General features: G+C 43.4%; 1 protein-coding gene across 3 annotated transcripts; it reads left to right on the forward strand.

The window, feature by feature from the left end:
- The first annotated feature begins 13,849 nt into the window (after nucleotides 1-13,849).
- Nucleotides 13,850-243,362, forward strand: TRIM2 (tripartite motif containing 2). Of its 3 annotated transcripts, none has more exons than XM_082257346.1 (12): nucleotides 13,850-14,009; nucleotides 199,615-199,793; nucleotides 202,285-202,522; nucleotides 209,445-209,596; nucleotides 213,360-213,540; nucleotides 213,767-214,490; nucleotides 222,462-222,565; nucleotides 225,398-225,565; nucleotides 228,007-228,175; nucleotides 230,167-230,237; nucleotides 233,784-233,924; nucleotides 242,529-243,362. In XM_082257346.1, the coding sequence occupies exons 2-12, from the start codon at nucleotides 199,660-199,662 to the stop codon at nucleotides 242,679-242,681; spliced, it is 2,235 nt and encodes a 744-aa protein (XP_082113472.1). In that variant the 5' UTR covers nucleotides 13,850-14,009; nucleotides 199,615-199,659; the 3' UTR covers nucleotides 242,682-243,362. The 3 variants fall into 3 exon arrangements, with proteins under 3 accessions (XP_082113472.1, XP_082113471.1, XP_082113470.1); XM_082257345.1 differs by lacking the exon at nucleotides 13,850-14,009 and adding an exon at nucleotides 23,303-23,559; XM_082257344.1 differs by lacking the exon at nucleotides 13,850-14,009 and adding an exon at nucleotides 105,194-105,333.
- The last annotated feature ends 431 nt before the right edge of the window (nucleotides 243,363-243,793 follow it).

The following is a 243,793-nucleotide window of genomic DNA, read 5'->3' on the forward strand; positions in this document are numbered from 1 at the left end:
TCCCCCCCCAATTTGAAGGGGAACGCCAAAATAAAATCTAAAAAAATAGCTAATATAGAAGTGCAGCGCCTAATGGTGATCAATGATTAATACATAATTGAATGTATAAAAAACAAATACAGGAAATGTAGATGGCAACAATCCCCCAGATGTAAAAATCCTTGTGAGTGATATACACATGGGTGTTAGGAATCACTAGTAAAAATAAATACAGTCTCTAAAAATAAATGATGAGAAGAGCTGATGACAGGAAGCCGCTCCCACAGTAGAAAGATGATCCACCACCGTGAGAAACAACAAGGGTACTCTTACCAAACGAGGTGGACCCTCAAATGAATGAAAGGTCAATCAAGCATGAAGTGTGTATCATGTGTCTGGTCAGCAATGTCCGGTCACTCAGCCTCCTCATCACATTAGGTAGAAATTAAATATACCTTCCGGTATAAAAAGGTGTCCCCAACTTCTCCAAAACACCTCACAAAGAAATAAAGGGGGATCCGATAGTGTAATACGTTCCAACTGATAATTTATTGATGAAAAATAAAACAGGTACTCACATGAGGTTTGTTTGAGAAACAGCATGGAAAAACGAATATGGTCGCGGCGGAAGCGTGCTTACGTGCGTCATACGTGCCTGACACGTTTCGTCATCATAGACGTTGTCAAAGGCGTGACTAACACCCGTAAGCATGCCCTATAAGTAGAACAATAGCAGTCAATCACATAACGTGAGCCAATCATATGCATTCCGGATGTACACCTACGCGGCGAGCTTGCGTTCCACCGCTAGCAGAACCCGGAAGTAAGGAGAGTGACAGAAGTCTCATACAGCGGAAACGGAAATAGAAAACCGCTCATACGGACTCCAAGAAAGAGAACTCCTAGCATATTTCATGGAATAAGTGACACTTATAACCGGAGTTCATGTCAAAATAATATAAAAACGGTGACATAAATTCCCCAATGGCTAAATAGACATTATTAATCGAACAGATAAATCTCACATGAGACCTAAAAATGATACATTAGATAATTAAAAGGAATAATTAAGTAAATGGAAAATGAATACCATGTAGCAATTCATCTCATAATATAAAACGTGCATAAATTAATATACAAGTTACATAATGTGATAATAAAAAAAACTCCAATACACATGATAAATAGAGGTCCAAGTAAAAGGGTCCACAGACAATTGATCAAAAAGAGGGGACCCTCACAAAAATTAATAAGGCATATGGGAATAAATAAAACATAATCAAATCTTATATAATAATAAATGGTGAATTAAGTAATAAAACTTGACAAATGCCACCAATAAAAAATAGTAGAATTACTCTAGATAATCAAAAGAATACCAGAGGCAAACTACGTATAAGCTTAATCATTAAAAATAGTTAAAAAAAAGATGCAACTAAAGAATTAGAAAAAAGAGCAAAAAAGACCCCAACAGCAGATACATGATATCATCACTCAGCTATTATTGATATAACAGTTGACGTCCCAGTCAACGTTAAGGCCATGGGGAGTATAACATTTGAGGTCATAAATCCACCGGGTTTCGGTTTTAGATATTTCTCTCCTAACATTACTACTCCTCCAATGAGCTGAAAATCTGTCTATTCCGATAATAGATGTTCCGTTAGCTGATTTATTGTGGCACTCCAAATAGTGTCGCGAGACACTGTTTCGGAAAGCCATGCCTGATGTTCCCTAAATGCTCATTCACTCTAATTTGCATATTCCTAATGGTTCTGCCCACGTATTGGAAACCACATAGGCATTCCAAAAGGTAAACTATATTTTTAGAGGTACACGTAATGAAGGAGTCTATGGTGTAGAATTTATTGGTGGTATTAGATTTGAAAGTACACGTCTTCCTTTTGATGGAATTAGTTCGACATACCACACATTTCCTACATGGGAAGAAGCCCTTTACCTCTGGAAAGAATGAGCGATCTGTCGGTTGGTTTATAATGTTGGGTGCCACTCTTAGATGGAAGGGGGGAAGACCCCTATAAACCCTCGTGGGTTTCTCTCCCACCAGCCCAGCCAGAAGTCTGTCATTTCTTAATACCTTCCAGTGTTTAGAGAAGATATTTTTGATATCCTTATGTTGTTGGGAATATTATGTAACAAAGGCTACCCCAAAAGGATTATCAGGGGTGACAACCTTAGGTTTATCCATCAACATTATGGATCTATCCTTTCTAGCTACTTCATGGATGACGTGATCCAAATCTTGTGGGGAATAGCCCTTTTCCACAAATCTAAGCTTCAAGGATTCCGCTTGCTGAAAATAGTCACCCAGAAAAGAACAATTCCGACGAATCCTAGTGAATTGACTCCTGGGGACTGTCCTCAGCCCGGAAGGGTGATGGCAACTGTCAGAAGCAATGAAACTGTTCCGATCAGTGGTCTTAAAAAAGGTATTTGTGGTCAAATGATTATCTCTTACCGTGATGTTAAGATCCAAGAAATGGATACTGTGCTCACTAGCCTCATGTTGGAGTTTGATTCCCAAATTGTTGATGTTAAGAGAGACAAAAAACTCATCTAGAGACTGTGAGCTACCATTCAATATAACCAACACATCGTCGATATATTTTTTCCAGCGGATTAGTTCAGGTCTACTATTGTGAATGACACATTCCTCCTTCCACTTCGCCATGAAAAGATATGCCATACTTGGCACGAATTTGGCTCCCTTAGATACTCCCCTGGTTTGAAGGTAATAAGAACCCTCAAACCAGAAGTAGTTGTGGCTCATAGCGAAGGAGAGGAGTTGTGGCCAGGATGTACCCCTCCCTCCACACTACATCTTCCAACAACCTAAGGACTTGGGTTGAGTCCCTAAGGTAGGAGGGAGTAGACAACACCATTGGCTGCAGGAAACCATCAATATACTTACCCACCCTGGACGTAACTGAGTCTATCCCACTGATGATGGGACGTCCAGGGGGGTTAAGTGGATCCTTATGGATCTTGGGGAGGTAATATATTACCGGAACTCAGGGTGCTGCCGGTATCAAATATAGTTTCTCCTTTTTATTCAGGATATTATCCCATAACCCTTTATTCACCAAACCAGTAAGTTCAGACTTTTAGAGGTGGGATTGCCATTCAATGGTGAGTATGTGTCGTGATCCGAAAGGATCTTCAGCATCTCATCCAGATAAACCCCTCTATCAAAAATGACAATCCCACCTCCTTTGTCCGCAAGTCTCACAACAATATCGGTCCTAGCCTTCAAGGTTTTAAGACCTGTTTTGAATCTTTTGTCAATATAGTATCTTTTGACATTTAGAGATTTCAGGTCTTTAATTACTAGATCCCTAAACACACCCAACGAGGGGGCTAATGGACCAGGGGGGTTAAAAAGGGAGGCATTGGATAGACCAGAATGCCTTATACCCTCCTTAGAAGCTGTAGCCTCTCTTATAGGATTGGAGAGGAGATATCGTTTGATATTTAGTTTTTGGATGTATTTTTGGATATCCGTGAATGTTCCAAATTTGGAATAGGTGTACATCCGGAATGCATATGATTGGCTGACGTTATGTGATTGACTGCTATTGTTCTACTTATAGGCGTGCTTACGGGTGTTAGTCACGCCTTTGACAACGTCTATGATGACGAAACGCGTCAGCCACGTATGACGCACGTAAGCACGCTTCCGCCGTAGCCATATTTGTTTTTCCATGCTGTTTCTCAAACAAACCTCATGTGAGTACCTTTTTTATTGTTCATCAATAAATTATCAGTTGGAACGTATTACACTATCGGATCCCCCTTTATTTCTTTGTGAGGTGTTTTGGAGAAGTTGGGGACACCTTTTTATACCGGAAGGTATATTTAAATTCTACCTAATGTGATGAGGAGGCTGAGTGACCGGACATTGCTGACCAGACACATGATACACACTTCATGCTTGATTGACCTTTCATTCATTTGAGGGTCCACCTTGTTTGGTAAGAGTACCCTTGTTGTTTCTCACGGTGGTGGATCATCTTTCTACTGTGGGAGCGGCTTCCTGTCATCAGCTCTTCTCATCATTTATTTTTAGAGACTGTATTTATTTTTACTAGTAATTCCTAACACCCATGTGTACAGTATATCACTCACAAGGATTTTTACATCTGGGGGATTGATGCCATCTACATTTCCTTTATTTGTTTTTTATACATTCAATTATGTATTAATCATTGATCAGCATTAGGCGCTGCACTATTTTTTCTATATGTACTGTGGATCTGGTTTCCTTTTGTGCTGGCTGCCATCATCAATCTTTTTTGAGTTACTGAATTTTGTTGGATTTTTTCATATTATTCATTAATCTCAAATTATCTCACACATGTGACTAGCACGGCTTTTCTCTCTCTGTTTTTTTTTTTTTTTAAATAGCTAAGCGTGCAGGCCAGAAAAGGGAGGGACGAGAAAGTGCCCCCCCTCCTGAACTATACACGGCCCACTGCCTAACAACCAGCTATTCTTCACATAGAATTCGAATCGGTCGATCATTTTTTGACCGATCCTAATTGTACATGTCTACCCTTAATTCTCTCCCCCCCCCCCCCCCCAGTGCTTTCTATTGACTAAACAAAAATGCCTGAAGCTGTAAAACACTTGTAAAAAGCTGCAAAAATGCTTTAAAAAAGCTGCAAAAACTTTAGAAAAAACACCCTAAAAACACTAGAAAATCACTACGCTCAGATGTGAATGGAGCCTTAAAGTTGTTCTTAGACCAGGTTATGCACATTAAAATGTTTACATATTATTAATGCTGAACTCCAGGCACAGACATTTAAAGTCAAATTTCCATGAATTCAGCCACTTTGCAAAAAGTGAAAGCACCCTATGAGTCAAGTCCAAGGTGTTGCATGACATCTCCTGAACTTTTCTGTTGTTTATATCTGACAGATTTATTGCTCTGCTAGAGCATATACTGGCAATCTGGGATGTGAGAGAGGAGAGGGAGGCATACAGAGCAGCTATGCCTGCTCCTCCCCACTGCTCCCCATTCAGATAAGCCTTTGTATTTTGTAAATGAGTTCACTTAATATAATTGCTTCTGTAAATAGGAAGGGGGAGTGGAGGGGTGGGAATAGCAGTTAAAAGAACTCTAATGTTAAGATGCTGAGAGCTGAAGGATTTGCGCTGGAGGAGGGTCGGCTGCCATCATGTGAGGTGGGGCGCTGCATGGAGAGTTCCTGCCGCTACAAGCTGACAGAAGAAGTGCTAGCAGCATTACTACTTTTGTCAGCACAGTGCGGCAAGTCACAAGCCGAATCTGGAGGACATAAGAAATCCGGAAGGAGGTGCTCTCTCTCCCCTCCAGCTCCTCCTTCTGCTGATTGCTCTTGCATTAGAACTGCTAGATCAGGACTGTGCAGGGTAAGCAGACACTGTAAAGTTCTGATCTGACAGCAGGTGTCCTCGTACCCCTGCAGCAGCCAAGCATCTTTGCCAACTGGACTAAAGGGTTAAAAGTCAGCTGGCCCTAGGCTCCTTCTCATCTCTGGTGTGGCAAGATGAGGAGGAGCCCAGGGGATAAACATAATACAGTCACTGCCACGCTGCTTTTGAGGTGTGTTTGAGGGAGGAGGAGAATTGTACTGTTGGGTTGCAATGCAAAGTAAGAAAATGGGGGTGAGAGTGTGCTAGACTGGGGTAAGGATACGAGGATTAGTGCTAGGTGGGAGGTTTTGGAGAGGGGGGCGAGTATGTGCTAGGAGGGGAGATTGATGGGAGGGGGGATTTGTGCAGGGGGTGATACTGGGTACTAGGAAGGGTGACTTGTGCTGGGAGGGGAGATTTGGAAAGGGGAGGGAGATTTGTGCTACTAAGGAAACATTTTTTGAAGGGGGTATTTGTGTTAGGAAGGGGGATTTGGGGGGGGGGAGGATTTGTGCAAGGAATGGAAATTTGGTGGGGGGAGGGGTTGTACTAAGAGGGAAAATTTGGGGAGACGAATCTGTACTATGAGGGGAAATTTGGGAGGGGGATTGGTGTTAGGAAGGGGTATTTGTGTTGTGGCGAGGATTTATGCTCATGGTGTAATTTGGGGAGGGGGATTTGTGCAGGGAAGAAGGATTTGGGGGAATTTGTGCTGAAAGGGGGGATCTGGGGGGGGGCTTTGTGCTAGGAAGGGCAATTTTTTTAAGGGGGGAATTTGTGTTAGGGAGGGGGATTTGGGAGGGAGAGGGTCTGTGCTAATAGGGTTGACAAGGAGAATTTGTGCTCATGGGGATTTTTGGTGGGGGGTGCTAGGAGGTGAGATTTGGGCAGAAAGAGGATTTGAGGTTGTAGGGGTGATTTTTAATGTAGGGATAACTGTGGCTCGCAACGGTAATATTTGCTTAGGGGGTCAGCGTGCAGTGTAGTGCTTGAATTTTTTTTTGGGGGGGTATTGCTGACACATAATACTCATATATCTTAGGGGGGGGGTGCAGTTTGGCATCTTCGCCTTGGGTACTAGATAACCTTGTCCCGGTACTGATTACATGTACTCTTACTTGCTGGACTACTGCAGTTAAAGTCCATGTACTGTAAAATCTATGATTTTCGTATGTTTGCCACCATGCCTCATTGTTCACAGTTTTTTAAATCAGATCACATTTCGTGAATGTGTTGCAAAGTTACTTACCTGTAGATCCTGCCAGTGAAAGCACTTCCTGTTGCAGGCTGACAATGCTAAGTCAATACCTAAGCAGCTGTATTGTCATGCAAACTCATTCTGCTGGCTGCTTATCTTATAGACTTGATGGGCAACCGCACAGTTAAGAGAAGGAATGCACATGGCAGGCTTATAACGCTGTTTGTAAAATGCCAGGCAGTGGTTTAGCATTGTCAGCCTGCTGTTAATGGCAGAATCTCCAGGTAACTTTGCAACAGATCAACAAAAATACATTGGTAAAAAACATATTCCAATTAGGCATGATGCCAAACATATAAAAAAAATTGTGGTTTACACACTGTACACTTTAGAGAGGAACTTTAGTCAGTCCTGTGATTTTTTTTAACCCCATTTGCCCATTTTGAAGCATTGCCCGGGATTCAAATACTCATTTGTCCAGGGGATCCAGTGTTGTCCGGCTGCGATCTGCTGATTAGAAACAACAGCCTGGGTCCTGCGCTGCCATGTTGGTAAAGACCAACATGTCCGCAGCTCCACCCCATGGCCGCTGTGTGACATGGAAAGCTAAGGCAGCAGAGACATGTCATTCTCACCTAGGTGAGAATTGTGGCGAGTGGGCAGGTCCGGGACTGAATTAAAAAAAGAAAAAAAAAAGGGCCAAAAAAACCTGCTGATTTAAATTTCGGAGGGTGGCTGCAGTGCACAGACCCTTAGTTGATCTGGAGAGTGAAGGTTCACTTTAAAAACAATGTATGGGGCAAGCAGAAGGGCTTATAGACACCACCTGCCAAGGTTCGCATCTGCTGAAAGATATAGCCGTAGGCTTCCCACCTTAGAGAACCAATCTTTTTTTTTTATTTTTTTTGCTTCTTTATTTAAAAAAAACACTCTTTTAATTCTTTTAATTTAAATCTTCTAATCTATTTTATAGTGACTAAAAAGTATATTAGGATTTTATTTTCTAAATAATTTTTTTAGTTCAACTTATCGGTTTTGATGTACGATTGTTGGCTTGCGGTCACAGAAAAATAAAACCGACAATTTTAATAACAATTTCCCAAACCACATTTAAATTCAAATTTAAAACAAGATGTCAATTTAAAATGTCGTAAATTCTAGCTTCCAAATTTCATTTGAATAGCGTTAAGAACAAGATTAATTTGGCTAGGTAATATGAAAGCTGAAGTCTGCTCCACCAAGATTGTATTATGCTTGGATTAGTAAATACACCCTATCCTGTCTGTTCTCACTCTGTGCCCAGATTAGCTGAAAATCCTATCAGTGTCTGCTGCCTCCAGCTCTAGCTGGCAGATCGGTGTCCTGCGGGCAAGAAAGAAGTATTACAAACAAGACAAACAGGCTACGATGTCATGCCAACAGGAGGGCAGCGTGCCTTAACACATCCTGCTTGTCTATTGGACATGTTCTCTTTTTCACAGTGCTGCCAAGTCCCCCAGCAGGATAGCCTGGTACTACTCAGAAGGAGGTTCCAGCCTGCTGTCAACACACGTAAATCAGTTTTAATATGCAATGGATGCTGAACATCCTCCAGACTGAAAATGATGCAGCATTAACTGAACTAGAAGTAATGAAGATGGCCGAAGTAATTGCCTGGCTATAGGTAATGACCTTTGGTTGGTAATGTAAAATATTAATATTCTTAAAAGCACTTCAGTTGTTCACATGCCATGCTTCATGGAGCAAACTGCAGCATGGTGTGACAGCTGCAAGGGAATAATTATCGCTAAATTAATATTGCAATATGATGAAGGGATGCTGTGAGAAGTCTAGCTCCTGCTAAGAATTTGTGTTTCATGGCTGCAGAGGCAGTTTTAATTGAAGATACCATACACGAGATCCTCGGAGGTATGCCATAATAAAAGTAAATAAAAAGCAACAATACAAATTGGTACATGGGCAGGGTGTTCTTCTAAAAATATGACATTATAGTTACATGTTCCTCAAGTTGCTACCATTCATGGGAGCACATGCCTTCCCGTCAGAAAATAGTAATAACAGTAGTAGAAACAGTGGCAAAAATGGTAAATGTAGCTGCTCTTTGGCCAATATTTACCTTTGAATGTGCAGGGCCACCAACAGTCCCCTCTGGGCCACTCTCAGCATGACATGGCATCTGAATGGAATTTATAGGTCACATCAGTAATGTTTCAACAGCCATAGTACCCCAGGTGGTTGCTTTGGGGCCTAGAATATAAGCGGCCCCACTGTGCCAGTGCTGTCAAGGAAATGTAAACATAAAAAATCATGTGAAAGTGAAGATGACACAAATTCAGTACCATGAGGTTAAGGACTGAGGAAGATGCTGCTTATATTGACCCTGTACCACCTGTGACATTTCCAATCAAGAAGAGCCGATGTCAGATGTACAGAATTGAACAGAGAGAACTCCAGAATCCTTGTTTTGCAAGCCACAGATTCTCTTTGCAGGCTATGCAATAAAAATAATTTCTTTAGCTGTATTAGTAGTCTAGATTTATTTTTCTCAGAGCTTCTAGTCATCCTGGACAGCACTGATATTAACCCTATATGCCTAAAGGAAGTCATACTGTAAGTGAATTGGAATTCTGTCAGTTAAGCAGGGATCTGCCAAATTTCAATCCATGTATGGGCAGGCTGGTTGTACAGAAGTCGATCTACTGATCGACTTCTGTACAACCTGTCTGTCGGGTTTCTCCCAAAAGATCAGTGCCTCCGACCATAGCCTAGTACTTGTTGGTCTACAAGAGCTTTTTCAGTTTATCCAAGGTTCCCATTTTTTTTATACTCTGCTCCTCCTCTTTACCAGGGCCAACAAAATCAAGTGTGATGATATATGGCAAAACAAATTTATGTCACTTCCGCAACGTCACTTTTAGCTGGCCTGAACATGACCTTGTGCTCCACAGTCCGGACAAAGGAGAAAAGGATTCAAAGAGCCGTATACCACATTGATTAATGTAAGTGCATATGCTTTGTTTGAATTTTTTATGCAATAAAATTGTGATTACACTATTTATGTGTCTCTCTCCATCTCTCTATTCATGCTTGGAGTGGAGAGGAAGAATTTGGTATCTGGATCATCTTTTGTGATACAGGAGCCTGATTTTTTTGGTCCTGGTCAAGAGGAGGAGCAGAGTAAACGGGGAACCTCCTGTTTCACACATTTTTCCCCAGAGACATATTTCAAAGAAGTCATGAAATTTGCATAACAGCCATGGAGATAAGATTTTTAGTAGCTGAGAACATTAGTGGCAGCCCTCATATTGTTCTCATTAGAGGCTTCTCTTAAATCGGAGTTCCGGCCTCGGGGGTGAAATTTAGATAAAAATACCCCCGGGACAGTCAGGGCTAGTACATTCCACAATGGATAGCCTCTGAACTGTCCAGGGTCGCACTTACCTTTTAGAAGAAATACTTACCTTGAAAATTTCTTCTCAGGTGTGGGCAACTGAAGCCAGTGGGTCTTCTTCGTTGTCCTCTTCGGTGACGTCGGAGTCCCAGAATGCACTGCACCGGCCCCGCTCGTCACTTCCGGTGCAGGCGCAGCATCCTTGCACAGCTTCTGGGCATGCCCAGAAGCGGTTTAGCAGGGAATGCCGCGCCTGCACCGGAAGTGACGAGCGGGGCCGGTGCAGGCGCATTGACTCAGGAGTCATCGCAAGCCGGAAGTGACCGCAGAGGGAGGAAGTGGAAGGAAGGTGAGTATATTTTCTTCTATAACAAGGTAAGTGAACAAAAAAAAAAATTAGAAGCATCCATTTCTTTTTCAGGTGACACTCAGCAAGCGGATGGCCCAAAATCAATTTTTTCGATTTTGAGGCCGGAACTCCGCTTTAAGGGTAATCTAAAACCCTCTATGTAGCTCCCTGTTTAAACAACCATCAGGAGTTCCATCTGCTGGTGAAATATGGCATTGCAGTGTAACTATAAACATACAACAATTCATCTGATAGGCTTCAGTTTGCAGATCACTCTAAAAAACAGTCTGGATGGTAGTCCTACTGTGCTGGGGGTGTTCTCTCTGTGTTATCATGGTTAAGCCATCAATAAACAGGAGATTTAATTTTTTCTGCAAACTCATGAAAAATAATACTTCCCTTGAGATAATTTTTATGGCTCATCTGTTACAGTATCTCACAAAAGTGAGTACACCTCCCTTTTTTGTAAATATTTTATTCTATCTTTTCATGTGACAACACTGAAGAAATGACACTTTGCTACAATGTAAAGTAGTGAGTGTACAGCTTGTATAACAGTGTAAATTTGCTGTCCCTTCAAAATAACTCAACACACAGCCGTTATCGCTGGCAACAAAATTGAGCACACCCCTAAGTGAAAATGTCCAAATTGGGCCAATTAGCCATTTTCCCTCCTCGGTGTCATGTGACTTGTTAGTGTTACAAGGTCTCTGGTATGAATGGGGAACGGGTAAGTTAAATTTGGTGTTATCGCTCTCACTCTTTCATACTGGTCACTGGAAGTTCAACATGGCACCTCATGGCAAAGAATTCTCTGAGAATCTGAAAAAAGAATTGTTGCTCTACATAAAGATGGTCTAGGCTATAAGAAGATTGCCAAGACCCTGAAACTGAGCTGCAGTACGGTGGTCAAGACCATACACCGGTTTAACAGGACAGATTTTGTTTAGAACAGGCCTCACCATGGTCGACCAAAGAAGTTGAGTGCATATGCTCAGCGTCATATTCAGAGGTTGTCTTTGGGAAACAGACGTATGAGTGCTGCCAGCATTGCTGCAGAGGTTGAAGGGGTGGGGGGTCAGAATGTCAGTGCTTAGACCATACAGCGCACACTGCATCAAATTGGTCTACATGGCTGTCATCCCAGAAGGAAGCCTCTTCTAAAGATGATGCAGAAGAAAGCCCGCAAACAGTTTGCTGAAGACAAGCAGACTAAGGACATGGATTACTGGAACCATGTCCTTTGGTCTGATGAGACCAAGATAAACTTATTTGGGTCAGATGGTGTCAAGCGTGCGTGGCAGCAACCAGGTGAGAAGTACAAAGACAAGTATGTCTTGCCTACAGTCAAGCATGGTGATGGGAGTGTCATGGTCTGCATAAATGCTGCCGGCACTGGGAAGCCACATTTCATTGAGGGAACCATGAATGCCAACATGTACTGTGACATACTGTAGCAGAGCATGATCCCCTCCCTTTGGAGACTGGACCACAGGGCAGTATTTCAACATGATAATGACCCCAAATACACCTTCAAGGTGACTGAGGGTAAAGGTGATGGACTGGCCAAGCATGTCTCCAGACCTAAATCCTATTGAGCATCTGTGGAGCATCCTCAAATGGAAGGTGGAGGAACGCAAAGTCTCTAACATCCATCAGCTCCGTTATTTTGCCATGGAGGAGTAGAAGAGGACTCCAGTGGCAACCTGTGAAGCTCTGCTGAACTCCATGCCCAAAAGGGTTAAGGCAGTGCTGGAAAATAATGGTGGCCTACAAAATATTCACATTTTGGGCCCAATTTGGATATTTTCACTTAGGAGTGTACTCACTTTTGTTGCCGGTGGTTTAGACATGGCTGTGTGTTGATATATTTTGAGGGAACAGCAAATTTACACTGTTATTCAAGCTGTACACTCACTACGTTACATTATAAAAAAGTGTAATTTCTTCAGTGTTGTCACATGAAAAGATATAATAAAATATTTACAAAAATGTAAGGGGTGTACTCACTTTTGTGAGATACTGTAACTCATATTTTTTAATTTTTCAGAGCAGGGCTCAGTATGTATGGGTTTTTATTATATTGTATATTATATGTACTGTAAGCCTTGTCCAAATGACCCTGTAAATCCTAAAACAAAGATAATATTGATCTTTTTCCACTTCATTGAAGTTTTTTGGAATTGACGATCTTGAAGAACAGATCAGTCAGCACTACGGGGCTGTGTGATCTATCTGTGGCTAATTGTTGTCATACACAACTTTGGCAGATTGATTATACAGCCCCACATTGCTAAGTGAATGTTTATTATAATAAATGAACAATCAGCATTGCAGGGCTGTGTCATACATGGCACTGTCTCTCCACAGTGCTGATTGTTTATTTATAATATAAAAAAATCACTTAGCATTGTGGGGCTGTATAATCAATCTGCCATTGCTGTGTATGACTACATTTATCCCCAGATGAACCACACAGCCCTGCAGCGCTGAACTTTTACTATTTTGAATGAACAATGAGCATTACAGGGCTGTGTCATACATGGCACTGACCCAGACAGCGCTGATTGTTCATCAGCTGTGTATGACTTAGCCATAGATGGATCACACAGCCCTGCAGCACTGACTGACCTGCTCTGCAATATGTTCAATTCTAAGAAACAAGCAGCACTGTCAGGGCTCTGTAATAGAACTGCCGGTGCAATGTATTGTATGTTTACTAGCAGCTGGGAGCTCTATCACACAGCCCATTAGAGCTGATTGTTCATTCATAATATTACAGCCAGCTTAGAAAGGGGGTGGGACCTCAGTGCTGGCTGTACCTCTCAAACAGGTACACCCATAAATTGGGCTTCAGACTGCAGCCAGCATTAACAGAAATGAAGAGATTAATTTATTTATTTATTTTTCCCATGGGGCCACAGATCACAATAGGACCAAGTGCATATAGCATGGGGCATTAAATAAAAGTAAAATATTTTGGTCTTGGAGTATTTGGAATATTTGGAGTACTTCTTTAAAGGGGTCTGCATTGCAATGAAACACACTCTTTTTATTTGTTCTTGAGCACTACTATCATCCTTCACAATCACTTTCCACATTTTGGAGAATGTCTTTATAATCTCTTTTAGCAAAGCTAAAGATGTTTCAGTTTATATAAACTTACCCTAGAACTGTCGCGTTACTCAGTACACCAATCATCTATGTTTCTGCCCCTTCAGGAATGAGATAATAGGTGCCTATAGGTATTGTGTACAATATGGCAGCTTGGTTCATATGCAATAGGCTTTGTTTCCATGGTGACTGTTTCTGGGAGGAAAAATTCTTTATTTGCAGTTTCCCTGGAAACTGTTCCCTACTGAGACAGGTGCCTTGGAGGGAAACGAGGTGAATGGCAATGAGCGAGTGGCTACATGTCTCGCCAGCAGCATGCGCAGGATTGGATGTCACTAAGGCAGCCCTGCCATTCTGCTAGGTGCATTCTCTGGGAGGCAGAGCACTTATCTGCAGAGCCCTGAATATGTAATGCTGCCTCTGAATGAAAGGAAACTTTGTGTGTGCTCATATTCTAGATACTCCAGAGCCACAGATCACTGCAGACCATTGCTGAGCTCCCCACAACCCAGTCTCCCATACAGTGAACATTGCTTTCCATTGCATACTATCTAGCTACGGTAAATACATTTCCATTTCTTCTTGTGTGGATAATGAAGTGGATCAGCACTGATACATGCTGGCACTCTCCCCATAAGACCTAGAATGGTATGCATGGGACAGTTGTATGCGTGCATGCATATGTATTTATTTCAGCACTGGGGGGTGCAATCTATGACTTTGAATCACATATGTTTGTTTATATCATGTACCTGTCAGATTGCTTGTAGCGTTGATTGAACAGTCATGATGATAAAATTGTAGCAGCAGACAATATAATATGAAAATAGATTTGTTGGGGATGTTTGCAGAGCTAAATACATAATACTGCACAGTGCATTGTTATCCAGCTGTTCTGCCTACCGTGTATGACGCAGAAACCGGTTTACGGTCAGAGAACAATTTAATGCTCCATCTGCTCCATGTTTTGTGCAGTCGTTGTGCATTTGTTTGCTGTTTCTCATGCACTCAATGCTTTATTTAATGACTTTTTAAAGGGCGATAGTGAGGCTACCCATAGATAGACAGATGTCTGATTTAGAATGGAGCAGAGACATATGTCTGTCCTTAGCCCTGTTAGGGATTGCTGCAATCTTCTGTGTAACCTGGCTGAAAGGTAAACTCAGCGATCACTTCATTCTATTTCTACCTAGAAAACAGAATCAGACTGATTTCCCAACAAGCTGAATAAGAAGCACTCCATGTGGCCAGAGGTGCTTGTGATCAGTGTCCTCATCTGAATGTCACCAGGCAGTGCTCACATTGGTTAGCATTGGGTCATACATGACCAGCTTGACCCATAGCAGCCAGTTTAATTAGATATTTCCCATCTAGTGGCCAGGCTGAAGGTTACTGCACACTGGATATTGTCTTTTATATGTATTAAATAACAGCGGTAGCTTGCAGATACCAAATGATAAAAAGTAGTCATCCCTATCCTTTACCCTTTATCTTTACTTATACAAACTTTTCTTGGTCCAAGTTAATCTGCATCATCTAATTTATCCTCATCAAGCATATAACCAAAGTGGTAGAGCGGGCCTATGGAGTCTCTTTTTTTTTACTTTCCATTACTGAATAACTGGCAATCTAATCAGAGGGGTTGGGTACCTTTTACTCTCTCTCCCTCTCTCTCTCTCGCACTCTCTCTCTCTCTCTGTCTCTCTCTCTCTCTCTCGCACTCTCGCTCTCTCTCACACTCTCTCTCTCTGTCTCTCTCTCTCTCTCTGTCTCTCTCTCTCGCACTCTCTCTCTGTCTCTCTCTCTCGCACTCTCTCTGTGTCTCTCTCTCTCTCTCTCGCACTCTCTCTCTCTCGCACTCTCTCTCTCTCGCACTCTCTCTCTCGCACTCTCTCTCTCGCACTTTCTCTGTCTCTCTCTCTCTCGCGCTCTCTCTCTCTGTCTCTCTCTCTCGCACTCTCTCTCTCTCTGTCTCTCTCTCTCGCACTCTCTCTCTCTCGCACTCTCTCTCTCTCGCACTCTCTCTCTCGTTCATATCTCTCTCTCTCACTCTCACTCTCTCTCGTATCTCCCTCTCTCTCGCACTCTCTCTCTCTCGCACTCTCTCTCTCTCGCACTCTCTCTCTCGCACTCTCTCTCTCGCACTTTCTCTGTCTCTCTCTCTCTCGCGCTCTCTCTCTCTGTCTCTCTCTCTCGCACTCTCTCTCTCTCTGTCTCTCTCTCTCGCACTCTCTCTCTCTCGCACTCTCTCTCTCGCACTTTCTCTGTCTCTCTCTCTCTCGCGCTCTCTCTCTCTGTCTCTCTCTCTCGCACTCTCTCTCTCTGTCTCTCTCTCTCTCGCACTCTCTCTCTCTCTGTCTCTCTCTCTCTCGCACTCTCTCTCTCGTTCATATCTCTCTCTCTCACTCTCACTCTCTCTCGTATCTCCCTCTCTCTCGCACTCTCTCTCTCTCTGTCTCTCTCTCGCACTGTATAGAAATATGCTGCAAAAATTCAGGAGGTTTGGAGACTGCAATAATTGTTTAAAATGGACACATTCAAAATGAATTTATTATTATGTTCTGAAACATTACCTGGTCTCTGATCAACTTGGTAATTTTATGTAATTAGTGAATTGCTATGCGTCCAGCTATTGCATTGTGAAGAGTAAGAATAATGTCTTGATGGCATTTGGTATCATGTTTATGCTACATGTATTTTACTTAACTGTTCATGTGATTCTGTACATGCTTGAGGTTGTTTATGAATGAGCCAATCACAAAGCTCATTAAGTGCACCAAGAAGGATCATGGTAGATTTTGGCATTATGGTCAACTGCACTTAATCAAAATGAATAATATCCTCTAGGTGCCCAGACTTTTTACCTGCAGCAGTTTTTTTCTGTCACATAACTGAGGCTCTTTAATGGAATTTTTGAGTTATAATATAAAAATTTGGTTTGATTAAAAGCAAAACAATACTGTATCAAAGTATCCAGTAATAGATATTAATAGACCAAAAAAGGCCAAAAAACTATGGTCAAAGTGACAGCTTTTGTGGGTAAAAATGGGTTAATTTAACCCCTTGCAGCAATAAGGAAGAGCCCAAAGCTGGTCATACACCAGTGGATATTTATTCAAACTTTCAAAAAATCCTAAAAAAATTGTTTATCAGAGGATTTGATCTTGCCATTGCTGAGTCAACTAAAGCCTTTAAAATGTCAACTAAACTTGCTACCTGTATGGTATCCCTGACAAAACAAAATGTATGTAAATCCTCACTTTGTAAAATAACCCATTAGGTTTAAAATAGTAATGAAAGGAAAAACATTTGTATATAATGTACTTATAAAAAAATATATATAAATATCTTTTTTCCCCTTTTTTTTGTACGTAACCACATAATTCCTGTTCTCAGCTGCATAAGGAGCTCAGAGAGCTAGGGGAGGAGAAACAGCAGTATACTAACCTTCCTAGTTAATGGCTGTGGGGGGGGGGGGGGGAGCTGTCAGATCAAGTACAATCACTGAGTTCCCAGCAAAGCCAGAACACTGACCAGGCTGTGCTCTCATGCCTAGTGTGGTCAGTTTTTGATAGGAAACCAGTGGGACTAGCAGGAACATCAGGAATTTCACACAAAGAAAGCAAGATACTTTTCCATACAAGTACACGGTACAGCAGGCACATATCAGGAATATGAAATGTTGAGTTTACTTATTCTTTAAACAGATTGGCATTGTGCCCAGAACATGTACATTAGAATATATATGATTTTTCCAAAACAAAAAAACACATTCACAGTTAGAATTTCCTCCGCTCAAGTAAAATTCAGCATTCTGCTACTTTGAATTTTGAATTTTCAGAACCTGTATTATAAGATTTTAAGCTAGAAATGAAGAGCTACAGTATACTTTCTGCCCTATTTTTGCTTCTTTACTTACAACATTTTTTACAAGAAGCACAAATGAGCTTCCGTGTTCTGTCATCCAGGCCTGCACCAGGCTCCCGACTGCTTAAATCACCTTGTTGGTGGTAATCTGGATTCAGACTTCTCTAAAAGCACATCTGGTGCCTTCCTGAAGTTTAGGTGCATTGAATATGAAAAATCTCAGATAAAGGTCAATTGAAGTAAATCCGCAATAGCATTTCAAGTTCATTTGACTTGACTTGTTACCTGGCTTTTCTATATGAAGAAGGCATTTAGAATGACAGAAAAATAATTAAATGCTGTATTTAATTTATTTTGTAGCTGTACCTACTGTTGTGTCAGAATGGATTCCTGTTATGGAGTTTGAATATTTTCTTTGTATGCTCAAATCAAATAAAAGTTCAGCAGATGGTAACAGATCATTGGGATTATCATATTTCTATTCTTTAAGGGCTCTTTCACACGGGCGATCCGATCAGATCCGCCTGTCAGTTTTTTAGGCGGATCTGATCGGATCCTCCATGCAGCTCTATGGGGCAGCGGGTGTCAGCGGAGACACCTCCGCTGACACCCGCTGTCATCCGTATCCGATCCTGTCCGTGAAATCTGTACGGATGGAAACCCTATTTTTCCATCCATTCAGGTATCGGATCGGATCTGATGAGAGCGGACAGGCGGTCCGCTCTCATCCGATCCCCCATAGAGGGCAGCGGGGGCTGAGACACCTCCCTCTCCGCTCTGCAAGCGGAGACGGAGCTGTCATCCGCCGGCTCAGCGGGGATCGATCCCCGCTGAGCAACACGGATCCGCCTACGGAGGCGGACCGTGTGAAAGAGCCCAAAGCTGACAAAAAATAATTTTTGGCATTTGCATAGTAAAAATAAGTTAGCTCTAATGATGTGAGCCCTGTCCCTGGCTGTGGCAGGATTTGATACCTTTCTTCGGCAGAGCTAAGACTTGTAGCTCTGGCTGCAGCACACTGATCACTGTGGATCACATGCTTGACAACTCCTCCGTTCACAAAAATCTTTGCATTCTTTTCAATGAATGTAAGGTGCACTGTGATTGGAGGAGATGGGGGTGAACATCACTATCTCCCTTCCTCCAGTCACAGAACACCTTGCATTGATTGAAAAGAACGCAAGGCTTTTTATCGATAGAAGAGGTTCTGAGCCAGCGGCTCACTGTGATCAGTGTACTACAGCCAGAACTACAAGTCTCACCACTGGACATTCGGCGCAGGCAGGGCGCTGCTGTCTAAGTAAATGTAAGTTATGTAAAAACCCCTATAGCAGCCAGGGACCAGGCCGACATCATTGCAGCTAACCTATTTTTACTGTGCAACTGTGTTGTTTGTACTGTGCAAAAATCATTTCTTGCTTCAGCTTTAAGTCTTCTTCTGAAGAAGTTGGCATTGCCATCAGTTGGCATCCATAAAGTTATAATTTATTTATGCATCATCACGGTCTATTTACATTATAGGAATGTAAATAGCAGTCCTAGAGATTTTTGGAATATTTAAAGCTTGCGTGCTGTAAAATGCTGAAATCGCCTGTCTTGTTTTTCTGTTTAAGGGAAAGTGCATTATGTAAAAGGGGAAGTAATGTAATTTTAGTTATTTTTTAAGTGTTTACCTAAAATTGGTTTCTGTTGTCACATTTTCTCTCATATATTTCTTATTGTATTATTTCTAGACATCTATAGATCAGTAAATAGATGAAGGGAAGATTGACCACTACATTGATTCGCCTAATTGCTAAGTGATTGTAAACGTTCAGGTTTTTTTTCGCCTATATTTACCTGCTCTGTGGAATGGATTTGCACAGAGCAGCCCCTAATTTCTTTTTTTTCTGGGATCCCCCGCCAGTGCTACAGGCCCTTCCTCTTCATCAGTTGCCCCCACGGAAAGCCGCTTCCCATGGGGGCACTCGTGCGGGCTTGCTCCCGAGCCCTGCTGCTGCGTCCGTTGACACAGAGAGCGGGACTCAGCCCCACCCCTTGCTCCCCTGTCACATCTTATGATTGACAGCAGGGGGAGCCAATGGCTCCGGCTGCTATCAATCTGTCTAATGAGGAGAGCGACAGCGGCTGGAACTGCTGTGCTCATGCACATAGCTGGATTGCACTCAGGTAAGAAAAAGGGGGGGGGGGTCTAGGCGGGAGCTTCAGCACAGAAGATTTTCCATCTTAATGCATAGAGCAACCACTTTAAAGCTAAACTTGGAGAACCAGGCAAAATCTATCCTTGCAATGCCCCCCCCCCCCCAGGGAGTTAAATGCTCCCTTAGTCTAGGGATCCATGCTACCATTCCAGCACTGCCTCCTCTGTAAGGCAATAATGTTCGCCTGCTCTTTGGCGGTCCTTGGTGTCACCACATACAATGCAGAGCTATTAATCCTGCATTGTATGTAATGGCCACCCATAGGTCGGAGCTTAGGGAACAGGAGAACTGCGCTGGAGTCTGCCGCACTGAGGGATAAGCTAAGTATTATCCCTGCACCTCTAAGCTAAACAAACATGTAACCCTGAAATATATCAGTCACACATGGAGTGCATTGTTTACAGTGAGTCAGCCTTGTGGGAAGAACCAGTATGCATGACTATTGTGAAACACTAGCAATCAGGAAGAAAAGCCTGCATATGTAATAAGTAAATAGGGCTGCCTCCATGTACATATGTAAACAGAAGCTATATCCATCTATAAGGTTTTAAAACAATAAATACATACTAATAAATGATTTTCATTAATCTGATTTAATTCTTACCCAACCCTAAAAACGTGGATTCTTGTGATTGCACTGTTCCATAAACTTTTAACAACATCATTCTACATGTAACTGATAACATAATTTGCTATTTATTTTATATTCCTATATACAATATTAAAGTAACAGCATGTTCAGAGAGAAGCCTGCTGCCCCAGATGCTGCCCATTGTTGAGTCTGGTGTCTCATCCTCCTCTTGACAATACACCACAGATTCTCTATGGGGTTTAGGTCAGGCGCGTTTGCTGGCCAATCAAGCACAGTGGTACCATGATCATTAAACCAGGTATTGGTACTTTTGGCAGTGTGGGCAGGTGCCAAGTCCTGATGGAAAATGAAATCAGAATCTCCATAAAGCTGGGAAGCAGAGGGAAGCATGAAGTGCTCTAGAATATTCTTGGTAGAGGGCTGCTCTGACTTTGGACTTGATAAAACACTGACTGTGGAAACTTGACACTGGACTTCATGCTACTTAGATTCTGTGCCTCTCCACTCTTCCTCCAGACTCTGGGATCTTCATTTCAAAATGGAATGCAAAAATTTCCACATTCCATGATTTGGGGAGCCATGTCATCTGCTGGTGTTGGTCCACTGTGTTTTATCAAGTCCAAAGACAGTGCAGCCCTCTACCAAGAACTTCTAGAGCACTTCATGCTTTCCTCTGCTGACCAGCATTATGGAGAAGCTGATTTCATTTTCCAGCAGGACTTGGCACCTGTCCACACACTGCTAATACCTGGTTTAATGATCATGGTATCACTGTGCTTGATTGGCCAGCAAACTCCCCTGGTCTCAACCCAATAGAGATTCTGTGGGGTATTGGCAAGAGAAAGATGAGAGACACCATACCCAACAATTCAGACAAGCTGAAGGATGCTATCAAAGCAACCTGGGCTTCCATAACATCTCAGCAGTGCCACAGGCTGATCGCCTCCATGCCACACCCCATTGATGCAGTAATTCATAAAAAAAGGAGCCCTGACCAAGTATTGACATACTATACTGTACATAGACATACTTTTCAGTAAGCCAACATTTCTGTATTGAAAATACCTTTTTTTTACTTGTCTTATGTACTATTCAAATTTTCTGAGGGTTTTCACTAGCTTTAAGCCATAATCATCAACATTAAAAAAAAGAAATGCATGAAATAAATCACTCCGAGTGTAATGCATCTATATAAAATATACTAGTTTCAGTTTTTTAATTGAATTACTGAAATAAATTACCATTTTGATGATATTCTAATTTTATGAGATGCGCCTGTAATATCTCAAAGTGCCTCTTGTACCAGTGGAGTACAAAGTGCAATTATCTATAGCAACTAATCAGATATTGGTTTGCTGTATTCAGATCACTTGAAGTAAACCAGTCATACAGTATACGATATATATGAATGTAGGCATTGCTGACATCCTTTGGAAAATGTTAATTTCCTGCTTTTTATATTGACCCACTGACTTCCAAAGGTTCTAAGTTGCTAGCCTGGAACAAGGGTGCAGATCAGTAAAGTCAAAACTTCCTATGGGATATGCATTCTTGTCTCAAGTCGGCAGCTTAACCACTTCCTGACCGCCCCACCGCAGTTAGGACGGCCCTCCTGCGCAAACCGGCATGGACGAGCGCCTGCAGCTGGGGGGGGGCGCGCTCCCGCCCCCACTCGGCAGCAGGGATGCCGATGCCCGGGATAGGTGGCTCCAATTGCCGCCTGACAGCCGCGATCATTCCCCACTGAGAGAGAAGACCGGTCATCTGTTGTAAACACAGCTGACCATTCTTCTCTCTGGAATGATCACAGAGTGCCTGCGATCCTTCTATATAGGAACACAGGTCTCTGTGACCATTTCACAAGCCACGCCCCCATACAGTTAGAAACACGCCCCTAGGTACACATTTAACCCCTTGATCACTTACTGTGTTAACCCTTCCCTGCCAGTCATTATTACAGTAACAGTGCATATTTTTAGCACTGATTACTGTAGTAATGTTACTGGTCCCCCCAAAAGTGTCAAAAATGTCAGTCAGGGGTCTGATCTGTCCACCGCAATGTTGCAGTCCCGCAAAAAAATTGCAGATCGCCGCCATTACTAGTAAAAAATAAAACAATAAAAATTACATAAATCTTTCCTGTAGTTAGTAGACTTTTGCACAAATCAATCAAAATACGCTTATTGCGATTTTGTTTACCAAAAATATGTAGCAGAAAACAAAATGTTAAAAAAAATTAGATTTTTTAATTTTTTGGGGGGAATGTTATATAGCAGAATGTGAAAAATATTGTTTTTTTTTTCAGAATTGTCCCACTTTTTTATTTATAGCGCTAAAAATAAAAATCGCACAGGTGATCAAATACCACCAAAAGAAAGCTTTATTTGTAGAAAAAAAGGACATCAATTTTATTTGGGTACAGTGTTGCACGACTGCGCAATTGTCCGTTAAAGTAACGCAGTGCGAAATCGCAAAATATGGCCTGGTCATTAAGGGGGAAAATCTTCCGGTCCAGAAGTAGTTAAAGTATTGAAGCTCAGGATGGTGCCCAGACAGCTAGCAATTTCAGAAGGAGAGGTCAGCAATGTCAGCCTCCAAGATTCTTTAATAGAAGATTTCCTTTAAAAAATACATTCCGATTGCTTTTTATACTGTTCTTTATACATCGTGATTGCCATTTATCACTCAGCCTTATCAAATAAGTCTGATAGAATTTGGGTTTGATTGGAGTTAAATTTGAATTAACTATGGATGTCTGGATGAATTTGTTTCTAAAACATAATGAATGGAAACATGAATAACAAAATCATAAATGAAAAATTGATTGCTGGCACTTAATGGATCTACAATGGTTCAATATACTCTAGAAGTACATATGCCAAGTTACCGAAAGCTTTTTTAAAACACAAAATAGACCTAAGTGACTGCAGGTTTTCATATGTTGATAAGATAAAAAGTACTTATTGCCGTATTTAAAGCCATCTCTCAGATCTATTACATTTTACGGCCCACGTTGTCCATCTCTGGTCTAATACCACACATACAAGTGCTGCATAACTGAGCACAGAGCACGGCACATGGAATTGCCCCACATTCAGAGCTGTGTGCTGTTGCTAATCACATTCTTTGATGAAGCAGCTTTCTGTAGCCTGCAGCTGGGAAGCTTTGATAGATACCCATTATTATTATTCTCCCTGATGTCATTACTAGCTGGCAGGAGGTGGTGAAGCACATTGCTGCACATCACATAATATGTGTGGAGCCTTGAGGCAGAGCAGAGGTCAGAGATACCAGAAGCAGTGGATACAGGAGGGATGAAGGGTACAGCATAGAGAAAGTGAGCAGGAAGCACACACACTGCAGTCTTCCATTCACCGCCAAACAGCAACGACCAAATCTAAATCACCTCTTGTCTCAGCAGCAGCCACTGGATCCTAATCCCTCCCAAATGTAAGTAAATCTTTGTCTGATCACAGGATGCTGCACACTGCATAGCTCCATCCATCCTTTACTGAAGAGAGAAGACTTACATATATACATTTGCATGCTGAATAATGAATGTGCAAAACAGAACTGCTGTAAACTCTCTCTTTTGTTGACTAATCACATAGCAAAAAAAATGATAATTGATGTTTTATGCTAGGGAAGTGATGTCAAAATTGTAACCTATTTCATTGCAATTTTATACACTCATTTCCTAAGTCTTGCTTGCAAGGTGAATTCACCCAAGAGCATGACCTTGCTCCATTATCAGACTTATGTACCAAGCCTGTGCAAAGGGCAGTGATCTCCAAGCTGCAAATCTCACCAACGCAATAGAATATCTGCAAATTCACCAACACATTGGCATTCAGCACAATGTTCCCTCCAACGTAGCCATTGGGTATTAGCAGTGCACACCTGGTCACTAATCAGCTCCCGTTTTTTTGGGTAGAAAAAGCACAATAGACACTTATTTCCAGAGATTTTCCAACACATTGGAAACCCTTTGTAGAATGAACAGTTTCCATTGTACATTGTTTCCTGCAGTCTAGACAGGAATTCTTGTATCGTAGGTGTTAACAAAGTTTACATGGGATGAATTACTGTTTGCTATATGCTTACGTTGTTTAGACTGTAGGTGGTATGTTTCCAAATATGTACATAGGTTTAAATATTTGAGAGCAAACCTCCTTATGATAACATAAGTTTTCCTAAATTTACCTAGTTTCCGTTAGATGATAGCATAAAAGGAAGATATAGCAAGCTACTCCTTACTACTTCCTTTACATTTTCTGGTTTCTGGGTGGACTTCTAAAATCACCTACAGGCAGTGAAAAGAAGGGTTTGGGTAATTTCCAGCTAAATGCTAGATTTATTTTGGGTTTCTGGACTGATTTCAGGTGTCATCTTCTGCCAGTAAAAAAGAACACATTGGCTGATTTCCAGATAAATCAATATTAATTCTAAGTTTCTAGACTGATGTCAGATGTCATCTATTTTCAGAAAAAAGGACACATTTGTCGATTCATAGTTCAGGGCTTAATTTTATTCTGGGATTCTAGATAGGTTTTAGATGTCACTTGCTGCCAATGAATAGAACATACCGGTTGATTTCCAGTGATTTTGATCTCAATCTCTGAAATACAGAAATCATCCTGTAAGCAGGAAGAGGATTACACCAATGCCATTGGTTTTCATAGTTTGTCTATGGTTATTTGTGATTATTTATCTATACATTCGGAGACATTTATTTCCTTTAGTTGGCATTACATAGGTGGAGTGAGCATGCATTATCCACCCACTAGGAGGTGTGGGAATGCTACATATGTCAAACGTATTTCAGTAAACTAGATAGCATGTCTGTTCCACATGACATTGTAGTTTAGCAGAAGAAGTGTCCTCTTTGAAAGATTTTCCTTCTACAACTGTTCCAGAGACCAGGGCCGGTTTTAGACAAAGTGTGGCCCTGGGCAAACCTAAAAGTGGGGCCCCAAATTTTTTTATATTCTACCAAAAATATAGGCGCATTTAATCAATTTAGCCAAATAAAACATACAACTACATGAAAATATGCTTTAATTAAATAACATTAAATAGAATAAATAAGAAATCAAGTGAGCTTTGCACCTTCACACATCAGATCACCCCAATTCCTGCACCTTCACACCTCAGATCACCCCAATTCCTGCACCTTCACAAATCAGACCACCCCAATTCCTGCACCTTCAAAAATCAGACCACCCCAATTTCTGCACCTTCACACCTCAGACCACCCCAATTCCTGCACCTTCACACCTCAGACCACCCCAATTTCTGCACCTTCACACCTCAGACCACCCCAATTCCTGCACGTTCACACCTCAGACCACCCCAATTTCTGCACCTTCACACCTCAGACCACCCCAATTCCTGCACCTTCACACCTCAGACCACCCCAATTTCTGCACCTTCACACCTCAGACCACCCCAATTTCTGCACCTTCACACCTCAGACCACCCCAATTTCTGCACCTTCACACCTCAGACCACCCCAATTCCTGCACCTTCACACCTCAGACCACCCCAATTTCTGCACCTTCACACCTCAGACCACCCCAATTTCTGCACCTTCACACCTCAGACCACCCCAATTCCTGCACCTTCACACCTCAGATCACCCCAATTTCTGCACCTTCACACCTCAAACCACCCCAATTCCTGCACCTTCACACCTCAGATCACCCCAATTCCTGCACCTTCACACCTCAGACCACCCCAATTTCTGCACCTTCACACCTCAGACCACCCCAATTCCTGCACCTTCACACCTCAGGCCACCCCAATTCCTGCACCTTCACACCTCAGATCACCCCAATTCCTGCACCTTCACACCTCAGGCCACCCCAATTTCTGCACCTTCACACCTCAGACCACCCCAATTCCTGCACCTTCACACCTCAGATCACCCCAATTTCTGCACCTTCACACCTCAGATCAGCCCCTGGTAGGCTGGCACTGGCAGCAAATATTTTATTCAAATCAGGATTTCTTCTGCAAATAGGCTGGCATCAGAGTCAGACAATTACCAAAACCAATGTCATCATGACACATGATCAAAAAATGAGGAAAAATAAGGATTTTTTCTGCAAATAGCCTGGCAGTGACATCATCCGATCAGACAAGGCACTGGCAGGCATTGTACTAGACTAGTACTATGCCTGGCTGCCAGTGCCAGGCCAGCCTATTTGCAAAAGAAATCCTGATTTGAATTAAATTGTTGCTGCCAGTGCCAGTATATTTGCAGAAGAAATCCTGATTTCTTTGAATAAAATTGTTGCTGCCAGTGCCAGCCCAGCCTATCTGCAAAATAAATCCCTAAGTAGAAGTCACTCCTCTCTCCAGTCCTCCACTTACCTTGGGTGTGCTGTGCGGTGTGGCTGCAGAGTGTTCCCGCTGTACATAGTACAGGAGATGGTCAGAGACTGCAAACATGATACAAGAGATGGTCAGAGACTGAGGACATGATACAGGAGATGGTCAGAGACTGCAGACATGATACAGGAGATGGTCAGAGACTGAGGACATGATACAGTAGATGGTCAGAGACTGAGGACATGATACAGTAGATGGTCAGAGACTGAGGACATGATACAGTAGATGGTCAGAGACTGAGGACATGATACAGTAGATGGTCAGAGACTGAGGACATGATACAGGAGATGGTCAGAGACTGAGGACATGATACAGGAGATGGTCAGAGACTGAGGACATGATACAGGAGATGGTCAGAGACTGAGGACATGATACAGTAGATGGTCAGAGACTGAGGACATGATACAGGAGATGGTCAGAGACTGAGGGCATGATACAGGAGATGGTCAGAGACTGAGGACATGATACAGTAGATGGTCAGAGAATGAGGACATGATACAGTAGATGGTCAGAGACTGAGGACATGATACAGTAGATGGTCAGAGACTGAGGACATGATACAGTAGATTGTCAGAGACTGAGGACATGATACAGGAGATGGTCAGAGACTGAAGACATGATACAGGAGATGGTCAGAGACTGAGGACATGATACAAGAGATGGTCAGAGACTGAGGACATGATAGAAGAGATGGTCAGAGACTACAGACGTGATACAGTAGATGGTCAGAGAGTGCAGGCGTGATACAAGAGATGGTCAGAGACCACGGACATGATACAGGAGATGGTCAGAGACTGAGGACATGATACAGGAGATGGTCAGAGACTGAGGACATGATACAAGAGATGGTCAGAGACTGCAGACACAATACAGGAGATGGTCAGAGACTGCAGACACGATACAGGAGATGGTCAGAGACTGCAGACATGATACAAGAGATGGTCAGAGACTGCAGACATGATACAAGAGATGGTCAGAGACTGCAGACACGATACAGGAGATGGTCAGAGACTGAGGACATGATACAAGAGATGGTCAGAGACTACAGACGTGATACAGTAGATGGTCAGAGAGTGCAGACGTGATACAAGAGATGGTCAGAGACCACGGACATGATACAGTAGATGGTCAGAGACTGAGGACATGATACAAGAGATGGTCAGAGACCACGGACATGATACAGGAGATGGTCAGAAACTGAGGACATGATACAGGAGATGGTCAGAGACTGAAGACATGATACAGGAGATGGTCAGAGACTGCAGACACGATACAGGAGATGGTCAGAGACTGAGGACATGATACAAGAGATGGTCAGAGACTACAGACGTGATACAGTAGATGGTCAGAGAGTGCAGACGTGATACAAGAGATGGTCAGAGACTGAGGACATGATACAAGAGATGGTCAGAGACCACGGACATGATACAGGAGATGGTCAGAAACTGAGGACATGATACAGGAGATGGTCAGAGACTGAAGACATGATACAGGAGATGGTCAGAGACTGAGGACATGATACAAGAGATGGTCAGAGACTGAGGACATGATAGAAGAGATGGTCAGAGACTACAGACGTGATACAGTAGATGGTCAGAGAGTGCAGACGTGATACAAGAGATGGTCAGAGACCACGGACATGATACAGGAGATGGTCAGAGACTGAGGACATGATACAGGAGATGGTCAGAGACTGAGGACATGATACAGGAGATGGTCAGAGACTGAGGACATGATACAGTAGATGGTCAGAGACTGAGGACATGATACAGGAGATGGTCAGAGACTGAGGACATGATACAGGAGATGGTCAGAGACTGAGGACATGATACAGGAGATGGTCAGAGAATGAGGACATGATACAGTAGATGGTCAGAGACTGAGGACATGATACAGTAGATGGTCAGAGACTGAGGACATGATACAGGAGATGGTCAGAGACTGAAGACATGATACAGGAGATGGTCAGAGACTGAGGACATGATACAGTAGATGGTCAGAGACTGAAGACATGATACAGGAGATGGTCAGAGACTGAGGACATGATACAGGAGATGGTCAGAGACTGAAGACATGATACAGGAGATGGTCAGAGACTGAGGACATGATACAGTAGATGGTCAGAGACTGAAGACATGATACAGGAGATGGTCAGAGACTGAGGACATGATACAGGAGATGGTCAGAGACTGAGGACATGATACAGGAGATGGTCAGAGACTGAGGACATGATACAGGAGATGGTCAGAGACTGAGGACATGATACAAGAGATGGTCAGAGACTGCAGACACGATACAGGAGATGGTCAGAGACTGCAGACATGATACAAGAGATGGTCAGAGACTGCAGACATGATACAAGAGATGGTCAGAGACTGCAGACACGATACAGGAGATGGTCAGAGACTGAGGACATGATACAAGAGATGGTCAGAGACTACAGACGTGATACAGTAGATGGTCAGAGAGTGCAGACGTGATACAAGAGATGGTCAGAGACCACGGACATGATACAGTAGATGGTCAGAGACTGAGGACATGATGCAAGAGATGGTCAGAGACCACGGACATGATACAGGAGATGGTCAGAAACTGAGGACATGATACAGGAGATGGTCAGAGACTGAAGACATGATACAGGAGATAGTCAGAGACTGAGGACATGATACAAGAGATGGTCAGAGACTGAGGACATGATAGAAGAGATGGTCAGAGACTACAGACGTGATACGGTAGATGGTCAGAGAGTGCAGACGTGATACAAGAGATGGTCAGAGACCACGGACATGATACAGTAGATGGTCAGAGACTGAGGACATGATACAAGAGATGGTCAGAGACCACGGACATGATACAGGAGATGGTCAGAAACTGAGGACATGATACAGGAGATGGTCAGATACTGAAGACATGATACAGGAGATGGTCAGAGACTGAGGACATGATAGAAGAGATGGTCAGAGACTACAGACGTGATACAGTAGATGGTCAGAGAGTGCAGACGTGATACAAGAGATGGTCAGAGACCACTGACATGATACAGGAGATGGTCAGAGACTGAGGACATGATACAGGAGATGGTCAGAGACTGAGGACATGATACAGGAGATGGTCAGAGACTGAGGACATGATACAGGAGATGGTCAGAGACTGAGGACATGATACAAGAGATGGTCAGAGACTGAGGACATGATAGAAGAGATGGTCAGAGACTGCAGACACGATACAGGAGATGGTCAGAGACTGCAGACATGATACAAGAGATGGTCAGAGACTGCAGACATGATACAAGAGATGGTCAGAGACCACGGACATGATACAGGAGATGGTCAGAGACTGAGGACATGATACAGGAGATGGTCAGAGACTGAGGACATGATACAGGAGATGGTCAGAGACTGAGGACATGATACAAGAGATGGTCAGAGACTGCAGACACGATACAGGAGATGGTCAGAGACTGCAGACATAGTACAGGAGATGGTCCAGAGACTGCGGATGTGATACAAGAGAAGGTCAGAGACTGCAGACATGATAGAAGATAGGACACTAGGGGGGCCGGAGAGCACAGGGAAAGCAGATAGCACTGGAGGAGCTGAAGGGCAAGGGGGGAGGGAACTGGAGAGAATTAAGGGGGGGGGGTTTGGAAAGCATTGCAGGGGGGTTGGAAGGTGCAGGGTGTGGATAGCACTGGGGGGAGGGTGGCGGGCAGGGAAAACCAGGGGGATGGAGAGCATGGGGGGGGGACTGGAGAGCACTGGAAATCACTTAGGGGGAGCCAGGGAGCACGGGGGGGTGGAGAGCACTGGGGGAGCCAGAGAGCATAGGGGGAGATGAAAAGCACTGTGGGGACTTGAAGAGCACGGGGGGGCTAAGGAGCACAGGGCGGGGGGGGGGGTAAAAAAATACAGGGGGTTTAAGATCACTGGGGTGGCTAAGATCACTGGGGGGGGGGGGGGCTAAGATCATTGGGGTGGCTAAGATCACTGGGGGGGTGGCTAAGATCACTGGAGGGGGTGGCTAAGATCACTGGGGGGGGGGTGGCTAAGATCACTGGGGGGGGGTGGCTAAGATCACTGGGGGGTGGCTAAGATCACTGGAGGGGGTGGCTAAGATCACTGGAGGGGGTGGCTAAGATCACTGGAGGGGGTGGCTAAGATCACTGGAGGGGGTGGCTAAGATCACTGGGGGGGTGGCTAAGATCACTGGAGGGGGTGGCTAAGATCACTGGGGGGGGGGGGTGGCTAAGATCACTGGGGGGGGGTGGCTAAGATCACTGGAGGGGGTGGCTAAGATCACTGGAGGGGGTGGCTAAGATCACTGGAGGGGGTGGCTAAGATCACTGGGGGGGGGGTGGCTAAGATCACTGGGGGGCAGTAAAATAAGTTGAATAGGAGGGGGATGGGACAGCTCAGCTGCATATAGAGAAATTGATATTTCCATATTTCTCCTGCAGCCGCAGAATGCCTGCAGAAGGGAGGAGAAGAATCCATCCATCCATCCAGCGGCATAAGGAAACATCAAATCCTCTATATGCAGCCGAGCCGCCCCAACCCCCTCCTATTCAGCACACACGGCCGGGGCTGCACAGGCTGCTCTGCAGGCAGTCTCTTACCTTCCCTCTCGTCGCCGCCCCCCCCGCGAGCAGCCCGGAGTCGGGCTGAAGGAGCTCCCATCTGCAGCGGCTTCAGTGATCATGGGCGGCCGCGGGAAGGAACACACACACCTTGACTTCCGGACCGGCTCCGCGGCCAATCAGCCTTCTGCTCAGGGGGGTGTGACTCACACCCCCCCTAAGAAGAAGGCTGATTGGCCGCGGAGCCGGTGTAGTTGGCAAGTACACCGGCCGGCGGCCGCCCGCAGTGAGGGATCGTCTTCTTACTGTATCTGATGACTCTGAGCGCCGCGGCCCACCGGCAGTCGGGACACTGCCCGGTCCGGCCCTGACTGACAGTGACACGGGGCCCCTGGACATTTGGGGGCCCTGGGCAGTTGCCCAGTTTGCCCCCCCCTAACGCCGGCCCTGCCAGAGACAACTATAAAAAATTTGGATATGCCTTTACTTTTTGTGCAACAAACTGTCACAAGGATTAATAGTGCGAGTAGAATAATAAAGACACAGAAAACATTAAAAAATACAGACAACAATAACAACTTCACATGGGTCCCAAATCTACTTTTCTCCATTAAAATCTACCAGGCAAGTTTTGTCCGGAGATCTATTTTAATCAGTTAAGTCACACGTCTCATATACACCTGCTTGTGTTGGGTGTTACATATTACAGTATCATACTGTTACATATTACAGTATCATACTGTTGGTGTTTAGGGTTTATCCCTTTTCTTTGTCTTCCAATGTATAGCACTAGCTGCACCTTCATGAAGAAGCTTCCACCCTAAGTAATTGTATATTTTACAATACATTTAAGGCCCGTACACACGATACGAAAATCAGAAGGAAAATTTAGTCCGACGAACGATCTGCCGATTTTCGGATTGTTATTATAGTGCTTTCGACAGCCGATTACGAAGTTTTGGACAACAAAAACTGGAAGTGCAGGCTATAAAATTTTTATCACAACATCCGATTTTCGTTTAATTTGTACAGTTTTCGTCCGAAAAAAATCGTAAGAGCAAGACTAGGCTGGCTCAGAAACGAAAGAACTCATACAAAACAATTCAACACATGACATCACTTCTGAAGTTAAATTCTGTCATACGAGAATTTTCATATGAAAATAACCTCTTCACTTTCGACATGAGACTAGCGTGCAACAAAAAACGGATGACAGATCATTCGATAATCTTATCGTGTGTACGAGGCTTTAGGAGCCACTGGCTGTTTACTATAGACCGCCTTAATGTCAAACGAGAATAAAAATATAATAATAACTTATATCTGTAGGATATATGTAATAAGTACAAACTTTATGAAATTTTATTAAAACACTTGAAAGAAAACAAATGCAGCCACCACAAGCAACGACTGGGAAGCTATATTATATTTGTTTTTGGGTTTAGATAAAAATTTTTTGATTTTTGAAGCTGCCATGCCTTTTCTTATACTGCAAGGTGCTTGTACAACTTTAACGCATTAGCATATTGAATATTGTTTGTTTATTTCTGTTATTCTTTTTCTAGATATTGTGATATTGGCTTAAAGTGACCCATGCTTTTCCTCTTGCTTTCTTGCTGTTGTAAGTTCTTTATTGCTCCCTTTCTTATGTCACAGCTCTCCATGAATCCCTAGATAGCAGCTGTAAAAAATCTGTGTAAAAAAGTGACTTTATTATCATAGGTTATATAAGTCTAAATTTCCAGATTTTGGGGTTGGTTTACTAAAATTGGAGTGTGCAAAATCTGGTGCAGCGGTGCATGGGAGCCAGTCAACTTCTAACTTTGACAAATGCTTTGAACAAAAGAAATATGGAAGCTGATTGGTTTACTAAACACAGCTGCACCAAATTGTGAACCCTTTTGTTTATTCGGGCCTTGATACACAGACATCATCTCTCCATTCCCAATTGGCAGTAAATTATTATTTTATTCTACTGGTTGAGATTCAACGATAGAAAACAAAAATTTCAGCTAATGGGGCAAGGATCAGTGGAAGGAAGTGAAAGTTATAGGAGGTAATGCTATCTTTCCTACACAGTTTTCATCACAATTTAGGGATTCCTTGAGAGCTATCACAGCAAAACTTACAACAGCCAGTATGCACAGGCACTGTTAGGTGGACTAGGAAGAGGAATGGCATTAGTCACATTACAGTGCCGTCCCAATATAATTTTACTTTTTGACAATTTTGATGTGATATGCCAAGTGAACTGACAGACTTTTGAAATTATATTTATTAGCAGATTTCGTCCTTTCCATAAAATATACATTGAGCAGAGTGAATATATTATCCTATGGTCTCTTTACAGATTGCTATAGTTGTCTATAGTTGACAGTCAAATGCCAATATTGAGGTGTTCAAATGTGTCTACAGTTCCATAATTGCAATAAATACCTTAATATATCCCACTTGGCACAATGGATACATAAATATAAGTTATAAGTGTAGCACCACCCCTGCAGGAGCCACTTGAGTATAAGTTCTGTGCTCTACCTCCTCAACCCAAGAACAGTCCCAGCCCCTCTGGCACACTTAGCAAACAGTGTTACTACAGACGCAATAGATGATAGACATAAAATGTGGTAAACTAGAAAGTTTGTTTACTGGAAGACTTTTAGGATGAAACAAACAGTAATAATATCACCCAATATTCAAAATCTAGAAAACCCCGATACATAACAGTATAGCACTGAAATAAATGCAAATTACAACCAACACAGTTTTAGGCGACCTAAAAGACTTAAACATAGCCTATGTGCTCAGGCTTAAAGGGGGAACAGAGACATCTTGTTACCGGCCAATCTGTCTACCTAAAATCCTGAGCTCACAGGTCCTAAAGGTATATGCATTGTACAATATTTAAACAATATCAACTTGCGTTTTGAAAGTCAGAGTTTCTCCTTAACGAGTACAAGTGCTTTGCACCGAGTCCTTTGCTAAGTAAAGGAACGTGGAAGCAGACTTGTATAAAGTACTCGAAATCTCTACTTGAGTAAAAGTACAAGTGCTCGATCAAAAAATTACTTGAGTAGAAGTGGAAGTGCTCGCAGAAAAAGTTACTTAAGTAGAAGTACTAAAGTATTCAACATTTTTTTTACTTAAGTATTGCAAGTAGTTTTTTCAAAAAATTTGCTACTTAAGTACTAAAAGTAAAAAGTACCAGTAGTTTTGAAAAAAAATTTCTACTCAAGTACTGAAAGTAGAAGTACAAGTACTGTGTTATGTAGTTATTAAAGAAAGAAGTCAAAAGTATGAACATCATATTGTTTTTATTATTTCAAATGATTTATTCAAATGATTAACCTGTGTTTGTTAGTAGTTTCTTGATGCACTTTAAGCGCTGTAGCACCATTTATTTGTTTGTTTCATATTTTCTTTTTATTGGAAAGATTTGGTATAGCAGCTTTTATTATACACAACCTTTATTTTCGTATGCGCTAATTTACAAATGACATTATACACATTTTTTTGAGCTTTATGCAACCTGCCATCTACTGTTCTGGCAGTGGTAATTTTTTTAAAAGTAACGAGTAACTATGCAGCACAAAAAAAAAATACTTGAGTAGAAGTATCGAAATCATCGAAAAAATGTAGTGAAGTAAAAGTAGAAGTAGGAGAAAAAAATTCTACTCTAGGAAAGTACAGATACCGCATTTCGGTACTTAAGTACAGTACTTAAGTAGTTCTACTTCGTTACTATACATCTCTGCGTGGAAGTGTTGGCGATGTCCAGTGTCTTCTGCTAGATTAAGGCCCAAAGAGGTCTCTATGCAAAGAAGCTCAGGAATAAAGAACAACTAATGTAAGGTGTCTCCTGGGTAAGGCTCTGACAAGAAGACAGGGTAAAGGTGTCTGCACTCAGTGTCTTTTAGAAATAGTTTGTGCAGGATGGGCTATCGCCAGCTCACCAATCCAGCGACACCAGGAACCGAATAGACATAAAGGACATGTCCATTAAGAATGCCCAACTGGCAACCTGGTAGCAGGAGGGCACAGCAACTTCTATCCAAACCATCCACACAATCGATTTAATGCTTGAGGAGATGGGTCTGCTCTTGAAGAGACTGGGGCTGTTGGTTAGGAAACAAGCACAATGATGGTGCAACAGCAGCACCCTCTCCTACCTCCAGTCTCTTCCTTGCCGCATGGATCTCTGTTTCCTCCTCCTCCATTGGGCATGCTGGGCTGTGTAGTCTTCCTCCCTTATTTTGGAGCCTTCTGTGATGGGGACTACATCTCCCCTGATGCTTTACTGCTGCAGTCCTCGCTGTCCATTGGCCCTCTCCACTGGCCACTGGGGAAACAGGGGAGGGAGAGGGGGGGCTGCAGGGCCACGGGGCAGGGTGAGCAGCACACGCTACACAAGGAAAATGATTGGGGAAATTATTATAACACAATTATTTGATTGTGCTCCCTTGAAATATTACCATTAGGTGGATACCAGTGGGCTCAGTCACCTACTGGCTAGTTATACTTCTCTAGGGCTCCATTAGTGCAATCTTTGCATCTGAGTTTATTGAGTTTAGTGAGTCCACTCACCTGCCCTGTCCATTATAAAGAGGCCTCTCTGTCACTGCTGTATTATAAACAATGGAAATTGTTGGATTCTCCAAAATATCTCTATTCAGTCATTTCTAAATTGATTAAGAAGGCAAGATGGGAACTCTGGTAGGGAGAACCAGTGAAATATTTATCCTGTCGGCATTCGCCAAAATGGAATTACAGTAATCCCCCGCTCCATCGCGGTTCAGTTTTTGCGGTCCCGGTAATTCGCGCTATTTTAATTAGGACCCATTAATTCAGATATCGCGGTCCCGGTAATTCGCGCTATTCTAATTAGGACCCATTAATTCGGATATCGCGGTAATATTTCGCCATTTCGCGGTTATGTAGCGGTGAATGAGAGAATCAGAGCGAGGCTGTGGTGGAACGCATGCCTCGCTCGTGGACCGCACCGAGCGCGGTGACGTTAGAGGGGGCGGTAACGCGATTCGGAGCATGTGCAGATGTGCTCCGTGCTCCTTTGCCAACTACAAGCAAGAATGCCCGCAAGAATGCCACCCAAACGCCCATCATCTAAGGCTAAGGCTTCTGGCGAGCCAAAACAGAAGAGGAAGTTCCTTACAATTCAGGAGAAGGTGAAACTTCTTGATATGATAAAGGAAGGACAGAGTTATGCTGCTGTAGCCCGCCATTATGGTATGAATGAATCAACGATTCGATACATCAAAAAGGATGACAAGAATATCAGGGCAACTGCTGCACTGTCCATAAACCAAGCTGCAAAAAGAGTTGTTTCTTCCCGCAATAAAACCATTGTTAGGATGGAAACTGCATTGGCCATTTGGATCCAAGATTGCAGAAAAAAAAGCATCACATTGGATGGTAACATCATCAGGACACAGGCAAAGAAGCTGTACGACACTTTTGCCAATGAAGGAGGCTCTGAAGAAGGCTCTGCCGCAGCCGAACAGTCAGACAACGACAATCCTGATCAGCCTTCTACTTCTAGTACAGGTACATCTTCATCAGGAGACTTTTCTGCCAGCAAGGGGTGGTTTGACCGCTTCCAGAAACGCTATCAGTTGAAGAGTGTTTCATTGCAAGGTGAAGCTGCATCTGCCGACAAAGAAGCTGCTGAAAGGTACACCAATGAGACCTTCAAGAGTTTCATCGAGGAGGGTGGGTACAAACCAGAGCAAGTCTTTAATATGGATGAGACCGGCTTGTTCTGGAAGAGAATGCCCAAACGGACTTACATCATGAAGGAGGAAGCCCGAGCCCCTGGATTCAAGGCTTATAAGGACAGAGTAACCTTGGTTATGTGTGGAAATGCTGCTGGGTTTATGATCAAGCCAGCCCTGATCTACAAGGCCAAGAACCCCAGAGCATTGAAGCATAAAAACAAGAACCAGCTACCAGTCTATTGGATGCATAACCCTAAGGCTTGGATGACTAAACGCCTCACAACTGAGTGGTTCCATAATTGTTTCATCCCAGCCGTCAAGGTCTACCTTGCCGAACTTGGCCTTGATTTTAAAGTGCTTCTGCTGATGGATAATGCAGGAGGCCATGCCATGGATCTATCGTACGAAGGAGTGCAAGTTGAGTTCCTTCCACCCAACACCACGTCTTTAATTCAGCCTATGGACCAGGGTGTGATACGAGCATTCAAGGCGCTGTACACTCGCAACTCCTTGAATCATCTTGTTGAATCCATGAACAATGATGATAATTTCAATTTGAAGAACTACTGGCGTAATTACACCATTGCAACTTGTCTGGAGAACATACAAAAGGCCCTCAAGGAGATGAAGAAGGAGACCCTGCATGCCTGTTGGAAGAAGCTTTGGCCAGAAATTATTCATGAATATGAAGGGTTCTCTCCTGACGAAGTTCATCATTCAGCTGTGGACAAATCAATTAGGCTGGCGAAGTTGCTAGGAGGTGAAGGTTTTCAGGATATGACCCAGGACGATGTCAATGACCTAATTGAAACCCATTCAGCTCCACTAACCGATGAGGATCTGACAGAACTCACCAAGTCAGCGAGTGAGGAGGAAATGGAGGAACATGAGGGGGAGGATGAAGAGGAAGGCTTGTCAATTGAGCGCCTTGGCAGGGTCATGCGTACGGCCAATGACCTGAAACAGATGTTAGCTGATTGGGATCCTGACATGGTTCGTTCACTGCAGTTCCAAAACAGCATTGATGGAGCCATTCAGGTGTACAAGAACCTCCTCGCCCAAAAGAAGAAACACGCCCAGCAACTGCCTATAACTATGTTCTTCACAAAACAGAAGAAGGCCACATCCATCCCAAGTACCTCCACAGGCACCTCTGATGTAGAAGTGGAGGTCATGGAGCAGCAAGAAGACAACCCACCTACACCAAAAGAAGCGCCTGCTGAACCTGCGCCTTCAAAAGGACAGTAGCTGCTCTTATTTGCTGCTTATCGTCATCTTCTTTTCTGCTGAGTACAGTACAGTACTGTACAAATACTGTACAGTACTCTTTTATTTACTACTGTACATTATACAGTACTGTACTTTTAGCACAATAGTTTTGTGTTTTTACAATGCTCTTGCTCTCTATACAGTACTGTACAGTACTCTTTTTTTTACTACTGTACAGTACTGTACTGTTAGCACAATACAGTACAGTAGTTGTGTTTTTACAATGCTCTTGCTCTCTCTCTATACTGTACAGTACAGTACAGTTGTACAGTATTTTTTTACTACTGTACAGTATACAGTACTGTACTGTTAGCACAATAGTTTTGTGTTTTTACAATGCTCTTGCTCTCTCTCTATCTTTTATGTGTTTTTATTGTTTAAACGTTTGTTTAAAGACCTTTAAATGCTATTAAAAAGTTAACAAAACATGCCTAGGGTGTATTTAAATAGGGTCTTTCTATTTCGCGGATTTTCACTTTTCGCGGGTGGGTCCGGAACGTAACCCCCGCGATGGAGGGGGGATTACTGTATCTGCTTTGGGTTTAGTCACCTATATGCCTTTTGAATTCTGAATGAGGAAATAATTTTTTCATGCCTGTGAAATTTAATATAGCCTTTGAAGCTGTCAAGGTTGCGATAGCATAGAGGGTTCTAATCAATCAAGAATTGAAATAAAATGCCATAGTATCCTGACAGTCAAGTAAAACAAACAAATCAATAGCAATTACTTACAGCTCCACACATTGCAAACTTTAAGGTTTGCCTTTGGTACAAATATTTTTATCTACACTGTTTAAAAAGCAGTTTGCATTTGATTTAAAAGGTATATCCTTAGAATACCTTAAAGGACCACTATCATACAAAATATTGCATATAGCTGTATGTGGTTCTATTCAGTAAATGAATTATTTAATGTGGCTTTATTCATATTTTTCTCATCATTTACATGCAGACCGTGCTGCGAATGTCTAAGACTGAGACAAGTGGTAACATTACTAGGGGTACTTATTACAATCACCTTTGGTGGCAGATTTATACTTAGTTCCAATCTCTCTCACTATCTTTTTTGATGGATAGTTTGGCCAACATGTAAATGTAAAGAAAATACAAAGGTAAAGCGTAACTTCACTGCATCTGAGCACCACAAACCAAAATCGCTATTTAATTCGTTTTTAATATTCAAAGCAAACTCATCCATCCATCCATGCTTTATTTTGCTGAGAACTCACTTTGAAAACACCCCCCAGCATTTCTGGCCATGTCCATCTTGGGTAAGGGCAGATTATCAGATGATTCATGTAGCATTTACTTCCTGTAATCCATCTGCCTTAAGCTCAGGCATGCAGGCAGGAGGCTGTGCTTAGCTGAGAAAACCCATCCTCCCCTCCTGAAGACTCCTGGAATATATGGCATTATTTGCCCAGGCCTGGAAACCAGGAAGTAATTTAGGAAATGTAAAAAAAAAGTTTAAAAGGAGTAAATATGGTATATTTTCCTATCTATTTACTAATGCTAGCAGAATAAGGACTAAAAATAATCAAGGTTGATTGAGAGTGAAGTTCTACTAAGTAAATTGAAAAAAGAGAAACAACACAGTTGAGTACTGTCTGAATTCAACTGTGTTGTTGTAAGTATGCTAATACGGCTTCAATCCTCTTAAGCACAAACATACATACAACTAAAATATTTATAAGAACGTATATTGTAATTTTCAATTCCTATTTCCGGTAAATGTTGCGGCCCATGACATTGGTAAATGTGTTCTCACCTAAAATTTATATTAAAAAAAAAAGAATTACATTTACTTTATTTGACTTGTATAGCATTTTCACGTGATCACCTCCAGATTGACCAGGGCTTTTAACTGCCGCTAGATAGGACTACAGCCTCTTGCCCTTTATTCTGTGCGTTGCAACCATCCCAGTTCAGTAGTACAGCAGCTTATTCTATTCAGTGTTTCCAAGAAGTGGTGGTGGCATATCAAAGGTGCAGATATTCTCAACAGACCCCAAGGTTGGTTTTGCAAGGGCTGATTTCTGCTACAGGTGAGTCTATCACAGGCATTGTTAGCAGACTACCTAGAGGTTAGGAAATGAGTACATACTAGGATAGCTGAGGAAAAGTGCCTGCCTGTCATATATAGAACACCATCAGGCATTTCTTTATAAGGGTCTGAAGGTGTTCCAAGTATAGACCCTCCTATCCCAGTAGAAGTCTTTTCAGAGGAAACGCGTTGGAGAGGAGGCGTGTCGCGCCTGCCACCCACGTCATCCGAGGTGTCCGTGCTGCAGCCGGACACAGGATACTGAAAGGCTCCACATTTACATGCCAATACCAAGACCTGTTTCCTGTAAGTACATTTGCCTATGTTTTCCTAATAAACCAAGGATAATACACTACGGGCGGTTCATTTATTTCATTACATGGTATGCACTGGAGCTACAAGCTGAGCTATATCATTGGAAGAGTGAATAAACTGATAGTCTGGGGAACACTCAGGAGGATACCAACATCATTATCCAATTTAACCAGGGGAATTATCTCAGAGTTACGCAAGTTATTAGAGACATCTGGTAAGAGGCTCCACTGTGTGTCACACCAGGGTGAACTGTGCATGGCATTGCATAGAGTTAAAGAGGAAGTAAACCCTCCTCAGGAAGTTGTACCTATAGGTAAGCCTATGATAAAGCTTACCTATAGGTACTGTAAATATCTCCTAAACATGTACGGTTTAGGAGATATTTACCTTTAATGCAGCCAGTGACGTCACTGGCGCATGCGCTCTGAAGGAACGGCTGATCGTGCCGTTCCTTCAGAGCCCCGTGACCGTCGGCTCCCGCGTGCGTGCGCGGGAGTGACGTCACCGCGGCTCCGGCCAATCAGATGGCCGGATGCCGCGATCCCGGAAGACGGGCGACTGAACATGTCGCTCGTCATATAGGTAAGAGAGCGGCACGGCGGGGGCTCGTTCTAAGGTAAGTATTTCATAATGAGCTAGTATGCGATGCATACTAGCTCATTATGTCTTTCTCTTGCAGGTTGTAAAAAAAAAAAAATCTTTTTGAACGAGTTTACAACCTCTTTAATGCCTGAGAAATGTATCTATCTGGTAAGCAGGATTGTCAGCTGGTGGTGGGATCCTTTATCACTTTAACATCACCTTCCTTTGAATATTTCAAGCACCCACATGTCAATATACTTCAATTCATTTGTTATCACCTGATGGACTTTGATTTTGTTGTGAATCACAGTTTTGGACATTTTAGTCTCTTCAGCTGTTTGGAATGGTTTATTTTGATTTTGTCACATTTCACACACCTTTTATGTAGTGTACATCAACATATTTGTTGTCCTACACATTTTGTTTAGCGCACCAACCCATTTTTCACATATTGTTAGCAGACTACCTAGAGGTTAGGAAATGAGTACATACTAGGATAGCTGAGGCAAAGTGCATGCCTGTCATATATAGAACACCATCAGGCATTTCTTTATAAGGGTCCGAAGGTGTTCCAAGTATGTCACCGGAAGGTTTGGCCATAATTATCAAAATAACAGGTTCACCTTAATTCTGGTCTCCAGCAAAACCCCTACTTACCTTCCTCTCACTCCCTTGTTGCTCTGTCCACCAATGGGAGCAATGAAAAATAGCCCAGGGTAAATTATGTCTTGGTAATTTCTGAATGCAGATTACCCAACCATTAGGTACCGGAGATGTCATAAAAGAGAAAAGTGATTCATATGTCCCATCGTCCTCCAACCTCCCTCATATCAAGAAGCATCAGTGATGGGAAGGTTGGCATTAAAGTGATTTTGTTGTTTTGTCCTGCATGGGGAAAGAACAGGTTTACATGAATGGTGGATTTGAATAAAGGATATTAGTAACCCTAAATTAGAGGTTCAGAGAAAAAACTGGAAAAATTTGTATTACATATGACACAGGTACAAAATCTTAGGGGGGCACGATTATGAACTATAAAATATATTTAGTTAGTTCGTTACAGAAAATATAAAATAACAACAGGGCTAGGTATACTAACGCTGGTCATATACCCACTGATTTCTTTTGTTCAGACGGCGGGTGCTGAAAAAGCATGAATAGACAAATCTCCTGCTGTCAGGATACACAAACACTGCCTGCATCTGATTGTATACAGGCCCTGTTCGACTGACAATTTTCCTCCCAGCTACTTCCATTTTTCTATCAAAGGATGTCGGCAGATTAGTGCTGATAGAGTCAATCACTGATCAAATTTTGGTCAGCTCATTAAGAACCGGCTGAAATGTGCTTAGTACAGTACATGGCGACAGAGGCGTAACTAGAACCTTCAGGGCCCCGATGCAAGAAACCATGAAGGGCCCCCCAGACCCCTGGCCGGGGCCCTTACCTTCAAGCCCAGGGCTCTTCCCACTAATCCTGGGGCTCTTCACTCTCGTTGCATGGCCTTTTATTACGGTCCCGCAGCAGGATTCTTTCACAAGTTCTGCAGTGGACCCCCTTCCTGCAATCTTGTGGGCCCACTTCCTGCAATCTTGGGGCCTCCCCACAGTGGTGCAATGCCAGGGTCCGGTCGCAAGTGTGACCTTTGCGATCCTGGAAGTTCACCCACTGGTTTGCTACCGAGCCCCCTGGAGCATGGGGCCCGGTAGCGATTGCAACCCCTGTAGTTACGCCCCTGCATGGCGAGTTTTAGCTTAATCTCAGCTTGCTCTAGAGAAGGTTAGAAAATAGAAGGTAAAAAAAACCTGATTGGTACAAGAAACACGGATGGTTTCTTTCCTTTAGTCTAAACCAGGGGTCCTCAAACTATGGCCCGCGGGCCACATTCAACCCGCCAGTGTCCATAACCCGCCCCGCGTGCTGCCGGCAATTGCGGAACCCAGGGGCGGACTGGGCTGACGTCACGTCATCTGACCTAAAGGAGAGTGAGCCCGAGGCCTCAGGCATTTAGAGCGGAGGAGGATTTAACTTACTCCTCCTGCCTCGCTCCGCCCCGAGTGGTTTAGCTCCACCCACCTCCTCCATTATCTCAGGCGGCATGGTCAGAGGGGAAAGAACTGCCAGGACTCGAGGTCTGAGGTGAGGCTGACTGAGCACTGGGGATAGATCATGTGTGTCATGGGGAGCCAAGCACTGCAGAGAGACCCATGCAAAGAGGAGGGGTTCTTGCTGGGACTTGTAGTCCTTTACTTTTGGGGGATGTGACTCCCCCCATAAGTGAAGGACTACAGGCCCCAGCATGAACCCATGAGATCTAAGGGTTCATTCTGGGACTAGTAGTCCTTCCTCTTTGGGGGAGTCACAGCTTTAGATCTAAGGGGTTCATAATGGGACTAGTAGTCCTTCACTTTTTTGGGGGGGGGGGGTCACATCCTTAGATCTCAGGGGTTCATTCTGGGACTTGTACTCCATCACTTTTGGGAGGTATGAACTTCCTAAAAGTGAAGGACTGCAAGTTCCAGCATGAACCTCTCAGAGCTGAGGACGTGACACCCCCTCCTAACTGGTGATGTACTACAAGTACCAACATGAGCCCCTGAAATTTAAGAATGTGACCTCCCCCAAAAGTGAAGGACTACTAATCCCAGCATGAACCCCTCAGAGCTGAGGACATGACACCCCCTCCTAACTAGTGAAGGACTACAAGTCCCAACATGAGCCCCTGAAATTTAGGAATGTGACGCCCCAAAAGTGAAGGACTACTAGTCCCAGCATGAACCCCTCAGAGCTGAGGACATGACAGCCCCCCAACTAGTGAAGGACTATAAGTCCCAGCATGTGACTCTGAGATCTAAGAATGTGACCCCTTATTTCTCACGGGTTCATGCTGGGACTTGTAGTCATTCACTAGTTGGGGGGGTCAGGTCTTCAGCTCTGATGGGTTCATACAGGGACTTGTCTGCACTGCTTGCACTTTAGTTCCTGAGGCCATGGTGGTACAAGTCCCCCAGGGGAAATTAATTGTTTACCAGAGCAAGCAGGTATTTAATGTGCATATCTGGTGTATATAACAAAGTGAGCAGGTATCGAATGTGCATATCTGGTGTATACAGGGCAGCCATCAGGGGGGGGACAGCCCATACACATGTAGGGGGCCCAGGGGTTCCAAGGGGCCCAGCTGCCCAGGCCCAAACCAACAAGACCGAGTTGTTACTGCTGTAGTAACTAGCAATTGCTGAAGCATGGCAGCTGCAGCGTAAGCCGATGCAGCTGAAGGGATGTCTCTTTGCTGGATTGCGCTGTCTCTTTGCTAAAAATATGAGGCTGTCTCATTGCTGGATTGGGATGTCTCTTTGCTGAATATATGAGGCGGTCTCTTTGCTGGATTGGGATGTGCCTTTGTTGAATATATGAGGTCGTCTCTTTACTGGATTGGGATGTCTCTTTGCTGAATATATGAGGCGGTCTCTTTACTGGATTGGGATGTGCCTTTGTTGAATATATGAGGTCGTCTCTTTACTGGATTGGGATGTCTCTTTGCTGAACATATGAGGGATCTCTCTTTGATGATTGGATTAATTTTCATTCATTAAGTTGTAAGGGTGTTAAAATAGAAGTGGGTGCACTGAAGGACTCGGTGGGATGGCAAGTGGGCAGATTCGGTGGGACGGCCAGAGGGTGGGCCCTGCGGCATGTTGGTGTTCAGGCCCAGAGGGGCCCAGGCCTAAAGCTGTGTAAGGGGCCCCAAAATTTCTGATGGCTGCCCTGGGTGTATATAACAGAGCGAACAGGTACGTATATGTGTATATCTGGTGTATATAACAGAGCATCTCATTAACCAAAATCAGGCCCATATTTCCCATTAAAAGACTTATACGTTTATGTTGATTAAAATCATTCTTCATTTTAAATATTGTATTGTTTTTCCTGTTTTTTGTGCACAGGAATTCATTCATATTTTTTTCAAACTATGTATAGTTTGGCCCCCAACAGTGTCTGAGGGACAGTGAACTGGCCCCCTGTTTAAAAAGTTTGAGGACCCCTGGTCTAAACCCAGAGAAGCTGAACTTCTGGATCGTGTCTAGTTTGGCTGAGTTAGAAGCAAGCTAATCCTTCAGGTTTTCTTATAAATACTTGGGATCTTTTGAAATGTGAAGAGTGGTAAGAGGGCACAAGTAATAGGTGCCCTCGCACATGGGACAGGGGATGTTTAAAAAAAAAAAAAAAAATTTTGTGTCAGAATTTATTTAATTTATAAGACACTGTCCCTTTAAATGTTAAGCATGGTTTTGGCGGGCTGCACAGCAGCGCGCGCCCCTCTAGAAGGTTCTGACCCAAGGCTTTATTAAGGGGTCGCTGAGGTAATCCCCCTCAGTTAGGAAGTGACTGCCTGGCGAGCTCTCCTCTCCTCAGCGGCGTTGCGGCATTCGCTGGCTCTTCTGCCATAATGAAGACCCTTGTCCGGCAAGTATTGGAAAGAGCAGCTTTAGAAGGGGGAGAAGAATGGCTGCGGAACTGTCTCATGGTGAGCGGAGCTGAACCTGAACAGCTGAGGGAGGAGGTGAGCGGAATGGCTGCATCTGCGGCAGCAGTGCGGGCAGAGGAGACGGCCGTGAGGAGTGTATCCCCCTCACCTCAGGCACCAGTAGCAGGGAAGGCAGGGACTAGACAGGGTCAGCGGAGCCGTCCTCCGGAGCGGCCAGCATCCTCGAGGCAGGAGTCAGACAGCACAGCTGCGGGACTGTCAGAAGCTGCGGGAGGGCTGAGAAGGAGCCGAAGAGGCCCGAAGAGAAAAAGGTTTGCTTCACCATCACCGCCACCCAGTGGTGAAAGGCGGGATAACACCCGGCCTCACAGAAGCAGAATTGAGAGAGCATCTGAGGAGAGGGTTGCTAGGCAACCTAGGGAGGATAGTTCCAGTCAGGTACCAGCTGAAGAGGTTTTTCTTAGCCAGGCTTTACGTCCACAGGTGAATACAAGCAGTGCAGAAGTACAGCATATGGCGCCTCCTGTTAGCCAATCAGCTACGCTGCCGACAGGAGTTGGTGAGTTGGCACAATTGAACAATTTAAATGTTATTTTAGAATCTTTATCTAAATTTGCGAGTTTGTTGAATGTTACACCTGTTCCTGCTGTTAATGTTCCTAGTTTCAGCATACAAGGTCCTGGTAATGTATGGTCCCCAGTCAGCAATATGAATCAAGTGGCGACTGTGGTAAGTAGTGTTCCGGTCACACCTGTGTCAGATGGTGGTACCAGAGTTAGTCATTTGGCACACACGGTTCCCGAGACGTGTCTGAAGGAAGTGATGCCATGCGATATGTCGCCGCTTGGTTATCACCTCACAGCAGGGATCAAAGAGAAAATTTGGAAAGGTGAATTTATCGATTTACTTTCATTGTTGCCGTCAGCAAAGGAATTTGCTTTCAAGAATGAAAAAAAATCTGATGACGGGCAAGAAGAAAATAGGAGGCGTCCGGTTTATAGGTCATTCAATAACTGGCTTCAAGCCTTTTGCATTTATTCGTCGGTTTTGGGTGAAAAATTTCCAGAATATTGTAGTGGGTTATTCCAGCATGTGGAACATATCCTGGAAGCGTATAAGAACTTCGGTGGTCTGGGATGGTTTTATTACGATGAGTCCTTCCGACAGAAACTATCAGTTTATCCCAGCCTGAAATGGGGCATGAAGGACGTAGGCCTTTGGTTAAATTTAATTATTCCTCAAAAGTTTACGCCAACAAAACAGTTAAGTGCTGCCCCTATGGCCTCCCCCTATAGGAAGGGAATTTGTTATGCGTATAATGAAACGCAGTGTAAGTGGGCAGCAGCGTGCAAATTTAAACATGAGTGCTCATTTTGTACGGGCAATCACCCAGCAATAAAATGTTTTAAGAGGGCAAGTCAGCAGAATCAGTCATCCAGGGATATTTTTCAGAAAAGCCTGCACTTCAGTGAGGCTGGAAAAAATGCTCCCGTGGCTGCAGGCATATCCAAACAAGGAGAAGGCCCAATTATTAATTAATGGTTTTCAATCAGGTTTTAAGCTTCCATCTTTTAAAGGATTGGGTTGTAAGGTTGAAAAAAATTTAAAGTCAACAGATCAATTTATAGATATAGCCAGGGAGAAGATTCGCAAGGAAATTGAGGCTGGGCGAGTAGCAGGCCCATTCTTGGACCCGCCTTTTAAGAACTTTCGCATATCTCCTCTAGGTTTGGTTCCTAAAAAGGAGCCTAACTCCTTCCGAGTAATACATCACCTGTCTTTTCCTAGAGGTGGTTCGTTAAATGACGATATAGACCCTATTATATCATCAGTTTCATATACTACGTTTGATGAGGCGGTTGATATGATTAAGCAATATGGCCCTAGTGCATTATTAGCTAAGGCGGATGTTCAATCGGCATTCAGATTATTACCTATTGATCCGGAAGCCTTCAATTCCTTAGGTTTTTATTTTGATGGTTTTTTCTTTTTCGACCGCTGCTTGCCGATGGGATGCTCCTTGTCCTGTGCCTATTTTGAATCCTTTGCGACTTTTCTTCAGTGGGTGATGGTTCGAGAATCGGGTTGTCAGGGGGTCTTACATTACTTGGATGATTTCCTTTTTGTGGGACCCCCTGATTCTGACATCTGCCTGTTGCTGCTAAAGCTATTTTCCCTTATTTGTAGACATTTTGGGATACCATTGGCTGAGGATAAAACGGTTTTACCTAACACTTTGATTGAATTCCTGGGTATCTCTATTAATACAGCCATTGGCGAGTGTCAGCTCCCGAGGGAAAAAATCTCTAGGATGCAGTCTACAATTAGTGAATTTTTGAGGCGAAAGAAAGTTCTCTTAAAAGAGCTTCAGTCTCTGCTAGGCCTGCTAGCATTCGCCTCGCGTATCATGCCAGTAGGTAGAATTTTTTCGAGGCGTTTGGCTCTAGCAATGTCTGGCTTTAAGTCTCCTTTGGCGCATATCCGGCTAACGGCGGAGTTAAAAGATGATCTGCGCGTTTGGTCGCGTTTTTTAAACGACTATAATGGTCGTTCATTTTTTCAAAAAGACTGGGTTTTTGCTGCTGACCTCCAGTTATTTACGGATTCAGCAGGGTCTTTAGGGTTTGGGGCCGTCTGGGACACCCATTGGTGTTGCGGATCTTGGCCTACGTCATGGGTTGAGAGTAAATTTACTAATAATATAGTCTTATTAGAATTATTCCCGATTTTGGTTGCCCTTGAACTTTGGGGTGCTAATTTCAGGGACAGGAGAATTTTGGTACACTCGGATAACAGAGGAGTTTTGTATGCAATAAATGCTTTGTCATCAAAATCTACATTGGTACTAAGACTTCTCCGTTATCTTGTTTTCTTATGTTTGAAATTAAACATCTGGTTAAAGGTCAAATATATTCCTGGAGTGTCAAATTGCATAGCTGATTCCCTATCCCGTTTTCAGTTCTCTCGTTTCAGGGAACTTCATCCGAATGCCGATCCGGTGGGATGTCATTGCCCAGATCACCTGTGGACCTTGATTTAGATCTGGTCTTTGATGCGATAAAGTGCTCGGTGGCACCTCACACTTGGTCGGAGTATGGTTCTGCTTATCAGAGATGGTTGTTATTCTGTAATGAGATGGGTATTCCATCTGAGCCGCCTAGGGAGGGTGATATGCTAGCTTTTTTATGCACATTGATGAAACAGCAGCTATCATATAGCCATATTAACAAGATCCTAGCCGGGGTTTCATTTTTTCTGAAATTGAAGAATTATGTAGGGTTTATGAGTTTTTTCTCAATAAGACAAGCCCTCAAAGGTTATAGAAAGAGGATGTTCACCCCTGACACACGCAGACCTATATCAATTGATTTACTTAGAAGATTATGCTTGGCCTCCCCTGCTGTCTGTTTTTCGGAATATGAGGCTAGACTTTTTTCGGCAGCCTTTGTGCTTTGTTTTTTCGCTGCGCTTCGTGTTTCCGAATTGGTCTCAGACAATAGGGTGGGCCAATCAGGCCTTAATGCTAAAGAAGTCATTGTGGGTAAGGAGAAGGTTAATATTTTCATTAGCCAATCAAAAACTGATCAGTTTAGAAAAGGCCATTGGTTAGAGCTGGCAGCTTGTGGTGATCAGTATATATGTCCTTGTGCGGTTCTTAGCAGATATTTGGAGGTCAGGCCCCCCTTTTCAAATAATTTCTTTATTCATATAGATGGTTCAGTAGTCACAAAATATCAGTTTTCAGCTGTTCTAAAAAAATGTCTTAAGTATTTAGGTATGGATAAGCTTAGAATTACCGCACATTCGTTTAGGATAGGAGCGGCCACGGAAGCGGCCAGGATGGGTTTAGATGAGTCTATGATAAAAAAGTTGGGAAGGTGGGAATCGAAAAGTTTTAATCTATATATCAGACCTAATTTATCTGTTTGATTCCATAGGTGTCAAAGTTTCCGTATGGATCATTGGACACTCGTTTGTTCACTGGGCACGAAAAAGAGCTGCACACCGGTGTTATACTGAAAATTTGTCTTTTGATATTGATCATTTGCATATATTTTGGAAAGGAGTGAGAGGTCTGAGTTGGGTTAATTTGTGTGACTTGATTTATAGATTAAAAGAAGTTTGGCCAGCCCCATCCGTATTGATATTCCACTTGGGAGGGAATGATGTGGGAGTTTTGAAGTCATTAGATTTATTATTCAAGATTAAAAAGGATCTATACAATTTCAAGTTAATTTTTCCGAATTGTACAATGGTGTTTTCGGAAATTGTTCCTCGTTTGAAATGGTTGTCTTCAATGGAATTTAAGCCCTTGGAGAGGACCAGGAGGAGAGTAAATCATGCAATGGCAAAATTTATGCCATTGGTTGGTGGTTTTGCTTTCCGACACGTGGACCTTGAAGGTGGTTTCCCTGGCCTTTACAGGCAGGATGGAATCCATTTATCTGATATAGGTTTAGATATACTCAATTTAGGGTTTCAAAATAGCATAGAAATGGCCGCGGTGGTGGGGGGGCCGGCACAAGTTTGCAACTAGTCCCGGCGTTTGGGGGACTTTGGTGGTTTTAAATATGTTTATTTTCGCTCGAGTTCTGGGACTGAGCGATACAGATTTATGTTTTATAATTTTGTTGGAATTGAAAATTATTTGATGGAATTTTGAATAAATAATTATTTAATTTATTTATAACCAATAAAGTGCCGCGGCCATTTATTTATGCCAAAAAATTAATTTGTGTTTGTTTTTATTTATAGTATTAGTTTAGTTATATTATAGAAAAATACATCCTCCTGGCCCATGGTAAGAGGGCACAAGTAATAGGTGCCCTCGCACATGGGACAGGGGATGTTTAAAAAAAAAAAAAAAAATTTTGTGTCAGAATTTATTTAATTTATAAGACACTGTCCCTTTAAATGTTAAGCATGGTTTTGGCGGGCTGCACAGCAGCGCGCGCCCCTCTAGAAGGTTCTGACCCAAGGCTTTATTAAGGGGTCGCTGAGGTAATCCCCCTCAGTTAGGAAGTGACTGCCTGGCGAGCTCCCCTCCCCCCCACCCGTCGCTGGCACTTTATGTGGTAGAGTCACCCTTGGATCTAAGGGGGGACTTTGGTGGTTTTAAATATGTTTATTTTCGCTCGAGTTCTGGGACTGAGCGATACAGATTTATGTTTTATAATTTTGTTGGAATTGAAAATTATTTGATGGAATTTTGAATAAATAATTATTTAATTTATTTATAACCAATAAAGTGCCGCGGCCATTTATTTATGCCAAAAAATTAATTTGTGTTTGTTTTTATTTATAGTATTAGTTTAGTTATATTATAGAAAAATACATCCTCCTGGCCCATGAACATATGGATGCTTGTGATGTATACCCTGAAGCTGTTTGGGCGGCTGTCTGCCTGTACTGCAATGCCGACATCACCAGAGACTTAGGATAAGGAATACGCTTCAAGAAGCACAGAATAAAATGTTAGGGGAGGGAATAAGCTTCTTGCTTAAAGTAGGTCACAGCCATTAAAAAAATGTTATTGTTCCAATTCTAAAATATGCTAATACCCATCCTACTAATACTGTATATGACTTCATGTATTGACTAGACCATAATTATGCATGATTTTTAAAATAGATTTAAACATGAATAATAAGACATTCAAAGTATATTATAACAGCTAAACAACTAACGTATATAAAAAAGGAAAAATACAGTACTTGTTAGTATATAAGGATGTATTTACTGTCTTCAAACGAGAACCTTTAACTTCCCCCTAACCCCCACCTACAATGGGACATTATGGCCATTTCACTGGTATACAATGCTTGGATAAAATATTATATTTTTATTTCTCGATAGAGAGGTTGTAGCTTACTTGTAACATGGTGATAAGAGATCAGCTAACAAACTGATCCTTCCTGGGCAGATATCATCTTCATCAGCTTGTGCCATTTTGAAGTTGTTGGTGATCTTTTCTTGCATTACCTGTGTCTGCCCACCTCTTCCCAAATGATTTTATTATCAGGCAAAACCCCCATAAAAAATGCAGAGCAGAGTGGGAATGTCCACTGTGTACTGGTGCTGGTCTCTTCTCAGTGTCATGATGAGTAACACAGGTAAAGCACATTGGAATACAGTTCTTTGCCTATAGAGTAGAGGAGGGTTATTACCCTGGTCATTTCTTCTTCTTTTTTGCCACCTGCACCCCATTTGGGAGATTTCCCTTCGCTTTGTGTCCCATAGCCAAAATAGGAAGTGAGAGGAAATCCTACCTAAGTGAGGGAACTAAAGTCTCCATTGGAAGATTTCTGCTCTATTGTGGTTCTGGTGACAACTGAAATCTGGGATTTTCTTTTACTTTCACTTTCAATGAATATAGTAACCAGGACAAATAGAGAGGTTGAATCTTCCTAAGAGGGACGCAGACAGCAGTAAAAACCTTATTCACCTAATGTGCTGCGCTAATCGAAAAAACTCATAAACAGCTAAAACGTGTGCACAGTATATAGTGATCACAGTTTTATATCCGGAAATAACGCCAAATGTTCACACTCGTGAATACTGAAAAAATACAATTGTGTAGAAAAAGTCCAAAGCGTAACATTGTGAATCCCACGCCAAGTGAACCTCTGCCACCATAAGGGCACAGCAAAAGGCTTACTGAAAATATCTGACTCTCAAGGATAGAGAAGTCATGTACTGTGTGATGCAATTACGGCCATTATTGGGCCAGTCTCAAGCTTTTATCCACTGAGTTTGCAACCAGGAGGATACGCTACTATTCACATTGATCTCAGGTCCTCATTCAATATACAGTATATCACAAAAGTGAGTACACTCTCACATTTTTCTAAATATTTTATTATATCTTTTCATGTAACAACACTGAAGAAATGGCACTTTGCTACAATGTAAAGTAGTGAGTGTACAGCTTGTATAACAGTGTAAATTTGCTGTCCCCTCAAAATAACTCAACACACAGCTATTAATGTCTAAACCACTGGCAACAAAAGTTAGTACACCCCTACGTGAAAATGTCCAAATTGGGCCCAAAGTGTCAAAGTGTGGCCACCAATAGAGTTTAATGGAGTTCAACTGAGCTTCACAGGTTTCCACTGGATTCCTCTTCCACTCCTCCGTGATGACATTACGGAGTTGGTGGATGTTAGAGACCTTGCGCTCCTTGACCTCCTGTTTGAGGATGCCTCACAGATGCTCAATAGGGTTTAGGTCCGGAGACATGCTTGGCCAATCCATCACCTTTACCCTCAGCTTCTTTAGCAAGGCAGTGGTCGCCTTGGAGGTGGGTTTGGGGCCATTATCATGTTGGAATACTACCATGCGGCTCATTCTCCAAAGGGAGGAGATCATGCTCTGCTTCAGTATATCACAGTACATGTTGGCATTCATGGTTCCTTCAATGAACTGTAGCTCCCCAGTGCCGGCAGCACTCATGCAGCCCCAGACAATGACACTCCCACCACCATGCTTGACTGTAGGCAAGACACACTTGTCTTTGTTCTCCTCACCTGGTTGCCGCCACACACGCTTGACACCATCTGAACCAAATAAGTTTATCTTGGTCTCATCAGACCACAGGAAATGGTTCCAGAAATCCATGTCTTTAGTCTGTTTGTCTTCAGCAAACTGTTTTTGCGAGCTTTCTTGTGCATCATCTTTAGAAGAGATTTCTTTCTGGGAAGACAGCCACGCAGACCACTTTGATGCAGTGTGCGGTGCATGGTCTGAGCACTGACAGGCTATTATAGAAAAATACATCCTCCTGGCCCATGAACATATGGATGCTTGTGATGTATACCCTGAAGCTGTTTGGGCGGCTGTCTGCCTGTACTGCAATGCCGACATCACCAGAGACTTAGGATAAGGAATACGCTTCAAGAAGCACAGAATAAAATGTTAGGGGAGGGAATAAGCTTCTTGCTTAAAGTAGGTCACAGCCATTAAAAAAATGTTATTGTTCCAATTCTAAAATATGCTAATACCCATCCTACTAATACTGTATATGACTTCATGTATTGACTAGACCATAATTATGCATGATTTTTAAAATAGATTTAAACATGAATAATAAGACATTCAAAGTATATTATAACAGCTAAACAACTAACGTATATAAAAAAGGAAAAATACAGTACTTGTTAGTATATAAGGATGTATTTACTGTCTTCAAACGAGAACCTTTAACTTCCCCCTAACCCCCACCTACAATGGGACATTATGGCCATTTCACTGGTATACAATGCTTGGATAAAATATTATATTTTTATTTCTCGATAGAGAGGTTGTAGCTTACTTGTAACATGGTGATAAGAGATCAGCTAACAAACTGATCCTTCCTGGGCAGATATCATCTTCATCAGCTTGTGCCATTTTGAAGTTGTTGGTGATCTTTTCTTGCATTACCTGTGTCTGCCCACCTCTTCCCAAATGATTTTATTATCAGGCAAAACCCCCATAAAAAATGCAGAGCAGAGTGGGAATGTCCACTGTGTACTGGTGCTGGTCTCTTCTCAGTGTCATGATGAGTAACACAGGTAAAGCACATTGGAATACAGTTCTTTGCCTATAGAGTAGAGGAGGGTTATTACCCTGGTCATTTCTTCTTCTTTTTTGCCACCTGCACCCCATTTGGGAGATTTCCCTTCGCTTTGTGTCCCATAGCCAAAATAGGAAGTGAGAGGAAATCCTACCTAAGTGAGGGAACTAAAGTCTCCATTGGAAGATTTCTGCTCTATTGTGGTTCTGGTGACAACTGAAATCTGGGATTTTCTTTTACTTTCACTTTCAATGAATATAGTAACCAGGACAAATAGAGAGGTTGAATCTTCCTAAGAGGGACGCAGACAGCAGTAAAAACCTTATTCACCTAATGTGCTGCGCTAATCGAAAAAACTCATAAACAGCTAAAACGTGTGCACAGTATATAGTGATCACAGTTTTATATCCGGAAATAACGCCAAATGTTCACACTCGTGAATACTGAAAAAATACAATTGTGTAGAAAAAGTCCAAAGCGTAACATTGTGAATCCCACGCCAAGTGAACCTCTGCCACCATAAGGGCACAGCAAAAGGCTTACTGAAAATATCTGACTCTCAAGGATAGAGAAGTCATGTACTGTGTGATGCAATTACGGCCATTATTGGGCCAGTCTCAAGCTTTTATCCACTGAGTTTGCAACCAGGAGGATACGCTACTATTCACATTGATCTCAGGTCCTCATTCAATATACAGTATATCACAAAAGTGAGTACACTCTCACATTTTTCTAAATATTTTATTATATCTTTTCATGTAACAACACTGAAGAAATGGCACTTTGCTACAATGTAAAGTAGTGAGTGTACAGCTTGTATAACAGTGTAAATTTGCTGTCCCCTCAAAATAACTCAACACACAGCTATTAATGTCTAAACCACTGGCAACAAAAGTTAGTACACCCCTACGTGAAAATGTCCAAATTGGGCCCAAAGTGTCAAAGTGTGGCCACCAATAGAGTTTAATGGAGTTCAACTGAGCTTCACAGGTTTCCACTGGATTCCTCTTCCACTCCTCCGTGATGACATTACGGAGTTGGTGGATGTTAGAGACCTTGCGCTCCTTGACCTCCTGTTTGAGGATGCCTCACAGATGCTCAATAGGGTTTAGGTCCGGAGACATGCTTGGCCAATCCATCACCTTTACCCTCAGCTTCTTTAGCAAGGCAGTGGTCGCCTTGGAGGTGGGTTTGGGGCCATTATCATGTTGGAATACTACCATGCGGCTCATTCTCCAAAGGGAGGAGATCATGCTCTGCTTCAGTATATCACAGTACATGTTGGCATTCATGGTTCCTTCAATGAACTGTAGCTCCCCAGTGCCGGCAGCACTCATGCAGCCCCAGACAATGACACTCCCACCACCATGCTTGACTGTAGGCAAGACACACTTGTCTTTGTTCTCCTCACCTGGTTGCCGCCACACACGCTTGACACCATCTGAACCAAATAAGTTTATCTTGGTCTCATCAGACCACAGGAAATGGTTCCAGAAATCCATGTCTTTAGTCTGTTTGTCTTCAGCAAACTGTTTTTGCGAGCTTTCTTGTGCATCATCTTTAGAAGAGATTTCTTTCTGGGAAGACAGCCACGCAGACCACTTTGATGCAGTGTGCGGTGCATGGTCTGAGCACTGACAGGCTGACCCCCACCCCTTCAACCTTAGCAGCTCAACAGCAATGTTTGCAGCACTCAAATGTCTATTTCCCAAAGACAACCTCTGGATATGACGCTAAGCACGTGCACTTAACTTCTTTGGTCGACCATGGCGAGGCTTGTTCTGACTGGAACCTGTCCTTTTAATTCACTGTATGGTCTTGGCCACCGTGCTGCAGCTTAGTTTCTCAGTCTTGGCAATACTTTACCCTAGGCTAGTGATGGCAAACCTTGGCACCCCAAATGTTTTGGAACTACATTTCCCATGATGCTCATGCACTCTGCCGTGTAGTTGAGCATTATGGGTAATGTAGTTCCAAAACATCTGGGGTGCCAAGGTTCACCATCACTGGCCTAGGCCATCTATATGTAGAGCAACAATTCTTTTTTTTCAGATACTCAGAGAGTTCTTTGCCATGATTTGCCATGTTGAACTTCCAGTGACCAGTATGAGAGAGTGAGAGCGATAGCACCAAATTTATTACACCTGCTCCCCATTCACACCTGAGACCTTGTAACACTAATGAGTCACATGACGCCGGGGAGGGAAAATGGCTAATTGGGCCCAATTTGGACATTTTCACTTAGAGGTGTACTCACTTTTGTTGCCAGCAGCTTAGACATTATTGGGACAGCAAATATACACTATTATACAAGCTGTACACTCACTTCTTTACATTGTAGCAAAGTGTAATTTCTTCAGTGTTATCACATGAAAAGGTATAATAAAATATTTAAAAAAATGTGAGGGGTGTTCTTACTTTTGTAAGATACTGTATATAGTGCCACCTTTGGCCATTTCCCCTTGGGATGGATTAAGGCTCCATGTACACGGGACGTTGTTAAAAGTCCCTTTGAATGCTGGAATTTTTAGGACGTTTGAAACGTCCGTTCGGTCGCGTTTGTACCCGCGTTTAGCGGGCGTTTAGCGGCGTTTGCGGGCGTTTGCGTTTAGAACCGTTCCTAGAGGTAAAAAAAAATTATTCCTCTTTAAAATGGAAAAACGCGAACGCTAAACGCGGGTCATCGCGTTCAGCCGCGTTCGGACGCGTTCAGACGCGTTCGGACGTGTTTGTGCTTTTGAAACGCCGGGAAACACACGTTCGAACGCAAATAATTGCTTTCTAAAAAAAGTCCCTGAACGCAACTGCCTGCAAACGACTGTAAACGACCTGGTGTACATGGACAGATAAGATAAAATGTAGATGGGTTCAGGGGCTTCTAAAAAAAACGCCCAACTGCTCCTAAACGGCCATTTCCAGCGTCCCGTGTACATGGACCCTAAATGTTAGCCTTCCCTGACTAAAAATGCATTGCTTCTTTTGAATGTGTTGATATTGGAGAGCTCCTCTCACTTCCTGTCTGGACTAAGTGTTTTAACCAGAGCAAGAAGTGGGGTGAAATCTTTTTAACAGAGCCGCGAGAAGCAGTAAAAATTTTACTGGGATTTATATCTTTCTCATCTCTATCCAAAACTAAAGAAAACCTTTTGTCTGGTTATGCTTTATGGCCCATTTACACAGCTGGTTTTAACACAGGTGATCCGACACAAAAAAAATGCATGTGTCATGGCTCCCCATCACAGAGTGTCTGCTCCTTTCTCAGGGCGGCAATGCAGTGCATCTGGAAAAAGATGTGTCCATATTGCTCTGCATTTTAGCACGTTGGGAGGCGTATAGAAGGCAATAGCCACACATCAAAAGGCATATAACACGTGTTTTGATGCGTTGATGACATGTCTTTACAAGCCTTGATTAATGGCTGTTAACCCTATCTACTCTAAATTAAGTTAAACAGGCCCGAAATGAAATGAGATTGCAGATGCAATTTGTTTGGCTGTCCTTGCACATGAACTGAATATCAAGTGTATCTATAATAAATAACTCACTAATCTGTTAATGAAGATGCTTGCATTTCTGTATGTACCTGGGCAGAAGTAAATTTCTGTCCCCAAGGTATGTGTGACAGCCAGCATGAGTCAGGAAGACCTAACCAGAGATATGTAGAAATGTCTGTGTCTGTCACAAAAAGCAAATGTGATCAACAGGGCAGATTTCACCCTCCCTCCCATGCCAGTCTCACTCTGAGGTGAGTAGTCCTCTAAGCAAAGTAGCTGTCATTGTCAATGAGCAAATGTTATGTCTAATACAGGGGTCTTCAAACCATGGCCCTCTAGTTGTTCAGGAACTACAATTCCCACCATGCCTTTGTCAAGTCTATGAATGTCAAGAGTTTTACAATGCCTCATGGGATGTGTAGTTCCGCAATAGCTGAAGGGCCGTAGTTTGAGGATCCCTGGTCTAATAGCATGCACATACTTGTTACATAGTGGATGTCCATGTGACTATACACTGGGCTTGTTTGCTACATTTTACTATATCTCTCCACAGACAGATTGACTACAATTACTGGGCATTGTGGAAGCTGGCAGAAAGATAAGCAAATTTATAAAATACATGCAAGACACAAAGAGAGAAAAGACGCCTCTGAGTAAGAACTGTAACATTTAATGAGGGAGGTGCATTAAAAACTTACATCAGAGTAAGTAAATGTGGATAGATGGGTCCTCCGGCATCCATGTTCGGCATGGGCCACCGCTGATGGTCAGTAATCCTCCGACTCCTTCCGGTTCCTGTCCCGCAGGAAGTGGGTGGTGTGTCTGAAGTCAGACTGAGGCTAGGACCGCAGGGTGAGCCGCACTAGCCGTCTATGGATCTTCCGGCGTTCTGACGACAAGTTTCAGAGCGTGCGCACTGCTCCGAAACACGAACATGGATGCCGGAGGACCAATCTATCCACATTTACTTACTCTGATGTAAGTTTTTAATGTACCTCGCTCATTAAATGTTACGGTTCTTACTCAGAGGCGCCTGTTTTCTTTGTGTCTTGCATGTCTGGAGATTGCTTCCGCTCCCCACTAGGCTGGCCTTGAATTCATGGACTGTTTCTCTTCCCACATTAAAGACTATTAGGGCAGCCTACATGGCTACCCCACAGACTACCATTTAATGTTTATGCTATTTGCTTGCGCCACCGTGTATATACTTTTTATTTACAAAATACAAATTGCCTATGCAGCCCTGAGTCTGTCTATAGCTGGCCATATATGGTTACATTTTCAGTCGGAGGAAAAATCAAGTCAACTCACTTAATTTGAATGCCCTCAAAATATAATCCAGGCCTGCTATTGTAATGGACGTGCTAAACAAGTTTAAGTAACAATTTGCAGGATTTTCCTGAAAAAATCCACATTCGCATTAGGGTGTGGTTCATTCAAGAACATTTTTCCATCTTGCTTCTTTAAATTTTCTCATCACTTTGGTCAAAAACGAGCATCAATTTGACCCCCATTAACCACTAGAAAATCGAACAAACATTCCGAAAACAAAATTATTTAACAAAATTCTACTGGTGTATGGCCAGCTTATGATCAGAAGGACCACGTTTTTTCAGTTGCATTTGTATATATGTATATATATATATATATTTGCCAAAGTGACTGGACATGACAGATCATTAATGCTGGCTGCCCATTCAGCCATAGTTCAAACTTATGAAGCTGTATAGTCAACTCACACCCACTTGTCAGATATGAGCTCAGACATGTTCAAACATGAGTAAGAACCCTAAAAGGCCCGCAGATGAAGACGGAAAGACGAAACGCGTATGCGGTGTGATCACGTGGCCTCTGATATCTAGTGACGTGAGTGTGTGATGGATGTTCTGGAGACCTTCTGTAATCACCAGACTTGCGGGATGTCAGCAAGTAGCAGTGAGGAACTCTGGTCGCACTTTGTGATTGTATGCTGCTATTTTATTAATGCCTTGTAAATGCAATTATTGGGTGAATGGGACAATAAAGTTGTTATGGTTTTACACTATGTACCGCATCCCATCTTTTACATGCACTTTTTTGGATGGATGATCTGCCTATGAGTGATTTAAAGTGACGCTGGAATTTCCTATTGACTAAGGTGGTTTATGTCTGTGGTCTGTGTTGCTGGATACCTATCAAGGTGCATTTAATTCCATTATCTGGTGAGTTGCTTTTCAAAAGGTTAGTGAGCCCTATGGTGTAGTGAAGGCACTGATGGACTTAGTTCAACAACAGGCTCTGTGATTTCCTCCCTCATACATCACCTGTCACGTTGGGACTCACTGTGACTATCCTTCTATGGACCGTTTTTATGAACACTCTTTTAGGATGTGTTATTTAATTTATTTATAGCGCTGTCTATGCTGTTGTGATTATCACTAACTTGGCACAATTTTTTCATGAGTAAGAACCCGCCTGAGATATCCCACCAGGGAGCTGTCAGATGGGACAGCCAATCATAGAGGGTGGGAAATGCCTGGGCTGCTTATGATTGGCTGTCCTTTGACAGCTTCCTAGTAGGATAGCCCAGGCGTGTTTGCACACGCCTGAGCTCATCCCTGCCAATTTTGCTGTGCATCCTAACAATTGTAAGTGCAAAATCAAATTTCTTGTTTACATTACCACTTCCATATATTGGCGTATTACACACAGGTTTTTGTGCAATGTTTAAAATGTATTTATTCTTCATTTGTTATGCAAAGTAAGGGAGATTGTTTCTGAATAGAGATTTCATTCAGTAAAATATATGCATGTGACTGAAGACCACAGAACAGGTGTGAACTGGCCTTTACGCAGCTTTTTCATCTTCTACAAAGGGAAGATTCGATTACTGAGATGTATATGTAAAATATGTATATGTATTAACCACTTCTGCGCCGGAAGGATTTACCCCCTTAATGACGAGGCCATTTTTTGTGATTCGGCACTGCATTATTTTAACTGACAATTGCACGGTCAATGGGATTGCGGATGTCAGCGGATGACTATCCGCTGACATCCGATTTGCGTCCTTTCCGATCAGTTCAGTTTTTTTGAACGGAAGAGAACCCTTTTTTTTTAGTTTAAAAAAACGGAACGGACGCAAAAACGGATGTCAGCGGTGTCATCCGCAATCTTATTGACATGCATTATCTCAGTTTATCATCCGCAAACGGATGGGATGATAAACGGACATACGGACCAGATGACACAAGTGTAATCCGTGTCTGTGAAAAAAAAATAAAAAGTGCCGGAGCGGATCAAAAAACAGTCTGCCCCGTGTGAAAGGACCCTTAATGAAGGTACAAAATTTAGCAACTCACATGGTTGATGATTAAAACAGGCAAGTTTTAATCTTAGTATCTAAGTACACAAGCATCCGGGGTAAAGCTGTCCACATAGACCGTCCTCCACACTGCCGGCTCTCACCGCTATCAGGCTGCAATCGTGACCTGGAAGACTACTCTGCAGTAGAGTGATCTGAAAGTGAGGCTTGAAGCGCTCGTGGAGCGCAGTGTGGAAGGGATGACGTTGATGGCAGTGGCAGTGCAGAGGATGGTCTATGTGGACAGCTTTACCCCGGATGCCTGCACTCTTAGATGTGCCTGCTTTAATCATCAACCATGTGAGTTGCTAAATGTTGAACCTTCATTAAATGTAACCATATTGCAAGACTTAGAGGCGCCTCTCTTTTCTTTTATACTCTGTAGCTCCAGCTGGATTCTGTTTTATGCATTCCCTAGTGACACTTTTTTTGTGGTTGTGGAACGTATCATCTGAGTTTCCATTATTTCTTATGGGGAAATTTACTTTGATATACGAGTGCTTTGGATTACAAATACGTTTCTAGAACAAATTATGCTCGCAATCCAAGGTTTTACTATATATGTAAACCCTAACAATGAACTTCTCTTAGGCCTAGTGGCCTGCATTCAGACTAGTGTAGTGCACGAACACATACAAAATCCTACAATTGTCTGCGTATTCAAGAAAAGCTTGAAAAACACGTGTTGCATTTGTGGTGCTATCCATTGTTACTGGCACTCCAAATGTGCTGAGCAAGAGACATGTTCTTGTGTGTGGAACAAGAGGTGGACAAATGTGCAAAAAAAATAGTTCAAAAAGGTACACAAGTTTCTTTGGCATATTTGTCATGCAAAGCATAGTCCATGCTGCAAAGTGTTTTATTATATTACCATAGTGTTTTATTATATCTGTGCAATACGGTAAGTGCAAAAACATAAAACATTCAAAACTATCTTGTGCATACATCCTCTGTTATCTCAAGGAGTCTAATTAGCCCTCCTGGGTCTTCTATACTATAATTAGTAGAAATAGGAGACTAGAAGGGTTTGAGTAGTATAGCAAACAACAATGCTGTGTGTTGTCAGCTCACAACAGGAGTTGAGTGCATTGCTACAGGTATAGCAATATCTGTAACTTCAGGGTGTGTAAAGGGATAAAACATAGTAAAATATGCATGTATGGCAGAGATACATTATGTAGTATTTGTTTTTATAGTCACAATAGCCCTTTAATATCACTCTAAAACAGTCTCAATGACACCATTTTTACAGTTTTCAAGTAGCAGAAAACACCTCCATTGACTATTAACTCAAGTTATATGGCTGGAAACTTTTTATATGAGCTTAAGCATACATTGAAGCAGCTGGTATCCTTGAAAAACCAAATATATCCACTCCAGTAATGATATCCGTTACCAGCAGACTAACACAGAGTTCACAGTTTTATTTTAGAAAGACATGGTGTTATTCTGGAATAAATAATTCCTCAATGTAAGTAGGTTAGACTCATAGATGGAATAGACATATGACATAGATAATATGATAAATAAGATGATTCTTCCCTGTCAGAACCAATCTCTTATAATCAATTACAACCTGCTGGCATTAATAATCAGTAGTTGAAGCATACCTCCCAACATTTGAACTTCAGAATGAGGAACACTTGAGGGAAGGGAGTGACTTGTGGCGCACGTAGAATGCTGCATCAAAATGTGGGTGTGGCCTGGGCCCATGCTACCTATAGGCAAGGTTGACACCGGCCTACAGCGCACATCAGTCGGGGGCGCGCAACACAGTCTCCCCACCTTCACTGCTCACTCACCCGCCTGCTGCACATTCCAACCATGGCCACTGTATTCTGTATATCCCGATTCCCATAGGAGGAGGGAGAAGGAGGTAGGCTAGGTCTGCCCCACCTCCTCCCCATGTCCACCCTGTGCCCGTCTACAACCCCCGCTTGAGGGCCAATCTGTGCCTGGGAAGGGGGTGTGGGTGGGAGATTTCAAAGCAGCCAGTGCTCTGCACTTTTCAGAAAGCTGCTTATCGGCTTCACAGTCTTCCCCAGCATGGCTGCCTTCCACACCTGTCTACACCTTCAGAAGTCTCCATCCAGGCATGGCAGTTTCCCCCTTTCCTCCATCAGGGCTTCCTCTCCATCTGGTTCTATCCACTGCAGTACAATCCAGCCTAGCAGATATACAGCCAGCATGGGCATCACGCAGGAGGACTTCCTTCCAGTGAGTCTTTGCCTTGCTCTGCCTATCTAATGTGGTGACTTCCTGCTTTCCACGTGCCATAGTCTTTCTGCCTTCCATGTGCCATAGTCTTCCTGCCTTCCATGTGTCATAGTGATCCTTTCTTCCTGCCTTCCAGGTGCCATAGTGACCCTACCTTCCAGGTGCCATAGTGATCATTCCTTCCAGGTGCCATAGTGATCATGCCTTCCAGGTGCCATAGTGATCCTGCCTTCCTGGTGCTATAGTGATCCTTTGTTTCTGCCATCCAGGTTCTATAGTGATCCATCCTTCCAGGTGCTATAGTAATCCTGCCTTTTAGATGCCACAGTGATCCTTCCTGCCTTCCAGGTGCAATAGAGACCCTTCCTTCCTGCCTTCTAGATGCCATAGTGACTCTTCCTTCCAGGTGCAATAGTGACCCTGCCTTCCTAGTGCCATAGTGATCCTTCCTGCCTTCCAGGTGCCAAAGTGATCCTTCCTTCCTGCCTTCCAGATGCCATAGTGATCCTTCCTTCCTGCCTTCCAGGTGCCATAGTAATCCTTTATTCATACCTTCCAGGTGCCATAGTGATCCTTCCTTCCTTCCAGATGCCATATTGATCCTTTCTTTCTGCCTTCCAGCTGTCATAGTGATCCTCCCTGCCTTCCAGGTGCCATAGTGATCCTTCCTTCCTTCCTTCCTTCCAAGTACCATAGTGACCCCCCCCCCCCATTGCTTTTTTACATAGTGATCCTTCCCTCTCTCTCTCCCTAAGGGTTGGTTCATACAGCAGTACTTATTCTCTGGCTCCATTCCATGATTCCTCAGGAATATATACTCAGGAATATATAATATATATAATCATAATACTCTATTTTAAGCTCCCTATCTATTTTCAGTGTATACAAAACCATATGTATTGGAAGTATTTTTCCAAATGAATGTGTTGAGGTTTATATGTATCCCTGAGTCTCAAGCTTGTGGCACAGCAATCAAAGCATATTTTATAGGTACAAGGAAGCCCTGGTTTTGTTTAACCATAGCCCTTAAGCCCCTCCCACAATCAGGTTTGGCCACGCCCACTTTTTTGCCACAGGTTACTGTCTCTCTGAAGTGTCCCACATTCTCAAGTTCAGAAGTTGGGAGGTATTCGTATACATGGGCAGGGTGAAAGGGGTGGAGTCAGGGATGGAGCCAGGGGGGAGGGCGGCAAAACTAGGTTTTGCCTAGGGTGTCAAAAATCCTTGCACCAGCCCTGACAATGCACAGTTGATTCAAACTTGATTCGGATGTTGGTTCTGCGGTTGAGGAAGGTAGGTACCTGAGCCTACAGACAGGGCAGAACACTGGAACATAAATTGGCAGTCATGTTCCCCCAGGCGCAGAGTATTGCCAAGTTGTCTTCAATTACACCTGGTACATCTATCCAAAATCTGCAAAAAAGACACAAGAATGTATCCAAAAAATCTCTAATCTTGTTCCCAGCGCACTACATTGTGGCCTCATCATACTGACTGGCTCCCCAAACTGTTGTTTACAAAATAAAGAAAGCTTGCAGGGAAAAATGTCATTTTTTTGTCTTTATACATGCAATTACTTCTGCAGCAGCTTCTATACACAGTACAGATGTATCACTTTACAGGTAGACTAAGGGGACCCCCCAGGCACTACATTAAAAGGAAATTTTTCTTTCTTATTGTTGTTTCTTATTTTGATGCTTTCACTTTAAGCTTCAATAAATCACTGCTCATTTAAAAATAAAGTTTGTTACAAACTGTTTTTACTATAGATACATGTCCCCAAGGGCAGCACCTGGACCCCCATAATCAATGTATGCCAATAACTTGCATATAAGCCTTCAAAATGGGCACTTTTGATTTTTCCAGTTCGTGTCCCATAGACTTCAATAGGGTTTGTTAATCGGTTCCGAACTTTCACAATGTTTGAGAGTTCTGGTGCGAACTGAACAGGCGGTTGTTCGGCCCATCCCTATTAGCAACTAATGACAATATTGAAGATTGAGAGGAGAAGCAGAGATTGCTGGCATGCTCTCCTCACAGGAATCCTCACTGGGTGCAGTATATGAAAGCACACTTTACACCCATTGAGGATACCATCACTGAGTGGAGCCGGGCTCCAGACTCCGGGACTCCAGCCCATATGCGCAGGACCCTGGGACTTACTTTAAATCTTGGAAAGGTCCTGTGGAATCCGGGGTGGTTGGGAGGTATGGTTGAAGTAGCAACTGTTCTGCTGTATATTATATGTAGCATGTAAATAACTTTTTCCGCTGCATAGTCTTGGCTCTTAACAAGTAATTCTGTCCATAAAGCTGGCTACAGATGGGTAGAATTTCAAATAAAAATTCTTAGCAAAGCAAAGTTCTAAGAAAGTATGTTCTTTTATTAAATCTCTGGGTAAAATCAATGTTTGCTTTTGACCACAGCAACGAGAAAATTCGAAGGAGCAGGATGGAAAATGCGTATGATGTTTTAATTTCATTCCAAAATTAAATGTTAAAAGCAAACAAAATCTTTAGAACAATTGAGTGTTCTGAGAGTGTTCTTATGAATTTTCCTACAATATACAATTTTCTTGTACAGATTTACCAAAACCATATAATAGGAGGTCATACCTAAACACTTTCAATTTGTATGCAATCAGGCAGGCCCTTGCACTAAGGTAAATCTAAATGAAATTGAATAAGAAAATGTTTTAATGTATGGCCATCCAACTTTTCCTAAGAATTTTTGTTTGATAGTAACGCAGCTGAAATAGCATGCTAAAAAGTCTATACCAGCTTTATACCAAGTAAATAATCAACCTAGTAATCATAGTCAAACTAGAAAAGATAGAGGAAAAGGGTGTTTAACTACCTCCCACCCGGGCCATAGTACATATACGGCCGGGCGGGAGTCTCGTCCTTCTGAATGGACGTTCCGGAACGTCCTTCAGAAGGAGAGAGATCGCGCCGCCGCGGGCACGCGCAGCAGCGCGATCTCGATGTGCCTGTGTCCCTTTGGACACAGAGCAACATCATTCGGCAGGAGGGCCCTGTGACTGGCCCTCCTGATCACATGACGGCTGTGTCCAATCACAGCCGTCATGTAATGTAAATATAGCCGTTGTAACGGCTTCGATCTCTTCTCCTCCTGACAGATCCTGTCAGTGAGGAGAAGAGGGATGATCGGTGCTTCTGCGGGGGTGATCAGTGAGTATTTCTAATTACTCACTGATCACAGGGGGGGTCTGTGCTGGTAATCAGAACATTGATTACCAGTGCAGCCCTGGGGGGGGGGGGAGGGGTGCCACCAGGGATGCCCACCCATGACCACCAGGGATGCCCACTATGGCCACCAGGGATGGCAAGCAGGGCTCAGAGAGCCCCCCAGTGCCCTCCCTATCAGTGTTGCCCACCAATGCCATCTATCAGTGCTGCCCACCAGTGCCGTTATTGCCATCTATCAGTGCCGCCCACCAGTGCCCATTATTGCCCACCAGTGCTGCCTATCAGTGCCCATCAGTGCCCCCATCAGTGCCACCCATCAGTGCCGATCATTGCCGCCCAACAGTGCCACCTATCCTTGCCCATCAGTGCCGCCAATCAGTGCCCATCAGTGCTGCCTATCAGTGCCCATCAGCGCTGCCTATCAGTGCCCACCAATGCTGCATATCAGTGCTATCTATTAATGCCACATATCAGTGCCCATCAGTGCTGCATATCAGTGCTACCTATCAGTGCCCATCAGTGCTGCATATCAGTGCCACCCCATCAGTGTCTCCTCATCAGTGCCTGTCAGTGCGGCATCATCAGTGCTCATCAGTGCAGGAAAAAACATATCTATTTACAAAATTTTATAACCTAAACAAAAAAACTTTTTTTTTTTTCAAACTTTTCAGTCTTTTTTTATTTGTGCACCAAAAAAGAAAAAACCTGACGGTGATCAAATACCACCAAAAGAAAGCTCTATTTGTGGGGAAAAAATGACACAAATTTGGTTTAGGTACAGCGTTGCATGACCGCGCAATTGTCATTCAAATTGCAACAGCGCTAAAAGCTGAAAATTGGTCTGGGAAGGAAGGGGGTTTAAGTGCCCTGTATTGAGGTGGTTAACAACAACCTTCTGGTATATCTACTGTCATCAAATATATAAACCATTTAAAAAGTCATAGCTTTATTACAACATATGAAAAAGACATTTTACATCAGGTGGGCAATGTGAAAAACCCTCAGTCAGACTGTTCAAAGAGCTTGCCTATGCCTTTTGGGGTCACAGATGCTTCCACAGGGCTTCAGTCTCCCATCATCTGACTGAATACTTGATTTTGACAGTGAAATAGATACAGTCAGTACAAACATATACATATCAATAAATATATTCAAATAAACCCCCTATCCAATGGAAGAAGGGGAACTAAGGGGGAGGAAAAAGGAACGGAGGGGGGAAAAAAAAAACAACAAACAAAATTCTTGTTTGATATTCTATCCATCTATGGCTAGCTTAAGCATTGCAAGTTCTCCAGTCCTGCTACGCAGACTCACAGTAAGGCCGCCATCCACACACTCGAGGTGGATGGAGAAATCCTTCCCACCGTTGTATTGTATTTTGACAGTGGGAATACTTCCCCGCCATCAGAATACAATGATCATTGTTGCTAGCTATATTCGGCACCACTAATTGTTCGGTAACAACCCAACAGGCTGGTTGTACAAAAGTCAATCGATAGATCAACTTGCGTATAACCAGCCTGCCCATACATGGATTGAAATTTGGCCGGTCCCTGATGAACTGGCCAAATTTCAATCCATGTATTTCGGGTATAAGGCTTCATGCACATGAACAGATTGGCCAGTGCATTGTAATTACACTGTGTATTTCTAATGCCTGGGATGTCCTGGAGCTGTGTACAGCTGCCAATAGACATAAATGGGTGAAGGTGAGTGTACGCAACTATGTGCTGCTATTGTAGTTTGCATAGTGTAAAGTAGCATACTTACTGTAATGTCCTGAGTGCACAACACCTGCGTTCGGGACATTACATCTGTGCATGCGCAGTACTTTAAGCTAACAGTGTTGCATAGCTGTGTAGAGTTGCCTTCACCCAATCATGTCTATGGGTGTACGCAACACCAATACTTTCCCAGAACAAAAAATACACTGCTTGTTTATGCTGCACGGGCAAATGCAGCCATGCGCATGTGGCCTAATATGGACAATAACAAGTAGTATTCACAACCTGCTCACTCAATTCTGAAATAATTTGTTTTGTTTTTGGAATTTAAAGTGATCCTATACATGTGATGTTCATGAGAAATCCTACCATCAGCTTTCCCTGGATCCTCCTGCTGACTTCCACATCAGTTACCTCCATTCACAGATTTGTCTGTTTCTAAATTGAGTTCAGGGGAAGAATTCCTATGAATGGCGCAGGGTTTCGTCAGCATGGGCAGCAGGTATATACCTTCTTCTATTAGTATATACCTTCTTCTATTAGGGTACATTCACACTAAAGTTTGCAGCCACAAGAGAGCTATAGCATAAAACTCCCTGTATTTTTGCAAGTCTTGGGTGTCATAAGTGGCAGCTTACAGCTGCCCATAGAAATGCATGGTTGTACACACTTGTGCTCATCTAAATGGCAATGCTCTTCTACATCCGCATTTACCCGTGTATGAGGGACGTGCAGTCAGGGGAGGCAGGTGAAGCAGAGCTGCCATGAACATAAAAAAAAAAGTGATCAAGCTTCGAGGGTCGTAGTTCGGGACTTATGGTTCTGGAGATACGGGGCTCCTTGCGCAGCCTGTCAGAAGCTACATAAAGCGCAGCCAGTTTAAAAACAAGCTTGCACACGCTGTTTGCAGCAGACTTCGAGGATGGGCTCACAGTGCCTCTGACTTATTTGCAGAGGCACTGACCGCTTGAAGCCTTGGACCAATGGTAAAGAACCATTGGTCCAAGCTGTCCAATAAAAATGTTGCAGTGGAGGCTCTCCTCTCACTGCAGTGTCATAAAAGGGGGCATGTGTCCAAAAGACGCATGCTCCCTTCCAGCTCAGCCCGCTTAACTACAAGGAAAAAACATGGGTTTATGGGTCAAAGGTTTACCCATAATCCTATGTTTTTCTCACACAGTTAAGAGAGAGAATCTGCTGCTGGAAAGGTACTTTTTTAATCAAGCAAAATCATATATTATTATTCTATATGGTATAACATAATATTTATTATTTATCCATTTACTGTGAAATTACTGGTTTTGAAGTTATAACTTCAAACTTCAGTAATTTGTCCGTTAAGCCACCTGCTTGAGTACAGCTTTTGAAAATATAATAAATTACCTTAAAAACAATATATAATAATTATTTGTATATTATTAATTATGGTAATTAACCACTTGCCACCCAGGCCAAATCTGACACTTCTCTCCTACATGTATAAATCTTAATTTTTTTGCTAGAAAATTACTCAGCACCCCCAAACATTAAAAATATTTTTTTATTAGGACTGTTTTACCGTATGTTTGAAACTCTCCTGCATTTCATCTTTTAGTAAATAACCCTGAACCCTTTATTGTTTACTTGTTTATTACTGAATATTACTGTTATTTTTCTGGCTTCAGAAAATTAAGAGACAGGTTTTAATTTTTTTCTACAATCTTTATTGTCATCATTGCTAGTAATATTGTTTCCAGCATCAACAAAAAGTGAAAAACATCCTAAAGCAGCCTTTCTCAACCTTTTCAAACCCTTGAAATAATTTTCAGGTCTCAGGGAACCTCTGCTTAAAATGACTATATATACAAATCATGATACATTAGTGTGATGGTCAGTGGGATGAATGCTCCTTACACTTGTGGACATTGGGAAGAAATACCTTCTTCCAGATAGATAAAAAGATCAATGGTGTCAGGGGGAACTTATCTGAGAGGCAGAAATTGCTCATTGCTCAAAGAACCCCTAGCAACCTCTGGAGGAACCTAGGGTTCCACGGAACCCTGGTTGAGAACCACTGTCCTAAAGGGACAGCATTTGTAAATGATTTTGTTAAATGAGTAGAACTAGTAGAACTGCAATCGCCTACATAATGAGAATCAAATACGTAACTTGTGAATATGTAACCTGTGTGTAACTGGCTCTGATATTAGCCAGTTCCTCACCAGCCACCGAGCTCACCGCACGTCCCTGCCATGTACTGTATGTGTCATGGGTGTATGCTGGGAGCTTTGCATTGGGTGTACGCTGGGAGTTTTAAAGTGCTTAATTAAAGCGGAGTTCCGGGCACAAAAACTAATTTTTTTTTTTTTGTGCCCCTCCGCTAGGAATGCCTCACCTGAAAAGGAATTGGATAGTTAATTTTTTTTTTTTTTTGTTTACTTACCTTGCAATTGAAGATCAAAGATACTCACCTCAGAGTACTTCCTCCCTCGGAGCCGCGGCTCACCCCGTCACTTCCTGCCTCGCTATGATTCCTGGGAGCTGAACGTCACAGCTCCCAGGAATCAATGCGACGGCACCGGCCCCGCTCGTCATTTCCGGGCGACGCCGCATTCCCCTGCTAAACAGCTTCTGGGCATGCCCAGAAGCTGTTTAGGAATGCGGCGCCGCACCGGAAGTGACGAGAGGGGCCGGTGCGGCGCATTCTGGGACAAGAAAACGCGGAAGAAGACACAGAAGAGGACCGCGCCAGCTTCAGCTGCCCACAAGAGAGATGGAAACGCTGTGGAAGAAATTTTCTAAGTAAGTATTTCTTCTAAAAGGTAAGTGCGAACCGGGACAGATCAGAGGCTAGCCATTGTGGAATGTGCTAGCCCTGACTGTCCTGGGGGTATGTTTATTAACCACTTGCCGACCGCCGCACGACTATCTACGGCGGCGGTCAGCCCCTCACAGGCAAAGTGACGTAGGTCTACGTCGCTCGCCTGTGAGGGTTTAGGGAGCGAGCGCGCGCCGCCGGAGGCGCGCTCCCGCTCCCGCGTGGTCACGGACCCCCCGCGCGTGTGACCGGCGGACCCGATCGCCGCCGGCCACTCTGCGATCGGCGGGGGAGAGGGAGAAAGTCAGGCAGCTTGTGTAAACAAGCTGCCTGTCATTCTCCTCTCTGTATGAGAGATGATCACATGGATCTACTATGTAGATCCATTGATCACTCTGCATACAGTTGAAGCCACAGCCAATCACAGTTAGAATCACGCCCCTAGGGACACACACAGCCCCTCCCTCTCAAATAAAGTTAACCCCTTCACTACCAGTGTATTTTTACAGTAACAGTGCATATATATAGCACTGATTACTGTAGAAATGTCACTGGTAACCCCAAAAGTGTCAAAAATGTCAGTCAAGGGTCCGATCTGTCCGCCGCAATGTCGCAGTACCGCAAAAAAAAATCGCAGATCGCCGCCATTACGCGTTAAAAAAAAAAACAACAAAAATGACAAAAATCTTTCCCTTTGTTAGTAAACGCAATAACTTTTGCGCAAACCAATCAAAATACGCTTTTTGCGATTTTTTTTACCAAACATAGGTAGCATAAAACAAATTGGCTGAAAATATTAAAAAATTTTGATTTTTACATTTTTTTTTGGGGGAATTTCATATAAAAAAAAGGGAAAAATATTGCTATTTTTGCAAAATTTACGCTCTTTTTTTGTTTATAGCGCGTGATCAAAAAATCGCACAGGTGATCAAATACCGCCAGAAGAAAGCTCTGTTTGTGGGAAATAAAGGACGCCAAATTCGTTTAGGTACAGCGTCGCACGACCGCGCAATTGTCCGTTAAAGTCACGCAGTGCCGAATCGCAAAATACCCTCTGGTCGTTTAGCAGCCAAATCCTCCGGGGCTTAAGTGGTTAAAAAATGACATCTGTGCCCGGAACTCCGCTTTAAGCTTCCTTGTTCCCCCAGAAGATCACATTCATAACTCTGTAATACAAACGACTGCAGTGATATTCAGCTTTCCCAGTGGCCTATCAGATAAGAGATATGTATACTTACATTGCATCAAGCTGGACCAATGTAAGCTTGCAATACTGTAATTCACCTTAAAAATGGAAAACCCTGACATATTACAAAGCATTGTACACACAGAATAATGTATGGAAGTTGACATGGCTGGCTATGGAACTGGAACAGTGCAAAATATGAGGGTAAAAAAGCACTGTCTAAATAACAGCAGACTCACTTATATAGATAAATCCTCCAATTATCCCTTTACTCACTTGCGATTATTGCTAGTGGCTGCTAGCAATAATCACTGTCTTCTGGTCAGGGCCAGATTAACGTAGGGGCTATTGGAGCTGCAGCTCCAGGCCCCTACCTTTATATAGGCCCCGGGTTAGCCATATTCACTGTTACCGCTCTTCTGTCACTTGTAAACACAGAAGTCTGGCTTCTATGCTCGCTTCCCCAGGCAGCTCCCTCAGAACCTCCCCACACAGCACGAAGGCCGGACAAGGAGGGACAGTTGCCGATGCATGGATGTGTTTATGGGCTTCAGAGACAGCATCCCATGTGGAATTAGGCATGCATGGCTGCACCCTTCCTCCTCTGGGTGCATGCCAAGGCACGGCCTTTAAGGCCCTTCAAAATCCTCAGCACCAAGCCCATGATGCTCTTAATCCGGCCCTGAACCCCCCTGTCGGCTGCTTGGCAGGATGGATTCCCCTGTCAGCACTGTCTGTGTTCATGGGGGGAATTGTACAAATTTCTTTAATGTAACTTGTGGTTGCAGGAAAGAAATTCACACTGTCTATGGCCTGCCTAAAGCTCCTTTCACACTAGCGATGGCTTACTGCTGCCCTAAAAAGGTGATCCACAATGAATGGTGAAAAGTAATTTACTGTACAGGCCTTCAGGAGGCAATGGTACTGCCTTCTTATATATGTTGTTTTTTTTTTTTTTTCTTTTTTGTATTTTTTATTGTCGAATGGGAATTTTGCTTCTGCTTTGAACCAAGTATTTGGCTCCTGGTTGTGGTGCGGCCTTATTTACTTACATAGGATAGACTGACAGGTGGTGCCACCAAACTTTGCATACAGCGTAAAAATTGCAGCACCTCAATGGAAAGCATTGCTCCGGTGGCAATGCGTACTCATTTGTGTGGCAATATTGTAAGGTAGGTGGTCAGGGGGTGCTAGAAATGCAGATTAACCTATTGGTACTGCCCCCTAGCTGCCGGTGTAAAAGGAGCCTAATCTCACAAACAAAACTTTTTAATTTCATACGGCTGCAATCTGATTTTGATCCAATTTTCAGTGTGATTATGTAGTGCAACTTGGATGCAACTAGGATGTGGTTTGCATATTCTATGGAGCCAAAATCTGTTGGAATCACAATCAAAGAAGTTCAAAAAACTTTTCCAAAATTGCACCATGCTAAGCTGCATTGATGTGAATAGGCACCATTGAAAACAATGTGATTTCCATTGTCATGTGATTCTGTGCGGCTCAAGTAACATCTGAAATCACTCTAGTGTGAAGGAAGTCTTACACAATTATAAAAACATTATGTTGTATCCATGTGTATTTTAAACTTTGTTTCAGCTTGTACCACTGGCTGACTGATAAATACAATGTTGAAGAAATGTACTCACATGTGGGAAGCAGTGGTGGAACTACCAGCGTCGCAAAGGTCGTACTTGCGACTGGGCTCTGGCGTTCCACCACTGAATGGGGGCCCCAGCGGGGTGCTGGACACAGGAGCTAAGAGTATCTCTCTCATGCAGCCCAGAGCCTGCACTGACAGTTTCCCATCCCTCGCACGGATGGGAGAGGAGAGGGCTGATATGCTCCTTCCCCACCATTCAGCTAGCTGCTGGCCCTCACACTTCCCGATGTGCACACACAGGAGAAGGACGAGAGGAGAAGGAGCAGATCAGCTCTCTCCTCTCCCATCTGTGCGAGGGAGGTGGAAGGGGGAACTGTCAGTTCAGGCTCTGGACTGTACAAGATCGACACTCTCAGCTAGGAGTCCTGGGGAGGAGGCACTGATAGGCAGGACTGATAGGTGGCACTGATGGGCAGCAATGATAGACAGCAATGATAGGCAGCACTGAAGGGTGGCAATGATAGGCTGCACTGATGGGCAGCAATGATAGGTCTGCACTAATAATCAGGGCACTGATGATCAGTGCCCTGATTTCAGTGTAAACAATGTACTGACAGTCTTACTGGTTAAAGCTTAGTTCCACTTTTGTTGAGAAAAAACATTCCCCTCTGGGTGATCTATGTACATTGCAGGGTTATAACAACCTTAGTTGAGGATTCCTACCTTTTGTTATTCTGAAGAAATCCCTGTGTGATTCTCTGTGCCCATGTGTAAAGTGGGTCTAATGGGAGTGTTTTTCATAATTACTGTATCAATCAGCTACAGCAGCTGTAAGACACTAATGAGGAAATCGGTTGGGCCTGCATCCCTTTAGATGTGTTCCTATTGGGAGTATCTCATCAAAAATTACATTTTTGCCAGAAATCTGACTTGTATCTTAGTGCAGACTTCTCGGAAAATTGGTGAGCCAATCACACAAACAGGAAATGATGTTTCTAGGGTGTGATCATTACACATTTTGTGTACAGAACACTTCCAGGTAGCCATATTGCATTGCATTTTCAGAAAATTACAGTGGCTGCAGATTGAAAAGGAAAGGTCCGTTTTAATAACATTCAATCACAATATGACTTGTGTCACAATTGTATACACTATCTTATTTTTTCTTTGTTTGCTATTTTTTTCCCCACTAAAGTGGAGCTACCCTTTAACAGCTCTCCTTTCCTCACACAAACACAGCGTGGGAGGAAAGGACTGCAGGTAACCAGCAAGTCTGTTTACAAGTGATCACCTGATCACATGGTAAAGGGCTGCTGTGATTGGCCCTTTACCGTGATCTGTTATCAGCTGTGTCCATGAATGGATGTCCATGGATGCCCTCCCAGAACTGGAAGCTGGGGCTCGGATGGAAGTGTGGGGGGGGGGGGGGGTTAGGGAGAACATAGGGGCCCAGAGACAGCAGAACACAAGTGAACTGGATAGGAGGATTGGCGGGGGCAGCATACAGAGGAACCAATATCCTCCATTTTCCTCCTGCAGCTACAGGAGGAAAAAGGAGGACAGTGATTTCTCTACATGCTGCCCCCCCCCCCTCCTATCTAGGTGTACAGGGGAGCCGCACAGGCCCCCTGGAGCATGGGGCCCGGTTGCAATTGCAACCCCTGTAGTTACGCCCGTGAAACGTGGCAAAAATGCGCAAAGAAAAAACTGCGAGCTGGAATGCATGAAGCTTGGCACTAAGAAAAAGGCTACTTTTCCACATTTGATGCGTGTAGAACAGCACATTGAAATTAATGAACTGCCCTATCCATGTGGTGCAAAAGCACTCCTAACCAAGTCATGATTTTGCATGCGTTTATGAAATGCTAAATGTCAATGGCTAACAACATCTCTTTGCCTCTGTCCTCAGCCACACATGAATGACTCCAAAAGGTAGTAAAAAAGGAACGCAGAAAAAAACTGAAGGAACACTATTGCTTTCTGTCTGTGTCCCGGCCAGTGGCGTATAGGACGGAGCTTTTTGCAGTACTGTACTGATGGCTTCTTAGGCAGACTTGCCAGCAGTACTGCAAACGCTCTGATAACACAAGAGGTAACTTTGAGATTTTGGTTTTCTATGAAAGGGATGTAGACATTTTTAGGGGAATCTCTGCTTTTCTCTCTCGGGGACACAGAGAAAAGTCTGAATTATTGCACGCAGTCACATTAAGAATGCAGCTAAAAGATTCAGGCTGCATTCACACATGATTACGGACAGATTCGCTGCAATTCTGCCCCACAATTTCAGATGGCTGCAAAATGCGGGATGCCTTTGCGATGCCATTACTTCTAATGGCATCCCAATTGTGCCGCAATTTTTGCACAGCAAATCGTGCTGCAATTGTGGCAAATCTCAGCACGAGCTGCTGTCGCCCAAAAGAAGTTTTATGTTCCTTTTTGAGAAGCAAACATTGCATGTTTTTTGATTGCAGTGCCATTTACGATGCGACAATTGCAGCAAAGTGCCATTAGAAGTAATTTGTAGTTTTGCAGCCATTTGAAATCATAGGGCAGAATCATGGCGATTCCACCCAAGATTATTTGTGAATGCAGCCTTAAACTAAAAGGAAAGCAATGATTATTGTTTTGGGCAACATTCTAGTAACAAGGTCTGCTTGGCAGGAAACAAAAACTGATGATTAAGCAATGCCCAGACTCCTCCATACACAGATGTCATAAAAATTCCAAGAATGCCATGCTAATAGGAGCTTTGTAATGTACAAGAGATGTTCTGCTCTGAGGACAATGGAGGGACTTCACTGTGTAGATGGAAGAGGAACACAAGGGGGCGCCAGCTAAGTGCAGCATCAATAGGTTTATTACAATTAAAAAGCCAAATACAAACTCACAGAAACATAAAATTAAAGAGCTTATCTGCACCATGCCACATTGGATGGAAGCCGTCCACCAGAAGAGCTGCTTGTGACAGCAAACAGCGTGTTGTCAGTGAGGAAACCAAGTCCAATGTTCCAGGAGGTGAGGAGAGCCACTGTGGGACACAAGGCAGGATGTGATGTCACACCTGGGGTGGGCTGGTTGCTATGGTGAGGAGTTTCAGAACTCCCATCCTGCCTTTTGGCAATTTCTAATGGCAGCGGTCAGCGATTTTTAGCGGGACTGCGATATTACAGCGGACAGATCAGACACCTAACTGACATTTTTTACACTTTTGGGGGGGACCAGTGACATTACTACAGTAATCAGTGCTAAAAATATGCACTGTTACTGTACTAATGACACTGGCAGGGAAGGGATTAACACCAGGGGCGATCAAAGAGTTAAATGTTACCCTAGGGGGTACTTTCTAACTCTGTGGGAGATGGATTATGGAATGAACGCAGAGACCTGTGTTCATTGCTGACAGAACAGCAGTCTGCTGTGTTTACAACAGAAGACCACTGTTCTGTCTCCACAGGGAGCGATCGCGGGTGCCCGGCGGCATTTGCGGCCGCCAGACCTGCAAAACAGCTTCCCCTGAGGGAATGTGCCCCCAATTGCGGTCCTGCGAAACGATGTACAGTTACTTCATTTTGCTGGACAGAGCCTACCCGTCGCAGTATAATTACTACTGGCGGTCGGCAAGTGGTTAAAGGAACTGTAAACTGTTTTTTTTTTTTTTGTTTAATAAATATGCCCATACTTACCTGCTCTGTGCAATTGTTTCGCACAGAGGAGCCCCGATCCACTTCTTCTGGGGTGCCCCGCCAGCAGCAGCCACTCAATGCAGAGTGCCCACAGCGTCCGCCCTTTCAATGCAGAGTGCCCAAAGCATGCCCCCAATCAATGCAGTTTGCCCACAGCGTGCCCTCAATCAATGCAGAGTGCCCACAGCGTGCCCCCAATCAATGCAGAGTGCCCACAGGGTGCCCCCTTTTAATCCAGAATGCCCACAGCGTGCCCCCAATCAATGCAGAGCGCCCACAGTGTGCCCCCTTTCAATGTAGAGTGCCCACAGCGTGCCCCCAATCAATGCAGAGTGCCCACAGCATGCCCCATTTCAATGCAGAGTGCCCACAGTGTGACCCCCCTTCAATGCAGAGTGCCCACAGCGTGCAGAGGGACCAGTGTGCGCACTTACCTGATGCGGCGGCGACTTCTCCTCAATCCTCCGCGTCTCCCTCCTCCTCCTCCTTGGCCAATGGCAATTGTTCGCCTTTCGGCCAATCAGGAAACGGGTCTCGGACCCGCTTCCTGATTGGCCAGGAGGAGGATCAGGAGGAGGATCCGTGTGACAATAGCGAATATTCATTCGCTATTGTCACACAATGGGTGGGCTCAGGGCGCACTGCTCTGCGCCCCGGTTCCACCCTCAGCACAGCCCTGTCACAGTAACGAGTAACGAATGCACCACATAAAAAAAATATCTGAGTAAATGTATTAAACGCATTGAAAATATGTACTTAAGTAAAAGTGGAAGTAGGAGAAAAAAACTATACTCTAGGAAAGTACAGATACCGCCTTTTAGTACTTAAGTACAGTAGCGAAGTAGTTCTACTTCGTTACTATACATCTCTGGGCATTACCTAGGGTGGTCTGCATGGAAATGTAGTCTTTCTAGGAACACTCACTCATCAAATAATTTTGTTTGTATAACTCCTCCCTAAAAACAGCCCACTGAAGGCTATTGGAGGAGTACTGAGACGGGGAGTTGTGATGTTTTCTGAGGCTTTGTACAGCACTCTGTTGGCCCCTCCCACCAGCCATGATATGCCTGCATTGCATAGAGAATACAGAGACCCAGTGATACTGTAATGAAAACAGAAAGATTTTATTTAAGACTTTTAAACATGTTGAAAAGGAGGGAAAGGGGGGGGGGTATCAGAGGCAAAATATAGGTGATTAAACTGTGACCTTAAGAGCCGGTTCACACTGGGGCGACTTCAAAGCCGCCCGACTCTGAAGCCGCCCCCTGCAGCGCGACTTCAGCATGGCTTGCAAACGACTTCTTTAATAGAAGTAAGTGCAAGCTGCTCTGAAGTCGCCCCAAAATAGTGCAGGAACCTTTTTCTAAGTCGGAGCGACTTGAGTCGCTCTGATTAGAATGCTTCCATTGCACTGAATGGAACGCTACTTGTTAGCGGACTAAGTCGCCTAACAAGTCGCCCCAGTGTGAACCGGCTCTAAAACTTTGCAAAGAAACTTTAATTTTTATGTGATTATCAAACTGTAAGTTCTTCACGCTTCTTCTTGCTGTCACTGCTAATGTCTTGCTCATTCTTCAGCCCCACATATGTCAGTTTAGGAAGCAGGAAACACAGACTTTTGAAGGTTTAGATGTTGCTTTTCCTCTTTCTGTGACAATGACATTCAGAACTACTAAGTGGATTTCTTTCATGTCCCTGTAAATCTTCCTGAGTTCCTGGAGTAACGGACTCATTAGCCAAAATAACACTTCTCTGTAGACGTTTGGTTGATGTCATGCTTGTAAACATTAAAATATAATGGTTTCAGATGGAGGAGCTGGCTCACACAATGCTATTGGGTGTACATAGCCTGCTGTCACAGTTGTCATACTTGGGGGCTAACAAGACAACTGAGTCTGACTTTCTGTAGTGAAGATGACACTTTGTGTACACAGGGGATCTAGCGGGACTTCTGTAAACTGGACTTTTCATATCTTGCTGTGGGCAGCCATTTTTGTAGTTCAGGCGTTCTCACCTCACTCTGACTTCTAGTCTTGGATGTTTGTTCCGGGTCAGTGACTCAAAAAGTAGTGAAGAGGCCAGGAGCCACACAACTTGTATTTTTTGAAGAAGGTCAACAATGGTCAACTTCCATATCTCTGTCAATACAGGTTTACATTACCTAATCTACAGTATATTAAGGGTCCTTTCCCGTGGGTTTTCTGCCCGGGGGACTCTGTTTTGCTCAACAGGGATCGATCCACCGATCCCCGCTGAGCAGGCGGATGACAGCTCCATCTCCGTTTACTTTTGCGGAGCTGTCAGAGCCCCGCTCTCCTCCTCCAGGGGCGTAACTACAGGGGTTGCAGGGGTTGCAATTGCTACCGGGCCCCATGCTCCAGGGGGCCCAGTAGCAAACCAGTGGGTGAACTTCCAGGATCTCAAAGGTCACACTTGCAACCGGGCCCTGGCATTGCACCACTGTGGAGAGGCCCCAAGATTGCAGGAAGGGGGCCCACTGCAGAACTTGTGAAAGGATCCTGCTGCGGGACCATAATAAAAGGCCATGCAACGAGAGTAAAGAGCCCCAGGATTAGTGGGAAAAGCCCCGGGCTTGAAGGGAAGGGCCCTGGACAGGGGTTTGGGGGGCCCTTCATGGTTTCTTGCATCGGGGCCCTGAAGGTTCTAGTTACGCCTCCGTCCTGCTCTATGGGAGATTGGATGAAAAAAGACCGTCTGTCCATTTTCATCTGATCCTATTCAATCCTCTTGACGAATGCAAAATAGGGTTTCCATCTGTCTGGATTTCACAGACAGGATCGAATCGAATAGCATCGGATCGGATAGCAGGGGGTGTCAGCGGAGATGTCACCGCTGACATCCGCTGCTCCATAAGGATGCATGAAGCATCCGTTTAGGTCCGCTTAAAAAAAATTACAGGCGGACCTGATTGGAAAGCCTGTGTAAAAGGGGCCTTAGGCTGGCCATACACTATACAATTTTCTTATTCAATTTCCTTTAGATTTACCTTAAACTATGTAGTGCAAGGGCCTGCCTGACTGCAGACAAATTGAAAGTGTTTAGGTTTGACCCTATATTACATGGTTTTGGTAAATCTAAAAGAAAGTTGACAAGAAAATTGTATAGTGTATGGCCAGCCTAACACTTAAAGCTGAAATCTGGGATAAGCAAATATTGTCTTAATGCAAGAGGCATGTGTACTTCTACTGGAATCTTGGTGTGGTCTATATTTCATTCAGATCTGTGCAGTAATCTTTGCTTCCTGTAATAAAGACCAGTTACAGCTGCTCTCTCTCCTTGTGCAGGGTGATTGGTCTTGTCTCCACCCTCTCCTGTAGTTTTCTGCAGGTGTTCTGCCAAAAACTTCAACTTGCCGAGCAGGGCCGGCCCTACCATGGGTCCCACTGGGTGTTTGGTGGACCAGTCTGGTGGGAAGAAGATAACAGTATATATAATATTTTCTAAATGTTATATTTATATAAAATAATGGATGTGGGGGCCTTTTTTTCGGTGTGATTTTGTTTTGTTTTTGTTTTTTTGGGGGGGGGGGCAGCTTTTTTTTCCTGGACCCAGGCAGCATAATGTCTTGGGCCAGCCCTGTTGCCGAGAATTCCAACGACGTTACTTCAGGTGAGTGTACACCAGGAATAATTGGAGATTTCGACCACTTGGTGCTTTCACAGAACACCGGCAACCTTTACACTCCGGTACATGCTATAATAAGTGGATATTGTTAGTTCGGCTGCTAGTTTTCGCCGGAGGCGGCCATGTTTTTGGTTACTATCGGGCGGACAAACAATATCCACTCATTATAGCATGTACCGGAGTGTATAGGCTGCTGCCTGTTCTGTGAAATCACCAAGTTTTCTAAATCTCCAATTATTTATTATGTACAGTCACTGGAAGTGACGTGATTGGAGTTCTCAGCAAGTTGGAGTTTTCGGCAGAACACCGGCAGCCTAAAGTGGGTGGAGCTAGTTGGCTCCTCCCACATCTCTGTTCTCTACAAGAGCAGTGTACAGTCCAGTGATGATAGTGATCACCACTAATTTTACAATGAAATATTTGGCTTTGCAAAGGCATTTGGTAAACATAGAGTGGATTTTTATTGGATACATATATGTGACTATTGAGGAATATATTGAAATGAACATTTTTGTGCCCAATTTATCCCTCAAACTAGCATGTAAAGTATATCTAAACACAAAACTTATTTTTGTTTTAAATAGAATAGGGAAGGGTTAAAATATTTGCCAGATATTGCGAAAGTGGCTCTTGTGCTTTCTTTGCAGGGATATGAATTTGGTGGAAGCTATGCCACATTTAGAACGCACTTTTAGATTAGGGTGACGGTTTCCGGGAACTGTCCCCGGAATGAGGACACTGTCCCCGGACCAAGTATGTCCCCAGATTCAGGGTCAGATTAATGTAGACAGGGCATCCCATGCTGGCTGAGAAACAGCCTGGTGGCTCGGATGCCAATGGCCCTGCTGGACATTCTCACTGCCACTCATGCTGCTGTTCAGTGGAGAAGAGGCAGAGCCAATAATTGACTGTGTGGAGGGCTGAGACTGGGACGTGAACAGATGGGGGGGGAGGGGGTTTACACACAGGTGAGGGCGGTGGGGTAGCAGGGGTCAGAGCTGATGCAGCTGTATGGAGAGATGGAGCATTTAGCTGTTGTAGGGGAAGAGCTAAGAGGTGGCTGCAGACATAATCTGTGAGAGAGGGTGCAGAGGTGAGCTATGGATATGGGGGTAGAAGTGTCCTCTGTGCAAAGCAAACCACTGAACCCTGCACTCTAAGCCTAACACCTTCCTGTATATTATGTAGTCCTGTGCCCAGAGCTCTGTGTATTATGCAGTCTTGTGCCCAGCGCTCTGTGTATTATGCAGTCTTGTGCCCAACGCTCTGTGTATTATGTAGTCCTGTGCCCAGCGCTCTGTGTATTATGTAGTCCTGTGCCCAGTGCTCTGTGTATTATGTAGTCCTGTGCCCAGCGCTCTGTGTATTATGTAGTCCGGTGCCCAGTGCTCTGTGTATTATGTAGTCCTGTGCCCAGCGCTCTGTGTATTATGTAGTCCGGTGCCCAGTGCTCTGTGTATTATGCAGTGGCGTAGCGTGGGGGGTGCTGCCGGTGCGGGCCGCCCCGGGCGCAATATTCAGGGGGGCGCAGTTAGGGCGGCTGTGCTGTCCCTGAAATGTCAGTTACCGACGTCCTTTCACTGTGAAGATTCAGAGTCTATAGCTGCTCCGCCTCTCCACTGCCTTCTCAGCCTATGGGATCACAGTGTACACGCCCCCTTCCCCAGCGCGCCTTGTTTGATAACGGAGCAGAAGACGTGGACAGCTGGAGAAGAGAGGAGAGGACGGGCTGCAGCCTTATAGAAGAAGGTGAGCTCGGGAAGACAAACCAAATGTTTTCTTGTCAGTATTTACCCTGCTGAGGAGGAGGAAGGGCTGAGGCTGTGTTTCCTCTTGCAGGGCTCCTCCTGTCTCTGAGCCTGATCGATAGATTTCATGTGAGGAGCAGTGCATTGCTTCTGGAGGGAGGACATGCCCTAATCTTCTCCCCCAATCCCTGCTACATCTCCCTACTCATTACCTGCCCACCCCCTCCTCTTCTGCATTACCATATCCAATATCTGTGAGCTGCTGGAGCACTACAAGTACCAGCATGCCAGGAAATGGGGGCAGCAGCAGTGTGTTCAATCAGGCTGATATTTAGATGGTGTGTGTACTTTATGTGTACTGTGTGTATGTGTATACTGTGTATATATACTGTGTGTGTATAATGTATGTGTATACTGTGTGTATAATGTATGTGTATACTGTGTGTATAATGTATGTGTATAATGTGTGTGTATACTGTGTGTATAATGTATGTGTATATTGTGTATATATACTGTGTGTGTATAATGTATGTGTATACTGTGTGTATAATGTATGTGTATACTGTGTGTATAATGTATGTGTATACTGTGTGTATAATGTATGTGTATACTGTGTGTGTATAATGTGTGTGTATATTGTGTATATATACTGTGTGTGTATAATGTATGTGTATACTGTGTGTATAATGTATGTGTATAATGTATGTGTATATTGTGTATATATACTGTGTGTGTATAATGTATGTGTATACTGTGTGTATAATGTATGTGTATAATGTGTGTGTATAATGTATGTGTATATTGTGTATATATACTGTGTGTGTATAATGTATGTGTATACTGTGTGTATAATGTATGTGTATACTGTGTGTATAATGTATGTGTATACTGTGTGTATAATGTATGTGTATACTGTGTGTATAATGTATGTGTATACTGTGTGTGTATAATGTGTGTGTATAATGTGTGTGTATACTGTGTGTATAATGTATGTGTATATTGTGTATATATACTGTGTGTGTATAATGTATGTGTATACTGTGTGTATAATGTATATATACTGTGTGTATAATGTATGTGTATACTGTGTGTGTGTATAATGTGTGTGTATACTGTGTGTATAATGTATGTGTATACTGTGTATATAATGTATGTGTATACTGTGTATATATACTGTGTATATAATGTATGTGTATACTGTGTATATAATGTATGTGTATACTGTGTATATATACTGTGTGTATAATGTATGTGTATACTGTGTGTGTGTATAATGTATGTGTATACTGTGTGTATAATGTATGTGTATACTGTGTGTATAATGTATGTGTATACTGTGTGTATAATGTATGTGTATACTTTATATATACTGTGTGTATAGTGTATGTGTATACTGTGTATATATACTGTGTGTATAATGTATGTGTATACTTTATATATACTGTGTGTATAGTGTATGTGTATACTGTGTATATATACTGTGTGTATAATGTATGTGTATACTTTATATATACTGTGTGTATAGTGTATGTGTATACTGTATGTATACTGTGTGTATGCGTGTGTATACTGTATGTATACTGTGTGTGTGTATGCGTGTGTATACTGTATGTATGTAATTGTGTGTCTATGTATACTGTGTCTGTGTGTGCATACTGTATGTGTTCCATGTGTTCCATGTGTCCCCACTGCCGCTCAATGGAAGTCAATCTAACAATGGACTTCTGTTGATCAGACATGTTGGTAAAAATCCGCTCAATCAGTGGCTGTGTTGGCAACCATCCACAGAGAGGAGAAAATCCACTTGTTGCCATTTGGAAGCAGCCAAATGGTGCACTGCTGAGCTCGGCCTTGGATCAGGCAGCAGGGCAGGTCTGGGTGCATATAAAATGAGAAATAAAATATAGTCCATGTAGTATTGCTTGTGCTTGAAAAGTGCTCCGTGCAAAATCCCAATGACACCTTGAGTAATTGTGCCCACACACAGTGCTGTGATCCTCCACCAGATGTACCAGCCTCTCACCTGAGGAGTGTGTCTATGAGCATATAAATCCATCAGGCAACCTCCAGGGATATAAGCCGTCACTGGGAAGAAGGTATGGACTCAAAGCACCTCTCTCCACTGCACACTGTGGTCATCTCCAATCCCCCAAATGGAATAAGAAGGGACAGACCATAGTGTGATACTGTATGAACTTTCACATTTATTGATAAAAGACATATTCCAGCATAAAATACAATGCAATCGGCGTCCAAGCGCCGCTGTTCCGCTTCCTTATTGACTGCGGGTGGCGTCAGACTCTCCTCCCTCCCTTCCGCATGCGTTACGTCCCTCGGGGCGGGACTTCCACAGGTGGGGGGGCGCAATTTACTTGCCTTGCCCCGGGCGCTGACAACCCACGCTACGCCACTGGTATTATGTAGTCCTGTGCCCAGCGCTCTGTGTATTATGTAGTCCGGTGCCCAGTGCTCTGTGTATTATGTAGTCCTGTGCCCAGCGCTCTGTGTATTATGCAGTTTTGTGCCCAGCGCTCTGTGTATTATGTAGTCCTGTGCCCAGCGCTGTGTGTATTATGCAGTCCTGTGCCCAGCGCTCTGTGTATTATTCAGTCCTGTGCCCAGCGCTCTGTGTATTATGCAGTCCTATGCCCAGTGCTCTATGTGTTATGTAGTCCTGTGACCAGCGCTCTGTGTATAATGCAGTCCTGTGCCCAGCCCTCTGTGTATTATGCAATCATGTGCCCAGCGCTCTGTGTATTATGCAGTTCTGTGCTGTTTGCCAATAAAAAAAAAAAATATGTCCCCAGATTTCATTTTAAAAATCTGGTCACCTTATTTTAGATGTAATTAAACAAAAATAAACCTTAAGAACTAACTTATATATAGTATATAAGTATATCTAAAGGCAATTTTTTAATTTTTTTTTTGTTTTGGAAAGAGTGGATATGAATTAGAACAGCTGTCAGTTTTTATTGCTGTCTGTGCCCCCATTGCGGAGATTCCCCCTCTCTATTTGTCCTGTGTACCGTTATCATTGAAATTGAAAGTAAAAGAAAACCCCCAAATTTTGGGTTGTCCCCAGAAAAGTAATAGAGGAGAAATCTTCCAATTGAGACACTAGTTCTGGTGACTTAGGGATCCATAAGAGATTATTTTAATTAGCAGGGATTTCCTGTCACTTCCTGTTTGTCTATGGGACAGGAAGTGAAGGGAAATTTCCCTAATGGGGCATAGATGGCAAAAATAAAACTTACAGCAGCTATACCCTTCATTACTCTATCCAAAAATGAAAAAACAAGTTTTGCCTATAGTTCTAATTAAACACTGAAATTGAACACCTAACCCTATCTTTCCCCCCAGGGCTTATTTTCTGACGGAATGTGGTGGAACTCCGTTCTAACAACTCCTGCACAAGCCATGTGTTCACCACTGGCTACTGTTATTTGTAAACACAGAAGCCTCAACCTTTATTTGTAAACACATAACCAAACATCTGCAGAGTAGTGTTACTTTGACTAATTAGGCTCCGTTCACATGTAGGCGTTTTGGGGCGTTTTTGGGGAGTTTTTCTGCTCTAGGATCAGCTCTCAAAACGCCCAATAAGACAAATCCTATTCAATGGCCCCTGTTCACATCTGAGCGTTTTGACGCTGTCAGCAAAACGCCCAACGCTCAAAAAAGTACATGAGCTTCTTTTTGGGCAGATTACAGGTGTTTTCCATTGGTCTCTATTCAATCTAAAAACACCTGCACAAAAATCGTAGTAAAAATCGCGGTAAAATCGCGGTTAAAAACGCGTGAAAACGCTACGCTCAGGTGTGAATGTAGCCTAAGGCTCGGTTTCCACTAGTGCGATTTGCGGTGCGACTTGACACATGTCAAGTCGCACAGCAAGTCAAAACCCATTGTTTTCAATGGGGCACGTTTCCACTGCCGCGGCTTCAGTTGCCGCGACCTCAAAAGTAAATTGTGTACTACTTTTGAGCGCGACTTCCCTCTATATATGAGGGACAAGTCTAACTGAAGCCGCGGTTTACTTTTGCTACGAAGTTCGTAGCCGCACTAGTGGAAACCGAGGCTAAGTGTGTCTGTCACTTGTTTTGTCGTTTACAATTGACGGCCCAGAGCACATCTCTCCCGCCGGCTTCCACAGAACTTCCCAACCGCTGCATTCAGAGCCAGAACAAGTGAGAGACAGTTGCACAGCGCTATAAATTCTTGGGCAGTAGGTGGGGTATTGCATGCTGAGCTGCTGGTGCCTGGATGGTGACCCCCCACGCCGGATGATCCTGTGGCTGCTGCTGGCAAGTGGGAAGAATTGCAGCCACAAGTGAGGATACACTGTGCGGGTAAAGCCAGCTAGATTTTTTGAAAAGAGGTAAGAGGTCAGAAGTAAGGTGCAGAATTAAGGTGTTATGTAAGAGAGCTGCAAAGCTGTTGGGGGTTGCAAAGATAAGCTGTAGAAAAAGGTGCAGAGATTAGGTTGTGAACAGGTGATAGCTATGGCCAGGGGCACAGAGGTGAGCTGTAAAAGGTGAGAAGTGTGATGAGGTGAGATGAGGTGCAGTCGTGTAAAGAGGGTGGGGGTTTGGAGAGGTGGGTTGTGGATGGGTGCGGGTGCAGGGGTAAATAGCAAACAGGAGGTGCAGATGTGAGTTGTGGAAGAGTGTAGAATGCAGAGGTGAATTCCAGACAGGGGGTGCAGTTGTGGGTTTGCGGAAGAGTGGGATGGTGCAGAGCTGTTTTATGGACAGGGGATGCAAAGGTGGGTTTGGATGGGTGGGGGTGCAGATGTGAGTTGTGGACAGGGCGTGCAGAGGTAATCTGCAAACAGGGGTTACAGATGTGAGTTGTGGAAGTAGTGGTGGGATCCACAGGTGAGTTGTGGACAGGGGGTGCAGAAGTGAGTTGTGGTCAGGAATGCAGAGGTGAGTTGCAGACAGTTGTTGATGGGGTACAGAGGTTATGCATGGGGGTGTAGTGGTAAGTTTTGGATGGTGGGTGCAAAGGTGAGTTGTGGCCGGGAGTGCACAGATGAGCTGCGGGCAGGGGTGCAGAAATTGTGGACGGGGGTGCAGAGGTGACTTTTGGATGGGGTGCAGAAGTGAGCTGCGAACAGTTTTGAATGGATGTGCCAAAGCAAGTTGTGGTTAGGGGTGCAGCGATGAGTTGTGGATGGTGGGTGCAGAGATGAGTTGTGGTGGGGGGGTAGAAGTCAGTTATGGACGGGGATGCAGAGGGGAGTTGTAGATGGTAGGGTACAGAAGTGAACTTATGTAGCGGGGGCAGAGGTTTACAATACCCCTTTAAGACCCACCCACTGTGCAATTTGGGCACACCCACCCTATGATGCAGCGCACACAGCGCACCGCATTAGCGGAGGGGGGAATTAAGGGGGGTGAGTTCCTGCACCTATTCCAAAAAAAACCTCCTTCCCCCTAAGCCAAATCCTCAAGCTGGCTACACACGTTTGTTTGAAAAATCATTTAACTAGCATTAATTTTCTTACAATTCCATTTTCAGATGGTCGAAAACAAACAACAAATTGACCCACACTAACCATTAAAAAAATTGAAATAATGTTCCAAAAAAGATAGTTTTCATCCTAAATTCTACTGGTGTATGACCACTTTTAAATCTAGCCTTCTAACCTCTCACCAAGATAATACTAAGAAAAAAAAAAAGGACACTCCAGAAATTGTAAAAACCAGTGATGCCCTTCTGAAAGTTCAACCATCCAGTAATAAGTGATAGATAAATATTTTATTAACCCGGAGGTCACTGGTTAGCATTCAGCAAAGTTCCTGAAAGATCTGTGTGTTTTCCTGGATTCAATGACCATTGTAGTATTGTGGCGCTATCTCCTCTCCTCTGAATGAAGCGGTTCGTTTATGTAAAGCCTACAGACACATGTGCTTGCTGATATGGCTGGAAGACCTGACTGTGCACAACTGATAAATACAGCTCTGCTACTGGAAAGAGAAATGACAGATTGCACACACACTTTATTGTAGTGTCTGCACATTTTCCTGGAATGCTAACAACCTCTAGCCTGTTTCCGCTGTCCATTGCATCTTTTTGGGTGAACTTCGGAGACAAAAACATAAGCTACCATTGCTGATCTCCTTATAAAATGCTAGTTGTCTGGCTAGTATACTCATTTTTTGGCTTTAAAGTTGAACACTGGGATTGTAAAAAAAAAAAAAATGACCCTTGCATTGGGGTACCCTCTTTATGCTCTATGTCAGGGAGTACAGGAATAGGCAATATTACTGGAGCTGTCCTCTCCTACAGTTGCATGCAACTGTGGCTATGAGCATTTAAAGCTGAATACACATTATACAATTCACTTTAGATTTTTTCCTTTAGATTTACCAAAACCATATAATATGAGGTCAGACCTAAACACTTTCAATTTGTATGCAACCAGGCAGGCCCAACACTACATAGTTGAAGGTAAATCTAAAGGAAATCAAACAAGAAAAGTTGTATAGTGTGTATCCAGCTTAAACCTGGATACACACTACTGTATACAATCGTCTTTAATTGATTTTTTTCCTATAGATTTACCAAAACCATATAATATAATATGAGGTCAAACCTAAACACTTTCAATTTGTATGCAATCTGGCAGGCCGTTGCACTACATAGTTGAAGGTAAATCTAAAGGAAATCAAACAACAAAAGTTATATAGTGTGTATCCAGCTTTATTATTATTATTATAATACAGGATTTATATAGCACCAACAGTGTGCTTTACATTATGAGAGAAGACAATACAGTTACAATACCATTCAATACAGGAGGAATTAGAGGGCCCTGCTCGTTAGAGCTTACAATCTAGAAGGGAGGGTCAAGTGAAACAAAAGGCAATAACTGTAGGGGATGAGCTGATGGAGAAAATGGAAGTATAGTTGTTAGGTGTGGGTAGGATAGGCTTCTCTGAAGAGGAGGGTTTTCAGGGATCGTCTAAAAGTGATAGAGTAGGAGATAATCAGCCAGATTGGGGTAAGGAGTTCCATAGGATTAGAGAGGCTCTGGAAAAGTCCTGGAAGCGAGTATGGGAGGAGGTGACAAGGGAGCTAGAGGGCAGGAGGATTTGAGAGGAACGAAGAGAGCGATTAGGTTGGTATTTTGAGACTAGGCTAGTGATGTAGCTGGGGGCTAAACTGTGGATGGCTTTGTAAGATGTTGTTAGTATTTTGAATTTAATTTGTTGGGTGAGTGGAAGACAGTGAAGCGATTGACAGAGAGGAGTAGCGGCGCTGAGCGATTGGTAAGGCGGATGAGTCTGGCAGCTCCTTCATAAAGGATTAGAGAGGACGTTTGCACAGATAGAGGGAGCTTGCAGGAGCCAGGTATTAGGTATTTATTATGCTCCATTCACACCTATGTGCAACTGGGCATTTAGGTGCGTCACAATTAGGACAGCCCATGGGACCATAGATGTCATCCTAATTAAACAAACATGCTTAGAATTATTAAGAAAAAAAAAAAACCAACACCATTAGTGGATTAAAATAGGCCACGGCCTGGTTTATTGGTTTTGAATCCATTTTATTCACAATATAACTTTTCTTCACACCGATACCTTTAATACTTTAAATTCAATAACAAATTCAGCCCAGCTACTTAGACGGGAGCTGACCAATAATGTATTTTAACATCTTCTTATATGTCCCCTTTGATCTATTCTATGAAAGGGACCCACCACATAAAACTTTGGCCACGATGGTGAAGTGTGGGGGGGGGGGGGGGAATTAGGAGGGGAGCTCCTGTCTGTAAACCTTTCTGGTGACTGGCAGAAAATCCCTGTGACAGACTCCTTAAATAGGACCCTAAGGCCATTCTGGAATGTTCTGGGAGGTAACCTGACCTTGATTGACCTATCCTGAACTGACCTACTGACCTTCCAGAACATTCCTGATCTCAATTGGCCTATCACGAAAAGCCCAATTGAAAACCATTCAAAAGGGGCTTATTATGATGCTGCCACGGTCCCATGGGCAAAGGAGGGCCTATAAAAGGCAATCCTCTTTTTCCTCATTCATTTTGAGTGCAGCAGAAAGGTGCAGCTTTTCTTTCAAATCGTATTGCACTACAAGGCATGACAATAAGTTACCATGTGTTGTGGTGTTATTCAGCGTATGTGCGTTGGCAGGTGTTTTTGAAGTGCCATTAAGAATGAATAGCATTGCAGCTCACCTGCCAGAACATAGTGATGGAGATTTACTAAAACTGGTGCACACAAAGTCTGGTGCAGCTGTGCATAGTAACTAGGGATAGACCGATTATCGACAAGGCCGATGTATTAGGGACCGATATGCACTTTCCCCGATATATTGTTATCGGCCCCCGGAACTGGCCGATATTTCCGATATTTCTGTGACGTCATTCTGCCTACTTAGGCAGCCTCCCTCGCCTTGGACAGCCTCGTCTGGAGTCGGGACTAGTCTCGCTGGAGTGTATTACAGCCATACACCCACCCACAGCAGCCTGGTGCCAGCCAGCCACCCACATCTACAGGCTCTGTACCAGCCAGCCACAGGCACTGTACCAGCCAGCCATCCACAGGCCCTGTACCAGCACACCACAAGCACTGTACCAGCCAGCCAGCCACCCACAGGCACTGTACCAGCCAGAAAGCCAGCCCCAGGCCCTGTACCAGCCAGCCACCCACAGCCCCTGTGCCATCCACCCACCCACCACAGGGTGCCAGCCAGTCAGCCACCCACCACAGGGTGCCAGACAACCAGCCACCCACAGACTGGATGCCAGACAGCCAGCCACCCACCCACAGGCCCTTTACCAGCCAGCCACAGGCACTGTGCCAGCCAGTCGTTAACAGCCCCTGTACCAGCCAGCCACCCACAGCCCCTGTGCCATCCACCCACCTACCACAGAGTGCCAGACAGCCAGCCATCCACCACAGGGTGCCAGCCAGCCACCCACCACAGGCTGCCAGCCAGCCAGCCAGCCAGCCATCCACCACAAGGTGCCAGTCAGACATCCACCACAGGGTGCCAGCCAGCCAGCCATTCACCACCGGGAGCCAGCAAGCCAGCCACCCACCACAGGGTGCCAGACAGCTAGCCACTCACCACAGGGTGCCAGACAGCCACCCACCACAGGGTGCCAGCCAGCCAGTCACCCACAACAGGGTGCCAGCAAGCCAGCCATTAAGCATTAAACTAAAATTAACATGTTCAGTACCAGATTTGTGTCAAAAATTGTCTTTATTTTTTAAAACTTTAAGTGTACAAAATATCGGCCCATATCGGCCGATAGATACGTTGTGACCAAAATATCGGTATCGGCCCTGAAAAAACCATATCGGTCTATCCCTAATAGTAACCAATCCTTTATAAACTACGGCAGATTGAAGTGCTTATACTAGGATTATGATTGCAGCTACAGTCGTGATCCCGGTATCATTTTTTAGACCCGGCGATTCTCTCTTTAGTAAAAGTAATCCAAGGGGCTATGCAGCTAGATTACTTTTACAGGCGTCAGAAGAGTCCCCCTACTGCCGCCGCCTTTACTGGGCTTTCCCGTTCACTTGGGAAGCCTGGCAGGATGCAACTGTAGGCATCCAGCTCCTGGGACATAGTAAGTGGAACTGATATTGTTCCTCCCACTGTGTGACATCAGAAACTAGAAGCGACAAGGATTTCACAATTACCGGCTTGTGAAAGCATCAGATCAAACCGATCTTGGTTTGATCAGATGCTTTGGAGGGCAGAAGAGAGATCTAGGGTCTCATAGACCCCACATCTCTTCATAAAGAGGATCTGTCACGGCCTATGCTATCACAAGGGATGTTGTTTTTTCCTTGTAATAGCAATAAAGTTGATAAAAAAAAGGTAAAGGTACAGTGTTAAAGAAAATTAAATAAACAAAATATTAAAACAAAAAGTTATTTTTTTTAAGCGTCTTGGTCTCCCCATGCTCACGGGCAAAGGTGAACGCATGTGTCAGTCCCGCACACATAAGTAAATGGCGATCGCACCACAAATGTAAAGTATCGCTGCGAATGATGGTGAGAGAGCAACAATTTTAGCATGTAACTCTAACATTGGTATAGGCTTTTAAAACGTTGCCTATGGAGATTTTTAGGTACCTTAGTTTGGCGCCATTTCACGGGGCATATGCAAATATGATGCATTATACATTCAAGTTTATTTTTTCCAAATATTTTGAGTTTGAAAAACCGCTGAGAAAATAATGCGTGACATAAAAATATCCAACACCCACCATTTTATTCTCTAAGACCTCTGCTTAAAAAATGATATAATGTTGGGGGTTCTAAGTAGTTTTCTAGCAAAAAAAAAAAAAAAAAAATGCAGATTTTGACATGTAGGAGAGGAATGTCAGAATTGACCTTGACTGGAAGTGGTTAAACTCACATTTAAAAACTTGCTGACATCTATGGTTTTTATGACAGAAGAGACCCTATCCATATTTTCTGTCATTAATACTTCCCCTAACTGTCAGCTGTAATTTACACTTAGCTGCGCATGCACAGCGGAGCATTCACACGTGTGTGCCATGGTGATGTGACTCCTGTGCACATGCCCAGGAGTGATGTCATTTAGGCCCAGCCATTCAAGTGGGTGAACAACCAGAACTCAGAAGGAAGAATGGGTGAAGATGGAAGCACCTGGGACCCACAAGATCTGTGACAGCGCAGTACTAAAGGGCACATTATGACCAGTAAGTCTGTCATAATGTGCTAATATGCAGTGCGTACTAGCACATTATGGCATAAACCTCCTCAGGTCCCATGTACAGTGGGTACGGAAAGTATTCAGACCCCCTTAAATTTTTCACTCTTTGTTATATTGCAGCCATTTGCTAAAATCATTTAGGTTCATTCTTCTTCCTCATGAATGTACACATAGCACCCCATACTGACAGAAAAACACAGAATTGTTGACATTGTTGCAAATTTATTAAAAAAGAAAAACTGAAATATCACATGGTCCTAAGTATTCAGACCCTTTGCTCAGTATTTAGTAGAAGCCCCCTTTTGATCTAATACAGCCAGGAGTCTTTTTGGGAAAGATGCAACAAGTCTTTCACACCTGGATTTGGGGATTCTATGCCATTCCTCCTTGCAGATCCTCTCCAGTTCTGTCAGGTTGGATGGTAAACGTTGGTGGACAGCCATTTTTAGGTCTCTCCAGAGATGCTCAATTGGGTTTAAGTCAGGGCTCTGGCTGGGCCATTCAAGAACAGTCACTGAGTTGTTGTGAAGCCACTCCTTCGTTATTTTAGCTGTGTGCTTAGGGTCATTGTCTTGTTGGAAGGTAAACCTTCGGCCCAGTCTGAGGTCCAGAGCACTCTGGAGAAGGTTTTTGTCCAGGATATCCCTGTACTTGGCCGCATTCATCTTTCCCTCGATTGCAACCAGTCGTCCTGTCCCTGCAGCTGAAAAACACCCCCACAGCATGATGCTGCCACCACCATGCTTCACTGTTGGGACTGTATTGGACAGGTGATGAGCAGTGCCTGGTTTTCTCCACACATACCGCTTAGAATTAAGGCCAAAAAGTTCTATTTTGGTCTCATCAGACCAGAGAATCTTATTTCTCACCATCTTGGAGTCCTTCAGATGTTTTTTAGCAAACTCCACACTGAGGAGAGGCTTCCGTTGGGCCACTCTGCCATAAAGCCCCGACTAGTGGAGGGCTGCAGTGATGGTTGACTTTCTACAACTTTCTCCCATCTCCTGACTGCATCTCTGGAGCTCAGCCACAGTGATCTTTGGGTTCTTCTTTACCTCTCTCACCAAGGCTCTTCTCCCCCGATAGCTCAGTTTGGCTGGACGGCCAGCTCTAGGAAGGGTTCTGGTCGTCCCAAACGTCTTCCATTTGAGGATTATGGAGGCCACTGTGCTCTTAGGAACCTTAAGTGCAGCAGAAATCTTTTTGTAACCTTGGCCAGATCTGTGCCTTGCCACAATTCTGTCTCTGAGCTCTTCAGGCAGTTCCTTTGACCTCATGATTCTCATTTGCTCTGACATGCATTGTGATCTGGAAGGTCTTATATAGACAGGTGTGTGGCTTTCCTAATCAAGTCCAATCAGTATAATCAAACACAGCTGGACTCAAATGAAGGTGTAGAACCATCTCAAGGATGATCAGAAGAAATGGAAAGCACCTGAGTTAAATATATGAGTGTCACAGCAAAGGTTCTGAATACTTAGGACCATGTGATATTTCAGTTTTTCTTTTTTAATAAATCTGCAACAATGTCAACAATTCTGTGTTTTTCTGTCAGTATGGGGTGCTATGTGTACATTCACGAGGAAGAAGAATGAACTTAAATGATTTTAGCAAATGGCTGCAATATAACAAAGAGTGAAAAATTTAAGGGGGTCTGAATACTTTCCGTACCCACTGTAATTAAAAAAAAAAAAGACTTCAGCCAGTTGCCGACCGCCTAATTTCTAAATATACGTCATGTTTCTGTCGTTAAATACTGGGGTCATGGCAGCAGGCGGCCTGGGTTTTAGATAAAATTGATCCCGGCGGTGGATTTGCCACGGAATAACTTTTATAGACCGCGGGAGAGGTGCCCCCCCCGCCGCTTCCCGGTGGTTCCTGAGCCTACCGGAGCCATCGGTAATCAGGGAACCAATCCGGTGTGGCCGATGGCTAGGCAGGAACCCGAGTGAGGGCAGGATAGCCCCCACTCAGCTCTATGTCCTTGGAGGATCAGAGTGACATCTGACATCACTTCCTCCTCTCAGCATAAAGAAAGGGATTTTTTTTCCCCCTCAAATTCAAAATGTAATTTTTTTTTCTTGACCCCAGATCTCTCAATAAAGAGGACCTATCATTAAAGGGACCGTGTAAAAATAAAAATAAAAAGTAAAATAAATAAGAAAAAAATTTAAAGCGCCCATCCCTCCGAGCTCACACGCAGAAGAGAATGCATACTTAAGTCACGCCTGCATATGTAGACGTGTTCAAACCACACATGTGAGGCATTGCCGCAATCATTAGGGTGAGAGCAATAATTCTACCACAAAACCTCCTCTGTAACTCTAAAACCAGTAACCTGTAAAAAAAATGTAAGTGTCGCCTATGGAGATTTTTAAGTACCGTAGTTTGTCACCATTCTACGAGCCTGCGCAATTTTAAAGCGTGACATGTTAGGTATCTATTTACTCGATGTAACATCATCTTTCACATTATACAAAAAAATTGGGCTAACTTTAATGTGTTTATTTCTTTTTTTTTTCATTAAAGTGTATTTTTTTTAAAAAATTGTGTTTGACGAACCGCTGCGCCATTTTATTTTCTAGGGTCTCTGCTAAAATATATATATATGTAAATGTATAATGTTTGGGGGTTCTAAATGTTTTTCTAGCAAAAACTACTAATTTAAACTTGTAAATAACAAATGTCAGAAAAAGCCAGGGTCAGCAAGTGGTATCGCTTTAACTCATTTCCTCTGAGCCCTGGTTATCCTGGACCTGCTCCAGCCTGTGACTGGGCAGTGAAAGAGAAGCAGCACAGTGATGAGCTCATCCCTCTCACTCTTCTTTCTCACCCTTTCAGCATGCTTCTTGTCAGCCCATGAGCTGATTGTATCCTTGTACTGCTTCTTCCTCTAAAATGCCAACTCTGCTATACAGTAAGGGAAAGAGTCTGATACCAGGTTAAATGCTGGTACTTATTAATAAAATATATTTATTGGCATAATATTGATTACAGAGTTGCAATAATGTGTGTCTTTGATATCTGCCTAGAGTTCAGCTTTTTATGTGGGTCAAAGAAAAAAAAAATGTGTTGGGAGTGAGTGAAAGGGTAAACTCATGGGAGGTTTTCCTAGCTGGAATTCAGCTTCAATGAGTCATTAATGAATACAGAGCTGCGTTAATTTGTGTCTTTTATAAAGGCACAGGTGCTAATTTCTAGTTTTCCACTGCTGCTGCTGCTTAAAGCGGAGTTCCACCCTCATTTTCTTCTTTACGGATTCCTGTATGGATAAGCATGTTAAAAAAGAATTGGGCAATATTTTTTTTTTTTTTTTTGGGTCACTTACCATATTTTAGATGGAATCTTTGTCCTACTTCCTCCTTCTGCGGCCGCGGCCCCGGACGTCACTTCCGGTTTCGCCTTGCGTCCTGGGAGATGTGTGTCGTCAATCCCAGGAGGCAATGGGCATGGCTGGCTGCTCCTCTGATTGCCAATCGCAATCTACAGCACATGCACGAGATTGCGATCGGCATTCTGGGTAGCCAAAAACCAGGAAGAGGGACACAGCGGGGGACATAGCGGCTTCAGACGCCCACACAGGAAATGGCTGCGCTCTGCAATCAATTTTAAAGGTAAGAAATTATCTACATTAAAATACTGTACTGTACTGTAATGTGGGAATAGTGTTAGTGTAATTGGTGATATGTTAGGATTAGGGGGGTATTTTTATCTTAAAAATTGAATTTTTGGCCAGAACTCTGCTTTAAGCCATGGGGATTCTTAAACCACTTCATTACCGCACTATAGCCACAAGACGGCTACTGCATGGCTCTTCAGAACTTCCTTTGGGCGACAAGCGTCCTGCGCTTCTGTTTGTGCGATTTTACTGCGAGTCGTCGGGTGACAATCGCAGCAAAATCGCTTTGCGATTTGAGTGCCATCGAAAATAACAGGGATCGCAACGGTGTCCTGGGGTTTGTGGCGATTCAGAATCACGGGCAGAATCGCAGCGATTCCACCCGTGATCCAGTAACGCCACAGTGTGAACGGAGGCTAAATGCTTTTCTGCAGCTTCTCCATTGAAGTCTATTAAACCAAACATGCAACAAAAACACAGTTTTATTTTTTTTAAAAGTCCCTGACCCTTTCCAAAAATGCAGAGGCACAAAGATGCATTGATGCAGACTTGTTCCATATGTAGCACTGCCCCCTTGAGGACAGCTGTATTTCACACTTACGGGTCCCCCTGGGCTACCAATAGCAACATTGACATTCACAGTTTATCACTTTGCTTCTTGGCTCAGTCAATAATCCATCCAGGGGTATGTATTTGTTTTCTATTTTATTTTATAAATTTGGGATGGGAGAAGAGAATAGTGGGATACTCCAGATTAACTATTCACAAAATGGAGGACTTCTAACATTCGGTACAGCCAGGCTGTTAATCCACCTTGCCACTTAGGTGGGTTTAGGGCAAGTCTCTTTCCAGATGAATTGATTAACTAAATTATCTTCAGGACACTCTCCTGGTATCCTCTTTCTTGACTGCCAACACCCGTCCGTTGACTATCCTACTCATGGGATGACCCCCTCAGGTCAGGCCCCTTGACCCGATCCCCCGTACTCACGATACTGTTTTTCCAGGGTCTCCAGTGTCTCCCCCTCAGTTAGCTCTCCTGGACCTCTGGGCTCAGCTCCATTCCTCTGGCCCTCAGGACGAACCCCTGAGGCCACGCCCCACTGCTACAGAGGAGGAGGCAGTCGCCACCCTCCTTCCGGGACTCTGCTCACCAGCCAAAGACCTTGCAGCACATGTGCTCCTTGCTTTTATACAGAATCCTAAAATGCACTGAGGCAACCTGCCCCCTGCCAATCACCAGGACTGTATCAAAGTCTATGCATCAATTTGTAAGGTTTCCTCCCAGAGTCCAACATGCCTCCCTATTGGACCAGCGTGAAACACTCTAGACATAATGAATTGCATACTTATGCAAAAAGCATAAAAAAACGCATTGGTGTGAATTGAGCCATATAACCTGCTGCTAAATTTGGTCTGGGCATCTAAACCTCAAGGTACTCTGTTCAGTAAAGCGTTACATTTCATGAGAGTTAGTTTTTCAGGCGGACCTAGTAAGGCAACCCATTGTCCTCTATGGGGCAGCAGATGCCCTATCTGATCCGACCAAATCCGCTGAAAATAGACATATGGCGATACGTTCGCCATCCGTCCAGTGGGTTGGATCAGATGACAATCAAATTGAATCTGACATGCAGTCCATTTACCCCATGTCTGCCCCATAGAGAGCAGCGGGCTCTGTCCTTGTCCGCTCTGCATAGCGGAGCAGACACGGACCTGCTATCCGCCTGATCAGTGGGGATCAGCAGAGAGATCCCTCGCTGAGCAGGCGAATTCCACTCTTAAGCCCCGTACACACGTACCGATCGTCGTCATACAAACGTTCGTCTTTTCTCCCCGGGATGTCGATGTCTGTTGAAAAGTGCAAAGACAGCACAAGAAGTTTGTCCGCCGACTTCAGCTGACTGCAGAAGTGATGTCATGTAATGGTTAACTTTCCCTGTGTTTTTTCTTTTCTGAGCATGCCCAGTCTTGCAAATCTGCGGTCTGTTGGCTGATTTCTGTACTGACAGGCGAACAATCGTCCGTTCTGGTGTCGGCATACAAAAATTTTTATGTTTGCAAGAAAGACTCTTGTCCGCAGAATGTGCGCAGACAGCTGTCGGAGGCACCATACTAACAAGCGTACAATCGGCAGATCTTTCGTCCGCCGACGTTTGTATGACGACGATCGGTACGTGTGTACGGGGCATTATGGATCCTCCCTGTGTGAAAGGGGCCCTAAAGTGGACCTTAATGCCCCGTACACACGTGCAGATTATCTGCAGACTTTTGTCTGCAGACTTACCAAAACCATATAATGAGGTCAAACCTAAACACTTTCAATTTGTATGCAACCCGGCAGGTCCTTGCACTACATAGAAAAGGTAAATCTGCAGACAAAAGTCTGCAGATAATCTGCACGTGTGTACGGGGCATTACTCACGATTTCCCTATAATCTCCTTCTAATCCTTTTTCCTCCATGTTAGACATTTGGGAAGGGGGAGATTACCTTTTTTAGCGGATACTGTTCCCACTTTCTTAGGCCTCATGTACCATGGGTGTATAAATTTATTCCTCAAATATGCTGGATTTTTTTCTGCTAGAACTAAGGTCACGTATGTACGTGCGTTTACATGCATTGAATGTAAATGCATTCCACCACCAATATTCGTTCAATGTTCATATGAAATTCATATGAAATTCAAACTTTACATACAGTAAAAATAAGTGAAAGCAGCAGCTGTACCATGAGATATTTTTCAAAGTGATAATAATCTTCTGTATCTTTAAGCTGCACTACAACCTACTATCTGATCAACATATGAATATGAATAAGAATATGACCTGGTCACTTAGGTCTCCTGGTGGAACGAGAGAGCCCGAGAAAGCTGCTGAAGGCGGTGGGAGGACGAGGTCGTATCCACATATCAATATATAAAAGTGATAAATGAAAATAAAATAGCAGACAAGCGGAGCTTCCCCTTTTCGGTCGAGCTCCGATTACTTGCCTACTTTGCACTTGCATCTCGGGGGCTGGTAAAAACAGGCAGTTTACCTACCCTCTGAACACTCCTTTCTTAATCTAACACAGGGGCAGAGGGGGTTGTACATATACCATAGGAAAACATTTTACCCCCTGTTGTGTTTAGTAGGTAGTAGTACCACTGCCAAACATGATTCATTCAAGAAAATGAGCTGTGTCGCAAGTGCCCTGAAGCCAAATGCAATGGATGCGGTTGCAGCACAATGGTGTAGGTTTTGCAGGGTTAAAATAGATAGAGAGGAAGTGATATATTGCCTCCCAGTAGCCTGTTAAGTGCCCTATGGGAAGCAATCCAGTGCAGATCACTTTTCAGTGGGCAATGCAAGTGTAAACAAATTCTTACTGTCTGGCTTTCTTTTCTTCCCTTGAACAGTCCTCTGTGTAAAGCAATGCAAACTGTAAATGGGCCCCTGGGGGTTAATGTCAGAAGTAGGTTAAAGTGACTGTTAAGGAATAGTTTTGCTACCTAAGGGGCCATGGGTGTGTATTGGCAGTTTAGGAAAGCAGACAATACAAGATCTGTCAAAAAGCCTGAAATTCACTATTCACAGTGTTTGTTCTTAGCTTTGAGTACATTTAGGCGGGTTTTATTATATGAACGTTCTTACATGGGATTTAACTCAGCACATACAATGTATAAAGCCTGAAGAAGGCTACTAAGGTAACCCAGAAGTGTCATTTAATTAATTAAAGTGGTGTTAAACAGGGGCGTACCTAGAGCATTTGGCACCCGGGGCGGATCCTATATCTGGCAACCCCCCTCTAGGCGTGCAGGCGACTAACCGCTCATTGACGTGTCACGTGTAGCGCCTCCACGCACTGCAGCAAAATGTAGGAAGGCCCCCTTTACATTACACAGCCCCCGGACCCCTTTACATTACACAGCCCCCTTACCCCTGGACCCCTTCACATTACAAAGCCCCTGTACCCCTGGACCCCTTTACATTACACAGCCCCCGTACCCCTGGACCCCTTTACATTACACAGCCCCTGTACCCCTTTACATTACACAGCCCCCGTACCCCTTTACATTACACAGCCCCGTACCCCTGGACCCCTTTACATTACACAGCCCCCATACCTCTGGACCAATTTACATTACACAGCCCCCGTACCTCAGGACCCCCCCCATAGAACCCCTTTACGATACAAACACGCCAAATAGAACCCCTTTACAAAGCCCCCGCCAATAGAACCCCTTTACAATACAAAGCCCCCCCATAGAACCCCTTTACAATACATCCCCCCCATAGAACCCCCTTACAATACACCCCCCCTCCCCAATAGAACCCCCTTACAATACATCCCCCCTCCCCAATAGAACCTCCTTACAATGCAAGCACCCCCCCCCCCAATAGAACCCCTTTACAGTACATCCCCCCCATCCCCAATATAACCCCCTTACAATGCAAGCCCCCCCCCTGTAGAACCCCTTTACTAAACATCCCCCCAATAGAACCCCCTTACAATGCAAGCGCCTCCCCCAATAGAACCCCTTCACAATACAGCTCCCCCAATAGAACCCCCTTACAATGCAAGTGCCCCCCCAATAGAACCCCTTCACAATACATCCCCCCAATAGAACCCCCTTAAAATGCAAGTGCCCCCCCCCAATAGAACCCCCTTACAATGCAAGCACCCCCCCCTTAGAGCAGAGGAGGAACTGTTGAAAGCAGAGAATGGGAGAGAGACTCACCGTCACTCACGAGCCCTGAATACACAGCGGTCAGCGGGACAGCGGGAACCGCCGAAGTTAACTGTGCTAGTTAATGAGCAGGTGATTGGTTGATAGGCGGTCCTAGCAACCAATCGCCTTCTCATTAACTAGCACAGTTAACTTTGGCAGCGCCCTCTGTGTATTCAGGGCTCTGTGAGTGACAGTGATCTCTCTCTCATTCTCTGAACAGTTCCTCCTCCTCCGCGCTCCTGTGTCAGCGAGCGGCGGAGGCTGTCCGGCGGCTGGCCCCGGTGTCACCCTGGGGCTCCCTGACAACCCCCTAATGTGTGGCACCCGGGGCGGTGCGCCCCCCTGGCCCCCCCTGTTGTTACGCCACTGGTGTTAAACCCCCCTCTGTAAGTTGTACCTATAGGTAAGCCTATAATAAGGCTTACCTATAGGTACTGTAAATATCTCCTAAACTTGCACCGTTTTAGGAGATATTTCCTGTATAGTGCACCGATGACGTCATCGGCGCATGTGCTCTTCAGAGCCCTGTGTCCCAACCGAGCGTGCATGCGTGGGAGTGACGTCACCCGGCTCCGGGCAGTAGCATAGCCGGAGTCCACAGTCCCAGAAGGAAGACGGGTGAAGATGGATGCGTCCTCCACTTGGGCAACGAGGGCTCCCTTTGGAGGCACAAGGGGGGATGGAGAGTCCGTGTGCAAGTCCCTGGAAAGGAAAATAATAAATTAACCTGAAATCCAATGGGGGATGAGCAGATCCAGGGTGAATCCAAGGATGGATGGATGGATGAGCACTCAGGGCTGCTGACCGGAGGAGTGAAGCCAACTCTAGTAGAAAAGTAAAAGGAGGGGAAAGCGCCTCTTGAGTGTGATAAAAGATCAATAATGTGTGGGATGATTGCTGTTTATGTGCGTGCGGGACCGATGCAAATGTTCACCATTGCGCGTGAGCACAGAGGGACGGGGGTCACTTTACAATTTTTTTTTTTAAACTGTTGCCTTACATTTTTTTTGGATCACTTTTATTGCTCTCACAGGGAATGCAAGCATCAATTTGACAGCAATAGGCATGTGACAGGTCTATAAGATCCCAAATCCCTCCTCTCCCCTTAAAAGCATTCGATCACACTGAGATCAGTGTTTTTAAATACTTATGATTTTCTAAAATTGCACCGTTAACATCCGGGTAAACTGGAAGGGATGTCAGTTCATCACTTCCCGGGGTACGATACCTAAGAGCGGATCAAAGCTGATCCGGACTTTGTTTGGCTCTTTGATCAGCCGGCGGATGTGCCAGCTGGTCACTTAGGTCTCCTGGTGGAACGAGAGAGCCCGAGAAAGCTGCTGAAGGCGGTGGGAGGACGAGGACGTCCCTTCCCGCTGCTTGTAAAAGCAATCCAGCAGCTATTAAGCTGCTAGGATTGCTTTTACAAGAGAGCTGACCGCCAGGTGTATAAAAACGGTATTGGGCTGATGCCATTATCCTTGTATAACCACATGAAGTCCAGTTGCAGTTATACGGCGGCATGTTCCCTCGAATCGGCGTACCTGTATGGTGGGGAAGCCAAGGCACGGGGACGGTGGTCTGCTGTTGTAAACACAGCAGACTGTTGTTCTCTCTGGTATCAACACAGAGCTCCTGTGTTCCTGTTATTTAGGAACACAGGTCTCTAGGTTGATATTACAAGCCCATCCCCCCCCCCCCACAGTTAGAAAAAAAACCCTAGGCTCACACTTAACCCTTTGATCATTCCTGGGTTAACCCCTTCCCGTAACTATACGTTGCTTTGTGGGACCGCTAGTGGGGGCTCGCGCGCCCATTCACCACAGAGGAAGCCGATCAATGAGTCCGCCGGGTACCCACGATCGCTCCTCGTGGAGACAGAACGGCGATCTGCCATTGTAAACACGACAGAATGCTGTTCTGCCAGTTATGAACACAGGGATCCCATGTTCCTCCAACCTAGGTCTCTGTGTTCATGCAGAAAGCCCACCCCCACACAGTTAGAAAGCAAAGAGAAAGCAAAGAGACCCATTTAACCCTTTGATTGCCCCTGGTGTTAACCCATTCCCTGCCAGTGTCATTATTACAGTAACAGTGCATATTTTTAGCACTGATTACTGTAGTAATGTCACTGGCCACCACAAAAGTGTCAAAAATGTCAGTTAGGTGTCCAATCTGTCCGCCACAATGTCGCAGTCCCACTAAAAATCACTGATCACTGCCATTACTCGTAAAAAATAAATAAATAAAAAGGACATACATTTTTCCCCTAGATTGTAGACGCGATAACTTTTGTGTTAACCAATCAAAATACACTTACTGGGATTTTTTTTTGCCAAATATATGTAGCAGAATACAAATTGGCCTAAAACTGATAAAAATATTTTTTGGGAATGTTATATAGCAGAAAGTGTAAAAGAATTGTTTTTTTTTTTTCAAAATTGTCGCTCTTTTTTTGTGTATCGCAAAAAATAAAAATTGCACAGGTTGCCTAGGGACACACTTAACCCCTGGATGTCTAATAAAGTTAACCCCTTCCCTGCCAGTGTGATTTTTACAGTAACAGTGCATATGTATAGCACTGATTACTGTAGAAATGTCACTGGTACCCCCAAAAGTGTAAAAAATGTCAGTCAAGGGTCCGTTCTGTCCGCCGCAATGTCGCAGTCCCGCAAACAAATCGCAGATCGCCGCCTTTACTCGTTAAAAAACAAAACAACAAAAATGACAAAAATCTTTCCCTTAGTTAGTAAACGCAATAACTTTTGCACAAACCAATCAAAATACACTTATTGCGATTTTTTTTTTACCAAACATATGTAGCAGAAAACAAATTGGCCTAAAATGATAAAAAATTTAGATTTTGACATTTTTTTGGGGGAGAATTTCATATAAAAAAATTTGAAAAATATTGTTGTTTTTTCAAAATTGTTGCTCTTTTTTTGTTTATAGCGCAAAAAATAAAAATCGCACAGGTGATCAAATACCACCAAAAGAAAGCTCTATTTGTGGGAAAAAAGGACATCAATTTTATTTGGGTACAGCGTTGCACGACTTCGCACTTATCAGTTAAAGTAATGCAATGACGCAGTAACGCAGTGCCGTATCGCAAAAAATGGCCTGGTCATTAAGGGGGACAATCTTCCAGTCCAGAAGTGGTTAAGTTAACCAATAAAGGTTATCGATCAAACTCCAAACGTTGAGCGTTAATCAATGACTAATACAGTATAATATTATACAGCTATATTGGTACTTATGAAACCCTGATATTACAATGATTGTCATGCCTTTGCTGTGTACACTGAACACATGCTGCAGATCAGTGCTGACTTTCTAAGAATGATGATCAGGATGACAGCGTGCATGGAGTGCAGTCAGTGATCATTGGCTGACACGCCCCTCCTCCCAGCCCCTCTCTGGCTGCATTTGACAAGCTGTTTGTGTTTGTGCTGAGAGCAGCCTTTCACTCTGCTACTGCTGCTGGATTAGGACACTGGGCTGATCTTCCCAGGCACACGACTCTTGGCTCTGGAGATGCACAGGATAGGATGAAGCTATGGAGTACCAGTGAGTAACTTTCATAGCTGCCCATCTATTGTTGTGCTGCATTGTGATCTGGCTTTCCATTTCTGGATATCAAATGAACAGCTGCTACAGAATGATGCACTATTTATACTAGTCCTCATTCATTTTCACTGCAGGCTCTGCTCATGTGAGCTCAACAATATTAGTAGCAGCTGTCAGTAGTGAAGTCAAGTGCTAGTGTCATACTATGATATAGTGTCCTGATACTGCATCTTATTTTTGCAGTTTATTGGTAATCTGCCATGCTGGGATAGAAAATGAATGATGTGTGTCATTTTATGTCCTGCAGAGGAGCTGGGTGGGATACTTCCTGAAGAGGGACTAACCTAATGGATAGGGTTCAGGCAACAAATGCAGGATCTGGAACAGCTGTACATGGCAACCAATCCGCTTCTAGCTTTCATTTTCAAAGCTGCACTGAACAAGCTGATTGGTTACTAGTCACAGCTGCTCCAGGTACAGTCTGCAGCAGTTTTAATAAATTCCCCATGCAGTATTTAATTTCAGAGTACGCTATGCAATTAACCTAATTACTAATCAGTATATGTGCAGGGCATTTTAATTACACAGTCCTCATTTAAAGCCTGTGTCCATTGATGTGATATTGACTTGATATTTCATTTTTGAATGAATGTTACACTGTAGTCAATCCGGGTATACTGGGATGAATGTTACACTGTAGTCAATCAGGGTATACTGGGATGAATGTTACACTGTAGTCAATCATGGTATACTGGGATGAATGTTACACTGTAGTCAATCATGGTATACTGGGATGAATGTTACACTGTAGTCAATCATGGTATACTGGGATGAATGTTACACTGTAGTCAATCAGGGTATACTGGGATGAATGTTACACTGTAGTCAATCAGGGTATACTGGGATGAATGTTACACTGTAGTCAATCATGGTATACTGGGATGAATGTTACACTGTAGTCAATCAGGGTATACTGGGATGAATGTTACACTGTAGTCAATCATGGTATACTGGGATGAATGTTACACTGTAGTCAATCATGGTATACTGGGATGAATGTTACACTGTAGTCAATCATGGTATACTGGGATGAATGTTACACTGTAGTCAATCAGGGTATACTGGGATGAATGTTACACTGTAGTCAATCATGGTATACTGGGATGAATGTTACACTGTAGTCAATCAGGGTATACTGGGATGAATGTTACACTGTAGTCAATCATGGTATACTGGGATGAATGTTACACTGTAGTCAATCATGGTATACTGGGATGAATGTTACACTGTAGTCAATCAGGGTATACTGGGATGAATGTTACACTGTAGTCAATCAGGGTATACTGGGATGAATGTTACACTGTAGTCAATCATGGTATACTGGGATGAATGTTACACTGTAGTCAATCATGGTATACTGGGATGAATGTTACACTGTAGTCAATCATGGTATACTGGGATGAATGTTACACTGTAGTCAATCAGGGTATACTGGGATGAATGTTACACTGTAGTCAATCATGGTATACTGGGATGAATGTTACACTGTAGTCAATCATGGTATACTGGGATGAATGTTACACTGTAGTCAATCATGGTATACTGGGATGAATGTTACACTGTAGTCAATCATGGTATACTGGGATGAATGTTACACTGTAGTCAATCATGGTATACTGGGATGAATGTTACACTGTAGTCAATCAGGGTATACTGGGATGAATGTTACACTGTAGTCAATCAGGGTATACTGGGATGAATGTTACACTGTAGTCAATCATGGTATACTGGGATGAATGTTACACTGTAGTCAATCAGGGTATACTGGGATGAATGTTACACTGTAGTCAATCATGGTATACTGGGATGAATGTTACACTGTAGTCAATCATGGTATACTGGGATGAATGTTACACTGTAGTCAATCATGGTATACTGGGATGAATGTTACACTGTAGTCAATCATGGTATACTGGGATGAATGTTACACTGTAGTCAATCAGGGTATACTGGGATGAATGTTACACTGTAGTCAATCAGGGTATACTGGGATGAATGTTACACTGTAGTCAATCATGGTATACTGGGATGAATGTTACACTGTAGTCAATCGGGGTATTCTGGGAGGAATGTTACACTGTAAGGTAAGCAATTGGGGTAGGCTGGGAGGAATGTTACACTGTAAGGTAAGAAATCCAGGTATAATGGGTTAAATGTTAAACTGAAAGGTAAGCAATCCAGGTATAATGGGTTAAATGTTACACTGTAAGGTAAGCAATCCAGGTATAATGGGTTAAATGTTACACTGTAAGGTAAGCAATCCAGGTATAATGGGGTAAATGGTTACACTGTAAGGTAAGCAGTCCAGGTATAATGGGGTAAATGTTACACTGTAAGGTAAGCAATCCAGGTATAATGGGGTAAATGTTACACTGTAAGGTAAGCAATCCAGGTATAATGGGAGGAATGTTACACTGTAAGGTAAGCAATCCAGGTATAATGGGAGGAATGTTACACTGTAAGGTAAGCAATCCAGGTATAATGGGAGGAATGTTACACTGTAAGGTAAGCAATCCTGGTAAAATGGGGTAAATGGTTACAGTGTAACATTAATCCCAGTATACCCTGACTGGTTATAGTGTAACAATCAGGGTGTTCTGGGTATGAATTATACACTGTAACCAGGATATATGGGTATGAATGATACTCTCTTAACAACCAGCGTATATAGGTATGAATTATACACTGTAACCAATCAGGGTATATGGGGATGATGGATACTCTGTAAACAATCAGGGTGAATGGTGCAGTTCAGGTTATTGGCAACATTCATTCTCTCTCTATAATAATGAACCACTTTTTGGCCAAGTGTTTTGTTCTCTCTAAGGGCATAGGATCCCATCTTGGAAGCATTTCTTGCTTTCTCTTTAATGATTTGCTTGTTACATAAATGTCAGCATCTATTTTCCCTGAGATGGCTTAATTCAAAGGTCATCTGTTAATTATCCCCTTCCCTCCATCCTTTATCTAGCTGGGAAATACACATCATTCTGGAAGGAGTCCCAGGTAGAATTATTTCCTCATTGTCTATTGAAAATGATGCTAGGATTTGATAATCTGCAAACCGAGGGTCTGGAAGAGATATGTCTGTTCTCATGTGGAATATTTGCATAATAAAAAGGAAAGGAAGTGCTGTAAGTTGTCTAACATACTAATTCATTGGGGTCAGGATGTGCTGGGAAAATATTTCTTAAGTAAATAACTGACTGTTTGTATGTTTTTGTTTTTTGTTGTTTTTTTCAATCACTGCCTAGGGCCCCTTTTACACTAGCGAACTGTACAGATCCGCCTGTCAGTTTTTCAGGCGGATCTGAATGGATGCCCCATACATCTCTATGGGGCATCGGATGTCAGCGGTGACATGTCCGCTGACATCCGATCCGATCCATCAAATCTGGATGGATGGAAAACCTATTTTCCATCCGTCCAGGGGATCGGATGAGAATGGACAGGCGGTCCGTTCTCATCCAAATCCCCCATAGAGAACAGCGGGGATGTGACATCTCTGTCTCCGCACACAGCACGGAGACACAGCTGCCATCCACCTGCTCAGCGGGGGATCGGCGGATCGATCCCCCGCTGAGAAAACCGGAGTCCACCTACTGACTCCAAGTGTGAAAGGGGCCTTAGGGTTATCATGTGGATCTTTATCACTTCAACCCAAAACTTAAAATGTAATCTATTGCAGCTTACCAATCATTAGATGTGCTGGCTGCATTCGTTTTTTGTATGTTTTGTTTTTTTTTTTTTTAGGCTTTTTTCCCTTCTGTTTTTATCTGGTGATCTAGCTAGTCAGTAACACACACCCCCTGTATTAGAGTGCCCCCATGAATGGGCAATCGTATCACCCTTGTACAGCAGCATTGTCAGTTTGGGGGCAGGAGGGGAGGATGTTAGCAGATTCAAAGCGGAGTTCCGCCTTACTCTTCAAAATGTAAAAGTCAGCAGCTACACATACTGTAGCTGCTGACTTTTAATATTAGGACACTTACCTGTCCTGGAGTCCAGCGATCTTGGTACCGCAGCTGATGTTTCCATCGGCTGTCAGGTGCTGCCGCTGCCATTGCCTTTAAGGGAGCCCGGCCGTGAAGCCTACTGTGCATGAATTTCATTGGTATAGGCAACCATTTTTACTCAACGACACTGATTCATTCAGTGAGTATTGTTTGTGTTTAGCTGGGATTGGCCACAGCTAATCACATAGCACAGGTGGGCTGTAATTGACCCTGTCTGTACCATGTGATCATTCACTGTGACCAATCACAGCTAGCAACACAATTGTACACAATGGATGGCATGAAAGGAAGCCATCCATTGTTTACAATTTGTCACGTGATTTGCTGTGATTGGTCACAGGGATCACATGGAACTGGCAGCAGACCGCGTTCTTGGAGAACATACTATGATGTCCAACTGGAACGTCAAAAGTCCCGCCCCAATGTTATTTTGCAACAGGCCAGGTGGGAAGTGGTTAAAGGATAGTTTGTTGGAAAGGCAACATTTACTGATAGAACTATGAGCTACTATTGATGACCACCTTCTGAATATGTTTGCCTGGCTGCCCCTAGCCTTAGTACTTTCTCAGTCAATGATACAAAATGAGCACGCAGCATGTAATGTCTAGGTAAGGTCATATTTGTTCTATGCAGTGATTTACAGACTAATAATCATCTTGACTTGGGTTCCATCCACTGTCTTCCTCTGAAGTGCACTGCCTGCTCTTTGTGATACTTTTGGTACCACCTATTTAGCTACCAAGGCTAAGAAGTTACCATGGGGGTCTGGCCAGGATTATCACCACTGGAGCTTGTAGGCTATAGGCATACATATTTTTTAGCCTAAAGAAATACACCTCTGCTAGGACCACTTGTTTTACACACATTTTATTGTTTTACTAGAGGTGAACTGGCCAGTCATATAATGAAAAGAATGTTATGAGATGACAGTGTTTATATAACTATACAGGAAAAAATCTGCCTATTTTCTTCTACTGGTCATTGACTCACTGTGCTGATGGTAAATCTGACCTGGACTACAGCCCCCCCATTGCTGAGACAAGGTAATCTAGAGCCCAAGGCAAACATACCAACTCCCCCCCCCCCCCCCCCCCAAAAAAAAAAAAAAAACAAGCAGAAGCTACGCATGTCCATAGCCCTTTGGGGGGGGGGGGGGGGCTGGTACCTGATTTTGAGAGGTACCCGCTCCCACTTCCGGGTAAATTCAGTGTGGCCATCTCCGAGTATTTCTGGCCCTCCCTCCTTCCCCCCTGCCCCTCCACCACTGCCTTCTGGGACACACACAGGTCCCATAAGACGATGGGATGATTCATAAAGCACATCAAAGCTTGCACATGCACAGTAGGAAACCAGCTGTGAAGCTTGAAGGCTGCTCATTGTTGGTTTCCCTTAGTGAAGATTCGGGCGCCTGCACCCGCCATCAATTGAAGAAACAGCTGGGGTGCTGACATTTCTGGATCCTTAGACAGGTAAGTGCCCTTCTGTTAAAAGTCAACAGCTACAGTATTTGTAGCTGCTGACTTTTTTTTATTTATTGTTTTGCCCAGACTGGAGCTCTTCTTTAATCCCAAGCATCAATTTCCCCTCCTCCCCAGTACAAATATCCCCTGGCAGCACAAATCCCTGCCCCCCCCCCCCTCCATCCTACCCTCCAAGCTTTCTCTTCAAAGCCAACCAGCACAAATTACCCCCCCCCCCCAAAAAAAAAAAATAATAATATCGCCCCTCCTAGCACAAATCCTCCGTGCTTCAAATTTCCCCTTCTAGCATAAATACCCCCCCCCCCAGTCATCCCTACTAGCACAAATCTTCCCCCCCCCCCTTCTCCCTAAAAAAAAAAAAAAAAAAAAAAAAACGATATCCCCCCTCCTAGCACAAATTCCCTCTACCATGTCACCTCTTCTGGCACAAATCCCCCTCCTACCACAAATCCTCTTTCCCTAATCACCATTCCTAGCACACATCCCTAATTTCCCCTTCTAGAATTCTTATCCCCTGCCACCCTCCAAATCCCCCTCCCAAGCTCCTGGAGGTCCCCCTCCCAGCTCACATTATACCACAGTGCCCAGAGCAGCCAACCTTTCTGCCCACCCCTTGTCCTGGCCCTGCTGGGATCCTCTGCTCAGCTTCATCACAAACACAATCTGTATAGACTGTATGTTGTCCCTGAGTTTGTGTGACGTTCCTGCTACAAATAAAACTTCCAGCCAAACACTTTGTTCATAGATGTGACGGTGTTGGGGACAATGTATTGTATGTGTCTGCTTACGGGAAGTAATTTGATTGGGTTTCTAAATTTGCTATGGATTTTATTTGTACCACTATATAAACCTGTGAAAACTTCAGTAGTAAATACGATTGCTTGTAAAGGATTATTTATTTATTTATTTTTTTAAATAACAAACATGTTATACTTACCTGCTCTGTGAAATGGTTTTTGTACCACGCAGCCTCGTTCCTCCTCTTCTGGGGTCCCCTGCCGGTACTCCTGGCTCCTCCTGCCTTCCGAGGAACCTCCTAGCAAACCGCTATCTATTGACACACACACAGTGCAGCTTGGCACCACTACCCCCCTCTCCTTGGTCACTGGACTTGATTGACAGCAGCAGGAGCCAATGGCTCCCACTGCTCTCACTGAGTCCAGTGAAGTTGGAGAGAGAACATCGCTGCTCTTGAGCACAGCACTGGATCGGGCTCCGTTAAATATTTGGGGGGGTTGGGGAGGAAAGTATGCGCCCAGGAATGAATGTAAGATGTCAGCAAAACACAAAGTTGTGTAGGCGGGGCAACCTTTCCTCCTGTACACGCTCATCAATGCCCAGGACCAGGCAGGGACTACTATGTGAGAATCCAACATTAAGACAGCTCCCCGACTTAAAGATGAGCTGAAACAAAAAAAATAGAGTAAAATGCCGTCCCTTCTCCCTACACACTTTGCAAAATATATGATGCAATTCGGAGGGACAATGCTAAGCCTGTGCCTTCTCCACCAGCCCAGTGTACCTCTGTTATCTCACTCCCAGTAACAGAATGGGGTCCCGCCGTGCATTTAGCGCGGACATCATGCATGTACTTATTAAATCCTTCCCATACCATGTGGCCAGGCTATAGGTTCCTGTAACGTGGGTTCGTTTCTGGCTGCTTTGGGAAACCTACCGCTGGAGAGGGACCCAGTTCACCAACCCCTCCCTCACTACCAGAGGACCTGTCACCTACACCAGGTTCCACACTTCATGACTGGCTACAATGCACCTTGCACTAGTTGGTTACACATAGCAACTACATTACTACTCCTGCTTATCTTGCTGAGGAGACCTTTTCATAAAAACTGTACTGGGAGAGACCAGTGGACCGAAAGAGAGCCTCACAGGGATAGACAAATGAAAACCATGGGGCAATAATTTGACCAAATAGAGTGTATTTTATTCTGGTATGAATAAATGGCAACACAAGTAACAGAGTATGGTTCAATCAGAAGAGTGCAGAGGTATTGTGGTGCAAACAGTGGGTGAAATTAGTAACCCAAATAAAGTAACCAACACGTGAAATTAATCATGGTAACCCAGTGGGGGTAACAAACAATAAAAAACATAAATGGCAGTGAAACTGTTATTTAGACCTCTTGTAGTGGTTTTGCGTCATACCCAACATATGCTTTACTGACCCTAGTTCTTTTATATGACCAGAACCATCATGCACCCCTTTAAATGACTTTGGACCAGGCTCAGAACAGTTGATGCAACTGTTACTTTAAATATTTTGATGATGCAGTTCAACGTGAACATTAGCAAAAGAACATCCCTAACTATCTCTATTAGGCTGCCCCAGCATACCTCCACAAGGTAGTAATCCATTCTTGGCGTTCTTCAGAGATTGGCCGTTCTCCGGACTCCTGATGCCTTCCAATGGACTGCAAGGTGCAGCAGTCTTCCTCCCGTCTCTGCAGCAATCACAGCATTTTTCTTAGAGTGGTACTCTTGGAACCCCAAAAAAGCCAGAGCACAGAGGACATGACATTAACCCCCTTCCCAAACCTGGGTCAGCCACTGTCAAATCAATAAACTGTAGGCAACCTGCCTAAAGGTGTATATGTTATATTGTAGCTACAGTAAATGGCTGCCTTGGGATCTGTTGATTTCCAACCACAGTAGCTGAAAGGCTACATGATGCATAAGTCCTCTATATATGCTTGTGTAAAAATGTAGAACATGGCATGCCTTTTATTTCATGAGCTTGCATATATTACTCCCTGTGTGAACTTTTGATACTCTTGTGCTCACTGGAGGATACCATGAGAAATCGCCCCCTGTACCATTCTTTTCACGCACAAAGACCCAGGTTACTAATCCATCCACTTCCATTCAGATGGAAGGAGTTCAGCATCACTCCAGGGAATTTCTCATGAGTAGCTCCATTCATCTGACTGGGCAGTCTATTTGGAGCTATTAGCTGAAAAAGTCAATGAGTCCACAGTGCTCTTTCAACCTGTTCTGCTACTACAATATAAATATGTTGTGTGAAACCCAATAAATGTCCAGGTTAGTTTGAACTCCGACCTGGAAGACTATAAGCTGTATGAGGGTGTTTATACTGTAGTTGTGAAGTTTGTTACACTACAGTATACAATTAGTTAGTTGCGTATGTGGACACATAAGACTAATGTAGGAAGAATTATGTCCATTGTAGACCTTAATACCAGAAGACAGCATGGAAGATATATGTTTGTATGATGGCCACGTCTTTCTATGTATATGAGCACCAAACATTCACTTGCTGTGTTTGCTTATAAAGACATTTATGGATAACTAACTAGGTTGATGGCCCCTAAACCAGAACTGGGTTAGATGGTCTGACCTCAGCATGTGTTAGCTTCAGCATAATGACTTTCTGATCTGAGGCGGAAGTGGGAGCAGGTACCTGTCAAAACCAGGTATCCTCCCCACCCCCCCAACACCAAAAAAAGTGCAAAATGTGGCAATGGAGGGGGGGGAGGGTGCAACCAAGTGGAACTTCCGCTTCAAACAAGAATACAAATTTAGTTTCAAAAGTAACTGGGTTGCAAAACATTAATTCATTTAATGAGCAAACACCGTAAAAGGAAAGTCTAAAATGTATCACTCGGCTATTTATTTATTTATTTATTTTTTTCATTTATTTTTTTATTATTATAAAAGTAAAAGAGGGCAACGTAAAACTTTGCGACATTTGACGCTGCTTTTGATAAACGAATGCATCAATATCTGGTTTGATGAATGTAATAGCAATTCTCAAGGTGCTCGTCAGATATTTTGGTTCTATTGTTGCCCTTCGTGTGCTTCATTCTTGAAAATAGTTGCTCACAAATATAGGTGCTGCTGAAAACTGAGGAAATGACCAGGGCGTGATTGTGAAGAGTGGGATATTTTTAACAGCAGGGCCATGATTTTCAGCTGGGATGTCATGTCTCCCAGGTGTAGCTGTTGAGACTGGGGAGTCTCCCCACTGTGCTCCATGAGAGGGTTCTCATTGGGCAGTGGAGGAAACCCAGCCAATGGCACACTCGGGCCTGTATCTACCCCAGAAAGGCGGATTCTGCCGCACAGGATTCTGGGAGTGGGTATAAGTTTGAGGGGAGCGCATGACATGGGGTCTTTGGCGGGAAGCAGAGTCCAGTGTGCCAAGGACCAGCTGAGCAGAGGGGGTCCAGTTTCAGGAAAGCATTCCCAGTTCGTGAGTACTGTAAATTGCCCCTGGGGGTCTGCCTAGCAGAGGGGACCACTCCGGTGAAGGTCCAAGGGATACAGGAGCCAGCTAGCTGAAAAGGGGGTGCCAGTGTTGACCCTGAAGTGTAGAGGGGGTGCCTAGTGAGAGGACCCTGAAGTTCAGAGGGGGTGCCTAGTGAGAGGACCCTGAAGTGTAAAGTGGTCGCCAGCGGTTGGGCCCTGAAGAGTTAGTGTACAGCGTGCCGTGTACAGTGTTGAGAGTTGCAGCAAGCACAAGCAGTTGCAAAGAGCTACCTCGGTCAGTGAAGGGCTGGGGGAGCTGTTTACAGGACTTTTGAGCTAACCAGAGAGTCAAAAGTCAAGTTCAAGCACAGTTCAGCAAGTCAGTATTTCATAAGCGCCAGCAAGCGTTGGTCGGCATCGAGTTGGCGTCAACACAGCGCTAACAGGTATTTTTTTGCAAAGTGTCCCAGTTGTACCTAGTTGAGCCAGAGGAGTATCCCACTCATTCCCTTCTCCCATCCCCATTATCAAATAAACAAAACAAACCAAAGATGCCAGAATGGTCATTGTCTCCAATTTCACACTTGGGTATTCAGCTTAAATGGACTGAAGGTGTCACCGGTAACCATGGCAGACCCACATCAGGCCCAATGCCTGGAAAACCTGCTACACATAGTTGCATGCAGAAATGTAAACATCACATATATAGCCTTTAGGAAGCTAATTGGTTGCTATGGGAAACTTTGATTTTATTTAACTTGACTTGTATCAGAGCCAAAGGGAAACTGGAAAAATAGAGATCATTTGCTGTGGACTGATTCAAGACTTTCCTGGCATGCAGCTTAGTAATTTCTCTGATATGCGGTTGCTTCGGAAGTAATCAAAAATCAGCTGTATAGTTGGAAAAAGCTGTGGCCACATTCAGAGGCGTAACTAGAACCTTCAGGGCCCCGGTGCAAGAAACCATGAAGGGCCCCCCGGACCCCTGGCTGGGGCCCTTCCCTATAAGCCTGGAGCTCTTCCCACTAATCCTGGGGCCCTTTACTCTCGTTGCAGGCCCTTTATTATGGTCCCACAGCGGGACCCTTTCACAAGTTCTGCTTGGGGGGGGGGGGGGGATGCAGGGCAGCACACAGGGGCCCAGTGACAGCAGAACATAAGGGAACTGGATAGGAGGAGTGGCGGGGCAGCATACAGAGGAACCAATCTCCTCCATTTTCCTCCTGCAGCTACAGGAGGCAAAAGGAGGACAGTGATTTCTCTACATACTTTCCCCGCCACCCCTCCAATCCAGGTGTACAGGGCCGCACAGGCCCCCTAAAGCATGGGGCCCGGTTGCAATTGCAACCCCTGCAACCCCTGTAGTTACGCCCCTGGCCACATTACATTTGGTGAAATGATTTCTGTATTACATTTCATTAAAATTCACACTAATCATTTGGGTACAAGTTGGCTTTACATAATCCCATTATTATTTTTGCCTAGGTAGGTTTGATCATATAACCTCTAGCTACCAATTCGTGCTGCAGAGCGAGAGTCTATTGTTTTTCAATCAGCAGTAACACCTCTTTCACATAGGCAGCCAGGAGTGGTAAAAACAGGTGCTTGAGCTTTTACCACCCTCCAACTGCCCGCCCTAAAAGCTACAATACAGCTGGAGGAGGTTGTGTACATGCGGCTGCAGAACTTTTATTGCTGCATATCAAGTTGACATGCTGTCTGTTCAAGTTAATAGGACCATGCCATGGTTGCGGCATGCTGATGCCATTAAAAATAGCTATTAGTCAACACACCAACCCCCAACCCCCCCCGCCCACCAAAAAAAACAGACCTGCAGCAGGTGGCAATTGTGCATGTTGAATGTCTGACCGCGCTTGTTTAGCCATCTTCAGAAAAGTGATCCACTATGGATCGCCCTTCAGACATGTTTGAACCCAGCCTTATGCCCCATACACACGTGCAGATTATCTGCTGACTTACCAAAACCATATAATATGAGGTCAAACCTAATCACTTTCAATTTGTATGCAATCCGGCAGGCCCTTGCACTACATAGAAAAGGTAAGTCTGCAGACAAAAGTCTGCAGATAATCTGCACGTGTGTATGGGGCATTAGATAAGAGATTGTCTGTCTTTAAGAGTATAATACCCATCTGACATTTTAATGTCATTTTTGGTTTGTAAGTTCAAGAACTACTGTAGTTTGAATCATTAGTAGGCTTGTATTACCAACCAAAACTTGAAAGTAATTCCAGCGGTTTGGATTTGAATAAACGTGCATGGAAATTGTGCAAAATGAACTGTTAAATCTATTAATGTGAATGTGACATATCAGTAGCTAGGATTGCTATGGCATTCTGCACCCTAGAGATGCTAATATCTCCATGTAACAATGACAAGAATTGATGTACCTGTCAGTCAAATACATTATTCTAATAGGAGTTCCATTGGCCTATTTATTAGAGTGTATTATATACATCTTTTTATATATACAGAAGTAAGCATGCCACTCATGTTTCATTAATAAATATATGTGTGATTTTGTATTTTTGTTTTACACGTGGACACGTGGCTGTTTTCATAGCATAGCAATCTACATTACACACTGATACAGAAGCATGCTGCAGAACTTGTTTAAAGCCCCAGGAAACTATTTTGGAATGTGTTATTATAAAGAACCTGTTAGAAATGACAGAAAACAAAATAGTTTTGGAGTAAACTAATTGTACTTAAGCTGCTTTCCTAAATGGAGGTAATGTCCTTCAGCCTGGTCATGTAGGGTGATGGGGTCTCCAGGTCCCCACCATTCTGTAGGAGGAGGCCCTAGCTCCACCATGTCTCAGAGCACAAAATGCGTGTTAATTATAAAAAAACCTGTAACAAGAGGCTGCATACCTATCCAAAAGTGGTGTGAGATGCCTGCTGGATCATGGTGCATTAAGTTTAATAAAACATACAGTATCAGTACAGTATACACCCCTCACATTTTTGTACATATTTTATTACACCTCGTCATGTGACAACACTGAAGAAATGACAATTTGCTACAATGTAAAGTAGTAAGTGTACAGCTTGTATAAGTGCCGGTTCCCACTGCAGCGGCACGACTTCGGGGGCGACCTGAGAAGTCGCGTGCACCGCGACTTCGGCACGACTTGCACGTACTTCATAAAATGAATGTCTATGCAAGTCACTCCAGGTCGCCCCCCCCCCCGAAGTAATACAGGACTCTTTTTCTAAATCAGAGCGACTTGTGTCGCTCCTATAAGAACGCCTCCTGTACCAGTCAATGGACCGCGACAGTGCGTGACTTGTCAGGCTGACCAAGTCGCCTGACAAGTCGGACTAGTGTGAATGGACACTAACAGTGTAAATTTGCTGTCCCCTCAAAATAACTCCACACACAGCCATTAATATTTAAACCACTGGCAACAATAGTGAGTGGACCATGTCCAAATTGGGTCCAAAGTGTCACTATTTTGTGTGGCCACCATTATTTTCCAGCACTGCCCTAACCCTCTTGGGCATGGAGTTCACCAGAGCTTTACAGGTTGCCACTGGAGTCCTCTTCCACCCCTCCATGACGACATCACAGAGCTGGTGGATGTTCCGAGACCTTGCTCTCCTCCATCTTCCATTTGAGGATGCTTAATAGGGTTTAGGTCTGGAGACATGCTTAGCCAGTCCATCACCTTTACCCTCAGCTTTTTTTAGCAAGACAGTGGTCATCTTGGAGGTATGTTTGGGATTGTTATCATGTTGGAATACCGCCCTGCGGCCCTGTCTCTGAAGGGAGGGGAGCATGCTCTGCTTCAGTATGTCACAGTACATGTTGGCATTCATGGTTCCCTCAATGAACTGTAGCTCCCCAGTGCATGCAGCCCCTGACCATGACACTCCTACCACCATGCTTGACTGTAGGCAAGACACACTTGTCTTTGTACTCCTCACCTGGTTGCCGCCACACAGGTTTGACACCATCTGAATCAAATAAGTTTATTTTTGTCTCATCAGACCACTGGACATGGTTAGAGTAATCCATGTCCTTAGTCTGCTTGTCTTCAGCAAATTGTTTGCGGGCTTTTTTGTGCATCAACTTTAGAAGAGGCTTCCTTCTGGGACGACAGCCATTCAGACCAATTTGATGCAGTGTGCGGTGTATGGTCTGAGCACTGACAGGCTGACCCCCCACCCCTTCAACCTCTGCAGCAATGCTAGCAGCACTCATACATCTATTTCCCAAAGCCCAACTCTTGATATGATGCTGAACATGTGCATTCATCTTCTTTGGTCAACAATGGCGAGGCCTGTTCTGAGTGGAACCTGTCCTGTTAAACCGCTGTATGGTCGTGGCCACCGTGCTGCAGCACAGTTTCAGGTTCTTGGCAATCTTCTTACAGCCTAGGCCATCTTTATGAAGAGCAACAATTCTTTTTTTTTTTCAGATCCTCAGAGAGTTCTTTGCCATGAGGTGCCATGTTGAACTTTCAGTAACCAGTATGCGAGAGTGAGAGCAATAACACCAAATTTAACACACCTGCTCCCCATTCACACCTGAGACCTTGTAACACTAACAAGTCACATGACATCGGGGAGGGAAAATGGCTAATTGGGCCCAATTTGGACATTTTTAACTTAGGGGTGTTTTCACTTTTGATGCCAGCGGTTTAGACATTCATGGCTGTGTGTTGTTATTTTGAGGGGACAGCAAATTTACACTGTTATACAAGCTGTACACTCACTACTTTACATTGTAGCAAAGTGTCATTTCTTCAGTCTTGTCGCATGAAAAGATATAATAAAATATTTACAAAAATGTGAGGGGTGTACTCTCTTTTGTGAGATGCTGTAAATTCATTTGTTGGCAGTCAGCGGAGTTTGCAGTTGAAATATCAAGGTTTGAGCAATCTTATCTTAAAAATGTGTAATTCTGTTCAGCCAGTATCCAGACGGTACAGCCAGGTCCCCAACCTTACTGTTCTCTGCTGCTGTTAAAGCGGAGTTCCAGCCATTTCACTCACCTGTCCAACGGTCCAGCGATGCGGCCGCCCGAAGCCTCGATCCTCTCCCTCGGCGCCAGCATCACTGCTGTGGGCACCCGGCTGTGACAGTTTGCAGCTTCACAGCCGGGTACCCACTGCGCATGCGCGAGTCACGCTGCGCGCCGTGATTGGCCGGCAATCTTCTGGGACCTCTGACATGTCCCAGAAGATTGCAGGGAGGGAGGGGGAGAGGAGAACTTCCGCTCAGGGCGCCGTGGCGCTCCGAGCGGAAGTGGGAGCGGGTACCTGTCAAAACTAGGTACCCGCTCCCCCCCCCCCCCCCCCAAAAAAAATGACATGCCAAATGTGGCATGTCAGGGGGTTAGGACCACCTAAAGCGGAAGTTCCACTTTTGGCTCAAGGACCACCTCAGCCTGTGACTGTATAGAGAAGGAGCAGGACTGCATGGCTGGAGTCAACAGAGTTGAGTTAAAAGTGGACTTTTACTCCTAAATGAGTGATCCTCCACAATACAAAAAGTATTTATTTTTTTAAATTTTCTATGACCCTGATTCCCCATTTCGCACTCTGTCCACATTTGCATCCGTATTTTGCATTTTTTTTGGCTGCCCACTTCTTGTGTCATCGTGGTTCTATTCTCTCCCCTCTTTTAAACCACCTATGCCTTTCATAAACACTTGATTTCTTCATGAAATGTTCACCATAGGCCTTTTGTAGCAGAGTTAGTTTCACTCGCATGTTTGCCAATTTTCACCCAAAATTTATGTTAATCCGCTGCTCCAGATCCCTGTCATTCCTTTTCTGCCAACAGTGCAACACACACACAGTGTTATTTTTTTCTACTACTCCATAGGCTGAGTCAACTGGTCTGTGACCCAGGAGAGTGCAAGTTAGACAATGTCCGAACACGTTCAAGTGCGAATGAATGTATGACTCCCCACCATGGTGCTACATTGCGGGCCTTCCGGGAATTAAATTGTTATACCTCGTTTGTCATCGGGGGCCCGCCTGCAACAAACCAGATGAGTCAGCCGGGCCCCTGATGGTGTCAGAGGGGAAGATGGCAGCGTGGCACCTGGACTATGGATAGCAGCAGGACGATGGGTAGAAAACTGTGTGGATTGGGGACAGTCCAAAGTGAGATGTAAGAGTGGAGTTAAAAAAAAAAAAAAAGAGCCTTCTTTCTTTAAAAACATAGACAGTTCACTGGTATCGTTGTTGTCCATGGTTATGTTTTTCAGAATTATTAGTAAATGAGGTCCATTTTAGGTAATCTCCAGTAATGTAGTAAAGGAGTGCTACAATACATGACTATAAAGTTCTGTCATCCTTAACTGATTGCTGACCGTAACTAAACAGATATATGGCGTGCTGTCTGCGACCTGGCTGTGCTGTGATTAAACACAGCAGATGTCGATCACCGGTGCCGGCCAATGGTTTACTACTGGCACCCAGCAATCGTCATGAAATTACACAGGACAGGGCTCTGCCTGTCAGCGGAGAAGTAAAAGATTTTCTTTCCCCGCAAAGCAGGGCAAAAACTAAATTTCTTCCCCTAGTAAAAGCACCTAACACACATAGGCGTGCGCAGGGGGTGTGCCAGGTGTGCCTGGGCACACCCTAATCACTACGCTGCAGGATGATGAGTGGGGAAAGGGGCTAGTAATATGTGATTTACTGGTGCCTTCCTTTTCCAAATGAACATTGTGAACACAATTAGGTTTACTATGCTTCAGTTTGTGAATGAACAGGAAGCCGCTCAGCACAGAGCACTTCCCATTCATTCACTGTCCATTGCAGCTGAGGCTGCAGAGAAAGGCATGTGTGTTTTGAGCTTTGGGGTGCACACCCTAATGCAATAGGCTGCGCACACCTATGCTAACACAGTACACTGAAATACTGGCTAGGCACACATAAAACCCTTTGATTGCCATAGATGTGTAACTCCTTCCCAGCCAGTGTCAGTTCAGTGACAGTGCATATTTTTAGCACGGATCACTGTATTAGTGTCACTGGTTCCCAATATCGCAGTCCTGCTAGAAGTCGCTGATTGCCACCATTACTAGTGAAAAAATAAATAAACAAATAAAAATTCCAGTATATATCCTATAGTTTTGTAGGTGCTATAACTTTGTGAAAACCAATAAATGAATGCTTATTTAGATATATTTTTCTTTTTTTCCCAAAAACATGTAGCAGAATATATATTGGCCTAAGACCCCGTTCACACTGGGGCGACGCTACTTGCCGGGGCGACCTCACAGGTTCATATCATTGAAGTCAATGCAGGTCGCTCCAGGTCGCCCCAAAGAAGCTCCGGACCCTTTTTCGAAGTCGGAGCGACTTGTGTCGCTCCTATTAGAATGGGTCCACAGCTACGCTATGGCAGGCGACCTACGGTGACCTGTCAGGCGACCAGGTGTGAACGGAGTCTAAATGTATCAATACATTTTTTTTGTTTATTTTTTTATATATATATATTTTTTTTTTTTTTAAATATTTATTTCTCTTTTTATTGGATATGTTTTATAGCAGAAAGTAAAGAAATATTGTTTTAAGTTTTTCAAAATTGTCGGTCTTTTTTTGTAAATATAAAAAAACAAAAAATGCAGTGGTGATCAAATATCATCAAAAGAAATCTATTTGTGGGGAAAAAAGAACCTACATTTTGTTTGGGTACAGTGTCGCATGACCGCGCAATTGTCAGTTTAAGTAATCCAGTGCCGTGTCACCAAATAAAATGGCCTGGTCATGAAGTCGGGTAAATCTTCTGGAGGTCAAGTGGTTAAATTCGTTTTTGTACCTTTTTTTTTTTTTTTTTTTTTTTTTTTTTTTTTTTTTTTTTTAAATCCTAATTCCTCATGCTAACAATTAGGTTACACACACATTCCCTAGTACTTGGTAAGACTTGATCTCACACGAGCTGACATCTATGCCTCCTGTATAAGGCTACATTCACACCTGAGCGTAGCATTTTCACGCCGCGATTTACAGGTGTTTTTTGTGCAGGCATTTTTAGATTGAATAGAGACCAATGGAAAACGCCTGTAATCTGCCCAAAAAGAAGCTCATGTACTTTTTTGAGCATTGGGCGTTTTGCTCACAGCGTCAAAACGCTCAGATGTGAATAGGGGCCATTGAAATGAATAGGATTTGTCTTGTTGGGCGTTTTGAGAGCTGATCCTAGAGCAGAAAAACTCCCCAGAAACGCCCCAAAACGCCTAGATGTGAACGGAGCCTAAAGCTGTCACACATGTTTTAGGTTGAACTATTCCATTGTACCAGGAGTGAAAGAATTATGAGATGCATTACATGAGAAAACATATGACTTCATACTGCACTAACCTAGCCAAGAAAACCACGTTCCTCAGATTTCTGTTTCTTTCCCTGAGAAACCGAAGCAGAAGAAGTTAAAAAATGAGAGGCAATCTGGGAGGGAAAGTGTCGTCTATTTTTAATATGTGAGTGGTATGTATTAGCTCAGCCTCCCGTGTCACTGGAGTGTGTTGGATCACCGATGACAAATGTGGACAGGGATAAACAGGACGAGACCCGGTGTGTATGTGCACACATGTAAACAAGAGCCTGTCGACAGGAGGACAGCCGCTGACACCCCATTGTTGTGGTAAGGAACGCTTTTTGTTTCATGCAGGGTTTGGAAATGACTCATGGGCGGATAGTCAGTCTTTATGGCATATTTAGGTGGTACACCCAGGAATGAATGTTTGTTTACAATATTCAGAGACAAGTTTCAGCACATGGTATAGCTATGTATGTTTTTCCTGTGCCTTGTAGTATTGTATTCATGTGTGGGGTGTAATGCAGCTTTGCGGTGGAAGCTGAGATAAAAGCCCAGAAATGTTTCCTGAGGCAGCTGTGAGGGGACGGCAGGACGTTCTGCTGAAGTAAGGATATGACGGGCATGGAAATCAGGTTCAGGAAGTGAAAGGAGCACTGTCTGTACTGCTGGACTTTTCATCTTTTCAGAAAAAGTGTAAAGGTGAACTAACACCGGACACCCTCCCCATCTTCCCCTGGATCCTGCTGTACTTACCTCTGTGGGTGATGAGCTCTCAGTGGCCATGCAGCTGGTGTAGTGGTCCAGGGATTTGAAATCTTCTCTGTACAGCGCTGCCAGGAAGGATTAGAGCAGGGGTCTTCAAACTATGGCCCTCCATTTGTTCAGGAACTACAATTCCCATCATCAGTCCCGGGACAAGGTCATCTATCGCTCAGGGCAAATATGCCAAACTGCGCCCCCTCCTTACCTAAGGGTTAGGGTGCCCCCATCCCTGCAATAACCCATTGCACCGAGGGCAGCTGTCCCTCCTGGCCACCCCTTGTCCCGGCCCTGCCAATCATGCCTAGTCATGTCTGCGAATCTCAGAGTATTACAATACCTGACTGCAACAGCTGGAGAGGGGCTGTAGTTTGATGATCCCTGGATTAGAGTGATGTTCTGTCATGGCGCCCAATCAGAATCATGCTGATCTGTCCCAGAAGTGCTACCTAAGGGCTCTTTCACACAGGCGGACCGTTTAGATCCGCCAAAAAAAAAAAAAAAAAAGGACAGGCGGATCTAAACGGTCCCCCCATACATCCCTATGGGGCATCGGATGTCAGCGGAGACATGTCCACTGATATCCGATCCAATCCATCAAATCTGGACGGATGGAAACCCTATTTTCCATCCATCCAGCAGATCGGATGGGATCGGATGAGAACGGAGCGACGGTCCGTTCCCATCCGATTCCCCCATAGAGATGTATGGGGAACTGACTGCTGTGTTGCGGAGAACAGCTGTCATTCTCCTGCTCAGTGGGGGATCGACGGACGGACTGTGTGAAAGGGGCCTAAAGGAGGAGAGGAGCAGAGATTTGAAATCCATGGACTGCTGCACCGGCTGCATATTTAGTGATAATACTTGTGGAGGTAAGTACAGAGGGGTGGAGAGGCTGTATGGTGTTCACATTTTTAATTTTACATTTTTTTTCTGAAAAGGTGAACTTTATACTTTAAAGCGGAACTAAATCAAGTGATTTACCCATTTCTCAAAACCGTTACATTCAAGACACACTTACTTTTAGGCTTCATTTAAACTTGTGGCTCAACCAAGCATTTTTGATAGGGATAGACTGATATGGTTTTTTCAGGGCTGATACCGATATTTTGTTTTTATATCGGTATCAGGCGATATTTTGTACATTTAAAGTTTTAAAAAATAAAGATAATTTTTGACAATCTGGTACTGAACATGTTAATTTTTGTTTAATGCTTAATGGCTGGCTTGCTGGCACCCTGTGCTGGGTGGCTGGCTGGCACCCTGTGGTGGGTGGATGGCACAGGGGCTGTGGGCGGCAGGCTGATACAGGAACTGTGGGTGGCTGTCTGTCTGGCACCCTGTCTGTGGGTGGGTGGCTTTCTGCCACCCTTTCTGTGGGTGGGTGGCTGGCTGGCACCCTGTTTGTGGCTGGCTGGCTGGCACCCTGTGGTGGGTGGGTGGCTGGCTAGTACAGGGGCTGTGGGTGGCTGGCTGGTACAGAGCCGCTGGCTGGCTGGTACAGGGCCTGTGGCTGGCGGGTAAAGGGCCTGTGGGTGGCAGGTACAGGGCCTGTGGGTGGCTGGCTGGCAGGTACAGGGCCTGTGGGTGGCAGGTACAGGGCCTGTGGGTGGCAGGTACAGGGCCTGTGGGTGGCTGGCTGGTACAGTACCTGTGGCTGGCTGGCTGGTACAGGACCTGTGGGTGGCAGGTACAGGTACAGGGCCTGTGGGTGGCTGGCTGGTACGGGGCCTGTGGATGTAGGTGGCTGGCTGGCACCGGGCTGCTGTGGGTGGGTGTATGGCTGTGATACACTCCTGTGAGACTAGCCCCGACTCCAGACGAGGCTGTCCAAGGCAAGGGAGGCGGCCTAAGAAGGCAGAATGACGTCACAAAAATATCGGCAATATTGGCCAGTTCCAGGGCCGATACCCATATATCGGGGAAAGTGCATATTGGCTGCCGGTAATCGGTCTATCCCTAATTTTTTACAGCCGCCAAGCCCCCATTTTAAAGTGGTTATAAAGCCTTAAAGTGGTTGTACAGGCTGAAGGTTTTTTATCTTCATCCATTCTATGCATGAAGGTAAAAAAACCTTCAGTGTGCAGTTCCCCCCTAAGCCCGACTTTGATCTGGCCATGTGCACTAAACCCGAGGCTCTCCCAGGTCGCTCCCTCCTGATTGGTTGAGAGTCAGGAGCCATAGGCTCCTGCTGCTGTCAATAGCAGCCAGTGAGGCGGGAGCGGGGGTGGAGCTGAGCTGCGCTCTCTGTGTCTTATGGACACAAAGAGCTGGCACAGGAGCGAGCACGCAAGTGGCTTGCTATGGGGGCACTACGCAAGGGGTAGGGGCCCAGAGCGCCAGCGGGGGACCCGAGAAGAGGAGGATCAGGGCTGCTCTGTGCAAAACCACTGCACAGATCAGGCAGGTTTGACATTTATTTGTTTTAATACATTTTTGTTCTTTTTCAATTACTTTAAAAGTATTGCTTTCATTAAAGTGAGTATTAAAGGGGCTTTTTTTTTTTTTATTCATACCAGTACAGTAAATATCGTCTAAACATGCCCAGCTTAGGAGATATTTACTTTAAGCAGTGGCGGTGATGTCACTGGCACATACGCACTGCGCCCTCAATGAACAGCGTGCCATTCATAGAGAGCGGTGCCGCAGGCATGACTCCTGCGTGCATGTGTCATCACTGCTTGGCCATTTAAATGGTGGCTGCCGCAAACCTAGAAGGAAGACCGGGAAGTGCTGTTAGCAGTGACCGCGCACTGCTGGAGGGCTTAGTTTTTAGGCAAGTCTTTCATAATGCGCTAGTACACAATGCATACAAGCAATTTATTACATTGATTTGCAGCGAGAAGATTTTTATTTTTATTGCATTGCTGTTTACTACAGCTTTAATGCATTCTTTTCATTGAGGTAAAAAAACCTGATCCAACAAAGTGTATGAGAGCAGCAGCTTTTCCCTCCCTGTCCCTCCTTGCACAGATTGATAGCAGCCTGAGCTATATTGCCCCCGGCTGCTGTGAATCAAATTATTGCACAGAGCAGTCCCTTAGCTCCTTATCTGGAGTCCTCCCGCCAGCACTCTCTGCTTCCCCTCTCCTGCATGTGCCCCCATAACAAAGCTATGTGCTAATGGGGGAACACGTGCGGGCACACTCCCAAGCCAGGCTGCCTGTGTCCATAGATGCACAGTGTGGCTCACCCACCCTCCTGCCCCTCCTCCAGAATTTGACTGGCAGAAGCCGGAGTGTCCTGTGAGACCAGGAAGAGGGGAGAGTATAGATGAAGCTGGGCACAGCGCCGGATCAAGAGAGTAAGGGTCCTTTCACACCTGTCCCTTCTACCGACGGACTCCGTTCTGCTCAGCTGGGGATTGATCCGCCAATCCCTGCTGAGCAGGCAGATGACAGCTCCGTCTCCGCTCTGTGCGTGGAGATGGCTGTTAGATCCCCGCTGTCCTCTATGGGGAGATCAGATGAGAACGGACCGCCTGTCCATTCTTATCCAATCGGATCCAGCAGACGGATGGAAAATAGGGTTTCCATCTGTCCGGATTTGACGGACAGGATCGGATCGGATGGCAGCAGACATGTCACCGCTGACATCCGCTGTCCCATAGAGATGCATGGGGCATCCGATCAGGTCCGCCTAAAAAACGAACAGGCGGATCTGATCGGACCGTATGTGTGAAAGGGGCCTAAATGTTTAAGGAGGGTGAGGGGAGCAACAAGTAGTAAAACATTTTTTACCTTAATGCAGGAAACGCTGTTGGCTAAAAAACATTTTATCTTTACTACCACTTTAAGCCTGCTAAAAAACAGTCAACATTTGGTCCATTCCTGTTTAATTGTTCTGTGGATGGCCCTGTCAGCACCACCTGGCTCAACAAATTCAATTTTATAGGACCACGTTTATCAAAAGAACCGATTGTAAATGTCTCGGCTGAACAGCACCTGCCTCCAATCAGATGCAGCTATTCTGACAGCTGGGAGAATATAATAGCTGGCACTGCAGCATCATTCATTCATTCATTCATTCATTCATTCATTCATTCAGTCACAATTTTTAGTGACTAATTGAAAGATATATTGTATGGCCAGCTCTATGTGTCTGTGAAGATTCTCATTTATCCAGATCAGGACTTGGCTAGCAGTAGTTGGTCAACAGAATAAGTACAATTGAAAAGGACTAATTACCTCTAGCCAGGCCAGCTTTAGCTCTGATTCAAGCCCAGTGGCGGCCGGTCTATTGAGGGCGTAGGGGCGCCGCCCCCCCATCCATGCATACGGCCCCCTAATCTGCATGCAGGGGCGCCGGACGTATGGAGCTTAATGGTTTTTTTTTTTTTTTTTTTTAAATCATCTGATTAGAGCCTCTGGCTGGGTGATGCAAAGGGTGGAGCCGGGGCGCAGAGCAGTGCGCCCCGAGCCCACCCATTGTGTGACAATAGCGAATGAAAATTCACTGCATTGGGGGCATGTACACTGGTCACTCCATTGGGGGCATGTACGCTGGTCACTGCATTGAAAGGGGGCATGTACGCTGGTCACTGCATTGAAAGGGGGCATGTACGCTGGTCACTGTGCATTGAAAAGGGGCATGTACGCTGGTCACTGTGCATTGAAAGGGGGCACGCTGGTCTCTCTGCATTGAAAGGGGGCACGCTGGTCTCTCTGCATTGAAAGGGGGCACACTATACCTTATTTACTCAAGGCCCCTTTCACACTTTTGCGACCTCAAAGTCACGCAATTTTTTACATCGTTTTTTGCCGCAAAGCAATGCCTATTACATTTTTCTGTTTGCGCCCCCCCTAAAAATTTTGAGCACCAGCTGCCACTGTTCAAACCTGAACATTTTGTGTCCATTTACTCAGCCGCAGCATTCAGATACTTGTTCTGTATGCAACACCATACAAATGAATATAGCCTTTCAGTAGGGAGATACTTTATCACTTTCTGCTTTTTCTGGCACAGGTCAAATGAAACGGTGGAGACACACACAGCAATACAAAATTGATCCTTTCCCGTTAAAAAAAGGTGGTTTGGTGTTGGACTTTAGAGGAAAGCCAACAATATTGAAAAGATTTACTTTAAAGCTAGTATTTGCCCATTATTCTAGCTTCTTTACTTTCAGCCTCATACACGGGGACGTTTTTGGAGGCTTTAAAATTATGCCTATTGTAAAATCCTGGCGTTTTTCCATGTGCAGAGAGGTGTAGAAGGCATGTACAGGCAGCCATGCAAGTGAATAGTTGTATGTGGCCATACTCTGGGAAATTCTGCACTCAGGAGAATGTTATACATGCATGGATGTGTTTATGCCGATGCTTATTTCAATACTGCCACATTCAGTCATTCACTTCTATGGCTGACTGTGCCACCTGATGCTCCCAGGGTGCGGAAAAACACCGGGATTTTACACTAGGTATATTTTTCATCCTCCTAATCTAAATGTGTATGAGGCCTTCAAGTCACTGACCAGGAACAAGTATGCAGATCAGGATGGTCCATATTTCACCCTTCTGTGTCAGTGACTGGGGACCTGTGAAAAAACTTGTCCCCAGTAGAGCGACGTGCCATAACTTCTGTCTTCAACAATAGTGAGGGGAAATTATCCAGATGGAGAAACCCACTGCAATAAAAACCTCATAGACCTCTGTGACCCCCCCAACACAAATTGACAAGGAAAATGTTTTGGCTGGATTTGGGCTTAGTGTGTGTGTGTGTGTGTGTGTGTGTGTGTGTGTGTGTGTGTGTGTGTGTGTGTGTGTGTGTGTTTTTTTTTCTTCTTTTTTTTTTTTTTTTTTTTTTACAAACATGTTCTACTTACCTGCTCTGTGAAGTGGTTTTGCAAAAAGCAGCCTGGATCCTCCTCCTTTCAGGTCCCTCGCTGGTTCTCCTGGCCCCTCCCTCTTGAGTGCCCCCACAGCAAGCAGCTTGCTATGGGGGGCACCCGAGCCAAACCACCGCTCTGTGTGTCCATTCAGACACAGAGCTGCGGCCCAGCCCTGCCCTCTTTCTCTCCTCATTGGCTCACTGAATTTGATCAACAGCAGCGGGAGCCAATGGCGCTGCGCTGCCATCTCAGCTAATCCCGAGGTAGATCTCAGGCAGCTGAGACACTCCTGGAACATCGCTGGATTGAGATGCGCTCAGGTAAGTACTAGGGGGGCTGGGGGGGGGGGGGGACTGCTGCACACAGAAGGCTTTTTATCTTAATGCAAACAATGCATTAAGATAAAAAACCTTCTGACTTTAAAACCACTTTAAGGCTCATTTCACACTGCTGTGACATGGGATCCGACTTGTGAGACCCCAAGTTGGATGACATGTCAAATTCAATGTTTCAATATGAGAACCATCCTAACTGACTCCACGCAAGTTGCTCCAAATGTACTTTCGTCCAACCTAGGTGTGATTTCAGCCCTTATACAGACTCCTAAATAACATTGAAGTTGGATCAATTTGGAAGGAAGACTCAGGGCAAAGCTGTATGACTTTGCTGTCATAGCAGTGTGAACCGAGCCTTACCTGTTGACACTGACAGTATGCATATATGTGGCAGCATGTGATGGGCTTTAAAATCTTGCTGCCACATGTATGCTTACAGCCAGTACTGCTGTGGTGTTTTTTTTTTTTTTTTTTTTTTTGTGGGAGCATGCTCATTTAGTATCCTTAGCAGCACTGACTGAGCTGTCACCCAATCCTGATCATGTGATCTTCCACCTACCCATCGTAAAAAAACCCTTAAAGACTGGTAGGGGCTAGTGATATAGGCTAAATGATGACATTTTTATTTTGGGACAGCAGTAATGTCATTCCATTATATTACAAGACATGCCAGTCCTATTGGTAAACTGAAAACTCAACTTCATCTATGTTTGGGCTCATTGTCAGGTCTTATAGCTTTCAATGTTATTTGGAATACATCAGGGCTTGTTCTACATGGTACCTTGATGAATATTTCAAACACTCACTCTAAAATATTGTAAAATGCCTTTATTCGACTAAATGAAACCTGTTTATGGAGTTATTTAAATACCTAAACACTTGTTCACTAGGATGTCAACATAATGATCCTGACGTGAGTATGCAATTAACCTCTGCCATAAGCCATCATGTAAATGGCTACAATGTACATTTGCTTGTCGTTTTTATTAGCAATTACCTCATTGTGCTAGCAGCACATTGCTATGTGCTTCATTTGATCTTTTAGTCAGTACAAGACACATTTTATTAGTATTCTTCCTTTGTATTGAATCACATGCTATCACTGTGCTGTACTGCATTACATGGTGATTCTCCTGGTGATGCAGCATAACGGTACACTCGTGTCACATATGAACGGTTATTTTATTTTTCATCCTTTGCTCCTGGCAGACACATCAGTGGTTGTTGTAATCTTTATTGAAAGCAAACTTGTATGGTAAGAAGTTCACTTATTTATTTTTTCTTTTTATTGGTTCAAAAACACAACAAAAACCATACACATACAATGTAGAGAAGTGCACATTGAGGAAACCCTCGCAGGGGCTGTATCATTAAAGGAGATGTAAAGACAGAAGGTTCTTTTTATCTTAATGCATTCTATGTAAAAGAAGACTAAAAGTAACAAGGGCCATAAAGCGAAACGAAGGACCAGAGGAGCGAGTTCTCACCCAGAGCCTCATGACCAGTCCACTGGTGAATGAGACGGGCTGCGGGACCTCGTTTTAAGTAAGCATATGTGAAGACAAAATATTGCCATGGCCGTAAGGTCTTCCATGTTGTCATCCACTTTAGTCAGGTGTTTGATAGTACTAGCTAGCTTTTGCCAGAATGGTCTAGTTTCGGGCAACCCCAAAAAAATGTGTAGCATTGTGTCTTGGCCAACATTGCATTGCCTGCATGTGTCTGGTATCTGCAGAAAGATACGGTGTAGGGTTGTGGGCACTCTAGACCACCTTGTCAGGATCTTGTAAGTGGTCTCTTGGACCTTAGTGGCTATGGAAGATTTCTGGGCAAAGTGGAGAATTTTCTCCTTTTTGACAGTCGGTAAACTGCAAATGAAGATCGGATTCCCACCGCAGAATGAAAGCGGGGGTAAAATCTATCGCTGGTCGAATCATGGCACCGTACATGGTAGAGAGTCTGTGGCGCATTTGAAACAATGGAGAAGAAAGTGCCAGAGCTGCAGACCACCCAAGAAGTCCAGGGGGGGTTTACAGCAGATGCAAGTGCAGAGGCTGATATTTTGCCATCCGGCCCCAGAAAGTCCCCAAAGATAAAGGCAGATTACCCAAAATAGGGAAGGCAATGAGGAGATCGAGGAACAGCGGAAGGCAGATACTAGTAAGGTACTTTCCATGGTAAGATGATCACTGAGAGCCTTTGGCAGCGGGTAGGCAATCCACGGCCAGCTCCTCACTGTGCCGCCTAAGTCCTCCGTCTCCGTGGCCACCCAATGCTTTGCCTCAGCATGACCATGCCAGTCAACGAGCCTGGTTAGATGAGCTGCTCTATAATAAGCCTGCACATCTGGAAGGCCTACCCCTTCCCCGAATTTTGGTGCGATGAAGAAGCTGGAGTTGGCACTACAACAGCCAAACCAGGTCAAGGTTAGCATGTGCCAAAGAAATAGCTCAGTCTGCAACCAGAGACGCAAGGGATCGAAATTTGCCACATAAAGAGAAGCAGGGTCAGAAGTTTACATTAACTCCCAAATAGCGAATGGTATTGGACGCCCATCAAAAGGGGGAAAGAGGGCAGAACCGTGGACCAATCTAGTGAAATAGAGAGGGCAGAGGACTTAGAAAGGTTCAATTGAAAAAAGGAAAGGGAAGCCATATGTATGCAATCATTGGAGCAATTTGGGCAAAGACACCAGCGGGTCTGTTAAGAAGAAAATCAGATCGTCCGCAAATGCAGCCACTTTATGGTCCCCGGAAGCATTTTGGTAGCCCGTAATTCCGGGAACTGCCCGTATTGTCTTTGCATAAATTACCATAGTAACCTCTGAAAAAAAGCTCTAAAAACACTAAAGCAGCCATGTATATCCATGATATACAGTAGGAATGGATGAATCCTCCTTTTTTGACTATTTTATTATATGTAACTGACTGGATTTGGCTGTCAGATGACAGGGCCACCAATAAAGCAGTTTTTAGCCGGTTTATCAGGATCTGGACAAAATTTGCAGCATATGGTTAAGAGAGAAAGTTTGAGTTATTTGCTACTAATATTTTATTTTGAGTTCAGAAAATCAAAGGAAAATAATAGTGTATAGCTCATTTCAGTTACTGGCAAGATCTCCAGATAAGAAGATTTGCAAGAGTTAGAAAAAAGAAAATTAAGAAAATTGCATACAGTGAATCATGATACCAAACCTACTGAAAAATAGATTGTGGGTTTCCATATACTTTAAACTGGGTGCTCAGGCAAGAACTTAGCATTGAATTCTAACTTCTATACTTCTAGTTAGATATGTCTTTGTAAGTTATTATTTCTCTATCGCTCATTGACAGACGTAGTCTTCTTGATTCTCAAGAGCTGGGTTATGTTGTCTCCGCAGGAGTAGGACTAGGCAGAAAGACAAAACGTTCTGGCTCCACCTTAGGGGCAGTCCCTGAGGGTATATCCTCCCTCTCTCTGCTACAGGGAATCAGGTCCTTACTCCTGACTAGACAGAAAAAAACTAAGTTCCTTGCTGGGATCTTTTGGTCCTGGCAAGACTTTTTTCTTTAAGAAAAAGACATTTTTTAGGTAGTTTTTCTCCAGTGTTTTTCCTGTGAGATCTTCAAGCAAAAATGCCGGACTGGGCGACACTTGTGGTCACCCCAGCCGGCCTACGAGCGCGCGCAGACCATGGCATTGCGCTTGGTCGGCCGCGACACATTCAAGTAAGTATGCGGGGCCGGGCGACGGGCTGGATGTTGAGATCCAGTGGTCACCCCGGTTTTCTGCCTACGAGCGCGTGCAGACCAGAGCTCCGCGCTGGGTCGGCCGCGATGGAGTCCCAGTGGAGGGACTGACCTTGCGAGTTAAAAGTCTCGCTTGGACGCCAGGAACCAGAGAGTCGAGGCGTCCGGAGTGGTCCACAAACCCCCACCCCGGTGGAGAGGGTATTGTGAAGAGAGGGTGCCTGTCGGTTCGGTATGGTGAGTAAACGTTCCCTTTTTTTCCTCGTTATGAGGCAGTATGTATTATGGGCCCCTCCATATATGGTCAGTATATATCTGATACTTACAAGTCCCCCTTGTAATACAGCATGTGTTTGTGGGAAGTGGACTTGGTTTGAGAGCTAACACTCTACCCAGCAGACTGTAACATTACAGCAGACATAGGAGGTATAATCCTACCTTATTTGTAGTGTATCTCCTGTAGATCCATATATCGCCTCTTAGCAGAGATGCAGGTGGATGTGCTGGGAAAACGATTTTGGCGGTCCGCCGCCATTTTGCCGTAGACCATGTGCATGTATGTCCTCAGGTCACGCCGGTCGCCATGTTTTTGGAGTCTTATGTCTCTTCTATGGGGGCGGCCATGTTTTGTGAGCCCAGCTACCTCGTGGAGAGCTGGGAACGCCGGAAGGCGTACACAGGGGGCGGAGCCACGTCCTTCTACCCGGGAAAAAGCAACAGCTCCTTCCAGTCTGTGTAAGACAGACGCTGACTGCAGTTGGTTGGAAACTGCACTGCATCGGTTGGTGAGCCTTGGGGGTCCCTCTCTCTCTCTGTGGGATCGAGAAGCAGGTACTCTGAGGGGCGCTATTGCGCTAGGGGGAGACACACAAAAAAAAAAAAAAAAGTTTTTTTTTTGTTTTGCTGGCAAAGGTGTCCTGAATTAACATGGACCCTGCCACTCATGTATCTCCTCCGGATCCCCTCGAGGGGTCTGCGGGATCCTCCAGCACCCCACTGACATTTGAATCATTATCAGCTATTATGGAAACTTTTGTGTCCCGGGTGGAAGTGGCTTGTCAGGGACAGGGCGCAAGAAAGCGACCCCCGCCTAACCCCTTATTATCTGAAACCTCGGATTCAGACTCTGAGCCTATTTCTGCAGTTGCAGGTACTTCATCTGGGATTGGTGTCTCGGGTCCTGTCTCTTCAGACAGTGAGGAGGATGTTTCGGCATCCGCCATAGCCCGAGAGGAAGCGTTGGTAAACGCACTCATTGTATCTGTTCAAGAAACCTTAAGGTTACAGGGTATTCCATCGGAAATAGCTGAAACTGAAATCCCTTTTGGGACTAAAAAACGCATCAAAGTAGCGAAGGTTTTTCCATTGCCCAAATGTTTTGGCAGTCCAATCGAAGAAGAATGGCGTCTGCCAAAACGCACTTTTAATATTTCTAAACGCATTGACAGGCGTTATCCGTTTGAGGAAACCCTCATTAAGAAATGGACAGAACCACCTGTGGTGGATTCACCAATTGCTAGATTGAATAAAGCCATGGTTATTCCTCTAGAAGACGCTCCGTCTTTTAAAGATCCAGTGGATCGCAAGATAGAAGCTATGTCTCGCACCATGTTTTCCTTGATTGGATCAGCTTTCAGACCTATAATAGCTATTGGTCTGGTTTCGCAGGCTGTAACTGAATGGACCAAGTGGTTACGCCGGGACTTAGAAGAGGTCCCTCAGGCGGTATCAGATTTGTTGGAACAAATGATACAGGGGTTACAGTTTGTGTGTGATGCGGCGTTAGACGCCACTCCATTATTGGCGCGAGCATCAGTCTCAGCAGTGGTTCTCAGGCGTACACTGTGGCTAAAAGGTTGGTTAGCCGACCAAGGTTCCAAAAAAGCATTGGCTAATATCCCCTTTTTAGGAGAGCGTCTATTTGGAGCCAACTTAGATGAGATCATTAAGGATCTCACGGGTGGAAAGAGCACCTTTTTACTGCAAAATTTTAAAGGTAAAGGAACTCGTCAAAGACGAGGGCCTTCTTTTTCTGCTCACAAGAGGTTTTTTCGTCCCGCGGGTGAAAAAACTAAGTCCTCCAAAGCTCCTGCAGGAGGCGTCAGGGGTCGTTGGTCGGGCAAGCAAAAGCCCGCCCCCTCCAGACCTGAAGATAAACCGTCCAAAGCCTGAAGGTGCGCCCCCACCCATAACTGGGGTGGGGGGACGTCTTCGCCGGTTCCCGGATCCATGGCTTTCCAGAATCCCGGACAAATGGGTTTGCGAGCAAAAAATTTGGGGGAGCATACCCATGTATTTCCAAAGCTGCTGCAGCTATGAACCAAAAGACATGTATATTAAAAAAGAATAGCGCGCAAATGCAAAAGAAATTACTACCAAATCTGAAGAGAGTCCATAAATAAAAATGGGGGTTTGGTCCCACCATATGGCCATATCGTGCTCAAGCCCACCACTGCGTCAAAGCACCCCATTATCAGTGGGTCCTACACTATCCATGAAAAAGAGATGAATCCAGCCCTTCCAACCCTTGGAGACAACACTCCTTGCTGGGAAAAATGTGCAAATGCACTACAGGGGACTCCTCCTATATCCATTTGATGGTGGACACTGATTGAGTACAGGTGTATGTGGGGGGTGGGGAGGGCTGCTCAACCTCGATAGTCTGGTCAGACCAAATACATAATAAACAGGCAAAAAATTTGGGGGAGCATACCCATGTATTTCCAAAGCTGCTGCAGCTATGAACCAAAAGACATGTATATTAAAAAAGAATAGCGCGCAAATGCAAAAGAAATTACTACCAAATCTGAAGAGAGTCCATAAATAAAAATGGGGGTTTGGTCCCACCATATGGCCATATCGTGCTCAAGCCCACCACTGCGTCAAAGCACCCCATTATCAGTGGGTCCTACACTATCCATGAAAAAGAGATGAATCCAGCCCTTCCAACCCTTGGAGACAACACTCCTTGCTGGGAAAAATGTGCAAATGCACTACAGGGGACTCCTCCTATATCCATTTGATGGTGGACACTGATTGAGTACAGGTGTATGTGGGGGGTGGGGAGGGCTGCTCAACCTCGATAGTCTGGTCAGACCAAATACATAATAAACAGGCAAAAAATTTGGGGGAGCATACCCATGTATTTCCAAAGCTGCTGCAGCTATGAACCAAAAGACATGTATATTAAAAAAGAATAGCGCGCAAATGCAAAAGAAATTACTACCAAATCTGAAGAGAGTCCATAAATAAAAATGGGGGTTTGGTCCCACCATATGGCCATATCGTGCTCAAGCCCACCACTGCGTCAAAGCACCCCCAAATTTTTTGCCTGTTTATTATGTATTTGGTCTGACCAGACTATCGAGGTTGAGCAGCCCTCCCCACCCCCCACATACACCTGTACTCAATCAGTGTCCACCATCAAATGGATATAGGAGGAGTCCCCTGTAGTGCATTTGCACATTTTTCCCAGCAAGGAGTGTTGTCTCCAAGGGTTGGAAGGGCTGGATTCATCTCTTTTTCATGGATAGTGTAGGACCCACTGATAATGGGGTGCTTTGACGCAGTGGTGGGCTTGAGCACGATATGGCCATATGGTGGGACCAAACCCCCATTTTTATTTATGGACTCTCTTCAGATTTGGTAGTAATTTCTTTTGCATTTGCGCGCTATTCTTTTTTAATATAAATGGGTTTGCGAAGTCATAAGGTCAGGGTACAAGATCGAGTTTCGATCTCTCCCACCGGCGCGATTCTTCCCTTCCAATATCCGACTATCCCCGGATCGTTTAGAAGATCTGCGGAGAGCAGTCACAGATTTACTACAACAAGGAGTGGTAGTCCACGTTCCTTGGACAGAACGGTTTCAAGGGTTTTATTCAAACCTATTTACAATACCCAGGAAAGAGGGCAAAGTGCGTCCAATTCTGGACTTAAGGGCACTCAATTCTTTTGTCAACATAAGAAGATTCAGAATGGAGTCCATTCGCACAGTAGCAGCCTTCCTGCATGCAGGGGATGTCCTAGCGTCCATAGACATCAAGGACGCCTATCTTCACATTACCATTTTCGCAGGACATCAGCGGTTTCTACGCTTTTCCGTAGAAGAGAACCACTATCAGTTTGTGGCGTTACCTTTCGGTCTCGCCACGGCTCCGCGGGTCTTCACGAAGGTGTTGGCCCCAATGTTGGCACTTCTGCGCCAAAGAGGCATATCAATCCTTGGTTACCTAGACGATCTTCTGCTTCATGCAGAGTCTCCTCAGACCTTGCTACAGAACATAGAAATTACTATGATTTCTTTACAGGAATTCGGGTGGCTGGTGAACCAGCAAAAGTAATTTCTGGTTCCCACCCAGAGGCTCGAATATCTGGGTCTAATTCTAGACACAGTCAGGACAAGAGTTTTTCTTCCGGTAGGGAAACTTCGAAAGATTCAATCTGCAGTCCAGTTGTTACTGTCCAACAGCTGGTCTTCCCTTCGGACTTGCATGAGGGTTCTGGGGTTGATGGTGGCTTAGTTCGAAGCAGTCCCATTTGCCCAGTCCCATACCCGAATTCTTCAGCAAGAGATTCTTCTCGGATGGAATCGGAATCCGGAATCCCTGGACAATCAGATCCGATTGAGCAAACAGACCAGAGAGTCTCTGGTCTGGTGGCTTCGGTCTCCGATGCTCAGCCAGGGAAAGTCATTTCTGCCAATATATTGGACGACAGTGACCACGGATGCCAGTCTATCCGGATGGGGAGGAATTCTCGGTCAGTTATCTGTCCAGGGACTTTGGTCCCCGGAAGAATCCAGGTTATCGATAAATGTATTGGAACTGAGAGCGATCAGACTTTGTCTGATTCACTGGACCGAGCAGCTCCAGGGCAGCCCGGTTCGGATCCAGTCGGACAATGCCACGGCCGTGGCTTATGTCAATCACCAGGGGGGCACCAAGAGTGTCCGAGCGGCCAAAGAAGTGGCTTGCATTCTTCGCTGGGCGGAACGATTTGTTCCAGCAATCTCTACGGTGTTCATTCCGGGGGTGGAGAATTGGCAGGCAGATTATCTCAGCCGTCAGACTCTGGATCAGGGGGAATGGTCCCTCCATCCAGACGTTTTCCACCAGTTGTGCCTACGGTGGGGCACCCCGGATGTGGATCTGTTGGCATCCCGATTCAACAGGAAAGTTCAGAGATTCGTGGCTCGCTCCCGCGATCCTCTAGCAGAAACCGCAGACGCACTGATCGCCCCGTGGGGGCAATACCAGCTAATGTATGCCTTCCCTCCTCTCGCGTTACTGCCAAGACTTCTTCGCAGGATAGAGGAGGAAGGAATTCCAGTAATTCTGGTAGCTCCGGACTGGCCTCGTCGAGCTTGGTACGCCGACGTGGTCAGACTGGTGGCGGACGTCCCGTGGAGACTTCCTCTCAGGGAGGACCTACTGTCTCAGGGACCGATCTTCCATCCTGCTTTACGATCGCTGGCTTTAACGGCCTGGCTATTGAGACCCAGGTGCTGAAGGACAAGGGATTGTCAGCTTCAGTTATTCCTACTCTAGTTGAAGCAAGGAAAGCGACTTCCAGAAAGATTTATCATCGCACATGGAAGTCCTACATTGCATGGTGTGAACCTTTGGGGTTCCGTCCTCGGTCTTATTCGATTAGTCGAATATTAGCTTTTCTGCAACAAGGGGTTGAGCAGAAACTGGCCTTGAGTACTATCAAGGGTCAGGTCTCAGCATTAGCTATCTTCTTTCAGAAGCCTTTGGCTACTCATTCCTTGGTGCGGAATTTCATCCAGGGGGTGCGACATCTGGCTCCGCCAGTGCACGCGCCGTTACCCCCCTGGGATCTTAATTTAGTGTTGTCGGTTCTTCAGAAACCTCCCTTTGAAGATATTAGGGAGATTCCTCTACCTATGTTGTCCCAGAAGGTGGCCTTCTTGGTGGCTATTACTTCTGCACGCAGGGTGTCAGAACTGGCCGCATTATCTTGTCGTTCACCATATCTGGTGGTTCATAGAGATAAGGTGGTTCTTCGTCCGAATCCATCCTTCCTACCAAAAGTGGTTTCAGAATTTCATCTGAATGAAGAAATTGTGTTACCTTCCCTGTGTCCTAAGCCCAGTCATCCTCGGAGTTTGTTTTACACTCCTTGGATGTGGTCCGGGCGATCAGGGTATACTTGAAAACGACAGACTCGTTTCGCAAGACGGATTCACTTTTTGTGATCCCAGATGGACCCAAAAAGGGGTTGCCTGCATCTGCCGCGACCATTTCTAGATGGATCAGACAGACGGTAGTACAGGCTTATTCTATTAAGGGTCGGGAGCCCCCGTTCCCTGTTAAGGCGCACTCCACTCGGGCACTTAGTGCGTCATGGGCCTTTCGCCATCAGGCGTCAGTGGTCCAGGTGTGCAAGGCGGCTACCTGGTCGTCGGTGCATACCTTTACTAAACATTATAAAGTTGATGTAATGGCATCGTCTGATGCCTCATTTGGCCGCAAGGTTTTGCAGGCCGCAATTTGAGGAGACCAGTGGTCTACCTCGAGGGTTTTTTCCGTTGGAAATTTTTTCTTTAGTCTCATTCTTTGTTTATAATGAGCCTTTAAAACTTCTAGTTTGGCACCGGTTGGGCCTTCTAGATTGGATTTGATTTTGTCAATCCCACCCCTCATTTGTGGCACTGCTTCTGGATGTCCCAGCTCTTGAGAATCAAGAAGACTACGTCTGTCAATGAACGATAGAGAAAAATGGATTTTTGTAAGATCTTACCGTAAAATCCTTTTCTCTTAAGCTCATTGACAGACGTAGTACCCGCCCCTCTATCATTGAGTTGGGTTGGGTTAAATTCTCTGTTACTGCTTTAGAACAGAACTGATTCCCTGTAGCAGAGAGAGGGAGGATATACCCTCAGGGACTGCCCCTAAGGTGGAGCCAGAACGTTTTGTCTTTCTGCCTAGTCCTACTCCTGCGGAGACAACATAACCCAGCTCTTGAGAATCAAGAAAACTACGTCTGTCAATGAGCTTAAGAGAAAAGGATTTTACGGTAAGATCTTACAAAAATCCATTTTTTCTCAACATTTGAAAGAATTATTCATCTTTATATGTATAGATATGGTATATGGTTCTGTAATTTTGTGTTTTCAAAGCAAAATCATTTAACATTGCTATGGGCTATTTTACTGTAATTGCAATAAATAATTTAGCATTTGCTGAGCGTGACTTTTAGATATTTCTTCAAGGCTTGGAATCTTTCCTGGATGTTCAGTTTTTTTGTTGGCTGCCAATTAAAATGTAGATGTGACCCATTTAAATGAGAGCTTTGCCATTTTAAAGTTCATTTAGTTTCAGTGGATCTCAGCAATGTTCCACATAACTGATTTCTGCAAAAAAATGCATCTAGTAAGCACTCTTATGAAGTGGGAGAAAATAAGGAAAATCTTTATTGTAAAAATTCTATATTTAGGCCTAATAATAACTTTGTCATATATAGATTTACAGATCTGCTACTCAACCCTGATGATATTTTTTAATATTTTAAAAGGTTTGATGGCAACGTAAAACTTGGAGGAATACAGTCATATTAGTGCACTTAAAACGATACAGTTGAGTACTGTCCACAATACTTTTTTTTCTTTTTTTTATTTCCAATAACGTTTACATTTTCAGGGAAAGCCTTTGGGGGTCTACCCCTCTTCTTCTAAGACTCAAGCAGTACTGATACACAAAGGTTTAGCAAGAACGTCAAGGGGAAATGTTTAAATACAACAATCTCTGGTAAAAAATGTAAACGCATACACATAAACGCAATGATAAGGCCTCATGCACACAGGGCGTTTGAAAAAACGATCTGCAAAGCCAGTTCTGAAGGCAGGAAAAAGCAGCTGTCAAAAGCATTTTGTATTGGCGTCTATGTACGTTTTAGCCACATTAACGTTTAGCAGCCTTTCTCTGCCCTCTTCTATTTTCCAACCTCAAATCCAACTACTACAGCTTAAAAAGTCTGACGTAGCCTAACGCTGTATGCGGAGTTTAGCAGCCCTTCTCTGCCCTCTACTATTTTCCAACCTCAAATCCAACTACTACAGCTTAAAAACGTCTGACGTAGCCTAACGCTGTATGCGGAGTTTAGCAGCGTCAGGCATTTTTAAAGCTTAACTCTGCTGCTCCAGAATGCGCTGGCCCTGGGTTTTTTTTTACAGCTTAAAAACACCTATGCCACTTACAGCTCCTAAAAGCCTGTGTGTGCATGAGGCCAAAGAATAACATGGAGGGGTGTTTTTAATCTGCAAAAAAAAAACACCTGATGCTCCTAAAAGCAGCTGTAAAAAGGCCCTGTGTGCATGAGGCCTAAAAGTTAGAAGGATAAGGAGTAGACTAGAGAAATGGGCTATTAAATGGGAGGAGGGAGTTCCAAAGGTGAGCCTTGTTGTTTATAAAACTAATTTATACAGTTTTAAAAAGCGTAGGTCCACATTCTGTCTTTTAATTAAAACAGAATTATCATTCATAGTTCAAAAGTTTCCTGTGTATTTTTAAAATGTCCTTTTCAGAATGAAACCTTATGTCTTCCATACAATGGTTTGGTTAATGTCTCACAGGTGTGCAGTAATTTCCCTTATGTTCTTTTATGCTGTCTATGTAGATTCATTATTTTACGTAGATTAAATTGGTGCAGCTATATGATCCTGTATTCTTGAAGGCATTGGCGACTGGTGCTCCATGGGTCGGGGGGGCGGCATTAGACGGACCTGACCACACCAGCTCAAGCCCACACCGCACACCATATAAGCTCTGCGCCCCGAGCCCACCCTTTTTTGAAGCCTATTAGAGCCTCTGGCTCTAATCGCGTGCTTAAAAAAAAAAAAAAAAAAATCCCCCACTGGAATCCATGCATCCGTCGCCCTGCATGTAGATTGGGGGGGGGGGGCGGCGCCCCTAATGGATGGGCTGCCACTGATTGAAGGTTCCTTTTTGTGTGTGTGAAACTTTAATGGATTGATAAACAGTTTGCAGTTTGTTACTTACAGACTTAGTTCTCTTGTTTGTATCCCTGTAGTTAGAAAGAGAAGACCTCTTGATTAAAGGAGTACAGCCAAAGTTTGTTTGGCTGTACTTCTCCTGTGGCACACAGGACTTCAGATCATACTGCACTCCTGTGACCTGTTTTCAGCCTACAGCAGGCTGAAGCCCACAAAGCCGGTCCAGGCATATGGTCGGGATCCACCCAGGATTCTTGACCGACACTGGCTCAGCCTCTAGGCAATCCACTGAGAGCCTGACCCAGCCGCTCCCGCTCCTGTCCCCTCCACAGCTTCAGTAAGCTGGGGTGGGGGGGAGGGGGCAGGGCAGAGCGGAGAACTACTGACTAACAGTCACAGCTCTCTGCTCAGAGTAGCGGGGAGATCTGAGCGATCAGTCGTGTGTGTTCTCACCCTTCGAGATGGCAGGGCTTTGCTGATTGGAGAACTCTATATCCAACTCTTTACTGGTATGTCAGACCTATGCAGCAGAACCACTGCTTTTCTACCCAGGCTTTGGCTGGTTTAGAAAAAAAAGGGAGAAATAAGAAATTAAACATCTTTTTTGTTTTGATGCACCTGAAATGTAGTTAGCTGGTTTAAACTGAAGATTAAGTTGTGATATTCAGGAAGAGCTGTGTTCAACTAGGTTTTGAATAAGGGTCAGTTCACATTTTTGGAGTGTTTTAGGTGTCTAGTGCTTTATGCACCTTTCACGCGTGTTTTAGGCACATTACTAATAAACTTCTGTAGAATGTGTGTGTTTTCATACAAGTGCATTAAGCAGGATTTTTTAACGCATCATACCTATGGCTTCATGCACACTAGAAAGCTAAAAACGCTGGACAAAAAACGCTAATGTTGTTTTTTAGCATTTTTCGTGGGCGTTTAGCACAGTGTGTAAGCTACATTTAGTAGCGTTAGCAAATGGCTGGTTGTTGAAGAGCGGGCCGGCAAGCCGGCTGCTGCGTCCATAATGACAGATGAATCCTCAGCTGAATGTAAAGAAAAACAATTGTTGCCAATAAAAAATGATGAAAACTGTGTGGGGGTGCCCTCCAATTGACACTAGGCCCTTGGGGTCTGGTATGAATTTCAAGAGGAACCGCATGCCAAAATAGGCAAGAAAAAAAATAATAAATAGGCGTAGAGGTCCCCTTAGTCCTAGGTCTGGTATGAATTTTGAGGGGAAACACCAAACCAACGTTTTTTTTAAAAAAAATGGACTAGGGTGCCCTTTTAAACCCATACCAGACCCTTATCTGAGCATGCAGGAAAGGGGGGGGGGTGAGAAAGCGCCCCCTCCCCCCTCCTAAGCCATACAAGGCCAGGTGACACTGCCCCTTGTAACGTCTTCGGCCGGGGCATACTGGATTGAAGACGTCACAAGGTGGGGAGGTGTTACTCGTGGGCTCACCCCTTAGTTTATTTTGCGGCAGGATGTGGTGGAGCTGTCCGAACAGCAGGAGCCTTCGTCGGGTGTGGAGCTTTCCGCATAACCACTGGTGCTGACAGGGCCACCCATGGAACAATTTTTGGTTCACCCCTCAACATGGGGACATTCCTTTCCTGGCTGCATGCTCGGATAGGGGTCTGATATGGATTTTGGTGTTGGGGTTCCCCTTAAAATCCATACCAGAACCGAAGGGCCTAATATGGATGAATGGAGGGGGGGGGGATCCCCCACGCTGTTTTATTTTTACTGCCAGGTGTGTGTGTGTGTGTGTGTGTGTGTGTGTGTGTGTGTGTGTCTGTTTTTTTTTACATTCAGCATTTAGCTGGAAACCCTGCTGACAACTGATGACTTGTTAAAGCGGAGTTCCAGCCACAGAATCGACATAATCGATTTTGTGGCCATCCGCTTGCTTTTCTTCACCTGAAAAGGAATTGGATAGTTAGGATTTTTTTTTTTTTACTTACCTCGGCGGCCGTCACTTCCGGTTTGCAATGATTCCTGGGAGCTGAACGTCATCGCTCCCAGGAATCAATGCAACGGCACCGGCCCGCTCATCACTTCCGGTGCGATGCGCCGGAAGTGACGAGAGGGGCCGGTGCAGGCGCATTCTGGGAGAAGAAGACACGGAAGAGGACGCAGAAGAGGATCACGCTGGCTTCAGCTGCCCACAACAGAGATGGCAACGCTGGAGAAGAAATTTTAAAAGTGAGTATTTCTTCTTGCAGGTAAGTGCGAACCGGGACAGATCAGAGGCTAGCCATTGTGCAATGTACTAGCCCTGACTGTCCCGGGGGTATGTTCATTGAAATTTTTTTTTGTGGCTGGAACTCCGCTTTAAGGAGGCTAGCAGGCTCCGCTTAGGGGAAAGGTAAATGCTGGACACCAGCATTTAGCAGAGCTGCTCCAGAACGTGCTGGTAGTAATTTCTTTTTTTTTTTTTCTGCCACTAAACTCTCTGGTCACAAAATGCTGCTAAAAGCCTATGTGTGCATTAACATGTAGGGGAGTTTAAAGGCAGTTTATAAGAAAAAAAAGTCTGACACCCAAAACAGCAGCTGTAAAATGCCCAGTGTGCATGAGGCCTTAAACACACAGATGTGAACAAGCTCATGCATGCCCACATCCAAAACAAAAGGGAAAGTGATGATGTGTGTCTTTGTTAAAGTGGTTGTCTGTGCTGTCCCCCTGTCTGTGCTGACCATGGTAATCATGGCTGCTGATCCTGGATTACTGTGGTCAGGTTACGTGCCTCCATCATACTGCTGCTCTCCTCTTTCCCCCTCCTCCCTGCCTGTCTGCTCGGAAGTCTGTGTTTAGCAAACTCCTCCCTGCCACTATAGCTGTTTAAAATTACTAGTGATAAAATCATGTAAGTCCCTTTCTTACTTAGAGATCTAATTTGCAGTGTTGGTGTTTTTTAAAAATGATTCAGCAAAATACCTTGTTGACAGCGCCGCAGAGCGCGTACGTGACCTTACGCTGCTCTCCTTCTCTCTCCCAGCTGACGTCAGCCGAGAAACGCAGCCCTTCCCATTTTAGTGCTCGGATCAAGGAGGGAGAGCCGTGGGAGGTCACGTGAGCGCCCCTCTGCGCTCTAAATAAGGTATTTCATGGAATCCCTTTTTTTTAAAAACATGACACTGCACATTAGATCTCCATGTAAGAAAGGGAATTGCATGATTTTCAGTGGGTGACGCAACATCCACTTTAGGCTTAGGATTTGTTTTTATTTTTTGTTTTTAAATTACTAAATCCAAGAACTAAAATGTCATCTATTGTAGTTTGCCAGTCTTTAGATATGGTGACTACATTTTTGTTAGGCCAAGTACATTTTTTTAAAGTATTGAGCCTGTCTGCAATCTGGTGTCATTGTAACCTTTCTGTGCACTGACCTGAAATCTCAGACAGTAACATTAGCATTTCCAGTTATTTCTGTAAACTGCAAAACCTCCTTCCTCTCGGGAAAAGGGGGGGGGGGTGCTTTGTAGTTCTGTCCCAGTGTCAGAACAATGATTCTTCACAGAGTACAGTGAGTGAATGTTGTCACCACAGGACAGGTAAGAAGGAAAGAACTGGCAGGATCACCAGGTGAAAAGAGGCACCGCTAAGCTGTCATTCGTTACATTTTTGTTTTTGGGTTTAGGTATGCTTTCCTTTAAAATGCAGTTTCATTGGTTCGCTAATTATTTGGTCCACAAATTAAAGCGGAGTTCCGGCCTCAAAAAATTTTTTTTTTAGATAAAAATACACCCAGGACAGTCAGGGCTAGTGCATTTAAGCAACGATAGCCTCTGAACTGTCCCGTTTCACTTACCTTTTAGAAGAAATGCCATCTCAGGTGTCGGCAGCTGAAGCCGGAGCGTCCTCTTCGGTTACGTCGAAGTCCCTGCACAGGCCCTGCTCGTCACTTCCGGTGCAGGCGCGTCATCCCTGAAGCCCAGAAGCTGTTCAGCAGGGAATAACGTGCCTGCACCGGAAGTGACCAGCAGGGCCAGTGCAGGCGCATTGACTCCTGGGAGCGATGGCGCTCAGCTCCCAGGAGTTAATGCAAGAAGGAAGTAACGGCGGGGGCCGCGGCCGTAAAGGGAGGAAGTGGAAGGAAGGTAAGTATATTTCCTTCAAAAACAAGGTAAGCGAATCAAAAAAAAAAAAAATTGTCATTATCCAATTCTTTTTCAGGTAATGTACAGTAAGCGGATGGGGCAAAGTTCATTTTGAGGCTGGAACTCCGCTTTAACTAATTAGTTAATGGTATCTAATTAAATTCTTTACAACAGTTTCTATACACAGTAGATTCTGGAAGAAGTAGTAGACACATTTGTGATGGAGAATTCCTGCTTGTAGCACACTGTTCCAATGGGGTTTTGCTTACTAAAGCTGGAGAGTGCAAAATCAGTCTCACTTCTGCAGAGAAACCAATCAGCATCTAACCTCAGCTTGTTCAATTAAGCTTTGGCAATAAAACCTGGAAACTGATTAGTTTCTATGCGAAGTGAGAGTGATTTACTGAGTAAATAAACCCCATTGTGCCTGTGTTTATAAAACATTGTTTAAGCATTTTACAATTATTTGTTGCTCCCAAAAATTAGGAGACTAATTCTAAAATGGCAGTAGTAGAACTTGAAACTTACAAGGTAGCCAGTATATAAGCTGTGTTTTATATTTTTGCATTAAATGAGGAGTTAATAATAATAATAATAATATTAAAAAAAGATTTAAATCTAAATATCCCTTGTTTTGAGTTTCTGTCTTGTGATATGCTTGTCCCATAACAATTCCTTTCTCTCTTACTTGTTATGTTAGCCGTTACAGTTGGTGTCTGACACTGAAGGACAATCTACGATTGTGCTCTCCAGTAGTAGCCCAACGCTCTGTTATATGAAATAAAGATCTAAAAACGCTTCTATGTTTTTTTTTTTTATACTAATAAAGACCCTGAACACACATATAAATGTGAAATGAAATAGAAAAATATGACTATTGTTCTAGTAAAAGTGAAAATAAAGTATCCTTCTATCTGAATACTATACAATAGAAAGACACACACACAGACACCTTAGTTGAGTAGGCAATACCTATAATACCAGATCACGGTTTTAAAATGGCAAGGGTGAGGGCACCAATAATAGAATATGGAAGGCTGTACTGAAAGTAGTTATACAGTATAGGCGGTCACAGTTGTCCTCTTTTTCTTAAAATATCAAACTGGTTGTATACGTTAAGATTTTTCTCGTTCCTGCGGGATAAATGAGAAAAATTCCTTGATTCTCCTATTCATTCTAAACAGCATGGATGAATGAACCTGCAGTGCTGGCTATTGTATGCTTACAGCCACTGTTCCTACAGCTGTCGGCATACCCAAACAGTGTCTTCATCTGACCAGATCCAGGGGCTGTTCAGCTGGCCATTTTCCACCTGGCAAGTTAGACAAAAGTTGAGCTGAATGGTGCCGACAGGGCCACCAATGGAACAAATTTTGGTTGATTCATCAGGAATTGGTGAAAATTTGATCTGTGTATAGCTAGCTTTAGGCGCCGTTAACACCACGGAGCTGCAAATTAATGCATGTGACAGACCCAACCAGGACAGGGGCTTTTGGAGAGGACTGCAGGGTGGCCTCTTGCCTACTAACTATGGGCCCTGGCTTTTAAGGGAACACTGCTCTTTGGGAGGTGTGTGCCTGGGGCACCTTTTTGGATTGGTCTTGCTTCGGATTCAAGTAGATTTCCCCAAAACACACACTCTGGGAACTTGAGGATCCATTTACATATTTGGGGTCTTTATGCCCAAACCAGCAATGACTGCCTTAGACTGTGATACTCAGAGCAGATGTTAAATTGATCAGATCAAAGCAACCGGATACTGGGGTCTTCTGCTATAGTCTGTTTATTAAGGTGTTGTTTGTGTGTCTTTCTGTTAAGTACATCTCTCCCATTGTGTGCCACCTAGGTTTGAATTTCCCATTATTTAAAGTGAGTCACCTATTGTTTCTGTTTGTTGGCTAAATTAGCTAAATCTTGGAGGTTCTCATGATGGGATTAGCATTGTGTCAACTGTAGCTCATTATCTAACCATTGTGTGATGTTTTGGGTAAATATTTAGTTTTATTGTTCATGTGGTGACTGACCTACTATTTGAAGTGTATAAAAACCTGTATTTCTGTTCAATAAACAGTCATTCCTTTGGATTTTACCTCAACATCTTGTCTGTGGCTGATGCTTGGGGTAAAAGGGCGGGTATTTTTAGTTCTTGGTCTGCTGGAACTGTTTGGAGAGCAGGAGGCACTGTTTGAGCGGAAGCACCTAAAGTCGGGTTCCAAGGCATTCCATTACAGTGTTCATGCTTTTTTCCCATGTTACTGTGCATTCCAGCATGTCACACTTAGGGCAGCTCATTAATTTCAATTGTCTGCTTTACCGTATATGCGAGAAATGCACAAGAAAGGTAGCTGCGCCATTTTGGAAATCATACTACACCAAAATGCAGTTACTGCAGTACCATGGGCATGTGTTTGCATGATGCATAAGGGTACCATTAAGAATTAAGGGGATCAGATTTCCCTTTTTCCCTACTTGGTGTCTGCCAAGGATAAATTAATCCAATTCATAATCCTACATCGGGCCTATTTCACCCCACATAGGCTCCACAGCATGAATTCCGCTATCTCCCCTGCTTATTGGTGTTGTACTCGCCAGTTCGGGGAACTTTTTCATATTTTCTGGACTTGCACAGCTATAATTGCTTTTTTGGCAAAGTGTACTACGAGTCGTTGCCGCGACGCAGGTATTAATCCCTCTATCCCTTATTATATGTGTGCCTACTGTGAAGGCTTTCAAAATCAATAGTTAGGACTGCAGATAATACGGGGGTGCCATGAAGTGGCCCCTGCAGCTTACGCATGTATTTGCAAATGTGTGCAAACGTAAACCACTGTTTTTAATGTGAACTGTTAGACCGGACAATTCGGTTTGTTGCAGGCTGGCTGAGAATTTTTCTTTGTTGTTTGACATTAATGCCTCTTGAACATAGATTTTGCCTGCTTGGCTTCGTTGAAAATTTAGCACTTATGCCTAGTACACACGATCAGAAAATCTGACAAAAATACCTCTTTCAGATCGATCGTACGATAATCCGATCATTAGTACATAGCTTTCGAGAGCCGATCATGACAGTTCATGCAAAATTATCCAAAGGGACAAACACAAGAGTTTTCTTTATGATACAAGAACATACAATTTTCATTCAATCAGTACAGTACTCGTCTGAAAAATCCCTAGAAGACCTAGACCACACATGCTCAGAAATGACAGAAGAGAATATAATAGAACACATCACATAATTTCTGACGTTTGTATTTTGTCGCCTGAGAATTTTCATAGCTTTACTAACCTCCTTCTTTTTGTTTTTGGTTTTTTTTTGTTTTGTTTTTTGCTAGTCTCAAATAGAAAATGAAAACAACGGCCATTCATTCTATATTCTCATCATGTGTACGATGCATTACTGTAGTGGGGAAAACTCTCTTCAGCCTTTTGCTATTTTATGCCTGAAAAGCTAACACCATGTGCTGGAAAAACCTCCCCACCCATGGTGCGTTTCTGAATGCAATTAAATAATTCCAACCTGCCCCTACATCAAGCTACATATGCCAATAGGGGGTGATCCCAAAAGTTACAGAAAGTGTGGTCTTGCTGGTTAGAAAGCTACTGCTACATCAGTGAATAATAGCTTGGCTTGAGCAAATCTTTATCTGTAAGTTTTTCGATTGTTGTAATGGGTACTCTGCTATTTTATGTACAAATTTGATTTTTGATTTTCATACCCCCCCCAACTTTTTTCAGAAGGGATTGAGGGGCATCTATTAGCAAAAGTATGTAAGCATAGGACACACCCTCTGCCATGCCCCCTTAAAGGAGAAATATGCAAAAAAAAAAAAACAAATCGTTAAACCCACAAGTGCTTTCTTCTTCTCTCTTCTTGTAAATAGTGAATTTTATATAGAACTATATAGATCAGACCAAAATGAGAGACAAATGAGGCAGAAAGAGGGACATTGTTCCAAATCAGGGACAGTTAAGAGCTATGGAGTTTGTGTTTTCGGCCTAAAGCCTAGTACACCCGGCGGGTTGAACAAAAAAAAACTGACTGCTCTGGTTGGAGCCGCTGTTAGTTCAGCGATCTCCCCCGCTGAGCTATTGTGTTCTGACAGGGGGACGGCCCCCCAACCAGAACTCTCCAGTCAGCGCTCTCTCCACTCTTGAGAGCGCTGATCTGGAGCCAGTCTGCCACTGGTTTTCCAGCATGCACGTCCGACAGAAGCCAGCAGATCCTCTGTCAGACCGGCTGCTATAAATAAGGGCCAAATGTAGGCCGATTTTTTTTTTTTTTTTTTTTTTTTTTTTTTTTTTTTATTGAACGACGTTTGGCACGTGTGTACTAGGCTTAAGGTCATGTCCCTACGTGGGCTACTTCTTGTACTATTTCATGTATAGATGACCGGAAAAATAAAAAAAAAGAGCTTTAAATGGAAAAAAAGGAAATGGGATCACCGTGCATCTACAAAAGGGCACTGAACCAGAAAAAGCAATCCGATCAGGAGTTCTAAAGAATCTGTCATTTTAGAAAGATCCTGCTGAAGTTGCAAAGTGCAGGGACCTGCAGGTACTTCCACATACATGCAGCAGTCTCTCACGCCTCAAACTCCATTCTGAAGCTTTCAAACTCCATTCTGAAGCTTTCAAACTTCTATGTTCCTGCTGGTGGGCCTGTCTTTTTCTGCCTCCTGCATAGTGATGGGCCAAAAGAAATGTTAAGATGGGGGCTGGTAATGGAAGCTCCAATGCTACTTGGAAATGTCTGAACTTTATCTCTCAGATGGCCTGGCATGCAGCTGTACCACCAAGGTTTTGGAGGCTGCTGCAGGTATGTACAGGCTTTAATATACCTGCAACAAGTAGCCACTGGTAGAACATGGGAGGATGGCATATATAATTTAGGTACATCAAGTATTGTCCAGGATTTCACTTTGATTGAAGTAGTTGGAGCAATAGTGACCACTGTAATATACACTTCTCAAAAAAATTCAAGATACACTTTGAAAACACATCAGATCTCAATGGGGAAAAATATCATGCTGGATATCTATACTGGTACGGACTGGGTAATGTGTTAGGAATGAAAGGATGCCACATCGTTTGATGGAAATGAAAATTATCACCCTACAGGGGGCTAAATTCAAAGACACCCCAAAAATCAGAGTGAGAAAAAAGATGCAATAGGCTAGTCCATTTTTGTTGAAAATAATTGCAGCAACTCAAAATGGTACTCAGTAATTTTTATGGCCCCCACGTGCTTGTATGCATGCATGACAAGGTTGGGGCAGGCTGCTAATGAGACGACGGATGGTGTCCTGGGGCATTTCCTCCCAGATCTGGGCCAGGGCATCACTGAGCTCCTGAACAGACTGAGGTGCAACCTGGTGGCATTGGATGGACCGAAACATAATGTCCCAGAGGTGTTCTTTTGGATTTAGGTCGGGTGAGTGTGGGGCCATTCAATGGTATCAATTCCTTCATCCTCCAGGAACTGGCTGCATACTCTCGCCACATGAAGCTGGGCATTGTTGTGCACCAGGAGTGCATTGTCTACCCTGTAGAGGTCTGTGCATCCCTCCATGTATATGCCTCACCATCGCTCATCCACCACCAAACCAGTCATGCTACAGGCAGCATAACGTTCTCCACGGCTTCTCTAGACCCTTTCACATCTGTCACATGTGCTCAGGGTGAACCTGCTCTCATCTGGGAAAAGCATGGGGCTCCAATGGCAGACCTGACAATTCTGGTGTTCAATGGCAAATGCCAATCGAGCTCCACGGTGTCGGGCAGTGAGCACAGGGCCCACCAGAGGACGTCGGGCCCTCAGGCCACCCTCATGAAGTCTGTTTCTGATTGTTTGATCAGAGATATTCACACCAGTTGTCTGCTGGAGGTCATTGTGTAGCATTCTGGCAGCGCTCATCCTGTTCCTCCTTGCACAAAAGAGCAGATACCGGTCCTGCTGATGGGTTAAGGACCTTTGATGGCTCTGTCCAGAGTAACATTCTGTCTCCTGGAATCTCCTCCATGCTCCTGAGACTGTCCTGGGAGACACAGCAAACCTTCTGACAATGGCACATATTGATGTGTCCTCTTGGAGGAGTTGGACTGCCTGTGCAACCTCTATATGGTCCAGGTATCACCTCATGCTACCAGTAGTGACACTGATCCTAGACAAATGCAAAACTAGTGAAAAGATGAGTAAGGAAAAAAATGTTGATGGCCCCACCTGTAAAACCATTGCTGTTTTTGGAAGTTGTCTCATTGTTGCCCATCCAGTGCACCTGTTAATTTCATTAACATCAAAGCAGGTGAAACTGATTAACAACCCCCTCTGCTGCCTAACTGACCAGGTCAATATCCCAGGAGTTGAATTGGCTTGATACTCTACTCCTGAATAAAAAGTAACTTTTTTTGAGCAGTATACAATACATTCACTCCTCCAGTTTCATCAATCCTAACTGTTAGGGTGTCTATAGACACGGAGTAATAACATAGCAAATTGTTAATGTCAGTTCTTGGAGAAGAGACTGTATCTTCAAATAATTATTTAATATCTCCTTAAGTATTTATACCAAGTGCATCTGATTGATTGAGTAGGGGTTACATCACCTCAAGAGCACTCTATACATTGGATGTCTCATTTTATTTCATTGAAGTATTTCATCATTCGAAAAGATGTTTTGGTCTCATTAAAATAACAGACAATAAGTGGTTGGTTGATGAATTAGTAATGAGTCCATCAGTGTGCTTCAGATTTTTCTATGTCTATATTATATGTGTGTAAATGTTCCCCTGATAATGGGTTACTATGTGTTAGAAGCATTTAGTACATAATACCATTTTTATTTGCCTTTAGATTATGTAGGTATGCTAATAATGAGGTGTCTGCTCACAGTCCATCGTATCGGATTGTGTCTATGGAACATTTTCAGTAGTTTATTTAATGTGTTAATTTGTATAAAACCAATGTACCCCTCAGGGCATTACTGTACAGCGGATATGCAGTTTACAGTAAGCATTATTTGTCTGCAGACAGGGGAGTGCTGGAACACCTGAGGCCAGAGGCTCTGTGCGTAGAGAAGGAAAAGTCAATATTAGGCCTCATTCACAATTGCGATGCTTTGCATCTCCGACAAAAATAATACCCAATGCCTCATTTGGTAGGTAGTATCACCGCCAAAGTGCCTCATTGAATGAGTGTTTAAAGTGGAGTTCCGGCCACAAAATCGACATAGTCGATTTTGGGCCATCCGCTTGCTTATGGTCACCTGAAAAATAAATGGATAGTTAAGATTTTTTTTTTTGTTTACTTACCTTGTTATTGAAGAAAAATATACTCCCCTTTCTTCCACTTCCTCCATCTACGGCCCGCGCCGTCACTTCCTGTTTGCATTGATTCCTGGGAACTGAATGTCATCGCTCCCAGGAATCATTGCACCTGCAGCAGCCCCGCTCGTCAGTTCCGGTGCGGGCGCATCATTCCCTGCTAAACAGCTTCTGGGCATGCCCAGAAGCTGTGGAGGGATGACTCGCCCGCACCGGAAGTGACGAGCGGGGCCGGTGCAGGTGCATTCTGGGAGAAAAGGATGCAGAAGAGGATCGCGCTGGCTTCAGCTGCCCACATCCGAGATGGCAGCGCTGGAGAAGACATTTTCAAGGTAAGTATTTCTTCTAAAAGGTAAGTGCGACCCGGGACAGTACAGAGGCTATCCAGCTATCCATTGTGGAATGTACTAGCCCTAAATGTCCCGGGGGTACTTTTATTGAAAAAATATTTTCGTGGCCGGAACTCCGCTTTAAGGATTGAAATGGACAAGTGAGGATGCAGTATATTGCCTCTCAGCCACCTGTCAGCTGCCCTTTGAAAAGCAATCTATCAGGGATTGCTTTTCAAAGGGGCAGCAGGGGCTGCCACAAATGTAAAGGAGCCCTTAAAGTGTTACTAAAGCCAGGAGCCTGCATTCACTATATCTGGTCTCCCACAGTACACAGAACATCGATATGCAATAGTTTAGTAAATCTAAACTGCTAAATACCTTTTCTCATCAGCAGTATATAGCAGTCTTATGACTTCTATCAGTGTCTGGTTAAAGCTTGTAGGGGGAGTTTTCGTTATCCACTAATTGTCCTATGAGGCTGCAGGACCCCTGACCCGTCTGGACAGTACTGATTGGCCCTGTGCTGATCACACACCCTCCCCAAGAAAAAAAAAAAAAAAGCTCTCCAGCAATACACAACAAACTGAGCATGAGCAGAGTGTCCCTAAGGCTCTTTTCTATCAGGAGATGGAATTAGGACAGTGGAAGAAGGGGAGGATCAGACTAGACAGGATCAAACAGCCTTTTTCAAAATGCAGAGGATTAACCCCTTTAGGTTCCACAGTGAGTATAACAAGCATGCTTTACTGCATATACAGACTGATTTTACTGTTGTGGGTTTAGTAACACTTTAAAGACCCTGAGTTTGAAGGCTCAACAATGACAGACCTGACAGGTATTTTTAAGGCCTGGTTACATAGGTGCTGGAATTCCTACGCTGTGAATTGGGCATTTGTTTATATGGCTGGAGCCACCAGGTGCTGTGTGCAGGCAGCCTATGTAAGTCTATGGGAACACAGTGGCTGTACAGACACTGCCTCTTTTCCTAATTTGCAATGTGGGTGCGAGTTGGCAGCCCCAAACTCACAGTATTTGCATTCTGGCTATTTAAATGCAGCATTAGGCCTCTTACACACTGCGGTTTGAAAAAGCTCAGAACAGCTTTAATGAGTTGTAAAGTGCCTTAGCACAAAGGCCTTAGGCACGTAAACAAACGCCATGCATCCTTCAGTAAAAACAAAATAGAAAAATCTGCTGTTTTGGTCAGTAATTTAAGCCTCATGCACACAAATACACAACAATGTGCGCAAATTCCATTTACATATTGTGTAGAACAAGAACACGAAAATATGCGCAAATGCATATACGCAAACATGCATGTAAATATGCGCAAATACATACAAAATAAAAACGGCTGAAACGGCTCAAACAGGAGTATCCATGTACAAGAGGCCTTACTGTTATATTAAAGTGGTTGTAAAGCCTTAAGATTTTTCACCCTAATGCCTTCGATGCATTAAGGTGAAAAAACTTCTTTGCTGCAGCTCCCCCCTCTTTCTTACCTCCTTACCCCCTTTTCTTACCTGAGCCCAAACCGATCCAGTGATGTCGCTCTTCCTATTGGACAGATTGATAGCAGCAGGAGCCATTGGCTGCCACTGCTGTCAATCAAAAGCTGTGACACGGGAGCGGACACCGGGGCCGAGTCCCGAGCCTGCACAGGTGCCCCCATGGAAAGTGGGTTTCTGTGGGGGCACCTAATGAAGAAGAGGGGCCTGGATTACAGGTGTGGGACCCCAGAAGAAGAGGATTGGGGCTGCTTTGTGTAAAATGATTGCACAGAGCAGGTAAGTATAGGCATGTTTGGTAATTAAAAATAAAAAAAGGTTTACATCCACTTTAAGGTTATAGTTAGTTACTATGCCACAATGCTGCCAGATGACCAGTAAAACACCTCCTTGTGATCTTGGTGTAATCTTTTTCTGGTGTAATCTTGCATTGAGCTTTAAGCTTTGGGTAGAGTGGGGGAGGGTTGAGAACCTCTGTCTATTGGGGAAATTTCCCCTAACTTCCTGTCCTGGAGACGCCATACAGAACCGCAATTGTAGTGGTCACTGCAAACTTTCGGGGGGAAGCTAATGACCGGAACCTCATCAGAATCACCCAGGTATAATAACAAAGAATATTTCATTTCTAAATCAGCAGCTGAGTCTGTCAAATATATACAGTACATGCTTGCCATTATCCTTGTACCAGGCACATATGGGCTTATACAATAGTAAGTTGAAAACGTTTAGGGCCAATTATTCTTGTGTGTTGCTGCAAAGCATCTGCTCTGTAAGTGGTGCCATTCATTGTAAGTGGCAGCGCATCACAACTTTGTTGTCATGTGTTATTTGACCCATCATGGTTTGTTAGCAGGCCATTCATAATATCTGTGCTGCCTTAAAGCGCTGCACTTCCTTTTTTTTTTTTTTTTTCTTACCTGCAAAGTAAAGGCATAATGTGCTAGTATGTGAAACTTATCTCAAACAAAGCATTCCAGCAATGCAATATCATTGCTGGAGACAGCGTCCATCTTCACCCGGTCTTCCTTCCGGGTTCGCAGACCCTGGCTCAGTGACTGGCACGTGGGAGCCAGCGGTCATGGTACAGAGCTCTGAAGAAATGGCATGGGCGGCCGTTCCTTTAGAGCGCATGCGCCAGTGATTTCACTGGCTGCTTGTACAGTAAATATCTCCTAAAGGGTGCACGTTTAGGAGATATTTACACTACCTACAGGTAAACTTTAAAGGAATTGTAAAGGCAGAAGGTTTGTTGTCTTAATTAATTCTATGCATTAAGATAAAAAGCCTTCTGTGTGTAGCAGCTCCCCTCAGCCCCCCTAATACTTCAAAATGAAAATTGCGATGCTAAGCACCTTGCTCCTGCGCTCAGAACCAGGCTCTCAGGCTGCCTCTATCCCGGAACTCCCACTTGGCATCCACTATGGCCAAGCCTTGCTGCCCTCTATGACCGGGGTGGTCGACAAAACACTGCAGACATAAAAAGAAGGGCGCACCAGCCTAGAGCATTATCCTCAGTAGGCTTTTATTAATGAAATATTAAAAAATAGCTACTCACAAACATGCAATGTAAACCAGCATATCAATTCCATTGAGCAACATCCATGTTGAAAGTGCCCTAATACTTATCTGTATCCAACGATGTACACGAGTCCCTCGGCCATCGGGAACGCTCCCTCCTGATTGGCTGAGACACAGCAGCGGCGCCATTGGCTCCCACTGCTGTCAATCAAAGTCAGTTTGCCAGTCAGGAGAGAGAGGGGGTAGAGCCAAATGGCAGCTCCGTGTCTGGACACAGGGAGCTGCAGCCTGGTTCGGGTGCAGCCATAGCAAGCTGCTTGCTGTGGGGGCACTCTGCATGAAGGGGGGACCAGGAGCAGCGAAGAGGGACCCGAGAAGAGGAGTGTTACAGTGCTTTAAAATGCATGATGTCTGCATTTTAATGCAATGCACATGAATGCAGGTAAACACAATGTAACTATGCCCCCATTCACATCGGCGCATATTGACAGGTCAAATAACACGTCAAATGGCAGCCTATTGCTATCAATGAGAGAGTCACAATCAGTGCGACGCTGACTTTATGGCGCCGCACTGATTTTCAAACAATTCCTGCACTACATTTGGCGACTTCGGGGGCGATTTCAATGCATAAAGCTGCACAGATGTCTTTGAAGTCGCCCTCGAAATCAGACTGAAATGCAGCTTTAGAAATTGTGCATGAAAGTAAAGGGGGAAAAAAAGGAAAGGGAAAGTAAAGGTAAAAAGCTGAAAGTAAAGGGGAAAAAAAAAAAAAGTATTTTTTGATCTGGGACTTGTTGCTTTGCAACAGATGATATGCATGCCAACACACAAAAAAATGCAATACACAGGAATACACACACTAAAGGCACATCCATGCACATGTGTTTTCAATGTGTTATGGTGAGCTTTTATGTGTAGTATGGTGTGAATGGACCCTAAATATTTATAAAATGTAATATAATACATAAACCTATACTATTGATAAGTAATCTATAGAACACCTCTTTCACACTTGCTGCTCTAAGGTCATGGATAGAAACCCTAACCAAAATCCGGCCTTTTAAAAGCTCAGCTGCACTTGAGATTTATAATCTCTTAATAGTTTGAGATCAATCCATTTTTTGACAATTGCCTCATTTTGATTACATTGAAATCAGTGCACTGCAAGTGTGACAGCTGTCAAGAAGAGATTCATTCTCTGTGATTAAAACCTCATGTGGCGCTGACAAGGACAAGGATCTTGGGAGCAAATGAACCAGTGAAATTTAATTTATTTTTTTTCTCAAAAATTCTGCGATTGCTTTTGCTTGAAATCAGTCATGTGTATAAAGGTTGTTTTTTTAATATTTGCCTGCATTTCTAAACAACCGATTTGTACAGGACAGATGATGATTAAAAATCTGCGTTCCGGTCTTGATTTTTGTGTGGTTATTGTCCCTTGACTCAGCTCATTCTGTTAATCTTGTAATCGCTCCTGTACCCACCCACCCCCTCCTCTCCTTTCACTAGCCCACTCTTCCCTTTAAACAGCTGATTGATGCTGTAAGGGTGGGAAAAAAAAACAGCGAATCTCTTCCCTGCTCACTGCTGCATCCCAATCCCATAATGCTTTGCATCGCTTGCTGCAGTCTTTCAGTACCAGCGTACGGAGGAGAAAAAAAAGGATACATTGAATAAAGATTGAGGTTGCTGAATTTTACCAGGGGATCTACAAAGTAATCGATGACCCAGAAGGTTTTTGCTCATCGCCTAATGATGGACCATCGCTGCTTGCCTTGATTCTGCATTTTCCCCCTTTGTATATGACTCCTGGACCAGGGATACTGCCTTCCTCTTCGCATGTTCATGACAAATGGCTTTGATGCTGTGACTTACTTTCCATGCCTCACCCTGGATGTAACAGGAATAGTTATGCTTTATCTACTGGGATTTCCTCTGGCTCATTTCTACAATAGAATCCCTGCTTTGGCTGGCTGCTGATTTTTGTTTCTCGTCGACAATGGGTACGTAATGTAGTGGAGGTGACTTTGCAGTTTCATAGCACTCTGATTTTTTATTTTTTGTGTGTATATCTGCTTGTTCTGTCAATCTGGCACAGCAGCCTAAAGATGCAAATGGTTGCATAGTCATCGTAATTTACTGAATTATAATAACATAGATCATGTTATAAATTGCAAAGTAATCTAATGATATATTCATCTACATGTTTTATTGTGTACTAAAATAATCATAAAAAACAGCCTTCCCTAGAGATTGTCGCCCCATCCCTCCCCTTCTCCCTCTTTTAATTGCCTGTCTTGAAGCTGGAAGCACAGGGGACTGTTGGAAGCCTTTGCGTTCACAATAGGTTGTTGGATGAATGGAGATAACAGCCCCCTGACCTTGGTATCCTGACTCAGTGAAGTGCTTGGGTGGGAAGCAGCTGGCAAGGGAAGAATTACACGCTCTTGGCAGCTACCCTGCATTCTCTGAGATGCCGGCGGAATTTATTGGGGTTTATGCTTGTTTTGCATAATGACTTTTATTTAAACTGATGGTAGAAGAAAGTAATAACTGTCTGGTATACTCATGCAGATCAGGCCTAGATGATGGTTCTTGGGCTTCATATAGGGTGCAGTGTCTTCTTGTAGTCAGGAAATTACATTGTTGTAGATTAACTGGCCTACTGTTTTCTCGATTGGTAGTAAATGGAATGAAAAACCCTAACCATCATGAACAGCCACTAAGCGGAGGCCTGGTTTGCACATAGTCATGTGCTAGTTTGGATTGTAGGCCTCTGCTGAACAATGAGATGGGGATGTTAAAACAAGTGTCCTCCCTCTTCTGGTCCCTTATTCACAGTAGGCCGGAGATGCGTATTTAATTGGCAAAAGACCAGGATGCTGCACAGCTAACATACTTGATTCTACAGTGCCAATTGCATATTGGCTGTTTTTTTATTATGTGTTTCATGTAAATGCCGTTAGCATTGTATAGAATGTGGACCTTTTTATTAAAGACAAAGGCACCGCCACCCTTTCGCTGCAATTGCTTTTATTCTAAATAATTTAATGGCAGTAAATAAATGCTTTATATGTGTTTTTTAGCCACTGCTCTTTTGGCATTTTACACCATCAGTAGCATCAAGTCATTGATGCTTGTATGGTTATGACATGATGCTTGACAAATATTGGTCTCCAAAGGGCCATATATCAATCCTGTGCTCCCATAGGTCATATTTATTATTTTGCCCTCCATTTATATTATCACAGCTATGTGCTGTACAGTTCTACACACCGCATATTCCAGGAATAAGTGCATTTTACATGATCATCTCTCAGTATTTTACTATATAGATACTTGCATGAAAATATCCAATAGCATTTAATAAATGTTTTTGCCCTTATAATGGCCTACGTTTCTTAAAGGCAGGTCTAGGACACGCTTTAAAAAAAATATATATATATATTTTTTTTTTTTCCTGTTGAAGCCAATCGTACATCTAGATAACACAAGAAAGTAGCCCTGGAATCGAATTCATTGATAGGTTCTTCAGTTGCATTTCTAATGAAGGCCATGTGCTGATTTGCTCTGGCAATTGGAATGAATTGACTTAATTTTTGGGAGGGTCCTCTGACTTACACTGTAAGGTATAATTCTCTCATTGGGTGCCTAACCTGTTCGTATTCACATTTCCTGAAATGTTTTAAATCTGTTCAAAGCTGACATACACAATATTTATCCTGCTGCTAATCCTTCTCATTTGTTCCATTAGCCTCCGCTCTGTTCTGCTTCTTTATTATAGCATGATAATTGCAGTGAGAGCAGAGCTGGCTTTCGATGAGGTTTGAACCTGTACTGAGGAAGTATGGGGGCTGCCATTGTTGACTTCTGAGAATAAAAATTCCCTGGAAGTGATGGCGATCTATTAGCTGCAGTTCGTTCTTTGTCATGGGCTTCTAACACATATTCGGAGTCTGACTTCCCTAATCCCAGGCAACTAGTATTTTCCAGAAGATGTAAAATTACTGTCCTTTTTGTTGCCCTGGAGCTCTCCTTTGGGTTCAGGTATTTTTCAACATGCTGATACTCAATATAATCAGTGCTAATGCTATTGTGGTGTTTGCAATCAAAGGGTCCTTCCATCCAATAGAGATAATTTGGCTATGGATTTACGCTGGTGGATGGAGTCACTATTCCTATCTTGCAGGGATTACATGGGCGAGGTCTTCTGTGTTATTCCCAGCTCTGCCCCCAAATTGGGAGTCTTGCATCTGCTTTTGCTTTGGCCATAATAGAAACTAAATGTTAGGTGAGCCATAATGTGATAAAAATGGGAGCTGCCATCCAGAAACCATCCTGTCACCTCCTCCTAAAGATGCCTTGCTCTGGTGCATACTAAAAATGGATGGGTAACTTGGAAAGTACTGAAGCCATTGGATAAGCATGTCAGCCAGGCAACTGACATTTCAGGAGGAGAAGTCAGCAGTGTCAGTCTCAATATTTCTCTCAGTATTGGCCTTCTGAGAAAAATTTTACGATAAAAGTGAGAACCGCTTAATGGCTGAAGCAAATGGGCGAACCTGGGAACTTTGTCACAAAGAAGCCAATAGGGGAATAAGCAGCTACTTAAGTGAAACATCGGTGTTAGGCAGATTGACTATTTACTTAGCATATGTGAAGGGATTCATAATAAAACCATAGACGCATCTCTCTAATCTCCATCTTGAGAGCATTTCCTCCAGTGGGTAATGTCCAATCTGAATTTTTTTCATAGCAACTTGTATAGAAGTTTATTTTTATGCAGATGTATTTGTCAAATTCTATTACCACCTGCACAAATCACTATATAGTTTGACCGCTTTGGGCCCCATAGCATTCGTGCAGTCTGCTATAGATATAGAGCTTTTATAGATATGTGCTTTGTACTTTTAATCCTTTCAATCACTTGAGAAAATTATATTAAAGACTAGTTTTAGTTCTGTTGCATAGCAACATAATGCTTAAAGCAGGGATCTTCAAACTAGGGCCCTCCAGCTGTTGTGGAACTACATGTCCCATGAGGCATTGTAAAACTTTGACATTCACAGACATGACTAGGAATGATTGGAATTGTAGTTCCCGAACAATTGGAGGGCCATAGTTTGAAGACCCCTGGCTTAAAGGGTGGTAGTGGTAGGACAGATTCTTTTACAAGTCTAGTAGATTCATACTGTTGCGCTGCAGTAAGGCATGTACGTTGATTCACGTTATCTTCTGCGCATTATTACGTGTTGGTTAAAGCAGTCCATTCTTTTCAGTTGGCTGCCTACCACAAAATCGCACTAAAAACGTGCATGTACTATTTTTTCGAAGGGACTTTTGAAAACCTCTCCTGAACGCTGGAACTTGACAGCTAGTAACCGACAGTTCAAAACATCCGTTGTGCTGTGTCTACATGCTGCGTTTATGCACTTTTAACAGCGTTTTTGCATTGTAAAATGGTCAGAGATGTATCCCCATTGAAAACGCCTATAAACAAAACGCTTATTAGGCTCCATGTACATGGGACGTTGTTAAAAGTCCCTTTTGAATGCTGGAATTTTTAGGACGTTTGAAATGTCCGTTCAGTCGCGTTTGTACCCGCGTTTAGCGGGCGTTTAGGGGCGTTTGCGTTTAGAACCGTTCCTAGAGGTCAAAAAAATTATTCCCCTTTAAAATGGAAAAACGCTAAACGCGGGTCATCGCGTTTGGACGCGTTTGTGCGTTTGAAACGCCGGGAAACACACGTTCGAACGCAAATAATTGCGTTCTAAAAAAAGTCCCTGAACGCAACTGCCTGCAAATGACTGTAAACGACCCTGTGTACATGGACAGATAAGATAAAATGTAGATGGGTTCAGGGGCTTCTGAAAAAAACGCCCAACTGCTCCTAAACGGCCATTTCCAGCGTCCCGTGTACATGGAGCCTAAACACATTCCCGTGTTTAGATGCATTTACATGCTGTTACAAGCATTTGGCGTTTCAAATAGCAATAAACTTTCATCTGAACGCATTTTTTTTTTTTTGCTTTAAAAAAAAAATGCATCTAAACTCAACTACCTCCAAATGACAGTAAACGACTCAGTGTACATGGACAGATAAGATAACATAGAGGAGAGTTCAGGGGCTGCTGAAAAGAAACGCCCAACTGCTCCTAAACGTTTATCAGCAGCCGTGTACATGAGGCCTAAATGTTGCAAATATTTTGTTAAATGAGAGGCAGCCTGATTTGCATCAATTTTGTTGATAAATGGCCTCCATTGTGTATAATAGAGGAAGATTACGATGGCTCCAGTAATAATCATAGTAGCAGTTTAGGACTGAAAACATTGGAAAGCTCTTCCACCAATGAACCTGATGAATATGGTGATAATTTTAAAGGGCCAGTAACCCCAAAGTGGAAAAGGGGCTCCAGCTACAAGAGCTCTGTGTCATATTTTATTACATTTATTTCCATGTACCATGGTGATTTGAATGACCTTGATGCTCATCTTTTGTTTAGCGTATAGTTAGGTTACTTTTTCTGTGAATTAACATATGCTGCGTCAGCACATCTCATTGATAGATTGTGGAGGGGTGGCATTCAGAATGGTATCGTGTTGTCACGCGTTTTGGGAATGCCCATATTTCTGAAATGCAGAAATGTGAACAGAGCTGAATATAAAACAATTTAAAGCGTAACTCCACTTTTGTTGAGAAAAAAAACATTCCCCTCTGGGTGATTTCTGTACATTACAAGGATTTTAACAAACTTTCTTGCAGATTCCTACCGTTTTGTTATTCTGAAGAAATCATTGTTTGTTCCTCTGTGCTGAGTGGGTCAAATGGGAGTGATTTCCTAATTATCTATCAGCTGTGGCAGCTGCAGGACACTGAGGAAATCTGCTGGGCCTACATCCCTTTTAGATGTGTTCCTATTGGGAGTATCTCACCAAAAATGACATTTTTGTTGCAGGGGATGCCAGAAATCTGACTTTTATGTTAACGTAGGCTTCTGGGAAAATTGGTGAGCCAATCACACAAGCAGGAAATGATGTTTCTGGGGTGTGGTCAATACACATTCTGTGTACAGAACACCTCCAGGTAGCCATATTTCATTGCATTTGCAGAAAATTACAACAGCTGCAGATTGAAAAGGAAAGGTAGTTTTTAATAACATTCAATTACAATATGATTTGTGTCACAATTGTATATGCTATATATTTATTTATTTTTTTATTTGCTATTTTTTTTTTTTTTTTTTCACCCACAAAGTGGAGTTACCCTTTAACATAAAAGCAGGTTGACTTGCATCATCTTAGAATGGTCACAGCAAGTGTGCAGACTTGCAAGCTTACTGTCTCTGTTCCTGAAACATATGACAAACCATTGGGTGGTGTATGTCGAGCCAAAAACCTTTATTTTGCATAGAGTGGGGAGTGATTAGAACTCCTGTCAGATTTGTAATACTATCCAGGAGTCTATTGGAAAGACACTGTTCCTTCCTGTCCTACTGCAAATGATCTACCCAGACAGGAAGTGAAGGAAAACCTGCAATAGAGAACCTGCAAACCTTAGAGTGTTTTAAAGCCCAAGTGTGGCTAAAATGGCAAAAACCCAGAAAAATCAGCACAAGGGACATACCTTACAGTCAGTAGAATGTGTCCCTTGTGCAGATTCCTTTTCTGTTGGTAAAAATGCACCCTGTTCTTGCCACCCCCACTGCCATAATCTTCCTGGTGCCCTCTTCAAGAGAGTGTGACTATGCCCACCCTATATGCTCAGCTTCTCCATTCAGCACATTCATAGAAGCCATACTACAGGTTCTATGGATGAAACCAGATCGAAGAATGGAGGAGGTGGGACCTATCAATCATCCTCCCTCCTCCAATCCTAGGATAAGCATTTTAGCCCCGTAGCATGCACCCTCAAAAACAGCAATGCGATAGCCAAGTCCATGTTTCTGGCCTGGCAGGTTCTCTTTAACACCGTCTTTTGAATTGCACTTAGGATTACATCTTTTCAATAATCTTTTGAAAATCCATCTTTGCCCTTTGCAGCACTGAAGTATTGTCCTCAAAGTCAAAGTGCCTTGGTGCAGCAAAGGTGGACTTTCTTAAAAGCATTGAAATTTATAATAATGTCATGCCCCATAGTAAGCCAGATGGGAATGCGCCTTTCAATGACCTCAGCATGTATAACAGATGGCTCTTAGCAATTCATAAAATGAGATGGCTTATCCCTCATCTAGTGAATCTTTGGCAGAGGTTTATTTTATACGTGGGTGGACACCAGCAAAAGCATTTTCTGCAACATTTGCATCTATCACTGTGTTCTGCGGACCAATCTGTTTTAGCTTTCACTGGAGCTAATGTGTTTAACCCTTGCTTGCTGTTAAACTGAAGTATACTTAGCATTTGCCATAGTAAGACAGGATAAAAAAAACCCAATCTTTGATTATTTATTGCCTATTTTGGTCCATGCACATATAGAAGGCCTAGAAATAGTCCTCTAACACATGCAAAAAATATTTTCGTGGTAACCAGGATCCATCCTCTTGCTATATACATAACTGCAGTGCTGGATCCTGGCCTAGGCCAACAAGGCCCAGGCCTAGGGCGGCACTTTGCAGTGGGGCAGCAAAAAAATATTTAATTATTTGTATAATGACTATGGACTTTCTATTTATTATACAAATAAGTGAAATCATCTTATAATTACAATCAGTGGCAGCAAACACAAGTCCAAATATCTTAAAGAGGTTGTAAACTCGTTAAAAAATTTTTTTTTCTTTTACAACCTGCAAGAGAAAGACATAATGAGCTAGTATGCATCGCATACTAGCTCATTATGAAATACTTACCTTAGAACGAGCCCCCGCCGTGCCGCTCTCTTACCTGTATGACGAGCGACATGTTCAGTCGCCCGTCTTCCGGGATCGCGGCATCCGGCCATCTGATTGGCCGGAGCCGCGGTGACGTCACTCCTGCGCACGCGCGCGGGAGCCGACGGTCACGGCACGGGGCTCTGAAGGAACGGCACGATCAGCCGTTCCTTCAGAGTGCATGCGCCAGTGACGTCACTGGCTGCATTAAAGGTAAATATCTCCTAAACCGTACATGTTTAGGAGATATTTACAGTACCTATAGGTAAGCCTTATCATAGGCTTACCTATAGGTACAACTTCCTGAGGAGGGTTTACTTCCTCTTTAAAAGAGTAATCTTACTAATCCCGTGACATAAGGCTGTACTAATGGGCACCGATAAGGCTGCACTGGTGGCCACTGATGGGGCTGCACTGGTGACCACTGATGAGGCCACACTGATATGAGTAAAGAGGCGGCATTGATAAGGCTGCACTGATGAGGCCTAACTTATGGGAACTGATGAAGCTATGCTGATGGGCACTGATAGACTGTGGTTATGGTCTGTGGTTTACAGATGACAGGGTGGGTCATACACAGGAAGGGGTGTGGCCTTTACAGGAAGGGGTGGGTCATATTTAAATTAGAAGGTGCTCAAGTTTGTCAGGCCTAGGGCAGCACAAAACCTAAATACACCACTGCATAACTGTGCTTCTTGAGACTCAAAGATTGGTTCTTGGCTACCAAAGAGAAGCTAGTGGTCAGTTCAGCCTACCAGTGCCTACAAATGACTGAAATGTCAACTTTTGGCTGTCGTTTTATCTTTAATAATAATAATAATAATAATGTTTGAGCTGAACTCTCCTTTAAAAGATACTGGGGAACAAAATCCTCAAAATACCACCGTCTGTACAGAAGGCATCTAAAGGTGTTTCACTTAAAGCTGAACTCCAGGTATTGTCTTTATTCCATATTTACTTTGGTCCAGCTTGGCACAATGTAAGTATGAATATCTCATTCCTGATGGGCAGCTGGGGATGCTGACAATCACTGTAGTAGTCAGTGCTAGTGCTACTACAGTAATAGCCGTGATCTTACAAGTCCTGCTCTGTTCTGTGCATGCAGCTTCCCCTTTGCATGCTGACCACAGGGGTCGTCTGCTCAGCACTGCCACCATTCATAAAATGTCTTGTATTTGTAATAAAGGCAAGGCTTTCTTTGATTGGATGAAGTGAGTATCGTGAGGTTGCACAATTTTCCCTTGACAAAAGTTGATTGAGAAATCTGTTGCAGATTTTCCCTAACGTCCTGTCTGTTGACCCCAGAACAGAAAGGGAAGAGAAATCTTGGAGCCCAAGATAGCAGTAAAACCTGACTGGGATTGGGTATAGATTAGGCCTCATCAGGGGCTGACTGGCAACGTTCGGCCCAGGGGACAAGTACAAACCAGAGGCCCATGGTGCAGTGACTCGGGGCCCCCCCACTCTTTCTCTTCCCGGCCTTCTCCAGACCCCCATTCCAGTATGAAGCTTTGCTCCAGGTACTCTATACTCACTGGCTGAATCTGGGTCAGGAGGGGGCAGTTGGGGGGGGAGTTAGGACAACTCGTCGGGGCTGCCTGGGGAAGGAGAGTCTCCAGTGGGGCATGGAACCGGCCTCTGCTCAGGCACAGTTTACACCAGTGTTTCTAAATCTCTTTTCAGTCAAGGCACCCTTTACAATTCCACACAATCTCGGAGCACCCCATTCTAAAATTTAAAAAACGGAATGAATAGTTTTACATAATGCTGCAATACTCATGTGTAGGAAACCCAACATTGCGTTGGAAAAATAAATTGAAAAAATAAACCAAACGCCTTTGCACACTGATACTGACCAGTATTCCAATGTTTCTCTCCCTCACTGAGCTAATGTGACTCTAGTGCTGATGGGACAGGGGAGGGGCAAACAAGGATGCCATGCAGGGGCCCAATGTCCTCCTTATCAACCGATGATGCCATTGGTTGGTAGGACACTGGTTGCTAGAAGGTTGTAATGGTGCACAATGAAAACCTGGGGCTTTGTGTAACTAATAGGCAGGCTTAATTCACCCGATGGCTTGTATTACATTTTTGGGCAGTTTCTAGGCATTTTGCCAAGGCACCCCTGAAGACATCTGAAGGCACCCTGGTTAGGTCAGCAGTGGGGATTTTTTACTTCTCTTCACCAGGAATCATTTAGCCATGTCTGTGGCAGAAGCAGTGCAACATTTTTTTAGAGCATCAGAGTGGCCTAGGGGGCAACTGCCCCCCCCCCCTGCCCCCTGGCCCAGTCCTCCCCTGGGCCTCATGTACACTGATGCTGATAAACGGACATTTTAGGAGCAGCTGGGCCTTTTTTTCAGCAGTCCCTGAACTCTCCTCTTTATGTTATCATATCTGTCCATGTACACTGAGTTTTTTTTTTTTTTTTTTTTTTTATAGTCGTTTAGGGGTAGTTGAGTTTAGTGGCATTTTTTTTAAAAGCAAAAAATTGCGTTCAGGCGGAAGTTTAATAGCATTTGAAATGCCAAATTCTTAAAGCAGCGTGCATATGCGTCTAAACGTGGTAACCACGTTTACAAGAATTTAGTTTATAGGTGTTTTTAGAGCCCATTCACATGGACACGGCTTTGCCGGGCGAACTGTGAAGTCACGTGCACCGCTGTGCACCGCGACTTGCAGAGACTTCACATAATGGAAGTCTATGCAAGTCGCTCTGAGGTCGCCCCAAAGTAGTACAGGACCCTTTTTCTAAGTCGGAGCGACTTGTGTCGCTCCTATTAGAACGGGTCCTGTACTACTCAATGGACTGTGACATACCGCGACTTGTCAGGCTGACAGGTCCCCTGACAAGTCGCCCTAATGTGAATGGGCTCTTAATCGGGATACATTTTTGACCATTTTACAATGTCAAAACGCTTCTAAACGAGGCATGCAAACACGGCACAATGGACATTTTTAACCGTCGTTTACTAGCTGTCAAGTTCCAGCGTTCAGGAGAGGTTTTCAAACATCCCGTGCACATGAAGCCTAAGAGTTTAACATACCAAAAGGGAGAAAATAAAAAAAGTTCCTTAAGACGGTAGTTTTTTTTTTTTAACCACTTGCCGACCGCCCCACACAGATTTACTGCGGCAGGGCGGCTCGGTTGCGCATAATCACGTAGATCTGAAACAGCGGGAGGTAGACCACAGGAGGAGCGGGCTGGCCTCCCACGATCTTTGTCAAAACTGACAGGAGAGCCGTCTGGAATGTAAACAATGTAAGACGGCTCTCTTGTCAGAGGCAGGGAAAGATCGTGTGATTCAGCTGAATCACCAATCTCTCTCTGCCTCTGTTCAATCCACCCCCCCCCCCCACAGTTAGTAAGCACATCTAGGGAACACATTTAACCCCTTGATTAGTAAGCACATCTAGGGAACACATTTAACCCCTTGATTACCCCCAGTGTTAACACCTTCCCTGCCAGTGTCATTTATACAGTAACAGTGAATATTATTTAGCACTGATCACTGTATAATTGTCACTGGTCCCCAAAAAGTGTCACTTTTTGTCAGATTTCGCCGCCATTACAAATAAAACAAATTTTTAAAAAATCCATAAATCTATCCCGTAGTTTGTAAACGCTATAACTTTTGCACAAACCAATTATATGCTTTTTGGGATTTTTTTTACAAAAAATATTTAACAGAATATAAATTGGCCTAAACTGATTTTAAAAAAAATCTACATTTTATTTATTTATTTATTTTTTTTTATTGGGAATGTTCTATAGCAGAAAGTAGAAAATATTATGCTGCTAGGAAAAAGTTGCCAGTATTTTTTTGTTTAAAGCGCAAAAACGAAAAAAAAAAATGCAGAGGCGATGAAATGCCACCAAAAAAAAAGCTCTATTTGTGGGGAAAAAAAAGGACATCAATTGTATTTGGGTATGGCATCGCACGACCTCACAATTGGCAGTTAACCACTTGCCGACCGCTCACAGTAATACTACTGCGGCAGGTCAGCTCCCCTGGGTCCAGCGACATAGACCTCGGAGGCTCGCTCCCACTGTGTTTAGACACAGCGGGTGTCGGGCTGGAGGAGGAGAGGCGGCGATAGCCGCCTCTCTTCCCCGAACGTCGGGGGGGGGGGGCGGGGAGGAAAGTGTGAGAAGATCCGCCCGCTTGTGTAAACAAAGCAAGTGGATCTTCTCTGTGACAGACAGGGAGAGCTCACAGGATTCAGCAAAGCTGAACCTGCGATCTCTGTCTCTCTCACAGAACCTCCTCCCGCCACACACGTCCGTAAGCATGAGGCATACATTTAACCCCTTAATCACCAACAGTGTTAACCCCTTCCCTGCCAGTGTCATTATTACAGTAACAGTGCATATTTTTAGCACTGATTACTGTAGTAATGTCACTGGTCCCCCCAAAAGTGTCAAAAATGTTAGTTAGGGGTCCAATCTGTCCACCGCAATGTTGCAGTTCCGCAAAAAATCGCAGATCGCCGCCATTACTAGTAAAAAAAAAAATTATAAAAATGACATAAATCTTTCCCGTAGTTAGTATGCGATGACTTATGTGCAAACCAATCAAAATACACTTATTGTGATTTTTTTTTTTTTTTTTTACCAAAATATGTAGCAGAAAGCAAACTGGCCTAAAATGTTAAATGTTGATGTTTATATATCAGAATGTGAAAAATATTAGTTTTTTTTTTTCAAAATTGTCGCTTTTTTTTTGTTTATAGTGCAAAAATTAAAAATCGCACAGGGGATCAAATACCACCAAAAGATAGTTCTATTTGTGGGAGAAAAAAAAGGATGTCAATTTTGTTTGGGTACAGCATCGCACCGCACCACCGCGCAATTGTCCGTTAAAGTAACGCAGTGCCGAATCGCAAAATATGGCCATTGAGAATTTTTTTTGTCAAAGACATGTAGCTAAATACATTTTGGCCTAAATATATTTTCGAAAAAAGATTTTCGCTCTTTTTTTTATTAATATTGCAAAAAATAAAAAGCGCAGAGGTGATCAAATACCACCAAAAGAAAGCTCTTGTTTGTTGGGGAAAAAAAGGACGTAAATTTAGATTGGGTACAGCATTGCATGACCGTGCAATTGTCAGTTAAAGTCACGCAGTGCCAAGTTGGAAAAAGTGGCCTGGTCTTAAAGTGGTTAAAGCAACGCAGTGCCGAATCGAAAAAAAAATGGCCTGGTCATTGAGGGGGTAAAACCTTCCAGGGCTGAATTGATTAAACCTGCAAGGCAAAGCCATAATGTGCTAGTATGCATCACATACTAGCACATTATGTGAAACTTTCTTTAGAGCAAAGCCTTTCCAGCGGGGAGCTGGCACAGCTTCCCTCTAAACCCATCTTCCTTCTGGGTTTGCGGAACCCCCGATGTCACTCCCACGCATGCACACAGGAGCCACCGTTTACGGCACAGGGTGGCCGTTCCTTCAGAGCGCATGCGCCAGTGATATCACCGGCTGCATGTACAGTACATATCTCCAAAATGGTGAACGTTTGGGAGATATTTACAGTACCTAATAGGTAAGCCTTAATAGTTGTAATACTTTAACCACTTGCTGACTAGCCGCCCTGGATTTAATTGTGGCAGGTCGGCTCTGTACACGAATTGACGTACATGTACGTCACTTCCTGTTGCAGATAATGGGGGCGAACGCGCCAATCAGCGGGTTCGGTGAATGCAATGTCTGCCGGGGCGCCCGGGTTCGCTCCCCATGGAGACACAAAGGTCATCTGCTGATGTAAACAAGGCAGACCGCTGTTCTGTCAGTGATGAACACATGGATCCTGTGTTCCTCCTATTTAGCAATACAGATCTCTGTGTTCATCCAGTGAGTAAATCCCCCACACAGTTAGAAAGCATCCCCTAGGCTCACATTTAACACTTTGATCACCCCTGGTGTTAACCCCTTCCCTGCCAGTGTCAGTGCGTATTTTTAGCACTGATACTGTAAGAATGTCACTGGTCCCCTCAAAAGTGTCAGTTAGGTGTTCGATCTGTCTGCAGCAAGGTCGCAGTCCCGCTAAAAATCGCTGATCAAAATTACATAAATCTTTCCCTTAGTTTTTAGACTCAATAACTTTTGCACAAACCAACCAATATACACTTATTGGTATTTTTTTTTATTACAAATATGTAAAGGAATACATATTGGCCTAAATTGATGAAAAAATTTGATTTTTTTACATTTTTTATATTGCGAATGTTTTATAGCAGAAAGTAATATATACAGTGGGTACGGAAAGTATTCAGACCCCCTTAAATTTTTCACTCTTTGTTATATTGCAGCCATTTACTAAAATCATTTAAGTTCATTCTTCTTCCTCATGAATGTACACATAGCACCCCATACTGACAGAAAAACACAGAATTGTTGACATTGTTGCAGATTTATTAAAAAAGAAAAACTGAAATATCACATGGTCCTAAGTATTCAGACCCTTTCCTGTGACACTCATATATTTAACTCAGGTGCTTTCCATTTCTTCTGATCATCCTTGAGATGGTTCTACACCTTCATTTGAGTCCAGCTGTGTTTGATTATACTGATTGGACTTGATTAGGAAAGCCACACACCTGTCTATATAAGACCTTCCAGATCACAATGCATGTCAGAGCAAATGAGAATCATGAGGTCAAAGGAACTGCCTGAAGAGCTCAGAGACAGAATTGTGGCAAGGCACAGATCTGGCCAAGGTTACAAAAAGATTTCTGCTGCACTTAAGGTTCCTAAGAGCACAGTGGCCTCCATAATCCTCAAATGGAAGACGTTTGGGACGACCAGAATGCTTCCTAGAGCTGGCCGTCTGGCCAAACTGAGCTATCGGGGGAGAAGAGCCTTGGTGAGAGAGGTAAAGAAGAACCCAAAGATCACTGTGGCTGAGCTCCAGAGATGCAGTCAGGAGATGGGAGAAAGTTGTAGAAAGTCAACCATCACTGCAGCCCTCCACCAGTCGGGGCTTTATGGCAGAGTGGCCCGACGGAAGCCTCTCTTCAGTGTAAGACACATGAAAGCCCGCATGGAGTTTGCTAAAAAACACCTGAAGGACTCCAAGATGGTGAGAAATAAGATTCTCTGGTCTGATGAGACCAAAATAGAACTTTTTGGCCTTAATTCTAAGCGGTATGTGTGGAGAAAACCAGGCACTGCTCATCACCTGTCCAATACAGTCCCAACAGTGAAGCATGGTGGTGGCAGCATCATGCTGTGGGGGTGTTTTTCAGCTGCAGGGACAGGACGACTGGTTGCAATTGAGGGAAAGATGAATGCGGCCAAGTACAGGGATATCCTGGACAAAAACCTTCTCCAGAGTGCTCTGGACCTCAGACTGGGCCGAAGGTTTACCTTCCAACAAGACAATGACCCTAAGCACAAAGCTAAAATAACGAAGGAGTGGCTTCACAACAACTCCGTGACTGTTCTTGAATGGCCCAGCCAGAGCCCTGACTTAAACCCAATTGAGCATCTCTGGAGAGACCTAAAAATGGCTGTCCACCAATGTTTACCATCCAACCTGACAGAACTGGAGAGGATCTGCAAGGAGGAATGGCAGAGGATCCCCAAATCCAGGTGTGAAAGACTTGTTGCATCTTTCCCAAAAAGACTCCTGGCTGTATTAGATCAATAGGGGGCTTCTACTAAATACCGAGCAAAGGGTCTGAATACTTAGGACCATGTTATATTTTAGTTTTTCTTTTTTAATAAATCTGCAACAATGTCAACAATTCTGTGTTTTTCTGTCAGTATGGGGTGCTATGTGTACATTCATGAGGAAGAAGAATGAACTTAAATGATTTTAGCAAATGGCTGCAATATAACAAAGAGTGAAAAATTTAAGGGGGTCTGAATACTTTCCGTACCCACTGTATATATATTTTTTCAGAATTGTTGCTGATTTTTTGCTTATAGTGCTAAAATTAAAAACCGCAATGGTGCTCAAATAGCACCAAAAGAAAGCTCTATTTGTGGGGAAAAAAGGACATACATTTTATTTGTGTATAGCATTGCACAACTGGGCAATTGTCCTTTAAATTAACGCAGTGCCGTATTACAAAAAACGTCCTGGCGCTGGTCATTAAGGGGGTAAAACCTTCCGGTCCTTAAGTGGTTAATAGGGTTTACATAGACTTTAATGCGGAACTTCATGCTAAAGTGGAAGTTCCGCAATATGCCCTCCTCCCCCCTACTCTTCTGTTTTGGGGGGGGAAGAGGGGGAGCAGGTACCTGGGTTTTGACACCCCCTCCCACCCGCAACTTTCTGGGACATGTCACAGGTCCCAGAAGGCTGCAGGACCATTAACATAGCGCAGGGGGCAGTCGGCTGTGAAGCCGCAAGGAATCCCAGCTGGCTGCCCACAGTATATATGCCGGCATCGGGGACAGCTGAAGAACCAGATTGGAGTGAACACAGCGTGGACCCCTGGACAGGTAAGTGATCTTTTAATACAAGTCAGCAGCTACAGTATTTGTAGCTGCTGACTTTTTGATTTTATTTTTTTTTTCTCAACATAGTAGAGAACCGCTTTAATAACTCAAACTGAAAAAGAAAGTGGAATTCATAGAGCTAGGATGACCATCAAAGAGACATTTGTATTCAGAGCACTTCAGGTCTGTGCTTAATAGGCAAATGGGAAAAAACAAGAATGGAGGGTATTAGTCATGGTAAGAGTGGAATGTGGCCTGATGTAACTTCACAAACCACGCTGCTCAATGAAAGCAGTGATTTCAGCTCTGCACTCTAAAAGGCTAATTGATGGATGGAATACTTGTAGTCAGTACAGACAAATGCCAAGGAATTTTACAGAGCTTTTAAAGAGAATTTGTTCTGGGAAAAAATGGATACTGCGCCACAGTTACTAGAAGTTCCCTGCTCTTATGTTTCTGATCCATCACCAAAGCCTTGTCGTAAAACAGTATTTGAGGGCAAGAGAAGGTCCTGATTCATACTCCTTGGCCACCCCTTTTTTGTGCTCCCCCTCTGTTTTCTAGGCCGAAGATACTGGCTAGCCTCAGCATCACATTAACATGACCTGACATCCTAACCATGAAAGGCATGCTCAGGCTGAAGGAAAAGAGGCTGTGATGCCATGCATATCACACATGCATATTTTGATCTTACCCTGTTATCAGTGACATACCTAAAGGACCAATGTGAACCCATGTGTTGTGGTAAAAGTTATGTGTGATACATGGTATATTGCAGAGCCATTCATTTTGATGGGCATCCTTACACGCCTATCCAGCAAACCATGTATACTGTGTAAACCATCTGTGTGTTGTGGTGAAAAAAATGCTTTAGGTCTGGTAAAACCTGTGTTGAGGGGAATTCGCAGCCAATTCAAAATTCTGGATGGGGTCATTTAATGCAATGCACTGGAAAGGTCTGAATGGGCCTTTCTGATTACTGTACTGTATACTGTAAACCACCATAGCGGTAGATGCACCTTGTTTGCCAACCCTTGTTACCTTTTGGTCCAGAAAAAGCTGTCTTTACCTCAACGTTAACCACTTCCCACGAATCGACGTACCTGTATGTTGGCTCGGAGAAGTGGTTGCACTAGGATAATGCAGGCATCAACCCGGTACCTTACTTTTTACAGAGCCAGCGGTTGGCTTTTAGAAGATAACAGCCGATGTGGCTCGGGAGCCATTCGACTGTTATCCCAGTGAACGGGAGGAGACATTACCCCCCCCCCCCAGCAGCCTTACACGGCTCCGCCCGGGTCTCCCGTCCCACAGGGAGACCTGAGCAACCAGCTGGCATGTCCGCCGGATTCGGCTTTGATCAGGTCTCTGATGTAGTAGCCCGGAAGTGACATCATGACATCACTTCACTTCTGGTTTACTAGGTGGCTAACGGCGCCGAATTTAAAAAACTGTCAGTATTCAAAAGTGCAGATTTTTGCATTTTGATAACTTTGAAGTGCAGGGGAGGGGTCTGGGGTCTTTTAGACCCTCGATCCCTCCATAAAGAGTACCGGTCACTCCCTATTACTGTCACAAGGGATGTTTACATTCCTTGTGACCGCAATAAAAGTGATCAGATATTTTTGTTTTTTTTGTACCATAATTTGTCGCCATTCCACGAGTGTGTGCAATTTTAAACCGTAACATGTAAGGTATCTATTTACTCGGCGTGACATCATCTTTCACAACATACCAAACAATTGAGCTAACTTTACTGTTTAGTTTTTTTAAATGCAGTGACATTTATTTTTTTTCCCCAAAAAAAATTGCGTTTGAAAGACCGCTGCGCAAATAATGCACAAAAAATATTGCAACGACCACCATTTTATTCTCTAGAGTCTTTGTTAAAAAATATATATAAGCTTTTGGAGTTCTAAGTAATTTTCTAGCTAAAAATACTGATTTTAACTTGTAAACAACATGTCAGAAATAGGCTTGGCCCATAAGTGGTTAAAGATGCAATATTTTGTAACAGTATTTGTCCATAATAACTGTCTAGATGTAATCGTGGATTATTCTGCAGATTTCTTTTTACTCTTAAAAAAAAAAAAAAAAAAAAATACAGAATTCCCAGCTCAAGTAAAGACAACGTGTACTCTGTGGGTTTTGTGTGGCTTGACTACCTTTGTTATGAAATGCCAGGACATAATTTCTCGGGGGAAATTGGCATTTAAACTACAATGCACACTTGTGTGCTATTTTCCACATCACTATTATCTTCCAAGGGTGTTTCCATAGCAATGCTTTTTGGATATTTCAAGAACCAGCTTGACCTCACCCAGACTTGAAATCATCTATGTGGTGTTCTAGCTGCTTGCTGTGTAAATATGTAGCTTGGTATTTGCAGGAAGAATCTTCACATATTACTCTCTGTGCTGTTAGATTGTAGGAGCATTATACTGTATGTGAGTAATATGGGATTGTAGAAATCAGTGTCATACTAACCATTAAGTCTATTGGACCATCCTCCCATGCAGAACTAATACATCCAGGGGTGATAAAGCTATATTGGACCATTCTCCCATGCAGAACGAATACATCTAGGGGTGATAAAGCTATATTGGACCATCCTCCCATGCAGAACTAATACATCCAGGGTGATAAAGCTATATTGGACCATCCTCCCATGCAGAACGAATACATCTAGGGGTGATAAAGCTATATTGGACCATCCTCCCATGCAGAACTAATACATCCAGGGTGATAAAGCTATATTGGACCATCCTCCCATGCAGAACGACTACATCCAGGGGTAATAAAGCTATATTGGACCATCCTCCTATGCAGAACTAATACATCCAGGGTGATAAAGCTATATTGGACCATCCTCCCATGCAGAACTAATACATCCAGGGTGATAAAGCTATATTGGATCATCCTCCCATGCAGAACTAATACATCCAGGGTGATAAAGCTATATTGGACCATCCTCCCATGCAGAACTAATACATCCAGGGGTGATAAAGCTATATTGGACCATCCTCCCATGCAGAACGAATACATCTAGGGGTGATAAAGCTATATTGGACCATCCTCCCATGCAGAACTAATACATCTAGGGTGATAAAGCTATATTGGACCATCCTCCCATGCAGAACGAATACATCTAGGGGTGATAAAGCTATATTGGACCATCCTCCCATGCAGAACTAATACATCCAGGGTGATAAAGCTATATTGGACCATCCTCCCATGCAGAACTAATACATCCAGGGGTGATAAAGCTATATTGGACCATTCTCCCATGCAGAACGAATACATCTAGGGGTGATAAAGCTATATTGGACCATCCTCCCATGCAGAACTAATACATCTAGGGTGATAAAGCTATATTGGACCATCCTCCCATGCAGAACGAATACATCTAGGGGTGATAAAGCTATATTGGACCATCCTCCCATGCAGAACTAATACATCCAGGGTGATAAAGCTATATTGGACCATCCTCCCGTGCAGAACTAATACATCCAGGGGTGATAAAGCTATATTGGACCATCCTCCCATGCAGAACTAATACATCCAGGGTGATAAAGCTATATTGGACCATCCTCCCATGCAGAACTAATACATCCAGGGTGATAAAGCTATATTGGACCATCCTCCCATGCAGAACGAATACATCTAGGGGTGATAAAGCTATATTGGACCATCCTCCCATGCAGAACTAATACATCCAGGGTGATAAAGCTATATTGGACCATCCTCCCATGCAGAACGACTACATCCAGGGGTAATAAAGCTATATTGGACCATCCTCCTATGCAGAACTAATGCATCCAGGGTGATAAAGCTATATTGGACCATCCTCCCGTGCAGAACTAATACATCCAGGGGTGATAAAGCTATATTGGACCATCCTCCCATGCAGAACTAATACATCCAGGGTGATAAAGCTATATTGGACCATCCTCCCATGCAGAACTAATACATCCAGGGGTGATAAAGCTATATTGGACCATCCTCCCATGCAGAACGAATACATCCAGGGGTGATAAAGCTATATTGGACCATCCTCCCATGCAGAACTACTACATCCAGGGGTGATAAAGCTATATTGGACCATCCTCCCATGCAGAACTATTACATCCAGGGGTGATAAAGCTATATTGGACCATCCTCACATGCAGAACTAATACATCCAGGGGTGATAAAGCTATATTGGACCATTCTCCCATGCAGAACTACTACATCCAGGGGTGGTAAAGCTATATAGGTAAAAAGAGTACCCAAAACCTATTTTTAAGATCTAATGTCCCAAAGCCATGATGTCTATACTCCTGAATGTAGATTTTGTACATAACCTGTAACTCCAGTTTCAAGAAGAAATAATCTATATACATTGCAAGGATTTTAGCAAACCGTTTTGCAAATGTTTACTATGCATGTATGAGCTCTAGTAAGGATCAGATAGTTTAAGGTAGCCTTTCTCAACCAGGGTTCTTTGGAAGCTGGGGTTCTTCCAGAGGGTGCTAGGGTACTTGAAGACAGAGAAGTGGCTGATTGATCCCCTGCCGCCTTTACACTGACCTACATCAATGCCACCAATGTAAAGGGTCACTTCTACAATGACCACCAATGTAGGGGTAACTACAATTTTCACTCTGTGCTTCTTTTTGGCCATTTATGTATTGGTTTCATTCCATGAATATTACTGATGGAAATTTTAGAGTGGGATAGGTTTAAGTACATCCTATTCTTTCTTCTTTTTATTAAACTCTATATGGTCTAGTGATCAAGCTAATGTATCATGAGCTGCAGACTTAGAGAGTTTCTTGAGACCTGAAAACAATTTCAAAGGGACCTTCATGGTAAATGGGATGAGAAAGGCTGGTTTAGGGTTTAAAGGAGATATTTAGTTACAATATATTTATTTATTAAGCTTGCATATGGTCTGGTTATGTGTACTTTGTAATTTTGTATTGTTAACTGCAGTAGTGCCGGCATGTTTCAGGTGAAATCGATTAAATCAAGTCTGTATTTGTTTATAAGAAAAAAAGTATACGTCAGAAAGAAAATGGATGAACAGATGGAACTTTTAGGCTCCTTTCACACTGGTGTTCTGTCTTTCCGTTTTTTCAACCATCCCCTGATGGATGAAAATCAGACAGCAATTTTTGTTTTTTTATGGGCAAGCGGATGTAAATGTATATGTAAAATAATAAATGACATCTGCGCTTGGAAATTTAAATGAATTAAGCAGCCAGCATTAATCCGTTTGATCACAAATTGAAAATATACATAAATATGTAACAGATGATGGGTTGTTGTTGTTTGCTTTTGCTGATATAGATTTATTTGATAAGATTTAGAAAACACCTAGAACACTTTGTGAGATCGCCATTTTATAGAGGCTATCTGGATTACTGTGGCCCTTTTTGCTTGCTTTCATCTGGCCCTTGAGGTACTATTTTATCCACTGACTCCAATGATGGGGCACTATTCCCCCTACGGACACCATCAATGGGGCACTATTCTTCCATTGATACCAACAATGGGGCACTATTCTTCCATTGATACCAATGTAGCCGGGACTGGACTACCATATTCTGAAAGTGCAGATTTATGTTTTGTTCCTTTGGATTGTCTTTGCGTCCCTCTAATGTTGGTTTCAGGATTAAATCGTCATATCGCAGAGACTGGAAGTATGGCATTGTGGGAACTGTAATCTTCTATAAAGTGGTGACTATGTGAATGGATTGGAAGGACTATCTTTCCCAGAAAGCTTGGGGACAGCGGAGCATCTTGGGAGAGGCTATAAAGGTATCGGCTAAACAGACTTGAGGCCTCTTGCTCCTGGGACTCATCGTGTGCACGTTGGTCTGTCGTGCAGAGAGTGAGACAGCAGACTGCCGCCTACTGCACATAGCCTGACCCGCTCGCAGATTCAGCCCCGGGGGAACAGATGTCCATCACAGCATTGCAGACATCTTTGCAGTATCGCTGAGGGGAGTTGGCGGAACACCCTGAGACAGCAGAGCGCAGCCATCTTAAGGCCACAGAGTGTGGAAAACTGCATCACCTGTTCCCCAGGGCCCTCATTGATAGATAGGATTTGGTGAGAGGGCACCTGCTCAAAGTTCAGACTGCAATTATCACAGGTTCCCTATTACACTGAACACAGACACTTTAAAACTGAATTAGCTACCAAATCTCTTAGGATTATAATCAGCTATCCTGCATTTGTTGCTATACACAAAATCATACTGGAAACTGTTTATTACATGAGCTCCAATTGCCGGTGAAGACTATAGCAAGGCCTTGCAGGGGGGACATTATTATATGGTTTCTCTTAAAGGGGACACGTTTCTGGTATCTAGACTACCCTATCTCTCATTTAGGCTACAGGTGTTATAGGCTGACCCAGGGTTCCCCTTTAGTTGAGTGCTGCTTAATAATAATAATTGAGAGATTTACTTGCATTTTTTAAAAGATTGTATAACAATCGGTTTGCTTACTGTCTTTTGATGTGAGTCTCGCTTAACTCTGGTGGTTTATTCAGGGTTTAGCTGACTGACCTATTCTACATGTTTTATCTCTTGAGTAAAAGTTAAAATTAATTTATATTGTGTTAGTGTATATTACCTAAAGGTGCATACAACATGTCTGAACCTAGAGTGTCAGGAGGGCTGGGCAGTTCACAGGGTCAGAGCAGTGCAGAAGAACGTACTCAACAGCAACCCTCAAGGGGTTAGTGCTACACCAACAATGGGGCACTATTCTTCAATTGATACCAATAATGGGGCACTATTCTTCCATTGATGCCAACAATGGGGCACAATTCTTCTATTGATACAAACAATGGGGGCACTATTCTTCTATTGATAACAACAATGGGGGCACTATTCTTCTATTGATAACAACAATGGGGGCACGATTCTTCTATTGATACCAACAATGGGGGCACTATTCTTCTATTGATACCAACAATGGGGGCACTATTCTTCTATTGATAACAACAATGGGGGCACGATTCTTCTATTGATACCAACAATGGGGGCACGATTCTTCTATTGATACCAACAATGGGGGCACTATTCTTCTATTGATAACAACAATGGGGGCACGATTCTTCTATTGATAACAATGGGGGCACGATTCTTCTATTGATACCAACAATGGGGGCACTATTCTTCCATTGATACCAACAATGGGGGCACTATTCTTCCATTGATACCAGCAATAGGGGCACTATTCTTCCATTGATAACAACAATGGGGGCACGATTCTTCTATTGATAACAACAATGGGGGCACGATTCTTCTATTGATGCCAACAATGGGGGCACTATTCTTCCACTGATAACAATGGGGCACGATTCTTCCACTGATACCAACAATGGGGCACGATTCTTCCACTGATACCAACAATGGGGCACTATTTCTCCCAATGATTAAAACCAATGATGGGGCACTGATGTTGGGGCATTTTCAACTTCCACTGGCCACGGACCGACCCCCCTAAAGCCTGAAGATAGTAAACTGGCCCTTTGCTTGGAAAGTTTGGAGACCCCTGATCTAGGCCGGAAGTAGCTTGTCTCACCGCGAGGAGGACAAGCAGCCTGAACCGCTAGACCACCAGGGATGTGATACGATCTTTTTAAACTACTTTACCCACTATATGGGAAATAAAGTTTTATTTCTATTGAATTGCGCTATTTGGAGCCTTCTTTCTTTTCATATATCATCACAAATACCTTGGACGGAATTGCCTGTTATTGGAGACCACCCTAAAGAGGTTACCCATTGAGCCCAGGGGGCTTCTCAAGCCTGATAGGTTCTAATACCGTACGGTATATAGAACCCACTACGTCTGGTAAGTTATCCAGCCCTTTTATTCAGCAAGAATTTGATGTCACGGTTTTTTTGATCAAGCACATGCACCTTTTTGAATTGAATACTAACCTATTTTTATTATCAAGGACATTTTATTAACTTTGGAACACAGAAGTTATTTTCTATACAATGTTTACAATTTTTGGACTACATATTTATTAAGGACACGCATTCCCCCAAATATTTATATCATATGTTTTTTGAGCACAAAGTCACCTGTATCTTACATTTTTTTTGTTGATATTTATATATGCAGATACACCTTTATGGTTTTATTTATTGTAGCAATATATTTAGCGAAGTAATATTCACAATTTTTAACACTATTGGTATATAATTTTTTATCACTCAATATTTGCACATTATTTTAAATATTTGTTCACAGCAATTTTAGATTATATGTGCTGGTATCATACCCAATACTGAAATTCAGGCAACCTATACAGGTATTCATAGCTACAAGCAAGCGCTGTACTTTAGTCTTAATCAAGACCTTAGATACTTCACCTACTACCTTTTATACAGCAGCTGCTAATCATTGATTTTAGGTTCTTCTCTTAATATAATACCCACCTATATTTATATATTTTTACCCTATTATTCTTAGTGCTCTCCCATTGGCGCGAGGAATATACTTTGTATATACATATTTTATAATTTACTCTTTAACCGCTTGCCGATCGCCGCAAGTAGATTTACTGCGGCGGTCAGCCCCTGCCAGGCAGAGTGACGTTAATTAACGTCACTAGCCTGGGAGGGTCTGGGGAGCGAGCGCGCGCCCCCCGCGCGTGTGACCAGCGGACCCGATGTCCGCCGGTCAATCGGCGATCGTCGGGGGAGAGGGAGAATGTCAGGCAGCTTGTGTAAACAAGCCACCTGTCATTCTCCTCGGTGTAAAGACACTGATCACACGGATCTACTATGTAGATCCGTTGATCAGTGTCCTTACAGCTCAAGCCACAGCCAATCACAGTAGAAAGCACGCCCCTAGGGTCACACACAGCCCCTCCCTCCCAAATAAAGTTAACCCCTTCACTACCAGTGTATTTTTACAGTAACAGTGCATATGTATAGCACTGATTACTGTAGAAATGTCACTGGTAACCCCAAAAGTGTCAAAAATGTCAGTCAAGGGTCCGATATGTCCGCCGCAATGTCGCAGTACCGCAAAAAAAATCGCAGATCGCCACCATTACGCGTTAAAAAAAAAACAACAAAAATGACAAATCTTTCCCTTTTGTTAGTAAACGCGATAACTTTTGCGCAAACCAATAAAAATACGCTTTTTGCGATTTTTTTTTTTTTTTTTTTTTACCAAACATATGTAGGATAAAACAAATTGGCCGAAAATGTTAAAAAATTTTGATTTTTACATTTTTTTTTGGGGAATTTCATATAAAAAAATGTGAAAAATATTGTTATTTTTGCAAAATTGTCGCTCTTTTTTTGTTTATAGCGCGTGATCAAAAAATCGCACAGGTGATCAAATACCACCAAAAGAAAGCTCTGTTTGTGGGAAAAAAAGGACGTCAGATTCGTTTAGGTACAGCGTCGCACGACCGCGCAATTGTCCGTTAAAGTCACGCAGTGCCGAATCGCAAAATACCCCCTGGTCTTTTAGCAGGAAAATCCTCCGGGGCTTAAGTGGTTAAATGCCCTCTGGAGGTTACAAAAAAGCCACTCTGGCTAGAGAACATGCATTCAATTTGAAGCCGCCCCCTGCAAAAACCCTACTACAAGAGGGTTAATAGTCCTTCTCAGGGCTTTTTTTCAGCGGGAACGCGGTGGAACGCAGTTCCGGCACCTCCAGTCTCAATGTATGCAATGGCAAAGGGGTGCTGGGGCCAGTGGGGTGAGCTAAATGGCCTATTGATGCTGGCTGTTGGGGGATCTATTGTAGCTGTGGTGAATCTATTGTTGCTAGAGGGCATTATGTTGTGGGGGGGGGCTACTGTTGCAGTGGAGGATTTATTGTTGCTTGGGGGAACTATTGTTGCTGGGGGTCTATTGTTGTTGTGGGGTCTATTGTTGCAGGGGAGGATTTATTGGGGGGGGGGGGCGATTGTTGCAGGGGAGGATTTATTGTTGCTGGGGGGCTATTGTTGTTGGGGTCTATTGTTGCTGATTGCAGGGGATCTATTTTACTGCTTTTCTAGTTATCATTAACATATTCTATACAAATTATCTAGAACCACAACATGATACTTGGTTCTGTATTCTGTAAAAGGGAGGGGGGGTACTTGGGGGTGGGTAGAGGGTGGAACCGAAGGACAGCGCTCTGAGGTGGGTAGGGGGTGGAGACAAGGGTGACTCAGAAGAGGAGAGTACCTGCACCTATTCTCGGAGAAAAAAAGCCCTGGTCCTTCTCCATGCAGGACTGATTTTTGCCTGAACTATGTGGGGTGCCACATACTGAGCTCTGGTGTAGACATGGTACCAGTAATTTAACACAGATCTTAAAGCAGAGTTCCTTTGGCTTTTGTGTTTAATAAAAGTCTGCAGCTACAAAAAGTGTAGCTGCTGACTTTTATTAAACACACTCGCCTGTCCCACGGTCGAGCGATGGGACCAGGGGGAGCCTCGGTTCTCTCCGTCTTCTCCCTGTGGTGCCAGCATCTCTAGTGTGGGCACCTGGCTGTAACAGCATGCGGCTTCACTGTCGGGTGCGCACTGCGCATGTGCGAGTCGCGCTGCGCGTCCTGAATGGACGGGCAATCTTCTGGGACCTGTGATGTGTCCCAGAAGATTGCAGGGAGGAAGGGGGGAGGAGAACTCCTGCCCGAGCCGCCTAGGCGCACGTGGGAGCAGTTACCTGTCAAAACTAGGTACCCGCTCCCCCCAAAAAATAGTGACATGCCAAATGTGGCATGTCAGGGGGTCAGGACCACTTAAAGCAGAAGTTCCACTTTGAGTGGAACTCCGCTTTAACTGGTGGGGAACTTGACTCCTTTTCAGATTTAACCACTTAAGCCCCGGAGGATTTTCCTGCTAAAAGACCAGGGGGTATTTTGCGATTCGGCACTGCGTGACTTTAACGGACAATTGCGCGGTCGTGTGACGCTGTACCTAAAGGAATTTGACGTCCTTTTTTTCCCACAAACAGAGCTTTCTTTTGGTGGTATTTGATCACCTGTGCGATTTTTTTTTTTTTTTTTTTTTTTGATCACGCGCTATAAACAAAAAAAGAGCGTCAATTTTGCAAAAATAGCAATATTTTTCACATTTTTTTATATGAAATTCCCCAAAAAAAATGTAAAAATCAAAATTTTTTAACATTTTCGGCCAATTTGTTTTATCCTACCTATGTTTGGTAAAAAAAAAACGCAAAAAGCGTATTTTTATTGGTTTGCGCAAAAGTTATCGCGTTTACTAACAAAGGGAAAGATTTTTGTCATTTTTGTTGTTTTTTTTTTAACGCGTAATGGCGGCAATCTGCGATTTTTTTTTTTTTTTTTTTTTTTTTTTTTGCGGTACTGCGACATTGCGGCGGACAGATCGGACCCTTGACTGACATTTTTGACACTTTTGGGGTTACCAGTGACATTTCTACAGTAATCAGTGCTATACATATGCACTGTTACTGTAAAAATACACTGGTAGTGAAGGGGTTAACTTTATTTGGGAGGGAGGGGCTGTGTGTGTCCCTAGGGGCGTGCTTTCTACTGTGATTGGCTGTGGCTTGAGCTGTAAGGACACTGATCACACGGATCTACATAGTAGATCCGTGTGATCAGTGTCTTTACACCGAGGAGAATGACAGGTGGCTTGTTTACACAAGCTGCCTGACATTCTCCCTCTCCCCCGATGATCGCCGAGTGACCGGCGGACATCGGGTCCGCTGGTCACACGCGCGGGGGGGTCCGTGACCGCGCGGGAGCGGGAGTGCGCCTCCGCCGGCGCGCGCTCGCTCCCCAGACCCTCCCAGGCTAGTGACGTTAATTAACGTCACTCTGCCTGGCAGGGGCTGACCGCCGGCGGTCGGCAAGCGGTTAAAAGAAGAATTTAATTTACAGATTTTTTTTTTGCTTTTCCTTCAGCTTTAGCAGTATAAATGTAGATATTTTTAGTTTAATAATTAGAAACAGGGTAGTTTAGGTACTACAGTGACTATGCCTAACCGTTTAACTGTTGATAATGATCAGCCAAACAGGGTTTACAATTTTTCAACTATCACAAGACACACCTATATTGTTTTGTGTGTTATATCAGTAATATGCAGTAGTTTACCAGGTACATAGGCGTTCCAGCCTGTGAAAATCATAGCCACACTTTTGGGTCTGTGAGGACATAATAAGTGGATAATCTCAGACCGCCGTTCTGTCTCCACAGGGAGCGATCGCAGATGCCCGGCAAACATCGCGTCCGCCGGACCTGCTGATTGGCTCCCCCTGTGGTCAACCGGCGGGTGCGCCTCCTATAGCTGTTTCACGAAGCAACGTACAGGTGCGTTGTTTCGCGGGACAGAGCCGGCGCCTGGTCGGCAACTGGTTAAAGAAACTGAAGGAGCCAGATAGAAAATGATATGCCAAAAAGCACCTGCATCCAATCAGATGCAGACATTGGTCAGGTGTTTTGACAGCTGGCAGGGCTAGCTTCAAATAGCCACAGCAGGACATTTGGCCATTCAGGCTGCAGCATGGATGGCAGAATCTGTTAAATTTTTTTCTTTTCAGCCTTCAAGGAATCTCTCTGTGTATGGCCATCTTTAGTATCCTTTTCAATCAGCTGATTTTTAGAAGTATATTGTAAGCAGAGGCAGTAGGGCACTCTGTATTATCATTATCATTATTATTATTTTCAGGTTCTTGTATAGCGCTAGGTTCTTGTAAAAGCTTGCTAATGGGATGAGACACTATGGCTGCTGCGATATATATATATATATATATATATATATATATATATATATATATATATATATATATATATAATATGTATATAATATGTATGTGTGTGTGTATATGTATATATATATATATATATATATATATATATATATACACACACACACACACACATTTGCATCTCATAGAATTTATAATATCCTCAATTCAAAAAGTGAAACTTCTATATTTTTATAGATGTGTGTTACACACAGACTGATATATTTCAAGCATTTCTTTCTTTTAATTTTGATGATTATGGCTTACAGCTAGTGAAAACCCAAAATTCAGTATCTCAGAAAAGTAGATTACATAAGACCAAAAAAAAAAAAAAAAAAATAGTTTTTAATACAGAAATGTTGGCTTACTGAAAGTGTTGGTGTTATGGATCCCAGGTTGTGTTGATAGCGGCCTTCAGCTTGTCTGCATTGTTGGGTCTGGTGTCTCTCCTCTTCCTCTTGACAATACCCCACAGATTCTCTATGGCAGTGCTCCTCAACCCTGGTCCTCAGGGCCCACTAATAGGCCAGGTTTGCAAGATAACTGAAATACATCCCAGGTGATATAATTTGCTGCTCAGTGATTGCAGTATTCTAGTCTGCATCTCCCCAAGGTAATAACTAAAATCTGGCCTGTTAGTGGGCCGTGAGGACCGGAGTTGAGGACCACTGCTCTATGGGGTTTAGGTCAGGCAACTTTGCTGGCTAATCAAGCACAGTGACATCATGATCATTAAACCGTACTTGATAAGACACAGTGGACCAACACCAGCAGATGACATGGCTCCCCAAATCATTACTGACTGTGGAAAATATTGCATTTCATTTGGAAATCAAGGTCCTAGGAAGAGTTGAGAGGCACAGAATCCAAGTTGAATGAGGTCCAGTGTGACGTTTCCACAGTCAGTGATGATTTTGGGGAGCCATGTCATCTGCTGGTGTTCTACATAGAATTACAACTCTATGTAGAAGCAAGTTTTTCAAAACTATATTTCCTATAAACTGATCTCTTATATATGTAAATCTTACAAAACAAAACCTGAAAATACTAGCTGCCTGGCTATTCTATAAAAACATGTTCCAGGTCAGTAACTTGAAGCTCTTTCACCTCGTAATAGGACACATGGAATCGCACTGTAAATCTACATTACAATGCAAACTTAATTGCACCACAATGTACATTTACAGTGCGCTGCAATGCACATATACCTTTGCTCTGTTAAAGGATCCAGCAGAACTAAGCATTACGAGTACCATTTTCAGAAGGAAAGATCGGCCTCCCTGTTTTTTTTTCTTTTGACCCGTTTACTTTGATAAAGTGATCTAAAAATGATGATGATCAGGCCATAAAGGAATTCTAATTCTAAGAACATTTTTTTTTTTTTATTGATTTTAAGTGTAAATGTGAGATCTGAGGTCTTTTTGACCCAGCTCTCACATTAAAGAAAACCTGCCCTGCTTATTTATATTACAAGGGATGTTTAACAATGTTAAAGGGACAGTGTAAAATTAAAAAAAAAAATGAAGTAAAATAAATAAGAAAAATAAAATTGAAGCACTCAAAGCTCGTGCACAGAAGCGACCACATACGCAAGTCACGCTCACACATGTAAACGGTGTTCAAACCGCACGTGCGGTATCGCCGCCATCGTAGAGTGAGCACAATAATTCTAGCACTAGACCTCCTCTGTAGCTCTAAACTTGCCTATATACATTTTAAAGCATCGGCTTTGGAGATTTTTTACGTTTCACATTCCACGAGCGTACGCCGTTTTAAAGCATGACATGTTGGGTATCAATTTATTTGGCGTAACATTATCTTTCACATTTATAGAAACAAATGGGCTAACTTTACTGCTTTCTTATTTTTTTCATTTAAAAAAGTGTATTTTTTCCCACAAAATACAGTGTGGCAAAGTATTGCAATGCTCTACATTTTATTCCTTATGCTCTCTGCTAAAAAAGAATATATTTAATGTTTGGGGATTCTAAGTATTTTTCTAGCAAAACATACTGATTTTAACTTGTAAAAGTGTCAGAAATAGACCTGGTCCTTTTAAGTAGGTAAGATATCTAAACCATATTGCCATATTTTACCATACACCTTTTACATTTGAAAAGACTCACTTTTTTTCATGATCATGTCGTCATGTATGGCTGTGCTGCTAGTGTTCTCATAATAGACCAGGACCATCCATTAGTATAAAACCAATATCCAGGAGAAGGGGGTAAAATGTATTACAGCATGGTGGTACTGCGTGATTATTATTAAACTTAACATAATTTTTCTAATTTACTGGTTCATTTCATCCATGATATTTATGTGTTGACAATCTCCACAATAGCCTAATACAATTAGCCCATCTATTTTCTCTAGCTTGGCAATAAAATCCAGTGGCAGATAAATCTTTATATCCCTCTTGTGTAGTATCTGGTTCTCCAGTATGGGTAATTGCACTGCCTGATTAGTCTAATTGTTTAACGGCGGCCTACGCCCTGCGTGTGGGCATTCTGTTTTGAATTATCTTTGCATGAGCGCTTGGAAATGCAGTCATTTTTCAGTTGTTTAGCAGAGTATGTTGGCTGTGGACACTACAACACAGGGCCAAGAGCCCTTTCACACCTATGCACGTGTATGGATGCATATTTGTCCATTCTGTACATGTGTGTGCTTTCCTTGTACATTCATCATGCAAAGTGAGCAAAAAACATTCCGAACTGGCATTTTCAATGGTACAAATGTGTCAGGAACAAAACTACATGATCAAAGCGCTTTAGTATGTTTCTCATTTATTTTAAGCAGTTCTGCCTAAAGCAGTACTAAACCCAAAACCAAAAATGTCGTCATATATTGCAGCTTACCAATCATTATACTGTATGTGGCTACATTCGTTTTCTTTTTTAGGCTTTTTTTCTTTGTTTGCACTTGGTGATCTGGCCAGTAACACCCCCTCTGAAGAGTGCCTAAACTGTTTTGGACAGCAGCATTGTCAGTCTAGGGTGGAGGGGAGTGTTAGATGTACTTAGCAGATTTAGATACACTCACAAATTGAATCCAAACTCTAGCTCACAATTAAAAAATAAGTATAGGTTTGGGCTTTTTTTTTTTTTTTTAGATTAATACTTACCGTATATACTTGAGTATAAGCCGACTTTTTCAGCATGTTTTTTCATGCTGAAAAAGCCCCCCTCGGCCTATACTCGAGTCACAGTCTTACTTACCTTTTCCCTGGTCAGTGCTCCGGAAAGCACGTACACGTTCGGCTACTCCTGGGCAGACGGCGCATGTGCGGTGATGTGTTGGCGCCGGGCGGCGCTATTTTTAAATGCAATGCGGAAAGGTAAGCGAGACTCCTCCACAGCCCCTGCATCTCCTCAGGAGATGTAGTGCTGCAGGCATGGTACAGGAGATTGTCCTGTACCATGCCCGCAGCACTGCATCTCCTGTGCCATGCCTGTGTACCATCTCCTGTGCCATGCCTGTACCATCTCCTGTACCATGCCCACAGCCCTGCATCTCCTGTACCATGCCTGCAGCCCCTGTTTTGGATCTCGTGGTGGTCCAGTTGGGTCCATTAGCTGCTGCATTTCCCACCCTAGGCTTATACTCGAGTCAATACGTTTTCCCAGTTTTTTTAGGTGCCTTGGCTTATATTCGGGTCGGCCTATACTCGAGTATATACGGTACCTAGGTGGATGCAGCATCTGTCCCCCGGTGCCTCTACATTTGAGAACTGAGCAATCAAACACCGCCGATCGCTCGGTTCTGACAGCTCCCAAGCAGAGAGCTGCTGATTCAGTCTCTGCCCCCTCCTTACTCACTGGAGCACTGAGCTGTGGAGGGGCGGGGAGCGGCCTGCTCAGGCTCTCAGTGGCTCGCTGAGAGGCTGAGCCAGGTGGTTGGTCCAGGCACCTGGCAGATCCGGACTTCTGTTGTCGTGATGATGTAGTGCTTAGACCGACTTCTGTGACGTCCGCTTTCTGCTGAAAACGGGTCACAGGAGTGAAAAACTATTTGCACTCCTGTGATCCATAGGAGAAGTACAGCCAAAGGAGCTTTGGCTATACTTTTCCTTTTAAAGGGGTTGTAAAGGCAGGGTTTTTTTTTCTTAATGCATGCTATTCAGCCCCTCTATTGCTTACCTGAGCACCGTCTCTATCCAGGGATGTTGCAGATATGTCTTAGCTGCCCGGGACTCCCCTCCTCACTGGCTGAGACAGCACCATGGCGCAATTGGCTTCCACTGCTGTCAAAGTCTGTCGGCGAATCTGGAGAGAGAGGGTCGTGGCTCCGTGTCTGAATGGACACAGGAAGTTGTGACTCGGCTCGGGTGCCCCCGCAACAAGCTGTTTGCTGTGGGGGGCACTCAACAGGGAAGAGTGGCCAGGAACAGAGATGAGGGACCTGAGAAGAGGAGGATCCGGGCCACTCTGTGCAAAACCAACTGCACAGAGCAGGTAAGTATAACATGTTTTTTATTTAAAAAAAAAAAAAAAAAGACTATACGATCACTTTAATAAGCAATTACAGCAAACATTTTTTTTTTCCTTTTTGGAATAAAGGTTTTACATAAATAAAAGCTGATCATTGGTATCACCCGTTCGGGGGTAAAAATGTTTTGTCTCAACCCCCTAACTCCTGCAGTAAAGCTTGTTCTTTTGAAAAATAGACGCACTGGACAGATCACCAGGTGCAAATAAAAGAAAGAAAGCGAATGCAGCCATCACATCTAGGAAATTGTAAGCTGCAATATAATGTTCGCTTTTGGGTTTAATGCCACTTTAACACTCGTGTTTGAAAAACACTTGACGTTGCAGTGCATAGATGTGAAATAGCCTCCTAGGAATAAATGCGATTTCTACATAAAATGAATGTTAAAGTGTATGTTATCCCAACATTTCATATTCTTGATGGTACCTGGTACAACAGACACCTATGTATGAAAAAGTATCCTGTTCTATTTGTGTAGCACTGCCCCCCTGGGGGCTGCTGGATTTCTCACCTTTTTCGAGTCCCTCTGGGTTACCGGTAGCAACTGCATGCAGAATCTTAACACTTTACTTTCCGGCTCAGTCAATGATCAATATAGGGATTGTTGTATTTGTTTTATTTTATATGAGGATAGGAGAAGGGTTGAGTGGGATACTCCAGAACTTGAACTTTTCACAATCCTGAGGACTTCTTTCTGAGGATGCGTCTAGGCCGCAGTTTCACCTTGCCACTAGATGAATCTGAGGTAAAGTTCCTGAATAAACACTTGCTTAGCACTTCTTTTCAGGGTGCTCGTCTAGCACCCCCCTTTCACTCCACCAGCTGACACTCGTCCTCTGACTACTCTACTCCGAAGTGGCCCCCTACCTGGTCAGGCCCTTAGACATGATACTCTATACTCACAATACTGCTTTCCTGGCTCTCCAGTGTCTTAACTCCTCCTAGTCAGCTCTCCTGGACCTCTGGGTTCAGCTCCTTGCTTCTGGCTCACCAGGCCCGACTGCCTGTGACCATACACCAACTGCTGCAGAAGAGGAGGCAGCCGCCACCCTCCTTCCAGGACTCTGCTCACCAGCCAAAGACCCCAAGCACATGTGCTCCTGACTTTTATACCACACTCCACAATGCACCGAGACAGCAGTCTGTGCCAATCAATGGGGCTGTATCAAAGCCTGTGTACCCATTGGCCAGGTTTTCTCCACTGTCCAACATGCCTCCCTATTGGACCAGTGTGACACACTCCCCTAGACCAGATGAATCACACACTGAGCACATAGAGCAGACCTAACTCACAGATCCTGCTCCCTGTTAAGCACAGAGCAATATAGAATTTACCTTCTGCTCCTATGATGGGTAGACAGAGCCAAAACTATACTCACTCTCTAGCACCTATCTAGGAGGGGGCTACATTTGCATTGCTTCCTTTGTGTGAAGTAGCTGGTGGTACTGCCAGTCCCCATGTTTTCCTATTTCAAACTGACCATGCTAGGTATGAGAGCACATCCATCCCAGCAGCTTTGTTCTTTGCATTCTATTTGGGAGCACAGCTTGTCTGTATTCTGGTGATCAGACTTGTGCTGACAGCCCCCCTCCCTGCACAGCTCTTCACTAGGAAGAACAGTGTACTGCTGTTCCCTGCCTCTTGCTGACACACCTCTCTGCAGTCTCCACCCCCACCTTTCTAAGCCCCTTATGCACCTGAGAACCGAGGTCATGTGACATGTTATAAAAAAAGAAAAAAGGTATGTATATGTGTGTTTTATGTACGTGTGTGTGTGTGTGTGTGTGTGTGTGTGTGTGTGTACATACATACATACATTATTACTTGCATTTTTATTTTAAAAGAGTGCGTTGTTTTACAGGGTAGAAGTTCATGTATACTTTAATACACATTGCTGCCAGAAAATGAAAGTTTAAACTGGGAGATTGACAAGTGCACGATCAATCATACACCCTAGAAAAACTGTTACTAAAGTGAATGAGTGTCCAAATCAGTGCTATAACGAAATATAAATATAACGAAACCAATAGCCACATATCAAACTATAATGAGGCTAGTCCATCTGCTAAGGATCAAGTCAAAGAAATAGTAAGTCCTTGAAGAAGCGTGTCACTCAAACCCTATAGTGTATATGGGGAGAATATCTTCTTGTTATATAGGTTAAATGAAAAGCCACCAGTGCACCTCTTATATATAAAGTCAACCCAAATAGTGCTCCCCTCCATCGTGCCTTTGCACTCACCAGATGTCTGGTGTATATACACCTTAAGTCCCCGTTCACACTGGGGCGACCTGTCAGGCAACCTGGTCGCCTGACAGGTCGCTCGCCATAGAGAAGCTATGGACCCGTTCTAATAGGAGCGACACAAGTCGCTCTGACTTAGAAAAAGGGTCTGGAGCTTCTTTGGGGCGACCCGGAGCGACCTGCATAGACTTCAATGTTATGAAGTCCGTGCCGGCCGCTCCGAGGTCGCGGTGCGAGCAGAGCGCCGCGACCTATGAGGTCGCCTTGGCAAATCGGATCGCCCCAGTGTGAACGGGGCCTTAGTCCTATTCAACAGGAACTGTTGTTATCGCACCCAGGATCGTTCCCACAGTCAGAACCTGGTGTCCTTAACCCTCTTGCATCCACTGCTATTCTGGGTGAACAGGATAGCTGGCAGATCCACTAAAATTGTGCCCAGAGTTCAAAACAGGCTTTTTTTTTTTTAACAGCTCTTAAACTTCCCTCTATGTTATCCTATGTGTCCATGCACACATGGACCTTTTTTGAGGATAATCAGCAGGGGGAGTTTATGGAATGTTGTCTGAATGCCCTAAAATCGCATTCAAGAGCAGTTATGACCACAAAAAAACGCTGAATGCTTAAAAACACTTAAATCCTCATAAATACACTTTTATCAGCGTTTTTTTCATTGCAGAGCTGAGTGCAAGCTGGTGTAATTTTAGAAAGACGCTCAAAAACGCGATAAACCGTTTCCTTCTAGCATTTTGATGTTCAGAAAAACTTTTCTTGAATACCCTGTGTGCATGGAGCCTTATTGTTCAAAATTATGCACCAAATAATCAAGCACCAAATTTTTAGCCTCCTGCAAACTGCATAATGCAGAAATGTGTTGGCAAGAAATGTGGGCTTTAATGCCTAGCCACCACACGTGTGTCCACGCTGGCAGGAGTTTATTGCTAATGGGCCATACACTAAGATTTTCTGAAGACTTTTTCCTTTTAGACTTACCAAAACCATATAATATGAGGTCAAACCTAAACACTTTAAATTTGTATGCAATCCGGCAGGCCCTTGCACTACATAGAAAAGGTAAATCTGAAGGAAAAAGTCTTCAGAAAATCTTAGTGTGTATGGCTCTTAAGAGCTCCCAGCACACTGACCAAGCTGTAACCAACAGCTCTCATCAAGGCTTCTGTTTGGGAGCCAATGGTTTCCCCATCATGTGGCTGCTGTGAAAGCTAATCACAGCGGTCACATGATATAGAAGCCAAGTTGCCTCCCAGGCAATAAAGCCCACTTCAAGGGCTGCTGAGAGCCAGCATTAAAGTGTTTAATTATAAATTATATTAATATGTATACCATTACTATATCGAGGAGAGGTGGACAGCAAGGAGCAGCACTTCAGGAGAAAGAGGGGAGATCGATGTGCGTGAACAGACGGTGCACAACAATTATGCAGTAAATTAATGAATTGTAAGGCAACTTGTTTATTTGGTGTAAGAAGGGCTGAATAAATGTGTGTGTCGAAATTGGCACATTTCTCTCTGCCCAGATTTGTTCATCTCCCCTGTGTTTACAAGGCACTTGAATATGCAACTACAGTAGATTTGTAGAAATGGTTAGACCATGTTTCCTTACTAACGGCCGGTGCTGTGCGACCCTGTGCAATTCTCATGCAGTGCGATTTGAGCCTTTTCATTTTGAATGGGCTGAATCAGGGTAAACCGCAGCAAAAGTAGTGCATGCACCGCATTGCAGCCAGGTTGCATGGTATCTGGTGCAGGAAAATGCACTACGTGTGTGACCTGCATTTGAAGAGTTAACCACACTACTGCAGTTTGTTTTCCTGCACCACATTTTGGTGTGAACCGGCCCTTTTAAAGCTTAAAGTTTACTTAAAAAAAAAAAAGTACGAGGGATATGACTGACTGTTGAAGAGGAAGTAAAGCCAGTGTTTTTTTTTTTTTTTGTTCTAAAGGCATAATGTGCTAGTATGCATCGCATATTTGCAAATTATGTGACACTTACCTCCAAACACAACCCTCGTCGTCCCCACTGGAGGCCGCATCCATCTTCACCTGTCTTCCTGCAGGTGGGCGGCCATTCCTTCAGAGCGCATGCGCCGATGACATCAACGCACTATACAGTAAATATCTCCTAAACTGTGTAAGTTTAGGTGATATTTACAATACCTATAGGTACAACTTACTGAGGGGGGTTTACAACCACTTTAATCTGATGTGTCCCTCGTGCTGCTGGCTGCTGTTTTTTTATTAAAATCTTAATCCGCCGATCCAAAAAAAAATAAATAAATAAATCACCACCACAATTTTCTGGTGTAATGGGCTTAATAGAACTGACAGACCTGATTGAAATCATGTTCCACTGTAGTACAGCTTCTATGAATGGAGGCGCTGGGCGGAAAGGGCAGGCACAGTTTATCACTCTTGATGAGTGCCTGTCACAGGTCTGTTGGCTCTAATAACCCCCACCAAACCGGGGTAAGTGGGATCGATGGAGGAATATTTCAACTAATGCAGGAGCCAACAGTACAAGCACACATTAGATTAATAGCAAGTTATATCCCTTGTGCTGATTTTTTTTTTCCCCCAAAAAGCTTTAAAACGACATTCCTTCCACAAACTAGCTCCTGAATCCTGTATGGTATTGTGGACTTTTCTCACATACAGGAGGCAAATATGTACTGGAAATAGAGTTATAAATAAACATAGCGTGATTTGTTAAGGGAAGCACTGGGCTTGCTTTGCATGTAAAGTGATTTGCATATGCATTGAGGAGTATGCCACGCTGTGCGCTACATTTCCAAGGGATTACAGTGCAGATGAAGCTTTGGTTTCATGATTATAGTGAATGGTGATTTTCCTGTTTAAAGATCACACACACAGAATTATTCTAATGGGGATGTGGGTTGACATGTATTGCCTGCTGGAGATGCACATCAGATGACAGCTATCTTCTGAGAGTTTGATCACTCCTAATAGAATAATCAGAAATCTATGTGAATGGATAGCTGACACATACTGCATGTTCTTTACAGCTGAACCTTAGCTATGATCTTTATCGTATACCCATTGTTCCATTTTATACAGATATAAGACTGTCAGTGGCGTCGACAGGGGGGGGGGGGCAGACCGGGGCTATAGCCCCGAGTGGGCTCCCCAAAAGCCGCGGGTCTCCTGTTGCTCATTAAAAAATGATTAGCCCCCAGTCCCAAGGCCTGGGTTTGGCCGGGAACTCGGGGCTACATATCAGCATTGTAAGTTAACATTTATAAAGCACAGCCACTGTATATCTCCTATAAGATGGGCTGCCGGGGAAGCTGTCAAACACTGTAGTAGTCGGCACTGCTACAGTGATAGCCGTGATTATCAAGGCCATGTGCCAAGCAGCTTCCCTACAGGGGGTCACTCACCCAGCACTGCCACCATCTGTATTAGTCATATTATTAACTAGTTCTACTTTAATAAGCGGTGCACTGAAATAAAAATTTTGGTACCGAAACAGAAAATTCAGAATGCACTTAGCTGAAATCGAAAATTACAGTTTTTTTAAAAAAAATGTATATACATAATAAGAATAAAAAAAGACAACATTGATTGCATGCTTCTTAAAAAGAGATATCATTCAGTAGTATGTTACACTAAATACTGACAACAGGGTAGTGCATTTTAATCATGCACTATCCTGTTGTTAGGACAGTAGTAATAGTATCACCCTGTCAGTACAGTAGTAATAGTAATCACATATTACTGAATGCTATCTCTTTCTAAATAACATGCAATCAATTAATGTTGTATTGTATTTTTATATTTCTAATAGTTTCAGTTTAGATGTCAATCCTGTACAGTTAACTTCCCACAGAGAGCAGTTGGAAAGATCTCAAGTGGCAATGCTCACCTTTTAGAATTATTATAGTAGCCACATGCTCCCAACTCCCGAGTCGCAACAGTGGGGAATGTGCACGCCAGCCAAACAGCGAGTGACGTCACCTGGCGGCACTGCCACTGGACATATGCAACACAGGCATCTTCACTGTGCAGTTGCACCTCAATCCCAGCACGACCCACGGCCATTATCGGCACCTTTTTTTTTTTTTTTGTTTTTTTTTTTTGTTTTTTTTTTTTGTTTTCCGGCAAAATGGCCGAATCATTATTTTCTGCCAATATGTTTCGGCTGCTGAAATTTCAGTGCTCTAGCTTTAGTTGTGTCATTAATTTCTGGTGGGTCCATGCAAAAACTTCAGTTGGAAAGTTTCCGTGTGTATGTATGTATGTATGTATTAATGTGTGTGTGTATGTGTATATATATATATATATATATATATATATACACAGTATGTTTTTATATATCCTCTTTAGCATTTTACAGGCAGTCCCCGGGTTACAAACAAGATGGGGACTGTAGGTTTGTACTTAAGTCAAATTTGTTTGTGAGTTGGAACAGGTACATATTTAAGTGTAGCTCCAGCCAAAAGAATAATTTTTAAGTTTTTTGGATAGCATAGGGAAGGGCTAACACCCCTGTACCATTTGTTTTGCTGTCTGTACGCCTGTTCAAGAGATTTCAGTTCACTTTCTGTCCCTATGACAACTGGATTTTGAAAATTTTAGGTTGTTGTGGAAACAAGGATTAGTGATAAAGCTTCAGTGGAGACACTTATTTCCATGAGAACTCTTCCAGGAGTGAATTTCCTTCCTAGGGGTAGATTTCCTCTCACTTCCTGTTGTCTCCCTCCATTTGTAAGTAGGAGTAATTTGTAAGTCGGATGTTTGTAACCCGGGGACCGCCTGTATTTGGTTCAGTGCTGTTATTTCAATCACATTTAAGATGACGTGCCCTGAATTACTTAATGTATGTATGAAGGAGAAATTCTAGAAAGTATATCTGATATAAAAGCTGATTGTATTTATAAATGTCTCACTTATTTCTCACAAGTCATAGTGAATATATTTATATATTGAAGGCTTTTTTTTCTTTCTTTCTTTCCAGTGTGCAAGGTGGAAGGGACCTTAACCCACATGTCAGTGGTCTAGGATGGCCAGTGAAGGCTCCAATATCCCTAGTCCTGTGGTGCGACAGATTGACAAGCAGTTCCTAATCTGCAGTATATGCCTCGACCGCTACAAAAATCCAAAAGTTCTTCCCTGTCTGCATACATTTTGTGAGAGGTGAGTTGTCCTAGGTTGTGTTATATTTTCTGTATGCTAAGGGATGTTCAGGACAATGCGTGAAATTGTAGTATTCGGTGCTTGGCCTGCACCCACTATTACTACCATTACCCACTATTAGCAAAAGGGATATTTGTTTGTTTCAATACATTTGCTTTCCACAGACTAGAGGGCATACAATGCGTCTGAAGGAGAAGCGTTTTAACCTCAGGCAACGAGGGGTTTTCTTTACTGTTAGGTAGGGCTACAAGATTGTGGAATTCTCTACCACAAGAGGTGGTTTCTGCGGGAAGTATGGTGGCTTTCAAAAGACTCTTAGAACTACATCTCAAGAATCAGAACATTCAGGGGTAATCGAGATGATTACGGCCACACACACCTACACAGGTTGAACTGGATGGACTACGTTCTTTATTCAACCTCACCTACTATGTAACTATATAATGTCTATCATGTGCAGCTGCTAAACACCCCCAAACAGCCAGGTCATTGCCAAAGGTACCTCCCATTTTGGAAGCCAACGCGCTACGTGTTCCTGCGCGATTCACATGCAATGTGATGCGATTTGAGCCCATTCATTTTGAAAAGGGTGAATCACACTGTTTACATAGTTCATGCGCTACTTTAAAAACCGCATTGCAACTGGACCACATGGTACTTTGCGACCTGGTGCAGGCAGATGTACTGCGTTTGCAATCTGGGTTTCGATACTGCAGTGCATTGTTCTGGTGTGAACCGGCCCTTAAAGCCTAAGTTTAGTAAAAAAAAAAAAAACAGTACAAGGGATATGACTTACTATTAACCTGATGTGTCTCTTGTGCTGCTGGCTGCTGCATTTATTAAAATATTCCCCCGTCTATTGACCCCCACCACCAATGATGACAGACCTGATTGAAAGGTCTGCCCCCTCCATTCACAAATCATGTTTCATTCCTATAAGCTGTAGTAGGGCTTCTATGAATGAGGAGCTGAGCAGAAAGGGCCGGTATAGTCGGTCACTCTTGATAAGAGTTTTTATATTTTATTTATGCTAAGGGAATGTTCAGGACAATGCAAGAAATTGCAGTGGTGAGTGCTTGGCCTGCACCCACTATGTTTGCAAAAAAGGATATTTATTTCAGTAGATTTGCTTTCTGCAGACATTGTATAATGTCTTTCATGTGCAGCTGCTGTGGGTACAAATAACAGCCAGCTCATTGCCATTGCCTCCTCCTTTTATATTTTCAATGTTTTTACTTTGTAATATCGGCACTGCACATCATAATTTGAGTTAATATAATTATTATAACGAAGAACCCTAAAGCAGACTTTCATTCTTTATAGGGAGATCTTTAGAACCTATTAATTTTCATTCATTACAAAAAATTTTCTTTTCTGAACACCCTCCCCCCTTAAAGAACTGGTGTGTTCTCGCTTAGGTGAGAATTATGCAGCAGTGCCCTGATGGCTCCTGGGATTTCAACTTCCCATCCCAAGAGGCAGTATTTCACTCGGGGGTACGGGCACACTACAAGATGTACGTGCACAGATGTAATTCAAGTCTCTGCCAGGTGTTCAGGATCTGGTTGGACCTACAGCATGTTTGCGCATGTGCAGAAGATCCCCCATACATGCACACAGATGCCTTGGGTCTGTACAAGGTTCCAGATACCAGAACCCAGCAGTATCTTTGCACATATGCAGGGGTCTTACTTGTATGCACAGACATATGGGAAGTAAATTTGCAGCACACATCTTCAGGGTAAAAGAGAAGCTTTATTTGTCACAATTAGAAAGTTCTACAATTAGTCCCAACGATGATGTGTTTCTGCCCAATATGGGCCTTAGTCATAGCCATTGGCTATGATCAAAGCTTGTACTGGGCAGAAATGTGTAAGCGTTGGGACAAATTATGGAGCTTTCTAATCGTGACAAATGAAGCGGATCTTTTACCCTGAAGACGCGTGCCTTGAATAGACTTCCAAATCTGGTGGATGGCGTGCAAAGAGACAACTGTCCCCTCTATGTAAAAATGCTACTTTCTAGGGTCAACATTGATCCAACAGTCACACTGATACAGAAGAATTCAAACATCCAGAGACCCTGTATCCTTTGCCAGAATTAATGGTCTGTGCTTCTCTTCAACCACTAGTTGGTTCTATGCATGTAGCAGGTGTATGATTAAAAATTGCCAACAGGAGAAGACCTTGGCATACAGATAATGAGGATCCTAGAGTTTACATACTTCCCTTTCTTTTCCAAGGACAGCATGGATTTAGATGCTGACTACTTTGGTGTGGGGGTACCGGGTTACGTATATGCATAATCAATATTTGGGAAGATCTCATGAGGCATAGCAATATTTTAGTAATATATAGGACCTATATGCAGCATGGACATTCAAATGTGTATTGCTTTTTGGATGAATTTTTTTAAAGCATATTTGGCTACTGTTTTTGGCCCAGCTCCATACAGTGAGTAACCCTCCTTGTCTCTTCTTATGATGTGACAGGTGTTTGCAGAACTACATTCCAGCTCACAGTTTGACCCTCTCTTGCCCAGTCTGTCGCCAGACTTCAATTCTACCCGAGAAGGGTGTGTCTGCACTACAGAACAACTTCTTCATTACTAACCTGATGGATGTGCTGCAGAGGAGTCCAGATAATGGTATTGAAGAGTCTTCCATATTGGAGACAGTGAATGCTGTTGCTGCTGGAAAACCTTTGTCTTGTCCCAATCATGATGGAAATGTAAGAATTTCAACAGTACAGAAATAACCAAACCCAATATGGTGTAGTAAAATAAAAACAAAGCTGCAAAGTAATTTAAACAGGAGACTATGGGGACAATTTGAGAGTAAATAGAGATGAGCAAAATAGTATCAAACCCAGATTGCACCCTATCTCTACCCATCATAGGGAATCAAATGGGCTGTCATAGACAAAAACCCCATGTAAAAGCATTTATGGAGCACAGGGGTCACCTTATTCTAAATGTACTGGACCTGGATTTCATCACCATTAGTCATCGCTGTTCCTGCATTTGCTAACTGCCAGTGTTTACCACTAGCAGTGTGTGGTAGTGAGGCAAAGGTGCCATTGCCACCTTCTCACAGCACTGTCAGCAAGCAGGCTTTATTTGTCGTCACTTAGCATATTTCTGTCCACACCATATTTCAGTAGACGCTACTGGTTAGGGTACCGTGACAATCTTCCACTAGCATGTCATTTAGAACTATGTCAAAGTCCATATGTTTTATAATAAGATGCTAACACATGAGATAGATAGGTGTGTGTGTGTGTATGTATATGTGTATGTGTGTGTGTGTGTGTGTGTGTGTGTGTGTGTGTATATATATGTGTATGTATGTGAGCTAAGGTCAGTGTCACTACTGGTAGCATAAGGCAATACATGGACCCTATAGAGGTTGTACAGGTATTCCACCTCCTCCAGGATGGCATATCAATACGTGCCATTGCCAGAAGATTTGCTGCGTCTCCCACCACAGTCTCAGGAGCATGGAGGAGATTCCAGGAGACAGGTAGTTACTCTAGGAGAGCTGGACAGGGCCGTAAAAGGTCCTTAATCCATAAGCAGGACCAGTATCTGCTCCTTTATGCAAGAAGGAACAGGATGAGCACTGCCAGAGCCCTACAAAATGACCACCTGTAGGCCACTGGTGTGAATGTCTCTGAGCAACCAATCAGAAACAGACTTCAGGATGGTGGCCTGAGGGCCCAGCATCCTTTAGTGGGCCCTGTGCTCCCTGCCTGGCACCGTGGAGCTCAATTGGCATTTGCCATTGAACACCAGAATTGGCAGGTCCACCACTGGCACCCTGTGCTCTTCACAGATGAGAGTAGTTTCACCCTGAGCACATGTGACAGATGTGAAAGGGTCTGGAGAAGCTGTAGGGAACATTTGGCTGCCTGTAACATTGTTCAGCATGACCGATTTGGTGGTGGGTCAGTGATGGTCTGGGGAGGCACATCAATGGAGGGACGCATAGACCTCTACAGGCTAGACAATGGCACCCTGACTGCCATGAGGTATTGGGATACAATCCATGGACCCATTGTCAGACCCTATGTTGGTGCAGTGGGTCCTGAGTTTCTCCTGGTGCACGACAATGCCCAGCCTCATGTGGCGAGTGTATGCAGCCAGTTCCTGGAGGATGAAGGAATTGATACCACTGAATAGCCCCCACGTTTGCCTGACCTAAATCCAATAGAACACCTCTGGGACATTATGCTTTGGTCCATCTGACACCACCAGGTTGCACCTCAGTCTGTTCAGGAGCTCAGTGATGTCCTGGTCCATATCTGGGAGGAAATACCCCAAGACACCATCCATGGTCTCCCAAGGTGCATGCCCCGACGTTGTCAGGCATGCATACAAGCACGTGAGGGGCCAGTAAAACTGAGTTGCTGCAGTGAAATTTCAGCAAAATGGACTAGCCTGCTGTATCTTTTTTTTCACTTTGATTTTCGGGGGTCTTTAAATTCTGCCCTCTGTAGGTCGATAATTTTCATTTCCATTAAACGATGTGCCATTCTTTTCATTCCGAACACGTTACCCAATCCATATCAGTATAGATATTCAGCATTATCTTTTCCCCATTAAGATCTGATGTGTTTTCAAAGTGTTGCTTTAACCACTCTACAACCGCTCACAGTAATACTACTGCAGCAGAGTAGTTCGTTATCGTCCAGCCACGTAGTATTAACGTGATTGGACACTCCCCCTTCTGGGCGGCGCTTGCGCGCCGCTGGAGGCTCGCTCCCGCTGTTTTCATTCACAGCGGGAGTCGGGCCAGGGGAGGAGCAGCGGCGATCGCCGCTGCTCTTACCCGATCGTCGGGGATCGAGTCTGGAGATCCGCCCGCTGTGTGTAAACACAGCGGGCGGATCTCCATAGTGACAGGGAGTGACAGATCGGACTGTTCAGCATAGCTGGACATCCGATCTGTCCATGACTCACTCAGTCCCCTCCCCCCCTACACGTCAGTAAGCACCAGGCATACATTAACCCCTCCCTCTCCAATAAAATTAACCCCTTCCCTGCCAGTGTCATTTTTACAGTAACAGTGCATATTTATAGCACTGATTACTGCAGTAATGTCACTGGTACCCCCAAAAGTGTCAAAAATGTCAGTCAGGGGTCCGGTCTGTCCGCCGCAATGTCGCAGTCCCGCAAAAAAAATCGCAGATCGCCGCCATTACGCGTTAAAAAAAAAACACCAAAAATGACAGAAATCTTTCCCTTTGTTAGTAAACGCAATAACTTTTGCGCAAACCAATCAAAATACGCTTATTGCGATTTTTTTTTTACCAAACATATGTAGCATAAAACAAATTGGCCAAAAATTTTTAAAAAAATTGGTTTTTACATCTTTTTTGGGGGGAATTTCATATAAAAAAATGTTAAAAATATTGTTATTTTTTCAAAATAAACGCTCTTTTTTTGTTTATAGCGCAAAAAGTAAAAATCGCACAGGTGATCAAATACCACCAAAAGAAAGCTCTGTTTGTGTGAAAAAAAGGACGTAAATTTCGTTTGGGTACGGCGTCGCACGACCGCGCAATTGTCAGTTGAAGTCGCACAGCGCCGAATCGCAAAAAGTGGCCTGGACGGAAGACAGCAAAATCCTCCGGTGGTAAAGTGGTTAACCACTTCACACAAAATCTAGTAGCTCTACATCGGCTGACTTTCCGTGGTTGTACCGGGATGATGCCTCTAGCTAGAGGCATCATTCCGATACCATTGTTTAGAGCCGGAGGGCGGTTTTTCAGCGGTAATGACCGATGTGGCTCGGGAGCCACTCAATCGTTACTCCGGCGAGCGGGAGGGGACACCCCCTCCCGCCACCTTCCGCAGCTCTGCCCGGGTCCCCCGTCCCACCGGGAGACCCCAAGCAACCAGTCGGCGCGTCCGCCGCCTGGATGGAGTCCCGATCTAAGCCGGATGCTGCTTCGATCGGGTCTCCGATAACTTAATCCGGAGGCAGCCTCCATGACGTCCCATCTGGGTTACTCGGCTGCATAAGGCATCAGATTCAAAAAATAAATGTATTCAAAAATGCCATTTTCAGCTTTTTGAATACATGGAAGTGTAGTGGAGGGGGTCTATTAGGCCCTCGATCCCTCCATAAAGAGTACCTGTCACTACATATTGCTGTCACAAGGAATGTTTACATTGCTTGTGACAGCATTAAAGGTGATCAGATTTTTTTTTTTTTTTTTTTTAAACGGTGTTAAAATTAAAAATTAAATAAAATAAATAGGAAAAAAAAAAGTTTTAGCCGCCCCCGTCGCCATGAGCTTTCGGAGTTTGTCTAAAAGCAAACCGAGTAGGAGATAGTCAGGCAGATTGGGGTAGGGAGTTCCAATGGATAGGAAAGGCTCAGGAAAAGTCCTGGAGGCGAGTGTGGGAGGCGTTGAAAAGGGAACCAGAGAGCAGGAGCTCTTGGGGGGAACAAAGAGAACGATTAGGTTGGTATTTTAATAGGTTAATGATGTAGCTGGGGGCAGAGTTTTGGATGGCTTTGTAAGTTGTTAGTATTTTGAATTTAATTTGTTGGGTGAGAGAAGCAGACTGAACATGCCCAGAAGCTGTTTAGCAGGGAATGACGCACCTGCATCAAGTGACGAGCAGGGCCGGTGCAGGCGCATTGACTCCTGGGATCGATGACGCTCATCTCCCAGGAGTCAATGCAAGCAGGAAGTGACGTCGGTGGCCGTGTCCGCAGAGGGAGGAAGAGGAAGGAAGGTAAGTATATTTTCTTTAAAAACAAGTTAAGTGAATCAAAAAAAAATGTTTAATTATCCAATTCTTTTTCAGGTAATTTAGAGCAAGCGGATGGGGAAATTTTATTTTTGAGGGTGGAACTCCGCTTTAAGTTCAGTAAGGATCAGCTGAATTTCAATCCATGTATGGGCAGGGAGGGAAGTTTTCCAGCTGTCTAAGAACAAGAACTCAGTGGGGAGGATTTCCCCCATCATTAAATGTGTGGATAGGGGAATCCTCAGAATGTTTTTTGTTTTTTTTCGTTCAAACCCGTTGAACAAAAAAAAAAAACTCCCCTATGAGCGGCTTTACTGGCCAGATGAACTGGTAAATCGAATTGAAAAAAAGAAAAACCTATCTAAGAATAGGCATTTTGCAATATAATAATTGTAGTTTTAGGTTTAATAAACTTTAATAAATGTCTCTGTGAATGGGATTCCCTTCAGTATTTCCATGTGAATGGCTTACTCTACTAGCAGAAATGAGCAGAAAGAAGTGAAAGGAGCTGATTAAATAGGCTGGGGATTAATTCTAACTGCTGTATATACAATCTTGTTTAACCTAACAAATCCCATTGACCTTGTTAATTGTGAACTAATCACTGATTCCTTTGTACATCAAGCTTAGCAGCAATCATCCAAATTTTGAGCTAGTGCCAGGTTTGCCATTGTTTTGTTATAATACTACCTGTAGATAAAATTGAAACCTATAGTGATGGAGTTTGGGATTATTTTGTAATAGCTGAAACATGTACACTTCCCTCCAAAGGCTGCAGGATTTCTGTATCTTTGCAGCTCTGTTTCATTAGCTACCTCTTGCTCATTTATATGTATACTCATATACCAGACATATACATGTGTACAAGTATATGTGAGGAATATTCTGACCTCACAATATACAGAAAGGGTAACATTTTTTAAAAAGCTCACGAAAGGAGAAATTGGGGTTATTAAATAATCGAACATACATACTCACCGCCATGCTGCAGCAGTGCTGTGACACTGCAGTTGTCTCACGCCAACTCTGAAACCAAGAGCTGAGCACTCACATGACTCCTGCTAGTCAGATCTTTGCCTTCTCGGAGAACAATGGCTCCTCCGCTCTGCTCGTTCAGCACTCACTGGAGAATCAGGTTGGAGAGAAGGCAGGCATGGCTGGCTCCACTTCTCCGCTGTGTACTTGACTGGTTGAGCCAGCTATCAATATCGTCTGGATCCTCCCGAGCCTGGCATGATTCTGATAGTTCAAACGATATCCAGGAATAGTCTATTGGCTAACTCTGGGTTTGAGAATACAATAGAGAATTTACTCAAGTGACCTTAAAGGGCAGCACAGCCCGGAAAAGCTTTGGCCATACTTTTATTTTAAAAAGTAGTTTGTAAGCATCGGTTTGGTAACTTTGCCTAGGCCAAAATAATACCATGCAGGCAGAATGAAAGGAAAAAGGGCATAAATATGCCTCCATTTTCCTCATGGGATAGTGACAGGGCGGGTTAGGTTCAATAGGCTATAGTTTAATAGGTAGATAGAGAATAGGGCCTCTGTGGTGATCAGGTGAATGAACTTTTGACCTGGCTACCTGAGGTTGCCTCCTTTTCCCGCTCAAAAAACTAGTATCTGGGGAGATTTAGAGCTCACCCTTGCTCTTCCTGCCTAAACTCCCCCTGTATCTGGGGAGATTTGGGCTCTCACCCCGATTCCCGCTCAAAATTAACCGCCTAAACTGTCAGCCGGTTAGCTCTAGTTCACATTTTAGGGCTATTTAAGGGGCTTCACTGCCGCCTAAAATCTCAGACCACCTCAGAAGAACAAGAAGAATCATTTCTCTTCCCCCCCACCCTCCCTTGGCTGTCGCGGCCAAAAGTTTATTATTTGTGGGTCACCTTTGTTACAAAGGGGGACGCTTGGTTTATTAAGTGGATGAATGGATACATTTTTTAAGTATATTTATTTATTTGCAGCCTGGATCGTGGTGATTGGGTTGTTGTTACTGTGTTTATACATTCTTGATTGTGTTGAATTTTATATTTATCTTTAAGACAAATAATAAACGGCCGCGGCCTATAAATATTTATCCAAAACGGATGGTGTGTGGTGTCTAAGTTATTTTTTAGGTATTAAGTTTATAATATTGTAGGGTTGATCCGGTCTACTGTCCCATAAAGCATTTCCTCATTTTCCTTTCCCAGAATAATTAGACTGCAAGGTGAGAGGCTGAAGGCATTATAAGTGGGACTACTGTCCTCCTTGTGAGAGGTAATGAATACCCGTAAGGCACCCTTCACATCTTTGCAGTGCATTAAGGTGCATGGGGTCACATTCCAAGGCAGCCTATTTATTTTGAATGAGCTGCGAATGCACCAGCAGGGAAAAAAAGCCACGATTTTACTCAACACAATGCATCAGAGCGCATTGTAGTGTGTTACCATGGGTTACTTTAGTGTGTTGATGTGCTATTCAAAGATCATGGCACTGCAAAACATGCAAAATGTGGTACCATGCACAAATCTTAGTTGCCCTCCATCATTGCCCCCACACTGACCTCTTTGTTGGCTCAGGTTTGGAATTCATTCTTGGGCTCTGAGACTGCTGTCTCTCTTGCCCCGACTCGCGTAGGTCCATATCTGGGCTAAAGTCCTTAGCTGCTGGTACACCAAATAAAATTTCAGCTTCCTCCCCTCTCTCTTCTACCAGGCTGCAGTGTCCAATCAAGCGGGAGGAAAGAGATCTAGTATGGCAGCCTCTATGCACAGGCAGCAAGCATGGAGGAAGCGCTACTGGATAGAACATTTTTTTGGCTGAAATTGATGTGCAAAAGTAGTGCCTACTTTATGTAATCCCATTTCCAAAAATAATCTAAATCTGTTATTTTATGTTCTGCTGCAGGTAATGGAATTTTACTGCCAGTCATGTGAAACTGCTATGTGCCAAGACTGTACTGGAGGGGAGCATGCCGAGCACCCCACAGTTCCACTCAAAGATGTGGTGGAACAACATAAGGCAGCGCTGCAGGCTCAGCTGGATGCCGTTAAGAAAAGGTACTGCAATTAATCTTTCTCCTGCCAGCAAGACTGGCTTCTAATGTACCAGCATAGCTTTGTTATTGAGCAATGGGCATTGGTGCTTAAATAACTGCAAATGGCTCAATTCAAGGCGTTATTTGCCATGACAGCCAAGGAGAAGGATACAACACTATAACACCACAAGGCAGACTAAAAGTGGTCACAGTTTATTTATTAAACATTAACAAAATAAAAAAAGTCTCCTCTGAAGCACCCCTGACAGTTAGGCCTTATTTGCAGGGGTTTGCTTTTCAGATGGGCAGTAGAGACTGCCACCCATGTAATCGAGGCCTTACACCCTGACTTTTTGCTGGACAGAGTAATGTGTGTGTGATCCCTTCGTAAGCTCTGTTTCACTTAGTGTTAATGACGTTTACATTCCCCCATTTGACTGTGTTCAGATTGGGAAATTGGCTGCTCAGGCATGGGCGCCGCATGCTCAGGGGAAAGTGTAAAAGCCACATACCCAGAAGTACGTGATATTTCTGAGGGTTACAGAAGACAGAGTGGTGAAGGAGCATGGAAAAGGTAAATATTTGGTGTATAGGAGGAGAGGTTTGAGTTTTTCCCTGAATCGGTAAAATTGTACATTCCCTCTGAAAGGGGCAAATGGAAACTCGAGACACACTGATAGGGTAATGCTCAAATTTTACAGGAAATATTTTTAAGCTGCCTGAACCTCATGAAAGCGGAACTACACTGCATCTGACCACCAAAAACTCGATTTCATTAATTAGAAATATTCAAAGCGGAATCCTACATCCATCTATTTCTCTATGGTTTATTTTGTCGAGAAATCATTTTGAAAAACGCCTCCTAGCATTTCTGTCCATGGCCATCTTTAGTAAGGACAGATGATTAATTTAAGGTAACCGGATTTTTAAAAAGAAATCTGGGGACATATATATAAATGTTTTTATTGGCAAATGGCACAGGACTGCATAATACACAGAGCACTGGGCACAGGACTCCATAATATACAGAGCGCTGGGCACAGGACTGCATAATACAGAGTGCTGAACACAGGACTACATAATACACAGAGTGCTGAACACAGGACTACATAATACACAGAGTGCTGGGCACAGGACTACATAATACACAGAGCGCTGGGCACAGGACTACATAATACACAGAGCGCTGGGCACAGGACTACATAATACACAGAGCGCTGGGCACAGGACTACATAATACACAGAGCGCTGGACACAGGACTGCATAATACACAGAGCGCTGGGCACAGGACTACATAAAACAGAGCACTGGGCACAGGAGTGCATAATGCACAGAGCGCTGGGCACAGAAGTGCATAATACACAGAGACCTGTTCACAGGACTCCATAATACACAGAGCGCTAGGCACAGGACTACATAATATACAGAAGAGTGTTAGGCATAGAGTGCAGGGGTTTGCTTATGCACTGAGGACACTTCTGCCCCAAATCCATAGCTCACCTCTGCACCCTTTTCTCACAGATTATCTATGCAGCCACCTCACAATCTCTCCATGCAGCTGCATCCGCTCTGACTCCTGTGTACAAACAGAATCAACCCCCCCAACCCCTATTTGCTCACCTCCCAGTCTCAACCCTCCACACAGTAAATTTTTGGCTCTGCCTCTCCTCCACTGAACAGCAGCAGGAGTGGCAGTGCGATCGTCCAGCAGGGGGCGTCTGCATCTGAGCCACCAGGCTGTTTCCCAGCCAGCATGGGATGCCCTGTCTACATTAACTCAGCCCTAAAACCGGGGACAGACTTGGACCGGGGACTGTCCTCGGTAACCGGGGACATCTGGTCACCCTAGATTAATGTAGCATTTACTTCCTGGAATCCATCTGATTGTAAATGATCAACTTGCAAACAAACCATTCAGTTTAAAATAGAAATAAAAGGCAAAACATTTGTGTATAGCTATATAAAAATACATTATGAATCCCTTTTTTTTTCTTATTTTTTTTATAAGTGATCATATTCTCTCTGCTCTCCGCTGCATAGGAGCTGGGGGGAGGCGAAGCAGCTGCACGCTGAGCTTCCCAGTGAATGGCTGTGCAGGGAGGGAGTGTCAGGACAAGAGAGCCATCTGAGTTCCTAGCATAGGTAGAGAACTGACTACGGTGTGTTCTCCTGCTTAGTGTGGTCAGTTTTTAATAGGAAAGCAGAGGGACTGGCAGGAACACCAGGGGTTTTATATAAAGGAAGCATACATAGAGAACAGGATATTTTCTCATACAAGTACATGGTTCAGCAGGAACATATCAGGAATATGAAGTGTTGAGGTAACAAACGATTTATGCTGCCGGAACCCTATGCAACTTCTACTGAAAACAAAACGACACTGCATCTGAGCTCTGCAAACCAAAAGCTTGATTTCATTATTTTAAATATTCAAAGCAATGTCCCAGATCCATCTATTTCTCTATGGTTTATTTTGCTGAGAAATCACTTTGAAGAACACCCCCTAACATTTCTGTCCGTGGCCATCTTGAGTAAGGGCAGGTGATTAATGTAGCATTTACTTCCTGGAATCCATCTGCCCTTAACTCAGGCATGCATACGGTGGGTATGCTTAGCTGAGAGCCCCCCACCCCCTTCCATCCTGAAGATTCCTCTTGGATGTACAGTATGACATACTTTGCTTAGGCCTGGAAACCAGGAAATAACTGTAAGAAATGTACAAAAAAAAAGGTCGAAACAAAAAAAAACCAATATGATATATTTTGCTTTCTGTTTACTAGTGCTAGCGCTGAACGGCTACGTTCACATCTTGGCGTTGCTATTTACAGGTGTTTTTTAGGTGTTTTTTCAGGCGTTTTTATGGGCGTTTTTTCAGGTATGTTTGTGCAGGCGTTTTTTTAGGTTGACAAGTGACCAATGGGAAAAAATAAAAAAAATGCCTGTAATCTGCCCAAAAAGAAGCTCATGTACTTTTTTCAGCGTTCTTTTTTTTTTTTTTTTTTTTTTGCTAAAACATCAAAACGCTCAGATGTGAACAGGGGACATTGAAATGAATAGGAGTTGTCTTGTTGGGCATTTTTTGAGCTGATTCTAGAGCAGAAAAACGCCCCAAAACACCTACATGTGAACTTAGCCTAAAGATTAAAAATAATCTGTGTTGATTGAGAGAGTGAAGTTCTGCTTTTTAAAGAGGTTGTAAACCCATGAAACTTTTTTTTTTTTTTTGCTGCAACCTGAAAGAGAAACCCATAATGAGCTAGTATGCATCGCATACTAGCTCATTATGAAATACTTACCTAAGAATGAGCCCCCGCTGTGCCGCCCGCTCACCTGTATGACGGGCGACATGTCCAGTCGCCCGTCTTCCGGGATTGCGGCATCCGGCCATCTGATTGGCCGGAGCCGCGGTGACGTCACTCCCGTGCGCGGGAGCCGACGGTCACGGCACAGGGCTCTGAAGAAACGGCACCAGCGGCTGTTCCTTCAGAGCGCATGCACCAGTGACGTCAATAGCTGCATGTAAGGTAAATATCCCCTAAACGGTGCAAGTTTAGGAGATATTTACAGTACCTACAGGTAAGCCTTAATATAGGCTTACCTATAGGTAAAAGTATCAGAGGAGGGTTTACTTCCTCTTAAGTTAGTTTCATGAATTGTCCATATGTGTGAAAGGTTTACTTTAAACGTGTTTTTAGTTTTCAGAGTGTAATTTTCACATCATTTTTATGTCCTGCTTATATTTCACATGATATATTTCTTCTAAAGATTTATGTAACATGTTTAGGTTACCAGAAATAGACTCAGCCCTTCAGGTTGTTTCCGAAATCATCAATCAGCTAGCTACACAAAAGTCAAGCATTGTAGATGAAATCCATTCCACCTTTGAGGACTTGCAGAAAACATTAAATGTACGGAAGAGTGTCCTACTCATGGAACTGGAAGTGAACTATGGACTGAAACATAAAGTGAGTGTTTACTTATTCCTTATTGGGAAAGGCATGTTGCTTAGTATACTTTTAACTAGCAAAACATAAAGGCGGGGCAAGCTTTGGTTCCTGGCTTACAAAAACATTACCTAATCCAATTACTTATCTTGTATCGCCCAATCATTCTGTCTTTAACTATTGCTTAGGTTTCATTGGCTTATGCTGATTCGCTGAGTAATTTGTGCAATCCGTACTTTCCCCGCAGGTCCTCCAGGCACAGCTCGACACGTTAATTGAGGGACAGGAAAGTATAAAAAGTTGTAGCACTTTTACAGCACAAGCACTCAACCATGGGACAGAAACAGAAGTCTTGCTAGTGAAAAAGCAAATGAGCGATAAGCTGAATGAGTTGGCCGATCAGGACTTTCCATTACAACCTCATGAAAATGACCAGTTGGACTTTATAGTTGAAACTGATGGACTAAAAAAATCTATACACAACCTTGGGACGATACTTACTACAAATGCTGTGGCTTCTGAGACAGTGGCCACTGGTGAAGGGTTAAGGCAGAGTGTGGTTGGTCAGCCTATGTCTGTTACAATTACCACAAAGGACAAAGACGGGGAACTCTGTAAAACTGGCAGTGCCTACATTTCAGCTGAGCTGTGCACCCCCGATGGGAGCGTTACAGATGGGGAAATATTAGACAATAAGAACGGCACCTATGAGTATTTGTATACGATTCCAAAAGAGGGTGACTTTACTCTTTCATTGAGACTGTATGAACAACATATAAAAGGAAGCCCCTTTAGGCTGAAAGTAGTAAAGTCTGCAGATGTGTCGCCTACAACAGAAGGTGTAAAAAGGAGGGTGAAATCTCCAGGCAGTGGGCACGTCAAACAGAAAGCTGTGAAGAGGCCAGCAAGTATGTATAGTACGGGCAAAAGGAAAGAAAATCCCATAGAAGATGACTTGATTTTCCGAGTTGGTAAGTTGTTTGTCCTATAATTTCCAAGATTTTACATGTTTTGAGTTGTTTAGTGTTTTAATGCATGGAAAGGGATTATATCCTTATTGGAGGTCCAGTTAACAATTTTTTTTTCCCAGTAAAAAGTAGGTTAAAATCTAATGTTTGTGTTATTACTCAGCCCCCTTCACATCACAGCCCCTCTTTGAATCCTAATCCCCCCCATTTACATCACAGAGCAATATTTACATCACAGTCCTCCATCTTTAAATTGCAGTGCCCCCCCCCCCTTTTGCTTCATAGTCCCCCAGTTTGCATCACAGTCCCCCTTTAGATTACAGCCTCCTTTCACATAAAAGTCCCCCCTTTTTTAGGTTCTAGTTACTCCTTTACATTATAGCACCTCCTTTTATATCACAGCCCCCCCCCTTTTTATATAGCATTCTCCTATTTTATATCGCCCCCCCCCCCCATTTTCACAACCGTCCCAGCCACATCAAGGTCCCCCTTGTACAGTACAGCCCCCTTTTATGTTATAGAACTCCCTGTTTACATAGCCCTCTTGTTACATGCCAATGTCCCCCTTTAAACTGCCCATCTTAAGAGCACAGCTCCCCATCCTTTACATCAGTATGCTCATCACTCCTCTTCCTGTCCTACCTTTCCAAGCATAGAGCGGGAGGTGCTATCAATCTTGATGGATGGTGGGAGCTTCCTAATTTCTCCTGTTAACAAGTGGGTGATTGGTTGCTAGGACCGCCCCATGTCATAGCAACCAATATAACTTGAAAAGTGGAGCAGCTCCCACTCTCCATGCAGACCGATCGCACCTCTCTTGCTCCCTGCCCTGCTACGAGGTTGGCGGTAGTTGTGGGAGGAACAGAGGACACACAGGCAGCTAAATGGTGCGGCCATGGTGGTGTGGACGAGATTGTCACTCGGACCACGGTGTGCCATTTAGCGATACCTGTCCTATATAAATTTCCTTTCAAAAATTTCTTCTAGGTTTATCAGTTATTAAATGTTAACTCCAGGCTGATATAAGAGAAACACATTTAATGGAGCCCTATATTTATTAATAAATCATATGTATAGTTTAAAGAAGTAACTTTTTTTTTTTTTTTTTTACAATAGTCAGTTTCTGATGAGAAAAAGCATATACAGTAAAACCTTGGATTGCGAGCATAATTCGTTCTGGAAACATGCTTGTAATCCAAAGCACTTTTATATCAAAGTGAATTTCCCCAAATAATGGAAACTCAGATGATTCGTTCCACAACCATTTTTTCATAAGTCCTTCAGTTTATAGTCCATATAAAAAGATTATAGCAATGTGATAGGTTGTGTAACCATAAAATGCCCATCCACAAATCGCCCCCCACAAGGGGATTAGAAGCAAAATCCAGCAGGAGCTACAGAGTATAAAAGAGAAGAGAGGCACCTCCAAGTGTAGCAATATGGTTCCATTTAATGAAGGTTCAACTTTTAGCAACTCACATGGTTAGTTATTAAAACAGGCACATCTTAGAATGCAGGAATCCGGGATAAAGCTGTCCACATAGACCATCCTCCTCACCATCCGGCTCTCACCGCCGTCAATCTGCAGTTGTGACCGGGAAGACTACCCTGCAGTAGAGCGATCTGAAAACAAGGCTTGAAGCGGTCGTGGAGTGCAGTGTGGAAGGGATGACATTAATGGCGGTGTGGAGGATAATCTATGTGGACAGATTTACCCCGGATGCCTGCATACTTAGATGTGCCTCTTAATCATCAACCATGTGAGTTGCTAAACGTTGAACCTTCATTAAATGTAACCATATTGCTACGCTTAGAGGCGCCTCTCTTCTCGTTTATACTCAATTGTGACGTGACAGTACTCGTATATCAAGCCACCGCTTGTTTATCAAGTCAAAATTTAAAAAAAAATGTTGCTTGTCTTGCAAAACGCTATCAAACCAAGTTACTCTCAATCCAAGGTTTTACTGTATATAGCAGGGGTGTCCAAACTATGGCCCTCCAGCTGTTCAGGAACTACAATTCCCATAAGGCATTGTAAATCTCTGACATTCACAGACATAACTAGGCATGATGGGAATTGTAGTTCCTGAACAGCTGGAGGGCCAAAGTTTGCACACCCCTGTTATATAGTATTTTGATCCATCTCCGAGGTGCCCTGTAAAGCTAGCTGCAATGTTGAACAGGGCGCTCTCCTTGACACATGGCCAGCCAATACTGCAACTAACTGGGAGATGGCTGCTTTGATTATAAATGCTTGTCTCGGGCTCCAATCACTTGCCCAAAGTGAATGCCAGCAAAAGGAATCCAAAGGGAGATCTGACATATCAGGCACATGCTAGTGAAGCAGCCATTTCCCTGCTAGCTACGGTGTTGGGTTGGTGTGCACCAAGAGGGGTGGGGGCTGACTGACATTGCAGCTAGCATTACAGGGCTCCTAGGAAGATCGGACAAAGTACTACATGTACTATGTACAATCGGGAGCTGAGTACTATAAAAGAAAGTGATATTTCTTTAAAATAGGAAAAATGTCAGTTGCCTTAGAATTAGCTTCTTGCCAATCCTTGTAGAGCAGAAAAGGAGTGGGGAAAGCCAGGACTGGGAATCAAAGTGTGCTGAAAGTGAGGGCAAATCCAAAACTTTTGAGTTGCCAGCAGAACAGGAATAGACCACTGTTCAAGAAAGAGTTTTCCTCACACTTGAAGGAGGTCCTTTCATTTCCTGTTCAGTCCACAGGACAGTATGTGAAGGGGAATCTTCCTAATTTGACACAGATGGAAAAAACTGACAGTGGTTTTAACTCTGTCCTGCTTTATCTGAAATGGAAAATAAAGTTTTGGCTTCAGATATACTTTAACTGTAAGTGGTATCATATAGCTGGCTGTGCATAGGTATGGAGCTGTATACATTTTAGGACTGGATGGACAAAAATAAAAGTCCTTTGACAGGTAAAGAACTTCATATATATGTTCAATCTGTGTATTTATCTGTTTTCCTGAAATGTATCTTTAAACTTGAGAATGTAAAGCAAATTATGCAAAGTGAACTATAGAGCTTTCTGTATCTATCAATGGCCGAAGGGGCCCACACAAGAGAGCATTTGTTTTTGTAGGAATGATGAGATTCTCAGATTGTTTCCTTCCATTATGCACATTTTTGGTTGCAGGCTTGCAGGCAGCCTGGCATAGGTTGTACTGCATATAAAAAAGTCTGATCAGAAATCTAGTAATCTATAATAATATAATCCAAGTGTCTCTGCATCCAGTCCCTGTGTCCGTGGGATTGCGCTACTGCACATGTGCCCCACGGACAGCCGTTGGGATTTGGAGTGCAGAGACTTCGGGCGGCCGGCTGCAGCGGGTCAGTGTTGGGGCGTCCTCCTTTCAGCCGGAGTCTGTAGCCAGCGGACCAGCCAAGGCAGCTCACCCCTCATTCTTACCAGACAAACCGACCGCCGGACACCATGGTGAGCATGTCAGGCACCACCATGTCGGGGCCGCATTGCAGAGGCGGCTGAGGGGGGTGCTCGGGCTGTGCGTGCACCTGGCAGACTGGGCCCAGAGGAAGCCGAGGAAACCCTGCCTGTCTCTTCCCGTCACCTGAGGGACTACAACTCCCAGCATGCCACGCCAGCCTACACCACAACAGCTCGGAGTGTGTAGGCCTGGAGGAGGGGAGTGGGGTTGTTACCTGTGGTAACCGATCCTCCTCAGCACCCCCCTCTTCTTCTTATGTCTGTGTACAGTGCCAGGACATAGGCTGGTCCTATGGGTGACCCCCACCCCCCCACAGCAGTGTGCCTCCTATCACAAGGCTCCTCCAATATGTATTATATCTCCATGTTCTATTATGGGGGGAGGGAGGGGATCATGTATTAAATCTCCATGTCATATGATGCGGGGGGGGGGGAGGGGATCATGTATTATATCTCCATGTTATAATACATGATCCCCTCCCCCCCCAATCATATAACATGGAGATATAGTACATGATCCCCTCCCCCCCCCTAATCATATAACATGGAGATATAATACATGATCCCCCCCCCCCCAATCATATATCATGGAGATATAATACATGATCCACTCCCCTCATCATATATCTCCATGTTATATGATGGGGGGGGGATCATGTATTATATCTCCATGTTATATGATGGGGATCATGTATTATATCTCCATGCTATATGATTGGGGGGGGGGGGTGTCATGTATTGTATCTCCATGTTATATGATGGGAGAGGATACAATGGTACTGTCACCTGCAGAAGCTGGGCAAGGATTATCAGCACATTGGGAGATATGGGGTGCCGCTGCCCTGTATATACTGTACATCCATATTTATATACGAGGGGTCCCGGATATACTATACATCTATATATATGAGGAGGGGTACTATATACCATACATCCATATTTATGTACGAGGGGGCCTGGTATATACTATACATTCATATTTATATAGGAGGTGGCCCGGTATATTCTAAACTTCCATATTTATTTACGAGGGAGCCCAGTATATACTAAAGTTCTGTAATATATGCAAGGGGGCCCTGGTATATACCATATATTTATATACGAGAAGAGCCCAGTATATACTGTATATGGACTGAAGTCAGTAGAGGGGCCCAGTATATACCATACATTACTATTTATATATGAGAGGGGCCCAATATTTACTATAATCCCTATTATCGAGGGGGGTCGAATATCTATACATATAAAGTACAAGTGTCTCTGCGTCCAGTCCCTGTGTCCGTGGGATTGCGCTATTGCGCATGTGCCCCACGGACAGCCGTTGGGACTTGGAGCGCAGAGACTTCGGGCGGCCTGTGTTCTGTCAGAAAACCCTACCCCATCAGATTTCCCTACCTACGTAATTTCCGGTGCAGGTTCGTCATGCACCAGCTGTAGCCGTGTCACACGTATTACTGCGCATGCGCAGAATAGGTAGGGAATGTTGATAACATCGTAAGGGCTGAGGCACAAGTTCTACTGCGCATGAGTGGGCGCATGCGCTCCAACGGATCGGGCAACGGCATCTCTTATAACAAACATACATCCGATCTCCATGGCACACACTGCGCTGATCCAACAATCCTATTCCCTACCCACACGCGCTCGCCCACTGTCTCATTGCCGGGTCGGCGCAGTGTGGGGCATGGAGATCGGATTGTCGGGTCAGCGCAGTGTGTGCAATGGAGATTGGATGGATGTTTGTTATAAGAGATCCCGCTGCCCAACACGTTGGTGCGCATGCGCCGGTGCATGCACACTAGGAGTTTTGTCTGACCCCTTACGATGCTATCATAATTCCCTACCTATTCTGCGCATGCCCAATAGGACGTGTGACGCGGCTACAAGCTGCTGCATGACGAATCCACAGCTGATCTCAACCCGGAAATTACATAGGTAGGGAAATCTGATGGGGTAGGGAAATCTGATAGAACACCAGGCGAAACTGTTGAAGCGGCGGGTGTGCGTGGGCACGCGGCGGGTGCGCGCTCGCACGTGAGAGCTGCTCGGTCAGCTCTGTGCGTGTCCCCGATGTTGCTAGGGCAACAGGGACGCTATGCGCAGAGCTGGCTACGTCATGTGGCTCTCGTGTTGTTAGAAAAAAGAACGAGATAAGCTAGAGCCGCTCAGTCAGCTCTGTGCATGTCCCCGATGTTGCTAGGGCAACAGGGACGCAGAGCTGACAGAGGCTCTCGCTTAACTGGAACAAGTATGTTTTTACAAATGTCCACCTCCAGAAGCAGATGTGTTAATAGAGCTTATGTTATAAATCATGCTGGTTATGTGGGGAATGAGCATTATTTAACACGAGCTTATCATGCAAAGTTTTCTGTTTTTACAAATGTTTGACCACATATGTTCTAGCGCCCGTTAATTTAACAGGCTTAATGTCTAGTCTAATATAAAATAGATGCCCTCCTACTACCAGGAAGTTATGAATAGAGGCAGAGCTGGAGAGCCTTCCAATTCATTGTCTTCCGCTTATGAAGTAATGTTTTTACTAAAACTAGAAAAAAAAATCTGTAACTTCATTAAATTCACAAAACACTGATTCCTTATGCATCTGTGCTCGCAATGCCACAAGTATAGTAATATTCGCCACTTTAAAGCAAATCACATTTGTGTGAGCTGGGCCTACCTGTCTGTCTGCGAAACTCTTCATACATCCAGGTCATGCTGCAGCTTGTAATTAGATCGCATTCAACTGTACTTTTATTTCGGTAGGGCTAAAAATCTTTTACCCCCCCCCCCCCCCCCATCCATAGTTTTCTCAGCTCTAATGGAACATCAAGAACATCCCCCAGCATCGATAACTACATGGAAGCTGATTTCACACAGATTGATACCTTCTAACACATGCCATTCAGGCTCATGTGATCACCATGATATCTAGTCATTGGGGTTGATTTACTAAAACTGGAGGGTGCAACATCTGGTGCAGCTCTGCATACAAACCAATCCGCTTCTAGGTTTTATTGTCCAAGCCTAATTAAACAAGCTGATGTTAGAAGTTGATTGGCTACCATGCAGAGCTACACTAGATTTTGCACTCTCCAATTTAGTAAATCAACCCCATGGTGTCTACTTTTCCCAGTGGTAATATTAATAGGTTGATTTATATGTTTTGCCAGGTCTGGTCCATTAAAGTGGAACTCCAGGAATTCAGCCCATTTGTTAAATCTGCTGGCTCTGTATGGGTTAAGTCCAGTGAGGTGCATGCCACTTTTGTGTATTTATCTTTTACATTTTACAGTGCATTTGACCGTTTTACTGAGCACCGGGTGTATAACTATCGCTATATTCCTGGTACTCTGACAGGAGTCTGTTGTCCAGTCACAGAAGCCTTTGTGTTTTATGAATAGGTTTACATAATAAAAATCGCTCTGTGACTGGGCAGTAGGAGGGGAGGGTGGGCAAAGTAGCTGCATATGACTCTACAGCTGCAGGAGACCAAAAGCTCCAGCGTCTGAACACCAGAGGTATAGCAATAGCTTTGCTCCAAATTCTCAGTTAAATATATTTGTAAACTAAAGAGAGAAGTCCACAAGGTGGCATGCACCTCAACGTCCCCGTACTCTGGACAATGTGCTGAATGTTTGGCAGTTTACTAAATTTTGTAGGCTGGAAAGCAAACCCAAATACGCTGTGCTCATAAAAATCAAATACATTTTTGTTAATTTTGTCACAGTGCTCCAATCTAATTGTTTAGACAACAAATGGCTCACTCACGCAAAGCGCCTTTGAGCTTGCATGCAGTTTGAGACGCTTCTCAAATAATTTCAAATGAATTGACAGGTGCATTAAAACTGCGTTGGATCTGGTTCTAGCTGATTTTTCATTTCTATAGATTTGTTTGAGGAAAGAAGCAGTTCTGAAGGGAGAAAAACCGAGTAGACACTGGCCCTAATTCTGCTCTGTTACAGACACTGGGTGCTCAGATCGACATGTGAAAAAAGCAAAAAAGCCTGAAAATGTGTCATTGACCATACCAACAGTTATTTGGATCAATACATTCACACATCCTGTAATTTGAATGGACCAAGCTGTTTCAGTGAAAGTACTGGTATTGGTTTATTATTCATCCAAATGTGATTTATTTATGTTACCATCTATCATAGGATTTATGAAAACAATCTAATCTCACAGCCTGAAAATCGGTTTGAAACTCTTGTTGATATGCAGAGCTGTTGTCAAGGCTGGGCTGAAGGGTAGGCAGAAGAGGCAGCTGCCTTGGATGCTTCAGCAGGAGGGGGATGCAAAAACGATAGAACCTGTAACTTGTTTTGCTGAAGTAGTTCACCGCTCAATTTGGGGCGCACTTTGGCCTTTTGGAATAAATAGATGCCAAAACTGTAAAATTGGGTCTGAACACACAGGTTTTATTTACTACAACATGTCATAGGTGCTTTATCTATTACCTCCTCCTGATTGTTGATATTCCACATTTTTTTCCTTTCTTATAGGTACAAAAGGAAGAAACAAGGGAGAATTTACCAATCTCCAGGGTGTAGCTGCATCAACTAATGGAAAAATCTTGATTGCTGATAGCAACAACCAATGTGTCCAGGTACTGTAAAGAAAAATACCAGGGCAGTGAACATGTACAATTGTAAAATGAGTACTGCTGCTGAAGTATTGCCTGCACATAGCTATGACCGTTTTTTTTTTCTGTTTTATTATACTTTAATCTTTTTTTTTTTTTTTTTTTTTATTGGTTTTCTCGTCATAGGACAAGGATATACAAATTATAACAGATATGTAAATAATTGACATTTTAATAATAATAAAAGCTATAACCTATCCAAGATAAATAGCAAATGAATAAAAAATGTCACTAATATTACTGAAGAGTAATATCTCTATTAATTGTAGGTGACATAACCATATTGGAAAAAAAAAAAACCATTGTCAAAGAGACCAATACAAATATAAAAATAACAAAAATAAACAGTTGAGGTAATATCTTGTGTGGGTAAACTTGTAGGAAGATCGTTCTAGAAAACCAAGGTTTCTTCAGATGATCATGAAGCAAGCTATGACCATTTTTAATGAAGAAATGAATAACTATGACTATTCAACAATCCAGTGCAATAACATTAGTGGCCAGTAGGGGTTCTGGCATTGGGCTATTAAGCATGAAAGCAGGGCTTAATCTCAGGTTGGGTGGATCTCGGTGCTGGTTTGGATAGACATTCAATCCCATTATACAGTCATGACCTGCAGCTTTGTTTATGCCTTTGTGTTTGCAAGTGTACCGTATGTTCACTGTGTGATGTAATAGGAGTTTGCTTCAAGATGGCTGTTTCGTAGCACTCGTTGTTTTCTGCATTGATTTTCTCAGCCTATCCTTTCAGAGCTGCATCTGTTTTGTTATCTGAAACACAAGAAGGTTCAGTCTTTGCTTGTTTCTGTTTGTATTGCAACATATGACACATGAGCATAATACGGAGCTCCATTGGGGACAGGAATACTAGTTTGTTTATATATTGCTCTGTCATAGAGCAGCACAGGATGTGGACTCATTTCAAAGTCTGATCTCACAAAACAATGAGTGGAAATTTCCACTGTGTTCTCAGGCTTGCTGACATAGCGGAAGGTAATCAAATGAAATCTCATAAATTTTATTTTATAAAAACACTTTCTATGACCTTTTGGGTTTACGCAAATTGCACCACTTGTTAGGCACTTGTCATATTCATTCTGCCATTGCGGGTTTGATGATTTCTAGTTTACACTCTGAACCTTCCGCAGAGGGCAGCCTGTTGGCTTCAAGACAGGGAGGTATTTTTTTTGGTGTAAAGCTTTTAACAAAGTAAATCACTGCTTGTCACTAACCTAAGTGTCCCTAACCCCAAAACACTGCCCTAAGACTGAGCAGCCAAGCAGCACTTCTGTCTCGGTGGTGACTACTCTGGATAGCAGATGTACAGTATATAAGGGCTAATAGTAAGTTTACTCATTAGGTAGCAGTAAAAAAACCGTCGGGGCAGAATTAAAGTCCAATTTTGACTTCAGTTAGGTCCAGCTTAACATATCCACAAACGCTTAGTCCTTTACACTACTTAAAGTGATTGTAAGCGATCACCTTGTAAAACAACTCATTTGGTTTAAAATAGAACTGAAAGACAAACATACTTTGTATATCTATAAAAAAAATTATAAATACCATTTTCCCTTTTTTTATAAGTGCTCACATTCCCTCTGTTCTCAGCTGCATATGAGCTGGGGGAAGAGAATCAACAGTACACTGAGATTGCCAGGGGCATGTCAAGACAAGACCTTTTGGAGGAGACTACACAGAGTTCCCAGCACCGCTAGAGAACTGAACACATTGTGCTCTCCTGCTTAGTGTGGTCAGTTTTTAATAGGAAAGCAGAAGTACTGGCAAGAACACCAGGGATTTCACACATAAGAAGCAATACAAAGAGAACAGGATAAAAGTGCATGGTACAGCAGCCACATATCAGGAATATGAAGTGTTGGGGTAACAAACCCTTTAACCCCTGAAGTGAGCTACAGACTTTTATCCCCCCAAAACCACAATATATACCCTTTAACACTAATTGTAACAGTTATGCTAAACCCTGCAACAGTAAATAAATCCCCTATACTTGTTGCATCACCCAGTCCTCCCCAGTGCCTGCACAGAAAGATACGGGCACCAATCTCCCAGTGGTGAGAGCCATTGTTGTAGCAGATGTTTAGGACTCATTCACACAGCATTTTTCTATGCAGGATCTTACTGACAGTAGCTTCTAGCAAGATCCTGCATATTTGTGCTCATGTAACATTTGAGCAATGTTTACATGTGTAAAGCATTAATGGCCTTTATTGGCCACCACTGCTTGTTAGCTAGTTGCTAAGACTAAAGTGTCTGTCACCTACAGTGGAAATAAGTCTACACACCCCTGTTTAAATGGTCAGGTTTTTGTGATGTAAAAAAAGGGGACCAGGATAAATAATTTCAAAACATTTTCCACCTTGGGCCAATTCACACCATATGCAATCCAGTGCGTTTTTTTTTTTCCTGCATCGTAAAAATGCATGGAAAGTAGCTTGTATGGTTTTCAATGGCATAGTTCACACCTGTGCTTCCAGTTCCAGAATAAAAAGTAGAATGTGCTGCATTTTTCCTACACTGGACTGTACTGGAACGCTGTAAAATTCATAAAAATCCCTCTGGAACACACGTGTCCTTATTTACGGTTAAGAAAAAAGGGGGGGGGGGGATTCACTGGTCTGTACACACTATAGATGGATATGCTTTGTAAACCTCAGACATAAAATATGAACAACCACTTTATCAACAGCTGTATGTGTAATAACAAAATCTTATAACCAATATGTAAAAAGAAATACCATACTAGCCCAAATTAAATTTTTCTTTCTGCTTGGCTAGATCTTTTCAAATGATGGACAGTTTAAAAGTCGCTTTGGCATCCGAGGAAGGTCACCAGGACAACTCCAGAGGCCAACAGGAGTGGCTGTTCACCCAAGTGGTGATATCATCATAGCGGATTATGACAACAAGTGGGTCAGCATATTCTCATCGGATGGCAAGTTTAAAGTAAGAGTTGATATACTTTAAATATCATATTATTGTTCTAAATATTTGCACTGTAAATCATGCTTTTTTCCCCTTTTTGGAAAGTACTTAAGGTATTTAATAAGAGGCATGTCGAGTTTTTTGTGAAGATTTTTTGTCACAATTTTTTGGAAAATGAAGAAATTAAACTACTGTCACCAGTGCAGTACAGCGTCATCATATAACTGGTTTGATGGTGATCAGGGACACTGACTGGTGACAGTACGTGGTTAAAAATAACTTTTTTTTTTTTGTTTAACACACTGTGACCAGAACAATACAGTGTTGGCATAGTAACACTGTACCACACTGGGGAAGCGAGCAGGATTTTTTTTTTTTTTTTACACACATAGTCTTTTTCTTTTTTCATTTTGGATAGAGTAAGGGAGGGTTATAATCCCTGTGTGGTTTAATTTTGCCATCTATGTCCCATTGGAGAAGTTAACCTTCACTTCCTGTCCCATAGCCAAACAGGAAGTGAGAAACCCCTGCTAATTAAGGTAATCTCTTGGGGCCCCCCAAGTCACCACTAGTGTGTCCTCATTGGAAGATTTTCCCTCTTACTTTCCTGGGACAACCCAAAATTTGGGATTTTCTTTTACTTTCACTTTTAATGATAAAAAGGAAAACAGAGAGGGTGAATCTCCCTAACAGGGGCACAGACAGCAATAAAAACCTGCTGGACTGCTGGATACTATCTTTAAGGGCTCCCCTGGTTACCAGCACATATTTACTTAGGAAAGTCTCTGAATCCTTCCTGGTTCCCAAAGGCTCAACACACCAATGAGCAGTCTAGGGCAGTGATGGCGAACCTTGGCACCCCAGATGTTTTGGAACTTCATTTCCCATGATGCTCAACTACACTGCAGAGTACATGAGCATCATGGGAAATGTAGTTCCAAAACCTCTGGGTTGCCAAGGTTTGCCATCACTGGTCTAGGGTGTTGTTTGTTTTGTTGTTTTTTTGTTAATTTGGGATGGCAGAAGGGAATAGTGGGATACTCAGATTGAACTATTCACATCGTTTGAGGACTTCTATCCTCTGATCTCTGTTGGTGGATATGAAACAGACAGGTTGTTGGTTCACCCTGCCATTAGGGTGAATGGGGTTAAGTATCTTCTGCTGGCTCTCTGACAAGACTACTTAATGGACGATAATCTATCCTCAGGACAGTCTCATTAGCATCCTCTTCCCGCTGACACCCGTCCACTGACTATCCTAAGAGCAGGGGTGGCACCCCTCAGGTCAGGCCCCTTGACATAAGTTCCTGTACTTGCGATACTGTAGAAACAGGTCCTCCAGTGTCTCCCCTCTCAGTCAGCTTCCCTGGACCCCTGGGTTCAGCTCCTCTTCCGACCCTCAGGACGACCTCCCGAGACCGCATGGCACCTCTACAGAGGAGAAGGCAGCCGCCCTCTCCCTCCGCGACTCCGCTTTCCAATGAAAGACCTTCAAGCACATGTGCTCCTGGCTTTTATACAGTATCCCAACATGCACCAAGGCAACCTGCCCTCTGCCAATCATCAGGACTGTATCAAAAGCCTATGCACCCATTCGCCAGGTTTCCTCCCACTGTCCAACATGCCTCCCTATTTGACCAGTGTGAAACATTCCTCTAGACATAATGAATTGCATACTGAGCACAATGAGCAGACCTCACTAACAGATCCTGCTCTCTGGTAGGCAGAGAACAGTATAGATTTACTTGCAGCCCCTCTGGTAAGCAGACAGAGCTCAAAAACTATACTTTCTCACTAGCACCTACCTAGGAGGGAGCTACAAGTTATACTTTAAGATGCACGCATCTCTGCAGCAATAGCAAAGCCCGACTAGTGACCCATTTTTTTATTCCACTGTAGTTAAGTAATGCAGCGTCATCACCAGCCTTCCCCAGCTTGCTAATTAGGACAATGAAGACCTGTCCCTTGCTAGGCAATCAGTGTGCACTCTGCTCTTCTTTGCAATCTCTCTGTGTTCGATTGACAGAGCTGTGCAACTCAATAGTCCCTGATTGTCTTAGAGTGCTAACCTTTCCTCTCCCAGTGAAAGTCCTGTAGTGCAGCTTAATAGAAATCTCAGTTGGGCAGCTGAACCAGCTACTTAAAAAAAAAAATGCATTTAAATATTAATAATAAATACTTACATCCTCAAACATAACTGTCAGATCAATGTTCCTAACTTTACTGAATGTGTATTGTGTAGATCACCTTTATTATGAGCAATTGTTTGGTTTGTTATAGCTTATTTTTATAATATTCGGTATTAGACTTGCAACATTGTGGTGGTTTGCATTGTGGAAGCTTAAACAATTATATTGCATATGACAGCCTATTTACAACTTGCCCAAGACTATATAAAGCAGAAGGAATAAAATGATGATTGTTATGTGCTTCATTGGTGGTATTTATCTATTTTATAACAGACAAAAATTGGATCAGGAAAATTGATGGGTCCTAAGGGTGTTTCAGTAGATCGCAATGGACACATCATAGTGGTAGACAACAAAGCATGCTGTGTGTTCATCTTCCAGCCCAATGGAAAAATTGTGACCAGGTTTGGAAGCCGAGGAAATGGAGACAAGCAGTTTGCAGGTACAGTTCATAATAATATCTACCCCACCTTCTTCTGTGGAATAATCCTTGTATTGCTTGTATAATACGCTCTAGTGACTATTTGCAGAAAGCATGTCACTTGGGTAAAGTCTTTTGTTTCTTTGTGCCTTCTTTTGACTGCTCTTTCTGGCTGCTCCTTTGCACCTCTTTCTGTGTCCTGCTTGAGGACTGTACTAGTGCGGTCAAGACATTTTTTGTAGTTTATTGCTGGCTGCACCATATAATAATAAATGTGAGCCAATTTGCTCCCCCTCCCTCAAGTGTATCCATATACATATCTGCAGTAAAAGTACTGCCAGACGAAAGGAGTCGAAACCCCAGGTCATCTTGTAGGTGGGGTGCAGCAGCAATAACACACAGGAGTTGATTTACTGAAACTGGTCAGTGCATAATCTGGCATACAAACCAATTGGCTTCCAGGTTTTTTTTTTTTTTTTTTTTTTGGTCAAAGCCTAATTGATCAGGCTGAAGTTAGAAGCTGATTGACTACCATGCACAGCTGCACCAGATTCTGCACTCTCCAGTTTTAGTAAATCAACACAATAGTCCCAGTGCGATGAAAGAACTTGTATTTAAAATAATGCAAAGACAGTTAACAAACAACCCAGTGGGAAGGCAGCCCAGCTGGGAACACTCACAGGTCCAACAGTGTGTAGAAAGCAGGACTGAGCCAAACTGACAGTGCCTGTTGAGAGGGGCAGTGTGTGGCCTGGCTGTCTTGTGCCCAAGCAGGTAGATGTCCAGAGAGGTTGGGACCCCAATGCGTTCCCTCCTCATTGGGAACCTTTACCTGCCACTAATTCTGTCCCAACCAGGCGGGGTACCTGTCCCTGCTCTACTAACTCGCAAAATACCCACCAAACCTGGGAGCCAGGGCATTAAAAAGGCTCTGCCTGACCCAAGATGGCTGCTAGAGTTACTGCTGGGCAGCATCCAATGGAATAACTTCTCCATTGACTCAGGGAACAAGAGGGGAACCATATTCTTTGCTTCCTCTCCAACTGCAGTACTGCTGCAGGAGAGCACCACCTGCAGTGGAGAAAGTAGACCGCACCTGCCTAAAATCTTGGGTTACTTTAATGCAATCCTGGTAATGTATGATCTCAATTTTTACTTCATGATCGGTCCTTTTGGTATACTTTTTTGGTAGATGACCTCAAATTGTTTGTGTAAAAAAAAAAAATACTATAAATTTACAAATTATTATTATTATTATTTTGGTTACACGGGTACAGTATTTGTCATTACTTGTAAGCTTCTTAACCCAAAGTGCAGAATACTTTGAAATATCCTATACCAATCACCAAACTGTGGCTTCCCCAGCAGGATTAACAGAGTATGCTACAGAACTGTCTACCTATTGTCTCAATTAATATAATAGGTGCATCATAAGTAATAATGCAAGCTTTTGTAATTGTAATAAAAAAAAAAAAAAATGTTGGAATAAAATACTTAAAGAAAACCTGTACAAGCCATCCATTTCCTTCTGAAAATACTAGTTGCTGGGCTGTATCTGGCTTCAATACTTTGAGTCATACACCTAATAAAAGCATGCTGGTAGTTAAGTCACTCAAATATGACTCACCACTATCATTGTCAGAAGGAGAGGACTATACTGTCAGCCTACATATCTACTTCTATCTGTACACAACTGTCTGAATTCCCAGAAACATGTATGAATAGTCAAATGCTTCTGTGCAAAACTAATAAAAGGTGTTTGACAGACCTGATTGACTGGAATGATGAAGGCTGTCATATAATGTAGAGTAATCCTGGCACATTGTTTTCAGCTATAGGATGATGTATGTTTGTGTATGTCCCGCTAACAAAGCATGTTGTGTTGGTAGGATTAGTTGTCTGATCAGCAATTTCTGCGTATTGCCACTGCTCTTTCACAGAATGACAGCTCTATCTGCGTGTAGTAAACTGTGGTCCTGTTGTAATTGTTTGCTTTACAATCGTTTCTTTAGGACCTCACTTTGCCGCGGTGAACAGCAACAATGAAATCATTGTAACAGATTTCCATAACCATTCTGTCAAGGTACTTTTTTTTTTTTTCACCTGGTACTCTAAAGATTTCTAAGGCTGAAGTATTATCCTATGTTATTATCAAATTAATATATGTCTTGCTACTTAAAGCAGTTCCCCTGTGTACTATAACAAAAAAAATAAACCTGCAGGACAATGGCATAATTGGCTAGTATGCATCACATACTAGCACATTATGAAATACTTCCCTTAGAACGAAGCCCCCACACAGTCGCCTGGACACCGCTGAGGGAGCTAACATGTTCCCTTGGCGTCTCTCCCGGGTTCGGCGGCTCCGGCGCTGTGAGTGGCCGGAGATGCGATGACGTCACTCCCAAGCATGCGTGCGGGAGTTCACTTTCCAGTGAGGAGCCGGCAAGGAGCTCTGAAGGTCCGGCAGGATACGCCAGACCTTCAGAGCGCATGCACCGCTGGTGTCAGCGGCTGCATGCAGGGTGAATATCTCCTAAACAGTGCAGGTTTAGGAGATATTAATGTTACCTACAGGTAAGCCTTATTATAGGCTTACCTGTAAGCAAAAATTAAAAAGTGGAGTATACTAGCGCTTTAAAGAAACTTCTTTTTATTAAGTATGGATGCTGCCCCTGCAAATCTGGACACAAAACTTCTAACACAAGTTATAAGGCTGTCATGTTCATCTAGTAGCTTTAGGACTTGAGTCATTGGCCTTTAGATTAAAGTCCATCCTGCTTGTGTTCAGGCTTGCTTGCTCCCTCCTACCTTCCCCCTGTTTTTCGTCCCATCGCTATACTTGGCAGACTCACTGGCCAATTGAAATGTGCTGGAGGGATGGAGCAGCTATGAAACAATAAAAATGTATCAGAGGATCTGCAGATCAAAACAGCCTCTAGGTTGTGAGATTTCTGGTTCATCTCTGAAGCCATTCTGAAATCTTTCCCTGATACTTCAGTAACCACTGGCAATAAATATATTTTTAGCTATTTGTAAGGGGGATTCTTCCCACTGATCACCAATGTAAGGAAAATTCTCATTGACTGTCATGTTAATGTGCTGTGAGCGGTAGATTTGTAACTATTAGCAGAGCTTCTTAGGAACAAAAAGGTATTTAAGGGTTCCCCGGTGTTAAAAAGGTTGAGAAAAGCTCCTCTAGAGCAATTTTTTTTTTTTTTTGTTTGCATGTTAACATCTGCATTTTTTGACTATGAAATCACTTGGGTTTAAGTTGGAATTTCAATTTAACTAGCCTTAAAAATTTTCCCTCCACCCTCCTAACACTAACCTGTGTAAGAAAGATGTACTGTATATACTTACCTATTTTCAAGTTGCTTCAGTCCATTTACGTGACCCGGCTCCACTGTGTCAGCCAGTGGTGGCTTAAGGGTAGAGGAAGGAGCACCAACAACGAATGGGCCACTGAAGCCTATGGGTGATGTCAATGCTGCAGGTTTTCCTAGTGCTATCTCCTCTGCCCTGCAGCTGCCACTGGCTGACATAGGGGAGATCACATAATCAGACCGGAGCAGCCTGAAAATAGGTAAGTATTTTTAGGGCTGGTTGGTTATGGTAGGTGTAAGCTAGAATTCCACTTAAAAAACCCCAGAACATTATTTAATTTTCAGAGGCCTTGTAGTATAAAAAGATGGTTGCTGCAATTTTTTATCTTGCACGATATTTGCATAACTGTTTTCTCAAATCTATATTTTCAGGACAAAAATACACTTAATTGAATTTTATTGCACACAGTCACAATTTATTCCCCTATTTTTTGTACAAAGTAAGATGAGCTAGTAGAAATAAGATAAATAGTAAATAGATACCAAATGCATCAAGCCTCAAAACTGCTTGAATCCAAAAAAAGGGATAAAAAGTATGGTACCCAATATAATCAATAGGTGACACTACAAAGGCCTTTACAACTTATCAATTTAGAGTAAACTGTAAATAAGGAACCTAGAACTATTGTTATCACTGTGGGGGGGGGGGGGGTGAAGCCAGGCCACCTGCACTGTATACACAGCTACCCAAATCACTTTTACATGACAGCCAGGAGCTGGCTGAAGAAAATAAATACAAGCTCATGGCTGCTACGACCGCAGCAGGAGGTAATTGCTCCAGCTGCATTCAGAATCCCTTGTTAAACCCGGAGGTGTGCTGCAGACGGGTACAGCACCGGATCGATAGAGGATCTGTACTTGCTAAAAATGTTCTTAGCCTGAAAAAGGAAATAAATGCAATGCAGGCACCAAATCCGAAGAACCAGTGAGCTGCAATATATTACATTTTAAGATTCGGGGTTTAGATTTTAGATAAATAGGGGCAACGTAACTGTTTTCTAGCTGCTTTACATAAAATAAACTCACAGTTGGTTTATGAAGAGGTATTTAATTGATTGATGGTATGCGGAGAGTTTTTTGTGCACTTTCGCATATTGACCTTAAGAAGGTCATAGATAATACGATTTTCTTTTCCACAGGCACGGGTTGCAAAAAACAAAATTGCTTGATTTCCCCAATAACACAGTCAGTGCTGATGGGGGAATCCCTCCTGCAGAGCTATTGTGTTCTCCTGGCGGGGGTCGCGGGGAGCCATCTCTTCCAGAAGATCACTATGCCTACTGCTGGCAGCTATAGCCACTGGCAATAATCGTATGCTAGCCACCCAACATACTGGTTGTACCCAAATCAATCGATAGATGGATTTGGGCACAATCAACCTGCACGTAGATGGATCGAATCTTGGTCGTTCCCTGCTGAATCGAATGAGATTCGATCCATCTATGGCCAGCTTAAATAAAACAGTCTGAGCTGTTTAGAAAACTCTAACTGCACCAAATCTACTGATTTTTATGCACTTTTTCAGTTTTGTAAGATACAGTCAATGGTTTTTATACACTGCGCTGATGATGGCCAAACAATCTGAAGCTACTGTATGCAGATTTGGAACAAATGGTGTAAAAATAATATGCTATGTACTGTAAACAAAGAGTGCAGCGCTGCAATTACAAATTAACATTCATATGAAGAAATGGTGCTTGAAAAGTCCAAAGAGGTGAATATAAACACCGGATCCACAGAAGTAGTTACAGCAAGGAAAGAGCCATCAGTGGTGACAGATGTAAATGATTACAGAATAAAGGGTGACTAAAAAATGGTTACTTCACACCCAAGGTGAACATTTTAATCCGCTTACCAGATTGCAAGACCACTAGATTAAAGGTTGTCTAATGGAGCATGAGAAGATAGACCTCTCACGGATCGTGATAGATGGGAACCACTCAGATGATAAAGTTAAATCCCAAAAAATATAAAACACAAAGCGCTCCTATAGTATGATAAAGGATAACACTTTAATGGTATACAAAATATTGCACTTATTGGCTCCAAGGAACAAATTGGCATGTAAACAAAAAGTTGGGGCGTTCCTGCGTGCTTCTCCTCGTACGAAGCCCTCAGGAATGCCGCAATTTTTTGTTTACATGCTGATTTGTATCTTGAAGCCTGTAAATGCAATATTTTATATATCATTAACGTTAGAGGCCCTATCTTTTAAACATTTTTAAATACATTTTTCTGTCCAGGTATTTAACCAAGATGGCGAATTCATATTGAAGTTTGGTTCAAATGGAGAAGGCAATGGACAGTTTAATGCACCAACAGGAGTGGCTGTAGATTCCAATGGAAATATCATTGTAGCTGACTGGGGAAACAGCAGAATACAAGTAAGTTCTGTAAAATACGGTAATTATTGTGCCTTCTGGAAAGACAATATTCTGTACATATCTGTTTTCTAATAAACCAATTTGATAAACTACAAATCAACAGCAAGAACAGAAAAATCTTCTGATTAACAAGATGATTGGAGTCTTCTGAACGTATTTAGATTCAGAATGTTCCAGGTGGCTGGCTTTGACATTGTCTAAATATATTCATGCATTGATTTGGATGTAAATGAAATTGAAGCATGTAATACAAGTGTAGTTAATTGTGTAGTACAAAGCAGCGTGCAAACTCTCCTTATATTGTCCTCCGCAACACTAATGCTTAGACACCGGTCCCCAAGGGACAAAATTTTAACTCTCCTGATCCCAAAGAACAGCACTGCAATGTATGGATCTATATGGAATTACTTACGCCTAATAAAAAAACAAACAATGTTGAGTGAGTTTGCATATCTTGGGATCATTGCTTATGAATGATCTTGATGCCCCAGCAGTGGAGGCCTACAACATAGAGTTCTGTTAACTAAACTGGTAGAACTTGCTTTAATGTAGGCACACACATTTGCTGCCAATGTCAGCATGAATATTAAAGTATGTCTCACATCTTTGTGACATTTTGTGTAATTAACTCTAGTATCTCATGCAGAAAAAGGTAAACGGAGCTTGACTGTCAAAGCTCCAAGGTGCAGAAAGCTGAGGTAATGATGTAAGCAGGGTGGAGGCTCCTAATATCGGAGAAACACCCTACCTTATATTAGTTGTATGCTTTTTTACAATCACAGCCCACCACCCTTCAGATCCTGCGAAATAGATTGCCAGTAAAAAGTATTAATGCTGCAAATAACATGGTGTCATGGGTCCAAATTGGCAAGTATAGTGCAAGGAGGATGCACTGGTCTTTTCTTTTTATAGGCCTAGACTGATAGTTCTTATTTGCAGCATAGTTTAATATTATTAGAAAAATGAAATGGTGCCTCCTATGAAACCTTCTAATAATTTAGCAAGCAGCTGGCATCAGTTTTTGATGTGTGCCAAAAAAATTCATAGAAAATCATGTGTTGAGGCGCTAGCTCATTAAACCACGTGTCCACATAAAAAACAAATACATGAAATTAAATGAAAGAACAATACAGTGCTACAACTTTAACAATAAATGAATATCATATGATCAATTTCAACCATGAATAAACTATGTGCATCTTCTATAAAAACACCACGTGTTGATTAGTGCTCCATGTTCTTTAAAAAGTGCTCCTTTTTTGTGCTCCTCCACCTTTAGTAAGGGGAGCCATTCACCAGATGACTTTGGTCCACCTGGACCCTCACCGCTTATATGGAACTTCTTAATACCAGAAAAGGCTCAGCATACATCCAGTGTCACCAGTATGACTTTGGGCCACCTGGACCCTTACCGCTTATATGGAACTCCTTAGTACCAGAATAGGCTCAGCATACATCCAGTGTGGATATCCCAGAATGAAAAAAACGTAACGAATAATTATGCAATATGTTTATTTAAAAGGATTATCTCATACAAACATAAGCCAGTAAAACTCGCATTTCCTTGTGCCATGCAGCTACACCCACTAAAAAATCACTTGGTTTGTATACAATCCTTGCCACTTGTTACTAGAGCCGGCGTGCGTTCCACCTGAATTGGACATGACAAAACTGGAAGTATCACTGCTACAAGGACCTCAATGCATTTCACAGGAAGGCGTCATCAGGAAGTCCTTAAAAAGTGCACCTTTTTTGTGCTCAAAAGAAGAGTATGGAGCACTAATCAACACGGGGTGTTTTTATAGAAATTGCACAAAGGTCTGCCATGGTTGAAATTGATCACAGGATGACCACCTCTTGTTAAAGTAGTAGCACTATATTGTTTTTCATTTAATTTCATGTATTTGTTTTATATGTGGACACATATTTTTTAATGAGCTAGCGCCTCAACACAAGATTTTATAGTTTAATGTTACATGTCTTGCGTCAGCATTGAAATCCAAAGTCAACTTTGGATTGAGTATAAAGCTGGCCATACATTTTTGTGTTTTTTTTTTTTTTTTTTTTTTTTAGCCAGTGGGCTGAATGAAAGAAACAAATCATTTCCTATATCTGCACAAACAAGGTGGAAGAAGGAAACAACCCACCAGGACATTGTATTCTGACAGCAGCACCCACAGCTGTTGGAATACAATGTTCAGCAACTGCAGCCACTGATCGTGAAAAGTTTTCCAACATGTCCCTTCTACAGACGAAGCCAACAGACCAGCCAAATTTAGATTAGTGTATGACCCGCTTAAAGCGTTTGTTACCTTTTAAAAAAAAAAAATTGATCCTGCTCCTTTAAAGCATGTTATACAGCATAGTGCTTGTGCTGTCTCATTTGGTCCCCCTGTATCACCTAAGAAACCTGGCTGATCCTGACAGTTTCTGCCCTCCCCCTGTACACTGACCACGGTGTATCATGGCTTCTGAGCCCGAGAAAACCGTGGTCAGTGTATGTGCCTCCGTCACCCACAGCCCTGCTCTTGGTCTCCTCTGTCCTTCTCCTCCCTCCCCTCCCTGCCTGTTAGCTCTTACAAATCCCACCCCCCCCCCTTCCTGCTGCTGAAATAGCTTTAGACCTCACATACCATCTCCTCTGTTATAAAGCTTCCTATGCTGCAGTTTATGTCCTTTGTAAAAAAAAAAAAAAAAAAGATGCCTATTTCTACCTGATTTCACAGCGCAGATTGGCGGTCACGTGACTCTTCCAGGCTTCCCTTCTCCCCAGCTGACGTCTCTGCTCTCTCCTCCCCTTCTACCGACTGACATCAGTGGGGGAATCTCAGCCCCTCCTGCTCTAGCTGTCAGATCGGGAGAGGGAGCCTTGAGGAGTCATGTGACTGCCAATCTGCGCTGTAAAATCAGGTAGAAATGGGCATCGTTTTTTAACAAAGGACATACACTGCAGCATTGGAAGCTTTATAACCGATGAGATTGTGTGTAGTTTATGAAACAACCACTTTAAGTCACATGTTGTTGTTTCAATCAACAAGAAATGGCTATTACCAATTTATCGTAGTGTGCCGCATTTTTTCTGAACATAATACAAAGATGTTGGTCTGTGTAAAATTCGCATCAGAATAACACATAGTTAAAGTGGTTGTGAAGCTTTTCATATACCCAGTGAGATGACAAGTTTCAGGTCGTACATAGGGATTAAACAAATCCTACTACATATGTTGTACCTGTTTATCTGCAACAATCTCTCCTGTACAGCCTTCTAAAACACACAATTGAAAGCTTCAGCAAGCAGGGGACAGGGATTTGATGTCAGACTATACAGACTAGAGAGGCGAGATCAGAGGGATTTATTTACTAAACCCGGAAAGTGCAAAATCTGGTGCAGCTCAGCATAGAACCCAATCAGCTTCCAGGTTTAATTGAACAAGCTGAAGTTAGAAGCTGTTTGTCTACCATGCACAGCTGCACCATATTTTGCACTCTCCAGGTTTAGTAAATCTCACCCACTGTAACCTGAAACCTGAATGGAGGCAAAGGACTCACCTCCCTATACACCGAATAATAGGGAAACCTGCACAGCAAAGGCTGTCAGTCACCTTCTGTTTGCTTGTGGGTAGGGTCATCCCCTAGAGTTCTGTGGTGTTGAGTTAGATTTTTGGAAGTGAGTCATGCAGATAACAGAGAGAGAGAGTAGAGTAGAGATAGAGTAGAGATCAGATAAGTTCAGACCCCCTCCCTTTGCCCACAGCCTTCTGGGACACATCACCAGAGGGATGTGGGACCATTCACAATGCGCAGTGTGGCTTACGCATGTGCAGCGGCAAGCTGACTGTGAAACATGCTGGCGCAAGCAGTGAAGAGCTAGCTCAGGTGAGGAGGGCATTAAACCCCTGGACAGGTAAGTGTATTTTTATTAAAAGTCATCAGCTACAGTATTTGTAGCTACTGTCTTTTTTTTCTCACTTGGGTGAAGAACCTTTTTAAGTATCAGAATGTTCCTTTATTTGCCTTTTGTAATCCACTATATAAAGAAACGAAGAGGGAGGTCCAGCACTAGTAGCTTGTTGAGCCCAGTAGAAGAGCACATTTTCAGGCAGTGAATATGCAGAGAGTTGGAGAGCTCAGGGTAAGCAAATGAATGGCTTCATCAGTGTGCTGATTCCCCCCCCCCATTATTAAATTACCAAGTGGAGGTTTATCTTTTTCCTGTTGTACTATAGTCAGAGTGAAATTCTAAGTGCGTGATAAACTAACTGGCAGGGTTGTCTAAATTACAGGACTGCAGAAAACTCGATAAGCGCTACATACAGGAAAGTGTATATTCTTAAATCACAAACTTGGACTGGATGGATCCGTGTCCTTTTTTTTTTTTCTTTTTTCAATTGTATCTACTATTTAACTATGTAAAGGGAAAGATTCTGCACTGTGGTCAATGGTTGGCTGCAGCCTCCCTCAAATATAACCGGAGGTTATATAGGTATAAACAAAGAATGTGGGAGGGATAGTTGGCGCTGCTTAAGTGGGGTACACACTAGTAGAAAATCTGCTGAAAATTCCCGTCTGAGGTAAAATCATACAATTTTCGGCTAGTGTGTACACAACTTTCAGCAGCCGATGCCGACATTTTCAACGAAAAAAAACGGAGGGACAAACACCAAAATTTTTATCGTCAGTCCCCAGACAACCAATTTTCGTTTATTGTGTATGCAGTACGTCCGTGAAAAATCGGATACGAAAGACCGCGCATGATCTGAAGTTGCTGACAACCCGAAAAGTCTAGGAACAAATGTCCCAAAAAAAAACGGACGAGAAATTTCGTGAACATTTATGCACTGTCAACTAAAAACGGTTATGAACGCAAGAGAGAGAAAAATCGGAGGATAATTTGTCCGATTTCCGTCAAGTGTGTACGGGCCTTTAGGGAGAAATTGGTGACTGATGCAGTCTGGTGAACTAACACCAGAAAAATCAAAAGTGAATAAAAATGGGTGAATAAATATACGTGAATGATGTAAGAACTGGTGATATTAATAAATGCACCATGTATAAATAAAAAATTAGAGTGATATATAAAATACAAAGTGAACTGAAATAAGAAATAGTGAATGATTAATAACCCTTATATAAAGCAATTCTGCACACCATAATCTGAGATAAATAAATCCTGTGAATAAAAAAATATATAAATAATCCTTATGCACCGCAACCATTTGGGAGATTTTCTACTGTGTATGACCCGGTGTTCCAAGGATCCGTTTGCGGAGAGAGTCCAGACTGGTTTTCATTATTGGGCGTGTATGCTTGAGCCTTCTGGTAAGCGTATATATGCATATATCCCACGAGTGGTGAGGTGGAGGTGCACATTGACTAACGTCAAGGTGGAGCGTTATACCCGCACTGAGGCCAAGTGGTGTTGGACTTCTCTATCAGCACGGACTTTATTCTATTTTAATTACATTAATTACTGTGGACTTATATTTAATTTATACATTTGTAGCAATTTATTTGCTTATGATTACTTTTGCATCCTATGTGGATAACTCATTAAGCGCCGCTTGTGCGTATTTATATGCACCTGTTTTTCAATTTTTGTATTTATTTAGGTGGCTGCTCTTTTAGTCTTTTATACTAAGCGCTGGGTGATTGAGTGTTCAGGTTTTCTTGGTGCTCAGTCCTTTTTTCTGATATAAATAATCCAATCAATAAAGTTACACTACTAAAAGTGACTTAGTGCAAAACATGTGGTTTGTGCTATGGACATTTAAACAAAAATATTATATGGTGATATATCCAATACCCTGATAAAGTGCTACATAATGTAGAACTAAATAAATGAAGGAAAAAGTCACTGTTCAAAAAATATATATGAGTGTAATGCTTGTGGATAGCGTGTAGAGTGCCATTAAGTCACTTCCGCATCCGATCTTTGGAAAGCATTTGCCTTCCGGCATTGTCGTTCGCATTACGTTTGATGTTACTCTGCTTATGTGAGTAAGTTAACTTGATTTCCTAATAAAATTTAATACGTGGATTTACACTATATAGTCCTTCCCATTTTTGTTCACCTGGGGGCTGTTCCATTGAATGAGGATCCGTGCTATATGTGACCTAGTCTGTGCAACCAATTCCATCTAGGAATTGGGATGTGACATACACAGAGAGATCCCAGGTAGACTTGTATCAGCCAGATTCATTTATTGGGGCGTGACACCCCTGCAGGTGTTTTCCGTTCTGGTGAGTGCAGTACTGGGAGAGTGGGGAGCCCCAGCACTTTTTCTCACCATCCATTTTCAAGTTTTACCTGGGACTTGCATATCCACGAACTTTACACTCATATATATATATTTTTTTTAAACAGTGACTTTTTCTTCATTTATTTATTTCTACATTATGTGTCTCCGTCATCCGTCATTATGTAGCACTTTATCACAGTATTGGATATATCACCATATAATTTTGTTTTAAGATCCATAGCACAAACCACATGTTTTGCACTAAGTCACTTTTAGTAGTGTAACTTTATTGATTGGATTATTTATATATTTGTTTATTCACAGGATTTACTTATCTCAGTGTGCGGAATTGCTTTTTACAAGGGTTATTAATCATTCACTATTTCTTATCAGTTCACTTTGTATTTTATAAATCACTCTAATTATTTATACATGGTGTATTTATTAATATCACCAGTTCTTACATCATTCACGTATATTTATTCACCCATTTTTATTTACTTACTTATTCATTTTCTGGTGTTAGTTTACCAGACTGCACTGTCAGTCACCAATTTCTCCCTAGGCAGCGCCAACTATCCCTCCTACATTCTTTGTTTATACTATTTAACTATGTAGTTACGAATCTTTTGCCATATACTGTATGTATTTAAACTGCATATTTAGCTGTTTGCCTGGAGTTCAGCTTTAAACTATAAGGCCTCTTGCACATGGGAGTAAACAATCGCCATGTTTTTTACTGATTTGAAAATAGATGCATTGTTGTCTATACAACAATGCATGCAGCTGAGCAAAGATCAGTAATACAGCGATGAGTAGAGAACCATAAAACAAAAATAGAACATTTTACATTTGCAGTAATTTACTCACATGCACATGTTTAGTCGTAAATAAGCATGTTTATAAATGATTACATTACAGCACTAGCAATGAAGAAGAATTTTACTCGTCTATACACTTCCGCACCTTTTATATGCCTATACTGAATATTACTCAGGTTTCTAATCAGGGACTTGCTGTCAATAAGATCCTGAGGAAACATCAGTAAATTTTGATGCCCATGTGCAAGGGCCCTAAGTAGTTGGAGAAACATGGACTTTAAAGGCACTGAGTATATTAAAATATAACAATTTTATTGATACATGACTAAAAATACATCACAAACATTAATGACTCGCCTCAAGAAAGGCGTCAATAAATGTAGCTTCCATAACACAATAAGGTATAAACACACACACAAACAGTAGTAATTTCGGTATTTTTAGATACTTCACATCCACAGGATCTCACAAAAGATGACAGGTGTGTGTACTGCCGTCCATCAAGATCGGTTGATGTGATGATAAATATACAGAATATTCATAAAGCCAGGTTGCTCAACATGTTTAGCTTAGAAAAGCTTCTTCTCGAGCTAATAGTTCAGTGCTCTTTATATAGTCAAAAATGTCAACATGGTATAGGGCGCGGAGCCTCAGTAATTTAACAGGGAAGGTGGAGTCAGTGGCCAGGAACAACTTGGAGACAATTTGATAGAGGTATAATTCGTGTCCTTAATACTAACCACCTGTAGTTTTTATCAGGGTCAGGATAAGTCCAAACAATACAATTGTTCCTTAAGAACTCATATGGGGCAGGGTTAGAAAAATCAGTAGATAACCACAGCAGAGCTTGCTGCCTGTGGATGTAATCCCAGAATATGGCCAACAAATGCCTCTCCACCTTCCCCGAATGGGGATAAACCGCCAATTGTCTCCAGGTTGTTCCTGGCCGCTGATTCCCCCTTCCCTGTTAAATTACCGAGGCTCTGCGCCCTATACCATGTTGACATTTTTGACTATATACAGAGCAATGAACTATTGGCTCCAGAAGAAGCTTTTTCTAAGCGAAACATGTCGAGCAACCTGGCTTGATGAATATTCTGTATATTTATCATTACATCAACCGATCTCGATGGACGGCAGTACACACCTGTCATCTTTTGTGAGATCCTGTGGATGTGAAGTATCTAAAAATACCGCAATTACTACTGTTTGTGTGTGTGTTTATACCTTATTGTGTTATGGAAGCTACATTTATTGACGCCTTTCTTGAGGCGAGTCATTTATGTTTGTGATGTATTTTTAGTCATGTATCAATAAAATTGTTATATTTTAATATACTCAGTGCTTTTTAAAGTCCATGTTTCTCCAACAACCTATTTCCAGTCTATGTATGTGGCACTTATTTACATTCATGTGCGCTCAGTAAACTGCTATCTGGTAGCGCATACAAATTTAAGGGTCCTAAGAATACCACAACCTCCCACAAGGACATCCCTGTGAGAAGTAAACAATCTATTTATGACAAATTCTTTTTTAATCTTCAGGTTTTTGATGGAAGTGGATCATTTTTATCCTACATCAACACTTCTGCTGACCCACTCTATGGTCCACAAGGACTTGCCTTGACATCAGATGGTCATGTTGTCGTAGCAGACTCTGGAAACCACTGTTTTAAGGTTTACCGGTACTTACAGTGAATGGACAGCCACAGTTTAGTGGGATTTTCTGCACTGGATATGAACCAATTTCAGGATGGATAAAAGCATCTCATCTTTCATCTGAAGTGATCTTCAAATGACTTTCCTTTATTTAAACTCCACTCAGCCATGTTTACGTTTCAGCGATGGTTCCTTTCTGTGTCAAATGTTTCATCGCTACACATTAGAAAAATAACCTTTTCATTGTAATATAGGACACCATTAACGTGTTAGAAGAGGTCTTCATACTCCATTGTTTTGAAAGAAAACTCATCTCGTGCACTTAGCTCTTAGGCCTCTTGGAGAACTATAATTTACAGATGGGATGCTCCTCATTTGAGCTTCCATGTTCTACAATATCAATTGTTGTTGCTCATTGTTTGCCCAGCACTGAAATCTGGAAGCCTTTGAGACATGTAAATCCTGGTAGGTATTGTATTTAAGCATAGGGTAAATACAACCTTTGTCTTTAATTACAGTAATGTAACATAGTTAATGTACACGTGTATTCGGGAGTAAAACTTTCCAATGTTGTCACATTTGTAACACTGACTTGCGTCTTCTCTACACAGCCATTTACAATGTATGTGCACTTATATTTATCCTGTGAACATTGATAAAGCATTAATTAACTATGTGATGTTTCATTTCATGCCTTTTCCATTTTTTATACAAAACGGGGGAGAAAAAAGTTACAATAATAACTTTTCATTATAAAGCTAAAGGGAGAGGGGGATTTTGAGTTCAGGTTATAGTTATTGCCATTGGAGTAATGACTTTTTTTTACAGCCTAGGACACATAACTGTCAGCACTAGAAATGTTGCATGCTTTCTTCTTGTGAAATGCTACTTTAGATGCTTGCATAAGAACTGAAAGAAAAGTGGGAGGGTTGCAGCTTGTAATAGATATTGCCACCTATTTAAAAGTAAGCTTCTGATTGGCTGCTGAGGACGCAACACTCACACGTTACTTTTTGTTCAGTTGTATACATTGGTCCATTGTGCATTATGTCTCCCAAGAAAACGAGGACAGTGTGGGGCCTTGCTGGATAAATAGCCATAAGAATTATGGGCCAATGTTACATTTCTTTTATCAAAATTTGAGGTACTTT

Source organism: Pelophylax lessonae (genome assembly GCF_965119305.1).
Source record: "Pelophylax lessonae genome assembly, chromosome: 1".
Lineage (NCBI taxonomy): Eukaryota > Metazoa > Chordata > Amphibia > Anura > Ranidae > Pelophylax > Pelophylax lessonae.

Bases quoted from the DNA above. Each gene is read 5' to 3' on its own strand.
- TRIM2 (XM_082257346.1), top strand. From the start codon at position 199,660: ATGGCCAGTGAAGGCTCCAATATCCCTAGTCCTGTGGTGCGACAGATT. The intron at 199,794-202,284 runs GTGAGTTGTCCT...ATGATGTGACAG, and splicing joins CTGCATACATTTTGTGAGAG to GTGTTTGCAGAACTACATTC. The intron at 233,925-242,528 runs GTAAGTTCTGTA...TTTAATCTTCAG, and splicing joins GGGGAAACAGCAGAATACAA to GTTTTTGATGGAAGTGGATC.